The 245,997-nt window shown below is 47.4% G+C and overlaps 5 protein-coding genes and 1 long non-coding RNA gene across 25 annotated transcripts; 3 read left to right on the forward strand and 3 right to left on the reverse strand.

The window, feature by feature from the left end:
* Positions 1–10,409: 10,409 nt before the first annotated feature.
* On the forward strand, positions 10,410–15,441 carry ITPRIPL1 (ITPRIP like 1). Of its 6 annotated transcripts, none has more exons than XM_032653626.1 (3): positions 10,410–10,665; positions 10,854–11,062; positions 11,908–15,441. In XM_032653626.1, the coding sequence occupies exons 2-3, from the start codon at positions 11,054–11,056 to the stop codon at positions 13,564–13,566; spliced, it is 1,668 nt and encodes a 555-aa protein (XP_032509517.1). In that variant the 5' UTR covers positions 10,410–10,665; positions 10,854–11,053; the 3' UTR covers positions 13,567–15,441. The 6 variants fall into 6 exon arrangements, with proteins under 6 accessions (XP_032509517.1, XP_032509515.1, XP_032509516.1 ...); XM_032653624.1 differs by having other exon boundaries at positions 10,447–11,062; positions 11,908–12,504; positions 12,634–15,435; XM_032653625.1 differs by having other exon boundaries at positions 10,447–11,062; positions 11,908–12,149; positions 12,318–15,435.
* A 3,611-nt stretch (positions 15,442–19,052) lies between these two features.
* On the forward strand, positions 19,053–55,206 carry NCAPH (non-SMC condensin I complex subunit H). Of its 2 annotated transcripts, none has more exons than XM_032653529.1 (18): positions 19,053–19,125; positions 28,478–28,721; positions 28,865–28,955; positions 29,656–29,748; positions 30,069–30,207; positions 30,685–30,809; positions 37,462–37,651; positions 38,733–38,824; positions 39,573–39,778; positions 43,566–43,714; positions 44,342–44,448; positions 44,997–45,119; positions 47,550–47,660; positions 49,092–49,265; positions 50,230–50,343; positions 51,573–51,661; positions 52,162–52,237; positions 54,714–55,206. In XM_032653529.1, the coding sequence occupies exons 1-18, from the start codon at positions 19,107–19,109 to the stop codon at positions 54,771–54,773; spliced, it is 2,202 nt and encodes a 733-aa protein (XP_032509420.1). In that variant the 5' UTR covers positions 19,053–19,106; the 3' UTR covers positions 54,774–55,206. The 2 variants fall into 2 exon arrangements, with proteins under 2 accessions (XP_032509420.1, XP_032509421.1); XM_032653530.1 differs by lacking the exon at positions 19,053–19,125 and adding an exon at positions 20,221–20,335 and having other exon boundaries at positions 54,714–55,203.
* A 73,679-nt stretch (positions 55,207–128,885) lies between these two features.
* NEURL3 (neuralized E3 ubiquitin protein ligase 3) lies at positions 128,886–136,225 on the reverse strand. Its single transcript, XM_032653531.1, has 4 exons — positions 136,198–136,225; positions 131,526–132,011; positions 130,489–130,560; positions 128,886–129,837 (listed from the first exon to the last, which is right to left on the reverse strand). The coding sequence occupies exons 1-4, from the start codon at positions 136,223–136,225 to the stop codon at positions 129,629–129,631; spliced, it is 795 nt and encodes a 264-aa protein (XP_032509422.1). The 3' UTR covers positions 128,886–129,628.
* A 24,719-nt stretch (positions 136,226–160,944) lies between these two features.
* On the forward strand, positions 160,945–173,420 carry ARID5A (AT-rich interaction domain 5A). Of its 2 annotated transcripts, XM_032652661.1 has the most exons (7): positions 160,945–161,076; positions 168,417–168,532; positions 169,967–170,087; positions 170,446–170,498; positions 170,943–171,040; positions 171,295–171,454; positions 171,817–173,417. In XM_032652661.1, the coding sequence occupies exons 1-7, from the start codon at positions 161,073–161,075 to the stop codon at positions 173,044–173,046; spliced, it is 1,782 nt and encodes a 593-aa protein (XP_032508552.1). In that variant the 5' UTR covers positions 160,945–161,072; the 3' UTR covers positions 173,047–173,417. The 2 variants fall into 2 exon arrangements, with proteins under 2 accessions (XP_032508552.1, XP_032508553.1); XM_032652662.1 differs by lacking the exon at positions 169,967–170,087 and having other exon boundaries at positions 161,061–161,076; positions 171,817–173,420.
* LOC116764244 lies at positions 166,414–169,943 on the reverse strand. Of its 3 annotated transcripts, XR_004352819.1 has the most exons (4): positions 168,913–169,943; positions 167,929–168,422; positions 167,623–167,741; positions 166,414–167,387 (listed from the first exon to the last, which is right to left on the reverse strand). It is a non-coding gene; the product is annotated as an uncharacterized LOC116764244 (long non-coding RNA). The 3 variants fall into 3 exon arrangements; XR_004352817.1 differs by lacking the exon at positions 167,623–167,741; XR_004352818.1 differs by lacking the exons at positions 167,623–167,741; positions 168,913–169,943 and having other exon boundaries at positions 167,929–168,152; positions 168,324–168,370.
* A 435-nt stretch (positions 173,421–173,855) lies between the features above and the next one.
* KANSL3 (KAT8 regulatory NSL complex subunit 3) lies at positions 173,856–241,974 on the reverse strand. 11 transcript variants are annotated; one of them, XR_004352816.1, is made up of 23 exons: positions 241,914–241,974; positions 240,654–240,918; positions 237,485–237,655; positions 227,094–227,184; positions 226,763–226,948; positions 220,103–220,234; positions 219,758–219,874; positions 219,434–219,535; positions 219,265–219,336; positions 218,010–218,084; positions 217,674–217,831; positions 215,183–215,246; positions 214,536–214,736; positions 214,172–214,328; positions 211,048–211,239; positions 210,499–210,583; positions 210,074–210,204; positions 209,153–209,262; positions 208,531–208,753; positions 208,051–208,184; positions 202,626–202,677; positions 177,813–179,469; positions 173,856–173,999 (listed from the first exon to the last, which is right to left on the reverse strand). XR_004352816.1 is itself a non-coding variant. In XM_032652656.1 (22 exons), exons 2-21 carry the CDS (start codon positions 240,866–240,868, stop codon positions 202,657–202,659), a joined length of 2,637 nt encoding a protein of 878 aa, XP_032508547.1. In that variant the 5' UTR covers positions 240,869–240,918; positions 241,914–241,974; the 3' UTR covers positions 200,131–201,893; positions 202,626–202,656. The 11 variants fall into 11 exon arrangements, 8 of the variants coding, with proteins under 8 accessions (XP_032508547.1, XP_032508551.1, XP_032508549.1 ...); XR_004352815.1 differs by lacking the exons at positions 173,856–173,999; positions 177,813–179,469 and adding exons at positions 200,131–201,893; positions 203,415–205,271; XR_004352814.1 differs by lacking the exons at positions 173,856–173,999; positions 177,813–179,469 and adding an exon at positions 203,415–205,271 and having other exon boundaries at positions 200,131–202,677.
* Positions 241,975–245,997: the final 4,023 nt, after the last annotated feature.

Here is a 245,997-nt window from a genome sequence, read left to right on the forward strand (position 1 = left end):
AGGCTGGCCTCAGCTTCCCTGGGCGTCTACCAAGCAGGCGAGGCCACAAGGAGGCCTGGAAGCACAGACAGTTGGGCAGCCAGCAAGGTGATGGTTTCAGCTTCTTGAAAAGGGGTACAGGGAATTCCCTGGCAGTCCAGTGGTTAGGACTCCGTGCTTCTACTGCAGGGGGCCTGGGTTCGACCCCTGGCCTGGGAACTAAGACCCCACAAGCTCTGCAGCCAAAAAAAATGAAAAAATAAAAGGTATGAAACTAATACTCAACAGAGTATATATATAGTAGGTGAAGTGCTCAAAGACTGGTAGAATTCAACAAAAAAAAAAAAGAAAGAAAAGGGATACATGGGAGGTTGTGTTTTCTTTTTAAACCTTATATGGCTAAAACCCTCTTTATTCCTACTCTCTTGTTTGGTAATTTGCCTGAGCATAAAATTCTAGACTTGGAAACCATTTTACTTCAGAAATTTGAAGGCATTGTTCTTTCATCTCTTTGCTTCTAATGCTGTGCTGAGAAGTCTGACACCATTCTTTCTGATCCTGTGTATGTGAACTGTTTCTGTCCAGAAACTTGTAGAATCCTCTGTTTGTCCTGAGGGTTCTGAAGATACCTTGGTGTGGGTTTATTTTCATCCATGTGCTGGGCACTCAGCTTCAATCTGAAAACTCATGTCCTCCAGTTATGGGTACTTGTTTCATTATTTCTTTGATGAGATTTCCTCCTTTCCTTTTTCCCTGTTCTTTCTGGGACACCAAATTGTCATATGTTGGACCTACTTGGCTGACCCTTGTAATTTTTCTCTACTCTTTTCCAGCCCTTTGCATGTTCACTCTAACTTGGGGAGATTTCTTTGGTTTTATTGTTACGTCTCTCTATGGAGTTTTTCATTTCATTATCAAGTTTTTAATTTCCAAAATATCCTTTTGGATTCTAATTTGTTTTTAATTGAATATAGTTGATTTACAATGTTGTGTTATTTCAGGTGCCTAGCAAAGTGATTCGGTTATATATATACACACATACACATATATATTCTTTTCCAGATTCTGTTCCACTACAGGTTATTACAAGATATTGAATATAGTGCCCTGTGTTGTACAGTAGGTCCTTGCTGTTTATCTGTTATAGTGTGTACCTGTTAATTCCAAACTCCTAATTTATCCCTCCCTCCCCGGGACTCTAATTTTTTAAAGGGTATCTTGTTCTAGTTTCATGGATAAAATGTCTTCTCGGAAATCTTTGAGGGTATTAATGAGAGTTCTTTCATGAAGCATTCCTCTCACTGCTTTGTAATGAATTCAGGATTAATTGAAATACGTAATAGTGGTTCAGTTAATTACATTAATCTATAGAATATGATATTACAATGATTACATTTATAGGAAAGACTAATAACACAGGATTATCATGGTACATCTTAGAGCAGAAACAGCAAGTTATCCATCTATCCAACCCTCTATCCATCCATCTATCCACCTTATTTTTTGATGCATTTTGAAGTAAATTACAGGCACCAGTATACTTTCCCCTAAATACTTCAGCATGAACACCATTAACAGTATTTCAATATTTGCTTACCGTTTTTTGTTCATTTGAAATGAAATTTACATGTAATGAAACGCACGGACCTTAAGTGTAAAATTCTCGGTGTTTTGACAAACTCATAAATCTGTGTAAACTCAACCCCCCACCAAGGTATAGAACATTATCATTACCCCAGAAAGTTCCCTCGTGCCCTTCTTAATCAATCTCTGTCCCTAGGGGGATTCACTGTTATGATTTTTTTCTACTATAGGTTAGTTTTACCTGTGATAGTATTTCAGGTTGGTTTTTTTTTTAATTAATTAATTTATTTTGGCTGTGCCGTGTCTTAGTCGTGGCACAGGGGATCTTCGTTGTCGCATGGGGGGATCTTTTAGCTGCAGCATGCAGACTCTTAGCTGTGGCATGCATGTGGGATCTAGTTCCCTCACCAGGGATCGAATCTGGGCCCTCTGTATTGGTTTTGTTTTTTTTTTTTTTGCGGTACACGGGCCTTTCACTGTTGTGGCCTCTCCCATTGCGGAGCACAGGCTCCGGACGCGCAGGCTCAGCGGCCATGGCTCACGGGCCTAGCTGCTCCGCGGCATGTGGGATGTTCCCAGACCGGGGCACGAACCCGTGTTCCCTGCCTCGGCAGGTGGACTCTCAACCACTGTGCCACCAGGGAAGCCCGGCCCTCTGTATTGGGAGTGCAGAGTCTTACCCGCTGGACCACCAGGGAAGTCCCAGGATTTGTTTTAGAAAAAGAAGAGAAAAAGAAAATTTATGTTAACATGCATATTGTTTTACCATATGCCAGGCATTGTTCTAAAGTGCTTTAGAAATATTAACTCACTTACTTATATCAATACTTTGAGCAAGGTAGTAGTATTTTCTCTATTTTACAGATAAAGAAAACTGAGATGTAAAGTGGCCAAATAGCTTAGCCAAGGCCTCATGACTGAAGAATGGGGGTAGGGCCGGCCCTACAGCCACACTGTTAGCGACACTTCGGCCTCTGTGTGAACATCCTTCAGACCTATGTCAACTTCAAAACGCTTACAGCAGTTATCTTGGGTGGTAGGGTTGTGGGTGATTTTTATTTTCTTCCTTTTGCTTACCTGTATTTTCTAAGATTTCTTCAATGAACATATATTACACCTCTTGCTTGTATACCTAAAACTCCAAAAGTTATTTTAAAATATTCCTGATATGGCCCAACACTACTCTTTTCTAAGTCATGACACCCCTCTCACCCGATTTCTCTTCACACTCACAGCCAAACCCTTGAATATCGCCAAGCTGAAGTATGGTCACATTCTGCATCACAGACACAGTGTGTCTTCCCAAGGTTCACTTTTGTGTGATATTCATGTGATCGATCATTTCAACCAACAGACATGCAAACATCAAACATCCAGTGTCACGTGAGAGCCATGTCTGTTAGTTGACAGTTGTCACCATGGGTGGGTGAGAGGCAGGAAGTGACTAATTCAGCGTGGTTTCTGAATGTTTGCTCTTAAAATGAAGCATAGAGCAAGAGGGAGGAAGTATGGGGATATATGGATATGTATAGCTGATTCACTTTGTTATAAAGCAGAAACTAACACACCATTGTAAAGCAATTATACTCCAATAAAGATGTTAAAAATAAATAAATAAATAAAGTCACAACTTCTACCTGAAATAAATAAAAATTAAAATGAAGCATAGAATTTCTCTAAAGTGTAACATGTTTGCTTAAGATGTGCTCTGCATTTTGAAATTAATACTTTAAAGTGTTAATATAGATAAAATTCATTTTTCTTTTTTAAAATTTTATTTTGAAGTAATTTCAAACTTAAATGTACCCTTTATTCACATTAACCAATTATTAATATTTTGCCACATTTGTTTTTACTATTTTCTATATGTTTCCTTCTGAAATAACTTAAAGTTGCATACATCATGCCCCTTTAATCCTTAATACACCAGTGTGGATTTCTTAAGAATAAGGACATTTTCTTACCTATCCATTTTCTCACCTAACAGTAATGTAATACTATCGCCATATTCTAATTTTGACAGTTATCTCAATAATGTCTTTTATAGCACTTTTTCAGCTTCCAATATCCAATGCAGAATTATACATTTCACTAATTGTGAATTTATATATATAGTGAAATATATATATAGTGAAATATATATAGTGAAATATATAGTGAATTTATATATATAGTGAAATTATACATTTCACTAATTGTGAAGAGCTATTCTTCTCTCAGCATTTTTTTTTTTTTTTTTTTTGGCTGCACCATGCAGCTTTCAGGATCTTAGTTCCCCAATCAGGGATGGAACCCGTGCCCCCTGCAGTGGAAGCTCAGAGTCCTAACCACTGGATAGCCAGGGAATTCCCTTTTTTGTCTTTCTTGACACTGTCATTTTGAAGGGTAAACACCACTTATTTTGTAAAATATATTTATATTTGATTTTATGTTTCCCCACAGTACGGGTTATACAAGTTATGCACTTTGGGCAAGAATATTATGTGGGCGATGTTGTGTCCTTTCTATGTCCCAGGAAGCACATCATGGTGATGTTAATTTTGATCTCTTGACAGATCTCTCTGCTGTGAAGCTACTATTTTTCCTTTTGTAATTAGTAATCAATTTGTGGGGAGATAGAATGTCTTTGACCAGTATTTACTTGATAAAAATGTTTATGCATTTTTTGAATGTTTGTTTTATTCAAAGGCTTAAATATTTAAGAAATGTATAAATGGCTGAAAATCTACGAAAGAACTCTAAAAAACTTTGGGAAAATGCTAATGAAACACGAGAAGAAAAAGTAAGTAGATCAGAATATGGAAAGAAAACTCTGTAATGATGAAGAACAGAACATTAGGAGAGAGAAGTATGGTAATTAGCAAACTGAGAGCAAGATGGGAGAACAAACTGGAAATATGTGTGTATAGGTGAGATCCTTGCTGAGGACTTAGATCCTGTTCTCATACCTTTCATTGTATCTGATCCAAACATACTTTCCATGGTTATAAAATATGCTCAAATAAATATTTTTGAACGAATGAACAATTCATCATGATAGACTTTGGACAGAATCTGCTTACATCTTGAAATCTCCATTTAATCATTAGCATCTATTTGTTGTACTCCCAGCAGTACAAGTGCTACATCTGAGAGGAGAGAGCCTGTTGTTTTTCTGAAGAAATATATGAGAAGTAAATAATGTGCAATGATATGCCATTCAGATTGATTAAGCAGGAGTGGTGCATTTTATGCACAGGTAGCAGCTCTTCTATTAATAATTCTCCTCCTCCACAGGGCATTCCTGGATGACTGAAAACAAGGAAGCAATTTTCGACTTCCCGTTTACATTCGGAAGCATCAACAACATACAAGTCTGTCCACACAGGCCTTGACTGCACAGCAGGCTTCGAAAAATGTTTGTCACCAGAGCAAGATAATTTTTGCAACTTGTGATAATAAGAAGCTGGTTTGATGAAAACCTTGCAGTTGTGAAAAAAAATGATTTTTTGAAATTTGTGGTTGATAAAAATGGTTTCTCACATAGTTGTTTACTGTATCCCCGTTATCTTGCCTTGGTTTCCATGATCTACCACCCATAGCCCCCAAACCAAATATTTTATTTAAGATCTAAATGTTTGTATATTTGCTTATCTAATTCTTGGCCATAGACCCAATTTCTGCATCATCCTGGTCAGGATTCTGTGTGGATCCTAGGTTTGCTTCCTGTAAGTTATCTCTAACTTCCAAACAGCCTATAAAAGCAAAAAGGTATGATCCCTACGCTACCCAAAGACTCTCCTATTTTTCATGGCTGAAACACTGTATCATTTATTCAAACCTGTGTCATTCATTTATTCCATTCGTTCATTCAAAAACACTTAGCTGTTGCACAACCAGAACTGAACTAGGTCTAATTTTAGTCTTTGCCCTTGAGGTTCTCAGAATTTCATTAGAGATACCAACAGATAACCAACTCAGGAAGGTGCAGATTTCTGTGGTAAGTGCCGTATTTTCTAATGTGAACACAGATGAGATATCAACACCCAGGAGGTGCGGGTGACTAATCCGTGAGCAAGGCCCTCTAAAATATATGGGGTTGTTTAATCTGCACACTGACCTTAAAAGGAAAGGACTTTTATCGTCTTGTTTATCAGATGAGGAAGCTGAGGCTTTGGGAGGTTCAGAACTTTCCAGGCCCCAGATAGCAGGCAGCGAGACATGGCTCAGAGACCCGGTCCCTGTGCTCTTTATCCTGCCAACCTGGAAGGATGGATCATGCAAAGGAGAAGTTTTCTTTGCCCCCTCGGGGACTGGCAAGGGGACTCGCTGAGCTCCCAGCAATGTCCGGGGCGAGAGCTGGCGTCTGGATAGGGGGACCAGGTCCACGCGAGGGCTCTCAGTCCTTCCGCCTCCTCTTTCCTTGGTTCTGCCCGCAGGCCTTCTGTTGACCTGGGTTTGCAACCTGAGACTCCTCATTTCCAGATCCGGACTACAAGGGTCTTCCTTTGGGGGCGCAGGTCCCTCGGAGGAAGGACCCGCCCCTGCTGTAGCGGCTGCCCAGAAGAAAGCACGCCTTTTTTATCCTGAAATGAAATTTGTCGTTAGTTAAAACGCTCGTCCGGGCTTCCCTGCTGGCGCAGTGGTTAAGAATCCACCTGCCAATGCAGGGGACAAGGGTTCAAGCCCTGGTCTGGGAAGATCCCACATGCCGCGGAGCAACTAAGCCCGTGCGCCACAACTACTGAGCCTGCGCTCTAGAGCACGCAAGCCATAACTACTGAGCCCACGTGCCACAACTACTGAAGCCCGCGCGCCTAGAGCCCGTGCTCTGCAACAAGGGAAGCCACCGCAATGAGAAGCCCGCGCACCGCAACGGAGAGTAGCCCCCGCTCGCCACAATTAGAGAAAGCCTGTGCGCACAGCACCACCCAATGCAGCCAAAAATAAATAAATAATTTTTAAAAAACAACCGCTCCTCACGGACAGTATTTAAACGAAGTGCTAACTGCAACACAATGAGAACTAGAAGGAAAGTAATTTACAACAGCATAGTGAGAACTTCGACAGCCGAGGAAGATCGCCCGGAAGGCGCAGGGGCGAGCCGAGCTGCAGGGGTCGGGGTGGGAGCTGGCATTCCCGGGAAAGTCCGCGAAGGTTCCCCCGCAGAAGTACTCTGCTCGTTAGTGCAGCGCAGGGAAGTGATGGCTCAGACCCTCATTCACAGGCTCTCCACTTTCGGGAGGGTCGCGAGCTTCTCGCAACCATGCGCTCCATCACTGTGAGCCCCCAATCTCGCCCGCGGTGACCGATGTGTCCTGGAGGAGCGGACCCGGCTGAGAGCACGGAGATGGGGGGGCTTGGGCGTAGGAGGGTGCAGGCGCGGCTCCGGGTACAGTTGCCTCTGAGGGGCGAAGGGAGGGCGCTCGTGGAGCCCCCAGAACTGACCGGGAGTAGGAAGCCCCTTTCCCGGGTCTCCGGAACCGGGAGAACGCCGCTCAGGCACAAATCAGGTCCTGGATTACACATGCCAGCTTGGGCGCACCTGTTCCTTTAGAAAACGCATTTTGAGCTCCATTCGAGTAAGACACACCAGAGCCCATTCATTCATGATTTGGGCATTGTCTGAATGTTATCTTTATATTGTGAAAATAGTACCTGCTCATTGTTAAACAGTTCAAAAGCATAGAAAGAGGTAAAAGTCACCCGTAATCAATCCCTACACCCTTAGAAGATCACTGTAAATATTTTGGAATTCACCCTTTGAAACTTTTTTCCTAAGCATATCTCCTAGGTAGTATATACACACAACACGTAACACAGTGGTATTAAACCATAGCTTGCTTTTCTAACTGGCTTTCCCCCACACACACACTTAATATATTATGGTCTATTTTCCATGTTGATGTAGATTTACACATTTTATTTTTTATATATACAGTATATTTGTATGTTTTTATAGGTGTGTGATGACCAAAACATGAGTGTAAGATTTATGTAGTGATATTATTTTTGGTAAACATACTGGAAATACGTGGGTGCCCCAGAAGACTCTTTTACGAAAACTTTATGGTTTGTGTATCATTTTAAAATATCTTCACAGACCTATGGCTCAGCTTATCCCAATGATCATAATTATCTTTTCACGAATAATCTGCCATCCACTCTAGCAGTGGGAGTCTTCTCCATGTGGCCTCTTTCCACCTTCTATAACATCACCCGAGACAGGCTAATAATGGCTCCCTCTCCTTTTTTTAAAAAATTAATTTATTTAATTAATTTATTTTTGGATCGGTTGGGTCTTCGTTGCTGTGCGCGGGCTTTCTCTAGTTGCGGCAAGCAGGGGCTACTCTTCCTCGCAGTGCGCAGGCTTCTCATTTCGGTGGCTTCCCTTGTTGCGGAGCATGGGCTCTAGGCTCATGGGCTTTGGTAGTTGCAGCACACGGGCTCAGTAGTTGTGGCACATGGGCTTAGTTGCTCCGCAGCATGTGGGATCTTCCCGGACCAGGGATCAAACCCATGTTCCCTGCATTGGCAGGCAGATTCTTAACCACTGCACCACCAGGGAAGTCCCTCAACTCTGAAATATTTTTGCCTCTAGTTGTCCCATGCAGACTATTCATAAAATCTACTTCTTCAGTAACTACAAACTCTGCTTTGGTTTCTTGAATAAACAGCAAAAACTGAACAGTACTGGTAACATCTGTAGATTCATCAAGCCTAGGAAAACCACTCAAAACTGTTTGCCATGTTTTTTAATTGATGACTGATGTTTCTCCCAATGTTCTCAAGTCTTTGAGCAACCGTTCTCCCCAAAAGGCTAATAGTCTTCAACAAATTTTAGGTTTTGCAGACCAGGAGGCAGAATCAAGTAATTATGTAGGTACTTACTTTCCACGTATGTATTTTTTTGTGATGAAAATAAATTTATTAAATTTATTTTTGGGGAAAACTACCATATTTGTTAAATTAGTGACCACTGCTATAGTTCACTCATGTGTCATTTGTGTACAATCACCAATTAGTGTGAATGACAAGATGTCCGAATGACTTGGTTTCCTATTAATCCACTCACTAAGCCAACTTCATGTTGAAGAAGAAAAATCACCAGAAAACAGCCCAAGAAATGTCCACTGCTAGAGGGCTTTTTGTTTATTTAAGTGTAATCTTTCAACGGATTAGTAGTTCTCTAGCTTGGAGTCTCTAATTTGATATAGCAACCAACTTAATTTCTGTGCAGACCAGGAATTAGCAAATGTCTTCTAACCCGACAATCACTTTAAAAGCAAACCCTTAGTTGATCATGAAAACACACCTTTAAACACATGGCTCTAAACACCATTGTTTTGCCCACCCTGAAATGTATTTTTTTCATCCTGACACTGTCATGTCATAACTTTTAAAATGATAATTTCATTATTATTGCTCAATTGCACTGAGGCTTAGTAGGAGTAGCCTGTGGTCTATTCTTCATCATGCAAGTTTATAAAAAAGTAAGTTTGAAACTTCAATCATGGTTAGCCAGAAGACGGTCTTTCTTTCCCCCTCCACAATTAAATACATCAGTATTTTTGGAAGTACTGTCCAAATTGTTTGACGTCCCCTCTGCATTGACCCTGGATAAGGAAGCGTGAAACTTGATTGTCTTTCAGCAGAAGGACTTTAATTGGTAATTATGGAGAGATCATTACTTCCTTTTCTCCTTGGATAGCTGACACAGGACAGGAAGGAAGGTTGGGGTTCTTTCTGAGACTCTAAAGATTCTTTTCAAAAAGTCCATTCCGTTGGCATTTCTTAGCGAATAAGCTCATCCGGTCTCCACACTTTGTAAAGTTCTCTTTTACACACACATCGTATCACCTGAGTCATCCGGTAGATTTAGGATTCTTATTCCCAAGTGGCTAGTAAGGCCTCAGGCCAGCTCTTTGGGTGCTGTCTGTTTTTTCATGAGAGTCACTTTGATAGGAGAAAGGGATTGGGGAAAGACACCTGAGTCTGGTGAGGTACTTTAAGGATGATGACCACACACCTCACCTGCTGTACTGAGACAGAGGGGACCTGGGATCCTTTGCTGCAGTGCTTGCACCTGCAAACATTTCCTCTGCAACAGAATACAAAGAAACTATAAGGAACTACATGCATGTGGCACTTGAGGCAAATTATAAACAAGATACAAAAAGACCAAAATCCCAACTGCCACTTCTGAGGTGTCCCAGCAAAAGCAGGGTCCTGGGCAAGATTCCTGCAAAAGGCACCACCAAGGGGGTGGGCAGACCACCCAAGCCCCCTCCCCCCAAACCCGCCCCTACCCTCACCCCATTTAAAAAACCAGCTCCCCCCACGCCCTCAGGGAATGAGCAAGGGAAACTGTTGCTTGTTTTCTCTCTCTTCTGCTGCAGCAGGAGTCCCAATAAAGCTTTCCTGAATTTCTCATCCGGCCTTTTACAAATTTCTATTGATTAAAGAGTCCAAGGACCCTAGTTGGGAACTACCATTTTGCGCAGGGCCAGCCTGAAGTGGGAATGACGGTCCCCCCATGCTTTCTTGGTTATGCAACCATCATCCTCCCTGTCAGTGTATTCTAAAATCCCATTAAGTGTATTCTCCATCGAACCCAGCTGAGTGAAGCTGACAGCCGGCCCTGCAGTGCCCCCTTGCGCGACTCTAGGGAGGCTGATCGCCTGCGGCGTGAGCGCCCCTCAGCAGCGAGTCTGTGGCCACAGCCCCTCCGCAGGGCCTTGGGAGGCAAAGCGGCGGACACACTGCGCGCGCTGACGAGAAGGGTCACCCGGCCCCAGGGTTGGACTCCTGCTGAGCGCTCGCTGCGCGGCGGGGATTTGGGTGGGCGGGGCTGGGCGGGGCTGGGCGGAGCCTGGACCGCGGGAGCGCGTTATCCGGCTGGCGCCCTCGGAGCGGCGCGCGGCACCGTGGGGTCTCGGGGCCCGCCGCTCACAGACAATCGGACCCTTGGATAAACATGGTGTGCTCCCCGGGAGAGGGGAGCGGGGCCACGTCCGCGGGCGGACCCGGCGAGGAACCCGGAGCCCCCACCGTGCGGGGGAGAAGGCGGGGACGGTCAGGCCGCGCGGGCTCTTTAAGACCGTGCTCGTGCTAACGCCTACCGTGAGTAACCTGGTCCCAGGTCCCGGGAGAAACGAGTTGGCTTGGTCTAAATAGGTGGATGAGAGCTCAGATCTCTAGGCGTGGAATTTGGGGAAGTTATGAATGGGGGGTGGGGAGGCACATGGCTTTGAGCCAAGCCCCCAGGTACGTTGTAAATTTTTTTTTTTTTTTTTTTTGCGGTACGCAAGCATGTGGGATCTTCCTGGACCGGGGCACGAACCCGTGTCCCCTGCATCGGCAGGCGGACGCTCAGTCACTGCGCCACCAGGGAAGCCCCGTTGTAAATTTTAACAGGGCTCCTGGAGAGGGCGGTGAGACTAAGCAAGGACGAGTTCCAAAGGGAGGAGAGCCCCCCACCTGGCTTCAGCGCCCACGCGGCTGGTCCTTCATGATCTCGGTAAGCCCAGTAGCTTGTGAACAGGTGGGGTGAGTGCAGGAAGCATCAGGCCTTTGTGGTGGATGGGTAGGCAGAGGAACCCACTCCTGCGGGCTCTCAGGAGGCCTTGGGCATCCAGTTCTTCACGAAGTTTCCTGGGCCAAGAGGTGGAGCTGTGCCTGCCTTTGGGTCTGGCCCACCAATGGGGTATCCGGCAGCCCCGGTAGGACCTCAGAGAGCACAGCAGCAGGTGTGGAGAAGTGGCTGGTGGCACTGTGCCTCCTTGGCAGGCCCCCCCCCCAGGGGGTTGGCCCACTGGGCGCGGGAGTGGAGGAGCTGCTGAGCAGTCTGATGACACAGGCTGAGCTGAATGAGGATTGTGGAGTCACAGAGGAAGTAGGATGCTACAGCATCCCACTTGGCGTGGGGCTGACGGCCTGGCAAGAAGAAAGGTGTTGCCCAGGCAGACCAGTGCTTTCTGCCCATGGAAGGGAGCCTCTGGGATAAGCAGGGCACATCTGGTGCCCATGGTGGACTGATGAGTTGGGTGAAGCCACCCTGGAACAGGGTCCCCCTCCCCATCCTAGGAATGAAGAGAGTCCCATGTCCATATTCTGGATACCACCCACACCATGTGGAAGGAAAGCAGTAGAGAGGCTGGGTGGTACATCCTGCTGCCCCCCTTTTTCCCCAAATCCTCCCAGGCAGGCCGCCCTTGCTCTGTCCAACCCCAGCTCTGTGAGCTTACAGTTCCTCCTGAGTAGCTGGCTTCCAGGATTTGGGGTTCCAGCGCTATGGGGAATACGCGCTGGAGAGCAGATGAATCCCGAAGATCACCACTAACTCCCATCCTCCTACTTCTCTAGATGCAGAGGCCTCCAATGGCTGTGATAAGCCTTCTGTTCTTGGCAGTGATGTACGTTGTGCACCACCCTTTGATGGTCAGTGACCGGATGGACCTGGACACACTAGCCAGAAGTCGGCAGCTGGAGAAGCGGATGAGTGAGGAGATGCGCCAGTTAGAACTAGAGTTTGAAGAGAGGAAGCGAGCAGCTGAGGAGCAGCAGAAGGCAGAGAACTTCTGGAGAGGAGACACATCCAGTGACCAGTTAGTGCCGGGGAAGAAAGACAGGGGGCGGCCGTTCCAGGCGGATGGCCACGAGGGGCCGCTGGGCTGGATGCTGGGAAACCTGTGGAACGCTGGCCTCTTTTGCTTTTTTCTCATCTTTGAGCTCCTGCAACAGAACATGCAGCACGAGCCGGCCTTTGATTCCAGCAGCGATGATGAGACGGAGGAGGTCCGTGTCGTGCCTGTCACCTCCTACAACTGGTTTACCGACTTCCCCCAGAGGGAGGTCCTGGAATCCTTTCACAAACACCACATCCAGAACGTCACCCGGGACCTGCCCTGCACCTGCGAGTTCGTGGAGAGCTTTGTGGACGACCTCATCAAGGCCTGTCAGGTGCTCAGCCGCCGGGAGGCTCACCCACAGTTGGAGGACTGCCTGGGCATCGGGGCTGCCTTCGAGAAATGGGGAACCCTCCACGAGACCCAGAAATTTGACATCCTGGTGCCCATTGTTCCCCCGCAGGGCACTATGTTTGCGCTGGAGATGAGGGATCTGGCCCTAGGCCGCCGCTGTGGCCGCGTGCGGGTCGAGTCGGAATGCGTGTGCAAGCGCGAGAAGCTTCTGGGGGACGTGTTGTGCCTGGTGCACCACCACAGGGACCACTCAGCCCTCCTGGGCAAGTGTAACAGCTCCATCAAGGCGGCTCTCTGCACCGGCTCCTACCTGGATGTGTGTAAGACCGTGCAGTGGTTCCGGAACATGGTGGGCAACGCCTGGGCCCTCGTGGCCCACAAGTATGACTTCAAGCTCAGCCTGCCGCCGTCCGCCACCTCCTGCAAGCTCAGGCTGGACTACCGCTCAGGCCGCTTTCTCTCAATCCGCCTGGTCCTGGGTGTGCAACAGGAAGACACCTTGGTCTACCTGGTGAGTCAGGCCCCTGACCAGGAACAGCTCACCAGCGTGGACTGGCCCGAGTCCTTTGCAGCCTGTGAGCACTTGTTCCTAAAGCTGGTCGGGCGTTTTGCTCCCGAGAACACCTGTCACCTCAAGTGCCTCCAGATCATTTTGAGTCTCCGGGACCTTCAGAGTCTACCCCAGGGAGCATGCCACCCCATCCTCACCTCTTACCACTTCAAAACAGCCCTCATGCACCTGTTGCTGCAGCTGCCCCTAACAGACTGGCGGCATGGCATGCTCTCCCAGCGGCTCCAGGACATCCTCTGGTTCTTGGGCCAAGGCCTCCAGAGAAGGTCCCTCCATCATTTCCTCATTGGTAACACCTTTCTGCCCCTGACCATCCCGATCCCTAAGACATTTCGTAATGCTGAGCCCGTCAATCTCTTCCAACACCTGGTGCTAAACCCCATGGCACATTCACAGGCAGTGGAAGAGTTCCACAACCTTCTGACCCAGGTGAAAGCTCTGCCCTGTGCCTCGCTGGCTGGGACACATTAATGTACAGGCCATTAGAAAGCGGGAGAAGGTATTTCTGATTCTCAGGCTGCAAAAGACTTTATTTTTTCAGACACATCAGCAGTATATGTGATCTTCACCTTGCCAGTGGGGACTATGATAGACTAAGACACTTAGGAGTACGTGAAGTGGTCGTGAGGAGGGGTCCAGTCTGCAGGGCCTAATCGAGGCTGGGTCTTTGAAGTTTTCTTCTCCTGACTTAACTTTCATCATGACCCCAAGAGGGCCCAGGGTAACAGATGTTATGGGAGGATCTTGCTGCTAAAGAGTTGAGATCCAGAAGAGGCCTGTGGAGTTGGGTTTTGTAGCAACACTGGAAGTCAGAGAACCAGAGAATACTTCCATTCCAGCTGATTCCTTCTTTTGTGAACGACTCCGAGCACATCCCTTGTAAACTGGTTTCCTTATTGAACTCAGCCCAACTCATATCCAAGCTGATAGCACTCCATTTTATCCCAAATACTGTGATGGTAGCTTCTCGTATTTTAATCGAATTTTTCAGACCTCCACTATTTGAAGATATAACCAAGATGTTTATTTGCCATTTTCTTAATTTAGCCCTATTTTCATATGATACGTGCAAGATAATATAGCTGTTTTATGCATCTGAAAAGAACTCCAATACTACCCAAATAACTTGACTCACAGACAAATATTAAGTCAACAGTGGCCTGTCCCATAATTGAAATAATGGATTTACTAAAATTAATTACATCGTCAACATCTGATGACCTCCTCAGTGCCTGGAAACATTATAAAACCCTTAAGGAGGACAGTCTTTTGGGGGGCTCTGAGATGAACAATTACGGTTTCTGAGGGGAGCCACTTATTTGTTAAATGGAAAGAAGGTTTAGCTACCACGTGCAGCTGTGCTTTTTCTCAGTCTGGTAATGCCTTTGTATTCTCTTTTCAAAGAAGACAAAGGGATTATTTGAACTGCGTGTGTGGGTTTGCAAAGCGGGGTCATCACAATCCAGGCCCACTGCCAGGGCTGGACAGGAAGGGACTGTGAATCAGTTCAGCTCTAACAAAGTCATAATTCTGGCGATATGATTGGTATATTTCCCCCTCTTTCAAAGCCCTGGGCATCCTGGGGAGGAGTGTTAAGAAATGTGACTCTAGTTGTGGGTGTGGTTGTTTTGGAAATACCAGTGCTGTTCCTACCCAGCACTGCCAGGAAGATCTTCGGGGGAGGAGAACCTTGCCCCACATTTAATGTGACCTCATGGGGGGTTTAGGTGCTGGCCTCGTAGGCTTTGGTTATAGAATCCACACCCTCCCCGCAGCAAAAATCAATTACAAGTGTCCCAGAAGCTGATGCCAGCCAATATTTGGGGCTCCCACTGCTGCACGAGAGCTGCTGTGTTCTCGCGTTGTCAGCTGCTATCTGCCAGGTACAGCTTTCAAGAGCAGATGTGATGATGGTTGGTTCTATGCTGGTGGGATTTTGGTGTTTTAAAAACATCCACATGTTTTTTGGGATTTCCCTGGTGGTGCAGTGGTTGAGAATCTGTCTGCCAATGCAGGGGACACGGGTTCGAGCCCTGGTCTGGGAAGATCCCACATGCCGCGGAGCAACTAAGCCTGTGTGCCACAACTACTGAGCCCACGTGCCACAACTAGTGAAGCCCGCGCGCCTACAGCCTGTGCTCCGCAACAAGAGAAGCCACCGCAGTGAGAAGCCCGCGCATCGCAACGAAGAGTAGCTCCCCTCACCACAACTAGACAAAGCCCACGTGCAGCAACAAAGACCCAACGCAGACAAAAATAATTAATTTAAAAATACATATGCTTTTTGTTTAGAAAATAATTTGCTGGTGTTTTACTTCCAAATCAATAAAGAAGATTATTTTCTGTATCGGTTGGAACCTGCAATACCAGCAGATCAGCATTCTCACATGCCTGTTCCCAAGAAGTTCACGTTACCCTGATCGCTTCATCCAGTACATCCTGGTGTTTCTCAGTGTACCTTGAATCAGTCTGCCCTGTGGTTTCCCAGTGGCATGGCCGGTAACCAGAAAAGAGTAATTCAGAATCTTAAGGAACACCTAAGTTGTTCGTTTTCATGGTGTCCAAACCAAAATATCAGCCAAATTAAAAGGTCTTAATGTCTACAAACAACATATATAAACTCCAGAGGGCACAGGCCTAGCAGGTAGAAAGAAGGTGGTATGATCTAGGACTGGGTGGTTTCTAGTCTAGTACAAGACAAGGAAGAAAATGTAAAGTTATGAGTGGGCGGAAGAATACAAAGGGAACAGTCAGCAAAGCTTGGGTGGGGCAGAGAGTATAAGAAAGAGTATAGAGAAAACAAGTATTAATGGGAAGAACAGAGCTGTTGTGCTCTGGGAATACTCTTACAATGAAAGGGGAAGCTTCCAGATACTCAGGAAGCTCAATTTTATTCTAAACAATACCTGGCTGGCACCCAGGATATAACAGCGATTATAGTAATGGGAATACTTAGCATTCATCGAGCATTGCCAATGGTCCAGGCACTGTTCTGCACATCTGGTAACTCATTTAATCTTCACACTATAACCCCACGAAGTGGGTGCTTTAACCCCTCCATTTTGCCTACGAGGAAACAGGCTCAGAAGGAGTATACATAGCTCATAAGTGGCAGAGCCTGGAAGAAAGTACCCGTCCTAGCAACCTTCCAGCACGATCTTGGGAATAAGATGTAGGGGTTACAGTGTTTTGAAAAGCAAAAAGCATGATATTAATTTTAAGATAAACTATATTAATTTTAACATAAAGGGTGGTATGTTATTGTCTGGGAATTCTGGAAGATAGAAATTGTTGGTTCGTAGTCCAGTCCTTAGGAGGTCAGGAATTTTATATCACATACAAAAATTAAAGGCATTTGCTCAGACGCCAAAACAAATGCAAAGCCATTTCAACTACATGCCCTGTTGAACCCCAGTGACTTGGTGGTTTATATCATGAACTACATTGATATAAGCCAGCTGCAGGCTGGAAGGTCAGGGCAAATTTCAGCCAAAAGACTGTTCAGGTAGCCAGCTGATAACACTATTATTCCTCACCTAAACTAAGGCTGTTTGGCATCCATTTTGGGGAATTAGAATCTGGGTGAGGAGTGAAAAATAGGGAAGGGGAATGGCTCCAGCACTTTTCTGGCAGATGAGGGGTGGAGGAGGGGCCCCACTACTTTTGTGGACAGAAGAGTTGAGCTTTGCAGGCCACTGATACCAGTGTTGAACGGATCTCTTGGCACCCGCCTAGTAGTCCTAATCCCCGCAGACAAAGAAGACATTCAGAACGGGAGGTGAAAGACCTGCCTGCACCAGGCGGGCCTGGCCTACAGAAATGCAGGGGGTGCAGTTGGCACTGCACACGGAGCCCCAGGCACTCAGCTCAGGAGGCTCCACTACAACCACCGGACAGCTTCACACCTCAGCCAATGGCTGATGGGTCTCCTAGGAGCCTTCCTCTGCTAAGAGTTCCAAGCCAGTTCAAAGCCCAGTGCGGGCAGGGGGCGGGGGGAGGTATTATCATCACTGTTTTATAAATAGGGAAGAAAATGGGGCCCAGAGAGGTTAAGACGCCCAATCCAGGATTAAGCTTTTCTTCGAACTTTTTTCATTCAGTACATATTTAAGCACTTGCTGTATCCGGCGCTAGCATCAGGCCCTGGGAAAACAATGGTGAGCAAAGACACGCTTTGTCCTCATGGGGCTGACAGTCTATGCAGGAGACAGATATGAAATAGTCCCCCCAGCAGATGTAAAAGGTTACCTATATGGGAAGAGAATCTAAAAAAAGTGGATATATGTATAACTGATTCACTTTGCTGTACACCTGAAACTCACACAACATTGTAAATCAACTATACTCCAGTGAAAATTAACAAAAAAAACAAGGGTGACAAGTTCCACTAAAGCCTCCAGTAAGGACACTTGAGCCTACCAGGGAAGGCCTCCCTGAGGAAGTGATATGAGCTGAAATCTGACAGGAGTTAACTCGGTGAAGATGAGGATGGAGAGGATCCTACGTAGAAGACGTGGCACATGCAGAGGCCCCGTGGTGAGAGCTGGCACCGTGAGGGCTAGTCTGAAAGGAGGCCCAGTGACTGGAGGGCAAGGAGAAAATGGAGGCAAGGTGCAAAGTGAGGCTGGAAAGGCTGTGGGGACCAGGCCCAGGAGGGCCTTGTAGATCATTTTAGAATCTCCCTGAGCAATGGCACCTTTGAAGCATTTTGGACTTTGGGAGGAAGCGACAGGTCGGTTTTGTACTTAGCAACCACCACCCTGGGCCCAAGGAGAAGCGGGTCAGAGCAGGTTTGGGGCTGCTGCGGACCAGCGAGAAGGAAATATGGATGAAAAGAGATGCGGGATAGAAGAGATTTTTAGGAAGTAAAAAGAGCTCAGCAATGGATCGTGTGTGAAGAGTGAGGGAGAGGGAGGCGTCCAGAATGACCCCTGGGTGCTGATTTGGGTTCCTGGGTAAATTTGTTTCCTTTCTTCTATCCCACACTGCCTTACACTAAAGATTTGAAGGTGGTCACTGGGAGAACAACTTCGTGCAAAAAATAAATAGGCTTAAAAAGTCGTTTTCAACAAGGTGGTACTTCTTTGGTTGCCAAAACGATTGAGGGGCACCCTTGGCATTTAGCGAGAAAATCGTGTCAGGGACGCTGAGCAGGAGTCCCACAGGCCAAGCGTTGTTTCACCCTGAATGCCAACAGCACCTTGGAGAAGAAGCACGGTATAAAATGCCATACGTGTGTTAAGACATTATAGGATGTTCGAGGGATATTTGGGGGAACCGCCCTGGCCTCTGCTCCTGTAATACAGTTTTTGGGATGAGATGAAGCAGAATGAACAGATGGATGGCACATTATACTTGTCTCACTTCCGACCTTAACCTTATTTTTTTTGAAAGGGAGGAAGATATCCAGGAATCTTTTCGCAAGAATCAATAAAAACGATGGTCTTCATTTAAAAAAAAAAATGTACACACAACATTTTGCATCTGTTCTTTCCCTGCCTGGAACACTCCTCATTCCGGTGTCGGCTACCTCTCACCTTCCTCCCACACCCCATCATCACTTTCTACCTCCTAGTGTTTTGCTGCCCTTATAGCACAGGTCGCGATGGGAAAATCAACCTTTGTTTCCTCAGTCACCTGCCTCCCCCACTAGTATGTAAATTCCGTGAAAGTAGAGCCCTTGCCCGCTCCGCTCCACGCTGGGTGGGTCCTAGCGCCCAGTTCTGCGTCTAGCGCTCGAAAGGAGGGAGTTTTCATACTATTTCCCGGGAGGTGGCGGGGGCGTCCATGGATCCATTACAGTCCACCCAGGACCCGAGCTCGGAGCGCTCAATCCCTGCCGTCTCACTTCCACGCGGCGCGTCACGACCCTTTTCGCGCGGAGGAAGGACCAAGGCGGTCTGCGCAGGCGCGCCTCTGGCCCCGCCCACGGTGGCGTCATCACGGCCGTTATTACGCTCAGGCGTCTCGGCGGGCGATTTAAAACCAACTCTGGAGACGCGGAGGATAAGATGGGACCTCCCTGGCCCGGTGAGGCTGAGTGGGTGGGAGGCGGGCGGGAAGGGCCCGGTGCGAAGAGGTGCTCCGGGTGGCGGGGCTGGCGGGCTGGCCTGAGCCGGAAGAGCGGCTATTCTCGGCCTTGTCGTTGGCCTTGTTCTCCGCCGGCTGAAGTAGAGGCAGGCGGTATGGGGGAGAGGAGGGCCGGCGCAGGGTGGGCGGGCGGGTGCGTTCGGCCAATCAGGACGCGGCTTCGGCCCGCGCCGCTCTTGCCGCTGTGAGCCGGATGTGGGACGCCTTACTCTCTGGGCTCCTACATTTTGCGCGGTGTCTCTTTAAAAGGAGGTTTTCCTGGAATGCACGTTAGTTCAGGGCCATGGAAGTATTGTGGTTACTGCTGTATGCTTAATACGCATGTATTTATTTTTACATTCATTCAACTAGTATTGAGGGCCCCCTTCGGGCCAGAACCTTTTTCTTTCTTTCTTTCTTTTTTTTTTTTTTTTTTTTTTTGCGGTACGCGGGCCTCTCACTGTTGTGGTCTCTCCCGTTGCGGAGCACAGGCTCCGGACGCGCTGGCTCAGCGGCCATGGCTCACGGGCCCAGCCGCTCCGCGGCATGTGGGATCCTCCCGGACCGGGGCACGAACCCTGTCCCCTGCATTGGCAGGCGGACTCTCCACCACTGCGCCACCAGGGAAGCCCCGGGCCAGAGCCTTTGTCAGATGCATAAATATAGCAAAGAACAAAACAGATAAGATCCCACCCTCTTAGAGCATGTATTTTAGTTCGGGAGACAGACAGGAAACGAAATAATTACAGATGAGGCTGAGTACTCAGATTGAGAAAAGCAGAGTCGGGGGAGGGTCCCTTTAGATTAGGGAGTCAGGGAAGATCTTTAAGCAAGATTCTGGGGAACGTGTTCAGGCAGAAGGAGCAAGTACAAAAAACGGGCAAAAGAGAAAGAGACTGACATGGGCGAGGACCAGGATTTTGTAACTGAACAGTGAGTGAGGTCGGGCAGGTAGTCAGGGCCTTTGTAGGTCTTGGTAAGAGGTTTGGAAATTTAGTTACATTTTGGATGTGGTAAGTGACTTACCTGAGTCAGGTGAAAGGGTCAATAATCACGTGGCTAAGAGCTTGACACTCAGGGCAGTGATATGGGCTGCTCAGGGAAGTGGCCTGTGGACTGAGAAGTAAATTTGGTCATCATCATCATATAGATGGCAGAACCATGGGAACAGGTGAGAACACTAGGAAGATCCTGTAGAGAAAATACTTGGGACCAACATTTAGAAGCTGGTTAGAGAAGGAAGAGCTAGAAAAACTCAGAAAAGAGTGGTGTTGTAGAAGCCAAGAGTGTTTCAAGTGCTGTTGACTCTCAAGAGGGATGAAGCCCGAAAAGTGACGATTGGTTTTGGCAACATGAAGCTGTGGTGGTGGGCGTGGGAGCCAGATCAGAGGGGTTGAAAAATGAGTAGGAGTTGAGATGGATACCGAAAGTGTTTTTGAGTTCAGTAACCATCTGCTGAATGAATGAATGTATAATGGGAAGGGAAGGAGAGAAATGGGGAGGGAATGTAAAGGGAAGGAGAGAAATCAGGGAAAGACAATTCTGAGAAATAAGGTGTGCCTCTAATTCCCATTCTGAGTTCCCCTCTTAGACAAATTCCTCCTTTAGTGCTTTCTATTTCTGTTTTTCTCTTGTCCCAAGGTCCAACTCCCTTCCTTACGTTGGTTGCAGTGCCCACATTCAAGTAGTCACAAGTCCTCTTGATTCGGTCTCTAAAAATGTCTGTTGCCTCCTTCCTATTTTTACTTTCTTCATTTTTGTTTGTTTTGACCTCAGCTGAGAGTTATGTTAATCATACTCTTTAGCTTGTGGGAAGCTATCAGGGAAACATGTGAAGTTGTTCTTGTATTTTTAATTCTCTTTTATCCCCACTCTTCATTCTTTCCCTTCCCCTTACATGGGCAACCTTATAGTGTTTTTTGTGTGTCGCTATTTTTAATGTGTTCCTATAAAATGTGTGTGATATTATGCATATTTTTTTCATATCACCAATTCTGAACCAGCTGAGATATACATTCTTATTCTCCTTTGGAGGATGAAGAAGCAAACCCTTAGAGCATTTACTTAAAATTTCTCCAGTTAGTAAGTGAAGGAGCTGGAGTTTGAAGCCAAGCCTTCTGATTCTTAAATCTGGAAACTCTCTCCCCAGGTCTCTCAGTTCCTTCATCTCTGCCTTCCGAGGATCTTGTTTCTTGGCCTACTCTCATAGGCCATAGCCACTCTCCACCGTGGTCACACCCTAGACCTTGTCGCTGCACCACTCTGTCATCTCAGTGCACCCCGCCTCAATCACTCCTGTCTTTCCAGCTTACTCCCTCTTGTTCCCCGACTCCAACAATCCTTTGACCCAGCAGACCTGTATTCTTCTACTTTTCACTGTCTCTCACCTCTCTGCCCTTGTTCCCCTCCTTACTTAGCTTACATTCAGTGGTCGTTTGGTGTAATCACTCCCTTTCATATGCCCAAAACCACTTGCCCTCTTCTTGCCTCCTTAAACTTGCTTGACAAAATCACAACTCTGGTTAATCCCTACTCTGCCTACTCTGCTTGCACCCAGTGGTCTCAAGGGGACCCTAAAGCTGCCCAGCATTCATGCTGTATTCCCTGGTTCATCCACTCTCCTTTTAGATGATGATTTCATATCTTCCTTTCTCTCCTGAAATCTCCAATACCTCCTCCCCAGCCCTCACCCTTACCTGCTGAGTTTTTGGTTTTTAGCTGCTTCCTTTAATTTTTAAAAGATTATTTATTTATTTATTTGTTTGTTTTGGCTGCTCCGGGTCTTAGTTGCGGCATGTGGACTTCTTAGTCCTGGCATGCATGAGGGATCTAGTTCCCTGTCCAGGTATCAAACTCCGGCCCCCTGCATTGGGAGCGTGGAGTCTTACCCACTGGACCACCAGGGAAGTCCCTAGCGGCTTCCTATTTTACTAAGAAAATAAAAGCAATCAAAAGATATCCACGGGCTTCCCTGGTGGCGCAGCGGTTGGGAGTCCGCCTGCCAATACAGGGGACACGGGTTCGTGCCCCGGTCCGGGAGGATCCCACATGCCGCGGAGCGGCTGGGCCCGTGAGCCATGGCCGCTGGGCCTGCGCGTCCGGAGCCTGTGCTCCGCAACGGGAGAGGCCACAGCAGTGAGAGGCTCGCGTAACACAAAAAAAAAAAAAAAAAAAGATATCCGCAAGTCCACCAGTGCACCTTCTCCCCTACCTGCGTCTTTGCCTGTGTTCTTAGTCTTCCTTCCTTTTGCTGTGGATGGACTCTATGCTCTCAGCAAGGCAGCCCCTTTACCTGCTTGAGTACATTGTTCAGCAACTTTTACCCTTTCTTCTGCATGATCTCTGTGAATAACGGCCCTCTCAAAGATATCTGGAACCTGTGAGTATGTTGTTTTACATGGTAAAAGGGACTTTGTGGATATGATTTTTTAACATTTTTTAAATTAAATTTTATTGGAGCACAGTTGATTTACAATGTTGTGTTAGTTTCTGCTATACAGCAAAGTGAATCAGTTATACATATACATATATCCACTCTTTTTTAGATTCTGTTCCTATACAGGTCATTACAGAGTGTTGAGTAGAGTTCCCTGTGCTGTACAGTAGGTTCTTATTAGTTATCTGTTTTATATATAGTAGTGTGTATATGTCATTCCCAATCGCCCAGTTTATCCCTCCCCCCCCCCACATTTCCCCCTTGGTAACCATAAATTTGTTTTCTACATCTGTGACTATTTCTGTTCTGTAAGTAGGTTCATTTGTACCATATTTTTAGATTCCACATATAAGCGATATATGATATTTGTCTTTCTCTGTATGACTTACTTCACTCAGTATGACAATCTCTAGGTCCATCCATGTCACTGCAAATGCCATTATTTCATTCTTTTTTATGGCTGAGTTCTGGTTTGGTATTAGGGTGATGGTGGCCTCTCAGAATGAGCTTGGGAGTGTTCCTTCCTCTGCAGTTTTTTGGAATAGTTTGAGAAGGAGAGGTGCTAACTCTTCTCTAAATGTTTGATAGAATTTGCCTGTGAAACCATCTAGTCCTGGATTTCTGTTTGTTGGAAGTTTTGTTTTGTTTTGTTTTGTTTTTCAGTCAGTTGAGGTGATATGAGTGCCAAAGAAGAATAGAATTTAGAGCATACATTTATTCAGGGGCAGGAGAAAGAAGGAAAGACAGGAAATGAACAAGGGAGTGGCAAAGAGGAGGAGGCAGTGCCTGAGGCTCAAGGAAGCTGGAGACTGTACGAGGGCCACTCACTGTTGTGGCCTCTCCCGCTGTGGAGCACAGGCTCTGGACATGCAGGCTCAGCGGCCATGGCTCACGGGCCCAGCCGCTCCGCGGCATGTGGGATCTTCCTGTACCGGGGCACAAACCTGTGTCCCATGCATCGGCAGGCGGACTCTCAACCACTGCGCCACCAGGGAAGCCCTGTTGGAAGTTTTTAAATCACAGTTTCACTTTCATTACTTGTGATTGGTCTGTCCATATTTTCTATTTCTTCCTGGTTCAGTCTTGGAAGGTTGTACCTTTCTAAGCATTTGTCCGTTTCTTCTAGGTTGTTCATTTTATTGGCATATAATTGCTTGTAGTAGTCTCTTACGATCCTTTGTATTTCTGTGGTGTCCTTTGTAACTTCTCCTTTTTCGCTTCTAATTTTATTGATTTGAGTCCTCTCTCTTTTTTCTTGATGAGCCTGGCTAAAGGTTTATCGGTTTTGTTTATCTTCTCAAAGAACCAGCTTTTAGTTTTATTGATCTTTGCTCTTGTTTTCTTTGACTCTATTTCATTTATTTCTGCTCTGATCTTTATGATTTCTTTCCTTCTACTAACTTTAAGTTTTGTTTGTTCTTCTTTTTCTAGTTGCTTTAGGTGTAAGGTTAGGTTGTTTATTTGAGATTTTTCTTGTTTCCTGAGGTAAGATTGTATTGCTACAAACTTCCCTCTTAGAACTGCTTTTGCTGCGTCCCATAGGTTTTGGATTGTCATGTTTTCATTGTCATTTGTCTCTAGGTATTTTTTGATTTCCTCAGTGATCCATTTTTTAAAATAACTTATTTCTTTTTATTGCTGAATAGTATTCAGTCTTATGGATAAACCACATTTTGTCTGTCCATTCACCAGTTGATGGGTATTTGGATTGTTTCCACTATTTGACTATTACAAATAACACTGCTACAACATTCAGAGAGGGAGAAGGTAGTGTGAAGACAGAAACAGTGAGAGATTTGAAGACACTAAGCTGTTGGCTGGGAAGATGAAGGAAGAGGCCTATTTCTTACATGATAAGAAATGTAGGAAACGCACCCCTAGAAGCCAGAAAAGGCGTTCTGCCCTCAGAGTCTCAGGAAGGAGCCAGCCCTATGAATACCTTGACATTATCCCAGAAACACTGGGATACACATTTCAGACTCTAAAATCCAGAACCGTAAGAGAATAAATTCGTGTTGTTTTAAACCACTAAATTTGTGGTAATTTGTCCCAGCAGCAAAAGGAAACTACAGTAAGTCCCCTACATATGAACGAGTTCCGTTCTGAGAGCGTGTTCGTAAGTCCAGTTTGTTCGTAAGTCCAACAAAGTTAGCCTAGGTACCCAACTAACATAATCGGCTATATAGTACTGTACTGTAATAGGTTTCTAATACTTTTCACACAAATAATACATAGAAAACAAAAAATAAAACATTTTTAGTCTTTTCTCACTTGAAAAGTACAGTAGTACAGTACAACAGCTGGCATACAGGGGCTGGCATCGAGTGAACAGGAAAGAAGCGTTACTCACTGGAGGAGGGAGAGAAGGTGGGAGATGGTAGAGCTGCAGGATCATGAGCAATAGGAGACGGAGGGCAAGCTGCACTTTCACTCATGCCTGACATTGATGGCACAGCTTCTTGTTCCTTGCTGGAACCAGATGCATGTTTGCATCTTTGAAAGTTTGCAATGTGAAGGTTCGTTTAGTAACATATTGTTTAGTCTCCATGTGTTTGTGTTCTTTACAGTTTTTTCCCTGTAATTGATTTCTAATCTCATAGCGTTGTGGTCGGAAAAGATGCTTGGCATGATTTCAGTTGTGGATTTGATTAAGTTAAGGATCTTGAGATGGGGAGATTATCCTGGATTATCTGGGTGGGCCCAACGTAATCACAATGGTCCTTATAAAAGGGATGCAGGAGGGCCAAAGTCAGGAGAGGTGATGACAGAAACAAGAGGTTGGAGTGATGGAAGGAAGGCACCGTAAGCCAAGGATTGTAGGTGGCCTCTAGAACCTGAAAAAGGCAAAGAAACAGATTATTCCGTAAAGCCTCTAGAGAGAATGCAGTCCAGCTGACACCTTGATTTTAGACTTCTGACTCATGAATTGCAAGAGAATACATTTATGTTCTATGAACCATTAAGTTTGTGGTAATTTGTTATAGCAGCACTAGGAGACTAATACGGTCTGTTTGCTTCATTTTTTTCTACCAAGCTGGGTTTTATTTTTTTCATTTTAAAATTAGTTTCTTGACCTCACTTCCCTTTCAACTGCCTTCCTCCCATTTCCCTTCTTCCTTTACAGCATGAGTCCTTGAAAACCATGTCTCCATTTTCTCTCTCCAATTTCTCTTCTCCCATCTCCCTTTTTTTGTCCCTCCTATCTTCTCTTGAATCTGTGCCTGTTTGACTTTCTCTTTGTCACCCTGCACTCAAGGAAAACTGCTCTTCTCAATAACCTCTGGGTTGCTAAATCTAATGATCAGTTCTCTGTCCTCATCTCATTTGACCTGTCAGCTGCATTTGACATAGTTCATTACTCCTTCCTCCCCTGAAATATTTTCTTCACCTACTTGTGGAATGCCACACTCGCCTTCACTAGTTACACATTCCCCATCTCTTCACTGATTCCTCGTTTCCTTCTCTTTAAACTTTTGAAGTATTCTAGGACTCAGCCCTCTGCTTTTTTCTATTTGTCCTCATTTTTTGGTCTTCTCATCTAGTCTTACGGCTTTGAATACCCTCTCTATGGTTACAACATCCACGTTTATATATCCAGCCCAGAACTTTCCCCTAAACTCTAGACTTAAATATCTGGCTCTCTACCCCAGTTGGATGACTAGTAAGTCTCTCAAATCCAGCAGGCCCCAAACTGAGCCCTGACCTTGCCTCCTTTCCCCACAAATATGCTTCTCCTGTAGTCTTCCTCTCTCAGGTCCTGGCAACTCCATTTCATCAGTTGTTCAGGGTAGTGTTGTAGTTATCCTTCATTCTTCTGTTTTTTCTCATGCCCCACATTTAATCCATCAGGAAATCACGTTGGCTCTACCTTGAGACTATATCCAGTGTCTGACCACTGCCTACCTCCACTGCCCCCTCTCTGGTGTGAGCCACCAGCATCTCTTATCCTGGTTGTTGGTAGTTGCCTTCTAATTGGTCTTCCTGCTTGTCCTTTCAGTTTTCAACAGAATAGCCATAGGGATCTTCGTGAAGCATAAGTTAGATCACTTTATTCCTCTTCTCACCACCTTCCAATCACTTCCCTTCTCACTGCTCATGAAAGCCCAGGTCTTTACAGTAGCCCATAAGTAAGGCTCATACACCCCTACCGGCCGTCTCTCCCTTATTCTGACTGATTGGTGCTCCTGCCCTACCAGGCCCCGCAGGTCTGACATCCTGTGACCTCTCTCACTTCCGTGCTTCCCTCTCACTGCTTCTGCCACACTGGCCCCTCAAACGTGCCAGGCATGTTCCTGCCTCTGTACTTGCTGTTTCCCCTGCTTCCATGTAGCTTCCTGCAAATATCTGCACGGTCTTGATTCTGATGTTACCTTGCTGAAACGTTTCCTTGACACTATATTAAAAATGACCTCCCACCTCCATTCCCCAGTCCTCTTTATTCCCCTTCCATGCTTTACTTTTCCCCATGGCTTTTATCTCCATCTAACATGCCATCCATTTTCTAACTTCTTATTATGAAAGTGTTCAAACATACAGGGACGTTGAAAGACTTAGACAGTAAATAGCCTCACACTCACAACTTAAACCCAATTGTTAACATTTTGCCATATTTTTCCTCTCTATCACACACACACACACACACACACACACACACACACACACACACACTGTTTTGACTGATTCATTTGAAAGTTGCACACACCATGTCATATCACCCCTAAGTTGTTTCCTATGCATCTTCCAAAAGTAAAGATATTCTTTTACATACCATTATATCATTATCACACCTAAGAAAATAAAAATCAATTCCCTAATGTTCCCTGATATCCAGACTATATTCCAGATTTCGCTGTTTATCCCCAAAATGTTGTTTATAGTTAATTTTTTTGTTTGACCAAGGATTGGCTGAAAGTTCAGAGGTTATTTTTGGTTTGTATGACTCTTTGGTTTCTTTTGCTCAAGAAGAATCCCCTACTTTTTTTTTCTTTTTTTTGACATTGACTTTTTTAAGAGCTAACTGTCCCATATTCTGGAATTGTCTAAATGTTTGTTTCTGATATCATTTAACTTGTTCTCTAGCCCTTATATTTCTTATAAACTGGAAGTTAGATTTAAAGTCTTGGTTAAATTTAGGTTAAGCATATTTGGCAAAGTATTTTATGGATGATGCTCTGAATTTCATATTTTGTCCCGTAAGGAGATGAGTAAGTTTCAAGTTGTCTCATTTTTAGAGAGGCTACATCTGATTGTTTGGTTAACGTGGTGACTGCTAGATCTTTCGTTGTAAAAGACATTTTTCCCTTTGCAGTTAGCAAGTAATCTGTGGGCAGTTCTTTGGAATATTTATTTAGTTTACAAATTTGTGTTGCTTATTCTGTCTCCCTGCTGGGATTAGAACCTAGTCTGTCTGACATGATAGCCCCCTCACCCTTATGTCAGCATCTTATCTTTTCTCTCTTGCCTGTCATCATGGTTGTATGTATCTGTTGTTCTGCTGGTTTGTGAGCTTACCAGAGGCAGCGACTTGTTCTTACCACTGTTACATCCCATTTAGTGCTTTAGGTTGACAGTAGCTGCACAGGGGATATTTAGTGCTTTAGGTTGCACAGTGGATATTTGTCACAGTGGATATACTGTCAGTTGACAGTAGCTGCACAGGGGATATTTGTCCAGATTGGCAGGAGCATCAGAAACCCATCACCCCCCAAGAAACCCGAACTACAGAGGTTCTAGCCATAGGATATTAGAGTTGGAAAAGATCTTGGTGGGAAATGTGCTGTGAACTTCCACCCTAGGACAGGTCCCAGCCCCTGTTTAGACGTAGGAAATGTCCTGCTTAAGGTTTCCTGAGCAAGTGTTTTGTTCCACTGCTGTCAGCCACGATGAAGAACTCTCCTTCAGGGACCCGTGAATGCCACCACAGCACCTCCTCACCCTCAGAGCAGGTGTTCTCCATGGCCCTGCCCAGGAAGGCCCCTCTCAATACTCCTGGCACCCCAGTCCTTGAAGACTTTCCTCAGAATGACGATGAGAAGGAGCGGCTGCAGCGGAGGCGCTCCAGGGTCTTTGACCTGCAGTTCAGCACAGACTCGCCTCATTTGCTGGCCTCCCCCTCCAGTAGGTGAGTGGGCGCTGGGCTGCCTTGTTGTGGTGGGTTACGTGGGTTTGCATTACCACAATACCTTGTGGATTCTGGGTCTAGATTTTGAAAAGATCCAGTGTCGTTGATCCTTGCCAGAGTTGTTTTTTTTTTTTTTCCTTTAGGAATGTTGATGTTTCAGCTACGATTCCTAAGTTTACAAACACGCAGATTACTGAGCATTACTCCACCTGTATCAAACTGTCTGCTGAAAACGTGAGTATCTGCGGGTTTAAGCAGTGACGATTTTGCAGCTTGATCAGAGAGGAGATCTAGTCCTCTTGATTCTGTAGAGAATGCATGATCAGTGATTGTGCACTTTTATTCTCTAGTGACTTTTCTCAGTGCTGGTGTTTTCATTGTGGTTTTACTGTTTCTTATAGACCTTTGATGTCCCTCTGACAAGTTGCCTGCCCCCTGCGGTGTGTCACGAGGCAGCACACTAGGGGTTAATAGTGTAGTTTTGGAGCTAGATAGTAGATAGATAGTAGGGTTGTGGGCTAATTGTGAGCCCTAGATCTAGCCTGAGTTGGAATCCTGTCACTTACAAATCTGCGTGGCCTTGGCAAGTCACTCAGCCACTGTGCTGCAGGGTGGTCCTCCTCTGTAAAATGGGAATGAGAATAGTCCTTGCCTGAGAGTTGTTCTTAGGGTCACTGAGCCCCTCTGTGTCAGTGCTTAGAATAGGACCTGCACACAGGAACACTCAGGAATTGTGTGCTGTCACTCCAGACCTTGAGAATGAGGAAGTACACACGTGGATTTAGCTGTATCACCAGATGTTTGTGGGAATGGATATCTGTGTTGAGATGTGGGATATTCCTGTTTAAAAGTTTAGCTTCCCATGACAGGGTAGCATTATTTATGTAAGCATAGGCTATAAATAACAAACCTTTCTAAAACTTTCTGTTTTCAGAAAATCACCACCAAGAATGCTTTTGGCTTGCACTTGATTGATTTTATGTCAGAGATTCTTAAACAGAAAGATGCCGAACCGACCAACTTTAAAGTAAGAAGGATGTTCACCTTCTCTTGCATCTGAATTAATGCTAGTGATTGCTAATCCTTAGCATAGCACAATAATTGAATTCTACAAATACATGAGAGCCTTCCTTGTTTAAGACATTTTATTAGCTACTTTACTTTCTTTCCTTAACTGATGAAATGTAGAGAAAATATCTGTTATTTTTTTTTATTCCCTGTGTTAGGGGAATCTTTTGCATTTTTTTCTTAAGGGCTAGTACATATTTTATGCAGATCGCTTTGTTTTGCCGTTCAGCTGCTCCTTTTTTATGATCACCGTGAGTACAGCTCTGCTTGTTTGACTAGGTGGCTGCCGGCACTCTGGATGCCAGCACTAAGATCTATGCTGTGCGCGTAGATGCCGTCCATGCTGATGTATACAGAGTCCTTGGTGGGCTGGGCAAGGATGCACCATCTCCCGAAGAAGAAGAGGGCCATGGTGCAGGTACATGGGTTGGGATCTGGATGTAAGGGGCTTTTTTAAAGGGTGTTGCAGGTAGTTATTTGAGTAACATACTGAAATGAAGTCACAAGAATTCACTTCTCTCATTCTGTTGAAGACATGGGTATTTTCAGAATTATATTTGAGAAGATACTCAAACACTAGATTTGTTCTTCTTTGGAAAAGAGAAGGACCTTATAAAAGCTTTTAGATTTTATTTAGACAAGATTGAGTAAACATCACCAACTAGGGAGCTTCTGATTTGGGGAGTCTTTGGAAATTGACTTGTATCAGAAACCAAATACTTAATCTAGTAGTTTGGTTTCTCCCTAAGCTGCGGATTAGACGTGCCTGCTGCTTTGAGCGGATGGCATGTGTTTTAATTACGATCACTCTCTAGAGTTTTGAAGAACTTGAATTGATAAGTTCAGTTACGTGCTCCAAAGCAGCCCCTGCAGTGCACGGTCTTACTCCTTGTAGATGGAAGTGCAACCGAAACAGGAACAACCAAGAAGGCTCCAAAGCCAAGGAAGAAGCACTTGTACAAAACCATCGAGCCGAATATAAACAACCTCAACGTCTCCGAAGCAGATCGAAAGTGTGAGGTGAGAAACTGTGTGCCCAGTGTAGTCTCTGACTAATTCAGAGGCTCAGTGGCAGAAACTTGCTGCTATGTGCTTGTTCAGGCCTCCAGGGAGTAAAATATTCAACTGGTGTCTCTGCATTGTCATCCTTTAGCTTTACAGCGAAGACTGACAGGGTTAGGTCCCTGCTTTTCCCTCAGTATTTCAGAATGATTGAGTAGAACGAGATGGCAAATTACTGAGAAAACCAATTGATTAAAATATTAATTTTCTTCTGTAGTATATGCAGCAGTGGTGATGACAGCTAACATTTATTGTGTGTCTACCAGGCACACCGTGCTGCCCAAGGCCCGTGTCCTGTGTTAACCCATTCTGTCCGTACAACATCCTTGCTACATTTTATGAAGAGGTAATTGAGGTTCAGGGCTGTGGAGTAACTTGTCCTAGATGACGTAATTAGTAAGTAAACTGGGATTTGAAACTAAGTGGTCTGGCTCCAGAGTCCATGCTCTAAACAACCTTACATGATTTAGCAAATCCTGAGGAATCTTCTTAAAGGCATGGTACCAGAGGCCTCTTTATAAATTAGCAGTTAATTTAAAGCAAACAGATGTTGCTACAATTAAAAAAATTTTTTGCTATTAAAAACAATTTCAGTGAACATTCTTGTACCTGTTTGCATTCTTCTGGGAGTATATTTGTAAGAAAATTCTGAGACATGAAATTTCCATTGCCCTCACAAAAAGGTTACACCAACTTACTCTCCCACCAACGATGAACTAGATTATTTCTTTCTCTAACCTGCATCCCACCAACGATGGACTAGATTATTTCTTTCTCTTACCTTTCTCTTTCTTTCTCTTACCTTAGTAATTAAAGTCACGAGACTGGAATTGATCACCAAGGGAATAAGTGTATGTGGAAAAAGGACTGGGCCCGGATACCCCTGTCTTCACAGTTCAGAGAGCTGAATAAGCAACGTCCAGTAGGTGGGGGAAGACCAGGAGAGTGTGGTATTGAAATGAGTGTTTTAGGGAGGATGGAGTGGTCAACCGTGTCAAATGTGGCAGCCTGAGGCCATGGTGAGCTTGGTGAAGGGGCCCTGGGAAGCTGCAGCTCAGACCTCCAAGGAAGGGGTGCTGCTTGGCTGATGCTGGTGTCCCCGAGTTTGGAGGAGGGGCTTGGGGGCCCAGGACCCAGATGTCTGATGAGGGAATGCCCACTGGTGCTGGTGTCTCTTATTGACACCCAGCGAGGTTGGTTCTGTGAGTATAAGGAAAAAGTACAAGTTAAATTCAGCTACTGCCCAGGTAGGACCTGCTGCTGCTGGGTTGGTGAATCACTGCTGGGTGACACTCCCAGGAACAGGAATCCTGCAGAAGGAAGTCTGTCCCTTCTCCTTCCTCCAGCCCTGCCATCTCCCTCTAGTGCCCCCTTTTGGTGGAGCCCAATAGGGAGCTGCTGGCACAGCTGAAGTGTGGTCTCCAGTCCAGCATCACAGAGCAAAGTATAGAAGGTAGGTTTGGAGCTGAGTGGCAATAGCTTAATAACTGCCAGAGAGGCAAAGTCTTGCAATATCTACTTCCAAGAAGGTTGGAAGTTACTATGTATAAAATAAATAAGCTACAAGAATATATTGTACAGCACAGGGAATAGAGCCACGTTACCTGTTACCTGTTACATGTTACCTGTTCCCAACAGGTAACATTTTTCATATTTGCTTTACAAATATGGGATTACAGGGAGAAAGCAAATATGAAAAATGTACAGGGAGAAAGCGTACAGGGAGAAAGCAAATATGAAAAATGTTACCTTTTGGGAAATCTAGGTAAAATTTACACAGAGATTCATATTACTATTTCAGCATTCTTGTAGGTTTGAAATTTTTCAAAATGAATTGGGCAGGGGGAAATAAATGGGAAGGGAGGCAGTTTTTTAGAAGAGTTTTGCTATAAATTGGGGCAGAGTAATGGAATGGCAAGGGAAAGTAAGGTCCTGAGTTTTTGTGTTTTTTTGGTTTTGTTTTTTTAAAGAATGATGTAGTATTTATTGACATGAGAATATTTGCACAGTATATTCTTTTTTAATTTTTAAAAATTATTTTTGAGGTGTAGTTTATTTACAATGTTATATTAGTTTCAGGTGTACAACACAGTGATTCAAAGTTTTTATAGATTATACTTCATTTAAAATTATAAAATATTGGCTCTATTCCCTGTGCTGTACAATATATTCTTGTAGCTTATTTATTTTTTACATAGTAATTTGTACCTCTTAATCCCCTACCCCTATCTTGCCCCTTCCCTTTCCCTCTCCCCACTGGTAAACACTAGTTTGTTCTCTATATCTTTGAGTCTGTTTCTATTTTGTTATATACATTCCTTTGTTTTACTTTTTAGATTTCATATATAAGTGATAACATACAGTATTTGTCTTTCTCTGTCTGGCTTATTTCACTAAGCATAATAACCCCCAGCCATGTTGAGGTCCAGCCATGCTGTTGCAAACAGCGAAACATCATTTTTTTTTTTATGGCTAAGTAGTATTCCATTGTGTGTGTGTGTGTATATTTTCTTACAAATATACTCCCAGAAGAATGCAAACAGGTACAAGAATGTTCACTGAAATTGTTTTTAATAGCAAAATTTTTTTTTAAATTGTAAAATTTTTTTTTAAATTGTAGCAACATCTGTTTGCTTCCATATCTTGGCTCTTGTAAATAATGTCTCTGTGAACATTGGGATGCATGTATCTTTTCAAATCAGTGTTTTCGTTTTCTTCAGATATATACCCAGGAGTGGAATTGCTGGATCAAATGGTAGTTTTGTTTTTAGTGTTTTGGAAACCCTCCATAGTGTCTGCACTAATTTACATTCTCACCAACTATATACAAGGGTTTCCTTTTCTCCACATCCTTATCAGCATTTGTTATTTGTGGTCTTTTTTTTTTTTTAATTAATTTATTTTATTTTTGGCTGCATCGGGTCTTTCTCGCTGCACACAGGCTTTCTCTAGTTGCAGTGAGTGGGGGCTACTCTTCACTGCAGTACACGGGCCTCTCATTGCAGTGGCTTCTCTTGTTGCGGAGCATGGGCCCTAGGCATGCGGGCTTCAGTAGTTGTGGCCCACGGACTTAGTTGCTCTGTGGCATGTGGGATATTCCTGGACCAGGGCTTGAACCCGTGTCCCCTGCATTGGCAGGCAGATTCTTAACCACTGCGCCACCAGGGAAGACCCTGTTTATCGTCTTTTTTTTTTTTTTTTGGCGGTACGCGGGCCTCTCACTGTTGTGGCCTCTCCCGTTGCGGAGCGCAGGCTTAGCGGCCATGGCTCACGGGCCCAGCCGCTCCGTGGCATGTGGGATCTTCCCGGACCGGGGCACGAACCCGTGTCCCCTGAATCGGCAGGTGGACTCTCAACCACTGCGCCACCAGGGAAGGCCTCTCATTTTAGTTTTGATTTGCATTTCTCTGATGATTAGCAGTGTTGAACATCTTTCCGTGTGTCTGTTTGCTATCTGTGTGTCTTCTTTGGAAAAATGTCTGTTTACATCTTCTGCCCATTTTTTGATTGGGTTGTTTGTTGTTTTTGATTTTGAGTTGTATGAGCTGTTTAAATATTTTGGATATTAACCCCTTATCGGTCATATCATTTGCAATTATTTCCTCCCAGTCAAGTAGGCTGTCTTTTCATTTTGTCAGTGGTTCCCTTTGCTGTGCAAAAGCGCTTGAGTTTAATTAGGTCTCATTTGTTTATTTTTGCTTTTGTTTCCTTTGCCTTAGGAGACAGATCCAAAAAAATAACTGCTACAATTTGTCAAAGAGTGTTCTGGCTGTGTATACTTCTAGGAGTTTCATGGTTTCCAGTCTTACATTTAGGTCTTTAATCCATTTTGTGTTTATTTTTGTGTATGGTGTTAGAAAGTGTTCTAACTTCATTCTTTTGTATGTAGCTGTCCAGTTTTCTCACCACAACTTATTGAAGAGATCATTTTTTTCTCTATTGTTTATTCTTGCCTCCTTTTTCATAGATTAATTGACCATAAGTGCATGGGTTTACTTCTGGGCTTTCTATCTTGTTCCACTGATCTATGTGTCTGTTTTTTGTGCCAGTACCATACTGTTTAGATTACTGTAGCTTTGTAGTATAGTCCGAAGTCCGAGAGTGTGAATCCTCCAGCTCTGTTCTTCTTTCTCAGGATTGTTTTGGCTATTTGGGGTCTTTTGTGTTTCCATACAAATTTTATAATTATTTGTTCTAGTTCTGTGAAAAATGCCTTTTTGTTGTTTGTTTTTTTAAATGGGAGAATTATCAGCATGTTTACTTGTTGATGGCAACAGTCTAGTGGAGTAGGAATTATTGATGGCACAGAAAAGGGAGGAGAAATTCTAGGGTGGTGTTTGAGCAGGTGAGAAGGGCAAGGATTGGATGGCTTGGATGGGGCTTGTCTGAGGAGCACAGTGGCTGATGAGAGGTGGGGCTTGAGTGTGTGCACATGGGTGCATTCTGGATATTCTCTTCTGGTTGTGCTTCCCCTTCCACCCCCCACTCCCACCCCCATCAGTGAAATAAGCCAGATCTTCAACTGACAGTATAGAGGAGGAAAGTGTTGGAGGTTTGAAGAGAGGATAAGGTAGTAGGGAGTCATCTAGGAAAATGGGAGAGTGGAGGGACTAGGGAAATGTAGTTTGATGGCTAGACAACACTTAGGGTTTCCCTGAGGGCACTGGAGGATGGATTTATAGTGAGGTCAGTCAGCATGACTATATCTTTTTTTTTTTGGCTCTGTCGGGTCTTTGTTGTGGTACATGGGATCTTCATTGCAGCATGCGGGTCTTTCGTTGAGGTGCGCAGGCTCTTCGTTGTGATGCATGGGCTTCTCTCTAGTTGTGGCGCACAGGCTCCAAAACACATGGGCTCAGTAGCTGTGGCACGCAGGCTTAGTTGCCCCGCAGCATGTGGGATCTTAGTTCCCCAACCAGGGATGGAACCTGCGTCCCCTGTATTGGAAGGTGGATTCTTAACCATTGGACCACCAGGGAAGTTCCATGACTTTGTGTCTTTCTCCAGCCATGACTGGCTGTGTGGGTGCAAGCATGGAGTAGGCAGAAAGTTAGATTTAACAAAGGATTGTGTTTAGCTGAGTGAATGTGACACAGCTGAAAGGGGCGCTGGAGCTGAGAGTGTAGGCAAGGGGGTGGTTGTGATCATTGCTTGTGGAATTTTAGCTGGGAAAAGAGGTGTGTGAAGGACAGCCATGTGACCAGTAGACTGTAGGGCCTGATGGGACCAAAGGCATCTTGGCATTGGAGAAGGTGTAGTCTGGAAAGACAAGAGGTGGTTGTCAGAGAGGGGCACTTGGAATTGGTCACACAGAGAGGTTGCAGTCCTGGTTAATGATTCAATTCAGAAAACAGGCCAGGGAGCAAAAGGCAGAGGAGGCAGGGGGTCATGCTAGGATCCCATGAGTCTTGGGGTTCTTAGGATGAAGCACAAGACCACGCAGGCTCAGTGGCCATGGCTCACGGGCCCAGCCGCTCTGCGGCATGTGGGATCTTCCCAGACCAGGGCACGAACCCGTGTCCCCTGCATCGTCAGGCAGACTCTCAACCACTGCGCCACCAGGGAAGCCCTAGTTATCTATTTTATACATAGTATCAATAGTGTATATATGTCAATCCCAATCTCCCAATTCATCCTACACCCACTTCCCCCCCGGTATCCATACTTCTGTTCTCTACGTTTGTGTCTCTATTTCTGCTTTGCAAATAAATTCATCTATATCGTTTTTCTAGATTCCACATATAAGTGATAGTGTACAATATTTTTCTCTTCCTGACTTCACTCTGTATGACAATCTGTAGGTCGATCCACATCTCTGCAGATTGCATAATTTCCTTCCTTTTTATGGTTCAGTAATATTCCATTGTATATATGTACCACATTTTCCTTATCCATTCTTCTGTTGATGGACATTTAGGTTGCTTCCATGTCCTGGCTATTGTAATTAGTGCTGCAGTGAACATTGGGGTGTATGTATCTTTTTGAATTATGGTTTTCTCTGAGTCTATGCCCAGGAGTGGGATTGCTGGGTCAAGTGGTAGTTCTATTTTTAGTTTTTTAAGGAACCTCCATTCTGTTCTCCATAGTGGCTGTATCAAGTTACATTCCCACCAATGGTGTAGGAGGGTTCCCTTTTCTCCACACCCTCTCTAGCATTTATTGTTTGTGGATTTTTAGGTGATTGCCATTCTGACCAGTGTGAGGTGATACCTCATTGCAGTTTTGATTTGCATTTCTCTAATAATTAGTGATGTTGAGCATCTTTTCATGTGTTTGTTGGCCATCTGTATGTCTTCTTTGGAGAAATGTCTGTTTAAGTCTTCTGCCCATTTTTTGATTGGGTTGTTTGTAAACAAACAGATTGACACGGTATAAGCTTGTCACCATTTACTGTGTACATTTATCCATCTGACCATGTACAGCCCTCCTTTTGAACTGGGATGGGATTTTACCTGATCAGTTAGAAAGGCCCTCCCCCTTTTTTGATCATGTGCAGAGACATTTCAATCCAGTATATGCAGCTGCGAATGAGCAGGGTCCAGTGAATGAGATTTTCTATTTCCTATGGCTACATCCCATAATTCTGGGTTCCCTCTGTTTTTGTGCTCAGATTGATCCCATGTTCCAGAAGACAGCAGCCTCGTTTGATGAGTGCAGTACAGCAGGGGTGTTTCTCTCCACCCTCCACTGCCACGACTATAGAAGTGAGCTGCTCTTTCCCTCCGATGTCCAGACTCTCTCCACTGGAGAACCTCTTGACTTGCCGGATTTAGGTTGGGTGGAAATGACCGATTTAAAAGGTAGGTCCACGTGATGCCTTTTAGCAGAGCAGTTCCGTCATCAGAGAAGTTTCTACATAACCATGGGTGTAGTAAGCCCATCATGCTCTTCTGTTGCTTATTTGCCCAGAAGGTTCCTCTGGAATGACAAAGTGGGCATTTTTTCGGGAGAAACTAAGTTTTCAGCCTGTCTGCAGCATGGAGTCTTCAACAGTAGTAGCCAGTGCTCGTGGTCTGTATGTGCCACGTCCTTCAGGTGCCCTGCTAGCAGTCACCCTGGAGTGTCAGAGTTTTGGACTTGGGAGAGGGGCTTTATGAGACTTGTTGAGCCAGAGGCCTGTTACTAACCCAGGGGATCCTGAGGAGAAGAGGGCTTTGTGAACTGTTTTCAGAATCCTCCGTGGTGGTCTGAGAACAGATCTGTCTTGTTGTCAGTCCCTCATACAGGCTTGGCAGTGACTTTACCCCCGTTCCACACCCCCCTCTGGGAGATCCTCTGAGGACAGGCCCAGGGTGGTGTGAGGGCCAGGCGCTGTTCTCCCGTGGAATGATTTTCATGTGTACATGAAATTGTTCCTCCCCTCTGCAGGGCTACGCAGATGTTACGGGGCCCATTCTCCTGTTTATTCTTGTCTAAAATTTGCTGAGTATAACTATTTTGTACTAACAATTGTCCAGGTGTATGCACTCAGCTGAGGTAGGTAATCTATACCTAGTTTAATTTGGGACTAGAATGAGTGGCATTGCACAATTGGCTGTGCACTTACTATGCTTTAAGGATGGGTTTTTGATTTCCCAACTCTAGCATAGGGCACAGAGTCGATTTCAGAGTCAAAGTCTGTGCTTTGGGTTTCTGCTCTAGTGTTTTCCTCATTCCTGGGATGCCAGTGTGGAGCCTGCCTCTAGTGTGGGCATGTGCCTGAGTGCGCGCCCTCTGCTAGGAGAGTGGTCTGCAAACAGATCGGCTGCCAGCCAGCCTCTTCCCGAGAAACAGGAGGTGGCCGTGCCCCTCCCTCCATGGTGCTGCCCTGGTCATCTTGAGGGGGTGAGGCGTGTCTCCATCCTGCTCTGAACCCTCTTTGTGATCTTCCTGTCCTCCCAGCGCCCCTGCAGCAGTGTGTGGAAGACCGTCAGATCTGCCCTTCCCTGGCGGGGTTCCAGTTCACTAAATGGGACAGTGAAACACATAATGAGGTGTGGTCAATTTCTGGACTTCTGAGGGCTCTGGGCATATCTCCAACAGCTTGTGGTTTCAGTGAGATGGCCTAAGATTAGTTCTGCCCAATGGGAACCAAAACTGTGGCATCGTTTTTATTTAGCCAGCAGTACAGAAAATATTTCCCTTGGCTCCTCCGTACGGACTAAGCCCTGGGGCAGGGGTGGGAGTGGTGTGTGCTGCAGCAGGCTCACTAGCCAGCTGGGATTAGAGTATTGGGATCAGCTTCATGTCTGCTTCCCCAGGGTAAGGCAGTCCTTCCACTCCTGGGTGCACGATTTTTATCAGATTTACTCTCAAACATGGTTGTCCCAGTGGCCTCTGGTCTCTTAGGCTGCTGTCAAGCTTGAGGAATTTCCTCCTCTTCAGGGTTGAGTCCCTTGGCACAGAGTTTCCTGAGAAATTATCACGTGTAAAGCCTTCCTCTGTGTATTTTTAGCCTGGCCCCCTTTAGCCTACTTACTACAACCTCCAAAATAAATGGTTTCCATGGAAAACTGTCTTCTCTAAACATGTAGTTAAAGGATGTAGATTCCTGTTCCATGTTTTACCAAATGTGCCTGACGACAATACAGCTTCGTCCTGTGCCACACAATATAAACTTCCTCAGCGCTTTGCTGTCGTGAGAACACTGGCTCCGGGGAGTGGCGGGGGGGGGGTCCTCCAGCAGTGGCGGGGGTGGTGACGGGAATGCAGAGAACTGGGGGCTCTCTTTGTCCCTTCCAGTCGGTGTCGGCCCTGGTGGACAAGTTTAAGAAGAACGATCAGGTGTTTGACATCAATGCCGAGGTGGAGGAGAGCGACTGCGGGGACTTCCCTATTGGGGCCTTGGAGGACGACTTTGATGCCAATGATGAACCGGACTACACCGCAGTTGGGGATCACACCAAGTTCGGGAGCTGGAAGGAGCCCTGCCACGTTCAGAGCTGCCAGTAAGGCGCTCAGGGCCACTGGAATGTTCCCATAGGAGTTTTCCCAGATTTCCTGCTGGGACACTCTAATTTTGTCTCTCTGATTGGCTGGGCTTCTGTTCTCTGTTGTCACACAGGCTGAGCCATTCTGACTCACCATGGAATCAATCTGCCTTTGAATGTCAGCTCAGCCACTTATTGGTCATAATCCTGACATTGCAGGAGTCCATAAGCATAGAACTAAAATACATAAAGTGCTGGGTTATAGTAGCTACTTCATTGGTGGCTGTCCTCACCACCTCCATTTTGGTAGCATGGAGGGTGCTCCCTTTTGACACCCTGCACATGGTCTAGCTTTTGGCTGAATCACTCCATATCAGTTATAGACAGAAAACAGGCTTATGTGTTGATTACCAGAAGAAAGTGGCCCCTGCCTAAAGGGCAGAGATGGGTCTGGGCAGTGTTGGTCATTAGATAGGTAGACCGGGGATGAGCAAAGCAAGGAAAACTAAAAAAGCATGTAGAAATGAGCATATGGGGTGTGGGAGATGGTAGGATTGGCCTCTAGTCATTTAGATTCTTGATTAGTCTAATAGCGCCATAAGGCAATCTGAACTTTGTTGGCCTTTATTATGTGTACTTAATAGGTTAGTATTATTTTAATTTTGAATATGATCTGCAAGCAGGATCCCACAATCCTGCAGTGCCGAGGGCCTCTAAAGGTCTTGAATGGGCCTGGGTGTAGCAGATTCCACGAGACTAGAACAGACAGATCCTCTGATAACCCTGTGCCTATAGCAGCAGCTTGGAAAACCTGGGAGTGGGGACAGGCAAGCTGGTTTAGTATGTGCGAAACTTTAGAAGTTGTCCAGTATAATTTCCCACCGAGGCAAAGATCCCTTCAAGAGCGTTGCTTGAGTGTCTCCAGGATGAGATTGCTTTCTTGAGCTCACTTTGTCTGCCCATGGGGGGAATGATTAGGTCGATAATGCCTCTTTAGATCTGAGTAGAAGTCAAGGGGCTGAAAGTTTGGACCTCAAGGAAAAATTACCCCCCTAGGCCCTTTTAGAACCCTCCTCTCCTGATTTTTACTATTACCAGACCTGTGATTTTGTCCCTTTTCCCATCCTATCTTCTGAGAAGTGGGAAATGGTAGGCAGTTTGGAGGGATGAGCTCTTTTAATACCATTTTCAAATGTCAGAGAAGAGCTATCACTTTTGCTAAACAATGAGGTGACATCTGAGGAACTGGTGTAGTGAAGGACTTTAGTCACTTCCATTTTGTTATTTTGTTGTAACCGTATAACCATAGATGGTTATTTTGAACAAATTTTGAACAAAAGTCTCCATTTCTCTCCCCAGTTCCAGACAGAAAAAAATCTTAGACTCCATCCTACTGAGCAAGCACATTAGGGGCAGGGGACTTAGGTTCTAGTCTAGGGTTTTGTCCATCTTGAAATCCTTACCCGTGGCATAAGGATAGGGAGCTTCCTGGGAGCTCAGCAAGTGTTTGCACTGCACGAAGCCTGACCCTGCTGTGGATGGCTGTGAGATGTGGGACAAGTGGCATGATCTTTGGGGTCTTTGTTTTCTCACGCATAAAGTGAACGGTTGGGACTAGATGATAATAGTAGTATCTGATGTTTACTGAGCTCATTATTATCCTGACTTCGTGCCAGACACTCTGCCAGGTGCCTTACCTGAGTTATTTCACATAATTTATATAATATATAAAGTACAATCACTTAATCCTTACAACAACCCTATAATTAGGTCCTGTTATCCCCGTTTTACAGGTGAGGAAACAGGCTTAGAGAGGGTAGGAAATGGGGTGGAGCTGGGAGTTGCCCAGCACCCTTGGCCAATCCTGGCTGCACGTAATGAGCTGTGGATGGAAGGATCCACCCCGGAGCACTTAGCTGGGGAGACCTTTAACCTGCGGGTGGTAGTGCAGCGTGACTGAGCTGGTGTTACATTGAAGGAGGGGACTTGTGGTTGTGGGGGTGGGTAGAAGAAACAAAGACTCCCTCCAGAGGGCAGAGAGAAGCCTGCCTGATGGAGGGCTGGGCTGTGGATTAAGTTAGTTGGTGAGTGGGGGAGTTGGGACCAGTAGGGTGCCTGCCACATAGCATTGTGTATTGAAAGAATTATTAAAAGGCTAGAGTTCAAGCCCCAAGGGCCTCAGTCTGGTTCTGGCCCACAGACTCTCAGAAGATGGGAGCCAGGCTCTTTAGAGCTTTGCCCGTAAGTTCCCAATAAATTGCCCTCCCAATTGCCATTGCTTTAACGGGAGAGTATCTGAGAATTGAGTGGGGATGCTCCTGAAGCTGTCTTCCTTCTCCCTCTGGGGGAAATGCAGTACAATGCAGTAGTTATTACTTAACAACACAGGCTAGGCAGTTACAGGCTAGAAGTGGGGATTTTTAAGTATATTTTAACTTAATTTTTAAATTAGTAACGTGGCTGCGCTGGGTCGTAGTTGTGGCACGCGGGCTCTTAATTCGGGCATGCGGGATCTCGTTCCCTGACCAGGGATCAAACCCGGGCCCCCTGCATTGGGAGCGAGGAGTCTTAACCACTGTGCCACCAGGGAAGTCCCTAGTATAGTTTAATTTTAAAAATTAAGTTTTCATCACACAGTAAATATACAAATACAGTTTACTGGTTTTTTAAAAAAAATTCTATAGATAAAGGCAAATTCCTTCTTTTAAAGCATTTTTAGCTTATTCCATAGGCTTGATGTAAAGGAGATTTTTATATACGGCTCAATACAGGTGAAAAGGTCCTCGCTGTGTGAAGTTTCCTCACTGCCGTTACCCTTAGAGGGCATTACAGCAGCACTAATAGGCTTCCTGACCTGGCAGGGGCCTTCAGGTGAAAGCTACCTCACACATTCTAGTACCTTGCAGAGAGGGCGAAAAACCAACCCCAAATTGCCATGCTAGACGGGCCAGTTAGGCACTTCACACACAGCAAAGAGTAAAGCTAGATGGTTTAACAGATAGATTATAAGGGGGGCCCCCAATCATGTGGGGAACATAAATTAGAATAACATGTTTTTCACTTTCAGTAGGAACTACAGCAGTGTTAGTGGAGCCCTCATTTATGGAAGCATGGTGAAGAAGGAACGTGGTTACCATGTCACGCGGCAGGAAGCCTTGTGTGTAGAAAGACCCTGAGGCTGGGATTCAGGGGATGGTGTCCAGCTCCCAGTTCTGGCTTTTACTAGCTGTTCAGTCTTATATAAAAACTCAATTTCTTTCTGTTTTCTTGTCTCTCAAATGGGTAAACTTCATTTTATGAAGCACTTTGAAACATCTAAAGTACTTATATAGATATGATCGTATTATAAAATGAAGAGAAGCAAAAGCACTGATGAAGTAAAAACTAATGGCTTGGGCTTCCCTGGTGGTGCAGTGGTTGAGAGTCCGCCTGCCGATGCAGGGGACACGGGTTCGTGCCCCGGTCTGGGAAGATCCCACATGCCGCGGAGCGGCTGGGCCCGTGAGCTGTTGCCGCCGAGCCTGCGTGTCCGGAGCCTGTGGTCCGCAACGTGAGAGGCCACAGCAGTGAGAGGCCCACGTACCGCAAAAAAAAAAAAAAAAAAAAAAAAAACAAAACTAATGGCTTATTAATGATGAAGTATTTATGTTGGACTTACTCTTAGAAATGTTGCCCATTTGTGGAAAAGTAGGTAGAGTCTGCAGCTGCGTCACATGCTGCTTTACGTGTAAATACACAGTTGTCTTGTATATATCAACACGTGCATGACTGGACATGTTAAAACATGATTTCACATGTGTTGCAGAGAAGAAATGACTCCCCTCGGGGATGGAGACGTTTGGAGCTTGTGTCCCCTTCTATCCATGAAACCTGGAGAGTATTCCTACTTTAGCCCCCGAACCATGTCGATGTGGGCTGGCCCGGATCACTGGCGCTTTAGACTCCGGCACAAACGTATGTACTTCTAGACAGAACTCTAAGAAGAGATAGTGCAGATGACCAGCAGTCAGCAGTTCAGCCTAAGAAGGGAAATGCCAGTCACTGTCTTGTACCTCCTGACAAGCTGTAGAAATACACAGATACGCAGCCTCCTGGTTGGACAGCCAGTTGGCCTGGCCTGGGATGAGGGGTCAGTTAAGACTGAAGCCTGTGAGTGGGAAGAGTGAGTGGACCCTCCCCAGAGTCAGGAGAGCTGGCTTGTGACTTTGTCCTCCCCCGGCACCCATGTGACTTCAAACAGTGGCTAGAGGTGGGAATGCACCCCCAGGCTCCAGAGGGCCATGTGAGTTACTGCACCGGCAGCACTCAGCAGCCCTCTGCAGTGCTGTGCCAGTGTTAAATGTTTGCATTCTCTCTTTGAAAAGAAGTGATTAATTAGCATATCTTTTTAGTATTATTTTCTTGTCAAAAACACAAATTATAGGGATAAATATTAGGTGTATGATTTGCCTTTCCTAGTGCTGATATGATGCTCAGACACAAATGCTGTCTTGTGGTTGGTAAGGCTGTCAAGTGATCTTGCAAGATGAGTAAATAGGCCACAGAAGTGAGCAGTGTTGACATCTGTGTTCGTTTCTGTAGAAGATACTACCTCGCACTCAGAGAACAGAAAGAAGACCACAAAGAAGGACTTTGAAATCGACTTTGACGATGATATTGACTTTGATGTATATTTTCGAAAAACAAAGGTTTGTGCTGGATTTATTATCATTTGTGCTTTCTTAAATTACTCTTTGCACTCCTCTTTCCCTTTTAGATGTGGTTTTTAAAAATTCATTATAGGGCTTCCCTGGTGGCGCAGTGGTTGGGAGTCCGCCTGCCGATGCAGGGGACGTGGGTTCGTGCCTCGGTCCGGGAGGATCCCGCATGCCGCGGAGCGGCTGGGCCTGCGCGTCCGGAGCCTGTGCTCCGCCACGGGGGAGACTGTGGCGGTGAGAGGCCCGTGTACTGTAAAAAAAAAAAAAAAATTCATTATAAATTTAACTCTTAGAGTAAATGGATGGCTTCATTCTCCCTCAATCCCTGAATGAATTAAGAAATAGTCCCAAACTCAGTGGCAGAGAGAATCAATATGAATAAGGTCTAACAGAATCACTCCTTTATACAGAAGTAGGAAGATTAGTGCTGCTCAAACCCTTCCCAAGCTCCTTCCAAAAAAATTTAAAAAGTGTATATATATACCATTTTTATTAAAGATGCCAAAAAACTACCTTTTTTTTTTTTTTTTAATTAATAGGCTGCTACTGTTCTGACCAAGTCCACTTTGGAGAACCAGAATTGGAGAGCCACAACTCTTCCTACAGATTTCCACTATGAGACTGAAAATCTTGTCCAGCTGCATCTCAAACCAGGCACCAGGGTAAGGCTATTCTTAGGTTGTTGAACCTGTTCTTAGCATCAGAGGTATCAAGTGGCGGGTAGTGTGATTGTCAGCACCCTTCAGGAGAAGGAGAACACGTGAGAAGGAATTCACGTTAGCCCAGGGGAGTTACCGGGAGATCGCATGGGTAAGGCAGAGCCGGAGGGAAAAACTCACAGGACAGATGCACACTCAAGACTTGGAAATACCTCACCTGGTTGGACTTCTGGACACTCTGGCCTACTTGCCAAAATGCAAGGGGGATAAACAACCTTTTGTTCAGGCTTTTACAAGCTGTTAGTTGTTTCTTGATTCTTTCACCTTCTCATGATAGTTGTGGATTTACTAGCCAGGTGCTTTCCCCAGCCCACATTGCCTCCCCATGATCAAGGTGTAGACGTGAGCCCACTGTGACACGCAGGGCGACGTAGGTGCCAGTCCTCGGGGGCTCCCTAGCACTGCACAGCCTGCCTGCTCTCCTTCTATGACTGTTCAGGTGAGCTCTCTAGACTAGCCAGTGTGCACCCCAGTCGCTATTCACTTCATTTGCCTGTGGCCTCTCTGGGGATGCTAAGCAGCAAGAGGGTGTTCCCGTTGCCAGGGTAACCAAGCAGTGGGTCATGCTAAGTTCTGTTTTATCTGGACCCTCTACTCATTTGCATTCCTGGTTGTTTTAATCTTGTGGTGTCAAGTATACAAACAGTCTACAGTTTCCTCTTCCTTATTTTGCCTGTTTCTCCACAAGGCTTAATGATATGTATACAGTTCCCTGAATTCGCTGATATCTCACATTCTGTTTTTATAATCCAACACTCATAATTTTCTTTATAATCAATACTGTTCACTTAGCAAAAATACTCTTAAAAATGCAGAAAGAACTAATTTACTGTTACATGTCAATTATACCTCAATTTTAAAAAAGAAAAAAAATGCAGAGAGATACAGAGTTGCAGCAGTAGTAGTAACTGTGGTCATGGTTCAGTATCGGTTAGATGCCAGCAGCTGCTTGCTGTAATCAGAGAATAGAGCCCTGGGGTGGAGGAGCAGAGCCAGGCTGCTGGGCAGCTGAAGGGAGAGGTAGGACCCTTCCACCAAGCCCGGCCCAGCTCCAGCTGCTTTCCATGGCCACAAGCCACCTTCTCCTTCCTCAGGCCCTTACTATGAACATTGAAGAATGTGGCTTAGGTGGTAATTTGCATATTCAGATGTGAAGGTTGTAGAACAAAGTCATTTGATCCTTGCACTCCAGGAGTTTTCTGTGTTTTTTTTTCCATAATTGTTTCTTATAGAGGAAAGAACTGCTTCTGATTTATCCACAGGGACAAATTTCCCTGCATGTGTAGTAGGGCAGCCAGGCAGCAGGATCCCGAGATTCCTCACCTCGTCCTTCCAGGAGGTGTCCTTCTAGGACGATGGCTAGTAAACACTGGAAAGTAAACACTGGACTATTAAACACTCAGTCTGGCTAGAGACTATACAGGTCAACCACCCATCCAGTTTAATATCTTAAAGGGTGATTCTAATGGCAACCAGCCAATACATGAGGGGGGTCACGTACCCTTCCTGAAACATTTCTTGTAGACTATGGACAATTTAGAGTGTTTCCAGAGGAGAGTATTATTCTAAATGGAGAGGGATCTAGAAGTTGTGTCATATGAAGGAAAGTGGAAGAAAGTGGGCATTTCTTAATAAATATCTATTGTTTATTTTTGGATTTGTAATACAAAACCACTGAGGGGTTTTGGGGGGCTACTTTTGGAGTATATATTTATATTAAAATATTCAATGTGCTTCTGTAAACTGTACACACCTTTAATTCCATTTCCTTCACCCCAAAGACACACACCCCAGATAAGGATCAGTGGCCTAAGGGCCTGCAAATCTGAAGGGCTCTGGTCGACAGGCACTTCCAAAAGAGGAGGCAGACTTGCTCTGTAAGGCCCTCACAGGCAGAACAAGAGCCGCAGATGTGGTGGCAGGGAGCAGAGCTGGGGTTTCTCCCTGTAGCTATGTGGGAAACAGTGATGGCCCAGGAATGGGACCAGCTGCCTGTGAATTAAAGTAGTGATTGAGTTTTCTGTCAGAATTCTTCAAGCAGCAACAAGTGGACTTCTTTTCAGATAGTTGTAGGTGGCTTTGTTTTTAGTGAAGGAACACTTTCAAATAAAGTTGTGTGCAGACCTAATTGCAAACCGGCTGCTCTGGTGTATTTGGGATGGAAGGTGGCTCGGAGCCTTGCTGCACTGGGCTTGCTCTAGAGTGGAGTTGTGTGGTTAGTTGGAAGTTGGCTGGATTAGATGACCTCTCAGAGCCCTTAAAACCCTAATGTTCTGGGACATGATCGTAGGAACTAAGGTTATCTCCCCAACCTAGTTTACTAGCTGCTTTTCTAGAAATTGCTTTCTGCAGTTGTTTTTTCCTTCATTCTAGTTACTTAAGATGGCCCAAGGCCAGAGGGCAGGGACCGAGCATTGTGAAGAAATTGACGACTATGATTACAACAACCCTAATGACACCTCCAACTTCTGCCCTGGACCACAGGTAAACGGGGGCAAGAGTTCTGTCCTCCCTTCTAAGCAGTAGGGTGTTTCTCTCCTGCTTCCCTCCTTGCCCTTTCCTGTATGGCAGATGACTATAGGAAATTCTGAATCAGGTGGGGGTTTGTGGATGCTTGCCCTGCCCCAGGCATCAGAGAACTGAGCAGAGCGGAGGCAACAGCCAGAACCTTGGCCTGCCTTACTCTAAACTCTGTACACAGGAAAAAAGTGGACATACTCCAGTAAACCGTCAAAATGTGGTTGGAATCTTGAGCCTGTACAAAGCACTTATCTTGGCTCTTTTGGGATTTCAAAGGGAAAGAAACACTTTTCTTACTCTTACAAGCTAATATTTTTTGGCTGGGGAGACATAACACATAGACATGTGAAGACGGTGTGTCCTAATGGGGAAAAAGAAAGTGTAGAGGGTGGATCTCAGGGGACCAGGTTTGTAGCTCTGATTTTGGTTCTCACATTGTGAACTTGTACAAACTACTCCCCATCTTTAGATCTTAGTTAGACTAAATAATCTCAAAATCCCTTCTATGACTCTATGAATGAGAGAGCAGATGGAAATATAACAGAAAGGGGGGAAATATTAGGTTCCATCTGTGTCCCTGCAAGTGAGGAGAAGGGAAAGAATTGGAAGAATAGCTTATTCACCTTATTTTCTTGCTTGGAAGAGAATTAGGTTGTTACATTTTAATTTTTTTTTTTTTTTTTGCGGTACGCGGGCCTCTCACTGCTGTGGCCTCTCCCGTTGTGGAGCACAGGCTCCGGACGCGCAGGCTCAGTGGCCATGGCTCACGGACCCAGCCGCTCCGCGGCATGTGGGATCTTCCCGGACCGGGGCACGAACCCGTGTCCCCTGCATCGGCAGGTGGACTCTCAACCACTGCGCCACCAGGACAGCCCGGTTTTTACATTTTAGTAAAAATCCAGACTGGCCTCTCGCCTGGTGCTCCTCAAGCTCAGTAGGCCTAAGAGTCACCCAGAGAGCCTGTTACCCAGTTCCTGGGTCCCACCCCAGAGACCTGGTCTGTTCCTGCTGGGCTCAGTCCAAGAATGACTTTCTCACTGGCTCCCAGCAGGACCCCTGCTTGTGGCCAGCCGACAGGTCACGTCTCTGGTATTTCAGGAGTGCTTTCTGTAAAATGAAATCCTAAATCCATTAGAAGCAGAGGGACACTGGCTGTTGTGATTACTGAATTCCTTTTAGCTCTCACTCCAGAGGGCTTAGTTAACAGATGCCTCTCTAGTAGGGTGTATGTGCAACAGGAAGATGACTAGAGGACCTAGAAGTCCATTCTAGGTTTGACTCAATGTCACGAACTCTCGGGTGCTCTGCTCTTGCTGTGTACGGAATCTGTTTCAAGGATATTTCTAAGCCCCTCAAACAGCTCTGCCGAACTTGAAGAGCTATTTCCTTGCTCAGGCTGCTGACAGTGACTATGAAGAGTCAGATGACTTATTTGTGGGACCAGTTGGGACCTTTGACCATTCTGGCCATCCACCTATGACAACACAAGACAACGATGACGCGCCTGAAGTCCAAGGATTAGATATCACCACTTACGGGGAGTCAAATCTGGTAGCTGAGCCCCACAAGGTAAAGAGGAAGCCAAGAATTATATCTGATATTGTTTGCCTGAGATCTGTTTAATTTGTATCTTTCACGAGAGTCACATTGGTCTGAGCTTGATTTTTTTCCTTCTCGATTTTAACCCATTGCTCTCTAAGTGGCTGATTCATTCATTCATTCATTTATTTATGTATTTATTTATTTATGGCTGCATTGGGTCTTCATTGCTGCGCGCAGGCTTTCACTAGTTGAATGAGCAGGGGCTACTCTTAGTTGCAGTGCATGGGCTTCTTATTGCAATGGCTTCTCTTGTTGTGGAGCATGGGCTCTAGGCGCAGGCTTCAGTAGTTGTGGCTCGCGGGCTCTAGAGTGCAGGCTCAGTAGTTATGGCACACGAGCTTAGTTGCTCCGTGGCATGTGGGATCTTGCCGGACCAGGGATCAAATGCGTGTCCCCCGCATTGGCAGGTGGATTCTTAACCACTGCGCCACTGGACTAATTATGCTAATTGTGTTTGTGTGGAACTAGCCATCTCTCCAAAGATTGTGATAAGCCATATGACTAGGGGTGAGCCAGTCACACAAGCAAACTATGTGAATGAAGGGTGCAGGCAGAGAAAATGGGTTTCTATGCTGGTTGGGTAAGGCTAGCTATTTGGCTCTGGAAAATCTTGGCCAGATTCAACTCATATTAAATTATCATACATCAGGCATCTATTCCCTACCAAGTGACAGGCTTGGTGCTTTCATATACATTTGATTCACTTATGTCTTACACTGGAATTCCAGGATATCCTTAACGAAGACTGTACTTGATCAAAAATAAATTAGATTGAAATGAAGGACTCTGTATGTCCAAAGAAAGCTCTATAACTTTGTGGTATAAACTAGATTTTTTCATTATTTGAACTCCAGACTTTCTTTTTACAAAGAGCTGGTGGTAAATGCTTCTTTCTTATGCTTATTTTTTACTCGTCACATACCTATTTCAGGTAAATAAAATTGAAATTCAGTATGCTAAGGCTGCCAAAAAGATGGACATGAAGAAGTTGAAGCAGAGCATGTGGAGTTTGCTGATGGAGATCCCCAAGCAGGCAGATGCAGAGGTAACGGGTTCCACTCATTCTGTAGGTGCCCAGCATGGAGGAGGGTGCGGCTTGTGTCTGAGCTCCTAGATGAGTAGCGCTAACGTGGAAAGCATTCACTCAGAAATACAAGAAAGACATCACACCTCTGAAATGAACCAAGTATATGAACAGGCAGGTCACACAAAAGGTGATACAGATGGTAAACTAGTGTATGGGACATTACTCAGTCTTGCTCGTAATCAAAAAATACAAATGATGGCATCTTTATGGTGCTTTAAAATAACAGCTTTAGCAATTAAACAACATTTTTCACTATGGAGTTAGAGGAAGAACTGGAGTACTTATTCGCTGCTGGTGCAAATTAAGTTGATAAATAACCCTTTTGGAAAGCAGCTTCTAACATCTCAGGTACCCTAAAATGTTTAAGCTCTTTGATCTAATAATTCTGATTTGGGAAAGTAGGAAAGTAGTTATATATATTATGTATACATATATATGTATATATATGATGCTGTCAAATTGTCTCTCCTTTAGAGCAAAGTGAAACCCTGATTAACTTGTTCCAACTAAATGGAACTCTCTGGCTAACTAGAATCCTTCCATCTCCTCTTCTAGACATCTGCTCAGACAATGTTCTGAGCTTTCCAAACTCAACACATTCTATTATACCTTCCCCTGCTGGTTGAGAAGTGAAAATGCATGATTTGATTAAGGACCCTGAGCTGTAGTCTTGGATGTCAGATAAAGCTTCAGTCATATTCATAGGGTTTTATCAATTAAAATGGGATGGGATGCAAATATAAGAGAAATGTACTTTTTAAAAAGTAGGAAGAGGGTTCTGTTTAACCTTTGAATTTAAATGACTCCTAATACCCTGTCCTCCAGGGATTCTGGTTATTATAGATTTATTTAAACAAACTCTTTCTAATGACAATATTCAAAAGTAGAGAGAAAATAGTATAGTCAATGACCACTTCAGTGCCCATTATCAATGTTTCATCTATATTATCACCCAGTCCTGTCCGCCCGCCCACCCCCCACCCCTGTCGATATCAGTGTTAGGGTCTAGGGCTGAGGTACTGGGTCCCTCTATGGATCCTTTTTCTTCAAAATGTACCGAAGAAATTGTTTTGGTTTCATTCTGATGTAGGCTTTTCTTTTTAGAGATACAGCTTTATAAGCTTATGTTGCTCTCTCAAAAGTGAACTGGGTCTAGTCTGATCTCTAAGTGTCCTTTCTTCTGTCAGGCAAACCACAGAGAAAATGGAGAAGCAGGGGACCCAGTACAGGTGGCTGACAAGAAGCTCAGTGGGCTCACAAAGGACCTGCAGAAGAGGTGCTTGCCAACAGACTCTTCCCCTCCCCCTCCCCACTCCCTTCCCCCTCCCCACTCCCTTCCCCCTCCCCACTCCCTTCTCCTCCCCACTCCTCCTCCCCTCCCCTCCCCACTCCCCCCCTTCCCCCGAGCCCCCTCCTCCTCCGAGCCCCAGCTGAGGGAGCGCCAGCCCAGGCTGTTGGTATGACAGACCCCTCTGCACACAACCTGCCATTTTCACACTTCTCACAGTTTTTCTGTTTCTTCTCTGCATTGATAAATGAGTTAATGTAGCCCACCTTTAAAAAGGCATTTTTCTGCACCAGTGGCTGGAATGGAACAGGAAATATTTTATTTCCAAATAAGAAACTGGAAAAACCTGCTTCTAAAAGGCATCTGAAATGTTTCTTTATTTCTCACTAGTTTATTCACTGACCATGTGTATTCATACTTGATGAAAGAGCCTTTGTTCCTGGAATTGCAGTGACAGCTAAATACTTACTAGCTTCTTTGTTTTACAGCCTGCCTCCCCTCATGGCTCAGAACCTCTCCATACCTCTGGCCTTTGCATGTCTGCTACATTTAGCCAATGAAAAGGTGGGTAAATCTGGTAAGCGTGGGCGTGTTCTCTGTGTCAACCTGCTGGAGCTTTCTATTATTCATGAGCGGCCTCATAGGACATCTTAAATACAGCAACTTATGTAGTACCTTCAACCCACAGGATTAACCAGACACCTAAAAAAAACATAAAAAGGCCAACAGATATGATTAGAAATGAAAATTATGAGGAGGACCCAAATGGGAAAATTTTAGATGCCGAAATTGTGATCTTTCAGTTCCCAACTTGAAACATAAGGTACTTTTGCATCACTGGGCGTCAAAGGCTTTAAAGGCCAAATCCTGCCAGTGCTAACGTCAGGACACGCGGGAAACGTGGCGGAGAAAAGAGGGGAGAGATGAGGCTGGATGGAAACAGACTCAGGGAGAGAGCAGAGACATAGAGGCAGCGCCAGCAATGCTGAGCCGCCATGGGCTGTGAAGGATGTCTCGGGACTAGAGATGTCTTTCGCAGGAGGGAGACAGCAGGAGTGCTGATTGTGACAGTGTGCCGGCTCCTCCTTGTGCCGGGCCAGCCAACGGCTGAGCGGCTGTGGGGCAGTCACTGAGGAGCAGGCGAGACCCATCTTCTCAGGGGCCGGTGGACGCTTCCCAGGAGGCACCCCAGCGAGGCAGCCAGCAAGCACACGCGTTTGGTGCTGCTTGAGACTTGGTGTCCTTTAGTGTCCCCAGGACTGTGGGCTGGGCTGTAGCATATGCCGTGAGCATCACCAGTGCTGGGGCTAGACACGTTCAAAGTAACGCTGCTAAGCTTTTTGTTGTTGTTGTTATAAATTTATTTATTATTTATTTTTATTTTTGGCTGCATTGGGCCTTCGTTGCTGCGCGCGGGCTTTCTAGTTGCGCAAGTGGGGGCTACTCTTCGTTGCGGTGTGTGGGCTACTCATTGTGGTTCTTGTCTTGCTGCAGAGCATGGGCTCTAGGTGTGCAGGTTTCAGTAGTTGTGGAGCACGGGCTCAGTAGTTGTGGCTCGCAGGCTCAGTAGTTTTGACGCACAGGCTTAGTTGTTCTGCGGCATGTGGGATCTTCCCAGACCAGGGATCGAACCCGTGTCCCCTGCCTTGGCAGGCGGATTCTTAACTACTGTGCCACCAGGGAAGTCCCTGCTAAGCTTTTCTGAGTGAGGTTGGAATCTCACAGCATCCTAGTGGGCATAGGTGCTGGTGGACTCTCCCACTGGGTGTGTTCCCCTAGCCCACGCAGTCCCCTAAAATGTTGGGTGCCACCAAAGCTCAGAAACTTACCCTGAGTCCAAATTCTATGTGTTAGTGACTTCACTCAGTCGCAGCAGCTGGAGGATCAGTGCTGCCCTGGGCCGCGTGTCTCTGCTGTGAGAGAGCAGCTTCAGCACCTCTGCTCAGTTCCCAGTAGACTGGGGCCAAGCAGACACACGGCTGGAAAGCATGAGGGACTCGAGGCTTCACTGAGGTCCGTGTGCTCTGGCTCTGGCACCACCCCGCCTCCCCCAGCGGCAGAGCCAGCTTCTCTTGCTTTGCTGCGACCAAATCTCTCTAAGGGGCCCCAGGGGGCTCAGCATTTGAAGAATAAGGAGATGGCCCATAGACCATGACCTGTTGGGCTGAGCTTTGGGCTATTTGAGAAGATCTGACTGGTAACGCTGGCCAACAGTCACCAGATAATCTGCAGGGATCTGGGGTAACTCAGAGCTTAGAGCCACCAAGAGAAATCTTACAACACCTTGTGCCAGAACGTGACCCCTTTTAGGCCTGCCTGCTCCCAGGTTTTCACGCCCATCTGGACTCTTCATCTACCGCTCTGGTAACGAGCTCCCCCTCAGCTGTCACCTGGGAGGTGAGGTTTGTGCTTTCCATCTTTAGCAGGAGAGGAAGGTGTGCCACCACACCATGCCTACCTCCAGTGCCAGGCAAGGGAGCGATGGTCCTGGTGCAGTTGGGCTTCCGTGTGAGGAAGGGCTTCTGACAGCTCTTTAGTCCTGAGGGGATGGTTGCCTGGGGCTGGTGAAGGATCCGGGGGATGGGAGGATCGGGGAGGCAGTGGGAGCAGGGAAAAGGCCTGTGCAGAGATGGGAGGGAGAGCGTGGCCGTCATGGCCATCGCCAAGGGTTGAGGTTCCCGAGCAGTGAGGGAAGGGCCTGGAGAAGGTCATGCACGGCAGGGCTGATACACGTGTGCCATGGCCCCTCGTGGCCTCCCTATCACTTCCCACAGCTCCTTCCAGGGCCGAGAGCTTAGCTCTTAGACCATTGACGGAGATTGTTGTGGAAATCAGAGCAGGCTTGCTTTTTTTCCCCCTGCAGTTGGCAAGGATTTGGAACCAGCTTTTTCATGCAGATTATATTTGCTGTGACAGTTTTACTTATAGTCATGGGACAAACCTCGTTCTTTGTAGTCACCACCTCGTTACCCCCGAGTTTGTTTTCTGATTCTTGTACCCTGTGGACACCAAGGTTCATGTGTGTTTGATCTTCCTTCAGAATCTAAAGCTGGAAGGAACTGAGGACCTTTCAGATGTTCTGGTGCGGCAGGGGGATTGAGTCCGCGGGGAGAGAAGCCCGTGCTTCCTCAGTGGCCAGGATGCCTGCACTTGGTGCTTCAGTGCCGTGGGCTGGTGGCAAGGCTGCAGCTGACTGCGCTGTGTGTCTGCTGCTCTTCTCTTCTCTCCTTCACTGTCTGGGAACCAGCTGCCTGATGCTCTGTCCTTGATTAAAGTTTTCTGTTCTGTGGTGACCACCTAGGAGGGAGGAGAGAGTCCTTACTATCCTTGATTAGGCAACTGTGTTCATTCTTTGTATCCATGTATAATAGTTTGTCTCCTAAATTGCTCTGTTTCCATACTTTATTCTTGTAGAAAGGAATTTCCCAGTAGGCACTTGTCCTTTAACAGCTACCAAATCCATGTGTATAAAATACATCATAAGTGTGCTTATAAATGAATATATAATGCTTAAAAATAAAATCATTTGGAATAATTTGCTTGGTAAACTATTTGAGTGCCCACTACATGAGTATCAGACCATGTCCTTATGCTCAAGGGGGGGCAGACTTGTTAGCTGGACAAGAGACCCATGTGTCAGTATAAGGCAGGAAGTGCTTAAGGGCTGAGGTGATTTGTCTTGTAGCAGAGTGGGGATTTCAAGATTGGGTCCATTGGGCCTATCAATTCTGCTAAAGGGTGATAATAGTAAAAATTGCAAACATTAAGTGGCTACTAAGTACCTTCTGTGGATGACTTTTTTTGGCCTTCTTAGCATCCCTGTGAGGAACGTAACTGTTACGGCTCCCATTTTACAGAGGAGAAACAGGTGCACAAAGGTAAAGTAATTCACATAAGAGCAGACAGCTGTCAAGAGGTTGGCCTTGAACCAGGAAATCTGCTTCTAGATCTTTACTCTTAGCTACTACACTATATGTGCTCAAGTCACAGGCTCAATACTTGTAGATGTTGATCCAAGTATCCTGTCACCATTCATTGGGTAAACAGAGAGCTTGGATGATAGGTCAGAAGCAGTGAAGGATATAATTGGTAATTACTCCCGATAATAAAGAACTTGCTCCTAGGCCAAAAATGACACAAAACAAAAACCAATCCCTTCCCCTTAGGAACGTGCTTTCCAAATCGTGGCCAACATATTAGCCACTCTGCTGTATTGAGAGGATTAGACTTGTGGACATGCTTTAGTAGGAAAAGCAGTGATGCCGAGTGAGAATCCATACCCTGTCCTGGACTTCCCCGGTGGCACAGTGGTTAAGAAACCACCTGCCAATGCAGGACACGGGTTGGAGCCCTGGTCTGGGAAGATCCCACATGCCGCGGAGCAACGAAGCCCATGCGCCACAGCTACTGAGCCTGCCTTCTAGAGCCCGTGAGCCACAACTACTGAGCCCACGTGCCACAACTGCTGAAGCCCACGCACCTAGAGCCTGTGCTCTGCAACAAGAAAAGCCACCGCAATGAGAAGCCTGCGCACTGCAATGAAGAGTAGCCCCTGCTCACCACAACTAGAGAAAGCCCGCGCACAGCAATGAAGACCCAACGCAGCTAAATAAATAAATTCATACCCTGTCCTGCTGGCTGAAGCCTCCAGCATCTTTTCCCAGGCCGGGGGAGTGCTGGTCCTCTTGCTTTGCTCTTATTCCCAGGATTAGAACTAGCCAAGCCTGCCCCTTCTCTCACTCCAGCATACTTCTCCGTAGCAGGGTCTAGGCAGGGGCCGAGCTGCCGATAAAACTGGCAAGAGTGGTAACAGCTTCTTCAGTGAACTCCCCTCCCCTCCACTCTGCTTCTCGCAAGCTTCTCCCTCATTTATATGGTTGCTGTGTCAGAATTCATTTGGCTGCGTATAATTAAAAACCCAAGTAAGTGGGTATGTGAGATAGTGTATTTCATGTAAAGTACATTAGGAGGTGGGTAGTCCAGAGCTAGTGTGGTGGTTCCATGAACTCATAAAGAGACCAAGGATCATTCTAGCATTCCAGCTTCTTCTCTGCCATCCCTAATGTGTAACCCTCATCCTTGTGTGTCAATGTGGCTGCTGGAATCTAGCCATCACATTATATTCTAGGCAGCAAGATAAGGGGTTGTGAGGGGAAGTCAACCATTAACCTACTTTCTGTCTACAGATTTGCCTCTTCAGAACATTTCATGTAAATAAAATCATAACAATATGTAGTCTTTTTTTAACTAATTTTTATTTTTGGCTGCCTCGGGTCTTTGTTGCTGCACGTGGGCTTTTCTGTAGTTGTGGCGAGTGGGGGCTACTCTTTGCTGGGGTTCGCGGGCTTCTCATTGGGTGGCTTCTTTTGTTGCAGAGCATGGGCTCTAGGCGCACAGGCTTCAGTAGTTGTGGCACTCGGGCTCAGTAGTTGCGGCTCACGGGCCCTAGAGCACAGGCTCAGTAGTTGTGGCGCACGGGCTCATTTGCTCCGCGGCATGTGAGATCTTCCTGGACCAGGGATCGAACCTACGCCCCCTGCATTAGCAGGTGGATTCTTAACCATTGCGCCACCAGGGAAGTCCCTGAACATACTTTCTTTTTAATTCTTTCAACATATTTGTAAAAGCTACTTTGAAGTCTTTGCGAAATCCAACATCCAGGCCCATTTAGCATTAACTTCTATTGAATGCTCTTTTTCCTTAATATAGATTATATAATCCTGTTTCTTTGCATGTTTAGTACTTTTTGGTTGAAAATCGAATATCATAGATAAAACGTTGTAATGACTTTGGATTCTATCATGTTCTTCTGAAGATGCTTAGATATTTACTCAAGTAAGAGTTGGATTCAAACTGCTAACTTTGTATCCCCTATGGTATGAAGTTATTGGTATCTGTTCTTATAGCTACCCACTGTTGCTTTTAAGGCCTGATTCCATAGGTCTTCCCTCTGCCTGCAAAATTTGGAGATTGACCAAGGATCTGGGCAGAGATGGGATCATCCTCTCCGTGACTTCCTTGTTAGGATAGAGATTCCCCCATCTTCGAGCTCCTCCACCCCCTCTGGGCTCTGTCCTTCCAGCCCATCCAGCTTCAGATTTTTTTCCAGGTGAGATGCAAGTAGTTGGGAAATGCACCAGGGGGAGGAGCATCAAACTCACAGCTCTTGCTCCACATAGCTCTCTCCCAAGCGTAAGCTTCTCTTCACCAGGTGTCCCCCCATAGACACCTAATTGAACTGTCAGCTGGGGAAGGCAGCTGATGCTCAAGCGTTTCTATCTTTTTTCTGCTGAGGGTCTCACACTGCCAGGATTTCTCCCTTTCAAATTCCCATCTGCTTTCCCTAAGCCTAAACTCTGAGTTCTGGCCCCTTTAGCCAATAACACACCATCTTCCACAGCCATAGCTGTGCAATCAGGCAGCTCCCTTGGGCCAGTAAACCACAAATTTGCAACACGTACATTTTCCAGGTGCAGTTGGGTTTTTTTTGTTTTGTGTTTAATTAAAAATCTCTTCTGATTAATATTGTTAAAACGGCCATGCTACCCAAAACAATCTACAGATTTAAAGCGATCCCTATCAAATTACCCATGACATTTTTCACAGAACTAGAACAAATAATTCTAAAATTTATATGGAACCATAAAAGACCCAGAATTGCCAAAGTAATCCTGAGGAAAAAGAACAAGGCAGGAGGCAATAACCCTCCCAGACTTCAGACAATACTACAAAGTTACAGTAGGCAAAACAGCATGGTATTGGCACAAAAACAGACATATGGATCAATGGAACAGAATAGAGAGCCCAGAAATAAACCCACACACCTAGAGTCAATCTTTGTCAAAGGAGGCAAGAATATACAATGGAGAGAAGACAGTCTCTTCAGCAAGTGGTGTTGGGAAAGCTAGACAGCCAATGTAAATAAATGAAATTAGGACATACCTTCACACCACACAAAATAAACTCAAAATGGATTAAAGACAAATATAAGACATGACACCATAAAACTCTTGGGACATAGGCAAAACATTCTCTGATGTAAAGTGAACCAATGTTTTCTTAGGATAGTCTCCCAAGGCAATAGAAATAAAAGCAAAAATAAACAAATGGGACCTAATCAAACTTACAAGCTTTTGCACAGCCAAAGGAAACCATAAACAAAACGAAAAGACAGCCTACAAACTGGGTGAAAATATTTGCAAACAATGCTACCGACGAGGTCTTAATTTCCAAAATATACAAACAGTTCATACAATAACAACAAAACACCCAACCCAATCAAAAAATGGGCAGAAGACCTAATTAGACATTTCTCCAATGAAGACATACAGATGGCCAACAGGCACATGAAAAGATGCTCACCATTGCTAATTATTAGAGAAATGCAAATTAAAACTACAATGAGGTACCACCTCACGTTGGTCAGAATGGCCATCATCATTAAAAAGTCTACAAATAACAAATGCTGGAGAGGGTGTGGAGAAAAGTGAACCATCCTACACTGTTGGTGGGAATGTAAATTGGTGCAGTCACTATGGAGAACAGTATGGAGGTTCCCTAAAAAACTAAAATAGCGTTACCATATGATCCAGCAATTTCACTCCTGTGCATATATCCAGAGAAAACTATAATAGGAAAAGAGATATGTACCCCAGTGTTCATTGAAGCACTATTTACAATAGCCAAGACATGGAAGCAACCTAAATGCCCATCAACAGAGGAATGGATAAGGAAGATGTGGTGTGTATGTATACAATAGAAGGAAGATGTGGTGTGTATGTACACAATAGAAGGAAGATGTGCTGTGTGTGTACACAATAGAAGGAAGATGTGGTGTGTATGTATATACAATAGAAGGAAGATGTGGTGTGTATGTACACAATAGAAGGAAGATGTGGTGTGTATGTACACAATAGAAGGAAGATGTGGTGTGTATGTACACAATAGAAGGAAGATGTGGTGTGTATGTACACAATAGAAGGAAGATGTGGTGTGTATGTACACAATAGAAGGAAGATGTGGTGTGTATGTACACAATAGAAGGAAGATGTGGTGTGTATGTACACAATAGAAGGAAGATGTGGTGTGTATGTATATACAATAGAAGGAAGATGTGGTGTGTATGTACACAATAGAAGGAAGATGTGGTGTGTATGTACACAATAGAAGGAAGATGTGGTGTGTGTGTACACAATAGAAGGAAGATGTGGTGTGTGTGTACACAATAGAAGAAAGATGTGGTGTGTATGTACACAATAGAAGGAAGATGTGTGTATGTACACAATGGAAGGAAGATGTGGCGTGTATGTACACAATGGAAGGAAGATGTGGCGTGTATGTACACAATTGAAGGAAGATGTGGTGTGTATGCATACAATAGAAGGAAGATGTGGTGTGTATGTATATACAATAGAAGGAAGATGTGTGTATGTACACAATAGAAGGAAGATGTGTGTATGTACACAATGGAAGGAAGATGTGGTGTGTATGTACACAATAGAAGGAAGATGTGCTGTGTATGTACACAATAGAAGGAAGATGTGCTGTGTGTGTACACAATAGAAGGAAGATGTGGTGTGTATGTATATACAATAGAAGGAAGATGTGGTGTGTATGTACACAATAGAAGGAAGATGTGGTGTGTCTGTACACAATAGAAGGAAGATGTGTGTGTGTACACAATAGAAGGAAGATGTGTGTGTGTACACAATAGAAGGAAGATGTGTGTGTGTACACAATAGAAGGAAGATGTGTGTGTGTACACAATAGAAGATGTGGTGTGTATGTACACAATAGAAGGAAGATGTGGTGTGTATGTACACAATAGGAGGAAGATGTGGTGTGTATGTACACAATAGAAGGAAGATGTGGTGTGTATGTATATACAATAGAAGGAAGATGTGGTGTGTATGTACACAATAGAAGGAAGATGTGGTGTGTATGCATACAATAGAAGGAAGATGTGGTGTGTATGTATATACAATAGAAGGAAGATGTGTGTATGTACACAATAGAAGGAAGATGTGTGTATGTACACAATGGAAGGAAGATGTGGCGTGTATGTACACAATGGAAGGAAGATGTGGCGTGTATGTACACAATAGAAGGAAGATGTGGTGTGTATGTACACAATAGAAGGAAGATGTGCTGTGTGTGTACACAATAGAAGGAAGATGTGGTGTGTATGTATATACAATAGAAGGAAGATGTGGTGTGTATGTACACAATAGAAGGAAGATGTGGTGTGTGTGTACACAATAGAAGGAAGATGTGGTGTGTGTGTACACAATAGAAGGAAGATGTGGTGTGTATGTACACAATAGAAGGAAGATGTGGTGTGTATGTACACAATAGAAGGAAGATGTGGTGTGTATGTACACAATAGAAGGAAGATGTGGTGTGTATGTATATACAATAGAAGGAAGATGTGGTGTGTATGTACACAATAGAAGGAAGATGTGGTGTGTATGTACACAATAGAAGGAAGATGTGGTGTGTGTGTACACAATAGAAGGAAGATGTGGTGTGTATGTATATACAATAGAAGGAAGATGTGTGTATGTACACAATGGAAGGAAGATGTGTGTATGTATACAATACAAGGAAGATGTGGTGTGTATGTATATACAATAGAAGGAAGATGTGTGTATGTACACAATAGAAGGAAGATGTGTGTATGTACACAATGGAAGGAAGATGTGTTGTGTATGTACACAATAGAAGGAAGATGTGGTGTGTATGTATATACAATAGAAGGAAGATGTGTGTATGTACACAATAGAAGGAAGATGTGTGTATGTACACAATGGAAGGAAGATGTGTTGTGTATGTACACAATAGAAGGAAGATGTGGTGTGTATGTATATACAATAGAAGGAAGATGTGTGTATGTACACAATGGAAGGAAGATGTGTGTATGTATACAATACAAGGAAGATGTGGTGTGTATGTATATACAATAGAAGGAAGATGTGTGTATGTACACAATAGAAGGAAGATGTGTGTATGTACACAATGGAAGGAAGATGTGGTGTGTATGTATATACAATAGAAGGAAGATGTGGTGTGTATGTACACAATAGGAGGAAGATGTGGTGTGTATGTACACAATAGGAGGAAGATGTGGTGTGTATGTACACAATAGGAGGAAGATGTGGTGTGTATGTACACAATAGGAAGATGTGGTGTGTATGTACACAATAGGAGGAAGATGTGGTGTGTATGTACACAATAGGAGGAAGATGTGGTGTGTATGTACACAATAGGAGGAAGATGTGGTGTGTATATATACACAATGGAAGGAAGATGTGTGTATGTATACAATAGAAGGAAGATGTGGTGTGTATATATATACAATGCAATATTCGTCAGCCTTAAAAAGAATGAAGTGATGCCATTGCAGCAAAACGGAGGGACCTGGAGATCGTCACACTAAGTGAAGTAAGTCAGAGAAAGACAACTATATATCACATGAGGAATCTAAAAAAATGATACAGGGATTTTCCTGGTGGTCCAGTAGTTGGGGGCTCAGGTGTTCCCAATGCAGGGGGCCCAGGTTCGATCCCTGGTCAGGGAACTAGATCCCACATGCATGCTGCAACTAAGAGTTTGCATGCCGAAACTAAAAAAGATCCCACATGCTGCAACTGAAGGATGCTGCATGCTGCAACAAAGATCCTGCACATGGCAACAAAGATCCCACATGCTGCAACTAAGACCCAGTGCAGCCAAATAAATATATATTTTTTAAAAATTAAAAAATGATACAAATGAACTTATTGACAAAACAGAAATAGACTCACAGACATTGAAAAGAAACATATGGTTATCAAAGGGGCAAGTAGGGAGGGATATATTAGGAGTCTGGAATTAACAGATACACACTACTATATATAAAATAAACAAGGACCTACTGTATAGCACTGGAAACTATATTCAGTACCTTGTAATAACCTATAATGGAAAAGAATCTGAAAAAGAGTATGTGTATGTATATGTATATATTATATATATATTATATATATGTATATAATCTCCAAGTCATTTTGCTGTACACCTGAAAGTAACACAACATTGTAAATCAACTATTCTTCAATTAAAGAAAAAGAAACGTACATAGTAGTACTCAATAAATGTGTGTTGAGGGCTTCCCTGGTGGCGCAGTGGCAAAGAATCTGCCTGCCAATGCAGGAGACACGGGTTCGAGCCCTGGTCTGGGAGGATCCCACATGCCGTGGAGCAGCTAAGCCCGTGCACCACAACTACTGAGCCTGCGCTTTAGAGCCCTCAAACCACAACTACTGAAGCCCGCGTGCCTAGAGCCCGTGCTCCTCAACAAGAGAAGCCACCGCAACGAGAGGCCCACACACTGCAACGAAGAGTAGCCCCCGCTCTCTGCAACTAGAGAAAGCCCGCGCAGCAACGAAGACCCAACGCAGCCAAAAATAAACAAACAAACAAATGTGTTGAATGAATAAGTGATCCCTTTGTAAAACTGAAAAAACAAAATGTGACAATCAGTGAACAACCATAGAACACAAGACGCGTGTGTGTGTGTGTAATCATAGCTCTAAAAGGACCCAGCAATGGGAAGCTGGACCAGACCCCTAACCTCTCTGTGCCTCAGTTTCCTCAACTGTCAAATCGGCATAATCATCCCTTCTTTGCCTAATTCACAGGCCTAGTATGTAGAGAGGTGGTCTGGGGAAAGTTGAAATTGTACAAGCATAATATGATACCTATTAGAGGACCTTCTGCAATAATTTTACGGACGTAATACTTTTTTTTTTTTTTGTAATATTCTTTCTTAATCCCCTGCTGAGGCAAACAGGAAATTCATTGCTTCCTACTAGAATTTGCTACACATTTGCTATTCTGTAAGACTAGGACTCCAGGATCGGAGTTTCCAGGCCAGAGTCCTGTTTCCTAGTGATGTTTCAAAGCAGAGAGGAAGTCTCCGTTTACTCATCAGCACCTCAGATGCGCTGGGCGCACTGTTGACATCTGACTAAAGAAGCAACCCGCCTTCCTCTGGACTCCACCATCAACACACTGTTCACCTTGGATTCTTGTGACAGCCCTGACTTCATCACATTTTTTTTTTCATTAAAAATGATTTATGAGGGGGCTTCCCTAGTGGCGCAGCGGTTGAGAGTCCGCCTGCCGATGCGGCGGACGCGGGTTCGTGCCCCGGTCCGGGAGGGTCCTGCGTGCCGCGGGGCAGCTGGGCCCGTGGGCCGTGGCCGCTGGGCCTGCATGTCCGGGGCCTGTGATCCGCGGCGGGGGAGGCCACAACGGTGAGTGGCCCGCGTACCGCAAAAAAAAAAAAAAAGGGAAAAATTATTTATGAGGGATTTTCCTGGTGGCGGAGTAGTTAAGAATCCGCCTGCCAATGCAGGGGATGTGGGTTCGATCCCTGGTCTGGGAAGATCCCACATGCTGCAGAGCAACTAACCCTGTGCGCCACAACTACTGAGCCTGTGCACCGCAACTACTGAACCTGCGTGCCGCAACTACTGAAGCCCACACGCTCTAGGGCCCAAGTGCCGCAACTACTGAAGCCCATGTGCCTAGAGCCTGTGCTCCACAACAAAAGAAGCCACCGCAATGAGAAGCCTGCGCACCACAACCAAGAGTAGCCCCTGCTCTCTGCAACTAGAGAAAGCCCGCACGCAGCAACGAAGACCCAATGCAGCCAAAAAAAAAAAAAAGATTTATGAAACAAAAGGTTGGGATTGCATTTCTATCCCTTTGTAAGATTTTCACATGAATAAATCCTCAAATCAGGGAGGGAAAAACTCTTTGTCAGATTAAATGGGACAATACCACATTTGTATCTCTCTAGCAGAACTCTCACAGGCCATGCAGGGCCTCTCTCTCAGTGGGTTGATATCTCAACCCTGTTCATTCTGGATTAAATGTCTCTTCTTGTTTATGATATCCCTGCCCCATCTCAACAATGACACTTCAGACTGTGTGGAGCTGCAGTGGGCAGTTGGGGTCACATTTCCAATGCAGATAAACTTCGTTTCTTGGGGATGGTTGGCTGGAAAGTTTCCTCCTGGAGCTCTACTACACAAGCTTATTTTATTTCCCCAGGAAGGAAACAGAACAGTCTTCCAAATTTCCCTGCTTGCCAGGAGGCTCTGGGGCAAATTGTTCAGATCTTCTGAATCCAAGCCCAGAGTTATTTTTCCTAACAGAAATCTTTCTCCTAGAGATACTTTTCCCTGGATGAGAATGAATGGACTTCGTATACAACTGGGTTTGCCCAAGTGGGATCTGGTGCCAGTTCCTCAGGAATTAAAAATATTGCAGAACCAGAGAACAGGGGGACCCTGCCCTGGAGGGCAAGGTGGAGGAATCAGAGCTGCCCTCCCTCTTAACGAAGGAGCAATTGGGGCAGGAACACAGGTCATGGGGAGAGTGGGCACCTGTAGACATGAAGGTGGAAAGTCCCCGTGTGCCAGTAGGAGAGGCGGCCAGTGTGGAAAGAAAGGAGGACGCTGAGATGGACATGCTGAGCTACACGGTGGGCATCCTTGCTACACTTTGTCAATATGGAGGCCCAGCAGGAAGAGGGATAAATCGGGAGACTGGGACGGACATATACACACTACTATATATAAAATAGATAACTAATAAGGACCTACTGTAGAGCACAGGGAACTCTACTCAATACTCTGTAATGACCTATATGGGAACAGAATTTAAAAAAGACTGGATATATGTATATGTATAACTGATTCACTTTGCTGTACAGCAGAAACTAACACAACATTGTAAATCAACTATATGCCGATAAAAATTAATTTAAAAAAAAAAGGAAGCCCAGTCGGGAAACCATCTCTCTGTTCTTACAGATGAATAAGAGCACTGAATTCATGGTACAGCCTCTGGATCTCAGTCACCTCCTACGTTAAAATCGAGATGGGTGTTGTTTCAGCAAGTGTCTAGTCAGGAGACAGAAACCTGATACATGTACAGGGAACTTACTTGTAACAAGAACTGCTCACTGGGTATAAAGAGTTGTTGATATTGAAAAGGTAAAAAGAGAACTCACTCTAAGGTATCGGGTAAGTAGCAACTCCCAGAAGCAACCACCCCAAGGGCTGGGAAAGCCAGGGAGGGGAACAAAGAGAAAAACTCAGAGACTTCGAAGAGGGGCTCCACAGAGTGGAGACTGACCCCCGAGGGGTGCTGCTCGGCTGATGCTAGTGTCTTCCACAGGACACGGTGAAGCTGGGTCTGAAGGTTAGAAAAGCTGCCAACTGCAGCCTCAGGAAGGAACAGCAGCTGCTGGGGGTGGGTAAGAAGGGTGGCTGGGGACCCTCACAGGGTGGGGAGGTGGGGCAGGGGGCAGGTCCCTTTCCCTCCAGCCCTGCAGTCTCCCTCACATGCCTCTCCTAGGCATCAGCTGACAGGGGTGGCTGGCAAGGCAGCAACGTGATTTGCAGAGCACCAGACGCAGCATCACCCAGCAGAGGATAGGCGGTGGGTTTGGAGCTGAGAGATGGTTACTTCATATCTGACACAGCGTGGGTCTCATCTCTAAGGATTTCTAAAACCCTTCCTTCTATTGCCAAAAAATTAATCAACAGTCGATCTAAATAGAGTATCTTACTGGAGCCAACCTGGGGATTGTAACCTGGGAGACAGTCTTTCAGAAAACTCTTGAAGACGGTTCCGCCTGTTAGAAGTCGAAGGCACAATCGGATACATTTTCAAGACAAGGGATTGTACACCAAAGAGCACACTGACATTTTACATAATGTTCACTAAAGACCAGATCTGCCTGTACAAGGTGAAGTAGGTGACCATGACCCCTTACAGGATTAGGAAGGAAAAATTCATCTTGTAAGGAGTTAAACTGCTGGCATGAGAAGAAGGATAATAAAACACTGATCTTTTCGGGGGAGCAGGCATTCCCACCTTTGAGGTCTGATTAACGCACAATGCAGACGCACATTAGGGAGGGCCCAATACGGGCAGGGAATATGTTATGCTTAAATTTTCTTGTCCTGCGGTAAAATATAAACTTTATTCCATCACTTGCTACTTTTGTTTGAAATAGTATTTACTTGTATTTGTTTACCTACTCTTGACCATGGAGAATAGGTATAAGTATACATCTTGGGTTGGCCAAAAAGGTATGGAGAAACCCAAATGAACTTTTTGGCCAACGCAATATAAATAAAGATAAATGCCCGTCTGCCTTTGCCGGGCAGAGACTGGCCAAGGGTGTTCCAGGCTGACAGCAGGAGCAGAGGCACTGAATGAGGGGTGCGGACCTGGCTGGGGCACTGCAGCCCTTTGCCATCCCCATCCCCAGGCACAGGCTCCTTCCCTCTTCCAGCTGCCCCACCCTCTTCCCTCATCTTTTCAAGCCTAGAACATCTCTCCTTTTAATCTCCACTACTGCGCCAGCAAAAAGCTCCACCTGCCCGGCCCCGGTTCATCTGGGTTTCCCTTCCGGCCTCTCTCCCCCGGATCCCCTCCGCTCCCTCTTACACTCTTGTGCTTCTGAGAAGCCTGTCTCGAGGCCCAGACAGGAGCCTTGTGGGCCCTGTGCCCCCTTGAGCCACCCACCCCTCCCCCACCTCAGAGGCTCTCCTGGTGAAGGCGCCCCCGGGGGACCTCAAACACCTCCACCGTCTGCCTTGGTTCCCCAGCCTCCCTCCGAAGGACTACTGCCGTGCACCGCAACTCCAGGGAGAGCCTCAGGCCCCCGAGGGTCCCGCTGGGCCCCACCCACATTCCCTCCCAGCCTCTGCTCTAATCTAACCTCGCCTTCCACTGCCCGGGGCTAGGGGCCTGGGACTACGTTATCTGTTCTCAGCAGTCACGCCCCTTTACTCCGGGTGCAGAGTGTCCCGGGGGCTGCTCTCCTGCCCCCTCCATCCTCCTCCCCAAAGGCCTTCTCATTGCTGGGGTGCTGGGGCCCATGCAAGCATTGCTGCTGTCGGAGGGAACCCTGCTCTTGAGACAGGAAGGAGGTGCTGTCAGAAGTGGAAGAGCCCCTTCCTTGTCACCCGCCGTTACCGCCAGGCCCCGATCCAACACGCCTTCAACTCTTTCCAGTTTCCTCATTCTTTGAGAACAGGACAGGATCCTGGGGCAATGACTGCTGTCACTTACCCATTACCCAGCCCCTCTTCCTGGCAGTGTACCCAGCTGGAAAACTACAATTCCCAGACTCCCTGCACCTAAGTGGGTCATGTGACTCAGTTCTGGCCAGTGTCTTGTCAGTGGGACCAACAGAAAAGTTCTTTAAAAGAGCCTGTTCTGAAGACGCGGAGATCACCTTCCTCCCCACAACTACATCATAAATACATCTACACGTGGAACAACTCGTACAGAACACCTACTGAATGCTGGCAGAAGACCTCAGACTTCCCAAAAGGCAGTAAACTCCCCACGTACCTGGATAGGGCAAAAGAAAAAACAGAGACAAAAGAATAAGGACGGGACCTGCACCAGTGGGAGGGAGCTGTGAAGGAGGAAAGGTTTACACACACTAGGAAGCCGCTTCACGGGCGGAGACTGCGGGAGGCGGAGGGGGGAAGCTTCGGAGCCGCGGAGGAGAGCGCAGCCACAGGGGTGCAGAGAGCAAAGCAGAGAGATTGCCGCACAGAGGATGGGTGCCGACCAGCACTCACCAGCCCGAGAGGATCGTCTGCTCACCCGCCGGGGTGGGTGGGGCTGGGAGCTGAGGCTCGGTTTCGGTCAGAGCGCAGGGAGAGGACTGGGGTTGGCGGCGTGAACACAGCCTGAAGGGGTTAGTGCGCCACAGCTGGCCGGGAGGGAATCCGGGGAAATGTCTGGACCTGCTGAAGAAGCAAGAGACTTTTTCTTACCTCTTTGTTTCCTGGTGCGCGAGGAGAGGGGATTAAGAGCGCTGCTTAAAGGAGCTCCAGAGACGGGCGCGAGCCGCGGCTAAAAGCGCGGACCCCAGAGACGGGCATGAGACACTAGGGCTGCTGCTGCCGCCCCCAAGAAGCCTGTGTGCGCGCACAGGTCACTCTCCACACCTCCCTTCCGGGGAGCCTGTGCAGCCCGCCACTGCCAGGGTCCCAGGATCCAGGGACAACTTCCCCGGGAGAACGCACGGCGCGCCTCAGGCTGCTGCAATGTCATGCTGCCCTCTGCCGCCGCAGGCCCGCCCCTCACTCCGTACCCCTCCCTCCCCACGGCCTGAGTGAGCCAGAGCCCCCGAATCAGCGGCTCCTTTAACCCCGTCCCGTCTGAGTGAAGAACAGACGCCCTCCGGCGACCTACACGCAGAGGCGGGGCCAAATCCAAAGCTGAACCCCGGGAGCTGTGAGAACAAAGAAGAGAAAGGGAAATCTCTCCCAGCAGCCTCAGAAGCAGCGGATTAAATCTCCACAATCAACTTGATGTACCCTGTATCTGTGGAATACATGAATAGACAACGAATCATCCCAAATTAAGGAGGTGGACTTTGAGAGCAAGATTTATGATTTTTTTCCCTTTTCCTCTTTTTGTGAGTATGTGTATGCTTCTGTGTGAGATTTTTTCTGTATAGCTTTGCTTCCACCATTTGTCCTACCATTCTATCCGTTTTTTTTAATAATTATTTTTTATTTTAATAACTTTATTATATTTCTTATTTTATTTTACTTTATCTTTCTTTTTTTCCTTCCTTCCTTCCTCCCTCCCTCCTTTCTTTTCTTCCTTCTTTCTTTCTACTTCTACTAATTCTTTCTTTCTACTTTTTCTCCCTTTTATTCTGAGCCGTGTGGATGAAAGGCTCTTGGTGCTGCAGTCAGGAGTCAGTGCTGTGCCTCTGAGGTGGGAGAGCCAACTTCAGGACACTGGTCCACAAGAGACTTCCCAGCTCCACATAATATCAAACAGCGAAAAATCTCCCAGAGATCTCCATCTCAACACCAACACCCAGCTCCACTCAATGACCAGCAAGCTACAGTGCTGGACACCCTATGCCAAACAGCTAGCAAGACAGGAACACAACACAACCCATTAACAGAGAGGCTGCCTAAAATCATAATAAGTCCACAGACACCCAAAAACACACCACCAGACGTGGACCTGCCCACCAGAAAGACAAGATCCAGCCTCATCCACCAGAACACAGGCACTAGTCCCCTCCACCAGGAAGCCTACACAATCCACTGAACCAACCTTAGCCACTGGGGACAGACACCAAAAACAATGGGAACTACGAACCTGCAGCCTGCAAAAAGGAGACCCCAAACACAGTAAGATAGGCAAAATGAGAAGACAGAAAAACACACAGCAGATGAAGGAGCAAGATACAAACCCACCAGACCTAACAAATGAAGAGGAAATAGGCAGTCTACCTGAAAAAGAATTCAGAATAATGATAGTAAAGATGATCCAAAATCTTGGAAATAGAATAGACAAAATGCAAGAAACATTTAACAAGGACCTAGAAGAACTAAAGATGAAACAAACAACGATGAACAGCACAATAAATGAAATTAAAAATACTCTAGATGGAATCAATAGCAGAATAACTGAGGCAGAAGAACGGATAAGTGACCTGGAAGATAAAATAGTGGAAATAACTACTGCAGAGCAGAATAAAAAGAATGAAAAGAATTGAGGACAGTCTCAGAGACCTCTGGGACAACATTAAATGCACCAACATTCGAATTATAGGGGTTCCAGAAGAAGAAGAGAAAAGGAAAGGGACTGAGAAAATATTTGAAGAGATTATAGTTGAAAACTTCCCTAATATGGGAAAGGAAATAGTTAATCAAGTCCAGGAAGCACAGAGAGTCCCATACAGGATAAATCCAAGGAGAAATACGCCAAGACACATATTAATCAAACTGTCAAAAATTAAATACAAAGAAAACATATTAAAAGCAGCAAGAGAAAAACAACAAATAACACACAAGGGAATCCCCATAAGGTTAAGAGCTGATCTTTCAGCAGAAACTCTGCAAGCCAGAAGGGACTGGCAGGACATATTTTAAGTGATGAAGGGGAAAAACCTGCAACCAAGATTACTCTACCCAGCAAGGATCTCATTCAGATTTGATGGAGAAGTTAAAATGTTTACAGACAAGCAAAAGCTGAGAGAGTTCAGCACCACCAAACCAGCTTTACAACAAATGCTAAAGGAACTTCTCTAGGCAAGAAACACAAGAGAAGGAAAAGACCTACAATAACAAACCCAAAACAATTAAGAAAATGGGAATAGGAACATACATATCGATAATTACCTTAAATATAAATGGACTAAATGCTCCCACCAAAAGACAAAGATTGGCTGAATGGATACAAAAACAAGACCCATATATACGCTGTCTACAAGAGACCCACTTCAGACCTAGAGACACATACAGACTGAAAGTAAGGGGATGGAAAAAGATATTCATGCAAATGGAAACCAAAAGAAAGGTGGAGTAGCAATTCTCATATCAGACAAAATAGACTTTAAAATAAAAACTATTAGAAGAGACAAAGAAGGACACTACATAATGACCAAGGGATCGATCCAACAAGAAGCTATAACAATTGTAAATATTTATGCACCCAACATAGGAGCACCTCAATACATAAGGCAAATACTAACAGCCATAAAAGGGGAAATCGACAGTACCACATTCATAGTAGGGGACTTTAACACCCCACTTTCACCAATGGACAGATCATCCCAAATGAAAATAAAAAAGGAAACACAAGCTTTAAATGATACATTAAACAAGATGGACTTAATTGATATTTATAGGACATTCCATCCAAAAACAACAGAATACACATTTTTCTCAAGTGCTCATGGAACATTCTCCAGGATAGATCATATCTTGGGTCACAAATCAAGCCTTGGTAAATTTAAGAAAATTGAAATTGTATCAAGTATCTTTTCCGACCACAACACTATGAGACTAGATATCAATTACAGGAAAAGATCTGTAAAAAATACAAATACATGGAGGCTAAACAATACACTACTTAATAACGAAGTGATCACTGAAGAAACCAAAGAGGAAATCAAAAAATACCTAAAAACAAATGACAATGGAGACACGACGACCCAAAACCTATGGGATGCAGCAAAAGCAGTTCTAAGAGAGAAATTTATAGCAATACAATCCTATGTTAAAAAACAGGAAACATCTCAAATAAACAACCTAACCTTGCACCTAAAGCAATTAGAGAAAGAAGAACAAAAAACCCCCCAAAGTTAGCAGAAAGAAAGAAATCATAAAAATCAGATCAGAAATAAATGAAAAAGAAATGAAGGAAATGACAGCAAAGATCAATAAAACTAAAAGGTGGTTCTTTGAGAAGATAAACAAAATTGATAAACCATTAGCCACACTCATCAAGAAAAAAAGGGAGAAGACTCAAATCAATAGAATTAGAAATGAAAAAGGAGAAGTAACAACTGACACTGGAGAAATACAAAAGATCATGAGAGATTACTACAAGCAACTCTATGCCAATAAAATGAACAACCTGGAAGAAATGGACAAATTCTTAGAAATGCACAACCTGCCAAGACTGAATCAGGAAGAAACAGAAAATATGAACAGACCAATCACAAGCACTGAAATTGAAACTGTGATTAAAAATCTTCCAACAAACAAAAGCCCAGGACCAGATGGCTTCACAGGCGAATTCTATCAAACATTTAGAGAAGAGCTAACACCTATCCTTCTCAAACTCTTCCAAAATATAGCAGAGGGAGGAACACTCCCAAATTCATTCTACAAGGCCATCATCACCTTGATACCAAAACCAGACAAGATGTCACAAATAAAGAAAACTACAGGTCAATATCACTGATGAACATAGATGCAAAACTCCTCAACAAAATACTAGCGAACAGAATCCAACAGCACATTAAAAGGATCATACACCATGATCAAGTGGGGTTTATTCCGGGAATGCAAGGATTCTTCAATATATGCAAATCAATCAATGTGATAAACCATATTAACAAACTGAAGGAGAAAAACCATATGATCATCTCAATTGATGCAGAGAAAGCTTTCGACAAAATTCGACACCTATTTATGATAAAAACCCTGCAGAAAGTAGGCATAGAGGGAACTTTCCTCAACATAATGAAGGCCATATATGACAAACCCACAGCCAACATCATCCTCAATGGTGAAAAACTAAAAGCATTTCCACGAAGATCAGGAACAAGACAAGGTTGCCTACTCTCACCGCTCTTATTCAACATAGTTTTGGAAGTTTTAGCCACAGCAATCAGAGAAGAAAAGGAAATAAAAGGAATCCAAATCGGAAAAGAAGAAGTAAAGCTGTCACTGTTTGCAGATGACATGATACTATACATAGAGAATCCTAAAGATGCTACCAGAAAACTACTAGAGCTAATCAATGAATTTGGAAAAGTTGCAGGATACAAAATTAATGCACAAAAATCTCTGGCATTCCTATACACTAATGATGAAAAATCTGAAACTGAAATCAAGAAAACACTCCCATTTACCACTGCAACAAAAAGAATAAAATATATAGGAATAAACCTACCTAAGGAGACAAAAGACCTGTATGCAGAAAATTATAAGACACTGATGAAAGAAATTAAAGAGGATACAAATAGATGGAGAGATATACCATGTTCTTGGATTGGAAGAATCAACATTGTGACAATGACTACTACCCAGAGCAATCTACAGATTCAATGCAATCCCTATCAAACTACCACTGGCATTTTCCACAGAACTAGAACAAAAAATTTCACAATTTGTATGGAAACACAAAAGACCCCGAATAGCCAAAGCAAACTTGAGAACGAAAAACAGAGCTGGAGGAATCAGGCTCCCTGACTTCAGACTATACTACAAAGCTACAGTAATCAAGACAGTATGGTACTGGCACAAAAACAGAAAGATAGATCAATGGAACAGGATAGAAAGCCCAGAGGTAAACCCACACACATATGGTCACCTTATCTTTGATAAAGGAGGCAGGAATGTACAGTGGAGAAAGGACAGCCTCTTCAATAAGTGGTGCTGGGAAAACTGGACAGCTACATGTAAAAGTATGAGATTAGATCACTCCCTAACACCATACACAAAAATAAACTCAAAATGGATTAAAGACCTAAATGTAAGGCCAGAAACTATCAAACTCTTAGAGGAAAACATAGGCAGAACACTCTATGACATAAATCACAGCAAGATCCTTTTTGACCCACCTCCTAGAGAAATGGAAATAAAAACAAACAAATGGGACCCAATGAAACTTCAAAGCTTCTGCACAGCAAAGGAAACCATAAACAAGACCAAAAGACAACCCTCAGCATGGGAGAAAATATTTGCAAATGAAGCAACTGACAAAGGATTAATCTCCAAAATTTATAAGCAGCTCATGCAGCTCAATAACAAAAAACCAAACAAACCAATCCAAAAATGGGCAGAAGACCTAAATAGACATTTCTCCAAAGAAGATATACAGACTGCCAACAAACACATGAAAGAATGCTCAACATCATTAATCACTAGAGAAATGCAAATCAAAACTACAATGAGATATCATCTCACACCAGTCATAATGGCCACCATCAAAAAATCTACAAACAATAAATGCTGGAGAGGGTGTGGAGAAAAGGGAAGCCTCTTGCACTGCTGGTGGGAATGTGAATTGGTACAGCCAGTATGGAGAAGAGTATGGAGGTTCCTTTAAAAAACTACAAATAGAACTACCATATGACCCAGCAATCCCACTACTGGGCATATACCCTGAGAAAACCATAATTCAAAAAGAGTCATGTACCAAAATGTTCATTGCAGCTCTATTTACAATAGCCCAGAGATGGAAACAACCTAAGTGCCCGTCTTTGGATGAATGGATAAAGAAGATGTGGCACATATATACAATGGAATATTACTCAGCCATAAAAAGAAATGAAATTGTGCTATTTGTAATGAGGTGGATAGACCTAGAGTCTGTCATACAGAGTGAAGTCAGAAAGAGAAAGACAAATACCGTATGCTAACACATATATATTGGAATTTAAGAAAAAAAATGTCACGAAGAACCTAGGGGTAAGACAGGAATAGAGACAGACCTACTAGAGAACGGACTTGAGGATATGGGGAGGGGGAAGGGTGAGCTGTGACAAAGCGAGAGAGAGGCACGGACATATATACACTACCAAACGTAAGGTAGATAGCTAGTGGGAAGCAGCCGCATAGCACAGGGAGATCAGCTCGGTGCTTTGTGACCGCCTGGAGGGATGGGATAGGGAGGGTGGGAGGGAGGGAGACGCAAGAGGGAAGAGATATGGGAACATATGTATATGTATAACTGATTCACTTTGTTATAAAGCAGAAACTAACACACCATTGTAAAGCAATTATACTCTAATAAAGATGTAAAAAGAAAAAAAAAAAAAGAGGCTGTCCTCTGTTTCCTCCTAACCACGGTTTAGACTGTGGGTGTCAGGTGATCCTGAGGCAACCATGAGCGTGGAAGCCACATACTAAGGATGCAGAAGACACAGAAAGACAGAAGGAATCCAGGTCCTAGTGACCTTGGAGCTACCAAGCCAGCCCCCCAAGGCCTATGATAGGATCCTTTTGATGTGAAAACCAAACAAAACACATATGGGTTTAAACCACTGTGACATTGTCCTTTCTGTTAAATGCAACAGAATCTCATCCTCAGTGACACAGATGCCAACAGGCCGTTCACCCCAGAGGACGTACCAAGAGCAGGTGAGAAGATGCAGGCCAGCACGGGAAAACAAATCAAGGCAGCAACGGGATCAAACCACAGGGAATGAAAGCTAATACTATCAAGGGTTTGCAAGATTGTGGCAAAACTGGTGCAAGTGGAAGTTGGTGCAGCCTCTTTGGAGGACAACTGGGCAGTAGATATTTCATAATAGAAACACACACACCCTCCAAGTCAACAATGACATTTCTAGATCTTTATTTTAGAGACATACTCAGATGCACAGAGAGGCTTGTAAAGAATGTTGCTTACAGCATTGCTTGAAATATCCAAATAGCTAAATGTCTATCTACCATTGGTGAAGTTGTTAAATACACATCCATATCATGTACTAACATGTAGCAGCTAAAATGAACAACCTGAGGTGGAAAGAGCTCCAAGACATACTGTTACGTGCAAAAAAAAGTGTACTGTTTATGCAAAAACACAAAACAATATATTTTTGTATATATGAATATATGCGTTATGGGTTGAATTGTGTCCCTAAAAGAGATGTTGAAGTCCCCCAGTACCTGTTACTGTGACCTGCTTTGGAAAGAGGGTCTTTGCATCTTAGCCATCAAGTTAAGGTGAAGCCGTTAAGGTGGGCCCTAATCCGATGTGACTGGTGTCCTTACAGAAAGAGGACCGCCTCACACCCATCAGGGTCGCTACTATCCAAAAAAATATACAGAAGATAAGTTCTGGCGAGGCTGTGGAGAAGCTGGAACCCTATGCACTGCTAGTGGGAAAGTAAAACTGTGCAGCCGCCGTGGAAAACAGTATGGTGGTTCCTCAAAAAGCTAAAAATAGAACTATCGTATGACCCAGCCATCCCACTTCTGGGTATGTACCCCAAAGAATTAAAAGCAAGGTCTTGAAGAGATATTTGCACATCCATGTTCACTGCAGCATTATTCACAATAGCCCAAAGGTGGAAGCAACCCAAATGTCCATCTGGGATGGCCACACTGAAAGTTATCTTGATGCAGAATGGAGGGAGTTTCCTGGGCCTGTGGGCTGAGATCCACAGGCAAGCCCTGGCTCTGCCACCAGCTCGTTCTGTGACGTGGGCAAGTCACTTCCTGTCGTTCTGACCCTCGGCTCTTCATCTGTAAACACGGGTTGAATGGACCTCTTCCAACTGGCCTGATTTTCATCTATTGAAAACAATGGCCCCAGTTTACCAGCCAGGCAAAAGCATGCCTTTCGTGCCTCAGACTCATTCAGCCTCAGGAACTGTGGGGCCCAGGGTGGCCCAGGGACACTGATGTCAGACCGGTGACGTCAGCGTCCACAACTGGCTGAAAGGACCCATCCCCTCCAGGCTCAAGTTATAACTAAACGATTATCTGAAAGGACACGTGACGCTGGAATGAGGGTCTCTCCTCTGCTTTCCTGCATACAATGCAGTCAGCCTTGTGCCCAGCGCCCACCAGGCAGGACCTGCCCTCAGGGGTCCCGCCCCTGTGCCTCTCTGCTCAGTTGATCCAGGCTGGCCTCTCCCACAGGGCACTGAGAGTCGGTGGGGCTCCTAGCTAGGCTGGCAATGGCCTCAACTTGGCCTCCTACAGTCCAGCCTCCTTCTGCTTTGTCCTGTCCTCTTGTTCTCAAGGATGACTCCAGATGTCTGAATCCTGCTGTCCCTGGTTTCCAACTGGCCATTCTGCCCTGGAGTGTATGCAGACCTCTGGAGCCCAGAGCCTGTGCTCAGGGCCTGCGTGAGCCAGTGGATGGGGTCAGAGGGCCAAGGAGGGGCTCCTCCCAAGAACTCGGGGGCAGCCTTGGAGAAAGCGGTATTGGGAAAATATAATAAAAAGTGAAAGCTTCTCCCAACCCGTAACACTCCACAAAGGTAGTAGAAAAAGAAAAACAGTTTTATTATAGAATAAGCATTAAGCCAGTGAAGGAAATCAGAACGTCACTCCAAAATAAGACTTTTGACATAAAACTAATTTGGAGCTGAAGGCAATGAAGAGGCATCAAATGCTGAAAAGCTGTCTCTATCCCCCCTTTTACCTAAAGGCAGGTTATAAATTCTCCTTTTACTGGAGACAGACTCTTCTCAGCCCAGAGGTGGTACCAGAGCAATCTGCAAGCAAACCTCACTCCATTATTTCCTCCCATATGTTTACCTTCCCACAGTTTGGAAGGCTCTCCTTTGTCCTGTCATTTCTCCACAAGTTGATTGTTCTTTGTTGAAGATGCTCTATAACCCAGAGTTCTATGCCACCACTCTGAGTTACTCTTCACATGGGTTTCTCCCCCTGTGCAGGCTGATACACTGTTTGTTTTTCTTTGTTAATCTTTTTTTTTTATAAACTTATTTATTTCAGTTATTTATTTTTGTTTGTGTTGGGTCTTCATTGCTTTGCACGGGCTTTCTCTAGTTGTGGCAAGTAGGGGCTACTCTTCATTGTGGTGCGCAGGCTTCTCATTGCGTTGGCTTCTCTTGCTGCGGAGCACAGGCTCTAGGTGTGTGGGCTTCAGTAGTTGTGGCTCATGGGCTCTAGAGCGCAGGCTCAGTAGTTGTGGCGCACAGGCTTTGTTGCTCCGCGGCACGTGGGATCTTCCTGGACGAGGGCTTGAACCCATGTCCCCATGTCCCCTGCACTGGCAGGTGGATTCTCAACCACTGCGCCACCAAGGAAGCCCTAATCTGTCTTTTTGTTAAAAAGTCCCAGCTGAAAAGTGGTGTTGGGAAAGCTGGACAGCTGCATGTAAATCAATGAAGTTAGAACACTCCCTCACACCATACACAAAAATAACCTCAAAATGGCTTAAAGACTTAAATATAAGACATGACACCATAAAACTCCTAGAAGAGAACATAGGCAAAACATTCTCTGACATAAATCACACCAATGTTTTCTTAGGTCAGTCTCCCAAGGCAAAAGAAGTAAAAGCAAAACTAAACAAGTGGGACCTAATCAAACTTAAAAGCTTTTGCACAGCAAAGGAAATCATAAACAAAATGAAAAGACAACCTATGGAATGGGAGAAAATATTTGCAAATGATGTGACCGACAAGGGCTTAATTTCCAAAATAAACAGCTCATACAACTCAATAACAAAAAAACAAACAACCCAATCAAAAAATGGGCAGAAGGGACTTCCCTGGTAGTCCAGTGGTTAAGAATCTGCCTTCCAATGCAGGGAACGTGGGTTTGATCGATCCCTGACTGGGGAGCTAAGGTGCCACAGGCTGTGGCGAAACTAAGCCCGCACACTGCAACTACTGAGCCCACATGCTCTAGAGCCTGCGTGCCACACTAGAAAGACTGTGCGCCACAACTAGAGAAGCCCATGTGCTGCAACTAAGACCTGACACAGCCAAATAAATAAATAATTTTTTTTTAAAATTGGGCAGCAGAGCTAAAGAGATATTTCTCCAAAGATGACATACAGATGGCCAACAGGCACATGAAAAGACGCTCATCATCACTAATTATTAGAGAAATGCAAATCAAAATTACAATGAGGAGGCTTCCCTGGTGGTTCAGTGGTTAAGAATCTGCCTGCCAATGCAGGGGACAGAGGTTCGAGCCCTGGCCTGGGAAGATCCCACATGCCGCGGAGCAGCTAAGCCCGTGTGCCACAACTATTGAGCCTGTGCTCTAGGGCCCGTGAGCCACAACTACTGAGCCTGCATGCCACAACTACTGAAGCCCACGGGCCTAGAGCCCATGCTCCGCAACCAGAGAAACCACCACAGTGAGAAGCCTGCACACTGCAATGAAGAGTAGCCCCCACTCGCTACAACTAGAGAAAAAAAAGTGAGCCTTAATTTAAAGACAAATATAAGACATGACACCATAAAACTCCTAGAAGACAACATAGGCAAAACATTCTGACATAAATCGTACCAGTGCTTTCTTAGGTCAGTCTCCCAAACAATCAAAATAAAAGCAAAAACAAACAAATGGGACCTAAGCAAATTTACAAGCTTTTGCATAGCAAAGGAAACCATAAACGAAATGAAAAGACAACCTACCTACAGACTGGGAGAAAATATTTGCAAATGATGCGACCGACAAGGGCTTAATTTCCAAAATATAAAAACAGCTCCTACAATTCAATAACAAAAAAACAAACAACCCAACTGAAAAATATGCAGAAGACATAACTAGACACTTCTCCAAAGAAGACATACAGATGGCCAATAGGCACACGAAAAGATGCTCACCATCGCTAATTATTAGAGAAATGCAAATCAAAACTACAATGAGGTATCACCTCACACCAGTCAGAATGGCCATCATTAAAAAGTCTACAAATAATAAATGCTGGAGAGGGTGTAGAGAAAAGGGAACCCTCTTGCACTGTTGGAAGGAATGTAAATTGGTGCAGCCACTATCGAAAACAGTACAGAGGTTCCTCAAAAAACTAAAAATAGAGTTGCCATATGATCCAGCAATCCCACTCCTGGGCAAATATGCAGACAAAACTATAATCTGAAAAGATACATGCACCCCAATGTTCACAGCAGCGCTATTCACAATAGCCAAGACATGGAAACAACCTAAACGTCCATCGATGGAGGAATGGATAAAGAAGATGTGGTACATACATATACAATGGAATACTGCTCAGCCATTAAAAAGAATGAAATAATGCTATTTGCAGCAACATGGATGCAACTAGAGATTGTCATACTAAGTGAAGTAAGTCAGAAGGAGAAAGACAAATACCATATGATATCACATATATGTGGAATCTAAAATACAACACAAACGAACATATCTCACATATGAGATATGAACATATCTCACATATCTCTGTTTGTGAGAAACAGACTCACAAATATAGAGAATAGACTTGTAGTTGCCAAGGGGGAGGAGAACTGGGGGAGGGAAGGATTCAGAGTGTGGGATTAACAGATGCAAACTATTATAAATAGGAGGATAAACAACAATGTCCTACTGTATAGCACAGGGAACTAGATTCAATATTCTGTGATAAACCGTAATGGAAAATAATATATATGTATAACTGAATCACTTTGCTGTACAGCAGAAATTAAACACAACATTGTAAATCGACTATACTTCAGTAAAAGTTTAAAAATGAGCCTTAATATCAAAAGTACGCTGGTGCAAAACTAGAATTTAGTCTTCTCTGTCAGAATGACAACGTCTTCTTGGATTATTGGTCTGCTCTTAATAAGAGGTTGTGAAAGATCTTTTCTTTACCTTTCGAGTAATGTGCCTACGACACCAAGATCTTATGTCTTTTCCGAATAACTTCCCATGCTTTATGCTGGTCTTTTTCATGTACTCAATTATTAAAGAGAACCGAGACTTCTCACTTTTAAAAGAGCTAAGGGTTTTTACATTTTTGACAATGTTGTCTTCCCAAATAAAATTCTAAATGAAGTTTTTTGGCCTTGAACTAACTTTGGGATTTCACAGAGGGTTCCTGGAAAATCTCAAAGGCTTTGCTCCTTCACCTTGTTAAGAGAGAGCTGTTAAACTAATTAGGTTTGTTTGACACGTTAAATTGCATGAAAAGGCATTTATTAAATAAGAAGAGATGCTTTAAGCTTTCCTAGGTTATATTTGTACATGCAAACATTATTAATATAACTATTTCAGAAGTTGTATAAAGTTCACAGAAATTTGTTAATACCCTGCCATCCACATGATATGTCCTGGTATAATGCTATCATTCATACTTCTGATTATTTTTATTGTGTGTCACAGAAACAACCAAAATTTCTTGTCAAATAAACTCTTTATCAGATATTTAGAAGCTGATGGGATCAAGAAACTAAGCCAGAATCAAGTAGAACAAGAGTTGATTACATGGGACTGAATAAGCTGATCAAGGATGATTAGGGTTATTGTTTTGGAACATTGCTGGTTCTTTAAAGTTCTATTTTTCAGACATAAGGAATCCCTCACTTAGGCTATCTACAACTTATAACAGTTTAGTAGCTTATACTTTTTTTTTTTTGGTTGCATCAGGTCTTAGTTGCAACAGGCAGACTCCTTGGTTGCAGCGCGTGAGCTCCTTAGTTGCAGCAGGCGGGCTCCTTAGTTGTGCCATGTGAACTCTTAGTTGTGGCACACATGTGGGATCTAGTTCCCGGACCAGGGGTCAAACCCGGGCCCTCTGCATTGGGAGCTCAAAGTCTTAACCACCGTGCCACCAGGGAAGTCCTAGCTTATACTTTGGTTAACAGAAATAAAACACTTATCTTTTCTCCCTACCTGATCCCTCCAGAATTTAGAAACTCTTATTGAACATTCTTATTTCCATGGCAATATAATTATTTGCATAAGTTCAATAAGAATCTGTTCTCTTTTTTATGTATATAGTTATCTTTATTAATGAATATATTAGAAACTGACATGGATCTAGATTCTCATGGGCATTTGCTTTCCACTCGTTAGAAAAATCCACTACTGGGGACTTTCCCTGGTGGTCCAGTGGTTAAGACTTTGCCTTCCAGTGCAGGGGGTGCGGGTTTGATCCCTGGTTGGGGAGCTAAGATCCCACATGCCTCGTGGACAAAAAACTGAAAACATAAAACAGAAGCAATACTGTAACAAATTCAATAAAGACTTTAAAAGAAATGGCCCACATGAAAAAAATCTTTAAAAAAAAATCCATCGTTTACTTGAGAATGGTTTAAAAAGAAAAGCCAATATCTTAGTGTCATTATGACAAGTCTTCACCTCATAGGAAATGTGAAAGGGTCCCTGGGCACCCCAGTCATGAGACTATACTGTCTTAACAGACCTGCCCAACCTCAAGTGTCTTCTGGAATTTCTTATAAATTTCAATGGGCACCTGGGCAACAGAACATTCTATTATTCTGCTGGTTTTTAAGGTGCAGTTCCAGGGTTAAATACTGTGCCCATACTTAACATTTTCAAGCTGTCCAGGCTTATCTTCCAAAAAGAGTGTATTACTATTACCAACTCTCCCTGCCAAATAGAGGACCCGAAAGCATTAAGTGTTAACTGCAAAGAAGTTAGGTGAGGCCCCTCTTCTCTCCCCAAATCAAGTTATTTAGTATCCCAAGCGAATGCAAGCACTGGGCAATAGTCTTTCCTGAAAAGCTGTTCTCCTTTTTTTTTTTTTTTGCGGTACGTGGGCCTCTCGCTGCCGTGGCCTCTCCCGTTGCGGAGCACAGGCTCCGGACGCGCAGGCTCAGAGGCCATGGCTCACGGGCCCAGCTGCTCCGCGGCATGCGGGATCTTCCCGGACCGGGGCACGAACCTGTGTCCCCTGCATTGGCAGGCAGACTCTCAACCACTGTGCCACCAGGGAAGGCCTGTTCTCCTTTTAATGGGGCATAACTGGAAACACTGGTTAAAGAACGAAGGTTTTGAGTGGAGTGTCATATTTCAGAATGGTGCATAAAATCACATATGACCAGACAGTTCTAAGGAACCAAGGTTGACTGTGGAGCCAAGGCTTACAAAGGCCTCTTAGAAAAATTGGCTTGATGCCTTGTGTACAGGTGAGTAAGGAAGGTCCCCTCCTGAGGGGCCCAGGAACCTCAGGATAGCTTGGGGACTTGAGAAGAGAGGATTACATCCAAATCTATAGGTACTGCAAGGGAAATCTGCTGGAGAGTTCCTAGACTGGCTTCCTAGCCACCAGAGGGTTTTAAAAGTTTAACCTGAGATTCCTTATGAAAAGTTCCAGCAAAGCAAACTCAAAACTGCTTATGTGGCCAATTATCATTCTTGCTGCACGTATGTAAACAATCAAGCCAAATCTAATGAGACCAGGCTTATTGGGTAAAGAAGGATCTAAAGGGGGTAACTGTAGAGGAAATTTTATGTTTTAATGCAGGGGTCACCAACCCCCGGGCCACGGACCAGTAGCGGTCCGTGGCCTGTTAGGAACCGAGCCACACAGAAGGAGATGAGTGGCAGCGGGCGAGCCAGCCAAGCTTCATCTGTATTTACAGCTGCTCCCCATCGCGCATATTATGGCCTGAACTCCTCCTCCTGTCAGATCAGCGGCCGCATTCGATTCTCATAGGAGCGCGAACCCTACTGTGAACTGCGCATGCGAGGAATCTAGGTTGCGCGCTCCTTATGAGAATCTAATGCCTGGTGATCTGAGGTGGAGCTGAGGCGGTGATGCTAGCGCTGGGGAGCGGCTGCAAATACAGGTTATCATTAGCCGAGAGGTTTGACTGCACAGAGACCATAATAAATCAATTGCTTGAAGACACGTATCAAAACCCTATCAGTGGGGGCTTCCCTGGTGGCGCAGTGGTTAAGAATCCGCCTGCCAATGCAGGGGACACGGGTTCTCGCTCTGGTCCGGGAAGATCCCACATGCCGCAGGGCAACTAAGCCCGTGAGCCACAACTACTGAGCGCACGCACCTAGAGCCCACGCTCTGCAACAAAGAGAAGCCACCGCAATGAGAAGCCCGCGCACCGCAACGAAGAGTAGCCCCCGCTCGCCACTACTAGAGAAGGTCTGCGCGCAGCAATGAAGACCCAATGCAGCCAAAAATAAAATAAATTTTTTTAAAGTTGTAAAAAAAAAATTAAGAAAAAAAAAACCCTATCAGTGAGTGGCAAGTGGAAACAAGCTCTGGACTCCCACTGATTCTGCCTTATGGTGAGTTGTGTAACTATTTCATTATATGTTACAACGTAACAATAACAGAAATAAAGTACACAATAAATGCAATGCGCTTGAATCATCCTAAAATCATCCCCCCCCTTCCCCGGTCCGTGGAAAAACTGTCTTCCATGAAACCGGTCCCTGGCGTTAAAAAGGTTGGGGACCGCTGTTTTCATGGAAAACTAGAGGGCACCCTTGTGGATTCCACCTTGCACATTTTGCCAGTTCTAACCAAGTTCTTAATTTTTCTACTTTCCCCCAATATCTGGCTACAACTCTCCGAACTAACGTTTCCAATTGTTCTCCCACCCTCCCGACACGGCATCACTGAGAACTAAAACTGCCCTTTTCCCAAAGCCCTGCGAGCCAGGCTGGATGGCTTGAAAGAAACTTCAAAGAAACCACCTTAACGCCTGCTGCTGTGGGGGCCACTCAGAAACCTCATCACATCACCACTGCCATCACCAAGGTCAATCACATTGAAGACCAAGAAAATTCGTTGGATTGCCACTCCCATCCTCGAGCCCAGCCTCTGGAAATCTCAACTGGCAACGGCCCATCCTCCTCGGCGGCGGGTGATAAGCAGAGATGGGAGAGGCTCACCTCACGCAACGCAGACCCTGATTCAGCGGGCTCTCCCTGATGGGAGATTTCTGAGAGTGATAGAGGTTCAACCCTCAAATCTTGTAGTGGCTGGAACCCCGATCATCATCACACTCTCACCTTTATTTCCCTGCCGCCAAGAGAGGTCCTTTCAAAAACTGGCTGAAGCAGCAGATTTCTATATAAACCCATGAGTTCAAGTCCCACAGACTTATATACTCGTGGGTGAGGGTCCCACCTGTGGCTGCAGTCTCACAGATGACGTACAACTGGCTGGTTGCCAGGCTTGATCACCCCGGTGGGCAGACTGGTGCTGCAATAGACACCCACAGGGGGCAGGTTGAACCAGCAATCTCTTTCTCTCTTTCTGTCTTTTCTGTTCCCCCTCCCTTTACTTCTCTCTTGGTCCTTGTACCTACACTCCCGTCCCTTTCATCCTGGAGACTCCTTGTTTGTGTCACTAACTCTGGGGAGGGAATTCCGTGACCCCCTTTGTCTTTATGCTAGGCTTCAACCCATCCACACCTCCCCACCCCGATTTCTTGTTAGCCCCCAGATTTATTTGTTAACATGGAAAACACTCAGGGAATCCCCAGAGATTCTCCTCTGTGTGGCATTCCTAACAACTGGGGACAATTTAAATTAGACGGTTCAAAAAGGAATAGCTGATTTTCTTTTGCAACACAGCCTGGCCCCAATGTGCCTTGGGTGACCAGGAGAAGTGGCCAGAGCATGAATCCCTTAACTTTATTTAATTAATTTATTTATTTAGGGCTGTGCTTGTGGCTTGCAGGATCTTAGGTCCCCGACCAGGGATTGAGACCCAGGCCCCCTGCTCAGAGTGGAAGCTTGGACCGCCAGCGAAGTCCCCCAGATCCCTTCACTTTAACACCATTTTACGACTGGACCTATTTTATAAGCAGTCCCCAAAATGGGGAGAGGTCCCGTATGTGCAGGCCTTTATGAAGCTTTATCGAGACCCCAATCCTAGGGGTTTCTGTCGTGTGTTGTAGCCTCTATTCCTGTCACCCCCAAAAGAGTCGGAGCCAGACCTTCTCACGGACACCCCTCTTTCAACTGCCAACTACCCACTGGCACACTAAGCCTCCTTCTCGGGCCCCTGTTTCCTCCCCTCCACCATCATCTTCGGCCCCCGGGACCCCCAGCTTACCCTGTCAAATCAGAAACCCCAAAATTGGAGCCCCCAGTGCTTTCCCCAGTGGGGCTCCGATCAGGTTCAAAGTGAGCGCCCACTTCTGCCCCACAAGGCCTTTACCCCCTCCGGGAGGTAACTGATGAGAACAGAGGGATGACTAGAGTACATGTCCCCTTTTCGGTGGGGGACCTAGGAATCTGTAAGGAGGGGTTTGGGAGGGTCTCAGAGAACCCTGACGAGTTTAGGGATGAATTTATCAGTCTGGGGTTGATGTTCTCCCTGACCTGGCAGGACATCATGGTTATTCTGGCCCACTGTTGCACCCTGGATGAAAAGGAGCGTGTACGGAAAAAGGCCGAGGAACACACGGATAGCCTACTGGCTACCAACCCGCACCAGCAACCCGCCACCAAGCAGGTGGCGACGCGTTTCCAGATCATGACTCACACTGGGGCTAGGAAGATCACGGAGGCCAGGCCAGGATGAGACATGACATTACTTGTCTATAAGAAGGAATGAAAAGGCATATGGTGAAGCCTGTAAATTATGAGAAGGTCCAAGAAGTGACACAGGAAAAAAAGATGAAAACTTGATGGTCTTCCTGAGCTGGGTGACAGAGGCATTTAGGAAGGACGCCAGTACAGACCCTGAGTCTGCAGAAGGGAGGTGGCTATCGGCTGTGCATCTATCACCTAGTCCGCTGCAGATACCAGGGCAAAATTACAAAAGCTTGAGGCTGGGCCCCAAACCCCACTGTCAACCTCGGCAGAGGAGGCCTTCAAGGTCCATAATCACCGAGACTTAACAGGAGGCCAAGAAGGAAAAGAGGCTACGGAAGAAAAGCAGAGCCTCGGGTCACCCTCGATGTGTCAGACAGGAGAAGTGAATTTCTTGTAGACACTGGAGCTGCCTGCTCTGCTCTGACTCGGCCGGCCGACCCCCTTTCCAACCAAGACTGTGCTGTGGCGGGAGTCGATGGACAGCCAAACGGAAGGCGATTTACATCCCCCCTTGCCTGTGGAGTCGGGTCCATTATTTTTACTCACTCCTCTTTGTAAAGGCCAGAATGCCCTGTCACCCTCCTTGGAAGAGAACTGCTAAATAAATTAGGAGCTAGTATAGTCTCGGGACAGGGTGAAGTCCAAGAAGGTAGAGAATTCAAATAGAGAATGCATCTACTAGTAGCCCCAGATGACCCACCTGCTGGTCATCAAAATATTCCCCAAGACATCCCCCAAGAAATTACAGAATAAGTAGATCCTGCAGTTTGGGATAATTCAGTGCCAGGAAGGGCAAAACGTGTTCCCCCGATAGAAATAAGATTAAGGCCTGGGGAAAGGTACACCTGAAAATGATAATATCCTTTAAAGTCTGAGGCTCTGAGGGGGATCCAACGCTACTCAGCAAATTCCTAGAACACAGACTCGTTAGGCCCCGCCAATCCCCTCGCAACAGACCGACCTTCCCCGTTCGCAAGCCTAACAGGGAGTATCAGTTGAAGCAAGACTTACAAGCAGCAAATGAGGCCGTCAGCCCTATTCACCCATTGGTACCAAACCCATATACCCTCCTGGCCCAAATGCCAGACAGCACTCAGTAGTTCTCTCTGTTGGACCTCAAAGATGCATTTTTCTGTATTTCCCCACATCCCGACTCTCAATACCTTTAAATAGAGGGACCCTGACACCCTGGAGGCTACCCAATATACTGGGACAGTGCTGCCACAGGGTTTTAGGGACAGGCCCCATCTTTTTGGAAACGTGTTAGCGAGGGAGCTGAGGGAACTGAGCCTTGAAAAGGGAACTCTGCTATAATATGTTGATGATTTATTAAGTAGTGAGACAAAGAAAGATTCATATCAGAATACTGTTAAGGTCCTCAATTTTCTGACAGAAAGGGGATATAAAATCTCTCCAACCAAGGCTCAGATCTCACAGCAACGGGTTCAGCGTTTAGGAAGTATTTTGACCCCAGGGGCACGAGCCCTGGCCGTAGACTGAAGAACAGCAATGAGTGCATTACCATCTCTAACCACAAGGAGGCAGCTCTGAGGCTTTCTCAGGATGGCTGGGTTCTGACAGATCTGGATTCCAAATTATGGCCTTATAGTCAGACCCCTATATGAGGCTCTAAGTGGAAAAGAAAGGGAGCCCCTTCAATGGAATAAGGACCACCAGCGGGACTTTGAGACTCTAAAGACTGAGTTGAGCACAGCACCAGCAAGGGGGCTTCCACATTTGGACAAGCCCTTCACCCTGTATGTTCATGAGAGGTCAGGGACATCACTAGGAGTCCTGACCCGAAAGCTGGGACTGGATCAGAGACCAGTGGTTTACCTTTCATCACAGCTGAATTCAATAGCCCTGGGATGGCCAAGCTGCCTGCGGGCAGTAGAAGCCACAGCCCTGTTGGTTAACGAGTCTCCCAAGCTCACCCTGCGACAACACCTAGATGTGTTGACCCTCACCAGGTACAATCTGTGCTGGAAGTCAAAGAACATCACTGGTTGACAGGGGGAAGGTTAACAAGATATTGGGCCCTCCTGATGGACACCCTGACACTACCTTAAAGGTGTGCCAAACCCTGAACCCAGCAACTCTGCTTCCAGGCGTCAGGAGTGCAGACTTACTGCATCAGTGTATAGAGACCAGAGAACAAACGTATACCTGATCTTCTAGATGAGCCTCTTGACAGCCCTGAGGTCGGATGGTTTACTGAGGGGAGCAGTTTTACAGAAACGGAAACCCAAAAGGTGGGGTATGCCTTAGTCTAGATGAAGTCATAGAAGCTGAGGGCCTGCCACCCCAGACATCGGCCCAGAGGGCCAGACTAATTGCAGAGATGACAGCTTTACAATTAGGGAAGGATAAGATAGCAGGTATTTTTACTGACTCTAAATATGGACTTTGTCCAATTTGTCCAAATATGCCGTTTGGAAAGAAAGAGGAACGTTAACTGCTAAAAATTCTCCCATAGGGCTTCCCTGGTGGCGCAGTGGTGGAGAGTCCGCCTGCCGATGCAGGGGACACGGGTTTGTGCCCCGGTCTGGGAAGATCCCACGTGTCGCGGAGCGGCTGGGCCTGTGAGCCATGGCCGCTGAGCCTGCGCATCCGGAGCCTGTGCTCCGCAATGGGAGAGGCCACAGCAGTGAGAGGCCCGCGTACCGCAAAAAAAAAAAGAAAAATTCTCCCATAAAACAAAGATTGAATTCTTGACTTTTAAAAGCAGGGCAGCTCCCGACCCAGCTGGCAGTAATACACTCTAGGGAGTATCAGAAGGATGGATCTCTTGTGAGCCACCAGAATAGAAAAGGTGTTTGAACTGCAAAACAGGCAGCTTGACTGCAGAAGCCTGAGCAAGTTATGGCCCTAGTGTTTGGCCCCCCTGAACTCCCTAGCCTCCCCCAGTGTTCCCCATAGAACAAGAAAAGGCTGAGAAATAGGGCTATGAGAAGGAAGCACAGGCTGGTATTAAAAGGATAACAAGGTTCTAACCACTGAGGCCCAACAATGGAAACTTGTTAAGAGCTTACATGATGCCACCCACTATGGGAGGGATGCTCCATGGGACTTAATGCAAAAGGAAAGGGGCTCAGGGAAGGGGCTCAAAAGGACAGCAAAACAAGCGACGCTTGCCTGTGATTTGCGTGCCGGTAATAACCCACAGGCCCATCCAATCCTCCCTTCGCTACTCAGGCCATACCTGGGGGAAGACTGGCAGTTCCTTCACAAATAAACCCCGGGGACCAAGTTCTTCTGAAAACCTGGAAAAAAGCGGTCTCCTGAAGACCAACTATTGCCAAAGTAGAAGGGCCCCTATAAGGCAATTTTAGCCCTTCTCAGGGAGCGAGCAAGGGCACTTGTTTTCTCTCCCTTGTGCTGCAGCATGAATCCCATTAAAGCCTTAGGCTCAGCTCCTCGTCTGGCCTCATCGATTTCTTTTGATTAACGAACTCAGGTCGGTAACATTTTGATAGATACACGGATGTCTTGCTCTCCTGGCCCTGGGCTCCTCCTCTGGGTCTCACAAGAGTGAGCACAGCTTCCTGCCTCACGGCTTGGCTCCCGGGAAGAAAATCCAAGGCGTTTGCACGGAGGTTGCAAACTGGCAACCCCCAGGCTGATTCTGGCCCATGGACATGTTTTGATAGGTCCGCACTAGCGCAAGCAGTGAATAAATCTGCCATTAAAAAATTGGAAGGTTTTCCATATAAACCTGGACTTCTAGCTTTTCTTTAAAAAAAAAAAAAAAAAAAAAGATTTGGCAACACTGGGCCCTGATTCTGGCAACAAGTGTGTGGAGCTGAGCAGTGGCTGCCCTCAGGGTCCCCACAGTCCCCATCACCCCTGGCTCCCTACCTGACATCCCCACTCAGCTGCACTGCCTACCTGGCCCTTGTGGCACCTGAGTTTGCTGCTACAGCTGGGGTCCCGGTTAGGACAGCAGCACCCACCATCTTTGAGGAGATGTCCCCCTGGGCAGAGGTTTCTAAGCCCTGTGGCCTCCCTGTCAGGCCACCCTGCCTGCCCAGCACTGAAGCCTGGCCCTGGCCAGAGGGTGGCAGTGCAGTGTATGGAATGGCATTCTGGGCTGAGGCCCATGGCCAAGGGTTCTCCACCTCTGTCCCTGGCTGGCAGTGGCCCAGGGAAGGCTCATTCTCACCCAGGCTGCAGCTTCCCCTCAGGTGAGGAATACTCACTGTTGGATTTTCAGAAAGAGCTTTGAGGTATAATTGACATACAGTTCACTGCATGTATTTATATCGTGCAATTTGACAAAATTTGCCATACATACACGTCTGTAAAACTATTACCACCATCAAGATCACGAACATAGCAATTACTCCGCAAAGTTCCCTTCTGCCTCTCCTCGCCTCTCACAGGTTTGTTTCCATTTTTTAGAAATTTTTGTCTGTTTTCTTTCACTCGCCATTATTAGAGATTCATCCCTGTGGTTGCTTTTTTTTTTTTTTCTTTGCGGTACGCGGGCCTCGCACTGTTGTGGCCTCTCCCGTTGCGGAGCACAGGCTCCGGATGCGCAGGCTCAGTGGCCATGGCTCACGGGCGCAGCCGCTCCGCGGCATGTGGGATCTTCCCGGACCGGGGCACGAACCCGTGTCCCCTGCACCGGCAGGTGGACTCTCAACCACTGCACCACCAGGGAAGCCCTGGTTGCTTTTATAATAGTTTTATTTATTTATTTTTTTGCCCAGTATCATTCCCATGTGTGGATATACCTTAATGTGTCTACCTGTTCACCTGTAGATGGACCTGTGAGTTATTTCCAATTTGGGGTAATTATAAATGAAGCTGCTATGAGTATTCATGCACAAGTCTCTGTGTGAGCATCTGCTTTCCTTCTCTGGAGTAAACAGTGAGGAGTGGAATGGCTGTACCTGATGTATGTCTAACTTTTAAACAAAACGCCAAACTGGTTCTGGTTCAAGATGGCTGCGTGGGAGGATCCTGAACTCACTCCCTCCCATAGAAACACTGAATCTGCAGCCATATAGGAAACATTTTCTTCTGAGAGAAACCCAACTCCTACACATCGGATAAATGAGAAAAAAAATTCCCTTGGAAGCCGGCAGGAAAGGCTGAGACGCAATCTTGTGATAACCCCGCTTCCTACGCCGTAACCCACGAGCAGGAAGTCAAAACCCACAGTTTAGGCTTCCCTGGTGGCGCAGTGGTTGAGAGTCTGCCTGCCAATTCAGGGGACACGGGTCCGGGAGGATCCCACATGCCGTGGAGCGGCTGGGCCCGTGAGCCATGGCGGCTGGGCCTGCGCGTCCGGAGCCTGTGCTCCGCAGCGGGAGAGGCCGCAGCAGTGAGAGGCCCACGTACCGCAAAAAAACAACAAAAACAGAGCTTCTCCCTGAGGAGCGAAGGGCTTGAACCTCACACCTGGTGCCCCAACTTTTACGACCTGCCCCTGAGAGACAAGCCCCCCAAACATCTAGCTTTAAAAGCCCACGGGACTTATATCACAAACCCTGCACGGTTATAGCAAACAGAGAACCGGTTCTGAAAGGGAGCATGTGGACTCACCAGCACTGAGGAGCGGAGCAGAGGCAGCGACTGAAAAGCGCCCAGACTTGCTGTGAAGGAGTCTTATCTGCTGGTCTTTAAAGCTTTGGCCTGAGGGGCAGGCATCTAATTTAACACACCTGGGGCCAACAGAAACACTCGGCGAAGACGGAGGCAGGTAGGCGCCATCTCTGCGCTCTCCCACTGCCTCTCTCCAGGTGACTCGCATCTCCCAGAAAGGAGCCCGTATCCTTGTCTGGAGCCCTGGTCTGGAGCCCAGCTTCTGCCCAGGGGCTGCCCCTTGACTGCCTGGCTCTAGCGGCCAGTAAGGCCACATCTTTTGTTTTCCGTTTCTCAGGGGTTACTGTCTTTCATTGTCTGCTGTCCAACATCTTGAAAAACCATTCTTTTATATATTCTGTCTTTGTTTCTTTTCAGTTGTTTCATCCAGGAGGGTAATCTAATCTAGTTCCTGTGACTCTTGGAAGCACGTAAGTCTCCACTGACCGGTTTTGATCAAGTCAACTAGACTCGCAAAGAAATGAGTTCAGGTACAGATGAATAGCCCTGTTGGTCATGGAAGCCTCCTGTCTTGGAAAACATGCCTCCGAAGCCTCCTTTTGCTCCATCTCCTGTCACTGCCTCCTTGAAGTTCAATTTCAAGGGCTCAGTGATGTCAGTGTTTGAAATTCAGAAATGAATCTGCATAATAGCTAACAACAGCTAACCGTGGTTTGGCTTCATTCTGTTACCGACCTGGGTCCTTGGACTCTTTAATCAATAGAAATTGATAAGAGGCCAGAAGAGGAATTCAGGCAAGGCTTTACTGGGAAACTGTGCTGCAGCATGACAGAGTGAAAACAAGTAACAGGTGCCCCTGCTCGTTCCCTGAGGGTGAGGGGCGAGCTTAAATGGGGCGAGGGTAGGGGCGGATCTATGGGTGGGGCCAGAGAGGGGGCTTAGGTGGTCGGCCCCTCCCCTTGGTGGTGCTGTTGAAACCAAGCAGAACCCTGTACCACCCCTCCCCCAAGCACAAAGGCCCCTCCCTGTCCCCTGCCTCTTGTTTGTAGAAAAGCTGAAGTCTCCCAGGCCTCCCTGAGTCACAAAAGAGCGGGCTCAAGTAGCTAATGATTAGGACAATAGAGTCACAGAATCTTTCAGTGTCTGATGCACATTCCTGAGTTGTTTTGCCACCAGAGGGAAAAAGTTATCTGCGTGATGACCAGACTATAGCCGTGACATAAGCTGTTCCAGCCTCAGCAATGCTGAATCCACTGCTGGCACAATTCCAAGAACTGGCCTCAAGAGAATGGCATTAACATTACTGCTCATAATAATCTGTATCTTTGTGGCCATCAAAATAATTGTAGCTGGCTCTGTCTGTATATGTGAGCAGGCAACTTAAATTGTCAACAAACCGATGCAACAGACCCATATCCGCATCTTCCACTCTGAGAATATGGTGCCCTATGTCAGCAGGAAGAAAGTACAGAGGATGAACTATTGCCCCTAACCCCACAGAAATGGAACAATGTCTGGCAAGCGGGCATTTGCAAGCAGCTCTTTTGCCCCTTTCCCGTTTGCCTATTTCTATTCCCCTTAAACCTCAATTATAAAAATGAGATCACTAGGTAACCTTTAACCTAATTCCTGACTTATGCTCTATTCAGTGCACACAATGCCTTGCCTAACCTGTTGATTCTTTTCTTAGATTAAAAGAAGTAGGAATGGCTTCCCTGGTGGCGCAGTGGTTGAGAGTCCGCCTGCCGATGCAGGGGACACGGGTTCGTGCCCCAGTCCAGGAGGATCCCACATGCCGCAGAGCGAATGGGCCCATAAGCCATGGCCGCTGAGCCTGCGCGTCCGGAGCCTGTGCTCCACAACGGGAGAGGCCACAACAGTGAGAGGCCCGCGTACCGCAAAAAAAAAAAAAAAAAAAAAAGTAGGAATGAAGAATTAAGTAGTTAAAGGATGACTAGCTCTCTACCCCCAGCAGCCCCCTTAGCAATCCTGCAGTCAGACCATACAGACAAGATAACATCTGAAGCAAGAGAAATCAGCCAGCCTGCATGCAATGGAAAATGACGCACAGCTTGACCTCCTGCCTTGATGATTCACGGAGATTCTTTCCCCCTTTTCCCTTTAAAAACTGTCACGGCTGAGCAGAATCTTGAGAGTTGGTTTTGGGGACACGAGTCAGTCTTCCCCCCAGATTGCCAGCTTTCTGGTTAAAGCAACTTTCCTTTCTACCAACACTTGCCTCGTGAGTACTGGCTTTCCAGTGGCGAGGAGCCAAACCTGAGTTTGGTAACACTGCACGGGGATCATGCCCAGGACCCTGCTTTTGCTCCCGGCACCTCAGAAGCGGCAGTTGGTTTGTGGCCCTTTTGCATCTTATTGTTCATAATTGCCCCAACCGTGCATGTGTACAGTTATTTTTAGTCCCTTATAGTTTCTTTGTACTCTGTCGCTTGAGGAGATGTTTGTCCAGGTGCAAGCACTGCAGCAAAGGGTCCAAGGTCCTAGGTCCTAGCCTATCTCATCTCTATGCCTGTTCTTAGAATTTTTTAAAAATTTATTTATTTTATTAATTTATTTTTGGCTGCATTGGGTCTTCGTTTGCTACACGCTGGCTTTCTCTAGTTGCGGCTAGTGGGGGCTACTCTTTGTTGTGGTGCGTGGGCTTCTCACTGCGGTGGCTTCTCTTGTTGCGGAGCACAGGGTCTAGGTGTGCGGGCTTCAGTAGTTGTGGCTCATGGGCTCTAGAGCGCAGGCTCAGCAGTTGTGGTGCAGCAGCTTAGTTGCTCCGCGGCAATGTGGGATCTACCCGGACCAGGGATCGAACCTGTGTCCCCTGCATTGGCAGGCGGATCTCAACCACTGCACCACCAGGGAAGTCCCTGTTCTTAAAATTTTCACATTATTAACTTGTGAGCCCTCACAATATCCCCAGGGTTTAGGCCCTGCTATAATCTTTATTTTCATTTGAGAACGCTGAACCTCAGAAAGGCTAAGTAACACGGCTAAGTTACATGGCTGGCAATCCCAGATCTTCCACTTCCTAGCTGTGTGACCTTGGACACTTTCCTCACTGACCTCAGTGCCCTCAGCTGTTACAGGAAGATGCTAATAACCATATGTACATCACAGGACTGAGAAGACATGGCTGACTCGGTGTTTGGCTCATTGTTAAGTGCTCAGGAAATGCTGGTTGTATTATTATTGCATGTGGCTGCAGAATTAAACCCATTAGGTGGACTGTTGGACTAGGGGGGCATCTGGACTGTCTGTTTCAAGGAGTCCTGCTGAGCCCTGCGACCTTAAGCAAGTCGGTATTCCTCTTGATGAGAAAGGCTGGGACCCGGGACTCTTTACTGGAGTACTTACACCTGGACAAATGTCTCCTCCAGCAACAGAATACAAAGAAACGATAAGGGACTAAAAATAACGGCACACACGTGCAGTTGTGGCAATAATGAATAATACCATGCAAAAGGCCAACACCCAACTGCCTCTTCTGAGGTACGGGAAGCAAAAGCAGGGAACTGCACATGATCCCTGCACACAGCACCACCGAGGGAGCGGGCAGACCACCTAAGCCCCACCCACCTCAACAAGCCCCACCCACCAATCCACCCCCACCCTCACCCCACCGCCTCAACGAGCGAGCAAGGGCACCTGTCACTTGCTTTCGCTTCCCCTTGCTGCAGCATGAGTCTCCATAAATAAAGCCTGGCCTGCATTTCTCATCTGGCCTCATCAAGTTCTATTGATTAAGGAGTTCAAGGACCCGAGTCGGTAACAGGAGTACCTCCCTCCAGGACGGCAGGACCACCTTCTCTTTGTACCTTTTCACTCTCATTTCATTCCCATGCTCCTGAGGGCTCGTCACCCCCTCCCAAGCCCATAACGCAGTTCCCACCGCTCCCCTGTCATCTGAGTCCCTGGTTCCTGGGCCCTGTCGCCTCGGCTGCCCTTCCAGAGCAGCTTCTGCCGAGGGTTCTGCCTCACTACATCGGGTCCCTGACCAGCCTCCCACTGGCCAAGCTCCAGTGTCAGGCGTCCTTGCTGCCCAGTGCCAGGCACACAGCAGTGGCCTCCGTAACAACCTTATGGAACGACCCAGTGGGCATGTGCACTGGGAGGTCAGGCCTTCCTGCCATGGCTGCCGGTTTGAGCCTCATGCACTCTGGGCCCCACCTCCCTGAGGCCCCTAACCTCCAGCTGGACACTTCCTCTGTAGCCAGAGCACCTGGCTTAGCACAGCCGCAGGGCAGGGACCCGGTGCTTCCCTGTGCACGGTAAAGTCCAGCAGGCAGCCGTAGGGTGCGCTGTAGCGATCGGAAGAAGATCGGATCACAGAAAGCACAGGCCCCCCTTAAGCCTATGGGAAAGGAAGTACCATTTGGGGTACGTAGCTGGGTACCTGGGGAGCCTGGGGAGTGCTCCAACAATCCAGGGGTGTTCCTGGTGGCACTGCTAGGGGAGGAGGCTGCCAAGGAGGAGTGCCCGGCATACAAAGGACTTTGACCATTATCTGACCCTGCGGTGAGGGTAGGGTGGGGGAGGGAACCCGGTTCCTGAAAGGAGAATGCCATGGCCTGGCTGTCACTCACGCAGGGCCTGCCCTTCTTCCTCCCCACACTCCTCTGGACTGCTGCCTTGACCAAGAGCTGCTGCTGTGGACCATGGACGCAAGCGTGCTGAGAATGGGAGGAGAGGGGGTTTCACTTCCGCCCAACCTGCACCCCCAGCTCCCTTGGGTGGGTAATGCACCCATCTCCAGGGGCAAACATGCAACCCTTGGAGGTGCCCACCTGGGACCATGCTGGTGGCTGTGAGGGATGAGGGTCTCTTATAAGAAGAGGAGTTCTCTCTCTGTCTCTCTCTCTCTCTCTCACAGTGAGCTTCTGTAAGTGCTGGAGTCTGCAAGCCAGGAACCAGGTCCACACGAGAGACTGACCGCAACGCTCTGACCTTGGACTTCCAGCCTCCAAAACTGAAAGAAAATAAATTTCTGTCATTTAAGCCATCCAGTCTGTGGCATTTTGTTATGGCAGCCAGACATATCAAATTATCTGTGTCCCAGGAATTCCAAGATAGTTTGACATTAGACAGCTATGCCCTGTCAATCACCCATGACCAGACCAGGGACCTGAGCCTCAGGGATGCCTCTGCCAGCCTCTCTGCAGGGACAAGGAGACGTCCCCCCAGGGGCCAGTCCCTGGATGCTGGAAGTTCAAGATGGAACAGTCTCATGCCTTCTGCCAGGTCCTTGCAGACCTGCTCAGCACGCATCCTCCGAGGAGGACTGTGTTGCCAGAGGACAGGCCCCCGTGCCAGGGGCCGCTGCTGTGCGACAACGAGTGGGCTGGGTGTCCACATACATGTCTGTGGACCCCTCGTGATGCAGGATGGAGCGGGGACTGGGCCATGGCCAAGGGTGCCAGTAAGGAAATCCAAGCAATCCAAGAATCCTAGATTGGACCCGGCCTTCCAGGCTGGCTGAAGGCGTATTTGTCAAGGTTGGAGAAGAAGAACGTATTTCAATTAGCTAGACGTAAACTTTCCATAGCGAGACCTAGGATGCATGGGTCTGAGCCCCACAGATGTTAGGAGCAGGGCTGAGCCCAGGACACCAGTAAGTAGCTCAGGCAAGTTCCAGCCCCTTTCTGCACCCCCGTGTCCTCATCTGTAAGTGGGGGTAATAACAGGACCGATGTGTTGAGAAGATTGCGTTCATCTTCATAAAGCGCTTTGCACGGTGCTGGGCGCGGAGCAGGCTCTTGATGACCGTCTGCCGTTATTATCACAGTGGAACCTGTAGCCAGCCCGACACCCAGCTTCCAGGGACTGCACTGGTGGGTATGGGACACTGCCAGCCCAGGTTCCAGAAAAGTCTGCATGTGGGAGAGCTGAGGGGAGGTGGGCACAGCGAGGTGGATTGGGGCCAGCACTTGGACAGTGAGGAAAACATAGCAAAGTGAAGATTTAATAGGAATTTTTACTTCCTGCCCTTATCCCTCATGGTGGGATGGTGGGGGAGATTTCCTTTCTCTGAAATGACAGCCTCAGTGATGCAGTGGTCCCAGTGCATTGCTCAGAGGCACCTAACCCCCAACACAGGGAGCCGCTGCCACCTAGGGGCTCAGAGGATGTGAAAGGAGAGGCACTTGTCCCCTGGGCCATGACAGTCCTCCCCAAAGCGCCTGCTAATACAATATTTACGGCCTCTGAAGGAGATGCTTACAAAAGGTGTTCTGTACCAATAAATAGAGTGAACTCTCATTGTTTGTAGTAGTTCTAAAGTCACGTGGCCAACACTGAACCACTGCCTCGACAGGAAGTCAGGTTCCTGTGAGCCTCTGGTCGCAGCGGTTACCTTGTCTGATGTGTGTTTCTGTTTAGAGACATCATGTCTAATACATGGTTGATTCATTAACACTGGACTCCCGGCCAGCTGCGCTGTTACTCACGTCTGACCGAAGATTATCTCGTGTGTATTTTCTCTGCGAGGTACACCCGGGCCTTCCTGAGCTTAGGAACACTAGATGGCACTTTCAACAGTGAAATCACCAACAAAAAGCACAAAAATGCAAAGAAGAAAAACCAAATAGCCCCAAATAGCCCCAAATAGCCTCAAATAGACCCTGAAAAGGACGCTTGTTTACAGTATGAGCTGAAACAGGAAGGCAGGGCGCTGCCTGTTCAAACTCAAGCTGGGAGCACACCCAACAAATGTGCACCCCTCTGCACGTGTCCGCCGCACGCACATGCCCTTAAAGGGATCTTCGGGGAGAACCCAGGGCCCACGTGAGTTTTCCACTCCCACTGGGCCTGGAGGTGAGGACACAGCCCCCCCCCGCCCCCCAGGAGTGGGGCTTCTCGCACCCCATCCAGGACGCGGTTGGCCTGCGGGAGACCAGGAAGGGCCAGGCATGGCTGCGATGAAGACAGGATCATTCCGGAGGGAAACTAGACTTGAGGATATGGGGAGGGGGAAGGGTGAGCTGTGACAAAGCGAGAGAGTGGCATGGACATATATACACTACCAAACGTGAGGCAGATAGCTAGCGGGAAGCAGCCGCATAGCACAGGGAGATCAGCTGGGTGCTTTGTGACCACCTAAAGGGGTGGGATAGGGAGGGTGGGAGGGAGGGAGACGCAAGAGGGAGGAGATATGGGAACATATGAATATGTGTAGCTGATTCACTTTGTTATAAAGCAGAAACTAACACACCACTGTAAAGCAATTATACTCCAATAAAGATGTTACAAAAAAATAAAAAGAGCAGGAAGGGAGTCCAGCCTTCCTGAGGGAGCACAAACGCGGGGTAAAGCTGCGGAAGGGAAGACAGTGCGGTGTTGGCAGAGGAAAGGACAGATGGGGGGGGATGCAGCAGAGCACAGAAAGAGCCCCGGTCCCTGCAGGAAACTGACAGATAATCACGTGTTTTGTACCCGCTCTCCTGGGTCAGCCAGAGCCTAAGGAGGCACAGGAACCAAGGCTGGGGGTCCTGGAGGCAAGGCTGGGACCTGGGGTCTAGCTGGTTCTCTGCGGGGGTGAAGAGGACGCTTCACTGATGGAAATTCCTCAAGATTCATCCCCTCTCTTGGCTCAGGTGATTGGCACACTGAGCACCCTCCTGGCTCCTAACTCACCTTCCCAGGTTCTCTGCTTGATACCAAGGGGGTTCTCAGTGGGGGGACAAGCGTAGAAAGACATGCGCTTCCCCTGAAAGTTAACACCTGGCCAGCTGGCTTACAGGTCCTGTGTGACTGACCAGCCTGGATTCCCCAACCCAACGGATGGTGGGCTCCGGCAAGGCTGTGGGCTGGGTGACTCCTGGGGGGCCTTGAAGAGGGTCAAGGGAGGGCAGGGCTCACCTATGGCAGTGGGCTCAGAAAGTCCCTGGAGAGCTCCCTGCTCCAGCACCCATGCTGCTGGCCCAGCCCTCCCTTAGGAGCCCAGCCTGCGCCATCTCTGGGCACCCAGTGGAGGACCTCCCCTCCTGCAGCAGCTGGGCCCTTTTATCCGGGGCTGGAAGAGCTCCCTGGAGGTTGAGGAGCTGAGGGTTTCCTGGAGGAGAAGGGCCAGAGAGGGGACACATGAGCCCCTGCCTCTGCGCTGGGGTGCCAGGAACCAGCAGGAGCCCTGGGGAGGTGCCGAGACACCACAGCTGCGACCGGCTTCCTGGTAAATGGCCACATGCCCTTAGGCAAGTCCCTCTCCTCTCTGGGCCTCAGTTTCCTCATCTGTCAAATGGCCCAGGCTCCAAGCCCAGCCCCAAATTGTCCCCATTCCTGCCTCTTGGGGAGGGGGCAGACCCCTAGTCTCCATAATCCCAGCTTAGAATGAAAGAACTCAAGAGCAGAGGGACCCTTACGTGCCTCTCGCTTGGTGCTGTCACCCCTTCCTTTGATACATGGGACGTGGGTCTCTGATGTATGATATACAAGACCAGGGTCAGACAGGGCTCCTCTCCGCACTGAACTAAATGACCCTCTGGGGGTGCTCCTGCCTGGTGGGTTGGTAGAAGTGTGGACTTTGTCGGAGTGTGCTGGGCAACGGGCTTACTTCAACACCCTTCAGGCTTATCTTAAACTCCAGGCTCCAGAACTGCTGGGGAAACCGAGGAATCAGGAAGACATGATTTTCTGAGTTTTTTAATGCATATAAGCACATACAAATATAGCGTCTTTTCTTCTTAATACTCCGTTCTATACCTTGGAGACATTTTCTTGCGTGTAAACACACATATATTTTGGACCTTCTGATGTGGTTCTAATTTCTCTTTTCTCAGTTTAAGGCAAGTGAAGCACAGCCAAACTTTGTATCTCACAGTCACCAGAACATTTGGGGGCGTGTTGAACAGGGAATGTTCCCGAAGCGAGTTGTGGGAACGCTGATGGCACTGATGTACACTCTTTGATCCAAGTACCCCTCCCTCTCCCCAAAGTGCATATACTAAGGAAGCAAATCCCCAAACAGAAAAAGATTTCTGCACAAAGAAGGCTAATTGCAAGAGTGGTAGACAGCTGCTCACTGCAATGCAAATCCAAATACTGGAAAACTGGCAACAGTCTTAAATTTCAACAAATATTTGGGAAGGATCAATGGAAGATACACAGACCACTGTTCTTTTAGCTCAAGGCCAGCCAAACCCCAGTAATGCTGGTCATACCAACCCTGGAGAATTTAAAGTTCATGGTCAAATCCAAACATAAGAGACACACATTCAGGGTCCCGCGGTTACCCCTGCAGAGCTGCACCTCTGAGTCTCTCCAGGCACACGCCCTGGCCCTATCTGCCGTATTCCCGGAACATGAGATGTTCAAAAACATTTGCCTGGGACTTCCCTGGTGGTCCAGTGGTTAAGACTCCCTGCTCCCAATGCAGGGGGTCCAGCTTCGATCTCTGGTCAGGGAACTACATCCCGCATGCCACAACTAAAGATCCCCCATGCTGCAACTAAAGATCCCACACGTGGCAACGAAGATCTTGCATGCTGCAATTAAGAATAAGCACAGCCAAATAAATAAATAAATACTAAAAAAAAAAAAAATTTGCCTAATGAATGGAGCCCCCGGTGCCCCTAAGTTCATATCCCTTTATTAAGTCCCATGGGAGAAAGCGCTCTTGCCATCAGGTCCCGGAAAACCTGACTTTCTCTCCAGCACCCAGGTTGTTTACTGTGTGGTTGCTGAACTTACCGGTGCTGGGGATCCCAGGGCTCGCTGTGCGGAAGTGGGGTGACCTTAGGAAGCAGAAGGAAGCAGAAGAGGGGAGGCCACACCATTGCTGGGGTGGGGACAGAGCGAAGTGTGGTGCTCCAAGGACAAAGGACGTCCCTGCCTGAAAAAGTTTCAGCGGTACACCCCGCTACCAGACTCTTACTCGCCCTCCCTACCATGTTACGATGGTTACGAAATTCCTGAGTCCACCTGGGCGATGGGACCTGTCCCAAACAAGGAAAGGCATCTGCCCTGTCCCATTCCCACCCTATAGAAGGAAGGTATATGTGCCTTAACCAATCAGTAAAAGCAATTTTCACCTCAGACCATTCCTTTGTTTTCTGGCTATAGAAAGTGATCAAGAGCACATGTTCGGGCTCGACTCTCCCAGACTACTAGGAAGTTGGCCCTGTGTTCTGGCAGCGACCCTTCCCTCTAATAAATTCTATCTTCTTTACATTCTGCCTTATGTCTGGAAATTCTTTTCCAACCCGCATTTGGACCACGACAGGAAGGACCCCCCGCTGCTCTGAGTGAGGGAGGTGGGAGCACACGCGATTGTTACCTGGGGGGTGGAGAGGGGCGAGTGCACCCAGCCTTTTCACTGGGGAGGGGAAGGAGGGTGGCTTATTCTTACCCTGTGGGCTGGGAGGGAGAAGGCAGGTGGTTAGGTGGGTATGAGGGGAGGGAGCATTCACCACTGCTGGGGGGCAGGACTCCCCTTTTCTCTGGGGCAGATGAGGGCACTCACCATGCCCCAACCTCCACCCCCAAGGCAGCCTGAAGTGGGCGGGAGGGTCGTGAGACCTTGAGCTGTACGGGGTGTGGGGTCCAACAGGGGGTGCAGGGCTCCATCTCCATCAACTAATACTCAGGAAGCGCTGTCAGATTTCTGACAACAGGGCGCCTCCTGGGCGGTCTCGCTCTGACCCCCTCAGGTGCTGTCCCCGAGTGGCCACCTGCTCCATCCTCCCCTCCCAGCGCCCACCCACCCCCAGGGCTGCCCCACAGTCCAGGCTGAGCTGGTGGCCTCACCAGCAGGGTGCTCTGATGAAAAGGTCCTGGTGTCGCTGCAAGCAGACATTCGGCAGAGATCCCCAAATGCAGCAGGGGGGACAGCTCTCGGGGGGAGAGCCTTTCCTGGTCCCAGGAGGGCCGTGTGACTGCGATGATTCCCTGGTGTCCGGCTCTGCCCAGCTCCCCTTCCCTGGGCCTCCTTAGCTCAGAGCTCTCTCTGATCTCTTCAGTTCCCAGACCACAGTCACGCAGACCCCCTCCCCGGATACTTCCCTGTGCCATGGTTTTGCAGGGCTACTGAACACCCTAGTTGCTGTCTTGTCCCCTGGAGAGCCTGTGAACTCTGTTAGGACGGGACCTCAGAGTGGCCGTCTCAGGACTATGCACCTTGCATACAGCAGGTGCTCACTGCAGGCCAGTCAGTGTGATGCGCCCACACTGGGGGCCGGCAGGTGTGGATGAGCACCGTCTCCACCCTCCTCTGTGACTGGCCCCCAGCGATGGGCTGGGCCGGGCCAGCAGGGTCATCTCTGTTCTCAGCCCTGAGGGCCCAGGTACCCAGGTTATAGGTGAGAGTGGCGTTGCAGGAAGCTGAGAAGACTCAGCTGCCATCCCGAACCTAGAGGCTCATTCCCTGCACAAATTTGGGATCAGGGACCCCTTGGGCAGGGGAGCCTGGCCCTCGAGCCTTCTGACTCTGCCCTCTGCCCCGGGGGACCTTTGAGGCCCTCGGGGGGGTCACACAGCTGGGCTTCCAGACCCTCCTCCTCCTCAGGGAGGTGTGTACCCCAGGCTGCCGCTCTGGGAATGAAACCCATGCACACTCACACACACTCACATACCCTCTGAACACTTGCACACTCACATTCATCCCCACTCATACACTCACATCTACACGGTGCTCACATACACCATGTGATCACACTGTACACACTCAGGGACACAGACATTCACACACACACACACACACCAGCTTTACTGAGATATAATTGACATGTAATCTTCTGTAAGCTTAAGGTGTACAATGCGATGATCTGATACACGCATATATTGTGAAATGTTCACCAATACGGTCAGTTAACACCTTCTTTGCCTCATATAATTACCATGTTGCTGTTGTTTTTACAGTGAGAACACTAAAGCTCTAGTCTCATGGCAACTTTCAAGCACATGATACAATGTTGTACATTAGATCCTGGAACTTATTCATCTCATAACTGCAAGTTTGTACTCTTTGACCAACATCTCCCCACCTGCCCCTGGCAACCACCATTTCACTTCCTGTTTCTGTGAGTTCAATATTTTTGATTCCATATATGAGATCATACAGTAGTATCTGTCTTTCTCTAATTTATTTCACTTAGTTCATTGCTCAAGGTCCATCCACATTGTAGCAAACGGCAGGATTTCCTTCTTTCTCGTGACTGAATAACGTCCCATTGTGTATATGCACCACATCTTCATCCATTCACCTGGCCATGGACACTTAGATTGTTTCCCATGTCTTGGCTGTTGTGAAAAATGCTGTAGCGAACACGGGAGTGGAGATATCCCTTTGAGATAGTGATTTCATCTCTTTCGGATATACATCCAGAAGTGGGATGGCTGGATCACAGGGAAGCTCTATTTTTAATTTTTTGAGGAACCTCCATACGGCTTTCCATAGTGGCTGCACCGAATTACATTCCCACCAATAATGCACAACGGTTTCCTTTTCTCCACATCCTTATCAGCATTCGTTATTTGTGGTCTTTTTAATGATAACCATTCTAACAGGTGTGAGGTGATTATCTCATTGCGGTTTTAACGTGCATTTCCCTGATTAACGTTGTTGAGCACCTTTTCATGTATCTGCTGTCTATTTGCATGCCTTCTTTGAAAAAAGGTCAAGTTCTCTGCCCATTTTTTAACCGGACTTTTTTTTTTTTCCTATTGAGTTGTATGAGTTCTTTGTATATTTTGGATGTTAACCCCTCATCGGATATATAATTTACCAACATTTTCTCCCATTTAGTAGGTTGCCTTTTCATTTTGTTAATTGTTCCTTTAGCTGTGTAGAAACTTTCTAGTTTGATGCAGTCCCACTTGTTGATGACTGGTTTTGTTTCTTGTGCTTCTGATGTCATATCCGCCCCCCACCCCCCCAAAAAAAAATCATTGCCAAGACTGATGTCAAGGAGCTTTTCCTCTATGTGTCTTTTAGAAATTTTATGGTCTCAGGTTTTACGTTTAAGTCCTTAATCCATTTTGAGTTAATTTTTGTGAGTGGTGTAAGACAGGGATCTGATTTCATTTTTTGCATGCTGTATATCCAGTCTTCCCAACACCATTTACTGAAGAGACTCTCTTCCCCATTGAGTGTTCTTGGCTCCCTTGCCAAATACTGACAATATATGTGTGGCTTTGTTTCTGGGCTCTCGGTACTGTTCTGTTTGCCCATGTGTGTTTTTTGTTTTGGGGGGTTTTGTTTTGTATTTTCCTAGAAAATAATGCAATTCGTCTAGGTTTTCTGTCTGATTTGTACTGAGTTGTACAAAGTAGTCTCTTTTGATTTTTAAAATTTTGTTTCATTGGTTACCACCTCATTTTTATTTCTTTTTTTGTTTGTTTCTTATCGTGCTTCCTACCTTTATTAGATTAACTACTGGTTTATATATTTTGTTGATTTCTTTTTACAAAGAACCAGCTTTTTGGTTTATTAGTTTCTACTACTTTTCTTTTATCTACTTCATTCCTTTTGCTTTTAACTTTATTTCCTTCCTTGTTCCTTCTGCTACTTTGTTGCTCTTTTCTAATTTTTAGAATGGGAGCTCAATTTATTTGTTTTCATTATTTTATTTTTGTTGTTGCTGCTCAAGGATTTAAGGCTACATATTTTCTGTGATCACTGGTTTAACTATCCTCTATTGATTTTGTGTTTTCATTATGATTCTTTTTCAGAAATCCTGCAATTAAAACTTTTCCCCTTTCATCTCAAGAGCTGTTTAATAGAGGATTTTTAAATTTCCAAGTCGAATTTCTAGTTTTAGAAAGAGCAGAGGAGCAAAACACGGAGATGAAGAAGTTTGCTCCACTTCAGGCTTCCAAAGTTTTAATTTTGAATGAAATTGAAAAGTTTTATTATTTCTTGAAACTGCATTTTAAAAATTTCCAATACAATGGGACAATTTGTATATTATCTAAGAGTGATAAGAAGAGCTATGGGAACTACCCAAAGTTGCATCCAAGGGCAAGAAAGCAGTAAATTTACTGAGCAAATTAATGGAAAGTGATGAGGAACAATAAAATCGATTTGTGATTGCATCTTGACTTTCCTTAGCTCATTTTTGTTCCCCACTTGGAAGTTTTCTTTTCCCTCAGCATTATTGAGATATAACTGACATATAATATTGTGTATGTTTAAGGTATACAACATGTTGATTTGATATATACTGCAAAATGATTACCACCGTAGTGTTACCTGACACCCGCATCACGTCAATTAATTACCTTTTATTTTTGTGGTGAGAACATTTAAGGCCTACTCTCTTAGGAACTTTCAAGTATATAATAGTTTTTTGGTTTTTTTTTTTTTGTCCACACCATGCGGCATGCAGGATCCTAGCTCCCTGAACAGGGACTGAACCTGTGCCCCCGACAGTGGAAGTGCAGAGCCCTAACCACTGGACTGCCAGGGAAGTCCCTTATAATACAGTATTAGTAACTATAATCACTATGCTGTACATTAAGTCCTCAAAGCATTCATTTTATAACTGGAAGTTTATACTCTTTGATCAACATCATCCCCCACCCGGCCAGCCCCTGACAACCATTATTCTACTCTGTCTCTTTGAGTTCACCATTTTTAGAGTACGCCTATAAGTGAGATAATACAGTATTTGTCTTCCTCTAACTTATTTCACTCAGCATAATGCCTCAAGGTCCATGCATGTTGTCACAAACAGTAGGATGTCCTTCTTTCTCATGACTGAATATATTCTATTATATATAACTATATATCTATACCAATCTCACATTTTTTAAATCCATGGTACTTTGTGCCAGTACCATACTGTTTTGATTACTATAGCTTTGTAATATAGTTTGAAATCAGGAAGTGTGATGCCTCCAGCTTTGTTCTTTCTTAAGACTGCACACTACCTCTTTTTGACAAGTTGCATGTCCAGCTGTGGTCCATACAGAGCTGGGATGCAGGAAGGCTGGCTGGTAGCTGGCCAGGCTAGACTTGGAGGCTCTGCTGTGGACTTGGGCTCTCTAAACCTCCCTCCTTTCCAGCTCTCTACAACACCAGCTGGATAGTTACTAAGGGAGCAGCTCAGCTCCTACAGGCAGAATCTGGGGCTCAGTTACTCAAAGTGTAGGTGGAGGCCCCCGTACAACAGAAACACCTGAGAAGCTTTAAAAATGCAGATTTGCAGGCCATGCCATGGCCTACCAAACCATTCCACAGATCATTCCTGACTGCTTTCTATGCCAGGCACTGTCTTGGGGCTGAGGAGTCAGCCACAGATTAAAGAGAAAAAAATCCTTACCCTCCTGGAACACACTTTCGATGGAGAAGACCCCTGGTGGTGAGGCCTGAAACTCTGCATTTTTACAAACACCCTCCAGAAATTCCAAGGTCTGCTGTACTTTGAGAGCCAGTAGCATAAGGCTCTGACCGCCTCCCCCCATCCCTGCTTAGGGCACTCGAGACCCTTTCCCATCAAACAAAGGAGCTCCACTTGGCTTCTCTCTGGTTCCTGAGTCTCAGCCAGTGGTATCAGAACACTGAGTGAAGGCCCTGCCACCAGGAAGGACCTGTCAGAGGTCTGGAGCAGGCCCTGCAGGTAGAAAAGGAACAAGAGGGGACTTCCCAGGCCGTCCAGTGGTTAAGACTCCACGCTTCCACCGTAGGGGGAGCAGGTTCGATCCCTGGTCCGGGAACAACTACGTTGCCGCATGCCGTGTGGTGTGGGCAAAGAAAAGAAAAGAAAGAAATGGAACAAGAAGGCCCAGAGACAAGCATAGACCCTCCTCACATGCCCCTGGAAGTGGTCCTCCACACCTGTGTGGGTCATGCCCACACGGACAGACTTCTTCCCAGGCCCCGTCCTCCCGGAGCCCTCGGGGAGGAAACCAGCTGAGCCTTCCCCATCACACACAGCCCTGGGCACACACCTGGATGCTAACGGCTCTCGGTTTGAGTACCTGCTTTCTGAGTCCACAAACAGCCCCCATCCTGGTAAGGTGTGGGAGATGCACTGAGCTGTCCTGGCTTGGCACAACTTCCTCCTTGCCTGCCCCAGACCCTTCCAGGTTTACTCTGTTCTTGGCTACGCTGTGTGCCCCCCGCCCAATTCTTATGTTGAAGTCCCAACCCCCAGTACCTCAGAGTGTGACTGTATTGGAGACAGGGCCTTTAAAGAGGTCATTACGGTGAAACAAGGTCATATGAATGGGCCCTAATCCAGTATGACTGGGTCCTTATAAGAAGAGGCAATTAGGACACAGACACACACAGAGGGAAGACCGAGGAGAAGATGGACATCTACAAGCCAAAGAGAGAGGTTCAGAGAAAACCAACCCTGATGACACTTTTGTCTTGGACTTCCAGCTTCCAGAATTGTGGGGAAATAAATGTCTCTTATTTAAGCCCCTCAGCTTGTGGTATTTGTTATGGCAACCCTAGCAGACTAATACAGCCTCCCAGGTAGAGGGTAACAGTGTGCCTATGGTCACTGCTGGCCAAAATGTCCATCTCTGCCACGTGGTCCTCCAGCTCCTGCTCACTCAGTCACTCGATTCTCAACCTTGGCTGTACTTTAGAACCAGCTGGAACGCTTTTAAAAAATACCTCAGCCTGGGCCCAGCTCTGGACAGATTATGTTAGAATGTCTCAGTGGGGGCCCTGGCATGGGAATCGTTTGAAAGTTGCCCAGTTCATTCTAGTGTGCAGCCAAGGTTGAGAACAGGGCTATTAATGGAACGCGGTAAGTGCTGGTTCCTGCAGGGAGAGGGACGGTCAGTGTCCCAGCCCGGTGCTCACCATCTGCCGTCTTGCTGTCATGAAGATGCATAGGGCAGCAACAGCCATCAAAGCCTAAGCCATTCAGCGATGATCTGACCACTCTATCACCCCCTTCTGAGAACCCCAATGGATGGCTCTGTGCAGACCCCCTACCCAGGTTGCTTTAATGGCCAGTCTCTTGCTGATGACTGGATAGGAAATGCTGTAAAATAATAATGCAAATGACTGCAAAATGGAAATGGAAATCCTGCAAAAGATGCTGGAAGGTCACCAAGTGGGTGAGAATGCTATGGGGGAACTGCCTGAACCAACACAAAGCCACTGATAAATGAGGGTCCATCAGAGTTAGAAAAATTAACCATTAAAGAAGAGGAAAGCTTTGACGAGATGGTGGTGTCATCGGGGCTTTAAAACAGAGTTATTTGGGGACCTCCCTGGTGGTCCAGCGGTTAAGACTCTGCGTTTCCACTGCAGGGGGCATGGGTTTGATCCCTGGTCGGGGAACTAAGATCCCACATCCCACATGGCATGGCCAAAAGAAAAACAAAACAAAACAACTCTTGATCGATGCACTGTCCAGACCACCCCCAGAGCTGCTGGAGAAACAGGGTGACCTGCCGGCAGGGGGTGATGTTGAAGTTGTGAGGGGGGTCCCTGGTGGCCTCCCAGTCCCAAGCAGCCTTTGAAGAGGAGGACGGGGTAACCCAGGGCCCCTCCACACTGGGAGTGCGGACAGGGGCCTGCTCCCTATGCCCCAGGCTACTGTGACCTCCCCACCCAGGGCAGTCAGCGCAGGACGCCAGGGAGGTCTGCAATGTCGGCCATAGGTGCCAGCTGGAAGCGCTCCCTCCAGCCTCCAGGACACCGCAGGGACCAAGGCCAGGTTGGTGGGAGTCCTTCCCCCACATCAGTGGGGCGCCCAGGAATCCGGGGAGGTGGCCTGGGACGAAATGGCTCCCGCCTATTACTCTGGCCGGGCAGCTGAGGTCAACACCACGGAGTGCGGGAATAGGCATAACTGTGCACAAAGAAATATAAGCAAAAAGGAACAGAAAGGGAACACAATGAAAAAGTGAGCTCCACCCCGCCCCTTCCCAGCACACCTTCATCAGCACGGCTGTTAACAACCTCTCTGACCTCTGTCAGTCTTAGGCATGAAAGCTACTTCCTTCAGAGTTTTAATTCTCCTTTCTCTTGAGTTGAGTATTGTTTCATATGTTAAAGCCATTTGTGATTACTCTATGATCCAGCAATTCCACTTCCAGAAGAACTGAAAGCAGGGACTTGAACAGATACTTGTGTACCCATGTTCTTAGCAGTATTCACAATAGCCGAAAGGTGGAAACAACCCAGGTGGCCATGGGCAGGTGAATGGTAACAAATTTGTGGCCTATACATACGATGAAATATTATCCAACCTTAAAAAGGAAAGAAATTCCAATACATGCTACAACAGGGATGAACTTTGAGGACATTATGCGAAATGAAATAAGCCAGACACAAAAGGACGAATACTATATAATCCCACTTATATGAAATATGTAGGCAGGCAAATTCATTGAGATAGAAAATAGAATGATGGGGGCTGTGAGGAGGTGGGAATGGGGAGTTATTGTTTAATGGGGATGTTATTGTTCAATTAGGGATGATGGGAAAGTTCTGGAGACGGATAGCGTTGATGGTCGCACAGCAATGTGAATGTACTTAATGCTACCAACTGTGCACTTAAAAATAGTTAAAACGGGGCTTTCCTGGTGGCGCAGTGGTTGAGAGTCCGCCTGCCGATGCAGGGGACACGGGTTCGTGCCCCTGTCCGGGAAGATCTCACATGCCGCGGAGCGGCTGGGCCCGTGAGCCATGGCCGCTGAGCCTGCGCGTCCGGAGCCTGTGCTCCGCAGTGGGAGAGGCCCCAGCAGTGAGAGGCCCGCGTACCGCAAAAAAAAAAAAAAAAAAAAAATAGTTAAAACGGTAAAATTTATGATATGTATATTTTACCACAATAAAAAAGATAATTGACCATTTAAATAAAAGTATTAACAATGAAAAAAAGAAGCCATTTGTATTGCCTTCTCCTTGAACTGTATGTTCATGGTGTCATGAAAGATTTTGCATTGTGGGTCAAATTACTTGTTTTAAAAATTTGTGTAAACCTCTGCAAAGAAGAAACGCTTTTCCTATTCCTGGAGATTCTACACAGTTTTTATATTGGTTGGGTTAATTATATCAAAAGCATTGATGTATCCCTCACTTTTTGAAAGTTCGCTTTCCACCAATTGGCTTTTACTGAAGACCTACGTTAGTGCCTGTTTTCACTAACCAAGAGAAATCCTAACAGGATTTTTGCTTTTAGGAAAAAAGGCGAAAATCGAAAATAGCGTTCAGCTTTTGTTCTGCAGCAGCCGTTACAGAGAGGGGCGGGGGGCACCCTGAGCACTGAGAGAGGCTCTGCCAAGCTCCTTGCCTGGGAACCACACTCAGCATTGCAGCATCAAGCTGGCATAGCTCTGGACTGTGTCTGTGAGCACCTGTGTTTTATCTCGATTTATTTTAAGTATCCGTTGGCATGATGCGTCCTAAGGCTTTTTCACTTTACACCTTTTTGGCTTATGAAAGATTTCACAGGAACGCTCTACTTCCAAACAGTGGTGGAAACCTGTCTTATGAACTATAACAAACATAGTTTAACTCTGAAATAAAAACACAATTACCTATAACACATTAACCAGTGCCATTTCCTATAACAAACATACATTGCAAACACACTGAAATTACTCTCTTGGGTTAAAGGTTACATTAGATAAGAGAATAATAAGAAACCTATTTCTTTTTATTTTTAATTTAATTAATTTTTTGGCTGCGTTGGGTCTTCATTGTTGCACGTGGGTTTTCTCTAGTTGCGGCGAGCAGGGGCTACTCTTCATTGCGGTGCACGGGCTTCTCATTGCGGTGGCTTCTCTTGCTGTGGAGCACAGGCTCTAGGCACGCAGGCTTCAGTAGTTGTGGCACACAGGCTCAGCATTTGTGGCTCGCGGGCTCTAGAGCGCAGGTTCAGTAATTGTGAAGCACAGGCTTAGTTGCTCCGCGGCATGTGGGATCTTCCCGGACCAGGGCTCGAACCCGCGTCCCCCGCATCGGCAGGTGGAACCTCAACCACTGCGCCACCAGGGAAGCCCTAAGCATCCTTTCTTATGTTTACTAGCCTCGGGGGTTTACTCTTAGATAACTGGATGTAACCTATTTTTCGGTTGCCGTTCCTATCTTCTTCTTGATGATGTGTAGGAGTTGCTTGTATACCTCTATACCTGTACCATCCAATAGGGTCATCACCAGGCAGATGTGACTATTTAAGTTTAAATTAATTAAAACTCAAGAAAACTTAAAAATTCAGTTCCTGGTTCACTCTAGCCACAATTCAAGCGCTCAACAGGCACATGTGGCTAGTGGCTGCCCCAGTGGACAGCGCACGTATAGAACACTTGCTTCATTGCAGAGTTCTACTGGACAGTGCTATTCTAGACTAACGTTCTAGATAATAGGCCCTAGAAATTGCAAATCTCTTTCCCTAGTTTGCACCAATCTTTAAAATTTGTCCACAGAGCCCTTTGTTGAACAGAAATCTTTAAATCTGACGTGACCAAAAATTAGTTTTTTCCCTTATAATTTCTGCTTTTGATATTTTAAGTCCTTCCATACCTAAGTCACAAAAGATATTCTCTTACATCTCCTTCTATTAGTTGTATAGTTTTAGGTCTTTATTTCATCTATTAGTTGTATAGTTTTAGGTCTTTATTTCATCAGGAATACAACTTTTTAATATGGCTTTAGGTAGGGATTCAGTTTTATTTTTTTCCTATACTGAGTCAATTAAAATTTTTTTTTCTTAATTGAAGTATGGTTGATTTACATAGCCACTGTTATTTATCTATTTGCCATGCCCTGCGGCATGCAGGATCTTAGTTCCCCAACCAGGGATTGAACCCATGCCCCCTGCATTGGGAGTGCAGTCTTATCCACTGGACCACCAGGGAAGTCCCCTGAGTCAATTTTTTTTTTTTTTGCCGTACGCGGGCCTCTCACGGCTCCAGCCTCTCCCCACTGCGGCCCCTCCTGCTGCGGAGCACAGGCTCCGGACACGCAGGCCCAGCGGTCATGGCTCACAGGCCCAGCCGCTCCACGGCATGTGGGATCTTCCCGGAGCAGGGCACGAACCCGTATCCCCTGCATCGGCAGGCGGACCCTCAACCACTGCGCCACCAGGGAAGCCCCTGAGTCAATTTTTTAACATCAAATACTAGACAATCATTTCTTTCCCCTTTTTATATACTAAATCCTCATTTATGCATAGGTCTGTCTCTAATATTTCTATTCTATTCTGTTTCATGTTCTGTTCGACTGTACTTATTCCAGCACCAAACTTTTTAGTTGTGTATCTTACTATCTGGTAGGACATTTTAACTGCTTGTGGATCTTTAGTCTTCTAGATAAATTTCAGAGTTAGTGCATTCATTTCCTAGGGCTGCTGTAATAAAGTACCACAAACTTGGTGGCTTAAACCAACAGAAATTTATTCTCCCATAGATTTATTCTCTCCTGGAGGCCAGTAGTCTGAAATCAAGGTGTCAGCAAGGCCACACTTGGAACCAAAGGCTACAAGGAAGACCCTTTCTTTGCCTCCTCCAGCTTCTGTGGCTGTCACTAGTCCGCATTCCTTGGCTTGTGGCTGCATCACTCCAGTCTCTGCCACCATCTTCACATGGCCCACACAGAGACACCAGTGATTGGATTTAGGGCCTATGCTAATCCAGTATGACCTCAGCTTTACTAATTACATCTGCAAGGAACTTTTTTCCTAATAAGGTCACATTCTGGGGTTCCAGGCGACATGCATTTTGATGGGACACTATTTAATCCAGTGTAGTTAATTTCTCAATTAAAAAAAAATTCAACTGGAAGTTGTATTGGATTGTACTGAATTTATGGATTAATTTCTGAGAATCAATATTTTTATAATATTAAACTTCCCATTCAGGGTTTTTTAGATCATCCTTATTATATCTTTTATTAAAATATTTTCTATACAGATCTCTTGGTTAATTCCCTGATACTTTATGGCTTTGTCAATATTAAAACCTGTATCTTATATTTTATTAAAACTTTTAGTTGGCAGTTGCCAGCACAGGTTGATCTTGAATCCAGCAAGATCCTTACTAGTTGGTAAAGATTCTTAATTGTTCTAAAAGTTTGTTGATTTTGTTTTTCTAGGGAGATGTCATATCATTTACAAATTATGATAGCTGATTCTCTGCTCTTGTAATTCTTAATAATTTTATTTATTTTTCTCTTCTGAATGCTTTTATTTATTTATTTATTTATTTATTTATTTATTTATTTATTTATTTTTGGCTGCGTTAGGTCTTCATTGCTGCACACAGGCTTTCTCTAGTTGCGGCGAGAGGGGGCTACTCTTTGTTGCAGTGCGCGGGCTTCTCAGTGCGGTGGCTTCTCTTGTTGCGGAGCACGGGCTCTAGACATGCGGGCTTCAGTAGTTGTGGCTCGTGGGCTCAGTAGTTGTGGCTCACGGGCTTCAGTAGTTGCGGCACACGGGCTCTAAAGCACAGGCTCAGTAGTTGTGGCGCACGGGCTTAGTTGCTCCGTGGCATGTGGGATCTTCCCAGACCAGGGCTTGAACCCGCATTGGCAGGCGGATTCTTAACCACTGCGCCACCAGGGAAGCCCCTTCTGAATGCTTTTGATCAAAGTTGTTCCTGAGCCTCGAGAAAATCCATGTAAAATTTCTCTCTTAAGTATATTATATACTATAAATTTTAATATTATAATCTTTACCAAGTTTAGGAAGTTCCTTTTATAGTCCTAGTTTGCTCAGAATTTTTAATTGTAAATTGTGTTGAACTTTATTAAATGATTTTTTCTACATTGAGATAATCATAGCTCCTTCTATTTTAGCTGAGTAATGTGGTGAATTACATGAGTAGATTTTCTGACATCTTTGTATTTCTGGGATAAACCTACTGGATTATCATGCATCTTTTAAAACATGCACTGTTGAATTCAGTTAGATAATTTTTTATTTTTACATTTACTTTTTTAAAAGATTTATTGTTTTTTTATTTGTTTATTTATTTATTTTGGCTGCGTCAGGTCTTACTTGCGATGCACGGGCTCTTTGCTGTGGCGTGGTGGCTTCTCTCTAGTTGTGGCATGCAGGTTTTCTCTTCTCTAGTTGTGGCACACAGGCTCCAGGGCACGTGGGCTCCGTAGTTTGCGGCACACAGTCTCTCTAATTGAGGCGCACAAGCTCAGTAGTTGTGGCGCGTGGGCTTAGTTGCCCCACAGCATGTGGGATCTTAGTTCCTTGACCAGGGATGGAACACATGTCCCCTGCATTGGAAGGCAGATTCTCTACCACTGGATCACCAAGGAAGTCCCTACATTTACATTTTTAAGTGAAATAATCACATAATTTTCTTATCTCATCCTATTTAGTTTTGGAATCAACATTAGCCTCATAAAACTAACTGGGGAGGCTTAGCTATTTTTCTGTTTTCTAGAACTACTTTTATAAGAAGGTTTTACTGTTTCTTGAAATTTTAGAAGCACTCAACAGTAAAATCAACTGGGCCTTTTATGCAAAGGGCATCTTTGTTTAGTATTTCTATTTTAAAAAGACACTGTCCTGGGCTTCCCTGGTGGCGCAGTGGTTGAGAGTCGGCCTGCTGCTGTGGGGGATGCGGGTTCGTGCCCTGGTCCGGGAAGATCCCCCATGCCGCGTAGTGGCTGGGCCCATGAGCCATGGCCGCTGAGCCTGCGTGTCCAGAGCCTGTGCTCCGCAACGGGAGAGGCCATAGCAGTGAGAGTCCCGCGTACCGCAGGGAAAAAAAAAAAAAGACACTGTCCTATTCTGGTTCTCTATTTCTTCTTGTGTCACTTTTTCAATTTTTATATTTTTTTCTAAAATTATACTCATTTTATCTAGCTTATTAATGTAAAGTTATTCATATTAGTCTTTTATTGTTTTTCACGTATCTATTGTATGTCTTGCTATTTCCCCTTTTCTTTCTTTATTTGCATCTTCTGTTTTTCTTGATAGTTTTGCCAAAGATATTATTAGTTATTCTTAAGAATCAGCTTTATATTTTTATTAACCTTCTCTTTGGTACCCTTTGACGCTCCTTTCCAAATTTTTGAATTGAACGTTTAGCTCATTTCGTTTTTTTTTTTTAATTTAAAAAAAATTTTTGGCTGCGTTGGGTCTTCATTGCTGTGCGGGCTTTCTCTAGTTGTGGCGAGTGGGGGCTACTCTTCATTGTGGTGCGCAGGTTTCTCATTGTGGTGGCTTCTCTTGTTGTGAAGCATGGGCTCCAGGTGTGCAGGCTTCAGTAGTTGCAGCATGCAGGCTCAGTAGTTGTGGTGCACCAGCTCTAGAGCACAGGCTCAGTAGTTGAGGTGCATGGGCTTAGCTGCTCTGTGGCATGTGGGATCTTCCCAGACCAGGAATCGAACACATGTCCCCTGCACTGGCAGGCAGATTCCTAACGACTGTGCCACCAGGCAAGTCCCACATTTAGTTTTAAACTTTCTTGCTTCCAGGTGAATGTCATATAAAGTTATGACTTTCCCTCTATATACAGCTTTAGCTATAGCCCACAAATTTTGAGTATTTTTTTTGTGTGTGTGTGTGGTACGCGGGCCTCTCACTGTTGTGGCCTCTCCCGTTGTGGAGCACAGGCTCCGGACGCGCAGGCTCAGCGGCCATGGCTCACGGGCCCAGCCGCTCCGCGGCATGTGGGATCTGCTGGGACCGGGGCACGAACCCGTGTCGCCTGCATCGGCAGACGGACTCTCAACCACTGCACCACCAGGGAAGCCCCAAGCCTGGATTTTTACTCACCTAAAATTTTAAAAATTACTTTAAAATTTTAAATAAACATTATGTTTTAAATGTTTAATATTTTTAACATATTTTACATCTTTTTGTTTTGTATATCCTTAACTACTTATTGTAGATATAGATGCTTTTACTACTTTTGTCTTTTAACCTTCCTACTAGCTTTATAAGTGGTTGATCTAACTACTTTTATTGTATGTTTGCCTTTACCAAAGAGCTTTTTCCTTTCATAATTTTCACATTTCTAGTTGTGGTCTTTCTTTTCTGCTTCAAGAAGTCTAACATTTCTTGTAAAGCCAGTTGAGTGGTGCTGAATGAGCGGTCTACTTCATGCAGACCCGAGAGGGACAGGATGGCTGACCAGAGGATCACAAAGTCACCACTTCCAGGCTCACGAGGGAACCCCTACTTTCTCCTCCTCGGGCAGCTGGAAGACAGGACGCTGATCTGGTGTGCGGGTCCATGGAGGAATGAGACAGCACCTCGTTCTCCTCACTCTGCCGCAGGCTCAGGGATTATCCCCCTCGGCCCTCCTCAGCCTTTGTTTGTGGACTTCTTCCAAGTGGAATTTCCTGAACTGGTTATCAGCAAGCAGGAAGCCTCTGCGTGCGCGGGGTTGGGGGTAGGGGTGGGAGGCAGGTATTAGGCAATAATGCTGGGGGGTGGGCACTGAAGATGGTGGCGTGCTGGGGCCATGTGAGGGGCTGGGGGATGGACGGGGGACACAGTGGTCCTGGTCCCTGGAGGGGCGGCTTGTTATTCCCCGGACTGACGTCTCACGCCCCGGTCGGTGTAACAGGAAGCTTCATCTGAAAGCCACCTGAGCGAGGGAATTTTTCTGTCTCTGGGAAAGCCCCCTAGCAGGTCCCTGGTCCAGCCCAGGCTGGCTTCCTGCTTAAGCCAAGCAAACATTGACAATTCTTGGTTGCACTTTTACTTTCCTTTCACTCCATATTATCTTCACGATGATGATTCATTATACACCACCTCTGTTTGCTTTGATCCAATGACTTCTTATCACAACCTAGAAATCTTGGATTTCTTGGTAAGTGAAACTTAGCAGGGGCCTGTTTCTCTCCTCAGATGCCTTACAAGCAGAGTGTGTTTGACTGAGGTGAGACGGGCCCCCTGACAGATTAGCCCTCCTGCAGCCAGCCTGGACCTCAAAGGCACCCCCTGCAGCCACTCGTCGGCTGGCCCCAGCCCACCTTCCCCTTGGACTCCTCTGCGGCTTCCTGCTCCTTCTGCTTTGGCCAGTGTGACCTCCCCATAATTCCCCAGACACGTCCTGCACTTGTCCATCTTTGCATGTGCTGTGCCCACTACGTGGAATACCTTTCCCCTCCTCTCTGCCTTCAAAATAGCCATTAGCCCTGTAAGAACAAATACTAACTCCTATGCTAACACATATATATGGAATATATATATACAAGTACTAACACGTATGCTAACACATATATATGGAATCTAAGGGAAAAAAAAAGGTCATGAAGAACCTAGGGGCAAGACGGGAATAAAGACACAGACCTACTAGAGAATGGACTTGAGGATATGGGGATGGGGAAGGGTAAGCTGTGACAAAGTGAGAGAGTGGCATGGACATATATACACTACCAAACGTAAAATAGATAGCTAGTGGGAAGCAGCTGCATAGCACAGGGAGATCAGCTCGGTGCTTTGTGACCACCTAGAGGGGTGGGATAGGGAGGGTGGGAGGGAGGGAGACGCAAGAGGGAAGAGATGAGGGAACATATGTATATGTATAACTGATTCACTTTGTTATAAAGCAGAAACTAACACACCATTGTAAAGCAATTATACTCCAATAAAGATGTTAAAAAAAAAAAGAACAGTTTAAATGTTGCTTCTTCTTTGAAGATTTTCCTGCTCCCAGGGCTAATATTCCCTTCTTTTTCTTCCACGAGCACATCTTTATTCATCTATTTTGGTGTGTAGGTTCTTTTTCATAATTTTAAAGTTGGATATAATTCACATGCCATAATATCCATCCCTTTAGAGTGTGCAGTCCAGTGGTTTTTAGCATGTTCACAAAGCGTGCAACCATCAGCAAAATCAATTTTAAACATCTTCCTTGTCCCCCCATACCCCTTGTCACCCCCCATACCCCTTAGTTGTCACCCCCCCATACCCCTTAGTTGTCACTCCCCCATACCCCTTAGTTGTCACCCCCCCATACCCCTTAGTTGTCACCCCCCCATAACCCTTAGTTGTCACTCCCCCCATACCCCTTAGTTGTCACCCCCCCATACCCCTTAGTTGTCACCCCCCCATACCCCTTAGTTGTCACCCCCCATACCCCTTAGTTGTCACCCCCCCATACCCCTTAGTTGTCACTCCCCCATACCCCTTAGTTGTCACTCCCCCCATACCCCTTAGTTGTCACACCCCCATACCCCTTAGTTGTCACCCCCCCATACCCCTTAGTTGTCACCCCCCCATACCCCTTAGTTGTCACTCCCCCATACCCCTTAGTTGTCACTCCCCCCACACCCCTTAGTTGTCACCCCCCCATACCCCTTAGTTGTCACCCCCCCATACCCCTTAGTTGTCACCCCCCCATACCCCTTAGTTGTCACCCCCCCATACCCCTTAGTTGTCACTCCCCCATACCCCTTAGTTGTCACCCCCCCATACCCCTTAGTTGTCACCCCCCATACCCCTTAGCTGTCACTCCCCCAAACCCCTTAGCTGTCACTCCCCCAAACCCCTTAGTTGTCACCCCCCCATACCCCTTAGTTGTCACCCCCCCATACCCCTTAGTTGTCACTCCCCCCATACCCCTTAGTTGTCACTCCCCCATACCCCTTAGTTGTCACCCCCCTCATACCCCTTAGTTGTCACCCCCCCATACCCCTTAGTTGTCACCCCCCCATACCCCTTAGTTGTCACCCCCCCATACCCCTTAGTTGTCACCCCTCCATACCCCTTGGTTGTCACCCCCCCATACCCCTTAGTTGTCACCCCCCCGTACCCCTTAGTTGTCACCCCCCGTACCCCTTAGTTGTCACCCCCCCGTACCCCTTAGTTGTCACCCCCCCGTACCCCTTAGTTGTAACCCCCCCGTACCCCTTAGTTGTCACTCCCCCCATACCCCTTAGTTGTCACTCCCCCATACCCCTTAGTTGTCACCCCCCCATACCCCTTAGTTGTCACTCCCCCATACCCCTTAGTTGTCACCCCCCATACCCCTTAGTTGTCACCCCCCCATACCCCTTAGTTGTCACTCCCCCCATACCCCTTAGTTGTCACTCCCCCATACTCCTTAGTTGTCACCCCCCCATACCCCTTAGTTGTCACACCCCCATACCCCTTAGTTGTCACTCCCCCCATACCCCTTAGTTGTCACACCCCCATACCCCTTAGTTGTCACTCCCCCCATACCCCTTAGTTGTCACTCCCCCCATACCCCTTAGTTGTCACTCCCCATTCCTCCCTCCCTTGAGCCCCTGGCACCCGTACTAATCTGCTTTCTGTCTCTATGGATTTGCCTATTCTGGACATTTCATAGGGATGGAATTATTCAATTATGTGGCCATTTGGGACTGGCTTCCCTCTCTTAGCATGTTTTCAAGGTTCATCCATGTTGTAGCATGAATCAGCACTTCATTCCTTTTTTTGTTTTTGTTTTTGTTTTTGTTTTGCGGTACGTGGGCCTCTCACTGTTGTGGCCTCTCCCATTGCGGAGCACAGGCTCCGGACGCGCAGGCCCAGTGGCCATGGCTCACAGGCCCAGCCGCTCCGCGGCATGTGGGATCCTCCCGGACCGGGACACAAACCCGTGTCCCCTGCATCGGCAGGTGGACTCTCAACCACTGCGCCACCGGGGAAGCCCTTCATTCCATTTTTAATGGTCAAATAACATTCCATTGTATGGACAGGGCACATTTGTTTATCCATTCATCAGTTGATGGACAACTGGATTGTCTTCCACTTTGGCACTACTATGAATAATTCTTTTTATAATCATATTTTATATTTTTTACTTTATTGACGTAGTTGATTTACAATGTTGTGTTAATTACTGCTGTACAGCAAAGTGATTCAGTTACACATATATATACATTCGTTTTTTTAAAATATTCTTTTCCATATGGTTTATCATAGGATATTGAATATAGTTGTCTGTGCTCTACACTAGAACCTTGCTGCTTATCCATTCTATATATAAAAGCTTACATGTGTTAACCCCAGCCTCCCATTGCATTCCTCCCCCAACCGCCTCCCCCTTGGCAACCACCAGTCTGTTCCCTATGTCCATGAGTCTGTTTCTGTTTCTTTCTTTCTTTCTTTTAATAGTTATTTATTTACTTGGCTGCTCCAGATCTTAGTTGTGGCATGCGGGATCTAGTTCCCTGACCAGGGATCGAACCCGGGCCCCCTGCATTGGGAGCATGGAGTCTTAACCACTGGACCACCAGGGAAGTCCCTGTTTCCCAGGGAAGTCCCAGGGAAGTCCCTGTTTCGTAGATAGGTTCATTTGTGCCATATTTTAGGTTCCACATATAAGTGATATCATATGGTATTTGTCTTTCTCTTTCTGACTTACTTTACTTAGTGTGATAATCTCTAGTTGAATTCCCTCTTTATCCCCTATAATCTTTTTCTTCCCTTAAATTCTAGTTTGTCTGATGCTAATACAGCTACAACTGAGCAGAAGCTAAGACCAAGGAGGCTAATCTGTCTTTTATGATGAACAAGAATAATGACTTGGACCTAGTTTAAGGAAACTTTTACTTTTGGTTTACAAATAACTAGATCAAAGGATTTACATAGGATATTGATTCAGGGGGGGAGGTGGCTCTTGGTTGCCCACTTATGTCTCAAGAGATATGCCCAAAGTTTGATGGTCTTAAAGGGAGTAAGATGTATGAGAAGTGTAGAATCATGGTCTCACTTCAGTATCAAAAACAATCAACACTACATACACAGCAGAACTTCAACCCATCTGGGAGCATAGTCCCCAGCCTGGGCTCTTTCTGAGTCAGCACTGGGCAATCTCTTCCTATCTGTTCTTATGCTGCAAGGCCCAGGCATTTTCCATTTATGTTACCTTGAGGGATCTCCAAGGCAAGCCTGATCATGGGCTGCCACAATGTGTTTGTTTGTTCTTCATATTTGCTTGGTATATTTTTCTTTTTCCTTTATTTTTTGTCTTTTTGGATTTTGTTTTAGGTCCACCTCTCAGAGATAGAATGTAACAGGATTGTATTTTTAAAATTTATTTATATTTTTTTATTTGCCCAAACTGAAAAACCTTGTCAACTGAGAGGTGAATTTAACCCATTCACATTTACTATTAGTACTGCTTTGTCTGGACTTGTACCTATCTACTTTACTTTTTATTCTTTTATCTTCTTTCCTGCCTTTTGTTGGATTGTTGAAATTGGAGTTCTATTATTTTAATGATTTGGAATTTATATATTCTGTTTGTAGTCTTCTACACTCTGTATGTTCTTCAACATATCAATTCAACTTACATTTTTCTCATTTTGTTGTTTATTTCTTCCTAGTGAGAAAAGAAACTTAGCATGCTTTTGCTTCCCCTCGCTCCATCCAAAATGATACTGACTGTGGTTTTCACTCCAGATTTTTATTGATTTTTTTAATGACTAACACTTATTTAGACTCAAGTTTTTGTGCTTTCATTGATCACAAAAAGTTAACTTTTCTTGTTTTTTCTTATGAAGCAATTTCTCTAAAAATTCTTTCATAAAGTATTGGTGAGTGAAAAACCAAGTTTATATCTGAAAATTTCATTTTTCTCTCCTGCTTGAATGAGAGAGTAGTTGCTTGGAGAATTTTAAATTTCAAAATCATTCCCTCATCAAAATAAAGACTTAAGATCTGTACATTTTAGTGTATGTAAATTATACCTTAATAAAATTTAAAAACTCTCTGAACCTTGAAGATATTATTCTATTGTCTTTCAACATCCAGTATAGTTGAGGAAAAGTCTACTGTTAATTTGATTCACATTCTTTGTATGTGATCTATTTTTTCCTCCTTGGGTCTTCTCTTTACCCCCAATGCTCTGAAATTTCATCAGTATGTGTGAAGATGAAGGTTTTGGGGTTTTTTTTTCATGTATTCTGTTTGGCAACTAGTATGCTTTCTCAGTATGAAGAGTCATGTCTTTCCTCAATATAAATTTTCCTTTCTTCTTTGAGTATTCTCTTTCCTCCATTTTCTCTATTTTCCCCTGAAATTTTGGATATTTGAACTTCTGCATCTATTCTCTTTTATTTCATATATTTCATCTCTTTGTAACTTTGCAGTGCATTCTGTTTGCTTCCAGATCATGAATTATTTTTCAGCTATAATATTTCTGCTGTTCAGTCCATCTAATAAGTTTTTATTTCAATGATTTAGTTTTTTGTTTCCAAGGTACCTAGATTTTTTTTTTGTACCTAGATTTTTTGATGCAATATCTTTTTGCATCTAATTATATTTGTCTGCTCTATTAACTGTGTATTTTTTTTCAGGTATGAAGTCCTCTTTTTGCTGAGTTGGATGCCTTTTCCCCCATGATGTTAGCTTTCCTCAAATACTTGGCTTTTCTTGGGTGTCATCTCCCCTGGAACTGAGATTCCTGGTTAGCCTGGGTGCCTTGCTTGCAAAGAATAGAATATTCAGCTGTGAATTACACCGCATCTGCCTAAAGTGATAATGAGAAATGGAATGTATGTACTGCTGGACAAGATGAGTCAACAATTAGCTTTCTGGGGCTTCCCTGGTGGCAGTGGTTAAGAATGTGCCTGCCAATGCAGGAGACACAGGTTCAAGCCCCGGTACAGGAAGATCCCACGTGCTGAGGAGCAACAAAGTCCATGCACCACAACTACTGAGCCTGTGCTCTAGAGTCGGTGAGCCACAACTACTGAAGCCCACGAGCCAAAACTACTGAAGCCTGCGCACCTACAGCCTGTGCTCTGCAACAAGAGAAGCCACCGCAATGAGAAGCCCATGCACAGCAACGAAGAGTAGCTCCCTCTCACCGCAACTAGAGAAAGCCCGTGCACAGCAACGAAGACCCAACGCAGCCAAAGATAGATAGATAGATAAATAGATAAATAAATACATTTTATTAAAAAAAATTAGCCTTCCAGATATAGAGGCTTCTGTTGCCTTACGGAACTTTCAGTATCTGGGGCTTTGCCTTAATTCTTTGACCCAGACATCCACCCCAACTACTCCTGCCCATGATCAGACACACTGTGGCTCACTGCCTGCCTGAGGTAAACATTCCTGGCTGTCCTTGTTTGTCTCAACTGGTATCACGGTTTCAGGCAGCTGCAATGTTAAACAACTGAAGCTGATGATGTTTGACAAATGCCCTGGGAATAGGGGTTTTCCCATGGAGAGGGTTCCAAGTTGGGTTAAGTAATGACAACACCCTATAAATGAACACTTTCCAGGGAAGTGTAGTACAGGCCAAACAGTGATGATGCTCTGGTGGTAGAGCTTTCTGAGGAGTTCCCAACACAACCTGTCCCCTCTGGTGGCTACAAGGCTGCTGGTTTTTAAGGCTACCGTGGAGCTGAGGTTAGAGGGATGGGAGCAGGCCAGGTTAAACCACCACAAACCCCACTGCTCTTACCGAAATTGAGTAAATTCTCTTCGATAAACCTTGTTAGCCTTTGGTTAATATCCAGAGTTCTGGAAATGTTGAATTTTATAATCTTGCCAATATTTCTGTTGCTTTTATGGAGAAAAGCCTTTACAGAAGTCCTTATGCCACCACTCCAGAAGTCCCCCCTCTGGTTATATCATTTCAAAGGCTTCGCTAGGTGTTAACTAATAAGGAGGCATTCGCTGGAAGTAGGATTAAAGTGCTACCCTCGTCTTGGACGTATTTGGGTTTAAAAAAAAAAAAAGACACTTAAAAGATGAAAAAAGTTGTCTTAGGATCCATAGGAATCATTCCAAAATACTGGGGTGATGTGGGGGCCGCCAGGACCACCCCCCAGACCCCGACCACCAGCCCAGTGATCTGTTGGCTGCTTCTCCTGGGAGATGCCTTTTCCAGGGAAAGGAAGCTGCCATATTTTGAGTACTTCCTCTAAGCTACAAGTTTCATTCATATTCACCATCCTCACAACGTACCAGCAAAGAAAATTATCTTATTTCCACTTTACAGATGAAGAAACTGAGGCTCACATGACCAAGGTTAGAACACTCAAGGGTGGCAGAGAGGAGATCCCACTCCAGAGTGAAAGCTATTCTGGGGTCACCTAACCCAAAGTCTTGACCCTCTGGCTGGCCACGGTGCAGGGATGCCGTTTGTGGAGGTGCCCATCATCATGATCTTGGGCACAAGAGGTTCAAACTCCCTATTAGCTCTCTCCCTCACCAGTCATGAAGCAGGAACCAGAGCAAAGTAACAGGTCTTCACTCAAGAGCCAGAGCCTCCAGGAAGTCCTCACAAGTCAAGGGTGGCAAGGGCAGAGCCCCGTTGTAGCTGTAGGACTATCCCCTTCACATGCTCAGCAACACAGAGTCCAGAGTCCACAGGCCTGAGGGCCCAGACCCCACCTAGTCCACTGCAAGCCCAGGATGTCTCTGTGGAGAAGAGGAAGGCATGTCCCCACGCCCCTGCATCCTGACCAGTCCCCAGCCCTACTCACTCCCACTGACTGCAACAGAGGGGACATACACATTACAAAATCATTCATAAAAGACAAACTTGGGCTTCCCTGGTGGCGCAGTGGTTGAGAGTCCGCCTGCCAATGCAGGGGACACAGGTTCGTGCCCCGGTCTGGGAAGATCCCACATGCCGCAGAGCGGCTGGGCCCGTGAGCCATGGCCGCTGAGCCTGCGTGTTCGGAAAAATTAAAAAAAAAAAAAAAAAAAAAAAAAGACAAACTTTATTTTGATATCTCAGAAACTGGCAAGGAAAGGAGCCCAATGGTAACAGCGGACTTTCACATACTGACTCACCTTCAGATGCACGATCTCACTGGGGCCTCACACCCGCCCTGCAAGGAAGGCGGGGCAGGTGGCTGCTGACCGCCTTTACAGCGGACTTGTTAAAGTGACCCAGCTTCCATACAGACTGTCAACATTCTAGCAGGCGGACAGCAGCCAAGACGGCAGAGTAGAAAGACCCTGAGCTCGTCCCCTCTCACGAGCACACCAAAATCACAACTATATACAGAACAACCATTGATGAAAAAGCCCAGACCTACCAGAAAAGATCTTCTACAACTAAAGACATAAAGAAGGAACCATACTGAGATGGGTAGGAGGGGCGGACTCACCATATAATCAAGTCCCATGCCCTTGGGTGGGCAACCCACAAGCTGGAGAGGAACTGCAAAGGTTCCTCTCACAGGAGTGAGAGCTCTGAGCCTGATGTCAAGATCCCCAGCCTGAGGGTCGGGCACCGAGAAGACAAGCCCCCAGTACATTTGGCTTTGAAGGCCAGCAGGGCTTAATTTCCGGAGTCCCAAAGGACGGGGGGAAACAGGGACCTCACTCTTAAAGGGCGCATGCAAAATCCCACCCACGCTGGGACCCAGGGCAGAAGCAGTAATGTGATAGGAGCCTGGGCCAGACCTACCTGCTGGTCTCGGAGAGTCTCCTGGAGAGGCGGGGGCGGGGGGGGGGGGGGCGGCTGTGGCTCACCCTGGGGACATAGACACTGACAGCAGATATTTTGGGGCACTCATTCTACCGCGTGAACACTGCTGCCGGTGGCTGCCATCTTGGCTCACTAACAGGCCAACACAAGCTTCGGGACACCTTGGACTCCATACCCAACTGTGTCAGGGACCAGCCCTTCCCCTCACCCCACCGGCAATCCGACACCAGCTCCAGGATCCCTGGGCTCTGCAGCCAGACTCCAGGACCCAGCTCTGCCTGCCAGTAGTCTAGCACCAACCCTAGAACCTGGCTTCATCCACCAGTGGGCAGGCAACAACCCCAGAGTCTTCTGGACTCTAACTCTGCCCACCAGTGAGCCAACACTAGCCCCAGGGCCCCCTGGAGTTCCTCAGCCAGCTGCCCCATGACCAAGCCTTGCTAACCAGCGGCCAGCAGCGTGCACGCAGGGCAGGGCCAACCAAGCCTGTACCAGACTGCTCACGTAGTCCGCCTACCACAACGGAAGGACCCACACAGCCCTCTTAGGGGGAACCCCTAAAACATATAGCTTGGGTGATGAGAGGGGAGTAAGTACACTGCTGGGACACACAGGACGTCTCTTACAGGAGGAGACTTCTCCAAGGTCGAGAAATGTAACTAACCTACCACATACATAAAAATACAAATAGCACTTTAGACAAAGTGAGGCACCAGAAGAACACGTCCCAGACGAAGGAACAAAATAAAACCCCAAGAAGAAGAGCTAAGTAAAATGGAGAGAGGCAACCTACTGAAGAAAAAGGTCAGAGCAGTGATCGTAAAGACAATCAAAACACTCGGGAGAAAAATGGATGCGCAGAACAAGCAGTTAGAGGTTTTCAACAAAGAGTCAGAAAATACAAAGAACCAAACAGAGACAAAGAATACAACAACTGAAACGAAAAATACACTAGAAGGAATCAACAGCAGACCAAATGATACAGAGGAACAGGTCAGTGAGTTGGAAGACAGAGTACTGGAAATCACTGCCACTGAACAGAAAAAAGAAACAAAAGAAATGAGGATAGTTTAAGAGCCCTCTAGGACAACATCAAATGCACTAATATTCACATTATATGGGCCTCAGAAGCGGAAGAGAGAAAGGGGCTAAAAACATATTTGAAAACACAATAACTGAAAAATTCCCTAACCTGGGAAAGGAAACAGTCACTCAAGTCTAGGACACACAGGGAGTTTCATACAGGATTAACCCAAAGAGGAACATACCAAGACACACTGTAGTTAAAATGACAAAAATTAAAGACAGAGAATATTAAAAGCAGCAAGGGCAAAGCAACAAATACCATACAGGGAAATCCCATAAGGCTATCAGCTGATATCTCAACAGAAACTCTGCAGGCCAGAAGGAGTGACATGATATACTTAAAGTAATGAAAGAGAAAAACCAACAACCAAGAGTACTCTACCCAGCAAGGCTCGCGTTCAGATTCAATGGAGACATCAAAAGCTTTACAGACAAGCAAAAGCTAAAAGAGTTCAACACCACCAAACCAGCTTTACAACAAATGTTAAAGGAACTTCTCTAGGTTAAAAAGAAAAGGCCACAACTAGCAACAAGAAAATTATGAAATGAGGAAGCTCACTGGTAAAGGCAAACATACAGTAGAGGTAGGAAATCATCTACACACAAAGCTAGTAGGGAGGTTAGAAGACAAAAGTAGTAAAATCATCTCTATCCACATAAGCAGTTAAGGGATACACAAAATAATTATATGCAAAATGCAACATCAGAAATGGTCATTGTGAGGGGAAGAGAGTACAAATGCAGGGTTTTTTAAATGCATTTCTTTTTTTTTTTTTAATTGGGGTATAGCTGTTTTACAATGCTTTGTTAGTTTCTACTGTACAGTGAAGTGGAGTTACCTGTGCTATACAGCAGGTTCTCATTAGTTATCTATTTTATACAGATTAGTGTATATATGTCAATCCCAATCTCCTAATTCATCCCACCTCCCCTTTCCCCCCCTTGGTGTCCATACGTTTGTTCTCTATGTCTGCTAAAATGTATTTCAAATTAAGTGATCAGCAACTTGAAACAACCATATATATACATATATATGTATGTGTGTGTATATATATATATATATATATATATATATATATATGTATGTATGGACTCATGGTAACCACAAACCAAAACTCATGGTAACCACAAACCAAAAATCTATAACAGATATACACACAAAAAAGAAAAAGGAATCCAAACATAACACTAAAGATAGTCATCAAATATCAAGAGAACAAAACAAGAAGAAAGGAAGAAAAAAGACCTACAAAAACAAACCAAAACAATTAACAAAATGGCAATAAGAACACATACTGATAATTACCTTAAATGTAAATGGACTAAATTTACAACCAAAAGACACAGAGTAGCTGAGGGATACAAAAACAAGACCCATATGTGCTGCCTTACAAGAGACTTATTTCAGATACAGAGACACCCACAGACTGAAAATATACATGCACCCCAATGTTCACAGCAGCCTTATTTACAATTGTCAAGCTATGGAAGCAACCTAAGTGTCCATCAACAGACAAATGGATAAAGAAGCTATGGTATACATATACAATGGAATACTACTCGGCCATAAAAAAGAATGGTATTTTGCCATTTGCAGCAAAATGGATGTACTTGGAGGACATAATGCTAAGTGAAATAAGTCAGACAGAGAAAGACAAATACTGTATGATTTCATTTATATATGGAATCTAAAAAAATACAACAAATTAGTTAATATAACAAAAAAGCAGACTCACAGATATAGAGAACAAACTAGTGGTTACCAGTAGGGAGAGGGAACAGGGAGGGGCAATTTAGGGGTAGGGGATTAAGAGGTACAAACTATTAGGTACAAAATAAGCTACAAGGATATACTGTACAACAGGGGGAAGACAACCAATAGTTCTATAATAACTATACATGGAGTATAACATTTAAAAATTGTGAATCTCTACAATGTACATCTATAACTTATTAATACTGTATAACAACTATACTTCAATTTAAAAAAATAAATAAATAAACAAAAGTCCACCCAGATGTCCAGGCTCCTCAATACCCCAGGGTGGGAAGGGCTTCACCAGACACACGCAGGTACCTTAACTTCCTTAGCCATAAAACCAGGGATCAGGCTGCCCCCTCTCTACACAAGGGCCCTTCTCACTGGCACATGTGGGTTCCTGGGGCTCCAGTGTACCGGGGATTGCTAGGTTCATGGTGGCTGAACCTGGTGACCAGCCAAAAGCCTTGGCAGGCGAAAATGAACCTGGAGCTAGGCAGAGGGGTGAGAACCCCGCTGGCCCATTGCTGAGCCACTTTCTCCAGCCAGACGCCCACCAGGGAGGCAGTTCCGGTGTGGGCAGAAAGGGGCACCTCCTTGGTCCACTGGCCTCCTCCTGCTGAGGAGGGGGAAGAGCCACTGCAGCCCTGACTCCATCTCTCCGCCACACCTGTCACTAACCGGGCTTTCTGACTCTTCTCCAGAAAGAGGGCAGAGCTGCACCTCGTCCCTTGGCAGGGGCCGGGCTCAGAGCTGAGCACCTACACCAGGGCCCAGAGCAGGAGGGTCCCAAGCCGAGGCCACCGCCTCAATCTCCCAGCGACACACGGGGCATTTGGCCGTGTCCCTGAAGACCCGCCAGGCACAGCAGCTGCAGAAGTGTGTGTGGCCGCAGGGGACAAGGCAGGTGTTGGCAGCCTGGTGGAAGCAGATGGCACACTCCTCTCCTGCTGTGGCTGGGAAAGGGGACAACAGAGGTCAGGGGCGCTTGGGGGCAAGGGGTGGGCAGCCCACTCATGATATAACCACAGGACAGAGAACTCTGCAGTCGGATTCTGAAGAATATTACCTTGTAAGAAAATGCTCACAATGTAATCAAGTGAAAAAGGTTGGGACGAAAACCATAAGGTACAAACATACATATCGTAAGATTCCAATTTAGAAAAAAGGAAAACAAAGCACAAATAACTCCCCATATGTAAGTCCACAAAATACTGGGAGGAAATCCACCTAACAGGTAATGCGAGGTTTGCGAGGTGTTTTTTTGTTTTTGTTTTACTTCCTTCTTTATCCTTTAATACGTATTTTATTTCTGTTTGGCAAATTATTATGAACGTGGATTGCTTTTTTAAAAGCAGACGGACAAAATAACATCTGCTCATGAATGTGCTCCAGTAACTTGTGAAGTTAGCCAATGTCCTAGAAGGCAGAGCTGTTAAATTGCTTTTAGGTTTCCAGGGGCGGAGCCAAAGCTTTCTGGCCTAAAGCCCGCGGGAGACTTGATAGGACTTGGAAAGACTTAACTGAGTTCCCAGGGCTGGGGCCTCCCCCAGCCCCCCTAGTGCTGAAGCCCTGGGGAGTCCCTGGGGCTCTGGGAAGCCACTCACCTTTGGACCCAGGCAGAGCCTCATCACTGAGGACCCGCGGCATGGCTGGGGTGGGGGCGCTGACTGTAGGATCTAAGGCAGAAAGGGAAAGTCAGGGCCTGGGGAAAGCAAAGTCAGGGTGTCCTCGTTCCCTCCCACCTCCCCAGCCCCTAAAGCAAAGTGTCCATCCCCTTTCTTTTCTGGGGTGCAATGCTGGAGCTCCAAGCTGGTCACCTAGCCCTGTGTGGCCACCCCTTTCCCAGTTTAACCCAGCAGAGAATTTGTAGAACTGCAGGTTCCTCCTGCTAATCCACCCTTCCTTTAGACAGCTCCCCTCTGCCCTACTTCCGCTGCTTGAGCAGAGACCTTCAGCATTATTCACGGTCCCCAACCCAGATGTGCTTCAAAATCCCCCAGGAGGGAAAACAGGTGCTTGGGGCTCCACTCCAGATCTACCAATTCAGGTGCTCCAGAGGTGAGGCTCCAGCAGCTGTGACAAGCAGTGTGAAAAACAAACGCGCGGGGGTGTCTGGAAAGCTTGTGCAAGCCCATGTAACACCAGCCCAGAATGCCAAAACTTCTTTTTATGAGTGTTCCTGTATCTTCTCCCTCTCCTGAAATCCTCTCTCCTTTCAGGTGGTCCTTGTTTCCCCACCCAGTGCCTGAACATCTCACCTTTGCCCCCCAGGCTGCCTTCCTGCTCTCCTCTAACTCTCACACTTATGTTCCCTTTGTTGCCACCCCTGTCTCAGCAAACTCCTACTTAGACTGCAAAGCCTAGCCCCCACATTTCTTCCTTTGTGAAAGAGATCAGCTCTCTAACAGATGTTTGGGGTGCTGAGCACTTCTCATTCTTCAGAGATGAGACTGCCCTCCCTATGACTAGGTCTTGTCCCCAGTGCCCATCTTCATACCCTGACATGAGCTGATGGAAAAACTGGCTGCATATGAATGAAACAACAGTTCTCCCCGCGGCTCTGGATGCAGGTGAAGTACCGCCCGAGCCTCCACCTCCTTCCGCCCAGGGGAGGAGCCTGGGTCCCCACCCGTGGCCTCACCCAGTAGTTCGATGGCCTTGGTGGTCCCGTACACGTCCATCACGGCCCAGAGCGGGGCGCCCATGAGCACGTCCTTACGCAGCAGGAGCCGGGGGCCCGCGTTTACCTGGGCGAAGAGCCGGCCCAGGCGGTTCACCCAGAAGCGCACCACGTCCCCGGTGAGCCCGCAGCCATCGGGCAGCATGGCCGCCCACGTCGGGCTCTGCTGCTCCAGGTCCGGGCACACGAAGGGGGGCAGCCCGGACGCAGTCACCCGCTCGGGGTCCAGGCGCGTGAAGCCCACGCGGAGGCCGCCAACCCAGCCGCACTCGTGACACAGCACGCGCAGCTCCACGCGCTCTCCGGGCCTCACCGGCCGCTGGCTGAACACGATGCCGTCACGGAACGTGGCGCGCCTGCGCGCGGTGCTCCGCTGCGCGTCCAGACGCACCTGCGCGCCCACGGCCTCGGCGTGGAAACGGAGCGCCTCTCGGGGCATCTCGGCGTCTGCGGGGTCGGGAGGTGTCAGTGCGGGGCGGGGCGGGAGGTGTCAGTGCGGGGCGGGCCGGACCCACGGGCTGCAAAGGCCATCACAGCACCACCCCGCCCCAGGGGAGAGGGAGTTTCCACCAGCCCTCGCTCCCCGGTGCCACTGTCCCCGCTCTTCTTCCCCCCACCTGCCCCCCCCCCCCCGCATTAGAACCAGTGAGGAGCCCGCTTTTGCCTGTCAGGGATCTTAGTTCCCTCGTGAATCTCCCCAAGCCTCAGTTCCCCTCCCGTAGGGATGTTGTAAAAATTAAAGGAACCGCAGTTCCTTTAATGGCAGCACCGGCTCTGGATACCTGGTAATGGCTCTTATTGCCGTTAACTAAAAAGAGCAGGTTTTAGAACGGCAGACAGAATATGACCCTGGTTTTGACACATACACATACGTTTACTATATACATGCATATCTCATCTGTTTCTAGAAACAGCCTGAAAGGAACTGGACTGACATGCTGTGTGTGTGGTCGTCTCTGGTGCTGTGTTTTCCTCTCTGCTTGTGTGACTTTCTGATTTTCCCACAGAGAACCCGCGTGACTTGTGAAGCCCATGGACCCCAAAGAGGGTGACTTTCTTGTCCTGGGAGAGAAGGTGCCTGGCAACTCCCAATCCGGTGAGGGGGCAAAGCCTGCAGAGGGGGAGTCCCAGGTCAGCCCCTCAGAATCGTGGGCTGGGCCCAGCCAAGTCCTGGGTAGGCATTGAAATCACGGGATTTCCTGACCTGACTCCACTTGGCAGCCGGGAAGGTTAAGTTCCTTGCTGGGCAGCTCTTTCTCTCAGCCCCAGAGGCCTGGAGGAAGCTGGCAGAGCTTTCTGCCCCCAGAACGGCTCTTATCTCTGTAGGCCTTATCTCTCTCTCCCCATCCCCTCCTCCTCCCCTCCTGGCCCTGCTCTTTCTGGGTTGGAAGAGGGAAATAGAAAATTAAAAGAGGTGAATTCAGTCAAAACTTGAGCCAGGCACTGGTTAAGAATCCGCCTGCCAATGCAGGGGACACAGGTTCGAACCCTGGTCCGGGAAGATCCCACATGCCACGGAGCAACTAAGCCCGTGTGCCACAACTACTGAGCCTGCACTCTAGAGCCCACGAGCCACGACTACTGAGGCCACATACCACAATTACTGAAGCCTGTGCGCCTAGAGCCCGTGCTCCGCAACAAGAGAAGCCACTGCAATGAGAAACCCGCGCACCACAACAAAGAGTAGCCCCCGCTCACTGCAACTAGAGAAAACCCGTGCACAGCAACGAAGACCCGATGCAGCCAAAAAAAAAAAAAACGCTTGAGCCAGACCCCAGCCCCAAGGAGCAAGGCCCCTCCCTCCTGGCCCTCCTCTCTGACACCCACATGCCTGCACGTTTCCAGCCCAGCACAAGGAGGGGAGGCTCCTCGTCAGGCACAAGGGACACCCTTAAGGTCACAGTGAATCCATCCCTGACCTCCAAAGGCCAAAGACAAGCCTGGCACGGTTCCCTCACCCAACGTGTAAGGGATAAGCGCTCACCCTGGCTCGGGGGGCCTCTGAACCCACCCTACTATCCAAGCTCACCCCTCCCTCAGCTTCACCCACACCCCTGCCCACGCCACCACCCCTTCCTGGAATGCCCTGGTCTCTCCCTCCCTTCCCAAAGGGTTGGCCCACCAAGGGTTGGCCCAGCAACCCTTGCTCCTTCAGGCTGTGCACCAGCAAGGGAGGCCCAGAGAAGGCACAGATGGTGACCAGGAGCCAGAGTTGAGGGTCCTGACATCAGGTGGATCTGTCCTTGCATCCACTCAAGTCGCTGGGGCAGCCAGGAGACCCTGTGGAGGGCAGTGAGGACCAACACCCGGATTCTAGCCGCGGCTCTGCTGCGGACCTAGGCAGGTCACTGCCCCTCTGGGTTTGGTCCCTTATCCACAGTGGGAATGATGTGCCTGACAGCCCAGGCCTGGAGTCTCCAGGCACTTGTCTGGGGATCCTGAATGTGAGGACTTCAGTGCCCACCTGGACAGGCATCGGGCTGGGAGCGGGGGGCAGGTGGTGGCTCCTGATGTAATCAGACGTAACCCACCCTGGAGGGTGGGGGCTACCCCCCTCACTTGGCTGGGTCACCGCCCATCCCTGAGGTCGGGACTGGAGGGGAGCCCTGGAGTGGGCTCGGTGTGGGTGGTGAGCAGGACCCTAAGCCTCTCCACACACCACCGCATCCAACCCTGCCACCACGCGGCAAGGCCAAAAAGACCCCACCTGACAGCGGTGAGCAGCAAGGGCAGAGCTGGGGTTCAAACAGGGATCACCTCAGCATCACCCAGTGCAGCCCCTGCAGGGAAAGGGGCCCACCCTCGGGTCGGGGTGACGGGAGACCCATCAGGCCCCGCTCGTGGCCCGAGACGGTACCCAGTGGAGATGACCCTGTCCTGGCCGACAGCTGACTCCCCTCCCTCGGCAAGGGGTCAGTGGATGGAGTCTCCCCCAATCCCCCGCACAGCTGCCGTGGACAGGGGCTGACGCAGGCAGGATTGGCTCTGGGGACAGTGGGATGGGGCATGGGGGGAAGCAGAGGAGCCAGGGAAATCGGCCTGTGGGAGCTATGTCCTCATGTCACCAAGTAGAGGAGGGAGGCTGAGAGGACACAAGTGCTGCACAGGACACCAGGGGCCAGTGGACTGTGCTCCCTTCTCCCAGCTGCACAGGCCGAGGTTGAGTGGCACTGACAGCCACCCTTGTCCTGCTGGCAGGCAGAGAGCCTGCAAGACTGCATCCGCCCGCGCGGCCCCTTCCTCTGCTTTGCATGGGGCTCTGCACCTGAGTTTGGAGCTGGCTCAGGGTGGCGTCTCCTTCCACTGGGCGGGCTGGCAGGGCTCCTCCCATTCTTTGACCCAGGCTACCCAGTCCCCCCCCCCACCCCACCCCACCCTCCTCCTGGGCCGGGGAGAGGCAGAGATGGGCACAGGCCAAGTGTGTCTCTCCAAGTAGGCCTGTCCCCAGCCGGCTGGGCAGGGGGTTCTGAGCACCTCATGCCCGTAGGTGGCTGTTCTTATCAGCCACATTTTCAGGCAGGATCCATAAGCTGAGTTACGGCCGCCTGGCTCCTTCACTCCCCCACCGTGCACCGGGCTTGGCAACAAGGACCCCCTGGGCTGCTGGGGCACAGGGAGCACAGTCATGGCCTTTTGGATGTCCCACCCGCTGAACAGGTGGATTCCAATCCGAGAATCTTCACAACAAGGCTCCTGGGGTCAGCCCCCCATGCAGTGAGGACCTCCCTGGGTCTTCATCATTGTCATCACCGCCCCTCCAGCCATCAAGCCTCTCCTGGCACCGGGCACCTACTAAGTGCCTTACAGTCTCCCCACCACCCCACAGAGAAGCACTCCAAGGAAACGGAGCGTGGGGAGGTGTTTGTGCAGCCAGAAGTGAGGGATCCCGGGCCCGCACCCCTGCGCTGCCCCCTTCTTGGCACCATCATCGCCTGGAATGCAAACACAGTTGCCACTGCAGCAGCAGCATTGGTGTCCCCTGCCGCCTGGGAGGGAGCGGAGTCCGGGCTCTGGGAGCAGGAACGCGCGGGCTGGATCTCTGCTGGTAAAAGACCCGGTTCTCCATCTCCTGCCCCGCACACTAAGGGAACGCTGTGGCCTCAGGTGAGGCTGGCAGAGAACCACGGTGCCTGGTGACCTTGTGGTTCGTGCTTCTGGCAGCTCTGTAACCGGCAAGGCATGTTGCTTGGCCCCCCAGCCTGCGGGTGAGGAAACTGAGGTCCCAGGGAGAATTGACTCACCCAAGGTCCCACAGCTCCATGGGGCAGAGCTGGGACCCCTGGGACCAGGCCCCCTACACGCTACCCTGTTCCCACCCCAGCCATTCCTCACTCTGCACAACAGGATCCGAAGGCAAATGGGTCATGTGGGTCGTCGCATCACTGCAGGGATTCTGGACCCGAGTCACTCAGCCTCTCTTGGATTCTTGCAAGGAAAGGAAGTTCACTACCTCGCTGCCTCCTAATAGCTCACTACCTAGGTCAGCCCAGCCTGTATCAGAAACTCCTCCTGAGCGATATTTACACTGATTCTACCTCTGCCTCCCAAGACTCCTTCCCCAGCAATAACACAGAGCACCCCCTCTGCTTCCTGCACTCCTGGTCCAGGGACCAAGCGCGGGGCTCCCACTTACCAGCCTGGGAGCAGATCTGAGCCCCCATCAGCCTGGGGTCCTCGGACACTGGTGCCTGGGTCTGAAGAAGGCCAATGGACAGGTTTCCGAAGGATTCAGCAGGTCCCCTTGTCATGGGCCGGGATCATATTACACTGTTGATGATTAATTAGAGATTGCAGTCACAGGTTGCCATATCCAGGGAGTTTCCTGAGGACTTCCTCTGGCTTGCAACAGGCCTGCTGCAGCTGGCTGGCCTGGAGGAAGCGGACACTGAGGAGGTGGCCTGGATAGGATTTCTGTCTTACTTTTGGCCAGTTGCTCTCAACCCGGCTGTGCATTATAATTGCCTGAGTCACGTTAATAAGTACCTGTCCCCAGACCTGCCCCCAGAGACCTTGATCCCAGTGGCCTGGGGTGGGACCCAGCACCGGCATTTCTAAAAAGCACCCCAGGGACTTCCCTGGTGGTCCAGTGGTTAAGACTCCGTGCTCCCACTGCAGGAGACACGGGTTCGATCCCTGGTAAGGGAACTAAGATCCCAGAAGCCGTGCAGCGTGGCCAAAAAGTAAAAAATAAAATAAAATAAAAAACAAACTAATAAGAATAAAAGCACCACGGATGATTCTAATGTACAGCCGGGGTAGCAATGATTCACTGCTACTGACCCCGGCATACAGGAGGCATTTAATCAGTGTTGGTGAAGTGGACTGAATTGAATTAGCTGCATCCCAGGACCTGTGAAGTCACCCCAGGCCCGGGTCCCCGGCCGAGAGGAGAGGGCCCAGCAAGACGGAATGGGAGAGGTGTCGATCACTCCTCAGCTTTGCTGGAGCTGGAATTCCACTTCCCAGAATCCCTCACAAAACACAGAGAGTCCCGCAGGAGGTCACGCCCAAGGCCTTGCTCCCAGGGTGTTAGAGGTGGAAAAGAGGTCAGAGATCGTCTGCCCCTTCCGTGAGAGAAACTGAGGCTGGTGATGGGAAAGTGGCTTTTGCTCTAACAGAGCGCTTCTCAGACTGCAACGTGCACCTGAACCTAGCACGGGGATCTTATTCAGATGAAGATTGATTCAGAAGCTCTGGGGCACCTGTGGGATTCTGCTTTTCAAACAAGGTGGTTCTGCAGACCCCACTTTAGGTGACAAGCCCTAGATTAGTTTGGAGGCATGCGGGTACCCTGGCCCTTGACCTCCAGGCTAAGGCCCTCCCAAGACCCTGGATCAAGGCCACGATCAGTGACTACTCTGAACTCGGCTGAAGGGGTGGATATGCCCCATGCATGTCCCAGGACACGGGGACGGACGGTGGTGCTGTTGACTGGGCTGCGGAGTTTGACTGGGGGGCGTGGGGAAGGGTGGGTGTTTGGAGACCCGGATTCTGTCCCCTGTGTCAGTTTGCCCTCTCTTACCCTCCCTGGGCCCCGGTGTCCCCGTGTGTAAAATGGGAAGCCCAGATGGGCTGGTCTGTGGGTCCCTTCCAGCCCCCACGTGCCGTGACTTTGGTCCTGGTGACCGTTGCTTGGCCCCAGTTGACTTCAGAAGATGTTGCTGTGAGCCTGGACCTTCTTTTCTACACCAAGCCCTCTGCCAGCCTCTCTAGAAACTGGCTGCCAAAGGTCAAAGGCAAACTGGTGAGAAGTCAACAGCCATAACAGGGAGTCCACGGTTGATGGTCTTGTTGGCCCAGCCTGAGGGATCTGGGCTCAGGGCATCCCCTTGTCTCTGGGCAGCGCTGGAGCCAGAGAGCCTGCCTCTTCCCCTCCCCCTACCCCACCGGGTCTCCGCCTGTAGGGCTGGCTGCCTGCCTTGGGTGGGCTGGAGGCAAGAGCAGCTTGTTGATAAACTACATTCCCATCGAAGAGACAGTTATGGAGTCTCATCAGGGAAATCAGACCTTGAGCTTCGGCCCAACAGGAAAATTACTGGACAAGCTGCGGACATCATGCTGCCCAGTGCCAGTAGGCCGAGGTGGTCAGGACCTCAGCTGGGTAGGCGTTCTAAGAACTGAAATCCAGGGGATGGGGATGCCCGGGATGCCCCTCCCGTCACACACTCCACCATTTATTTATTTAACAAACACTACTGTTCTAAGTCCAGTGCTGTATTAACTTGCTAATCCTCATGGCAACTTCTTGAAAAGGTTCTATTTATTGTAGTCATTCTCATTTTATAAATGGGGAAACTGAGGCACAAAGAGGTGAAGCAACTTGTTCACAGATACAAGTGACAGACCAGGGCGTGGCCCAGGCTGTTTGGCTGGAGAGCGGGTGCCCTACCCGCCATGCTGTACCGCCTCCACCGTCCTCTTTCAGGCCACGGCTCCTCTGGGCATTTTAACGTCTTCCCCGTTCAACTGACACTAGTAGGGACAGTTGCTGACTGGTTGCCCGAGTGTGAGGCAGAGTCCATCCCACGATGGAGACTGCACCCTACTCTCCCTTCCAGGCCACCCACCTGGCCGCAAAGCCTCTGCAAACGTTTGTTCCTGGAAGGCAATGACTGGCCCTCCAAGAGAAGGGCAGGCTCTGAGGCTCCCCCTGCTGGCTGTAGCAGGTACTGCAGGAGGTTCGAGCCTGTGAGCCCTCAAAAATAAGATGGGTGCCCCCAGGACCAGAGGTCAGAGGGGCTGAGGCTTCTGAGACCTCTGCCCCTCTTCCCCCCACCTTGAAGGTCCCCACAGTCCCTCCCTCCCCACCCAGGGTCCCCTCACTAGCAGTCAACCCTCAGTTTGCCCAGACCCCCATCATTACAAAGGGCTGTCCTACAGATCATCTCCTAAGATGCCTCAAGTGCTGAGAAGCTTCTGGACAGCTGCTTCAGCCTCCACCACACAGCCAATGGAGCTGAGCTCCTGCCTAGGGTTCACGCCAGCCTGCAGTCAAGCAGAAGTGGGAAGCCAGTGGGAATCCAGACCAACCTGGGACCCCGCTAGGCAGCCCAGCCCCTGGTGTCTCCTGAGGCCCCTTGCCTGTGCTCAACTGTTCTCCATCAAGCCGAAATTTCGGACGGCAGGGGGCTGCCAGGCCTGGAGACCAGCCCCTAGAACAATCAGGACTGTGTGCACAGGAGGCGGTCAGCAAGGATTTGTCAGTGCCAAACAGTGCAGTGTTGCAGTTTCTTTAAAAATTGTCCATCAGCTTACCTAACAACCCGGCAATTCCATTCCTGGGTGAATACCTGACTCTGATTTTGAGTGAGCTGCTGAATGGTCCTGCATCCACACTCCCTTGGAAAAACCTCCACCCTGGAAGCCAGAGGGCTTGGCTAGCACTGCCACTTGGTGGAGAGAAATGGAACTGACCGTGGATCTAATACCCTGGACCGCAGTGGCTCCCAACTGTGTCCCCCCCCCCCCCGCAGTGGCTCTCTCCGCCCACTCGCTTCCTGCCAGTGAGCCCCCTAGCACTTCCGGGGGTCAACCAAATCCTCTTGGTCAATAGCTGGACCCGACCCAGAGGTCCAGAGGTCAGAGAGGGAGGCTAGGGTGTGCCCGCAAAGTAGCCAGCCCCGAGTTAGGTCTGTGCTCTTACGTCCACACACTTCTGCCCCGTGCAGATCTTCCTGGGCCCTGAATTTGCTACAGCTTCCACTGCCCTGGGCCCCCTGGCTCCTGCCGTGCCGGCACTAGAGCACCCTCCACCCTGTGAGTGTGAAGCCCGCCGGAGAAGGGAACCGGGGTGGGGATGGGGGAGAGGAGACACCGCTGTGAGGCCAGTGTGGCAGCTCAGAGATGAGGGAAAGGGGGAGGGGAGAGGCATGCCCTCTCCCCTTTTGGTTTCCTGTTTTCCTTCTCCCTGTGCCTACCTTGGGGCTGACAGGAGGACTGAAGTGTGAGTGCTTAGCACAGGCAAAGGAACTGTCAGTAGATATCAGCTATTACCATTCAAGGAGCAGTAAGGGCCTCCCCTTACTGGAGGGGACATCGGTGCCTTTCCTGGGGCCTTGCGAGTGCCCTACGGTCTTCCTGCTGCGGGGCAGGGTACCCAGAGCCCCATGTGAGCTCGCTGGGGAGTGAGTCACCAGCACTGTGCATCTCCAGGGCCCTGAGGACCTCTGACCCAGCAGCCCCTGGCTCAACCAAACCTCCCAGGCAGGAGCCCCAGCAGCCCAGGCTGGTGGATCGGGAAGGGAGATATGTATGTGCCAGGACACAGCCGAGCAGGAGGGCGAGGGCCAGCCATGCGCCCCACAGAGATGACTCTAAGGAGACCCAGCCCCATTTTGGAAAATTAAAAAAACATAACAATTGCTGGCGCAGAGCAGTGGCCCACATACGTTTGCACGAGCCCAGCGTACGGCATGGGCAACGTCCAGCCAGGAGAAAAGGCCTGGCTTGGAGTCTGAGTAGACAGGACCCCGCTGCTCAGCCCAGAAATCCCCCCTTCCATTTAGAAGGCCAACCTAGCCCTTAACCCCAAAATGATCTCAGACAGAACTTTGGAGAAACCAACATGTCAGGGACAAACACAGGAATAAAGGCCCTCAAAGGACACGGAGAGGGACATCAGAGACACGGGAGGTGCAAGGAGCGTGACATCCCGAAGCTAAGGATGGGTGAGGGGAAGAAGCAGGAGGCTGCCAAGCTCACCCCAGGTGTCCGGCGGGATGGCAGCTGGGAAGAGGCCATGGGTTTGTCGGGAAGGAGGTGAGTGGTTGGAGAGGAGGGGTGGAGGCAGAAGCCAGGGGCAGCTGCTGGAGACATGCGTTTGTATGTGTACCTGTATCTGATAGGCTGTGAGGGCAGCTGCCCGTGACAGAGGCTCAAAATTGCTCAAGACTGAGGTTCATTTCCTTCCAAGTCCAAGTCTGGAGGGTGGGGACTCCGCTCTATGAAGCCGTCATACGGGCCAGGCCACTTCCAACTTTTGCTTATCCTCCCTGGGGTCCTGCTCTCTCCACGTGGCCCAGAGTGCTTGCCCCATAGCCATGGGCCAGCAGCAGGAGGAAGGGGCCCAGGTAGGGCACAGCTTGTTCCTTCCCTTTTAGGGCACAGCCAGGAAGGTTCACACAGCCCCTCTTACTTCAGCTCACCTCCCACTGGCCACATCCAGCTACAGGGACTAGGAATATAGCCTTTATTCTGGAAAGTTCTGTGCCCATCTAGGAATGGGAGCCAGCCATTATCCTAGGAGAGAAGGAGAGAATGGATATTGGAGGGGGGGGAGCAATCACAGGGTGCAGGGAAAAGGGGGTGGCAGCCAGGGGGAGGGGTGAAGGGAAGAGAGAGCTTTGAGCATGGAACACCTGCGAGCAAGAGTGCAGAGATGGGACCCCAGAGGTCTGGCACCAGAGTGGTCTCCGGCCTATCCTACCTCCCTAGGGGCCTGTCCACCCTCCCCTTGAGCTTTCAGACGCAGGATAAGAACTGACCCATTCCCCCCTCCCCGGGTATGAAGGGGTTAACAGCAGGGTGTCTCTGCCCTCGCTGGGCTGTGCCCACATTGACTTCTGCCGCCTCTCTCAGCTTCCCATTATGGGTGAAAACATGCACAAGGGAAGGAAGACAGGTCCTCGAATTCTGTCTTGTGGGTCTAGCTCATCCTGAGGGTTGATTTTGAGGGCGGGGTGGGGGGCTTTTTGGTAACAACTGCAGACAAGTGCTCCGGGCATCACCCTGCACTTCATTCTCTCCATCTGTGAGAGGACGTGCATCCCTCGTGTGTGCGGCCTTACCAGGAACTTCGTTAACTCATTGAGTCCTTCGGTGGGACAGTCAGCAGACCTTCCCAGGGTCCTGTGCTAAGTACACAGGATAGCTTAGTGCCATCACAGAGCTGGGTCTCTGCCACCACTGGCCGTGTGACCTGGGTGCGTTTCAGATGGGGAAACTGAGGCTCAAGCTTGAGTAGCTAGTAGAGGTTACACCGGAACTGATTCCAAAGTTCTCCACCCCTTTAATAATTCTAAAATAAAGATAACTGGTCACCTGAGTAAATGTCCCAAAGGCATTTGAAAAATGTGCCGAAGTTCAGTGCATGGAGGGACTTCCCTGGTGGTCCAATGGTTAGGACTCTGCGCTTCCACTGCAGGGGGCCCGGGTTCCATCCCTGGTCAGGGAACTAAGATCCTGCATGCTGCACGGTGCGGCCAAAAGAAAAAAAAAACCAAAAGAATGATGCTTTCAAAAGTAGAAATGTGTACAATAAATTCTACTATCAAGTGAAATATTAAAAAAAAAAAAAAGCTCAGTACATGTTCTTGGCACCATGTGTATTTTTAACCACATTTCCTTGTTCTCAGGTCTGCTCCGGAGAGATGAGATGGCTAAACCTTAGGCTTCTGGATAAGCAAGTGTTGCCTCTGCGGATGGAGCCTGTGTTTGTGGGGCCCATCTGTGAGCTCCCCCAGGCCTCACCCAGTGGGCTGTGCTACTCAGAGCGGAGGTAAAACTCCTGAGCCCTCTCTTTAGGTCCAGAGAGGAACCCAGTGCCTCCCCTCAAAGACTCCAGGGACCCCCAGGGAGAGGTTAACAAAGTACCCTCCCCCTCCCCCCAGTTCTTGTCCATTGCCTCCTTCTGCCAAATCCTCCTCTCCTGTCTCCTTTCCTGTGGAGGCTTTCTTCCCTGTAGCCCAGCACACCCCAGATAGGCTCTTTTTCTTTGATTTTACTCAGGTACCACTGACCCAGGCATTTGTGAGCGACTTGAAGGTAGCAGTCACCGGGTACGTGAAGGGGGAGCGGGGATTTACAGTGCTGCTTGGCACAAAGAACAAAGTTAAATCAAAGCCCAATCAAATAGTATTTTCACGGTCCTGTTTCTGCCCCTGGGGTGTCTCACTGTTCCTACTTTACAAGCCTCGACCTCCCTTCGTACACCAGGCCTTTCCGCCCACTCCCACACCTGGCGGCCTGAGGGATCTTAGCTCCCCGACCAGGGATCGAACCCATGCCCCCAGCAGTGGAAGCACGGAGCCCTAACCACTGGACCGCCAGGGACGTCCCTACCCCCAGGCCCTTTATTCTTCCCCTCTCCTCACCCTGCCGTCTCTGTTTATTTCTCGCGCAGAGATGTTCAGCTCTCCCTCTGAACCGATACTCTCCCCAGGACCAGTTTTTCGGGCCCCCAAACCCCTCCACCAGGTGCTCCGCCAAACACCAAGACCACTGCTTTCAGGTTCTGGCAACACCACGGACGGAAATAACACTGAGAAAACACTGAGAAATTCAGAATAGACGTTCGAACCACAGGAGAATTTGTAAAAAGGGTGGGGAGACACCCTGGTATTGAGTGTACAGAGAAGACTGGGTGTCAGAATTGAGATTTGACCCTGGCCACACAGGGTCAAGAGGTATGGCCTTAAGAAGAAAAGGAACTGTGGGACTTCCCTGGTGGCTCAGTGGTTAAGAATCTACCTGCCAATGCAGGGGACACAGGTTCGAGCCCTGGTCCAGGAAGATCCCACATGCCGTGGAGCAACTAAGCCCGTGCGCCACAACTACGGAGCCTGCGTGCCACAACTACTGAAGCCCATGTGCCTAGAGCCCATGCTCTGCAACAAGAGAGGCCACCACAATGAGAAACCTGTGCACCGCAATGGAGAGTAGCCCCTGCTCACTGCAACTAGAGAAAGCTGCGCCCAGCAACATAGACCCAATGCAGCCCAAAATAAATAAATAAATAAATATTTTTTAAAAAGAAGAAGAAAAGGAACTGAGACCGCTACATAAGCTAGAACCCTGGAAAGGCTGCCTATCAGGAAAGAATCTACTCAACAGCCTAGGCAATGGACAGTGAATCTGGTTTTGCCTTATGGCTCTGGGCGGGAGAAAAGATTCCTGGGAAAGATCAGAGCTGAAAACGCAAACTATCCATGGAGGTGGCATCCAAACTTACACTCTCCATGGGGCGAAGAATTCCCAAGCTGAAAAATTTACACAAAAATACTCCCCTGATGAGCCCTTGGAGCAGTTGGCGTGAAAAAATACAAAACAGACCTCTGAGGCCATTGTCACAGCCCAGGACACATAGGACTCCCACAGAGCAAAACAATCTCACTGAAGAAGAGCTCACAAACACCAATTAAATTACACAAAGAAACTATCTACCGTGAAAGAGAGTCAGCAGTACAGCAAATAGGAAAATCATCTCTGAGAACTTGGGGTAACAGGACAAGCTGAAAGAGATCAAATCGGTATGTTAAAAATTAAAAGTGTAAAGGGAGGAATAAAAATGACAGTGAAAGAGCAGGATAGTATGAAAAAGATTTGAAAAGGATGAAACAGATTTGAAAAGGAAGCAAGGAAATGAAAGACGTAGACACTGAATTTGTAAACAGATTGGACAGGCAAGCCAGCAGAATAGACAGAGTCGAATTGACTGGAAGGCAAACCTGAGAAAATTAATCAGAATGCAACACTCTGGCAAAGGACTAGAACGTTTGAAAGAAAGGTTGAGACATAGATGATAAAATGATATGGTTCAATATACAACAAATAGAAGTTGCAGAAGAAAAAATCAGAATGAATGGGACAGGAATAATATTTGCAATATTCAAAGCAAAAATGGATGAAAAATTTCTAGAATGGAAAAAAAGGCATGAATCTTCAGATTGAAGAGGCACACTGAGTCCTAGGCAGGATCAATAAAAGTCAATCCACATAGGAGAAAAGGGAACCCTCCTGCACTGTTGGTGGGAATGTAAATTGGTGCAGCCACTATAGAAAACGATATGGAGGTTCCTCAAAAAATTAAGAATAGGGCTACCATACAATCCAGCTCTTCCTCTTCTGTGTTTTTATCCAGAGAAAACAAAAACACTAATTCTAAAAGATATATGACCCCCATGTTCACTGTGGCATTAATTACAATAGCCAAGATATGGAAACAACCTAAGTGCCCATCAATGGATGAATAAAGATGTGGTTTATGTATGCAATGGAATATTACTCAGCCATAAAAAAGATGCAATCTTGCCATTTGCGACACACGGATGACCTCGAGGATCTTATGATAAGTGAAATAAGTCAGATAAAGAAAGACAGATACTGTATGATTTCAATCCTATGTGGAATCTAAAAACAAATTAAATGAATAAACCCAACCAAACATGTAGATACATAGAACAGACTAGTGTTTACCAGAGGGGAAGTGGGGCGGGGGAAGCCAGGGGCAGGTGAAATGGGTAAAGGGGTCAACTGTATGGTGACAGGTGGAAACTAAACTTTTGCTGGTGAGCACACTGTAGGGTAAACAGAAGCTGAAATCTACATCGCCATCGCCATCGGGTGGGCTGTGTGGAGCGAGAAGTGGAGAGACCGGGACAGACTGAACTGGAGGGGCACCCTGGAGGGACTGAACACAGACGAGGATTAGAGAAAGCCTTTGTCCCCAGCCCAGAAACCAAAGCCTACGGTGTTGCGCCCTGGGTCTGGAAGACCCTGCCCGCCCCAGGGCCGGATGCAGCTCTGCCCAGCCCTGAGAAGAGGGCAGGCTGTCAGCCTAGAGACCCCATGAGGCTGACTTCTCACACCTCGATCTCGCTGTCTTCACGTCAACACCAAGAAGTGAGTGTTCCTATTTTACAGATGAGAAGAGTGAGGCCCAGAGGCGGAGTGGCGTGCCCAAGGCCATGCGGTAAGGGGCAGGGCTGGCAGCTGCTCTGACTCGGAGCTCATTCTTTTCATCAAAGGTGGGCACTGTGCCTCCTACTCGCGGCACCAGCAGCCTCCGGCCCGGCAGGGTGGGGTGCCTGGTGGCCACCCTCCCTGTCTATGGCTGCCTCCTTCCCATCCACAGATGGCAAGAGCAGTGCTATGGAGCTCGGGCTCCTGTAGGCTCCCCACCTCAGGGAAGCCCCCTCAACTCCTCAATCTGACGGCCAGTCGGAAAAAGCTTCCCGGAAGCCACCCGGCCAAGACGGAGACCTGGACCTCCCCAAACACCCCCAGCACCCCCTACACTTGCTGGGAACCCACAGCCCTCCCGGGACCTTCACCCCAGAGCTTCCTTCCTTCTCAGTGGTCAGCCAAGGCCCCCCATTCCCTGTCTCTTTCCCAGCGGGCCCTCAGCAAGGGGGTGGGTCCTGGGTCGTGTGCAGGGAGGATGGGAAAGGATGGGGGTGCGATGGCATGACGGGAAGGCTGAGCCCCAGCCCTGCACTCTATCTGTGGACCCTTTCCCAGATAAAGACAGCATTCAGGCTCCCAGCAGACCGGGAGTCCTCGGTTCGTTGCAGGCAGCCCTGACTGCACTGGCTTTTATGAGAAAGCGACAAATCATAAGAACACCATCTCCTTGGGAGGACTTAGTTGGGACAGAAACGACAGATTGATGCCAGTTCTGGCCAATCGCCACATCAACATGTACAGAATGCACAATGGATTCCAAACCATAATCCTAAATACCTGCAAAGAGCCTCAGGCGACCAGCCGCTCCTTTGACTCACCAAGAACGATAACAACAGTGAGGGCGGCTCCATCGTCTTTCTCGTGCCTTTCACAGCCTAGAGAGGCAGTACTGGGTGCATTTTACAGATAAGGAAACTGAGGTTACTGAGGTTAGGTAACTTGACCAAGGTCACATATTTAGAAAGTGGTGGAACTTTTCAAAATACTCAGTTGGGGAAATGCTCATCATTTGTAGAAAAAATTTCAACAAGGCATGAGAACACAGGTTTCCAGTTAACCCTCAGTTACCCAGAAAAGTCATTTCCCCTACACACACACACACACACACACACACGCCTGTGTGTGTCTGCACGCACTTGAATTGTCTGATTCACAGAGTTCTTGATGAACAAGCCAGACCGCAGGGGGGAAAATGTACAGAAACTAGCAACTATATTCTCTGAATTCAGTCGTGTGCTTGGAGATCCCCAGGTAAAAGGTAACAAAACATACCTCATTCAAAGCAACTGTCAGGGAAAGGATAGGAAGCACGGGCCACCATCAGGGGCACAGCATCTATCTGGGTCCCCCCTCCAACCCCTTGCTCTCACAGGTGGCTGACCCGGGGGTGATGGGCCACCTACCTGTGCTCACTGCAAGGCTGAAGGAAAAGCAGGAGACTGGTGGATACGGGCAGCGCTCAGCCAACAATCTGCTGTGTGGCCTTTCTGGAGCTTAGTTTTCCCATGTGTAAAATCAGGAGTCAGCAAACTTTTTATGAAAAGGGCCAGATAATGAATATTAGGGGCTTTAGATCTCAGTCACATATTCTTCATTTCTGTTTGTTTTTTGCTTTTGCACAACCTCTTAAAAATAGAAAACCCTATAAAAATGGAACAAGGCCAGAGAGGCTTCCCAGAGTGTACCAGAAGAAGGCAGAAGCACCTCTGCTCCCCGCCATCGTAACGCCAAGTTCTCTCTCGGCCCCTTAAAATGGAGATGCTCCCAGCTTTTTCTTGGCAGCCAGGTCTCTCTTCGCCCCTCTGGATTAACGGTCATTCCCCTGCTCTAAAGCTCTGATTAAAAACAAAAACCAGACAAGTCTTCTGTAAAACGGAGGCCTCGTCCAGGGGTTGGCCACACTCAAATCCCTCCTGGGGATAACAAAACTGACAAAGCCCGGTGACAAATGGCCTCAGAGTGGGGAGGCCATCCAGGGGCTTGAGGGAACCACAGAGTGTCCACCCGACGGCGGAGGGGCAGCTGCTACTCAGGCCCCATCAGGGCGCTGTGGCTGGTGAGGCGGATCTGATTTTAAGAGAAGTCCAAGGTCTAGAATTTTATATAGTACTTCCCCACCCCGGCCCCTGCTTTTGTGTTTTTTTTTTCATGTTGACAATTAGATTAAAAACAAAACAAAACAAAAACTGCTGGGAGTCTTGAGATAAAATTTCTCTGGGCCTTATTTGCCTGAGTCTTCCACATGCACCTAATCGGCCAGCCCCTCCCCAAACAAAAGAGAAACCTCAGGGAGTTACATGATGACCCCAGAACCCTGTCCCTTGGGAGACTCCCCTGTCCAGAGGGCTCTTGGAAGTGGGAGCGTTCACAGGAAGTGATCCCTGAGGTCTCTTCTCTCCTCCCTCCACAAGGCTTCCTGGATGGGGGGGGCGGGGGTGGGCAGCTCCGGCCCTGCAGCTGGCAGACAGCCTGGTATTCTTGCTCACCCCTGATCTCCACTTCCTTTTCATGGGGTTAGAATTAATCTGAAACAGTGACCGCTAGACACAGAGGAAAGATGCTCCCAGGCACAGAGGTGGGTCCGACGGTTGATGCGGGAGCATGTTGGACGTGCGGATTTGTGCATGTGTGTGTCTCCACCGCTGGCCAGAGCACGATGTTCTAAAGGGGAGCTGCGGGAACCCCAGACTTTCCCACAACACAGCAACCACAGGGAGGTAATGCCAGGTTAATGCCAGGTGTTCTGATGGGTCAGTGGCCATGCTGACCCTGCCCTGCCAGCCCTGCCCATGAGCCTGTGTGTGTTGGGTGCTGGAGGGGGGAGCCTGTGTCCTCTTCATATGCTCAGCTGACACTGCATGACCCTGACCTTGGACACGTTCTGTGCTTGTCCTTGTGTGCGGCGTGCACCAGCCAGGCCCTCTATGCCACAGGCATCTTGCTGTCTACAGGGCTCTTCCTCAGAAGGCCAGCTGGCCCTGCGTGGGAGCTCACGACGGTCCTGCTTACAGGGCGAATTTTGTGCTGAGTCGGGGAGCTGGGCTGAGGGAGCAGCGCAGCAGAGGCCAGGCCAGGTGTTCTGGGTGGCCCAGGAAGATGAACCAGCAGCATCTCCTTTCCACACCTGTCCTGAGGTCAGAACGAACTTGGGTCCAACAGGGTCCCTGAGCCAGAGAGTTTCTGTGACTGCAAAGGCTGAGGAAGCTGAGCTGGAAGGGTCAGAATCCAGTGGGCACCCCCTAACCCACTCCCGCTGGGAGTCCAGCCTGAAAAAACAATGATCAGCTACTACGTATAGATCAACGTTTCTCTCCCTGTTGATGTCAGTTCAAAAAACCTTGTTAATTTGGGCCTCACTGGGTCCACTAGGATGCTGGCCAGAGGGCAAGCCCTGCTGAGCTAAGGGGCCTGGCAGTGAAATCGAGGGGAGGGGGCCAGTGTCGGGGATTTTGAACCTACCTGAGGGGTTCTTTTCAAGTTGGTTTCGAGCAGGTCTCTACGATGCGAAGCCAGGCGTGTTCTAAGAGGCGATAGAGGTCCCAGGAGGGTCAATATGAGACGCCCAGAAATTTTTCTGAAAAGCTTCACATCTCTGCCCCCAGGAGGGTGTGCAGGGGTTTGCGAGCCGGTGGAGAGGGAAAAGTAGAAGGAACATAGGGTTCAGAGGCATTAAGGGACTTCTTGAACGACCTGAGAAGGGCCTGCTGGGGCAGAAGAGGGAGGCCTCACTCACCTTTGACAGAGAGCCCCAATCATCTGGGCCTCAAGGAGGGTCGCGGAGGGTCCTGGGGACCCGGCAGAGCCTGTGGGGCTGGAGGAAGCACCCTCCCCTCAGTCCGCCCTTTCTGCCTTAAGCCCCCCTGGTCCCTTTTCTGGGGAAAAGAGGAACTACTTGGGGGCCCGGGGCTTTCAGCGAAGCCCGAGGGGCCAGCGATGCTCCGGCTCTGCAGCTCCCTGCCTGGCAAACATTGGGACCCCAGAGAAACACTGGCGGCCTTGGCTAGCCGAATTACTCTTTCGGTTTGAACCAGCTCCCCCTTTTGACTCAGATCCGGCTGAGCAAAGAAAGCGCTTTCTGGAACCCCCACCCGTCTCCCCTGGCTCAATACGCCAGGGGGAGGGTGGCCGGGCCGCGCCGCGGGTCCGCTCGGGCAGCGTTCCCCGCCCCGGAACCCCGGCTCGGCTCCCCGGGGCGGCGCCCCCCGCGGACCCCGCAGTCCCCGCGCCCGGGTGGAGCGGCGCCGAAGGCGGGCGCGGCGGGGGCGCTCGCTTCCCGGAGCAGGCGAGGCAGCTCTCCCGCGTCGGTGAGGACCCGCGCGCGGGCCTGGTTGGAAAGAGAAAGCTGCCCGTCACTTCCCCAAAGCACGTGCTTAAGGCACCAAAATAGAAAAAGAAAAATGCTTGGAAAGAATTCGATATTTCCAAGCGAGCATCGAAATCACCGTTCCGGGAAAAGCCAGTCTTGTGGGACATCCTTACACTAACTGAACCATTCGGGGTTGTTTTTATTCCGAATTCCGCGAGCGGGTGGGCATCGTGATCCTTTTAGGGTTTAGCCCTCAGGCCTCCGTGCCTCACCAGCGCACCCTAACACTTCTGAGCCCCCATTTCAAATGCTGGGGTCACAGGGCTGCCCAGCTGTTATTCTGCAGTTTCTAGCACAGCAGGCCACTAGGAGTTCTGCTTCACGCTCCTGCCTCTGACTCACAAGGGGAGGAGGGGATTTCTGAGCTGTTTCAAAACTTAACCAGAATAGTAGGGGTTTCAGGCAGCCCTTGTTTATTAAAAAAAAAAAAAAAAAAAAAAAAAGCCCCAAACCAACAAAATATGACACACTGACACATAGAAAGAGAAGGAGGGAAGCTGGGGTAGGTGGGGGAGGAACGCCCTGTCTGCTACCTTGGAGCGGGACCTGGATCCCAGGTTTCCTGTGCCCCTCCCCCAGCCCTGGCTCACCCCATGCCTTCTGCTTTGTCCCAGGCTGTGGATAAGAGCTGATATTTATGGAGATCTTCCTCCCACCAGGCACAGTTCTAAGCTCTTTATAAGAAATAATTCATCCAGTGCACCTAACTGCACTAGCAGGTGTGCGGGCTTTTATTATGCCATGCCCATTTTATAGATGAGAAAACTGAGCATGAAGGACTTAACTGATTTCGGGCACTCAGACTTCGTATGGAGAATGGCCATCACTTTCCCCACTCCACGGAGGAGTCAGATTCCTCTCAGCCACAAGGAGGCCTCACTCACCAGAGTGTGGCTAATGGGTGTCTGGAACCTCCCTCTGGCAGATTTCTGCGGGTCAGGGTCTGGGAGACTCTGAGTCTCCTAGAGGACTGAGCAGGAGCTGCCCAGAGTGGAGTCCAAGGCCCCAGATCCTACTCGCTGCCCCACTGAGGGTCCAGCAGCAGCGGGGATACCCAGTGTAGGGGCTCTGATCCCAGCTGCCAGCCTGGGGTCGGAGGGATGGCATGACCACCAGACCTGTAGAGCTATCCAGCCCGGGGACTCCAGAAAGACGGGAACGTGCTACCTCAAGGCCAAAGTATCACAGACTATCCTGCCCTTGAAAATTAGGAAGTGCCGCCCTGGGGAAGGGCTGGATGGTACATGGTGATGTGAGGAAGCCAGTGCAAGGAGGTGGGAATGGATATCCTGCCCCTTCCTCTTCCCTTCTTCTCCTGCGTGTCCTCATCCCCCTTCTATGGACCTCCACTGAGCACCTACTATGTGCCCGCCCTCTGTGGCCTCTCACTTCCTCCTCTTCCTTCCCAATTCCTTTATCCACCGGCTTTAGGATCTCCTGAACCTACTGCGGGAGCTCAGACAAGTCCCTTCCATCCCCGAACATGGGTCTCCTCTCCGGAAAAGCAGAGGCCTGGGGCTGTGGCCCTGCCAACAGCATGGCGCTGGCTGATAGGAAGGACCACTCCTCACTGGGGATAGGCGCTCAGTAGATGCTGGCCAGTCACGTAATGGCATGGGACAGGCCACGGGAGCCTCACTGTGGCAAATGTCAAGCAGAGGTGTATGCTGGGAGCGCTGGGACACAGAGGGGGTGTGGATGTGTGCTTTGGAGGGAGCCTTGAAGGATGAGCAGAGGTTCGTTCTCTAGGTGGATAAGGTGGGAACTCCCAAGCCAGCGAAGGGCACTTGGGCAGAGGGAACAGCGCGTGCAAACACTTGGTGTCGGGAACAGAGCTTGGGACATGAGGAGGACAGTCCTCCCAGTGTGACCGTATTGTCAGGTTTGGCAGGGAGGGGTGGACGCCAAGCTACCACCGTGCCCAGAAGCTGTCCTTACCCCAGGTCGACGCCCAGGGAAAGCACCTACATGCAGCCCTCTCCCTTCAGATGTGGCCTGGTAGAGCCTGCTGAGGCCAAGGCAGGGAGAGAAGGCAGTTGCAACAGGGGAAACTCTCACAGGCCAGCCCCATGCTGGAGACACCGAGGCACAGGCGGGCAGCTGAGGAGAGGCGGGGGGGCTGGGCAACCATCTGATCCCTTTCCGCATTCCCAAGGTAGGCCAAGGTGGTGCGCCAGATGTGGAAAAGGAAGCCTCAGGGGCTGTGGGCTCTCAGGTGAGTTACAGTTGAGTGTGTATATGTGTATGTGTGCGTCTATGTGTGAGCTACGGGCTCCTGGATATGCAGGATGCACGTCAGATACACAGGTGTACATGGGTTTGAACACATGCTCCTGGGTATACAAGAGCAGAAAGGATGTACACTAGGTGTGGGGAGAATTTGAGCGCTTGGTTGGCTGAGTGGGAAGGAAGGAGGGCCTGGGGTATAGACAGGACCATTTAGACCTGAGTTCCCCTTGGGTTCTCCCTGCCAACAAACATTGTGGGATGTCGGGAAGGGACGGCAGTACCCCACGCTCCTCACCCCGTGGCAGCTTCATCACCGAGAAGATGAAAGCAGAGGTCTGACCTTCAGGTATGGGATTGGGTGTGGGGAGAGGGGCAGGGAGAGCATGAAATTTCTAAGTGATCTTGAATTCTTAGAGCCAATGTTCCCCAGACAACCCCAAGCCTAGAAGTTTTTTTTTGGCTATGTTGGGACTTCGTTGCAGTGTGTGGGCTTCTCATTGCAGTGGTTTGTCTTGTTGTACAGCATGGGCTCTAGGCGCACGGGCTTCAGTAGTTGTGGTGCACGGGCGTAGTTGCTCCACAGCATGTGGAATCATCCCAGACCAGGGATCAAACCCGTGTCCCCTGCATTGGCAGGCAGATCTTAACCACTGCGCCATCAGGGAAGTCTAGAAGCTTTCACTGTGATATCAGCAAAGGCCCGTGAGTTCGTTTGGGGAGCAGGAATTAGAGCAGCAACGCCCCCGCAACCCAAGCCTAGGCTTCCAACACTGAAGGGGTTAATGAGGCCCACTCAGGTTGGAGAGAAATCATTTACCTTGAGCACAATTTCTCCCAGCACTCTGGCATCCTGGCCAAACCCTAAGACCCCAACTGGAAACCTCAGGACCTTGAAGCTGCTACCTGCAAACATAGAAAACCTGATCAGATGGGGAGTCTCAGGGCCCAGCCCAGGTCACTAAGGCCAGGGCTTGGGGTGCACACAGGGCAGCACTGTGCAGGGGAGCCAGCAGTGTGACCAGGGTTCAGTCCCCTGGTGTAGGGAAGATGCCTGCTGTGTTAAGAGATCGTTGGGTTTGGGGGGGCGGGACTTAAGTATTTACTTCTTTCTTCCACAGGCTCAGAAGTACGTAGAATCTGCTTGGTCGGAGGCTATTTTCACACAACACCACCGACACAACAGAAGGTGTTTGTTGAAGGCCGTTATTTCTAACACTCACAGTAATCTTGCAAGGTAGGTATTGCTAAACCCATTTTACATGTGGGAAAATTGAGGACTAGAGATGATGAGTCACTCATCCAAGGTCACCTGAAAGTGAGGGCACCAGGATTGGGGAGCAGTCAGCTTGACCCCAGAGCCTCGGAGGCTCCTGTTCCAGTAGACTGGCTGAGCGGGAGTGCAGCCTCCTGGGAAGTCGTGAACCTCTCCATGCCTCCCTCTGTCCTTCGGTGAAAAGGGAATATCAAAAGTGCCCAATTGGGCTTCCCTGGTGGCACAGTGGTTGAGAGTCCGCCTGCCGATGCAGGGGACACGGGTTCGTGCCCCGGTCCGGGAAGATCCCACATGCCGCAGAGCGGCTGGTCCCGTGAGCCATGGCCGCTGAGCCTGCGTGTCCGGAGCCTGTGCTCCGCAACGGGAGAGGCCACAACAGTGAGAGGCCCGCTTACCGCAACAAAACAAAACAAAACAAAAAACAAACTGCGCAATTCCTTGCAAGAGTGAACGTGTGTAAGGAGCTTAAAGCTGGGTCTGGCCTGTCTCAAGCGTTCAGCTGTACAGCTTGAGTTACTCTCTACTGCTTTGGGGACTGGTGTGAGAAGCCAGTGGGAAGACTCTGGGGCCCAGTAGCCTTATCTGCCAAGGGTCCAGGTTAGGGTCACCGACGGGGAGATGATACCTGTGTCTGGCTCATGGCTAGGCCCCAGTTCATGTTGTTGGCCCTGGAGCGGGGCTTAGGGGGCAAGCTCTAGAGGCAGCTTTTTTTTTTTTGGCCACACTGCAGCAGCATACTGGATTTTAGTTCCCCGACCAGGGATGGAACTTGCACCCCCTGCAGTGGAAGAGTGGAGTCTTTTTTTAATTTATTTTAAATATTTATTTATTTGGCTGCACCGGGTTTTAGTTGCGGCATGCGGGATCTTTAGCTGTGGCATGCAGGATCTTAGTTCCCTGACCAGGGGTGGAACCCATGCCCCCCTGCAGTGGAAGCGCAGAGTCTTAACCGCTGGACTGCAGAGGCAGCTTTTTGATCAGCTCGCCCTACCCAAATTCATCACAATCCTGACCTCGGGATGCCAAAAACCTTGATGACCCCTGCAGTCTAGGGCAAAATTGGCACCTCCGTGAGGTTCGGTTCACCCCCTCCAAGTGTCGCCAGCCCTTTGCTCCTGCAGCTATCGATATACGAACTCTGGAATCCGGGAGAAAGGGGGGACACTGAAGACAAGGGAACCCCAGCCCCGTCTGGCCTAGGCCCCTGGCCCTCATTCACCTCGCAGGACCGCCCCCACGAGGGCACAGATTCTCCTGAGAGAAGGCAGCCCCAAACCTTCCTCGAAGCCCTTAACAATGAGGTAAAGTGAGGCCTAGCGGGCCGCTCCCCCGCCACCCCCTAGCTAGCTGCCAGGCCGAGCCCAGGGCCCAGCTGTCAAGGCGCTGGCGTCCAGCCTCCGCCCCGGGCAGGGCCGAGCGGCGGAGGCGCGCCAGCCGCGCCCCCTCCTGGCTGAGCTCCCGCCCCGGGCCCCTGGAGCCTGCCTCTCCCCCTCTGATGTAAGCTGATATTTTAATTCTCTTACAAGCAATGGTGTTTAGAGAAATGACTTAACCGGATTACTCATCGTCTATAATGACTTGGCCTGGCTTCGAGGCTATTCCTAGACGTGACGCTTGAGACTTTGATTCTTTCTTTTCTTTTGCTACTTTTTTTTTTTTAATACCAAGAAACGACAGCCTTGTGCTCGCACGGCCCCGCCCCTACACTCCCCTCGCACGGCATCCTGGGAGACGTAGTTCTCTCCGGCCCGGGCGCGGGCCCCCTCCCTCCGCCCCCGCCTCCGCCCCCGCCTCCGCCCCCGCCTCGGAGTCCTGGGAACCTGCGGGTGGTAAGAAACCCTGTGGCAGGAACCCCGGTTGTGCCGTCTTTGGGCAAGTTACTTAAGCGCTTCATGCCTCGGTTTACTCATCTGTCACATGGGAGACAGTCATACGACAGGGATGAAAGGTTAGCGGAGATCTTATTTTAAGTAAAAGCTCTATACGGACCCCACGTTTTTTTAAAAAAAACAAGAAAACAACCTTATCCAGTGCATTTGTACTGACCTCCAGTCTAGACTTACTATTTTGTGTCACAAAGAACCAGGCTTTGGTTATCTAGGTCTCCAAGGCTTAAGAGGGAGCTGGTCTACAGCTTGCCTTTCCTTACTCCTTACTCTGCGCAGATGAGTCTACGACCTCATCCAACACTTACTCTCTGCTCGTCGGTGTCCTCAACTGTAATATGGGCATAAATATAGTGCCCACTTCATAGGGCTGGGGTGACACTAAATGAAATAATCCGTGTAAGATGCTTGGTGCAGTGGCTGATAGGCACTGGTCAAAGGTACCGTCATCCCTCCCAGCACCAGGCCGTGGCTCAGGAACTGTTTGAAGAAGGAATGGCTGATCCTTGGTACCTGTGAGGTAGGCAAGAGCTATAGCTTTTGCTCCACGAGATTGGAGCGTTGTTCTGGTCGTGGCTGTGTCCCCAGTGCCTAGCCCTAGTTCAGTGCTGGCACATAGCTGCGCCACAAATGTCAGATAAATGAATAAATGAAGAATTACCGGGACTTTCCCTGGTGGTCCAGTGGTTAGGGGCGCAGGTTCAATCCCCGGTCCAGGAACTAAGATCCCACATAACCTGACGCGCTGCCAAAAAAAAAAAAAGCATTACCCCTGCTTTGCTGATGAGGAACCAGAGGCTCTGAGAGGTCAAGTGACTTGCAGAAGGTCACACAGCAGCTGGGCTGTCTGAGTGGAGATGAAAACCCACATTTTCTCTCCTTGTCACCCCCCCTTCTCCCCCTTCCCCCAACACACATGGGAATTCGACTTTCACCCTTCAGGCTCTAGAAGCATAAGAATCTCGGGTTTCTACCCAGCTGGGACCCAGGCCCAGCCCAACAAAGGATGTTGTTCCAGATTGGGCTGGAGGGCAGGGCTGGGTGGGGAGGGGGTTGGGGGGAAGGGGCAGTAGCCAGGTGCGGATGTGCTCCCAGAGTGGACAAAGCTGGAGAAGCTAGTGTTCACGTGTCCCCGGGGGGCAAAGTGACCAAAGCTCTCAGATCCCCCTCCCGGCGCCACCTCCCCACTCCCTCACCCCCGGCAGTTCCCCAAAGGCAGTAAGCTATTCTCGGCTTTTTCTAAAAGAGGCATTTGAAGCCATGAGCCAATTTTTTCCATTCCTGAGCTTGGGTATCGTCTATTTCGGGCGTTTGTTGTTTTCCATGAGTTGCGAATGCCACTATGAAGCCGGCCTTTCCTGGACAGCGAGCACGAGGGAGCGAGGCAGGAGCCAGGCGGGGCCTGCGGTTAAAAATACTTCCCGCTTCATTTCTCCTTTGAAAACAAAGCCCTGGGGGCCTTTTGCAACTGCCGAGCCTGGGAACGGAGCTTCCCAGAGCAGAAAACTGGCTGTGTGTTATTTCCTGAGTGTGCTGGATGGGTTTGTGGGTCCCAGAAGCAACAACACGGACTTGCTGTGTGACCTTGGACAACTCGCTTAACATCTCTGGGCCTGCTGGCCTCCTCTCCAAAAAGAGGCCAGGTGGAAAGATCTTGAATGGTCCCTCCAGCGCTGAGAGCTCTGGGATGAGGACCACCCCCAGGACCAGGTTTTCTTCCTAGAACTGGGCCAGCAAGGGGTTCTGGGATTTGGAGGCAGAAGGTAGGAGAAAGCAGCTTTTGCTCAATCCCCTGGACTACTTTGTGAGCTCTGGAGCCTTGTAAATGTTCTAAGGGGGTCCAGAATGTCCTCAGAGGATTCCCGTAATTGCGAAAAGACCAAACCCCACAAAGAGGGGATTTAAATAAAGACCGCGGTAGATCCATACCAAGTCCTGCCTAACAGCCAGGAGAGAGAAACAGATCTGTCTTCTGACAAAGAGGGATCTCCAAGATACATTGTTGGGCAAAAAAGCAAGTTGCAGAATGGAACAATTAGAATTGTACCACTTTTTAAAAAAACACCCATAAAACAAAGTTACATATTTTTCTACACCCTGTATTTATGAAAATACATAGGGAAAGTTCTGGAAGCTTTTACCCAATCTGATAATAGAGTCCTTATCTCTGGGTCAGGGAGGGAACTGAGTTTGGAGTGGTGTCAGAGAGGACCAACTTATTATTTGTAATGTCTTTATGGGAGGAATGCATTCATTAGTGGTGTTTTTAAAAAAATTTTATTTGGGGCTTCCCTGGTGGCGCAGTGGTTGCGAGTCCGCCTGCCGGTGCAGGGGACGCGGGTTCGTGCCCGGGTCCAGAGGATCCCACGTGCTGCGGAGCGGCTGGGCCCGTGAGCCATGGCCGCTGAGCCTGCGCGCCCGGAGCCTGTGCTCCGTAGCGGGAGAGGCCACAGCAGTGAGAGGCCCGCGTACCGCAAAAAAAAAAAAAAAAAAAATTTATTTGAGACATAGACACCAAGACACTGAGGGCCTAGGCTACTTCTCTCAGCCCATCGTGGGCTGGGAGCTGATGGTTGGGAGATGCAGGAGGAGGGTGTCTGTGAGCTCGAGGTGGAGGTGTGTGAGATAGTGGCTTGAGCAATGGATGTATTTATGCTTTTTTTTTTTTTTTCTTTTTTTTTTTTTTGCGGTACGCGGGCCTCTCACTGTTGTGGTCTCTCCCATTGCGGAGCACAAGCTCCGGAAGCGCAGGCTCAGCGGCCATGGCTCACGGGTCCAGCCGCTCCGCGGCATGTGGGATCTTCCCAGGCCGGGGCACGAACGCATGTCCCCTGCATCGGCAGGCGGACTCTCAACCACTGCGCCACCAGGGAAGCCCTGTATTTATGCTTTTAGGGAAGCAAATGGAGATGTTATTCCTCTGCAAGATTTATTGGCTGTTGTAAATTACTTTCTATTGCAAACAGCTGCCGCAGGTGGCAATTAAATTTAGATCATATTGTTCCCAGGTTGGCACAGGCAGGTGTGGACTTGCTGAGGCTTTGCACAGCAGCCACTGCCTGTAAGAGTGTGCTGGGCTGCCCGGATGGCAGAATAACTCTATCCCGTGTGGGATGAGCTGCTGCTTTATCAGGCAGTGAGTCTATCCAATCTGGGAGGGTGGGGTTGGCCTAGATTGGGATGGTGAGGGCAGCGTCCTGGTCTCCATCCTGAACCTTGGGCAAACAATCCTTATAGAATGGACGAGAGAATTCCCTGGTGGTCCAGTGGTTGGGACTCCGAGCTTTCACTGCCAAGGGCACAAGTTCGATCCCTGGTTGGGGAATTAAGGCCCCACGAGCTGTGCAGCATGCCCCCCCCCAAAAAAAAAAGAATGGACAAAGCTACCTGATGGCATTCCACGCAGCATCTACCACCACGGCCTCAGGTCTCCTGGAGCGCGCTTGTGAACTGGGAAGTGGGGTGCACTATTATAGTCACCGTTATAACAGTTGTTCTAGGCAGTTACTATTGTTGATGACGTGTCTGTTACCAAATCTACAAGCACTGGCCTTTACAAACCAACCCATTATGGGGTAGACAAGGGAGCCCACAGTGTTGTCCACTCTGGGCTGAGCCTGGAGAGTTCTTTCATCTCAGAGCCAAAGGGTAAGGGACAGGGTTTCAGGGTCACCAACCTACAATCCTGGTCCATTTGTTTAGGGTGATGGCTGGGCAGTAATTGATGCAAACCTGGTTGGTGGGTGCCTGGGTACAAGGGCTCCTTAACCATCTGTATTTCCAATCTGCGCCTTGCTCCTGGATTCCAGGCCTCAGTGCCAGCTACCACTGGACATCTTGCAGACCCACCATGTCCTCACCAGCACTCAAATCTTCCCCCTTACGCTTTCTCCTCCTCAGGCCATGGTCCCTGATTCAGTTAAACAGCACTGCCAAGAGATGCTGAGGGAAACGGTTGAAGGGGCCTGTACTGGAGCTCTGATGCCTGTGTTTAGCTCAGGCTCCACCACTTACCAGCTGATTTACTTGAGCTGATTAATCCTCCAGAGCCTCAGTTTTTCTGTTTTTTGTTTGTTTTTTGGCCACAAGACTTGTGGGATCTTCGTTCCCCGACCAGGGATGGAACTCATGCCCCCTGCATTGGAAGCGTGGAGTCCTAACCACTGGACCGCCAGGGAATTCCTGAGAGCCTGTTTTATCCTATAAAATTAGGAAATGCATAGAGCTGTTTGTATTGAAACTAATCAACAAAATTGTGGGTGCTTACTCTTGTATTAGGAACAGGGTTTAAGTCCTAGCTAGCCATATGCTGAGACCTTAGGCTCTTTTTTCAAATTGAGGTAAAATATGTATCACAAAAAATTGACCATTTTAACCATTCTTAAGTGTACAGTTCAGGGACATTAAGTACATATTGTTGTGCAACCGTCACCAACATCCATCTCCCAAATGTTTTCATCTTGCAAAACTGAAACTCTGTACAGATTAAGCGCTAACTCCCTATTCCCCCTGCCCCCCAGCCCCTGGCAACCACCATTCTACTATTTGGCTCCATGAATTTGACTCTAAGTGGAATCATACAGTATTTATCATTTGTGTCTGGTCTATTTAAGGTTCATTCATGTTGTAGCACATGTCAGAATTTCCTTCCTTTTTCAGGTTGAGTGATATTCCATTGTATGTACAAACCGCAGTTCACCCATTTATCCATCAGTGGACTCTGGGTTGCTTCCACCTTTTGGCTTGTGAGTGATGCTTCCAGACCTTGAGCTCTCAAACCCAAGCCTCGGTTTCCTCTTCTGTGATGTCAGTATGGCTGAGTTACTTCTCCCTCCAGCAGAAGTCCTGCTGCAGCTGGCTCAGCATCTCCTCGGGCCCCCACTCCACCCAAAGCCTCACCCCTCCAAGCAGGGGTCATGCCCCCTCTTTCGACTGCTCACTTTGTAGCTGTCCTCTCTGTCGTTGAGATATATGTGGACACTGGCCGTCCACATATATCAGGTTTCCTGTCCCAGGCATTTCTGGGACCCCACAGAGCTTTGGCCAAAGACTTGCTACTTTGGGCGGGGTCCTTGTTTAGCTAACACCAACCATCAATACTTATATGCTGGGCTGGGAGAGAGATGGACAATGCCTTACACCGAGTTCAAGTCAAAGTCAGAAGGGCTTTGCTCACCCCACCCAGACCCCCAGTTCCTTGCTGAGGAGCAAGGAGGATTTTTCCAAGGCTCGAGTTTTGCCTCCAGAGGCACAAGGCAGCAGTGACTCCTGGGTGTCCTGCCTCAGTCTCTCCAGGTGAGCAGCATAGTTCCGCGGTCTCGGAGACTGGGGAGGGGAAGAGCACACTACAACTCCCAGAGTTCCCCTGCCTCAGGGGGCGGTCCCTGCCCCTCGCGGAAGAATCGGACCCGCCAACCGGAGCCTAGAGCGGAGCGGGGGCGGGCGGGGCGAGGCGGGGCCGCGGGTAGGCGGCTGGCAAGCTGCGCGGTGGGTCAGTAGCGCAGAGAGCGCGGGGTCGGGAAATAGGATCGTGCGGAGCATCTCGGGCTGGAGCCGCTGGACCTCGCCGGGCCATGGGTAAGCGGCTCTGTGGTCAGGCCCGGGATGGGGTTGGCGGCCCCGTGGGAGGGCGAAGTTGCGGCGCCAGGTCTCCCCCGGCGCTCGTAGCCGTCGGTGCTGCCTTGGGGGGCTAGCGGGGCCGGGGGTGGACTCGAGGGCGAGGACGTGGGGATCTAGCCTGGACCGGGGCGCCCGCTCCCCCCGCCCCGAGCGGGAGGGTGAGGCCCGGTGTCGGCGCGCGCTCTTCGAAAAAAAGACAAAAAGTTTTGGCGGCCAGGGGCTTCCCGGGCGTTTATCTCGAAACTCTTGTCGCCTTTTGACTGAAATTTACCAAGTTCTGTACGGTTCTGTCATCCCACTTCCTGCTGTGGTTTTCAATCTCGAGCTGGTCTCAGCTAATTTGTTGTGACAGCTGTCCGCAGCAGTTCTCTGCCTGCAGCACCCCCGGCCCCCCACCCCCTCTCTACGTCACATCCCGGTGGTTCTCAGAACCCTTCGGCGCCGCCGAGAAAGGGGCACCGGGGTCCGCTGGGCGCGCGGGACGTTTTCCACTGCGGCCGCCGTTTCCTGAAAGTGACTGCGCGGGCTTAGAAGAACTTGCTCAATGCATTTTGAAGAATCAACTGTTCCTCTTTCAGCCGAGGGGCGTGCTGATCCTTCGGCGGTTACCGGCTCCTCGCCCCCTACCCTTTCTCTTTTTCTTTTCCCTTCCCTTTTTTCTTTTCTTCTCTGGTCTCTTCTCTTCTTGTCTCCTGTCCACCCTCCTCTACACACACCACCCCACGCTCCCCACGACAGGGAAGAAGTAGCTTCCCTTTTTGCTCGGCGCATCTTTCTCTTGTCTCTTTTTTCTCTCCTCGGGTCTCCAGGAGGGACGGGATGGCGGCCCCGGGAGTGATGGGGGCGGTGGGGTGGGGGGGAGAAGAGGAGTGGCGTTGCGCGGGCTGCGAGCGTGCGAGAAGTTTGGCTTCGCGCACAGTCCGAGCCTGGGACCACGACACGGCTGCCTCGTCTCGGTTCCTGCGCAGGGTGTTCAGGGGTCGCGGCCAGGCCGGGCTCTCGTCTTCCAGTCCCGCGGACGCTGGGATAGGGGTGGGGGTCGCCGGCTGCCGGACCCCCGAAGTCTCGGGGTGCGGGTACGGCGGCACTTCGCTGGCCAGACCCCGGGTCCCTTTGTTTGCGGGGTCGTCAGCTATCGAGGAGGGGTCCGCGGGGCCGAGGAGAGGATACCAGGTGCTTCTTGTCCCCTCCCGAGCACCAGGGTTGGGGGCTTGGGGTCTCTGCGCCCACAGGCCGTGTTAGGGCAGAGGAGGGATGGGAGATGGCAGCTAGTGGGTTGGGCCACGGGAGTGGAGTTCCAGAGTCCGTACAAGCCCCGGGGACCCGTCTGGGGCCTCGAACTTGGAACGGCAGAGGTAGAAAAGACCTCACGGAATCAGCCCCTTCTTGTATGAGTTAAGAGTCTGGGAAACTGAGTTTTACAGACCAGCCCTGGTCTGGCAGTGAGGACGAATCAGGCCTCTAAGACCCCGCCCCCTCTCCCTTCGCAATGGTTCTGGAAACTGGCCTGGGATGGCCCACCCTCCCTCTGGGACCTTGTGGTACCGACTTGGAGAGCCATCCTTGGCAGAGGGTGTGGGGTGCTCTAGGAGCGGAGCGGAAAAGCTGAGAGGCAAACGAGTGCCCCAGGCAGAGGTCAGGCAGCTGACACAGCTCCGTCCTGGCTGTGCCTCTACTGTTGGCCAGTGTTTTGGACAAGCCGCTGCCAAGCCTGGTTCCCCCATAGGTGGAGTAGGTGCAGGAAATGTAGTCCGTGAGGACACAGGAAACGGTCCATAGATGGAGCCGTTACTGTTACTGTCAAACATCACCCAGACTTGGAGGGGAGGGACAGTGGGGATTCAGCCCCATCCTGGAACAGGGTCTTTTAGGATATCCCAGAGCCGGCTAAAGGGCGGCCGAATTCCAGCAGGGCTTGGGAGTTGGCAGTGTCGTATCTGGTGCCCCCATGCCCCCACTTTTCTACACTCAAGGCTGTCACCTTGGCCCCAGATGTACCTAGGTGCTGACCCCCCTCTTCCCCCAGCTGAGACCCAGAGGCAGGGCTGGGTCGGGAGCTGCACCCTGTGCCCTCTGGGCTTCCATGTCCCGGTCGTCCGTCTGTCCTTAGCGCTGGCTGGAGCGCAGCCCTTGGCAGGTCCCCCTTCCCCAAACCACGCTGGAGCAAGCTCCACACGGAGACTGCCAGGCAGCCGGCTCCTGGGCCACAGAGTGGACTGGCCGCTTCAAAGGCTGTCTTTGTTTCAGCTCCAGTTCAAGCTAAGAGAAACTTAAGCCAACGGCCTTAGGCGAGGAGGTGTGGCCGCGTCTGCTGGTTGTTATTGAGGCTGCTGTTACCATTATTGTGGTAATTGACACGGTGCTCCCAGTGGGTGACTTTTCATGAAAGGAAGTGTCGCTTCCTTTCCATCACACCGAGGGTGAATGAGGCGGGGGAGGGGGCGGGGGGAGGAGAGAGAGAGAGAAAGAGAGAGAGGGGCAGGCCTTGAACTAGGCACAGCTGGGCGGCTCTCAGAAGCACTGTGTGAGGTCAGGTAGCTCGTACTGCACCGGTAAGGCTCAGTGGGGCTTGTGTTTTTGGAGCACCTGCTCTCTGCTGGGCAGGACTCCAGGCGCTGAGACACACCGAGGAGTGAGCAGGACAGGCATACCTCGGATCTCACTGAGGGATGCGCGCACACATGTGCACACAGTCAACTGTGGTTGGTAGGGGGAGCCTCGTTTCTTGCTTTGTTCTGCTTAGAACGTTGGGCCCATGGGGGGTCTAACACACCCACCTTACAGACAGGTACAGAAGCACCTGTGTGGAGTCAGAGCCCCCTCCCCGTCCCTCCTCCTGCCCCAGGCTCATCTGCTCTCAGTTCATCTCAGACTAACAGGAATGCTGTGGCGGGAGACTGCAGATCCCCCAGGGAGGGTGGGCAAATGGGCACCCTCTGAGCACAGAGAAGGAACTTGGGGTCTCCCTGCTCCCATTAAAAAACTCTAGATCTCAAGGTTCAGTGTCTTGGGACAGGCAGACTGCACTGGTTCCAAATCCCAGCTTTGCCACTAGACAGCTGTGTGACTTCAGGCAAGTTATTGATCCTCTCAGAGCCTCAGGTGTTGTATCGTTAAAGGGGGGAAATAATACCCACTGGGTGCTGGGAAGATGTAGGGAGCTAATGTACGGAAGTGCCTACTCCAGGGCCTAGCAGAGACTGGTGTCAGTTGGTGGAGTACATAGTGTGGAAGGAGAGGGAGAGAGGGGCCTGAGAACAGGTGGGCTTCACTTTGGGAATCTCCTCTTTTGCAGCCAGCGACTGAAATTAACCTCTTCACTGCTGTGGTATTAGGATCTAGGGTTAAGCTTGACTTCCACAGAGCCATGGAGCCGAACAGAGACAGATTCCTAACACAGGAGGGGCCTGAGCCATCCCACTGCCCAGCACCTGCCACGCCCCCTCGCTGCCAGTGAGGGGCTGGGTCACAAGGGCCCCCGAGATGAGGAAATGGCCGCGGGCTGTGAGCTTAGTCCTGCTGTCATTGTCAGGGTTCTTCTCACACTGTTGCCTAGCTGCACAAAACTCGGGAAATAAGCTCAACAGGGATGCACAGGGCCTGTGAGCAAGAACTCTGAGCACTGCAGAGGGAGACACATGGTCCCGCAGAGGAAGATGCCCTATCAGAAAGATGTTATTAATCTTTCAAAGTAATTTCTAAATGTAAATGCAATTCAATCAAAACCTCAGTGGTTTTTCTTCTTCTTTTCTTTTCTTCCTCCCCCACCCCACCCCGCCGCTTCCTCCCTCCCTCCCTTCCTTTTTTTCTTCTTTCCTTTCTATGTGACAGAATTATCCTAAACTTCAGAAGGAATTTTCTAAGAGGAGTAATGATGGGGGACTTATGCTCTGAATAGTACGTTGTGTTACAAGGCTACAGAAATTAAAACTGTGCATGGGTCCAGCATTCCACAGTGAATCAAGCAGAAGAGAAAGTCCAAAACCAGCCCCTAAAGTGTTCCTTACAAGCCTGCAGATTGTGGGAAAAGTAGCATTTCAGATTATTGGGGGAGGAGATCACTCAGTCAATATTGGGACCACCCACCCATGGGGAAGTATGGTTAAACCCCTATCTCGTACCTTATAAATTTATCTTTGGCTGTGTTGGGTCTTCATTTCTGCACGCAGGTTTTCTCTAGTTGCAGCGAATGGGGGCTACTCTTCGTTGCGGTGCGTGGGCTTCCCATGGCTGTGGCTTCTCTTGTTGAGGGGCACGGACTCTAGGCACGCGGGCTTCAGTAGTTGTGGCACTAGGGCTCAGTAGTTGTGGCTCACGGGCTTAGTTGCTCTGCGGCATGTGGGATCTTCCCGGACCAGGGCTCGAACCCTTGTCCCCTGCATTGGCAGGCAGATTCTTAACCACTGTGCCACCAGGGAAGCCCCTCATACCTTACAGATTCCAGATAGATTAAAGTAAACATAAATAATAACCATTATTGTCATTATTGTTTCCTGGATGGAAAAGGCGATGTCTGAAGGGCATGCCTTTGGAGAGCAGAGGTTTTTTTTTTGTAACTGAATCCACCTCCATTACAACAGGGCATCTGAAGCTTTGTGCTCAGAGGGGATCTATACACCCATAAGCTCAGGGCAAGACAGGAACTTAGTGGCTCATGGCAGCAGCGGTCACTCAGCGGCAGCTGGGATTCTGGGAGGCAGGAGGACTCACCCGGCACCTACAGCAGGGGGTTTCAAACTTATTTCTTGTAGCAGAACTCTTTTTCCAAATGAGGATTTACCCGGAACCCTGATCTACCAATGATTGGGGAAGAGAAGGATAGGACAGCCAGGGACAGGACAGGCTGGGGAAGGAGGGCAAAGACTCTCCCCGCCCTACCTCATCGGGGCTGCAAGGGTGTGGGCCTAGAAGGCCCTGCCAGGATGAGTGAGCACAACACCAGTCCTGGGTGCGAGAGAATGGAGGCCGCCTGCACTCTGGGACTCAGCCGCACACGGAGATAGAGTGTTTCCCTTTGTGGCTCTATAATCGCTTTCCCGTCCGGAGTTAAACAGCTCAGATTGGTGACCTCCTTTCCAGGTAACCCAAGTGCCTGACTCCAGGAGATTTTCCCAGGAGAGAATGGCCCAGGCAGAGCTCACCAACTCTGGAACTGAGCAGGAGGGACTAGGGCCACTCTGGCCTGGTGGCTCTCAACCTGTCTGCCCTCTCAGCTCCCCTGGGGAGCTTTAAACTCTGATGCCCCTTGCAGGACCTTAAATCAAACTCAGGCGGGGGTGGGGTGGGAGACAGGCATCACGTCTGTTAAATGCTCCCCGCGTGATTCCAGTGGGCCCTGGTCCCGCCACCTTATTTCTCTGAGGCCCGAGGACAGTGACTGACTTGTAGCAAATTTGCGAGAGGGCTTCAGTGAGAAGCCCCATCACAGGAACACGATGGAGAGACTCCTTCGGAGCTGAGCATTTTTGCTTCAGGCAAGAAGGGAGAGAGGATGTGAAAGCAGAGCAGAGAAGGCAGGAAGGGAAAGGAGAAAAACAGGAGGATGCAGGCGTGCCCATGACCTAGAAGGCTTTGGGATTCATGGATAGTTAGCAAAGGACTCCAGCGTCCTTCTCTCCCCATTTCACAGAAGGGGAGACTGAGGCACAGAGTCGCCCAAGGACCTGGCTGGAAAGGCATCAGTCTTTTGGGGGGCAGTCATTAGCACCCACTTATTTCTGGAGATTGACCGTGTCTCCAGTGGTCAGGAGCCAGCCTGCAAGGACGGCCCAGGCCCAACTCATGCTTGACAAGTGTTAGGCTCGGTTTCTCTTCCCGGTTTATTTGGACTCTCCACCAAGGCTTCGCAATGTTGGTGATACAGCAGCCGCAGTGGTGGCGAGGCCAGGCCCCTGGACTGGTGGTCAGACAGACCTTGTTTTGAATCTGGTCCCTCAGGGCGGCAAGCAACTTAACCTCTCTGGCTTCAGTCCCCCCAGCCTCCCTTAAAATGGGATTCCTCTGGGACTCAATGAGAGAACATACATGAAAGGGCCAGGGACCCAGAGCCAAGACCCTGCACAGCGCCCTTGTGAACAGCTACCCAAGGAGACACTGTCCAGCGGCCGGAGGTTCTGCAGCTCGTGCTTCTGGGTACTGCTGACCTTGTGGGTCACTCTGGCGCGGGTTTCTTGTTCTTAAGGAGATTCTTTTTCTGTCTGGGTTGGAGGGGGAATCTTGCACGTTCCCAGCAGTAAGGATTTCTTGAGTTGGAGCGAACCAGGACAGTTCTTGCAGGATTAACCAAAAGGAGAAAGGAAAGAAAAAAAGAAAAGGTCAGAAGACATGGGCTCCCGGTCTCACACCTGCTGCCAGCCAGAGCAGCTCCCAGTGGCTGTGCTTTGGCAGCGGCAGGGGTGCTGTGTCTTTGCAGCCATCAGCTCTCAGGACGCCCTTAGTAAAACCAAGCCCCTGGCTCCTCCCTCCCCTCTGTCAGGTTGTTGTGAGACACTCATTCTCGCTTACCTACCACCTACTTTGTGGGTTGCTGGGCGGCCTCACGAAGCTCTCAGGAGGCCAGACGAGCCGTGGGCATCTCAGTCTGGATGGCCCATCTGGATGGTGTGAGGATGGCTAGAGGATGACTAGAGAGAAGTGCTGTGCTTGGCTGGGGGCTGGGAAGGGCCACCCCGAGGAAGCGACTTGTCAGGTGAGACCTGAAGGGTCACCAGGAACCGTGCAGGTGAGGGGAGCGTGTGGCCTAATTAGGGGCAGTGAGGACTCTGCTGATGCCTCAGGCAAAGGCTGGGTGCTTCACAAATAGGAACTTACCCTCTTCTTGATTATTTCTGGAGGGTTTATGGTCCAAGCAGTCCCCCGTGGTGCTTTGTGGGTCCACAATCATGGAAGCCTCTGCAGCTTTCCCAAACTTTCTGCCTGAATGTGGGGCAGGTTTTGGAGACATGATTTCCCCGAGCACCACGGCCCCAGTGCCGGTCTCCTGTCACTTGACCCCAAGGTGATTTAGGGTTTCCTTCGAAGTTGTGGGCAGAGGGCTGGAATGGAGGAAGGAAAAGTGTCAGGTGTGGTGTGGGCGGGGCCTGGTGGGGCTGAGAGGGGGGAGGAGGGTAGAGTCGGGGGAGCCCTGTGTGTGTTTAGAGGGCTGCCTGCAGCAGCTGGGACTGTGTGCAGAGGACACGCAGCAGAGGACGGCGGCGAGGACTCACCCCCACCTGGCCCTCCTGCCGCCCGCTCCTCCCTGCCAGCATCTCACGTTCTCTCCCTCCTCCCCCCTTCTCTCCCTCTTCCTCGCCTTCCAGCACCTCCTGTCAAAGGCAAAAGGAAACAGTCAGAGGATGGCGACCCCCTAGACCCACCTGTGTCTCCTCAACCCGACACTGAGCAGAACAGGAACCAGAGCCCTGTCCAGCTGGAGGTGAGTTGGACAACCCCCCAGGGGCCCTCTTCCCTGCCCCTCCCTCACCCCCACCCCACCTGTGTGCAGCTTCCCAGGTGAACATGGAGACTCCCTGGAGATGTGTTCCCTATCCCCCATACTGCAGAGAGCCTGGAGAGGGGCCCAGCCCCGCTGTCCTGGGCCCTGCACTGGGCGCTGGGAGCGGGGCAGACAGGAAGGCTTCACCCATCACCCCTGGCTAGGGTTTCAGGCTTGGTTTCTATAGCAGAACCCTTTTATCAAATGAGGATTACCTGGAACCCTGATGTATGAAACAGATAAAAGCACTATTCTACGATGTAAAAGTACATTTACATCCTTCCGTCCATCCACATTGATAACATGGACCTTAGAGTCACCTCGTGAGATCAACGCAGCTGTGTTGACCAGCGTGGTCAGAGTGGTCAGCCTCAACTCCTCAGCGTCGTGCTTTTCAGCCATTTGCTTTGGTGGCACAGGCTGGAGTAGAAATCCTGATTCATGTAGAAGAGTAGCTGCAAGTGGGAACAGGTTTTAACAGATTGCCTGGAGTTCAGAGAAGAGGAATAGAAGAGCACATTCATTTGAAGAGCTGTGGTCAGAGCGCCTTCATTCTGAGGCTCCAGAAAACAGCTGCCTTGGGCTCCAGTGTGTGCCAATTTCGTGCATTAACATATGAGGTGGCTTGTTTATTACCAGAGGTCTTTGATTAGTCAAAATCACGGACATGGTACTTGAATATTTTTGGAGCACGTGTCTCTCTGCACGGTTCTAGGCCCTGGTGTTTTTCGTCCTTCTCGTGTTTGGGGTCTGTCCTGCCAGGACCTCAGCCCCAGCCTAACAGTAGCCCCCTGCCCTGAGCTACCAGCCACGTGAACAGCATCGGCAGAAATTCCCCCCGAGAGCAGAAACCAAAAGACCTGTGCATCTGACAGAAGTGCCAGTTGGAGCCCAGGACAGGGTCTCCCCTCCCTGAGTTAAGCACGTGGATGGGCGGGTCACAGAGGCCTGGTGGCGTGGCGCCACAGAGCCAGAGAGCACCGGGCACTTTTGTTCCTTCAACCTGGACCACAGGGGCTGCTGGGAGCCCTGGGGACACTGCGCCTACCGCCAGGAACTCACAGTGTGGTAGAGGAGCTGAGATGCAGATGTGACAAGTGGAAGAAGTGGTCAGAAACTTAGAGAAGGTGCAGGGCAGCTCCCAGGGCCTCTGTGGACCCTGACCTGGGGTTCTGGGCACTAACAGCTGACACCTGTGCCTTTTTGACCCCAGGAACAAGCAGTGCAGCCCAGAGCTGGGTCTGGGGGTCTGCTCCCTCCTGCGGGGGCCTGGGGGCCACGCATCTCTTTCCTCCCCAGCAGCCCGAGGTTCCGCCCGTCCCCAGCCTCCCAGCACCTGAGGGCTCATGCTGCTGCCTCGTGTTCTTTCCCCAGGACTCCCCCGAGGCAGGCGGGGAGCGGGAGGAGGAGCAGGCCTTCCTGGTCAGCCTCTACAAGTTCATGAAGGAGCGACACACGCCCATCCAGAGGGTGCCCCATCTCGGCTTCAAGCAGAGTGCGTCCCTGGGGTGCAGGCAGGGAGGGGGGGCGCCGGCAGGGGACCCCCACCCAGGCAGGGCATCGGGGAGCACCTCCGTTATGGGTAACCCTGGACGCCGCCAGCCCACGGGGGTTGCACACGGAAAGGGTGCCCCCCTCCAGGCACAGGGCTGGCAGTGGGTGGGGCTGGATTTCCATCCTCACTGGGCCACTGGGCCCCCAGTGCACGGGGCGTGGCCTGCCTAGCCATCCTAGTGGCCCTGTCTGGGTACGTGCTGGTTCTGTGCCTGCCTGACAGGGCCAGGGGGACAGGCTGCTGGCTACCCCTTCCTCCTTCCAAGACTGAGAGTGGCCTTGCCCTCTCTTTTCTCCAGTTAACCTGTGGAAGATCTACAAGGCCGTGGAGAAGCTGGGGGCCTATGAGCTGGTAAGGACAGCACCTCTGAGGCCTCACCCTGCTGCATCTCCTGGCACGTCAAGCTGGGGGAAGAGAGTGAGCCCAAAAGAGCTGCCCTTACCCCTAGACAGGAGGACAGGGCAGCGTCCCACACCCTGCCCCTTCCCCAGTTCCCCTGTGTGCTACGGGGAGAAGGAGGGACCCGCCTCGCCCGCTGCTACTTTGCTGCTCAAAGCAAGATTTCCTCTCTTTCCCATCTGTTCTGTCCTCGTGCTTGGAAAGCTGCTTGGGCCAGCACTCGGGCGGCCCCTGGGCGGGAGACCTGGCTGGCGGCCAGGGGAGCCCCCTCCAACCTCGCCGCCCCACTGCTGGAGAAGCAGCTGCAAAACTGCATCCAAGTGGGGACCCTGAGCTGTGAGGACCCCGCGGCCAGGGGGTGCCCGCCGGCCATGCCTTCACGTGGCGTCCTTGCAGGTGACTGGCCGCCGCCTCTGGAAGAATGTGTATGACGAGCTGGGGGGCAGCCCGGGCAGCACCAGTGCGGCCACGTGCACGCGCCGCCACTACGAGAGGTACGGCCAGGCCCCCAGCTCACAGGCCCTGGGCCTTCACCCCCAGGGTTGGACCAGCAGGGCCCTGAGCGGGGAGGGCAGACTGCAGGCCTCCTGGACGAGATGAGGGAGAGTGCGGGCCCCCGTGGGTTGTCTGTGTGCTTGCCGGGCAGGGATGTTCGCGGTCCGGGGCTGGAGGAGGCCGGGTGGGCCTGGAGCGGTGGGAGCCTGCTGCCAGCCTGGCCTCCTGGTCAACGTGCCTGGTTCCTCCTCAGGTTGGTCCTCCCGTACGTGCGGCACCTGAAGGGAGAGGATGACAAGCCCCTGCCCCCCTCCAAGCCCAGGAAGCAGTACAAGATGGCCAAGGAGCATCGGGGGGATGACGGGGCCACTGAGAGGCCAAAGAAAGCCAAGGAGGAGAAGCGGGTGGACCAGGTGAGCTCTGGCCTCCTCGTGCCCTGCCCCTCACAGCGCCCCGTACCTCTCCTCACCTTGGCCGCAGGGCTCCCTGCCTAGGACACCCAGAACCTCCTCTGAGGGCAGCACTGGTGGGTGCGTGGGTGGGGCCTGAACTCCAGTCTGCACCCCGTTCACCCCGTTCACCAGTTCCTGTGTCCTGACCCCAGGCTGTGTCTATTCAGAGGATGGGACACCTTTTGAAAATTTTGCACAAAGGTGCTGGAAGGGCTAGCAGAGGCTCCTGGGTGCCCCCTTGGGACCTTGCTGTCACCAAGTGCCCAGGTCAGGGTGCATGGCTCACACCCAGCCCTGAGGCCTGGCCTTTTCTCTCTTTCCAGATGATGCCAGGAAAGACCAAAACAGATGCCCCTGACCTGGCAAGGCTTCCTAGCCAGGAGCCCTCCAGGGACGGCATGGAACAGCGAGGCCCAGCCCCTGGGCCCTCTCTGCCCTTCGTGGGTGCCAGCGGCTGCCCTGAGGCCTACAGGCGGCTTCTGTCCAGCTTCTACTGCAAAGGGACACATGGTATCATGTCACCACTGGCCAAAAAGAAGCTTCTGGCCCAGGTGAGCAAGGCGGAGGCCTTGCAGTGCCAGGAGGAGGGCTGTCGCCACGGGGCAGGTGGGGAGCCCCAGGCACCCCCAGCTATTCGGCCCCTGGAGAATCCCTGGAGCCCAGGAGAGCAGGCTGAGAACTCCAGGCACCGGCTGACGCCTCCGGAGGGAACACAGGGCCCTGGTGGCAGCCTCAAGGAGGAGGCTCAGGTGGGCCCTCACCCGTCAGCCCCCATCTTCACTGGCTGCTTCCACGCCTACCCCACCGAGGTGCTGAAGCCTATCAGCCAGCACCCTCGGGACTTCTTCCCCAGTCTTAAAGATGGGGTGTTATCAGGGCCTCCTGGCAAAGAAGAGGGGCTGCCAGCCAAAGAGCCCCAGCGGGTGTGGGGCGGGGATGCGGACCACCCCTCTGCATTCCACAAGGGAGGCTCCAGAAGGGGTGGCCTCTACCCCAAACCCAAAGCCTGCTGGGTGTCCCCCATGGCCAAGCTCCCTGCCGAGAGCCCTGTGCCCCTGACCACCTTCCCAAGCAGCCCAGGCCTGGGCAACAAGCGCAGCCTGGAGGAAGAGGGCTTGGTCCATGGCGGCAAAAAACTGCGGGCAGTGTCTCCCTTTCTTAAGGAGGTGGATGCCAAGGAGTGCGGGACCAAGTCTGTGGGGCCCGACTTGGCCGTCTCCTGCCTGCTGGGCCCGGCCCTGGGGCCCACCCTCCCAGAGGCCTGCAGAGGCACCATGCTGCGCTGCCCACTGAACTTCGCCAGCACCCTGGACCCCTTAAAGGGCCAGGCCACACTCCCCTTCAGCCCCCTGGTCATCCCGGCCTTCCCAGCCCACCTCCTGGCCACTGCAGCACCCTCACCCATGGCCACTGGCCTGATGCACTTCCCCCCCACATCCTTCGACAGTGCCCTGCGTCACAGACTTTGCCCAGCCTCATCTGCGTGGCACGTGCCACCTGCCACAACCTATGCAGTGCCCCACTTCTCCTTCCACCTCAACACCAAGCTGTAGGACTGAGCCCGCAACACTGCACAGGGTCTGACTCAGCCTGGGATGGGTAGGCATTGCCAAAGGGCTCTGGGGTGGAGCCCACTCCTCAGGAGAACTCGGCTGTGCCTGACGCAGGGATGCGCCCTCGGCTTGGGAGCCTGGCCCAAGGAGAGGCAGTGAGAAAAGTGGGTTTATGTCTTGGGGCAGCACCAGCCCAGGGGCTGGGGACCCATGGTTGCAAGGCCTTGGGAGAAGGCGTTCAGGCTGACAGCTCCCAGCCGGGGCCCCAGAACAGAGGCCCGGAGTGGGGTGAGGGGTCGAGGGGACGGTCAGCAGCGTGAGGCATCCAGGCTGCCTACGGAAAAGCCAATAAAACACCTGTGAATCCACGCCGCCCTGAGGTATGTGTGGCATGGACCTTTGCAAGGGCAAGGTGGGGGCACCCTTGTGGGTGGCGCCTCCCACAGGCTGACACAGGGGAGCCAAGGAGAGGGACCTGCCCAGCACCTGCTCGGGCCTGGGATGCCATCACCCCAATGAAGAGTGGACCCAGAGCCAAAGCCAGCCTCCCGCTCATACCTCGGCAGGCTGTGCCCTTCGTCCTGTGCCTTCAATCCGCTTGGCTAGTTGCGCCTCAGGACAGCTGCCTTTTGTCTACCTCATGGTACAGATGGGGGCCTGAGGCGCAGAGAGGGCTGGGGACTTACCCAGGTTCCCCGGCAGGTAAGTGGGGGAGCAGAGCTGTGCACTCAGGCGTGACTCCAATGCTCTGAGCTAAGCCACAGGGCCTGGCTGGTGGGATGCCCTGCAGCACCCCTGGGGGCTGAGGGTGTGAGCAGGAAGCGCTGGTCTGCCCTGGTGGTGGATGCAGACTTGCCAGGCTGCTGCTGAATCTTCCTGGTGAGCCCCCCGCTTCACCCCCAGCTGCCTGCGACACAAGGGTGTGGGGCACAGGAGGTTCCTACTGGGGGCACCTGGAGAGAAAGAGAGGGGTGAAGGCTGCAATCTTGGCCTGGGGCATCTGCCATATTTCAGATGTGGTTGCTCCAGGGGCTCAAACCGTGCAGCCTAACACCCTCCTTCCTACAGGCTCTGCCTGGGGAGCAGTGTGCCCCTGCCTGTCTCAGTGGGAGGGGTGCCCCTGTTCTCGGGAGCCAGGCACAGCTGCCTGCTGAACTTCATACAGGTTTCTGGAAGGGCAGTGCCACTATTGGCCTCAGGGTCCTGACTTACGGCATCAGGTTTATCAGCTGGCGATGGGTATCTGGCAGGTGGTCACCGCTGTTGTGAACACTCAGGCTTTGCGGGACATGTCTGGATTCCCTTCCTCCTCTGGGGAGAAGCCAGGCGCCAGCCCAAGTAGCCCGAGTTCCCGGCTCCCGCAGCACCCACGTGCTCCCATCCCTCTGAGCCTCTGGAGTCTCTGTGGTTGACGAGGAGCAGGGAGAGGACAGAATTCTCTGGCCACCCTCCCTGCAAGTGCCCTGGGTGCTGGGCTACAGACCCCCTGGGTAGGGGCATCTGCTGTGTGTGGGGCCCTGCCTGATACAGGGCATGGTTGCTGGGGTCCCCTTCATCTGCAAAGCCACAGCGGCCTCACCCTGGCACAGAGGTGGGCTGGTGGCCTGGCAGCAAAACTTGAGCTCGGGTGGCTCAGAGCCGTGATGGTGGCGCCCTCTGGAGGCTGCTCTGGGAAATACTCCTCTCCATGTGAGTATCCTCACGCTGAGCTGGTCCCTGGGCGGGGGCGGGGGCGGGGGCGGGGGCGGGGGTGGGGGATGCTGTGGCTCTGCTTGGGCATCAGTGAACACCAGGGCTGAAAGTGGACGTGCTTCCTGGAAAACCTCTGTGCCCTGTGCCCTGCAGCTCCGGCGTGCTAGCTTTCCATGATTTTCCTCACTCCTCTCAATTCCCGGGGATGGCACCATCCCTATTTACAAATGAAGCAGCAGCTCCCAGAGGTCCCATAGCCTCAGGTGCCAGGCTGGGCTGAGTGGAGTGCCTGGCTCGCTGGGAGGGCACCCTGTACATGCTTCCTGGCACTGCCGCCCTAGGCGGACAGATGCACCCCAGGTCATCGTGGTTTTTATACTCTTTCCTTTGTGTCACCTGCCCTGTCCCAACAGTCCCTGACTCTGCCCTGGGGACCCACAGGCCAGCACCTGCCTTTGAGGCACAAACCATGTTTCAGGGTCTTTTTAGGACTCCTTCCGAACCATCTGTGGTGTCTGAGCTGTCGGCGGTGGTGAGTGGAGGCGACTCTGAAAGGGATGTCCCCACAGTCCCAGCCCTTTTCCCAGGGACAGTCTAAGTAGAGGCCGTTTGACAAACACGGTCTATTTCCAGTGGGTGCCAGGTGCTGTTTTAGGTGTTGGATGGACACCCCAGTGGACAGAACCTTCAAGTTTCTGCCCTCGTGGAGCTGACGCCCTATGGGGGAGGCAGTCAATTAAAAAATGAATAAAATACAGAGTGTCGGGAGAAGCGCTGGGGAGAAAAATAGGGCTGGGAGTGGGTTGTGCAGTTTTGTTATGGCAAACGTAACTTAGCATAACCTTTACCATTTTAACCATTTTTAAGTACAATTTTTAAGTACAATTCAGCGGCACTGAGTACATTCACAATGGTGGGCGACCATCACCACTGTCCATTTCTAGGGTGTGGCGTTTTAAACACAATGGCCAGAGAGGTAGAAGGTGGCATCTGAGCAATGGCTGGAGGAGGAGACAGAGGCTTCTGGGAGCTTCTGGGGGCAGAGCAGCAGGGACAGGGAGGATCAAGGCCCCCAGGGCAGGAGCAGGCACGTGTCTGAGGATCTGGAAAGCTACGAGGCTGGAGCAGTGTGAGCCCGGGGAGCAGTGGCAGGGGAGGTGAGGACGGCAGGGAGTGGGGGACCCAGGACACGGGTCCCTGTGGGCTCAGAGGGCCATGGCCACCAGAGGAGGTGAGCTGGGAACGTAAGGGGGCGGCTGAAATCACTTTGGTTATTGCGTGAGTTTGTGGGACTGAGTGGTGTGAGAGAAATCACTGGAGGAGAGGAGGTCGGGACCAGAGAAGTTGAGATGTGGGAGCCTTGAAACCAGCTTTCACTGTAGGGGGCGTGGAACTAAGATCCCGCATGCCTCGCCGCCAAAAAAAAAATATTTAATTAAAAAAAATTTAAAATTAAAACAAAAATCAGCGCAAGTAGGACAGCAGCGGTTTGGGGCGAGGACTGCTGTCTGCAAGGACTGGGGAGGACACGAGGGTCTGTGGGTGACTGCAGCAAGGACACGGTGTGGGTGTCCTATTCTGGTGTGACCTTCAAAGCGGGGAGCCAGGGGGTCTGGAAGCAGGGGGTGGCTCAGGCCACTGTGGGTTGGGTAGCGTAGGAGGGGCTGCAGGGGAGCGGGCTCAGGGTGGGCACAGCCATGGGCTGGCAGTGGGAGGGAGGTACTAGAAGGGCTGGCTGGGAAGTGAGAGATTTCCATTTAGGCTCAAGACCAGAGGCTGCAGATGGTGGCCTGAAGATGTGTTTAGTTGAACCCATGTAATTTTAAAAAATGTTTTTGTAACTAGTTGCCAGCATTTAAAAATCAAGAGATTTCACATAAAAATTTGGGTATTGAGCTTCTCTTTAAAAATCAGAATTTCCAGACACGTGGAGGTCACTGCCTGAAGCTCAGTGGTGGCTGCTGTCCTTTGGTCACGGTATACCTGCCCATCCACTACAGCCCTGCTTGTCGCCAATCCCGAGGGACCCAACCTGGGTTGGCCACCTGGTCTCCCGAGGACAACGGGCGTTCCCACATTCAAGCTGGAGCCCTGCAGCCGCTCAGACGCTAGGCGGCGGCTTTTGCTCTGTTTTAAGATCAGCCAGGCCTGCTTCCTGAGCAAGTAACTCCAAGAATGTCCTGCTGGAAAACTTAACAGGGCTTCCAGACAGGAGGGCAGGGCAGAATTGGGTCACTGCAGAGTCACCTGTGCAGTGTCCCCTGGTTTCCAGGCTGCAGGGGCAGGCGGTGATGGGTGGATGGGACAAGGGCACAGGTACCCCCCTGCCCGGCTCCTCAGGTATCAAAAGCCTTTGCCCCACTCTGGGCCATGCCAAGTGGAGCCACTGCCCAGCTGTGTTTGTGAGGCTGCCCAGGAGGGAAGGGGCCGCTGGAGGGAGAGCAGGAAGGGGCTTCCAGGCGGGGAGGGGCTGCCTCCCCGCCTCCACCCCTTCCACGACCGACCAACGATCCTGACTGTCGGGTTCTTGGCTTGATGTTCCGCATTCCTACCACCTTCCTGGCCTGGTCACCCCTCCCTTGAGGGAGCAGGGGGTGGGGAGGAAAGATCAAGGAGGTGGAAGGCAGATCCCCAGCCCTGAGACCCACTCCCCCACGGTTCAGGAAGGATGCTCAGGCCCTATACTTGCAAACAACAGGAATGAGCTCTCACCCAGGCAGGAAAGAGCTTGCGCGGCTCACAGGACTGCAGGGAGAGCTGACCAACCAGGTTGTGCAGGCACCGACCCTGAGCCCCTCTCCGGGGCACTGCCCTGAGCTGGCTCCCACTGGGAGGTTCTGTCCACTGGGGTGTCCATCCAACAGCCTCTCTTCCCAGCCCTGCATTCAACAACATCACGCTGGTAGCCTGAACTAGGCCAAAGTGAGAGGATTCGCATCCTCCCCAAGCCGGCGCTCCCGCATTTCCCAGCACACCACTGCCATCTGGCTCAGCTCTGCTGCCTTCTCCCCCGGCGGTCTCAGGGTAAGGACAGATTTTTCAGGAGACAGTCTGATCTCAGGTCCTGTGCTTACCTGTGTTACCTCACAGGAAGTGTGTCTGCCAGGTAGACCAAAACCGTAGCTGCCATGCTGATGACACCAGACGAATAGGGTTCACTGGGCCTCCGTTTCCTCACCTGTAATATGGAAGTAAGTAATTTCTACCTCAGGAGTCATGGACACTTAGTGAAGGTGCTTTGTAAACTGAAGTTACGGATGAATGTGAGCCATCAACTCCCCCCCAGCACTTCTGCTTGGCCAGCCTGACCACCCCCTGCTCAGCTCCTTACCTCAGGGCCTTTGAAATTCCTGGTGTACGGACCGCTGCTCTCCAGCCTGGCTTCTGACTCAGAGTCACCCTGACCTTTGGATCCTGTCTGGTCTGGGACAAGAATGGCAAATCTGCTTCATCCCAGGTACCAGCTCTGATTGATGGTGGTTTGTCTGCAGCTCTGGGCTGACTCAGTGTGAAAGTGATATAATCGATTAGTGATGTCTGCCAAGGGCCCAGGAGAGAGAGGATGCTCACCTGCCACAGAGTTGCCATGTGTATGCATGATGACTAGCTGGTGACCACCTGATGATAGGCTGTCTAACTTAAACTTAGGTCCCTGACCTCACTGCCACGTCTCAGCCACAGGTCCTGTGCAGAGCTGTCTGGTTTCCCTCCCACATAAGCAATGGTTGTGGAGGAGCAGTGTTTGGGCTGGGGAGCCAAATCCTAGAAGCTTGGGTTGGACATCACCTGCCCATGAGCTACTGAGTTGAATGCCTGGGTAGTAATCAGGAAGGCAGCTTCTTGGGAGAGATCCAGGTAGGCTGGCCCCAACCGTGCAAAAAAAAAAGTCTTTCCACATGGGCTGTGTGGAGAGAGATTATCTAGGATCAACTCCAAGAGTAGAGTGGAACAATTCTAGCGTCCCTTGTGGAGTAACTGTGGTGCATTTGAGATGGCCTTGGGTACTGGGGAAGTCAGGAGATGATAAATTAAAAGAATCATTCCAACTTTGATCAGCTCACCGCCCTGCATAAACCTGGCCCATGCACTCCACTGCCCTCAAGTTAAACCCCAGATGCCTTAGTGGGAAGGCTCTTTACTGGCCCTGCTTCCTCCCAGTCTCCTGACTCCCTACCCCCATGGCATCCCCACCCCCCAAGGCAACCTCTGTCTGGGCTGAGCCCTGAGGCACCACCTCAGCTCCCCTGCATGCCTGGCCCTCCCTCGGATCTGGAAGCACAGAAAACATTGACCTGAAAAACATTCCCTTCATGGATCCCACTGTTCCTTCCAGCCTCGCTCAGAAGCCTTCTGAGGAAGACTTACTGGCTCAGGTACCCATCCCATGTGCTTCTCCCATCCTGCTGTGCAGGACCTATTACAAGTCTGTACCTTCCCCCCAGACTGTAGGCTCCCTGAGGGCAGTCAGTGTTTCCCGTTCACCACCAATCCCCAATCCTCCCTCCCTCCATAGGACAGGTGTCCTAGGCCCACCCAAATAATTACTATGGTACTTATGCCTAGTAGTCGACATCAGGACCCTTTTCCCCAGCCGCCTCTGAGTGGTTCCCAGAGGGCTCTTACGTGCGCAGGAGCCATCCCCAGGTTTTTCTGGAGAACTGTTCCTCACCCCATCAGCCCAGAATGCTGGTGGCCCTGGAGAGCAGTGACCTTGGCCAACTCCCCACCTGGCTTTGGAGAAAGGATAGAACCAACTCTTGACTACTGCTTCAGAAATATGGGCCAAGCCTCATCCCCTTCCCCCTTAAACACACACACACACACACACACACACACACACACAGTTGAAACTAGGCAGGGAGAGAAACAAGATTTTATTAAAATTTCAGGAAGAACAGAAGGGAGACACAACAAAGACACAAGCCATAACCGCTTCTTGAAGTTGCTACTCAACCCCATCTATGTGGCAGGTGCTGCTCACGGCTGCCGATGTAGCAAAATGGAAATATATATCACATGTCATTACTATTTTTTAAATAACTATTTAGTAGTATTCCTTGAAGATAAACAATAGGAATCAGCTGGGTAATTTAAGAAAAGGATGGAAAGGAGATGGTGGCTCATAAACGTGAAGGACTAGAGTAGAACCAGGCCTTGGAAAGCACAAGTCAGATCTGTGCATGGGATGTAAGCCAATCATAACAATTCTGTTCCCCACTTCTCCAGTCTCCTGGCAGGTGGGAGCCATGACCCAGATCTGGCCATTGAGATCTGTTATGGACTGAATTGTGTCCCCCACTCCCCATTCAAATATTAAAGCCTTAACCCCCAATGTGACTATATTTGGAGATAGGGCCTTTAAGGAGGTAATTAAAGCTAAGTGAGGTCATGAGGATGGGGCTTTAATTCAATATGACTGGTGTCTTTAGAAGAAGAAGAAGAGACACCAGATCTCTCCCTCCCTCTCTCTCTCTGAACAGAGGAAAGACCATGTGAAGATGCAGCAAGAAGACAGCCATCTTCAAGCCAGGAAGAGAGGCTTCATCAGAGGAAAAAAAAAAAAAAAGAAGCAGCAAAAACTGACAGAATTGAAGGGACAAATATTTCTATAGTAATAGAGACTTTAATACCCCACTCACAATAATAGATAGAACAATCGGACAAAAGTAAGGAAATAGAGGATTTAACACAATAAACCAACTAGATCTAACAGACATATATAGAACACTTCACCCAACAACAACCGCATACACATTTTTCTCAAGTGCACATGGGACATTTTCTAGGATAGATCATATGTTAGGCCATAAAGTAAGTCTCAATAGATAGCAAAAGATAGATATCATTAAAAGTATCTTCTCTTACCACAATGGGATGAAGTTAGAAATCAATAACAAAATTAAAACTGGAAAATTCATAAATGGTAGAAATTAAATAATATACTTTTAAATAACAATGGACGAAAAAAGAAATCACAAGGAAAACTAGAAAATACTTAGAGATGAATGAAAATGGAAACACTTAAAAACAAAACTACCACAGGAATTCCCTGGTGGTCCAGTGGTTAGGACACCGCGCTTCCCCTGCAGGGGGCACTACGATCCTGCAAGCCATATAACACACCAAAACAAAACAAAACAAACTACCCTACGATCCAGCAATTACACTCCTGGGCGTTTATCCAAAGGAAACAAAATCACTATCTAGATATATGTACCCCCCCATTCACTGCAGCACTATTTGCAATAGCTAAGACATGGAAACAACCTAAGTGTCCAGTGACAAATGACGATAAAGCAAATGTGGTGTATATACACAGTGGAATATTATTCAGCCATAAAAAAGAACGAAACCCTGCCCTTTGTGACATGAATGGACCCTGAAGGCATTCTGCTAAGTGAAGTAAATCAAACAGAGAAAGACAAATACCATATGATCTCATTTATATGTGGAATCTAAAAAAACCCCAAACAAAGACACAGAGAACAGATTAGTGGTTGCCAGAGGTGAGAGATAGGGGGTGGGCAAAATGGGTGAAGGTGGTCAAAAGGTACAATTTTCAGTCTTCCAGTTATAATTATATCCTGGGGATATAATTTACAGCATGGTGACTATACTTAACAATACTGTATTGTACATTTGGAAATTACTAAGAGAGTAAATCTTAAAAGTTCTCATCACAAGGAAAAAATATTTGTAACTGTGTGTGGTGATGGATATTTTAAATATCATGATAATCATTTCCTGATATATACATATATCAAATCATTATGTTGTACACCTAGAACTAATACAATGTTATATGTCAATTATATCTCAATAAAAAAGGAAAAATAAAACTTTGAAAAAAACCCCAAGAAAATGAAAACATGATATAACAAAATCTATGGGACACAGCAAAGGCAGTGCTAAGAGGGAAATCTATAGTTATAAATGCATTAAAAAAGACAAAATCTTAATTAGGAGCATGGGATTAACAGACACACACTACTATATATAAAATAGATAAGCAAAAAGGATTTATTGTACAGCACAGGGGACTATATTCAATATTTCATAATACCTATAATAGAAAATAATCTGAAAAAAATATATAAATGAATCACTTTGCTGTACACCTGAACTAACACAATACTGTAAATCAACTATACTTCAATTTAACCTCCCCACACACAAAAAACAAAACCCCCTGCAAGATCTTAAATCAACAACTTAAGGAACTAGAAAAAGAAGAACTAAACCCAAAGTTAGCAGAAGGAAATGATGAAGATTAGAGCAGAGATACACAAAACAGAGAATAGAAAAACAAAAGAAAATCAATAAAACCAAAAGATGGTTCTCAAAAAGATTTAAAAAATGACAAATCTCTAGCTAGATGGACCAAGAAAAAAAGAAGACAAATTACTAAAAATCAGAAATGAAAGTGGGGGCATTACAGAAATAAAAAGACTTATAAGAGAGTGTTATAAACAACTTCACACCGAAATATTAGATAATCTGGATGAAATGGGGAAATACCTAGAAACACAAAACCAACACCAAGACTAAATCACGAAGAAATAGAAAATCTGAATAGATCTATAGCTAGTATGGAGATTGAATCAGTAAACTAAAATCTCCCAACAAAGAAAAATCGAAAACATGATGTCTTCACTGGTGAATTCTACCAAACATTTCAAGGAGAACTAATGCCAATCCTTCCCACTTTTTCAAAATACAAGGAGGTGAAGACTTACACAATGAAAATAACAGGACACTGCTGAAAGAAATTAAAGAAGACCTAAGTAAGTGGAAACACATCCCATGTTCAGGGATTGGAAGACGTATTGTTAAAATGTCAATATTACCCAAAGCAATCTACAGATTCAGTGCAATCCTTATCAAAACCCCAATGATGATTTTTGCAGGAATAGTAAAACACATCCTAAAATTCACATGGAATCTCAAGGGACCCTCAATAGCCAAAACAATCTTGAAAAAGAACAAAACTGGAGGGCTCACAGTCCTCATGTCAAAACTTACTACAAAGCTACAACAATCAACACAGTGTGGAACTGGCATAAAGGCAGACATAGAGACCTATGGAATATAATAAACAGCCCAGAGGTAAACCCTCACATATATGGTCAAATGATTTTTGACAAAGGTGCCAAGACTATTCAATAGGGAAAAGATAGTCTTTTCAACAAAATGTGCTGGGAAAACTGAATATCCACACATAAAAGAAGTTAGACCTTACCTAACACCATATAGAAAAGTTAAATTCAAAATGGATCAACAGCTAAATGTAAGAACTAAAACAATAAAACTCTTAGAGAAAACACAGGACAAAAGCTCCACAACACTGGATTCAGCAATGATTTCTTGGTTATTATACCAAAGGCATAAGTAATACAAGAAAAAAATAGAGAAATTGGACTTCATGAAAATTAAAAAAACTAAAAATTTTGCATCAAAAGACATTAACCACAGAGTAAAAAGGCAACCCACAGAATGGGAGAAAATATTTGCAAATCATGCATCTGATAAGGGATTAATATCCAGAATATATAGACAACTTCCAAAACTCAACAGAAAAAATAGGCAAAGAACTTGAACAGAAATTTCTCCAAATAAAATACATAAATGGACAATAAGCACAGGATAGGATGCTCAACTATCATTAGAGAAATGCAAAGCAAAACTACAATGAAATACCAGCTTACACCCATTAGGATGGCTACTATTAAAAAGCAAACAAACAAAAAAACCCCAGAAAACAGCAAGTGTTGGTTAGAGAGGATGTGGAGAAATTGGAAAGCTTATGCACTGCTTGTGGGAGTGTAAAATGGCATAGCCACTGGGGAAAACAATACGGTGGTTCTTCAAAAATTTAAAAATAGAAATACCATATGATTCAGCACTTCCACTTTTGAGTATATACCCAAAAGAACTGAAAGCAGGGTCTTGAAGAAATATTTGTATACCCTTGTTCACAGAAGCATTATTAAACAGCTAAAAATGTGGAAGCAACCCAGGTGTCCCTTAACTGATGAGTGGATAAGCAAAATGTGGTATATACATACAATGAGATATTATTCAGCCTTAAACAGGAAGGGACTTCCCTAGTGGTGCAGTGATTAAAAATCCACCTGCCAGTGCAGGGGACATGGGTTCGATTCCCGGTCTGGGAAGATCCCACATGCTGCGGAGCAACTAAGCCCGTGCCCCATAACTACTGAGCCCACGCGCCACAACTACTTAAGCCCGTGCACTCTAGGGCCCACACGCCGCAACTACTGAGCCCGTGTGCTGCAGCTACTGAAGCCCGCGTGCCTAGAGCCCGTGCTCTGCAACAAGAGAAGCCACCGCAATAAGAAGCCTGCACACCACAACTAAGAGTAGCCCTCACTTGCTGCAACTACAGAAAGCCTGCATGCAGCAAATGAGGACTCAACACAGACAAAAATAAATAAATTAAATAAATAAATTTATTAAAGAAAAGAAGGGGACCCCCCGGGGATCCTTTTATATATATATATATATATATATATATATAGTGTTGCTTATTCTGTTTGCCCCTCCAGATTCATCCTTCTCCCTCTCTGCCCTGCTTTGTGTCCTAGAACACTATTCTAGGATGCTGACCTATATGGACTTCTGCTTTGCCTTCTAGCTTCCACCTGGGTTTAGCCCATGGAAAGCACCAGCAGGAGATGAGAGGCAGGAGAGGAGACTGGAGTATTTGTTCCTAATACCCACCTGTAACAGAGAACGAACGTGACTCCACATTGGATCTATTCCTTTAGCTCTAACCTTTGTGCTCTGTTGCCTGTACTAGTCATGCTGGCTCTACATCTTTGTCTCAAATAATAAAAGACTGTTGCCTAAAGCCTGAAATATACATCATACCCCTTTCTCAAGGCTGTCTCCCAGGCTTGACCTTTAAAGGTATGACACTTTTCATTCATATAGAGATAAAAAGTTGCAGAATAGAGAATAACATTTGTCTTATTGGAGGTTTACAGGAACATTGTGACCAGACTTAGGTGGACAGCTGTAAGAACAAAGGATTATCACAACACTCCCAGGGCAACAACCAGCCACACCTGTTCCCCACTTAGCATAAAAGAAGCTTGAGGGACTTCCCTGGGGGCACAGTGGTTAAGAATTCACCTGCCAATGCAGGGGACACAGGTTCAAGCCCTGGTCTGGGAAGATCCCACATGCCGTGGACCAACTAAGCCTGTGCACCACAACTACTGAGCCTGCGCCCTACAGCCTGCGAGCCACAACTACTGAAGCCCGTGCACCTAGAGCCCATGCTCCACAACGAGAAGCCACTGCAATGAGAAGCCCGTGCACCACAACGAAGAGTAGCCCCCGCTCTCTGAAACTAGAGAAAGCCCGCCCACAACAACGAAGACCCAACGCAGCCATAAATAAATAAATACTCAATCTGATTTAAAAAAAAAAAAAAAGAAACTTGACTTCTAACTCAGTTAAGATGATTCTTTGGGACACCAGTCCGCCACCTTCTTGGTCTGCTGGCTTTCCAAATAAAGTCACTATTCCTTGTCCCAACACCTCATCTCTCGATTTATTGGCCTGTTGTGTGACAAGCAGTAGAGCCTGGACTCAGTAACACACCTACCTCACTACCTCTTGTATTCCTCTTCCAGTCAAAGTCAGGTGGCCCTTCTACGGGGCTGCAGTAACAGTGCTCCTTTGGGTCAATGGGTGGTAACATTTTTCCACTGCTGAGTCCCTGGGTGCTTCACCATTCCTTGTTTTTTCACTTACCCTGACTAAATGGTCTCTTCATTAATTCTGATGTGCTCTTTGAGTACGCCATCTCTTCTTGCAAAGGTGTTAACTCTATTAATAAACTCTTTGAAAGAAGACACATCTGATCATTCAGAGTGGCATAAGATTTGAAAGAAAGTTGTGTTGATTCACTTGTGCACATATGCAGTTCTTGCAACCTAAACAGGAAAAGAACCTGTCCTACTGCCTGCTGATGGCTTGCACAGTAGCTCCCTCCTCAGAGAGAGGACGAATTCCAGTCCACTTCTTATCCTCATGGAGACAGAGTCCTTGCCATCGAAAATTTTCCTTTAAAAAGTGCTGTGTGCTACAATCTCTTCAAAAATTGGTTTTGTGGTACCTTCTAAAGCTGGACATAAGTATACCCTATAACCCAGCAATTCCATTCCACCAAAAGAAATGAGTACATGTATTCATCAAAAGGAATGAAGATAGTTGCATTATTTACAATAATCCCAAACTAGGAACTATCATATGGTGATATATTCATACAATGAAATACTATACAACATTAAGAATGATCTGTTGATATATGCAACATGGATGAACCTCACATAATGTTGAAAAAAGCCAGACACACAAAAAGGTACATGATTCCATCATTATAAAGTTTAAAAACAGGCAAAACCAATCTATAAGTGGTGGAAGTCATGAAAGAAATTACTCTGGAGTAGGAGGGGGACAGTGTGGTAGTGTTCATGTGTTGGGAAAGTTCATCATTACTGTACGCTTCCTACTTGTGCACTATTCTGCATGTACATTGTATTTAAATTAAAAGTTTACATTTTAGAAAGTGTCATGTGGAATCGCTGCATGTCAGAGACACTCTTGTACCAGAAAATTGTTTTAGGGCTTCCTGTGTCTAGAGTGGGCTCCATAGGAGGTAGAAGACTTTTGTGTCTGCCCCCTGGTATCCAGCTTCCCAGCCCATGAGACAACAAGCACTCCCAGAATGAGGCCACAGTCTAGAGAAGCAGTAGCAAGTACTGCTCAGAACCAGCTCTGCCACCTGCTGTTAGGCCAGGGTCAGTGAAACAGAATGGGCCCTTTTGGAAGACATTTTGGTCTTTCCCAGCCCTCCACCATGAGCTGTGTGGCCCTGGAAAATTCTCTTCCTCTCTCCAAGACTCAGATCCCTCCTCTGGAAATTGAGGGAGGGTACCAGATGCCAGAGATCCCCAAAGCTCACCTAAGGCACTTATTAAAATGCAAATTTGGGATTTCCCTGGTGGTCCAGTGGTTAAGAATCTGCCTTCCAATGCAGGGGACACGGGTTCGATCCCTGGTCAGGGAACTAAGATCCCACATGCTGTGGGGCAACTAAGCTCCCGCACCACAACTACTGAGCCCGTGTGCTCTGGAGCCTGCGTGCCACAACTAGAGAAGCCCGCATGCCACAACAAAGGGCCCACACACCACAACGAAAGATCCCAGATGCTGCAACAAAGATCCTGCATGCTGCAACTAAGACCTGATGCAGCCAAATAAAATAAATAAATAAATGAAAATAACTAAAAAAAAATAATAAAATAAAATGCAAATTCTATGGCACAACCCCAGATCTGAATCAGAAGCTATGAGAGTGGGATTTGGTCATATCTTAAATCCCAAAATAATTCAGTGAGCCAGATGTGTGGAAAACATGACAAGGCATATCATCTCCAAGGACCCTACCAGCTGTTATTTACCTGACATTTTGCCCCCATGGTTCTTGGGGCTCAGGGTTCTGGATCACAAAGACTGAGACAAAACAGCCCCTATCAGATGCGAGTTACCTTGGACTCTAATTGGTAAATTTAATTCATTTGTATTTACTATAATTACTGTAATAGGACTTACTCTGTATTTTCTGCTTAGGGTATTTCTCTCTCTCTTTTTTTCTTCTTTCTTACCTTCCAATAGATTTAGCCAAAAAAAGTTTTTTTTTTCTTGTTGGTTGTGCTGTGCGGCTTGCGGGATCTCAGTTCCCCAACCAGGGATTGAACCTGGGCCACAGCAGTGAAAGTGCCAAATCCTAACCACCAGACCGCCAGCGAACTCCCTAGCAAGTTTTCGTTTATTGGTTTAAAAAGATTACATACTATTTTTGTTCTTAGGGTGGTTAATTGCCTTAATATCCATTCTTATATTCATATACCCTCATCGTCATCTTAACATCTTCCCAGAACAGGACATGTGCTTCAGCGTGCTTTACATTTCCTTTTATCTCTTGCTTTATATCTGATTTTAGAGGAAAGCTTTCAGCTATTAACCATTAAGTATGATGTTACTTGTGTGTCATAAACTACCTTTATTATGTTGAGATATGTTCCCTCTATATCAACCCTGATGAGCGTTTTTATCACGAATGGATGTTGAATTTTGTCAAATGCTTCTTTTGCATCTATTGAGACGATCATGCGATCTGTATCCTTCCTTTTGTTGATGTGGTGTATTACACTGATTGATAATGTGAATAATGAACCATCCTTGCATCCATGGAATAAATCCCACTTGACCATAGTGTTTGTTTCTTTTTATACATTGTTGAATTCAATTTGCTAATATTTTGTTGAGGATTTTTGCATCTCAGAATTATATTCATCAAAGATATTGGCCTGTAGTTTTTTTTTTTCTCTGGGGCACTGTCCTTGTCTGGTTTTGGTATCAGGATAATTGTGGCCTCGTAAAATGAATTTGGGAGTGTCCCCTCCTCTTCAATTTTTTGGTATAGTTTGAGAAGGATAGGTATTCGCTCTTCTTTATATGTCTGGTAGAATTCCCCTGTGAAGCTATCCATTCTTGGACTTTCATTTGCTGGGATTTTTTTTTTTAATTACAAATTCAATTTCACTATTAGTGATCAGTCTGTTCAGTTTGTCTATTTCTTTCTGATTCAATCTTGGAAGATTTATGTTTGTAGAGATTTATCTATTTCTTCTAGGTTGTCCAATTTGTTGGCATGTAGCTGTTTGTAGTATTTTGATTTTTTGTATCTTTATAACTTCTCTTTCACTTCTTATCTTATGTGAATCCTCTTTCTTTTATACTTGATGAGCCTGGCTAAAGGTTTATAAATTTTGGTTTACTTTTCAAAAAAACCAGCTCTTGGTTTCATTCATCTTTTCTATTGTTTGTTTCTATCTTACTTATTTCCTCTCTGATCTTTATTATTTCCTTCCTTCTGCTGACTTTGGGCTTTGTTTGTTCCTCTTCTAATTCCTCTAGATGGTAGGTTAGGTGATTTGAGATATTTGTTTCTTGGGTAAGCCTGTATTGCTATAAACTTCCCTCTTTGAACTGCTTTTGCTGTGTCCCATAGATTTTGGAAAGTTGTGGGGATTTTTGTTTTTTAAATTATTTGTTTATTTTTTAATTTATTTTTGGCTGTGTTGGGTCTTTGTTGCTGCGCACGGGCTTTCGCTAGTTGTGGTGAGCAGGGGCTACTCTTCATTGCGGTGCATGGGCTTCTCATTGTGGTGGCTTCTCTTGTTGCAGAGCATGGGCTCTAGGTACGCAGGCTTCAGCAGTTGTGGCAGGCAGGCTCAGTAGTTGTGGCACACAGGCTTAGTTGCTCTGCAGGATCTTCCTGGACCAGGGCTCAAACCTGTGTCCCTTACATTGGCAGTTGGATTCTTAACCACTGCTCCACCAGGGAAGTCCTGGAAAGCTGTGTTTTTATTTTCATTTGCCTTGAGGTACTGTCTGATTTCCTCTTTGATTTCTTCATTGACTCACTGGTTTTCTAGATTCCACATATAAACAATATTATACAGTATTTGTTTTTCTCTTTCTGACTTGCTTCACTCTGTATGACAGTCTCTAGGTCCATCCACATCTCTGCAAATGGCACCATTTCGTTCCTTTTTATGGCTGAGTAATATTCCATTGTATATGTGTACCACATCTTCTTTATCCATTCCTCTGTTGATGGACATTTAGGTTGCTTCCACGCCCTGGCTATTGTTAGTGCTGCAATGAACATTGGGGTGCATATATTTTTTGGAATTATGCTTTTCTCCAGGTATATGCCCAGGAGTGGGATTGCTGGGTCGTATGGTAGTTCTATTTTTAGTGTTTTAAGGAACCTCCATACTGCTCTCCATAGTGGCTGTACCAATTCACATTCCCACCAGCAGTGCAAGAGTGTTCCCTTTTCCACACCCTCTTCAGCATTTATTGTTTGTAGATTTTCTGATGATGGCCATTCTGACTGGTGTGAGGTGATACCTCACTGTAGTTTTGATTTGCATTTCTCTAATAATTAGTGATGTTGAGCATCTTTTCATGTGTTTGTTGGCCATCTGTATCTCTTCTTTGGAGAAATGTCTTTAGACAATGATCTAAAGACAAATTTAGATCTTCCACCCATTTTTTTTTTTTTTTTAGGGTGGACGTCAGTTGAGGGAAACTTTTATTAAAAGTCACAAAAGAATTTAGAAAAGTAGTTTTTCCAACCACGTTAAATATTTAGATGCAATTTAAATAAAAAAGACTGTGGACTATTCGTTCTCATTGGACTTATTCTTAGCAAAACTTTTTACTCGCATTTTTTTCTTATTAGTTATCTGTTTTATACATATTAGTGTATACATGTCAATCCCAATCTCCCAGTTCATCCCACCACCACCACCCCTGCCACTTTCCCCCAACGGTGTCCATACGTTTGTTCTCTACATCTGTGTCTCTATTTCTGCCTTGCAAACCGTTCCACCCATTTTTTGATTGGGTTGTTTGTTTTTCTGATATTGAGCTGTTTGTATATTCTGGAAATCAACCTCTTGTCAGTTGCTTCATTTGCAAATATCGTCTGCCATTCTAAGGGTTGTCTTTTCGTCTTGTTTATGGTTTCCTTTGCTGTGCAAAAGCTTTTAAGTTTCATTAGGTCCCATCTGTTTATTTTTGTTTTTATTTACATTACTCTAGGAGGTGGGTCAAAAAAGATCTTGCAGGCTTCCCTGGTGGCGCAGTGGTTGAGAGTCCGCCTGCCGATGCAGGGGGACATGGGTTCGTACCCCGGTCTGGGAAGATCCTACATACTGTGGAGTGGCTGGGCCCATAAGCCATGGCCGCTGAGCCTGCGCGTCCGGAGCCTGTGCTCCGCAACGGGAGAGGCCACAACAGTGAGAGGCCCGCGTACCGCAAGAAAAAAAAAAAAGATCTTGCTGCAATTTATGTCAGATAGTGTTCTACCCAGGTTTTCCTCTAAGAGTTTTATAGTGTCCAGCCTTACATTTAGGTCTTAATTCATTTTTAGTTTATTTTTGTGTATGGTGTTAGGGAGTGTTCTAATTTCATTCTTTTACATGTAGCTGTCCAGTTTTCCCAGCACCACTTATTGAAGAGGCTGTCTTTTCTCCATTGTATATTCTTGCCTTTGTCATAGATTAGGTGACCATAGGTGTGTGGGTTTATCTCTGGGCTTTCTATCCTGTTCCACTGATCTCTATTTCTGTTCTTGTGCCAGTACTATACTGTCTTGATTACTGTAGCTTTGCAGTATAGTCTGAAGTCAGAGAGCCTGATTCCTCCAGCTCCATTTTTCTTTCTCAAGTTTGCTTTGGCTATTCGGGGTCTTTTGTGTTTCCACACAAATTGTAAAAATTTTTGTTCTAATTCTGTGAAAAATGCCACTGGTAATTTGATAGGGATTGCATTGAATCTGTAGATTGCTTTGGGTAGTATAGTCATTTTCACCATATTGATTCTCCCAATCTAAGAACATGGTATATCTCTCCATCTGTTTGTGTCATCAGGTGCATACGTTTTTTTTTTTTTTTTTTTTTTTTTTTGCGATACGCGGGCCTCTCACTGTCGTGGCCTCTCCCGTTGCGGAGCACACGCTCCGGACGCGCAGGCTCAGCGGCCACGGCTCACGGGCCCAGCCGCTCGGCGGCATGTGGGATCCTCCCAGACCGGGGCACGAACCCATGACCCCTGCATCGGCAGGCGGACTCTCAACCACAGCACCACCAGGGAAGCCCAGGTGCATATGTTTTAATGAGTGTTATATCCTCTTCTTGTATTGATCCTTTTATCATTATATAATGTTCTTCTTTGTCTCTTGCTATAAACTTTTTAAAAAGTCTACTTTGTCTGATCTCAGTATTGCTACCCTTTCTTGTCATTTCCATTTGCATGAAATATATTTTGCCATCCCCCTCATTTTCAGTCTCTGTCTTAAGCTCTAAAGTGAGTCTCCTGTAAGCAGCACATAGATGGCTTTTTTTTTTCTTATTCCAATCATCCACCCTACACCTTTTGATTGGAGCATTTGGTCCACTGACACTTTAAGTGATTATTGATAGGTATGAACTTACTGCCATTTTGTTGTTTTCTGGTTGTTTTTGTAGTTCTTCTGTTCTTTTTCTTCTTTTCTTCCCCTGTGATTTGATGACTTTCTTTAGTGGTATGCTTGTGCTCCTTTCTCTCTAGTTTTCGAGAATCTATCGTAGGTTTTTGATTTGTGATTACCATGAGGTTCATACATGTTGACCTATACCTACTTGTTTGAAACTGGTAGTTAAAGTTCAAATACTTACTAGAAGATCTACATTTTGTGTTTTCCTCACACGTCTTGTGTTTTTGGAGCTCTATTTTACATCTTCGTGTCTATTCCTTAATTGTTTACTGTAGTTATAGTTACTTTTACTTCTTAGTCTTCATAGTAGCTTACTTAAGTGGTTGATTCACAGCCTTTACTATATATTTGCCTTTATTAGTGGGATTTCTCCTTTCTGATAGATAACTTCTTCTTGTAGCCTTTTCTTTTACACATAGAAAAGACCCTTTAACATTTCTTTTAGGGTTGGTTTAGTATTGATGAACTCTTTGCTTTTGCTTGTCTGAGAAGCTTTTTGGTTTTGCTTGTTTTTAATCTTTCCTTCAATTCTAAGTGTTAATCTTGCTGGGCAGAATATCCCACGATCAGGTTTTTCCCTTTCAGTGCTTTAAATATATCATGCCACTCCCATTTTACCTGAAGTTTCAAAAAGATCAGTTGATAGTCTTCTGGAGGTTCCCTTGTTTATGACTCTTTTTCCCTTGCTGCTTTTAGAATTCTTTCACTTTTGACATTTTAATTATGATATGTCTTGGTATGGGTCTGTTTGGGTTCATCTTGTTTGGGACCCTCTGTGCTTCCTGTATCTGGACATCTGTTTCCTTCTTTAAGTTCAGGAAGTTTTCAGTCATAATTTCATCAAATACATTTTTGACCCCTTTGTCTCTCTTCTCCTTCTGGGATACCTATAATGCGAATGCCGGTACCCTTAATATTGTCCCAGAGATTCCTTAAACTGTTCTCATTAAAAATTTTTTTTCTTGGGACTTCCCTGGTGGCGCAGTGGATAACACTCCGCACTCCCAAGGCAGGGGGCCCGGGTTAGATTTCTGGTCAGGGAACTAGATCCCACATGCATGCCGCAACTAAGAGTTTGCATGCCACAACTAAGGAACCCATGTGCTGCAACTAAGGAGCCTGCAAGCCACAACCAAGGAGGCTGCAAGCCACAACTAAGGAGCACCTGCTGCAACTAAGGAGTCTGTGAGCTGCAACTAAGGAGCTGGCGAGCTGCAACTAAGACCCGGTGCAACCAACTAAATAAATACTTTTTTTAAAGTGCCATTTAAAAAAATTGTTTCTTCTTTTTGCTCTTCTGATTGGGTGATTTCCATTATTCTATCTTCCAGATCATTTAGGCATTCTGCATCACCTAGTCTGATGTCCATTCCTTCTAGGGCGTTTTTCATTTGTTATTGTATTCTTCAGTGCTGACTGGTTCTTTTTTAAATTTTCTCGTTCCTTGTTAAAATTTTCACTGCGCTCATCTATTCTTTCCTCTAATTCAGTTAGCGTTCTTATTACTAATGCTTTGAACTCTTATCTGGTAGATTATTTGTTTCATTAGTTGTTCTTTGGTTGTTTTTTTTTTTTCTTTTTTCATTTGAAACGAAATTCCTGTCTTACTTTGCTTAACTTTCTCTGTCTCTATGAAATTAGGTAAAACAGTTACCTATCACAGTCTTGAAAGGGTGTCCTTATGTGGGTGTGTCCCTATATAGTTTGCATGTGCCCAGCTGCTTTGGTGGGAGAGCTGGATCTGACGTGAGCAGAAGTCATATCTTCCCTCAGGGTGTGTTGGCAGCAATCACCTTGGTAAGAGGTGGGGCTGGAGATGAAGGGGCTAGAGCCAGAGCCAAGTCTGAGCCAGGGCTTCTCCTCTGTTCAGTGGCCAACATCACCCTACTGGTGGGGGCAGGTCCCAAGTTGCTGAAGCAGAAGCCCTGAGGGTCAGGTCCAAGCTGGCTCTGTTCCCTCTAAGTGTGTGCTCTCCCTCACCGAGGCACTGGCACCTCTACCCCAGGGAGAAGCAATGCTGGAGCGAGAGGGGCTGGAGCAGGCCCTTGGCAGGGGTCAGGGCATAGGCTGGGGTCGTCCTAGCAGTCAGAGTTCTGGACTACTCTTGATCTGCTGCCTCTGCAAGCACCAGTAATGGCTGCCATTGCCTTGTTCAGATGCCATGTTAGGTCTGAGCCAATTCCATCCCCCACAGCTGCATAATGTCCTCACCCCTGGCAGCTTTCACCCTAGTAGGAAGCTGTACTGCGGAGTAAGCAGGGCTGTAATGGGCACTCAGCTCAGACTGGGGCATGTGCTTGGGCAGTTGCAGGGAACCAGCCAGAGCCCCAGGCAGTTTCAATCTGCTTCCGCCACCTTGTTTTGGGAGTAAGCAAGCATGTGCACACTCTTCACGAGTGCAGTCTTGGTTTCTTACAGCCTTGCTGTCAGTTCCACTGGCTTTCAAACCAGCTCAGGGGACTTGTCCTCCCAGTGTTGGACCCCAGGGGCACCTAATGTGTAGTTTGAACTGCACACTCCCCAGAGAGGATCTCTAAGCCCATGTAATCCTCCTCCTCTTCTGTGTCCCCTCCCAGTGGTACAGGTTCCAACCCAACTGCTTCTCTTTCCTTCCGACCCAACTCCACGTGGACCTTTCTTACAGTGTTGGTTGCGTGAGTTCCTCTGCCAGTCTCCAGTTTGTTTTCAGTGAGAATTGCTCCACGTGTAGATGTATTTTTTATGTGTTCATGGGGGGAGGTGAGCTTTGTGTCTTCCTACTCCACCATCTTGATATCTCTGTTTCTGAGTACTTTAAAATATTTCTTTCAATGTGAGTCTTTATGTGGCGTACTTTTGAAGCCTTGTATGCCTGAGAACATTTTTATCATGTCCTTACGTTAAAATTCTATGCTCTTTTCCTTGAATGCATAAAAAGCATTAATGAGTGACTCAAATCCAAGAGTCATGTTGAGATGTGTCACAGCAGTCTGATTTTGGTTCAAACCTTGTGGTGGATCTGCATTTTCTCCATGGAAGCCTTTAAGATTTTCTGTCTTTGACTATAATATGTATAGATGTGGGTTTTCCTTATTGCTCCTTTTGGGACTCCATGTGAACCCTTTCAAACTGAGGCCTATTTTCTCTTAATTCCTGAAAATTCTCCATTCTTTTAAAAATTATTTCCTTCCTGAAAATTCTCCATTCTTTAAAAAATTATTTCCTTAGTTTTATTTTCATTTTTCTCTCTAAGACTCTTGTGTTGTACTATTTCTACTTCTACTCTCTATATTTACTTAATGCTTCCTGGAAATGTTCCTAGTTGTAGCCTTCCAAGCCATTAATACATTTTTTAGCCATATTTCTCCTACTTTTTATCCCATTATTATCTTGTTCTAATTTTATCTATTTTTTCCAAATTCTATATATTTCCCATAACTAATATTTCTATCTGGTTCTTTTTTTTATGTTTTCTTATTGTTCCATCTGGATAATTTCTAATGTTAGCTCTACATATATTCATCATATATTAACTTCTTCATCCATCTCTTCCAATAATCTTCTTCAGAAGGCATATGTTGTCCAGCATGCTGCCTTTTTATAAGGTGATTGTCTCTTCAACTGTCTAGATATTTAGGGGTTGGTGTCAAAGAAGGCCAAGTGGGGAACCAAAACTTTTGTTCCAATGAATGGGATGAGGCCTCCAACCTCTATCTCTACTGTGTTATGGGAGATTATATGGTTGGGCTGGACAAGCACCCCACCTCGAGGTAACAAGTCACACTCCCTTTCCAACTGGAGTGGCATCAGCAAAGGCCTACTGGAGAGTCAGAACATTCGCCACTGCCCAGGAGTAATGACATATAACCCCTGCAGGTGTAAACTGAGGCCATGTGAGGAAGAGTAACAAGGTACCCCCTCCCCAGCTGGATTAGCATCGGCAGAGGCTAAGTGGGGAGTTGAATTCTCACCTCCACACAGCAGTAAAGGGAAGCTTGCCTCCCACCCCAACCCCAGTGTCAATGAAAGTTGAGTGGGGATTCGAGACTTCCATCTCACCTAGCAGTATCAAAGCAGCTCCCTCTTTATCCTACCAGAGCAGTCTCAAACAAGGCCTGCTAAAACAGATGATTTAAATAAGATCTAGAGCTTCAGAGATAATACACAAGACATCAGATTTCAATAAAAATCACATAACAAACATACCAAGAACAAGCAAAATCTCAGCTTAAATGAGAAAAGACAATCAACACATGGTAAGCATTGCGATGCCGTAGATACTAGAACTGTCTAACAAGAATTTTAAAGCAGTGATCATAAAAATGCTTCAGTGAGCAATTGCAAACACACCTGAGACAAATGAAAAAAAAATTCTTAGCAAAGAAATAGAAGATATAAAGAATAGAACAGAAATTTTAGAACTGAAAAATATAATCACCTAAGTGAAAAACTTGATGGGCTCAATAGCAGAATAGAGGGGACAGGGGAAAGAATTAGTGAACCTAAAGACAGACAGTAGAAATTACACAATCTGAAGAGAGGGAAGATAGAGTGGGGGCAAAAATGGAAGCGTCTCATGGCCCCGTGGGAATGTTAAAGACCTAACATTCATCTCACCGGCATCTAGAGAAGTGGAAAAAGAGGGTGGGGTTGAAAAATAATGGCTAAAAATTCTCCAAATTTGGCAAAAAGGCATAAGCCTACAGATTCAAGAAGCTGACTGAAACCTAACAAGATAAGCCCAAAGGAATTCATGCCAAGACACATCATAGCCAAGTCTGAGAATTAAAGAAAAAAAAATACTGAAAGCACAAAGAGGGAAACAACACCTTACCTATAAGGTGAAAAGACAATTTGAATGATAGCAGATTTCTCATCAGAAAGCAAGGAAGTGGCTTAATATTTCTGAAGGGCTGAAAGACACGAATGGTCAACTCAGAATTTTATATGCAGAGAAAATATCCTTCACTAATAAGACATGGCCAGATGAAGGAAAATTAAAAACTTTTGTTGCCAGCTGAACTTCTTGAAAAGGACGGCTAAAGGAAGTTCTCTAAACAGAAAGGAAATGGTAAAATTAGGAGTCTTGGAACATCAGGAAGGAAGAAAGAGAAATGGAAAGAATAAAAATATGTAAATACAATAGATCTTCCTTCTTTTGAGTTTTGCAAATTATGTTTGAAGCAAAACTTTAGAACATTGTCTAACATGGTTCTCAACATATATACAATTGTATTAGAAGTGGGAGAAGGTAAAGGGACAAAAAGGGAGGATAGGCTTCTACACTTCACTCAAACTGGTAAAATGTGGATACAAGTAGATTGCAATAACTTATGTGTATATGTAATGCAACATTTAGAGAAACCACTGAAAAAGCTATTCAATCAAGGAGATACATTCAAAAATACTACAGATAAATCAAAACAATATTCTAAAAAAAAAAGTTCAAGTAAATCACCTGAAGGCAGGAAAAAGAAACACAAAAAACAGAACAAATGGAAACAAAAACTAAAAATGGCTGACTTAAGTCCTAACATATCTACAATTACATTAAAAAGTCTTAAAAAAACACCAATTAAAAAACAAGAGATTGACATCAGATGTGACATGTGAATGTGAGATAAACTTCAGGGCAAAAAAAATTACCAGGTACAGAGAGACATTACATAATAATAAAAGGGTCAATCCACCAAAAAGAAACCTAAATGGCATGCACCAGATAACAGAACTGCAAAATACATGAAGCAAAAACTGGAAAAGGACACAGACAATTCCACAATTATAGTTGGAAATTTCACCACTCTCTCAACAACCAATAGAACAACTTGACACAAAATCAGCAAGAGTGTTAAGAACTCAATAAAACCATCAACTGACAGAATTTTATCAACATTTATAAAAAAACACCCAACATAATACCTTTTCAAGCACCTATAGAAAATATACCAAGATAGAGCACCAGATCATGGACCGTATTACAAACCTCAACAAATTTTTAAAGACCGTAATAAGGTATCACAACACACCTATGAGAATGGCTAAAACAAAAAAACAGAGATAGTATCAAATGCTGGAAACTGGATCTCTCCATTACTGTTGGGAATATAAAATGGTACAACTACTTAGGAAAACAGTTTGATGGTTTCTTTAAAAAATAAAAACTTACTACATGACCCAGTAACCCCACTCCTGGGCATTTATTCTAGAGAAATGAAAACTTATGTTCATACGAAAACCTGCTTATAAATGCTCATAGCAGCTTCATTTGCAATAGGCCCAAATTGGAAACAATCAAGATGCCCCTCAACAGGTGAATGGTTACAGAAACTATGGTACATCCATTCCATGGGACATTCATATTCAGCAGTAAAAAGAAATGAACTACTGAAACACACACCATCTTGGATGGACACCAAGGGAATTATGCTGAGTAGAAAAAAACCCAATCTCAAAAGGTCACGTACTGCAGGATTCTATTTATACAATTCTGTGAGATGAGAGATTAGTGGTTGCTACAGGTCAGGAATGGTGAGGGGAAGGGGACGGATATGACTATAAAGGAGTAGCAAGGGGGGTATCTTCGTGGGGATGGAATTTGTTCTATATCTTGATTATGGTTACTGGGATAAAATGACATAGAGGGCTTCCCTGGTGGCACAGTGGTTGAGAGTCCGCCTGCCGATGCAGGGGACACGGGTTCGTGCCCCGGTCTGGGAAGATCCCACATGCCACTGAGCGGCTGGGCCCGTGAGCCATGGTCGCTAAGCCTCCGGAGCCTGTGCTCCGCAATGGGAGAAGCCACAACAGTGAGAGGCCCGCGTACCGCAAAAAAAAAAAACCAAAAAACCACATAGAACTAGACACACATACTGTACCTATGTTAATTTTTGGTTCTGATATTGTACTATACTTATGTGAGCTTTAAGTACTGGGGGAAACTGGATGAAGTGAACATGGGACCTCCCTATGCTATCACTGTAAGTTAAACACACACACACACACATCTAAATAGCCCAAGTCTGTTTGTTTTAAATCCCTTCTCTCTTCGAAAGGCAATAATATGGACCATGCGACTTCATCCTCTGGATGTTATTATTAGACTGGGGTAAGAGAGGATAAGAAGTATCAATCTGTAAGTGGGACTGAGCCAATCAGATTCACTGTGTTCCGAATTTGAACTGAAGGACAGAAATGCAAAGGGATGAAAAAAATCCTGTGATAACAGGATCAAAACTGGTCCCTGGCCATTCTACATCAGTTGACGTCATGCGGCAAGAAGCAGAAACTGTCAGGCTGCCTGCCTGAGAAAATGTCAATTGAGAGACTATTCCCTTTTAGAACTAATATGGGTGGTGAATAGTTTCTGCTTCTTGCAACCATCAACCCTGACTAAAACATATACTGTAGAAAGGGAAGATTAAAAAGGTAACAACATTTCTTCTGCATTGTAATTTGCTATGGCCCTGTCCCTATACTGCTGAAGTTTAAGACAGCTATCATTTAAACAATCTGATCCTCATCTCTCACTTCAAATGACCCACCCAGGTCAGTGAGACCAGAGCTGAAAGTGAGGGAAAGATCAGGTCTCTATTAAGGATGGAAGAGCTCATGCGTACCAGACTCTCCAACCAGTATATCAGAACTACAGTTTCCACCCATAGAGGGTTCCAATGCTTAACGTAGAGACCTGGAATTTAAGGATAAGAAGGAAGGTCCTCTTGGATACAAGTTTACAAATAATGTGGAGGTTGGAATTCGTTCATTCATTCATCTCTAAGTCATTTATTTATTGGAGTACGTAGAGGTATAGGGATTTCAATCTCTCAAGAGGGACTCCACCTACTGACTCAGGCATAGCCAAGAGCCCACCAGGGCAGCAATAATCACTCTAGGCTTGGTGGGAGGTAAACTGAAAGGGGTCACATGAAGGCCAAGCCACCATCTCCTCACCTCCTGTGCTCATCTCCACTTCTGGTCTCCCATCTCAGAACCCCAGCACAGTGCACAGTAGACAAACAGACAGTGGTATCAGGTTGCCTGGGTTCAGTCCTGCTTCTGCCACTTCCTGCTGTGTGACTTCTCTGTGCCTCAGTTTCCTCACCTTACAAGTGAATTACCTTAAAGGGAATTACAGTACCCACTTCATGGCTCCAGGCAACAGTAAGATGATCACTGGAATTACCACAATATCTTAACTTTTATTTTCTGTGCCACTCGATCGAGTGGTTACCAGAATAAACAGAAGAAGTCAACTAAAAACACATTGAAGCAATCCAAATTTGTTTTTATTTTTAATTGTTTTGGCTTATGGAAGAACAGAACCGTCACAGCAGCTCAGCTCTATAACCCATCCAGCCCAAGACTGTTCTAGTGGTAGAGCCAAGGACAGACAGGTCTTCCTCCATCAGTGACCTCTTCTCAAAACAAGGACATCTTCCATAGAGCATCAACATGCATCTGTCATCCAAGAAATCAACTAAAGCCCTCTTGATCCTTCTACACTTTCAGCCAGTAGTTATCACCTCCCGAGGTTACAGACTCCAGGTTTGCTACATGATAGGCAGAGGAAAGCTTCCTTTTACACTTCAAGGGCTGGAGAAGTATGGAATTGGGGAACATGACTGTATAGACTTCAACCACTTCCTCCTTTAGCCTGTCCCTCCAGGGTGCAGAAGAATCAATGTTCTTACAACTTCCCTTCTCCTTTTGGCATTCTTTAAGGTGTACAACACAAGCCTCAGGAAATCATCCATGGGAAGCATACTAGGATTTACGCAAATGCAGGATGATGCGTTAGTTTCTCCTTTGGCCCCAGCACACACAGGGCCAGCATCTTTCAGGAGCAGCCCCTCCAGTGCTGCCTAGACTGCACTCTTAAGTCATGAATGGGTTGTTCAGGAACCTCTTTCCTGAATGATTCCTAAAACTTCACATTGTCTCACAGTTTCACCGTCCTCAATTCCTATGGGCGTGTTACTATCCTACCTGTAAAGTTATTAAACCCCTGACACTGGATGTCTCTTTCAGATTTTGCATCTTCCTCCAACTTACTAAATGCCTCCTGAATTTCAGAAAGCAGTTACCTGCCAGCTAGTACAGGGACGCAGCCTAATTCTGTGTGAATCACTGCTGAGACCAGCTCTGCAGGAGGTCGGGGAGGAAGCGTGTGGTGTATAATCTGCCCACTCCACTCCTATCATATACGCTCCCCTGGCCCTGCCTGTACCACCCCAGATGGCCTTGTCTGAGACTCCTGCACTCTGTGTACTCCCTCCCGGCTGCCACTCATACTGGAGGTGAGGCTCCTGGATTGAATGCAGGTGGCCTGGTTTGGATACACGATGCACTATACGGGTCAGGACCCTGGACCACAAGTCCGGCCACGGCACGCTGTGGGCCCTCCCTGCCTTCAGTACAGATACTGAAGAGTTATATCTGGGTTGCCTTATTCATCGCCTTGGCTGGAAACATTCTAGAGTATGGAAGGGAAAGGAGCGTGCTCTGGAGGATAGGTTGTCAGCCAAATCTAAAATACTTTTTGCACACAAGTATTGTGAGGAGGTAAGGAGGGGCTCAGAGCTCCATCTTCAGTGATCACTTCTCCAGGGACCTCCACGTCCAGGGCTCAGGCTGGTACCAAGAGCCCTGCACAGCAGAGTCAATACCAATAATTTTCCCACTTCTAAGCAAGAAGACAAAAAGTTCCACAGAGCTGAAACAGAAACACTGAAGCATGGCCTTCATCATCCTGATGCCTGAGCTTCATGGGACGGCCAAGATGTTAACTTAGCAGTTATCCCTGTTCCACTTCCAAGCACTGGAGACAGAAATTTCAGGGGCTGAGGTTTCTCTCCTCTGGCTTGGCAAATTCTTCTCATCTCCAGTTGAATCAACGGCTCCTTAGGTACCAGATGCTAAGCCTCAAGCCCAAATCGTTTTCACCACTGACGTGTCCTTCAAGCCATTTCATCTGCTGTTCCCTTCTTCTTCTTCAGCCTTTCTGGACCTGCAGGCTTTCTGGATACAAGAACTGCCCAAAGCATGATGGAAAAAAGAAAGAAGCCAGCTTTCACCTCCTGGCGATTGCTGGTCCCAACATCTACAGGTGGCCAAAGGGACTGAAAGATGACAGCCCAGTTCTCTGTGCCCTATCGTGGGTTTGAAATGAGGAGTTCCCAGGTCTCAGCAGGTACTCAGTATCCAGTGTGGCTCGTAAGGAGGGAGCTGCACGGGGAGCACTCTCCCATGGCTGCTTGGTGAAGGCAACAGTGATGTGCAAAACAAGCCCTTCTGGCACTGAACCACTGGCCAATGGGCCAGGATGATCCCGGTCCTCAGCACAGGGCTCTCAGTCCCAACTCGTGCAGTCCCAGACCACACGGACGTCTCCTCCCAACTTGGCACGGGGCAGTACAGACTTCGAAGGGGAGCTCCTTTATTAAAATGCAGTGAGCAGTCCAACACTGCTACTTGGGTCAAGTTACAGCTAATGCTGGGGAAGAAGTGCCTCCAATCCATACACGGCCAGATCTGCTGAGGACTGGAGATTCTGGGAACCAGACCTGCAGATGCTAAAGGACAAGGCCCCCCCTGCTGGTGCCATATCACCTTGTCTAATGGTTACATAAGACCCAGAGGCCCAACCCTGAAGACAGTTGGCAGAGAGGCAAAAATGACTGTCTTAAAGAGGTCTTCAGACAAGTGTACAGCTCAGCAGGACAGCACACGTGCCAGGCCTCACCGTGCAGCAGCCGTCACCAACCTGGTAAAGGAGGACATATCGCATGGCATCTTCAGGGCGCTGGAGGCAGGCGCTGTGGCAGGAGAGGTAGGGAACAAGGGTCAAAAGTTTGCCAGGTTAACACATACAGACCCTCTGACCCAATATCCCACTCCTGAAAATTTATTCCGAAGAAATGATGCTCAACAGGGAAAAAGCTGGATGCACAAGGATATGTGTTCTAGCAGCCAAGTGATGAATAGAACATGGACTCTGGAAGTAGAGACCCACCTCTACTACTTTTTAGGGCAAGTGACTTACATTCTCTGAGCCTCCTTTCCCCCCTCTGTGAGACAAAGAAGACAGCACCTCCTCCCCAGGGTTGTTGTGAGATTAAGTGAGACAAACTGCATAAAGCACCTACAGTCTGTGTTCAACCACAAACATTAGCTCTTGTTATTACGTACAAGAACAAGAAAAGAATGCAGGAAAAAGGAAACAGGTGAATCATTAAGGGTGACAGAGCTGAAGCGAAGTTTTCCATGACTGTACTGACAATATCATTGTTTCAGGTCTTGTCCATTTTTTAAGTGCTGTGGAAGATGCCATGAATTGTTGAGCCCTGCAGCTTAGGAAGAAGGAAGCAAGGTAGACAGAGTCGGCCTTTCTTCACAAAGGTTTTCCCCACCTCTCTAGATTTCACCTTTGGAAAACTCCTAAGAGGTCTCTGAGGATACAATAAAGCAGGGGGAGATGGAAGACACAGGAGAGGAGGAATGAAGAAGGGTTTGACAATCAAAACTGGAAGGGATCCGCCTCTCATCTGCTCACCCTGCCCAAAGGTGGGCTGTGCACAGATGAGCACTCCATCCTGACCAGGAGGTCTCCAGAGTGAGCCCGCTCGCCCGGGGCTGCTGCAGGAGCAGCTAGAGGCTGCCTGCCAGCCTGGCCAGAGAGGAGAAAAACCTTGTGATCATAGTCAAGGAGTCCATTCCTAGGACCCCGCTGCAGGGCACAACACGGTCTCTGTCTCTCCCCTTCCTCCTGCGGCTTCTCAGCTGTAGGGTGTTCATAATGGTCCAGTTCCATAAAGGAAACACACGGTAAATATTCATCACCGCCAGAAACAAAACACATAATTAAGTGCTTGCAAAGACCTTAGAGAAGTCTAGCCAGTGTTTACAACCTTTTTTCATTTTAAATTCATTTTCTCCATAAATATTACAGTATATAACCCCAAAATTAAAAAAAGGTTATTTTTCAAACTTACAACCATTATCACACATTAAAAAGGTTAACAATTCCTTAATATCAACAATTATCCAGTCAGCGTTCAAATTTCCAGGTGTCTTATAAACATCAAAAATGGGTGGTTTGTTTCTCAACCTTTAAAAATGCATATTCTCAGCACCTGAGGACATTCTGAGACAGCCCCTACTATCTCACCACCACAACAATCACTGACTTATGCCAACCTCCTCATTAGACTAGATGAGAAAATGCCCAGAGAAGTCAGGTGATTGCCCAGGATCACACAGCTAGCTGAAGACAGAGGGCCTATGCTTTCCCTGATATCACACTGTCTGGCAGTCTGAACACTGAGGTAACTGTTAGACGCTTTTGAGTCAGCAAGTTTTAATCTAGTAACACCTTTGTCTAAAAGAAAACTATCACCACTAGAACCCTCCTACTAATTTTATACACCCATTTTACTGAGATAAAAACTGAGCTCTCAAGTTAATATCATCAGGTAGAAGTCAGATTTTGATCTTTATTCTGTACTTCAATTTAGCCATGGAAAAGGATTCTCAATGACCTCTACTCTTCTCAACTCTAACTAGCTCCCCCGGGCCAGAGCAAGCTGAAGAGGACCACCTAAGAGAGGAGGAAGAAACCCATGGTGGGGACCTGTGTTCTAGCTGTGCCTCAAATGTGGCACCAGCAAAGGATAAGACTGCCTGAAAATAGGCCCAAATGGCTTTATAGGTCATTTCCGTCAAACCATCAAGAAACAGTTGATTTCTGTGTTATATAAATGTTTTGGAATATGAGGGAAAAAATGTCTCCCATCTCATTCTATAAGGATAGAATTATCTCTTTTCTACAACTGGACAAGGAAAGGATACACACAAAAAAGCAAGGGTGGAGAGGAAGAGGACTAGAGGCTAATCTTACTAATAAACACAGAGGTCAAAATCCTAAGTAGAATAAGAGCGAATGAAGACCAGACATGCTTTTTCCTCTGAAGCACTTAGCTTCTTTCTTTTTTTGTTTTGTTCTCCTTTGATGGGGTTTTGTTTCCTATACATGCACAATAAATTTAGGTATGTGCTAAACAAACAGAAGAGGACACACTGAACAAGTACTGAATCTGGAATTTAGACAGCTCGATATCAGGAAATCTTAGAAAGTAATTCATCATTTTAACTGATTCAAAGGAAATGTTTATACTCATTCGGCTCATTTGATTCCAAAAGGGCAATGAACAAAATTTAAAACCCATTATCGGGCTTCCCTGGTGGCGCAGTGGTTGAGAGTCCGCCTGCCGATGCAGGGGACACGGGTTCGTGCCCCGGTCCGGGAAGATCCCACATGCCACGGAGCAGCTGGGCCCGTGAGCCATGGCCGCTGGGCCTACGCGTCCGGAGCCTGTGCTCCACAACGGGAGAGGCCACAACAGTGAGAGGCCTGCGTACCGCAAAAAAAAAAAAAAAAAAACCCATTATCAAGAGAAAGGAAGAGAATAAAGATTATCTTAGCAAACTACAAACACAATTGATATACTTCCTTAACTTGATAACCTGCATTATCAAACAATAATAAGCTTGTGTAGAAACAGACAGGTCAAGGGTACAGAACAGGCCCTGTGTGTACAGTAATCTAGAATGTGAGAGCAGCTGATTTCAAATGAATAGAGGAAGGATGAATGGGCTCATCAATAAAGTTAGATCCTTACCTCACTTAGCATAAAAAAATAAATTCAAGGTTGACTGAACAACTAAAGGTAAGCAGATGAACGAAAGCAATAGAAGAAAACACAAAAACAGAGGTTCAGTATGGGATGATGGGAAAGTTCTGGAGGTGCATGGTGGTGATGGTTGCTCAACAATGTGAACACATTTAATGCCACTGAACCGTAAGCCTAGAAAAGGGTAAAATGGTAAATTGCATGTAAGTAAATTGTACCAGTTTTAAAAATAAAAGTTTTTAAAAACACAATAAGATTATATTCTTGCAATGGGAAGAGCTTTCTTAAGACCCAAAACTTTGGAGCCATAAGGGAAGAATTTGAAGATTTTACTACATAAAAATTTTTAATGCCTGTCTGATAAAAGATCCAGAAACAAAACTTAGAAGACAAGCACTTAATACTTCAACAGAGAGGAAAAAAAATATAAGCAATTAACTGGAATAAAATATATGCAATTTGTATAATAAATAAAGGATTAACACCTGCATATATAAAGCTGCTATTAATTAAATAGATACAGGATATGTCAAGCAATTCATAAAAGAAGACACACAACCTCATAAGTAATCAAGAAAATACACGTTAAAACAATTTCATTTTTCACCTATCAAATTAATAAAATTAAAAATACTGACTTCCACAACTGACAAAGGCATAGGAAAACAGATACTCTCATCACTGTGGCTTGAATTACCAATGAGCAAACCTTTTGAAGGGCAATTAGTCAGCAGCTAGCCAGATGTTAGATGCACAGACCCTCCACTTTCTGGTCTCTAACCTATAGAAATCTCCCAGAGGTACACAAAAATCATGAACAAGGGTATTCACTGTACCATTATTTACAATATCAAAAACCAAAATATAACCCAACCCTCTAACGGGAGCTGATGAAATACGTTTTTGTACATCCACCCAGTGAAATACTAGGCAGCTACTGACAAGCAATAGATAGGTCTCTATGTAATGAACAGGGAAACATGTCACAACATGTTTTGTAAAAAAAAAGCTAGTTACCAAACAGCCATACTCTGTGATCCAATTTTTGTCAAAAAAAAATAAAATAAAATAAAGTACTTTGTACAGAAAGAAGAATCTAGAAGAATGCACATCAAGCTCCCAACAAGGGGATGTCACCTCTGGGAGTGGCATCATGGGAAATTTTCATTTTCTAAGTTATATTATTTCTGTAATGTTTGCGTTATTTAAAATAAGTGATTGTTTTTGTAATTTAAAAAATAGGGGATAAAGTAAATAAAAACAACTCCGCCTCTCTGCACAAAGGCAGGGAAGGGTAGCTATGATGCCCATGATTGCCAGGGAACAACCTCTGTGCAGTATCTTCCCCTACAGAGGAGGAGGCAGAAGAGCTCCTGAAACAGTTGGGAAGGGACAGGTGCCCAGCTCCCGGGCAGGGCTGGTGTGGTGGGAGTGAGGGGACAGAGCCGGGCCCTCAGTCAGGGCAGTCTGCACAGCACCAGGCCCCGTGCAGGAGGCCTCAGCTGAAAAGTGGACACTGAAGGAAAGGACATGCACTACTGGATTCAAACTATTTTTTTCTTTAACGTCTGACCTTTGGGTGGCTCTCAGATCACCATTTAAGATTAGAAACAGTTTACTTGAAAAGGTCATAATGGAAATTAGATCAGCTAAGAGAAATCGATGGTGACTTACTTCCCGGGTAAGAGCTCTAAAAACCTAACTGTGCCCTGAAAAGACGGCAATGAATGCAAAGACCTGGAATGGCACAATGCTGGAAAGTTGTTGGTCAAAGAAGAAGTATTAGCCAGTTAGCCTCTACCCAACCTCTGAATGATGAAACCAAGAATGAGAGGAGAAAACGATGGAGAGGGGAAGAAAACAGAAACATTAAATAGGCACTGAACATATTTACGTATTTAATCCTCACAACAATCCAGGGAGCGTTACAGAAAAGGAGACTCACAGAGGTCCATGACATGCTCAGTCACAAAGCTATAAACTGCAACCAACAAGGACCTACTGTATAGCACAGGGAACTACACACAATATTTTATAACAACCTACAAAGCAAAAGAATCCGAAAAAGAATATATATAACTGAATAACTGTGCTGTACACCTCTAAACTAACACAAGATTGTAAATCAACTATACTTCAAATAAAAAACAAAACCACTGGTGGCGCAGTGGTTGAGAGGCCGCCTGCCGATGCAGGGGACACGGGTTCGTGCCCCGGTCCGGGAAGATCCCACATGCCGCGGAGCGGCTGGGCCTCGTGAGCCATGGCCGCTGAGCCTGCGCGTCTGGAGCCTGTGCTCCGCAACGGGAGAGGCCACAACAGTGAGAGGCCCAAGCACCGCAAAAAAAACCAACAAAAAACCACCCAACAACAAGCTACAAACTCTGAATGTGGATGTGCATCTGGTCTGCCTACAAGTCCAGCTCCTCCAATTGGCCAGCCGGCCCCACGCTTCCCAATATTGGAGGCTGTGTCCTCGGTCTTCCCAGGCAGACTCACCTGTGAGCTGGAGGGCAGCGCCTGGGAGGTGGGCTCTTCTGATGGGGCTGCTCCTGAGCCCATGGGGCTCAGTGTGGTGATTCGGCTGGGCTGGCCACGTAGTGTCAGAGTGATGGTGGTGGGGACCTTCAAGCCTGAGAGAGAGAGACAGAGAGACGAGTAGGCTTTTTTGTCACAGCCTCCACTTCCCTTTCCTGGAGTTTCCTCCCCATGTAACATACCCCCATCAGCCTCCCGCCTCGGCTTCCTCCTCCCCAGCTGGGTCATCTATGCTCTATCAGTCAGTCTGAAAGGCAACAGGAACAGCCTGTGTTCTCTCAACCTCTCTGGGGGATGGACCCACACAGCTGAATCCCTGAGGGTCAAGGCCAGGACCCTGTGGGGTTGGGTTCAACATCATACCTTGACCATGAGCGACAGCAAGGTCTTGGGGGAAGATCCCATATCTGGGAGTCCCCACGGTTCTCATGAGAGACTCACCTGAGGCTTGGTTAGAGATCTGAGCCAGGCCAGGGAGGCTGCTTGCCAACTTGGCGAGGCCCCCATTGGTCAGCAGCTGGTGGATGGCTGTGGGCTTCCCACCAGGAGTGGCACCCAAGGAGGAGAGAGTGGTGGCCACAGGAATGGTACGGACAATGGTGCTGGTGCCCGTGGTGATGGCACCCAGGCTCTGCATGGGGGTGGGCAACTTCACACTGGTGGCCTGTGGGACACACAAGCCCAGGTGATCAGAAGCTGTTGCCAACAGCAACGGTCGAGTGTGGAGGGCACATACTGTTAATGGCTACCATGTATTCAGTGCCTACCACATGCAAGGTACTCTGCCAGGTATTTTCCATATATTACCTTCTTTAATCCTCAAAACATCTCTGTGAGGGAGGTACTATCATTATCCTCATTTTACAAACAAGAAAACAAAGATACAGAGATCAAGAAACTTGCCCAAGGTCACTTAGTAAGTGGTGGAGCCTTAACCTTTGGTAGTTCCCAGCCGTGAAGCCAGAAGGCTATTTGTCCTTGACCCAGCGTCCCTGCCAAAACCAACTAAGCTGAGGAGGCCTCCTCCCACACCTGCCCAGCCCAGTGGAAGGCAGATGTGCACCTGTGGGGCTGGCCCGGGAGAGGGGTTTGCTGGGAGGCCAGAGGTCTTGCTGCTGATATCCTGCAAGCTGAAGCTGAGGCCTTGGAGGAGGCTGCTGGCTGATGCGGCCCCTAGGAGAGGATACAGCAGACATCAGCACAGGCTCAGTCCGTTTCCACGAGCACCTGTGCCTGTCCACCCTCAATAATCAACTAAAACACCAACGCTCTTTCCCTTGGACATTCCCAGTGCTCTCAGAAAGATGCCAGAAGGGCTCCCCAAACACGCACGCTGGACGTCCACATGAGGAAAGGACCGTTCCTGACACACTGCCTTGGATTCATTCTGCACACCCCAACCTACTCCAAACCACCTGTCCTAAATTTTGGACAGTTTTAGGAAAACCAAGGACTTTTTAAGCCAAAAGAATCCCGAACACCTGACTTACACTTCACTTTACACACAGTCCAGTGGCCTCAAAGCAAAGAGGAAGGTCCTCTTGAAGGATCAGGGCATCTGCAGTGCCTTGGCCCTGCTGGGCTCAGGCAACTAGCCTTTCAGTGTGGGGTGAGGGCGGAGAAAGTGAGGAGACAAGCATAGGCAGAAAAATGTCTCATTTTGCTAAATTTCCAGTTTTATTCAACCAGATGTGTTTAAAAACACCAAAATGAAACCAGTACATACATTTCCCACCAGCTACTTCTCCTTGTAGTACAGGTGGCATTACCTGCAGATTGGGACATTTACTCACTGCAGATATTAAGGCCCCAAACTCCCCTATCTCAAAGTTAATGCCAGCTCCATGCCAAGCCTCTACAACAAGCCTGAGACCCAGAGCATCCTCCCCCAGATCTAGCCCCACAAGGCTTTCCCAGGACCACCCTCCAGCAGCAGCCCAAACAGACTTCGCTGGGAGGCAGGGAACGTTGAGCTACCAGATACCTGGGAGGGAGCTGCCAGGAGAGGTGGCCACCAGGCGGCTCTGGAGTGTGTGCAAGGCACTGGGAGCAGTGCTGCTAGAGACCACTGAGGACGCTGGGCTGGCTGAGACTCCCCCTTCAGCTGCACTTGACCTGGAGACAAAAGTAAGAGCTCCATTATCTAAAGGTCCCTGCCAACACAGGGAAGGTCCAGAATGGGGCCCAGCAAGGCTTTCAGCAATGGACACAAGGCTAGAACTTCGGTTTCTTCACCCCACTTTCAGGATCCAGCCTCTAGTCTTTCTAAAAAAGTCAGGCCTCAAGGAGAGACTTCAGGCCTTGAAGCAAGAGCTACAGAACTCTTTGTAAATTTAAAGTAAGCACACAGTGGACCAGTGAAAAGGTGAAGAGAAAGAAGGGAACAGACAGACCGGGAGACAGACTCACTTGGTTGTGGTGAGAAGCCCTGTGAGCTCCTTGGCCCCTGTGGAAGCTTGCCCCAGTGTCATGGTGATGGGCTTCCCTCCTGCGGCTGCAAAACAGAAAACCCCAAGGCCACTGGTCAGTCCTGTTTGGTTCTGACCTTTCAGGGTGCCAGAGGCCAGGCTAAATCCAAGATATTATGGAAAAGACTGGAAGATGAAAAATGAAGGATAACTACATTAGAATAGGAAGAGTTGGGATTATTTTTTCCTTCTACTTTCTAAACCTTCTGAAATATTTTATTATCTTTAATTGAAACCAAAGAAGAACAAAATGTATGATGCTTTGAATGACCCCACAGCTTCCCCAGATCCTTGCTCGGCCTCCCTGATCCTCGTTCAGATGAGGCTGCTGCCCTCTTTCCCCCCACGTGCAACCTCTGCTGTCTTCTCTGGGCGCCTGTTGTGCTGAAGGCGAGGCTGAGCCGCCCAGCAAGTAGCCACCAAGAGGGCAATACTGTGTGCCTGGGACAGTTCTGTCAGTGTTTATTTAAAGAGGCCAAGAGAAACTCACCTTCTGGAGCTCCTCCTTGGGAAGGAGTACAAGGTCCTCCAGCTGTGTCCCCTTGGGAGATAAGGGACACCTTGATCTTCGGTCGCTTGGAGGCCTTACTGCCAGGAAGAGGACTGGAGGGATGGTGCCGCTTCAGCTGGACCCTGAGATCCTCTTTCTCGGCTTCCTCCGTTTGTTCTGATGAAACAGGAACTAAGAAATGGAGCTGCGGTGAAGTTCTCCACAATCCAAAAAAGCCCGACAGATACTGACAGCCAGTACCAGCACTGGCATGGCTGTGTGGGAACACCAGGAAGAACCATCCCAACATGTGCAAGGAGAATGCCAATGCTTCAGTCCTGCCTCACTCGGGCCCACCTATGGTGCAACTCCACCTTGGCCCTCTCAGAAGATGGCTCCATCCCCTTCCCTTACCCTGCCCTGCAGTTGGAAGGAAGGGGCTCTGAGTTGGTGGAAACAAAAAGAAAGGAGAAGACATCCTGACCCTGCCTGGCAAAGGCCAATCAAACAACAGAGGACTCACCACAGTGGACCTCAGCAGGGCTTCCCAGACTCAAAGAATGTGGCAATTCTCATGCCCTCCCCACATCACACAGCTGGAGGGCAGCACGCAGTTTCTGGAGATGCAATAGAGGAGCAGGCTACCCAGTCCTCCCTACAAGGGAGATATCCTCAAAGCTCTGAGTCCCACCCTGCCCTCAGAGCACAAGGTTGAGGGTTTGCTTGCCAAATGGGGACAATGGGAAGGATCATCACCAGGACTTAAGGCTGGCTTTCAGTAACTCCTAGGCAGGTTATCTCAGCCGAGACAACTTTACAGGTCCTGCCCAGAGGTAACAGGGCAACAGTGGCCCATGTCACAAGCTAGTCCCCCAGGTCATTTGTACTAGTACAGAGAAAGGCCACCTGTTCACACATGGGCTTCCCCCTCCACTGCATCAAACAGACTCATCCTGCACATGGCCAAGCCTCCTAGACTCTTAAGTTATCCTTCGGGTTTCCTCACGGATCCCCTCCTCTTTAAACCTAGAAGCCCGCCCTGGTCCTTCTTCTTAGCGCAGGCAATCAGGGGCGGAAAGGCAGGAGTCACACGAGAAATGGGAGGCGGGGGAGCTGCCATGGGGCCACAGGGAGCTACTCCAGACCACAGTCAGGCCACAACCAGCTGAAAGGAAGGACTGCATCGACTAAAATCAGAATAAGAAGGAGGAAAAAAGGGAAAGGAGTTACAGGTTTATGCTTGATAAGTGCTTGCAGAGGCCAGGATGGAAACAGGAAACCAGAGGCAGGGAGAAAAACACAGGGAAATTCAGGCTCACAGGCACTGGCCTATAGGCACACACAGGAGAAGCGGAGCCAAGAGCCACAATAAGAGATGAAAGGAGAAAAACACCGAGAGAGGTAAACAGAAAGAACGGGGAAAAAGCAAAGACTATGGAGTAATAAGCAAAAGGATCAGCAAAGGAAAAAAACAGAAGATAGAAAAATGCAGAGACAAACAGAGACAAATGAGAGGCAGGGATGGGAAAGAAATAAGAGGGAGAAGCGGAGAGAGGCAGAGAGCAGAGAGTGAAAAGGTGAGGAAAGAGCAATACTCACCAAAGAGACAGGAGGAGGTGCCGGGAGGAAGAGCTTTCCTCACCAGCATGTTTTGTGTCAGAAAAGCAGCAAACTGCGCTGGAATGAATCAGAAAGAATTACAGAATCACAGCCAGCCAGAGAAAGGAGAAAAAGAGAAGGAGTAAGAAAAAGGTATGAAAATGTTCTGGAAAATGGTCAACAGGGGCTTTTTCTGGAATTACCGCATGGGTTTGAACCTGACTCTGCCATTTAGCAGCACCAGGGAATCATCCATAAACGGAAGGTAATAAACGCACCTGCCTCGTGGGGCCACTGCCCACATTCCACGAGCAACAGCAAGCCAAGTGCCAAGAAGAGGGCGAGGCACGCAGTGAGGGCCCATAACCACGAGCTGTTCTCACTGCCCCACCTACGAGCTCTGCCGAAACCAGGCTGCTGTGCTGCGGCTCTCCTCCGTGGTGCTCTGGGTCCCATTTCGAACCTGGAGCACCAGTCAGCCTTCCAGAACTCCTTACAGTCTCCACTAATTATTGGCAAACTGCTGGCTCTCTCTTCATCAAAAGCCCAAGAAGACGACGCCCACTTGGAACCTGGCTCTGGCCACCACTGAAGAGGATGCAGGTCATGCGTGGACCCTAGGGGCCTGGCCTCCTTTTCATCTTCACCGACCCACTCACACTTCTGCTCCGTGTTAGCACCACCATATGGGCAACCTCGTAAGAGGCCTGGGTCTAAGCCCTGATCCTTTGGCTCCACTAAAAGAAACACAGGGGAAGAGAGCAGAGGAGCCTCCTGTCTCCTGCATGTCTCTCTACTTGACAGCCAGCTCTGGCTGCTGCCTCTGCCCAGGCACCTGAGACCCTCAGATGATACACGCTCCTGGATACATCACCACACACCAATGCCCAAGAGACCTCGCCTCAGGGCTGCCCAACTGGATCAAAGTGGGCCAGGGGTAGAGCCACTACTGCTCCCCTCCCCACCCACTGAACACGCCTTTTCCACAGCTTCTTACATTGTGCTGACTGTTCTCCAAACTCTAATTTCAACCAAACAAATGTTTCCCAGCCTAATCGAAAACCTATCTGCAGAGACTCCTGAAAAACTTGACTGGAAGTCCCAGTGTGGGAACCTTAACTCTTCAAGGGCGGGCACGACACCAGTGCAGTTGCCCTAGAATCTGATGAGCACGGCCAATCCTCTTGTCTGTGGGACCCGAAGAGCTCCCTGACTGCAGGAGAGGCTGGGCAGGGCCCGGAGTTGGTAAACAATTTGAGGCCGATATACGTGTAGTCAGCTCGTAAAGCCTAACTTCCCCAAACACCAAGCCGAAGCTGTAATTAGTGGAACTATACAGTCACACTAATGTCACCTTCTGTGACATTTTACCCTTGAAAACAGCCCTCAGTATTTATTTCAACCTAATTTTGCCTGGACAGAAATGTCGGGAAAAAGCCGCAGATGCCAATACTTTGCAACTGCCACATGGCGTCAAGTGCAGAAGACAGAACCCAAGAGAGGCCACCGGGCCAGGCAGCTATACCTTGAGCCTGTTTGTGGGTCAGCACAGCCTCTGTCCGCTGCACGTGTCTCTTCAGCAGCTGAGTGCTTCCCATCTGACTGGACTTCTGGGCAGAGGCCACTGTGGTCACCTTGGTCTTGGGACTGGAGGTGGGGCTGCTGGACACACTGGAGAGATCCTGAGTAGATTAAGAAGGACAAGGGCCAAGCCAATGTCGTCCAGATTGACTGTCAATCGTCAAGTCCCCCTGGAATTCCCTGGTCAGGAATTCCCCTCGTAGGAACTCACAGGCCCACCAAGGCCAACAGGCATCCCCAGGAAGCGAAGGAACCAACTCTTCAGTCCCCATTCCCCAGCAAAAGCACTCCCTCCCTTTCCGCATTACCTCCGAGCCTGAAGGTGAGGCAGGTAGCTTGGCAGCTGGTGACGCAGGTCGACTGCCCCGCTCGGAGACCTCAAAGGCCAGGTCTCTGCGGGCCGCGTCCCGGGGCTTCTTCTTCTTCTCAGCATCTTGATCCCGAGGCTCAGAGCCCACGTGCCCCTCCGCGCGAGTGAGCACTCCAGTCAGGAAGTCCACTATCTCATCCTAGTGTAAAGAGGGGCCGAGGCCTCTGAGTCCTTGTCTGGAGAACAGGAACCACCCCGACAGTCCCGACTAAAATCGATTCACCTCAGCTTTGACGTCAGTTGCCGGTCCCTCCTACCACACAAAGCCTGGCACAAACCCCAGCCTCAGCCAAGGACCGGCAGAAGCCTGTGCCCTGCACCCGTGAGGCAGTACTCGGGGGTGGCCACGACTTACCACTCCTCCAATGAACCCTTCCTCCCCTAATGCTCTGCTCACGTCTTAGATCATTACTCTCCTTTCCCCCTCTCTCTTTCCCCCTTTCCTTTGCTTATGATTTAGGCCCAACAGAGGGCACAGTGGATACCCATCCTCCTTAGTCAAGAGGCTGCTGCCAACAAGACCGAGCCTAAAAGGTTACAGAAAGGCAAGCCTAGCTGAGAAAACCACATAAAGCTACTGTGTACCTGAATACATCTGTCCACCATGCTCTGAGTCAACCCTTCCGATTTCTTCTTTGCTTTGCTTATTCTAAGAGACAAAAAAGAGGAAATGTTTACTTTCCAAACATTCCACAGCACCATTTCTCTTCTGTGTTGGTTATTCTCTAGACCCAAGAAGGAAGACTATGTTAGCCCTCAGGCAGGTCTGCAGCCTCTCTGAACCTCAGTTTCCACATCTGCAAAATGGGGAACCATAACACCTCACTCATGGAGTTAACGGGGATGACACAAAACAACATTTGTAAAGAAACACAGAATACATGGAAAGTACCCGGGATGGTATACTTCAGAAGTCCTATATCTACAGCTTCACAGGTACACTCTATCTGATTGCTAAGACCTCATCTCGAGGCACCCCAACACAGACCCAAACCCTGAGATTACTGGGTGCTATTGAAAAGATTACTGGGTGCTATTGAAATGAAATTAGCAGGAGGGAAGGCAAGGTGGCCACAGGTTAGTTCTAAAGGGATGACAGAAACTGACCACAGCTGCTGCGTTCTCTTTGAAAGCCAGCCTTAAACACCCCGGCTTCTGACTGGCGGTCTCAGCAGAGAGAGAAACAGGGCACCAAGTGACAGGATGAAGAACTACATTCTGAGCCTCCAAATTCTGAGACCCCGATTTACTGGTTGTAGGCCTCTGACCTTGGGTAACAATGCTCATTTTATGGATGAGGACAGAGTCCCAGAAGTTAAGTATTTTACCCAAGCTTCTTAGCAAGGGAGCCAAGACTAAATTGAGGTCTCCCAGTTCTCAGTCCAATGCTCTTGGCACCATGCAAATATGTCTCATAAGCAGCCTCACAACGTAACTCTCACTAAGGGTTATTTCCATTTCTCCCGCTCCCTCACCACGACTCAACACACAGTCTATTCTCCTATAGATAAGAATGTCTGAATTAGCAAGAAAGATAATGTATTTACAAGCAAACATTGCCTTGAGCATCAAAGGGTTAGATTCTAGGTCCACAAGAAGCTGTCAAATGACAAAGGCCAGGAGGACTTTGCCAAAGCATCTCTGGGTAAGAAACTGACAAGAGAGGTGGGAATAGGTACTCGCTTTAAGCTCTCCAGTTAAAGCACACAAATGAAGTTAATATCTAAGACTGAGCATATAAAAAAGGAGACCAGTAAAGGATACAACCTCTTTTTCAGTACATTTCATAAAAACATAACTAAAGGCCCTACAGGCAACCAGCCTTGTAAGAGAAGAATGGCCATCTCAATGACTAAAGATGCCCTCCTGAAATCCTCTCCAGGGCTTCCCTGGTGGCACAGTGGTTAAGAATCCACCTGCCAATGCAGGGGACATGAGTTTGAGCCCTGGTCCAGGAAGATTTCACATGCTGCGGAGCAACTAAGCCCGTGCGCCACAACTACTGAGCCTGCGTTCTAGAGCCCACGACCCACAACTACTGAGCCCGTGTGCCTAGAGCCCGTGCTCTGCAACAAGAGAAGCCACCAGAATGAGAAGCCCGCGCACCTCAACGAAGAGTAGCCCCTGCTCGCCACAACTAGAGAAAACCCACGTGCAGCAACAAAGACCCAACGCAGACAAAAATAAAATAAATTAAAAAATAAATAAATTTAAAATCCTCTCCAAACTTTGGCTGTTTATACTCCAAAATATATAAAAGGATGCTTAACACAAATAAAATCTATGTTCACATTCATCCTCAGTAAGGAACAAAACGTGAAGAAATGCCTACCCAAGTGAAAGCACAATGGCCAAGACTATAATTACAACATCTTAAAAGTATTTTCTCCCCACAAGATGACTGCTAACTACAAAGAGAAAAATAGGAACGTTACAATAGAGAAACCTGGCAGATGCTTCCTTGATCAAAGTTAACATCACCGGTAATAAGACACATCAACACCATGTAGCCCCTGAGGGGTGCACTGAGGGCACATCAGCTCCATAGCATTCCTGCCAAAAACGTGCACCCTCAACCTAATCATAAGAGAATGTCAAAAACCTAAATTGAGGGACCGTCTACAAAATAGAAGTCTTCAAAAGTGTCGAGGTCATGAAAGACAAAGACAGACTAAGGAACAGTACCAAATTAAAGGAGACTGAGGAGACAGGCAACCAACGACAATGTGTGATCTGGATTTGAGCCTGGACCAGAAAAGAACGTTAGTGAGATAACTGATGAAATGTGAGTCTGTAGATTAGATAACAGTATCATATCCATGTTAATTTCCTGACTTCGATAATTACACTTTGGTTATATAAGATGTCAACATTTGGGAAATCTAGGTGAACAGTATAGGGAATTTCTTGGTACTAATTTTGCAACTTTTTAGAAATCTGAATTAGTTAAAAAAAAATTTTTTTAAAGTTTTTGAATGCCCTCTTTTCACTGAACCAGGTTAGCTATAATTACATCACCACCTGATAAGCATCTCTCCAACATGGCACTCTTGCAGCTCTGGGCGAACCTACCCACCTGAGATTATCATCAGCTCCCCCAACCACCACCAAGCTGTTCTCAGCCCGAATCTTCTCCCGGAAGTCCTCCATGGCTTCAGGGTGACACTGCAGGGAATTCTGACCAATGACAAAGAGGACTGGAGTCTTCATATCCAAGAGGGGATCATCCACATCCTAAAACAGATCCAGGTTTACAGTCAGCCAGTGCATATTCACTGAGTACTGCCCCGGCAAGTATGCTCAAGAGAGTCAGCTGGGCAACTGCAGTCACTGAACAGCAGCTTGGGCGAGGCATGCACTCCCGTACTCTCACCTGCCAGTGACCCAGAAATCAGCCACACCCTGCGCTTACCCCTCTGGGGCCATCCACGGTAAGCAGAGGAAACCCAAGGCAGACAACTGCAGTGACGTATTCCATCACCGACACCTAGAAATAATGGCACGGTTTGTCTCAAGGTCAAATGACTTCACTGCAGCTACATCCTACCCAGAATCCTGGGGTGGTCCAGACCCACCAGCCAGTCCCACCTCCTCCCCCACTGTCACGACATAACCCCTAGGTGTACATAACTAGGTTAGGACATAACCCCTAGGTGCACCAGCCATAGTTGCAGCAGTAAGAGCAAAGAACACAAGATGTGCTGTTCTACCAGAAGCCACCACCTAGAGAACTGGGGCCCTCAGTGGACCCCAGAAGAGGGCTAAACCATAGGATGGGAAGTTTAATACTTCTTCCATCCTGGCAATTTGCGAGGCTAGAGTCCTCCCTTTTCCCTCCACTAATAGCAAATGCAATCAGGAGAACACAAATGTTGCTCTTTTCCCTTAAGTGAAGAAAATCTCTCCCTTTTGAACTTGATAGCTCCCAGACACCCCAAATTTCTTAGAGCAGTTGCTGACAGGGTACTGCCATCCTTGGGACCAGAGAGTACCGGGAGATAGCCTTCTTCCTTTCACGCCCCTAGATGTCACTTACGCTACATGAAGCAGCACAGACTTTGCTTACTTGATCCACTTGAGAATTGGGGCTTTGGACAGGTCAGAGGCACTTATACAAACTAATATACATGCAAGTGTATGTAAAATAATAAAGAAAAGGTTCTCTGATGCCTTGGAAAGGGAAAGAACACGAACACAACATGAAATTACAGAGCTATTAAAATTTTTGCTGGTTACAATTATTGTTTTGTTTTGTTTTGTTTAGGTGGGAGAATAGTACTTAAGTCTCGGGGGAGAAAGAAAAAAATTTTTTCAGAGATACATGCTGAAATATATATATATAAACACAATGATATGAACATTTGAGATTTTCTTCAAAATAACTGGAGGAGACTGAAAGTAGGCAGAGGTAAGATGAAAAAAGCTTGGCTATGAGCTGATCACTGGCAAAGCTGGGTGAGGGGCCCAAGGGGTTTATTATACTAGTCTATCCTCCCTTTCAATTTCTGCTTTTTTCCACAATAAAGTTAAAAAGTAAGGTTTGTAGGCAAAGCATCTAGCACAGTGCTCTGGAACACCAGAAAGCGCGCAACAGTCACTATCATCGCGCTGGGCAGCAGCAGTAGTCTATCTCAGGACAACCTCCAAATAAGATGGGGATTACTTACGTGACAGGCCACCAAGGCTCCTGTATTCCAGCCAATCAAGATAATGGGCTTGTGCGGGAAATGGCTGTGAATCTTTGTGGGAAGAGAAAGAAGACAGTAAGACTGGAGGCCACAGATTGGTGCAGAATGTTGGCTGTGCCACAGTGAACTGCAATAGGGACGCTCTCACCTCCAGCACTTTGCTTCGCACCGCCCCAATCATGTGCTCCAGACACTGCAGAACCCCTACTCCACTACCGTTGTTCAGCAGATGCGTGGCAACAGGGACGACCTAAAGGAAAGAGTGGCAGCCATGAGAGCAGAGCTACGTTTCAAGTCTCCTCTCAAGTCTGCTTAACCTGCCTAAATCCCTTCAACCTCGGATAAGCACCATTGGCATTCTAGACAAAAAGAGACCTGGGGGACGCTCCACGCTTAAGTTCACCCGTTTTGACCCCCTCTTCCTTTCTGTCTGCTCGATCCTCCCCAGGAGTTCCTCCTGCCCAGCACGTACCTTGCCTAAGCAGGACAGCTGGGACTGCCAGAAGCGGTGGCGGCGCGAGGTGGGGAACACGGAGCTGGAGGGCCCGGAGGAGGCAATGAGAATGAGAGGAGAGCCGGGGAGTTTGCTCTAAGGAGAAAGACCCCACCAGAGAGCCAGTGAGTGAGAGGTGCTCCTCCATGGAACCCCAATACCTTTCTTATCCCAACCAATGCTAATTTGCTCAGGAAACTACGTTAAGCACTACACCCAGCCAGTTATTAATGAAAGCAGTTAAACAAGCCATTATCCTCTTGCCAAAGTTCTAAGACTGGATTCTAAAAACAATTTCATGGGCCACAGTTAAGTCCAACTTACTGGTTTGTTATGAGAGAGCACTCCCACAGCGGGGTCCCAGGGCCTCTTCAGTAGGAGGGACAAGGCCTCAGCTCCAGCAGCCCCGGTCTTCGTGTTGGACGACACGAGCATCCGGTCAATCAAGGTAGGGATCTAGAAGCAAGGGAGAGCAAAGATGCTTCCAGCATGAAGTAGGAGACCCCACCACCAGGATCAGGTGGGAGGACACGGCCCCACTATGAGCCGAGGAGATTTCAACTACACCTCTCAAACTTTCCTCACGAGAGAAAGTACAAATCAGTGCATGGCTGAAAAATATGCCTCCCATCACATTAAAGATAATTGGATACAGTCCTCTGGAAACCAATCTGGTGACACGCATCAGGAGACTTAAACTTATTCTTATCCCTTGCTTAACAACCTGTATCAGAAATCACACACACACACACACATACACACGGGGGGGGCTGGGGGGTAAGCAAAAGACAAATTCACTCTCAATAATAGTCAAAAAGTGGACACAACATAAAGGCATATACAAGGAAGTGGTTAAGCAAATTATCTACATAATTAGATATTATGGGTTAATTTTAAATATTTAAAACAATTTGTAATAACATAGGGAAATAATTTGCTAAAATGTTAAAGGTAAAACAGAATACATAAAAATTATCTCTACTCAGAAAAAATACTACAAGAAAATATGCCAAAAGGTTAATAATGAACTTTATGGTTATGAATTTTTTTCCTTTTCAGACATGTGTATTTTCTAAATTTCCTCAGTGAACACCAGTTGATTTTATAAATTAAAAACAAAACTCTGCACTTACTTCTAGAATACTGCCTTCAAACTGTGGTGTGTTAAAAAAAATATGTTATTGTGCCCCAAATAATATATCCTACTATACTGTGTATACAGTTGACCCTTGAACAACACGGGGTTGGGTGCCAAACCCCCATTCAGTCGAAAAGCTGTGTATAACTTTACAGTTGGCCCTACGTATCAGTGGTTCCACATTACACCATTACGATTTACCAAAAACGTGACCTCACAGATGTGTAAATATAGGTTTCAGACATGCTGATGCTTACACCGAGAAGAATTATCTGTGTGAATCCCATACTACCCACAAGAGGTCAAAATGACCTAGGGGAAAGGAAAGATTTTTAACTGCTAGAGGTAGTTTTCAGAAAAATAAACTTTTTGAGAAACTGGAGAATAAAAACTACTACAGTGATGCAGGCTGTAAAAGTTCAGTCCATAGCTAACATCGTACTCAACAGTGAAAACCTGAAAGCTTTTCCTCTAAGATCAGGAACAAGACAAGGATGCCCACTCGCACCACTTTTATTCAGCATGGTACTGGAAGTCCAAGCTAGAACGATTAGGCAAGAAAAAGAAAGGAAAGGCATCCTTTCCGTTAGATTTAGAAAGAAGTAAAACTGACACTATTTGTAGATGACATCATATTATACAGAGCAAACCCTAGACTCAACCAAAAACAACCATTAGAATAAACGAATTCAGTGAAGTTGCAGGATACAAAATCAATATACAAAAATCTGCTGCATTTCTATACACTAATAGAGAAATTAAGAAAACTTTCTCGTTTACAACAGCATCAAAAAGAATAAAATACCTAGGATTAAATTTAACCAATTAAATTTAACCAAGGAGGTGAAAGACCTGTACACTGAATCTAAGACATTAATGAAAGAAACTAAGACACAAATAAATGGAAAGATATTCTGTGCTCACAGACTGGAAAAAGTAATATTGTTAAAATGTCCATACCACCCAAAGCAATCTACTGTACAAATTCAATGCAATCCCTATCAAAATTCCAGGGGCATTTTTCACAGAAATAGAACAAACAATCCTAAAATTTGTATGGAACCACAAAAGACCCTGAATAGCCAAAGCAATCTTGAGAACAAAGAACGAGGCTGGAGGCATCATGCTTCTTGATTTCAAACTATTTTACAAAGTTATAGTAATCAAAACAGCATGGCATCGGCATAAAAACAGAATCACAGATGAGTGGAACAGAGTAGAGAGCCTAGAAATAAACGCATGCATATATGGTCAATTAATTTACAACAAAGGAGCCAAGAACTTACAGTGGGGAAAGGACAGTCTCTTCAATAAATGGTGCTGGGAAAACTGAACAGCTACATGCAAAAGAATGAAACTGGACCACTGTATTACATCATACACAAAAATTAATTCAGAAAGGATTAAAGACTTGAATGAAGATCTGAAACCATAAAACTGCTAGAAGAAAACATAGGCAGTAAGCTCTTTGACATTAGTCTTGGCAATGATTTTTTGGATCTGACACCAAAAGTAAAGGCAGCAAAAGCAAAAATAAACAAGTGGGACTACAAACTGAAAAGCTTCTGCATAGCAAAGGAAAACATCAACAAAATGAAAAAGCAACCTATTGAATGGGAGAAAATATTCGCAAATCATGTATCTGATAGGGGGTTAATATTCAAAACACATGAAGAACTCATGCAACTCAACATCAACAAAATAAACAATCTGGTTAAAAAATGGGCAGATCTGAATAGACATTTTTCCAAAGAAGATATACAGATGACCAACAGGTACACGAAAAGATGCTCAACATTATTAATCATAAGGGAAATACAAATCAAAACCAAAATGAGGTATCATCTCACACCTGTTAGAATGGCTATTATCAAAAAGACAAGCATTAACAAATTTTGGCAAGGATGTGGAGAAAAGGGAACCCCTGTGCACGTTGGTGAGAATGTAAATTGGTGCAGCTACTACAAAAATCAGTAAGGATGTTCCTCAAAAAATTAAAAATAGAACTATCATATAATCCAGCAATTCCACTTCCGTGTATTTATCTGAAGAAAACAACAATAACTCAAAAAGATGTATACACCCCCATGTTCACTGCAGCATTAAGTACAATAGGCAAGATATGGAAACAACCTAAGTGTCCACTGATGGATGATGGATAAAGAAAATGTGGCATATGTATATATGCCACGTTTTCTACACACACACACACACACACACACACGAATATTATTCAGCCATAAAAAAGAAGGAAATCTTGCCATTTTCGAAAACATGGATGGACCCTGAGGGCACTGTGCTAAGTGAAGTTAAGTCAGACAGGGAAACATAAATACCGTATGATCTCACTTGTATGTGGAATCTAAAGAAAAACAAACAAAACAAAAAACGAAACTCATAGATACAAAGAACAGACTGGTGGTTGCCAGAGGGAGGGGGTGGAGGATAGTGAAATGGGTAAAAGGGATCAAAAAGTACAAAATAAATAAAGCCATGGAATGTAACGTACAGCATGGTGACTACAGTTAATAACACTGCTTTCCAGATTTGAAAGTCGCTAAGAGAGTAGATCTTAAAAATTCTCATCATAAGAAAAAAAAAATGTAACTATGTGTGGTGACATATGTTAACTAGACTTATTGTGGTGATCATCTAGCAATACATACAAATATCAAATCATTATACTATATACTTGAAACTAATATAATGCTATGTCAATTATACTTCAATTAAAATAAAAAATGCAAAGATAGGACAAGAAGATAAGCTGTTCCAGGCAATGATAAGCAAGGACAGTGATCCTAATTTTGAAAGAGCAAGACTAAAAAGGCTTCTGTACAAGAAATGAGGGGAGGGACTTCCCTGCTGGCGCAGTGCTTAAGAATCCGCCTGCCAATGCAGGGGACTCGGGATCGAGCCCTGGTCCAGGAAGATCCCATATACCGCGGGGCAACTAGGCCCGTGCACCACAACTACTGAAGCCCACACGCCCAGAGCCCGTGCTCCGCAACAAGAGCAGCCACCGCAATGAGAAGCCCGCGCACTGCAACGAAGAGTAGCTCCTGCTCGCTGCAACTAGAGAAAGCCTGAGCGCAGCAATGAAGACCCAACGCAGCCAAAAATAAATAAATAAATAAATTTTAAAAAACAAAAGGAATGAGGGGAATATAACCATGCGACTTTCTCAGTTTAGTTCAGGAAACAAATGTTTACGCAACGCAACACTGCTGTTACAAGACACCAGCCTAGAGCTTACTGCAAAGGAATTTAATCTACAAGGGTTAATGAAGCAAGCACACAAACAACAAAAGAGGAGGGGCTGATAAGTGCCATAAAGAAAAATAAGCCTCACACTATGATTCAAACCATCTAGCAGAGAAGAGGGAAGCAAGCAGGCAATTTTCATCTGACGATGTGAAGTGAGATGCACTCTGAAGAATTCTAACAGAAGACGGGGGAAAGCCTTCTAATCAGAGACACCAGATATAAGCAAGAAAGAACAGGGCTTATTCTGGGCACAGATGGCCTGAAGTCGAGAATTTGAGCAAGGAAGTAGGAGGACGAGGACGTAAGGCTAGTAACAAAGGCTAGGGCCCAACTGCAAAGGATCTTCACCCTAAACTGGCCATTTCTTGTAACTTACTTTGTCACTGTGAGCCACTCAACACCTTGAGGTAGAGGATCTGACTGAATTAGACTTTAAAAGCTTTTATCTGGCAGTAATAAGAGTACACCTCTCAAATGACAAAGCCTTGAAACTCACTTTCTGTAAATAAGAATACTTAGAAATAATTAATCAACAACCAACTTCTCTGCTTGGAGCCAGGCAGACCAAGCATCCCTGGTCTCTCCAGCACTGCATCTCTCTCAGCAGACAATGAAGAGGCTAGGTCTATACCTTCTCTGCTCCCCTTACAATAGGTCTGGTGGTGAAAGTAGCTGGGCCAAGAGCACGATCCCATCCACCTACATTTTCATCCAGCAGGAACATTAGAAGTTGTGGGAAACAACCTAAGTATTTGCTGTGAATCTGAGAGCTGTGGGAACATAAGAGCCTGAAGGGAGACGAACCACTGAGAGCAGAGCCTCAAGCGGACAGCGGCTCACCGTCTGGGACCCTGCTGACTGTGTGTCCTCTACCATTCCAGCTAACCTACACCATGACCTAGAAGCAGGGCCAGGCAGCATGCACTGTGCACACCTGTGGAGTCCCGCCAGTGGTCCATCATGCTCAATAAACCTGAACACCACTCACACCACTTCATTCACATGGGAACATCCAGACAGTGACTTCAGTGGGGGAGCAGGGCAAACTTCTTTACAAGGGAAATGACCTCCAAGGCATACTGGCCATGCAACGTAAGGCAGAGAAGTGGGCTCTGGGCACTACTAATACTCATCCCTTAGGGGATATTCACCAATGCCGTACTCTTCCCATAGGTAGAATGCTGTGGAGAACATTTAAAACGCCTGAAATACTCACAAGCCACTGTTCTCGGCCAGGGGCCTGTCGTGGCTCCACACCCACCCTGTGCCCATGCCTGCCCCCTATTCACCTCCTGGGCCAGGGTCTCCACTGCCGAGGGGCAGCACAGGGGGAATTCTGGGACTATCTTTTCTTTTGTCTCTTTCTCCACTAGAAAATAAGCTCCATCAGAGTAGACAGCATTTCTGTCTTGCTCATCCCAGTGCCTGGCACATTATAGGCACAAAATAGTTGAATGTATAAATTAATGTCAAATTTCCTACCATGCATTTCATTACGCATCTGGTCCTGAGTTTTGTTTTATTTCCACACTAAGCCAGTCTTCTTTTGCTTTCAAACAAACTCAGCAACCTTCAAGTAACAAACAGGCAGGAAACAATAAGTCTGGAAATTGGGGGAATATGGCTGGGGAAAGCTGTTGGCCAGGTAAATTATAGCAACAAAGCAGGCCAGCTTCCTGCAAAGGAGAAGAAAACCACTTAAAAAAAAAAAGGTCAAGAACTGAAGTAATCCAAGTTGCCTGAGGCCATTCTGTATTGGAGCAAAACACTAAAAATGATGGTACCACTTTTAAATCATTAACAGTTACTGTGGGTTTCCTATGTGCCAAACTTCGTGGCAAGCATTCTATCTCGATTAATGAATTTTCACAAAAATCCTAGATAGGTATTAGTATCAGCCATGTTTTTAGAGATGAGGAAATTGAGACACTAATCCAAGATTACACAGCTAATCAGTAATCAAGATGAGATCAGCCAGGCAGTCTGCCCCCAGAACCTGTACTCCAATCACACCGAACACAGCCCAGTGCAGGAACTGCAACCAAAATAAAGTGCAATCATGAAGAAAAACAGTGTAACTTTGTGCAATACCGTCTAAATAAGAAAGCAGGGAAGGTTAACGATACGCTTTATAAAGAGTGATTGAAGTGAAAGTGCTGCTACCGAAGGCTCGTCACGATGAGGAGAGACGGAGGCATCACATCACGGTTGCTCCCTGCTCCAGAACACCTCCCCACGCGCGCCCCCACACTCTCAGCACCACGGGTCTGCTTCCTGCCCCGCTCTCAACGCCCCTCCCTGGTAAACCCCTCATCTTCTCCTTTCTCACCTCACCTCAGACCACAAGCTGCAGGGCTGCAGAGGCTAAACATGTTCTCTGGTTTTCAGGAGGGCTAGAGACATTTACGCCTGGTGAAGACACGAAATGATATCATGTCTCCTATTTTTGATAACAAACCTGTTAGCTTCAGTCATGCCCTCCAGGCTGACCAGGCAATGACCTCGCCCAACCCCACCTCCTGAACCCACAGCGGAGGCTGGCTACCCCAGGACAGGGCAGACGGCAATCACGGCCTCACCTTCCCCTTCAGTGTCTGCAAAGCATCCAGGTAGGCGGCCAGCATGGGCAGACTCAAGGTCTCCACCAGGGTGGTGTGCAGCCACTGGACCAGCTTGGTGTCCCAGCTCACACTCGCCAGAGCTTGCCGCACTCTCCTTGCACACTTGTCCACGGCAACACGGCGCAGCACTGGCTCGTTACAAGCCTGAGAGGTGTAAGTGGGGGGACAAAGTATGAGGGCCACCTCGTTAGCAACGTGGGGTGGGGGTGGGGGGAGCGGGGTGAGGTCAGCTAGCCCGTGAGGCCCGAACTATGGGGAGCCCACGGTGGGCAGGCTTCTAGAGTCTTACCCCTTCGTTGGCCAAGCGGGCAAGCCGATCAGACTGCAGGGCTTTGAGGATCTTGTTGAATAGCTTGTTCTGGGCCATTGTCCAGCCAGTCCTATAAGAGAAACTCTGAGGAATTAAAGTCAAACCCTGGGGATGCTCGCCATGCACATACACTGTACAAAGAAGATTATGTCATGTATTTTGCTCCCACTATGAAACAGTGTAACTCAAAGTGGCTTAGAACGAAGCTAAAGCACAACACCCAGAGTCTGGCCAACCAATGCTGCCAATGAACCACCTCAACATATACTTGTATTAACATACACACTACAAGCCAAAACCAGTCACAAACAGAGTCTTTTTGGTGCGAGCAAAGGTAATTAATTACCTACTGGCTAATATAATCCATTAGTAAACAGAAGCATGGCACCATTGCAGAGACATATTTGAATTTCACAAGTTTAATATTTCACACAAAAAGGCAGACAGGATGAGAAAGCATTTTAATGTACTAAAACCTCAGAGTAAGATAAGAGGCCTATTTAAATCAGCTTTAGGAACGAAAATATAACAAACGAAGTGGCTCTTCTCCCACTCCTTAAGAATCCACCCCTCACTAACCTTTCTCCCTTTTCCATTTTTTTCCCTGTATACCACACAATTAACAAATTTACTTTTGAATGGTCTGTTCCATATAAGTTAACTCTGTATCATCCCTGCGTATGACCCTGGAAGACACACTTTTACCTTGCTTATGGAAGGCTTTATGGTTCCTCCTCCAGCTCAGCTGTAAACTCCCTGCAGTTAGAAACCTGTCCTGCTGCTCCTGTCCCCACCTAATGACACGGAGCACAGCAGTGCGGAGCTGACTAAAGCCCCCCTCCACCCCACTCCTGGCAATCTCATTACTCTGATACTCCAACTCTGGCCAGTAATCTTCCTAAAGATACTAAGAGAAAGGTAACAGAAGATACCCAATTGTTTACCAACTCTCCCTGCCATAAAAATAAACTGGTGCTTAAATCTCCTTTAAACAATTTTAGGTGGATGCCAGACCCAAAGGAGAACCTGGAACGAATCAAGGTAGCGCTCCAAATCAGCAGGGAAAAAGTAAACAGGGCTGTGACAACTACCAGCCACCTGGAAAAAGATCTGGATTCCTACACATCACTCTTTACACCAAAATAAATTGCAAGTGGAATAAAAAGTTAAATAAAAATAAAATGACCAAAGTACTAGGAAAAAACAGTAATTAAAAAAATCTACCTACCTATCTAATCTATATCTTAGAATGAGTAAAACTTTCTATGTATGACCTAAAACCTAGAAGCCATAAAAAGAAGAAACATAAATGTAACTACATAAAAATTTCAAATTTCTGTAAAGGAAAAAATTAAGTATCATAAATGAAGTCAAAACACAATGAAAAAAAAAAACACAATGAAAAAATAACTACTGTTTCATTAAAATAGAAAAAGCCTCTAGAAAACTGTTAAGAAAAAGACAAAACACTCAAAACAAAAACAACGGGCAAAGAACATGAAAAGGCAGTTCATGAAAAGGCAGTCAACCCCCTTGGGCCTTCCCTGGTGGTCCAGTGGTTAAGAATCTGCCTTCCAATGCAGGGGATGTGGGTTCGATCCCTGGTCGGGGAAATAAGATCCCACATGCCATGGGGCAACTAAGCCTGTGCTCTAGAGCCTGCGCGCCACCAACTACAGAACCCGCACGCTGCAACTACTGAGCCCACACGCTCTAGAGCCTGTGTGCCACAACTAGAGAGAAGTCCACACACCACAACGAAGAACCTGGTGCTGCAGCTAAGACCTGATGCCAAATAAATAAATAAATAAATATTAATAAATAAATGTAGGGACTTCCCTGGTGGTGCAGTGGTTAAGAATCCGCCTACCAATGCAGGGGACACGGGTTCGAGCCCTGGTCCGGGAAGATCCCATATGCTGCGGAGCAACTAGGCCCGTGAACCACAACTACTGAAGCCCGCGCACCTAGAGCCCGTGCTCCGCAACAAAGAAAAGCCACCGCAATGAGAAGCCCAGGCACCGCAACGAAGAGCAGTCCCCGCTCACCACAACTAGAGAAAGCCCACGCGTAGCAGCGAAGACCCAATGCAGCCAAAAATAAAATAAATTAATTTTTTAAAAAATGTAGTCATAAGAAGTTCAGTAGTACACTGTTGTGCGGGTGTAAGAAAATAGATCCCTGGAAACTTTGCTGATGGAAATATAAATTAGTACCACCTTTTGGAAAACCAATTTTGGAAAAAAATCAATCAAAAACCTAAATCAGATCATGTCACTCGGCTCAAACCCTTCAATGGCCCCATTTCAATCAGCTGAAAGCCCAAGTCCTTGCAATGGGCTGTCTGGACCCACCCTGCCTCTCCAACCTCATCCTCCATGACTGTCCCCAGCTTACTGTGCTTCCCCACATTGCCCCCTCCCCCATGCACATCCTGCATGTTCTCACAGCAGACTGGGCCCTAACCATCCATTCCCCTTACCTGAAACAATGGCTCCCTCTCCAATCTCCAGGTCCTTGTTCAAATGTCACCTACTGAGGCTTTCCCTGACTCACCTGTACTTAAAACTGCCGACACCTCACTCCCACCCTGGGATTCCCTATCCCCCCTTCCAGCCATACCACCACCTCACATTGTATCCATTTTATTTATTTGCTTGGTTTGTCCTCCTCTGCTAGAATGTAAAGGCCAAGATGGCCGAGATTGTTGTCCATTTTAAGTGCTACATCCCCAGCACATAAAGCAGTGTCTGACACAGAGTAGGGACTTGAACATGTGCTGAATAAAGAAACAGATGAATTGTATGCATACTACGTTCTAAATCCTGTAAATAGTGGAGTACAAATTCAAACCCTCTCACTCCCTACCACAGAAGCGCCTGGGTCCTGAGCAGCAGAGGAACACGGATACACCATGTGGGCCAACTGTAAATTGAGCCCTTCACTATACAGGGTGCCTGAACCGCAAGGAAGTTGCTTCAAACAGCTTCAGCAATCTCCATTTCTCTTACTTTATAACAGACTAGCATCTTTCCCATCATAACCCACCAACCAGACACCCTCTTTTCTACAGGTCATCTCTCTAACAACATGGCCCAGTAAACATGAAGGTGGAAGGCAAATTACCCTTTGTTATGCACATTGCACAGTTATCCCACTATCCTTTCCTTCTGTAAAATAAAATCTCCGCCTACCGCGTCTCCAGTTTGCCAATTTACCACAGATACACAGTCCAGGAGAACACTAGCTGTGAGCCAGGAGCTGGCTGTGTGCCCTCAGTCTCCTTGACTGTAAAAGAGATGGACTAGATGATCTTTACGGTTCCTTCTAACAGTAAAAAGCTCAGGTAACTATGACTACTGATGGGAGCAAGCTGAAGTCCAGGATCACAGAATTCTTCAGGGGTACCCTCTACCTGTAGTAGCTTTCTTGCCAAAGCTCAATCCGCCTTAACCTCCAAAGCCTCCCATCCTTTTATAACCCCTTGTGGCATACTAGAAGCAGTCTTAGCTTTCCTGGAATTGTCCTTTTTCTTATCTTCCCATAGCTCTCTTGGCTTAAGTTCTGCTACTTCATTAGGATCTAGTCAGTTTTTGTTGTGCCTTGATATTCAGAGAGATTCTGGATTTGGGAGGTAGGGGAGTAGAAGCTTTTACTCCAAGTTGGGACTCAGGATACTTTGGGACCAGGAAGGTTTCTGGGAACCAGCATCTTCCAGCCCACTGGTTCATAATCTCATTTTCCTTCACATTATTTAAATGTACGACACACTAACATGAGTAGCACGTCTCATATGTACAGTGATTCTTGGATGGGCTTGGGGATTTGGTGGTGGTGGGAGGAGACAGAGGATGTCCACAAGTGGTTATAAAAAGCTCTCTGGGGCTTCCCTGGTGGCGCAGTGGTTGATAGTCCGCCTGCCGATGCAGGGGACACGGGTTTGTGCCCCGGTCCGGGAAGATCCCACATGCTGCGGAGCGGCTGGGCCCGTGAGCCATGGCCGCTGAGCCTGTGCGTCCGGAGTCTGTGCTCTGCAATGGGAGAGGCCACAACAGTGAGAGGCCCATGTACCGTTTAAAAAAAAAAAAAAAAAAAAAAAGCTCTCTGGAGATACATGGATATTTCCATTTTAATAAACTTCTTTGCTTTTAATGGCTGGCTCTACCCTACTGGTTGGCATTTAGGTTGCGTCCCTTTTATTGCTATTATAAACAGTCACAGTGACCATCCCTCCTCTCCCCAATACACTCAAACACACATCTATTCTATCCATATTTTTTTTTTTTTTTTTTTTTGCGGTATGCGGGCCTCTCACTGTTGTGGCCTCTCCCGTTGCGGAGCACAGGCTCCGGACGCGCAGGCTCAGCGGCCATGGCTCACGGGCCCAGCCGCTCCGCGGCATGTGGGATCTTCTCGGACCGGGGCACGAACCCGCGTCCCCTGCATCGGCAGGCGGACTCTCAACCACTGCGCCACCAGGGAAGCCCTATTCTATCCATATTTTTACATGGTTGTGCAAGTATCTCTGAAGGATAAATCTCTTGAAGTGGAAATGAAAGACGTGTTAAAATTTTTGAATTTCAGTTCTGTGAAAATAATATGTATAAAGAACCTGTGACATCTTGAAAGCAGTAATTATACTGCAGCCTTACCCCCAGCAGCAATGCTCAGTGATAATCAAACAGGTTAAACAATGAATACAATTTCTTCATGTTCAATAATCTCTTGACCTTTCTCAAAGCCCATTGATCATGTTGCAAACCTTAATCCCAAGGACAGAGAATGAGGTATAATTTTTATTTATGAGGTACCGACAGTGTTTCCAAAATTATCCTGTTCTTTATTATACAACAGGATGTTTTCTCTATTTGTTTTTCTTACTTTATATTCATCGTGAAATCCGAAATGACAGGAGCAAGGAAAATGATGTGAACAAAATGGGAGGGGGACTACAAGCTATTTAGAAATTACTACCATACACCAATGTCAGCTGAAATTAAATTGAAAAACCACAATGTTGAGAATCTAAAATCCCCAGAAAAAGTTCTTAGGATTGTTGCTGGATATATAACAAAGTGATTCCAAGAACTGAAACACGTTCTCTATATTTTGCCAGTTTCGTGGGAGGCTGGAAAATTAAGTGGGCAGAAAAAAATGATCTAACCCAAGATTAAGAGCATGCAAAAGATATAATTAAGGAAAAATTTAAAAACAGGAGACAGAATTTTAAATACAAGTCTAAACAGTCAAATAGCTGATGGGAACTGTGGTGAGTCAACACGCTCCCCCCACCTAAACCTATTCAATTTTCATGAGTGCAAAAATGCCTTCTCTCCATTGCTTAGATGAGATCAGAGACTAATGTTCTCCACGCTCCCACTGAACCCGAATGACATTCTGGCTTCTGGCTCCTCTTATCCAAAGCAGCCAAAAAGTCACATCAGTCCCAGAACCTGATATTTTCAAAGGTGATTCTTTCTCTGATACTAATTCAATATTAAAATGTCTAAAGGATTTTTTTTTTAAACCAGAAGGCAAGCAGAGAAAGAGAAAGAACATCAGAGAGAAGAAAAAGGTCACACTTACTTTTTCAGATTATAAAATTCTTTGCTTAAACACCAGGAGAAAGGAAGAGAGGAATGACAGGGACAGAGGGAGGCAGGGAGAGAGGAAGGGAGAGGGAGGGAAAATAAACAACTCAAAGATCTTGAACTCAAAATTTCAAACATCCATTTGAGATTAACATATAGATACATACAATACTGAGAGACATAATTAGAGCAAATTTAGAAAAGAAGAATTTTTTTCAATTGAATTCAGAAGTTCTGATTTCTAAGATAAGACAACCTGCTTTAGGACACTAGATTCTTTTACTGAAATGTTGACAACGTCCTAAAATCCATTTGAGAGCAATGCCCCAAAGTATCATATGTCAGCAGTATTTTGTTAAATGTCTTTGAAAAGCTGTTCATCTAATTAAACTTGGCATTTGACAAACATCTGGGGGGAAAGGCTGGTCCAACTTCTTGGGGACAACATTACTACACCAGCAAATGTATAACATTTTCAAAGATTCTCCAGGTCACACGATTTTGGCATGCAGACACAAGAATGCAATCTAGACCAGAGGTCGGCAAACTTCTTCTATAACGGACTGGATAGTAAATATTTTAGAGTTTGTGTGCCACATGGTTTCCATCACAGCTATGCAACTCCGCAGCTGTAGTGCAAAAGCGGCTACAGACAATACCTAAATGAGTGGGCATGACTGTGTTCCAATAAAACTGTATTTATGGACACTGAAATTTGAATTTCTTGTGTCTTTTAAAAATTTTTTTTCAACCACTTAAAAATGTAAAAACCATTCCTAGCTCATGGGCCATACAAAAATAAGCAATGGGCCGGATTTGGCGCATAGGCCAGTTTGCCAACCCCTGATCTAGACAATTATATCAAGAAGAGAGGGATATTAAACTGTTTCATGAAATATCAGGCATTACTAGAGAAACTCAGAGTCAGTTTGGGCTGGGTGGGGGGGCCTTCATTTTCTAAACATAGAAAGTTATCTGAAGGCAGTTGCTACTAAAATAATTCAAGAGGGTGAAATAGGGCACTAAAAAAGAAAATTAAGTTTCTGAATCCACTGATAAGAGAGGTCAGTAATCTCTCTGAGGAAAAACAGATTTCTAGGGAGCTGTCCTATATAGTCCATGAGTTCTAGATGTGGGAAACTGTAATTTTACATGATTTTATACAGGAAGAAAAGAAGCAGCAATTTAACAATCAAATCAAGGGAAAGAATGGCAACAAGATGATTACAATCAAGCAGAGAGAACTAACTGCAACCTCCAAACAGGCTACAGATCCAGAACTTGGGGACAAGGTCATAAAGTGGTGACCTCTGAAATTGAAGTCAGTAAGTACCATCAAATAATGAAATTAACTGTGTGTAAAAGTAACCTACCTGAAGAGATGGTTTGTAAGCCTGTTGCTAATGGGAGAAGGACGCCTCCAAAATCTCATCAGACACTAAAAGACAAATAATCTGAGATAAACTGAGCGCTAATTAATCATATCAATCTGTGGCAATGTCATAACACAGGGATGGAGGTCCACATGGAGAAAGACAAGCCAAAGATTAGAATCTGTCAGTGTTTCTCTGCAGGACTGGGCAGGTGGAGGTGTGCCCTGGCCTAACTCTGTGGGCCCGTCTTGCTTCGAGGAAAGATGGGTGCATCCAGCTACCTTGTTGAAGGAGGGCACCTCCCGTGCAGACTGTCCACTCGCCATCCACTGCGCGAACAGAATAGCTTCCCAGATTCTCCTACTGAGAATCAATGCTCTGGGCCAGGCCACCCCAGTGTCTCATCTGCCTTGCAGTTGTATCTCTCCTTATAAATTAAGAAACTGGTATTCATATGTATTATTAAGTCTCTGATGACTCTGGTAAACATGAAGAGTCCCCCAAAACCTTCTGATCATGACCATGGGCAAACTGATCGAAAAATTCATGCAATTCTCCCATGCAGTTTCTGGAACTGCAAACTGAGGACAAGGCAACCAACACCATAAAGGACACATAAGTGTGAGGCCACCTTGTTCAGCCATAACTAACTGGTCTCTCTTTTTACTACCCTTAAAGAGAAGGTATAGTAGTTGAGAACACTGGGCTCCAGAGTCAGACTGCTCGCTTTAAACAAATCCTTGCTCCACTACTTCCTAAGGTTTCTCCAACTCCCTGAGCTCGGTTTCTTCATTTGTAAAACAGAGATGAAGAAGGGATATGCCTAGGAGAGTTGTGAGATTTAAAAGAGAGAATGCATATGAAGCGCTTGGCACAATGCCTGGCACCTAGAAAGCACTCAACAAATGGTAGTTCTTTTTTGTTACTACCATTGTCAGTATTTTTAGTATTATTAACTGTAACAATGGTGATAAACTACTTTCCTGAATTCACTGACTCCAGTAATACTCTAGTAGCTGATCTTCATTCACAGCAGTTTTCCTCTTTATCTGAAGCTCTAGAGAGCATTTCCGCTTCTTAGGGCACAATGTTAATTCCAATTCAAGACCCCGAACAACTTCTGCAAAAGCTCTTCAGTCAAGGTGCAGAACTGCTCCTCCTTCAACAGCTACTATCCTGATCACATAAGCACACCAGCTCAGTCTCATTCCCTGCTTCCAGCCAAACTCATAAACCATGCCAATTAGCCTCAAACTTTCCTACCCTTCCTCCTATCAAATTACTTCTTTTTCTTCCATTATTATAAAGTAAGAGCTCTCCAACATTATGGCAAGTTTACCACTTACCAAACCCTGATATAAAGATCTTAACACTCCCTTAGTAGGTAAATACATATAGAGAGAGCCATGAGGGAAATGCAAATTAAAACCACAATGAGATGTCACTTCATACCCACTAGAATGGTCATAATAAGAAAAAGACAGATTAAAAACAAGTGTTGCCAAAGATGTGGAGAAACTGGAACTCTCATACACCGCTGGTGGGAATGTAAAATGATGTAGCCCTTTTGGAGAACAATCTGAAAATTCCTCACAAGTTAGACAGAGTAATCATATGATCCAGTAATTCCACTCCTAGGTACATATGCAAGAGAAATGAAAAACGTATGTCCACACAAAAACAAGTATATGGGGACTTCCCTGGTGGGCCAGTAGTTAAGAATCCATCTGTCAATGCAGGGGACACGGGTTCGAGCCCTGGTCCAGGAAGATCCCACACGCTGCGGAGCAACTAAGCCTATGCACCACGACTACTGAGCCTGAGCTCTAGAGCCCTCGAGCCACAACTACTGAGCCCGTTTGCCTAGGGTCCGTGCTCCACAACAAGAGAAGCCAGCACAATGAGAAGCCCACACACCGCAACGAAGAGTAGCCCCCGCTCACCACAACTAGAGAAAGCCCGCGGCAGCAACGAAGGCCCAATGCAGCCAAAAATAAATAAATAAATAAAAATAAATTTATTTTTTAAAAAACAAGTATATGAACATTCAAAGTGACATCATTCGTAATAGCCAAAAAGTGTTAGCAACCCAAATATCCATCAACAGATGAATGGATAAACAAAATGTGGTACATCCATACCATAGAATATCATTCAGCATTAAAAGGGAATGAAATATTGACACATGCATCAACACGGATGAATCTTGAAAACATTATGCTAAGTGAAAGAATCCAGTCACAAAAGACCATGTTCTGTATGATTCCATCTATATAAAATGTTCGGAAAAGGCAAATTCAGAGACAGAAAGTAGACTGGTGGTTGCTAGGCGCTGGAGGGGTTGGGAGGAAATGGGAAGTGACTGCTAATGGCTTTGGAGTTTCTTTTGGGGTTAAGGAAAATGTTCATCAAATTGACTGTGGGGATGAATATCCTAAAAACCACTGATTGTACACATTAAATAGGTGAATTGTATGGTACGTAAATTCTATCTTCATAAAGTTTTATGTAATAAATAAAAGATAAATAAGTATCTGCCAAATGAACAACAAATGACCTAAAGAGGAGTGCTGAGTCCCCACGGTGAGTAGGCTGTAAGAGAATAAAACTAGGCAGCAAACTCATCAAAGTGGGGTGAAGTGTTCCCCCAAAACCACGGACTACAAATCTATTTTTTTTTTTTTTTTTTTTTTTTGCGGTACGCGGGCCTCTCACTGTCGTGGCCACTCCCGTTGCGGAGCACAGGCTCCGGAAGCGGAGGCTCAGCGGCCACGGCTCATGGGCCCAGCTGCTCCGCGGCATGCGGGATCTTCCCAGACTGGGGCACGAACCTGTGTCCCCTGCATCGGCAGGCAGACTCTCAACCACTGCGCCACCAGGGAAGCCCTACAAATCTATTTTTAAAAGCCACTCAAATCAAACATCTGTTAGCTTTTTGTACGACCCCAGAACGTTTTCACTACCCTAATTACAGACAATGTAAATACAGTGTCATACAAATGGACATTTATTTAACAGGGTTTCTTTTTCTAGCAATCTGGGTAACTCAGACATACACGTATGTTAGTACATAACATAACATGTATTATATATGCTAGAGAGCAAGTCATACCTATCAAATTTAACTCATTTATTTGTTCAGTCAACATTTACTATATGCCTACTATGTGCCAGGCAATGTCCTAGGTGTCAGGGATGGAAAGATGGCTGAGACACAAGCTCTCCTCCCAAGAAGCTCACTGCACAGAGAGCTGAGAGTTATCATGCAGAGACAGGAGAACGTTCTGACTCATGTGGCTACAGATGAAATAAGCTCCTAATAAATATGTTTCAGTGAAAATGATACACATTTACAGTGCGGTGACTACTAACCCTGGAGTGCCCGGTCCTCTCAGAAGCAGCCTACCTGTTGACATGCTCCTCCCAGTCCTCTGGAGGGGGAGGTGCATCCGCATCGGTCCTGGCGAAGATGACATGCCGTTCACACTCATTCATCACGCTGCGTGCCTTCTGATTGTCATAAAGTGGCACAGGGGTTGACGTGACTGTCTCCACATCTATTGGGACATCTGACTCGCTGTAAAGAAGTGAGGAAATAGGACCAGCCACACGTACTTCACACAACACAGGTATTTAACGATCATCTGGTTGCCAAAAATGTCTCTTTAATATAATCAGCTTTTATTTATTTATTTGTTTTGGCTGCGCCGTGCGGCATCTTAGTTCCCCGATCAGGGATCGAACCCGCGCCTCCTGCATTGGAAGCGGGGAGTCTTAACAACTGGACCGCCAGGGAAGTCCCTAATCAGCTTTAAAGTATGCATAAGCATATTATATCCACAAGAAAATTATGAACCAAAGTCATCTTTCCCACGCTTGTCTAGATCTCTGCCCTCTGACATGCTGGTATGTGCTGGGGGAACACAAAGTTGTTTTAAAATGAACCTATGCAAAAATGACAAAGAGCTATTTTTTTTAAAAGGACAAATATATTCCCTAAGCATATAGTTGATTGCCTAAACGTGCTTTCCAATACAGTAGGTATAAGCCACGTGGAACTATTTAAATTAATAAAAATTAGAGGGAATTCCCTGGTGGTCCAGTGGTTAGGACTCTGCACTTTCACTGCCGAGGGCCTGGGTTCAGTTTCTGGTTGGGGAACTAAGATCCTGAAGCTGTGCGGCGTGGCCTAAATAAATAAATAAATAAAGAGAATTAAAAATTCAGTTCCTCAGTCACACAAGCCACATTTCAAGTGCTCAACAGACATATCTGCCTAAGGCTACCATGTTGGACAGAACAGATATAGAACATTTCTATCACTACAGAGTTCTGTCGGGCGGTGTTGGTCTAGAGTTTTAAATAAATTCATACAAACTTGCCCTTTCCTTAGCAAGTCAACTGGTAGTTAATGATATGCTATAAAAGTCTATGATTGTCTAAGACAGACCACCTGGAATGCAGACGCCTTAGCTTACTCACTCTGTAAGGAGCCTACAACAGAAACAAACATAAGTGGATACCTGAAGGATCTTTCATATTTTAAAATGTTAAAGAAATCCTAGTGCCATGAGGGTCCTTCACTGCACCAACTCTGTCACCCAAAATCCGATGTCAATCAAACTGGCCCACTGGCTATCTACCGAACATCACTTTAACTTTTTGACCTCAATGATGTTATTGTATCCATTCCCAATGGCTGGAATAATTACACCATTATGAAATGAAGTGAAATAATGTGCAGCTAGATTTGGTGGTGGGTGAAAGAGCTGATTATCTTCTGTGGACCAGACACTGGACAAGATACTTAAGACTTGTATTCCTAAAATAGAACTCCTGATTTCACCATTCCAACCACATCTTCCCCAAGCCTTCCCCAACTCATGGCACCACCCAGCTGCTCAAGCCAGAAATCTAAGAGTCATCCTAATTTTGCCTTTCCCCTTAACCCTGGCTACTCCTTCCAATTCACTACAGCAGGGCATGTTGGATGGACCTACAAAATACACCTCAAGGCCAACCGTTTTTCTCCACCTGTACTATTCCTGCTCCATCAGGCTCATGATCTCTGGCCCCAACCACTGCAATGGTCTCCTAGCAGGTCTTATCTACTATACTCCTGCACTATAATCTATTCAACAAAAACTCAGAGTGATCTTTTCAAATAAAAATCCAATCTCTAGCTTAAAATCCTTCAATGACTTCTTACCAACTCTTAGAATCAAATTCCTACATGAGGTAGCCTCTGCCAACTTCTCCCTTAGCTCCCACTTACACCCCCATTGTAACCACATTCTGGACCCAATGGCCTAAAAAGAGTTCCTAAAACATGCCAAACTCCCACTTTCAGGGCCAATATGTGGAGCCAGTCTATAAAGGGACATAATTTTCTGAGTACTGAAATGACCAAATCCACAAAATCTCACTTTAAGAAAATATCATGAGATATGAACACAGGAGTCTCAATATCAAGAAGCTATTACATAACTAAGAGAAAGACCTCAAATTCTATTTAAAAGAGCTCTTCAGTTATGCCCTAGGCCAGAAGCATCAGGATTATGCTGGATTATTCCCTAAAGTCACAGACCCCATGCCCTGTACATTCAAAGCAGGCCAACAAAATGCTGCCCTCACTGGGAAAAGAAGTAAAAACCACTATTCTACACGTGTTGAACACACACATCCTGGTACTTCTAGCTCATTAAGGCTCACTGGGGGATCTTAAAGAGCAAAACACGAGATCTCTATTCTCCAACAAACCTAAAACCTGTGCCAGGGGAAAGAGTAAACATCAGGTCAGATTAAGACAAACAAACAAAAAAACCTCTTCCCAATAAAAGTTTATAAAATTATTAAAGGCATGATTTAAGCATCAAAATAGAATATATCAACAAATCTTGAAACACCAGTAATCAGAACACCTTAAAGGTCAAAAGAACTGCTAAATGAGTTTATTTAGGCCAAATGTAATTCTATCACATATTACATGGTAGATTTATTAAAAAAGTCCTTACCCTATAATGCAGGCGGGCTGCATATGTAACCAGACCTAGGAAGGGTTAAGATCAACCCATGGTGACAGTTCTGTAACAAGCTAAGAGAGAAAGCAAGGTCTTGGGCATATGCTCCTCAACTTTCCAGGTGAAGCCAGGAAAAGCAAATCGAATTACCATAAAAAGGTTATTGCTGCCAGTGTTGGAGCCAGATCACTGGACTAAATGAATGAGTCTAATGCTAGGTGGCAATTTTTAAAAGTCAACTCTTCAGTCTTTTTCTTCACAGTTGAAACAATCCTCTTCAATTCCTCTTCCCAGACAAGTCCTGTTATCTAAGTGCAACAGGTTGTTTGCTTTCCTTTGAACATCTTGCTTTCCTAACTCATTAGATGTCTTGATGTAGGTGTCCACATATAGGCCTGATAACCTCACGATGTTTAACAGTGATGCCTGAATTAAACATCCAAGCCCCACCCCCCCTTTACAATCTCCCACAGTAAAATCCGCTCTCATCTCCAACCATCTGATCACTGCCCAGTTAGGGCAATGGCCACCCTTAGGAGAGAAGCCCAAACTCACATGGTACTTTCGTGCTGCCTCCGGGGAGTAACAAAGAGCATGCGGGTGGGGCGGGCACTACTGGCATCTGGGTGGGCACTCCACGGCTTGGCATAGCTATGATCCAGAAACACCAGGTCCAGCTCCCGCTCATGCACCGAAAGCTGGAAGAGCAGCGAGGTGCCCATGCGCCGTGCTGACGTCTGGAAGTCCCTCTCCCCACCGCGGTGGGCCATGTCAGAAGAGGGGCAGCAAGTCAGAGAATGGGTACCTGCATGCTAGTCACCTGCAGTGAAAAGTTCCAGTTTAAGTCAATTCAAATGCTCAGAATTTCTTCCAACCTAGAACATCTAACAGGCTTCTTACTTTTGTGACCTTCTAGCATTCGTCATTGAGTATCCATCACACTACAGACCCTTGCCCACGTAGGGAGGGTTCCTGAGATCCCAGTCCACCACCAAAAAAGGCTATAGCACCACCTCCCCCCTCACTCTCTACAATTTGGTCCACTGCAAAGCCGAGGGACTCCAATGTTCACCAAGGCAGATACTAAACTTGCTTGGCCAGCGCCCTAATTTCCTACGTGGGTGGGATGGGTTTTGGCAAACAAGAGGAATTACAAATACTAATAATTCTGAAGCTAAGGGTCTCTACGGCTGCACACCATTCTCGAAAGCTTCCCAGAGCCGTCTCCAGCAGTAGCGTGAGCATCCCAGGAACAGCTGCTTAACGTGGGCCTCACGGAAGCCCCTGACGTCTCGTTTGTGTTAAACAAAAGTTTTGCAACGACTTCATAATGCTCTGGAGTTTTAAAAATATACAGGTGAGAGCTCCTCCCCAAAACCTGTAACAATGCTATGCGAGGCAGACCCCTCTCCCTCACTGAGGCCGGGGTGGTCCCTGGGGAACCGCCCTCTGCTCCAGGTACCCTTCGGGGGTCCAGCCACCGAGCCTCAAAACCGCCCCAGCTGGTAGCCAGGGCTTGTGATTCGCACGTTACAGACAGAGGCACCGGCTCAGGGGGATGGAGTGACTTAGCCAAGGTCACCGAGAGTTCACGACGAGGAGGAGCCGCCTCCCGCCCACCCCGGCCCCGCACAGCGCCCGCGTCACGGCGGCCCGAGTCCGCCCCCGGCCCCACACGGCCGTCCGACACAGGCCGCCCGGTCCCCGCGCGCCCTGGGAGCCCGGAGGTCCTCACCGAGACCCCCGCCCACACCGACCCGGGCCTCGACCCCACCCCGGGCCCGCCACCCCCGCCGGGGCCGACCCTTCCCTCACCCGCAACCTTCCAGCCGCGCGCTCAGCCCTGGCCGGATTCCTGTGCGCTTGCGCATTACCGCCTCCAAGCCCCGGCGCCCCGGGCACCGAACAAAACGCGGAAGTGGATTACAGCCTGGGAAGGGAGGGGCGGTGAGCCGCAAAACCCGGAACGGATATAGCTGCGGAGGAAGAGAAGAGCCCAGAACGCGAGCGGGTCTCGCAGGCAAGACAGCGCTGAGTCCGGAGTTCGGGCCTCTTGCATCTTCAGCAGGGAAAACTAGGGCGAGGGAGGAGGCTGGCTCCTGCAGCCCCTGTTCTCGCTTCCCCGCATTGTTGCTTTGCCGGGTGGCTGGCATTCTTCTTTTCTTTAATTAATTTTTATTGGAGTATAGTTGCCTTCTTTTCAAATCTATGTAAATAACTGTTTAAGAAACCGACTTACACGTGCTTCCCTGGTGGCGCAGTGGTTGAGAATCCGCCTGCCAATGCAGGGGACACGGTTTCAAGCCCTGGTCGGGGAAGATCCCACATGCCGCGGAGTAACAAAGCCCGTGCGCCACAACTACTGAGCCTGTGCTCCGCAACAAGAGAGGCCCTGACAGTGAGAGGCCCGCGCACCACGATGAAGAGTGGCCACCGCTCGCTGCAACTACAGAAAGCCCTCGCACAGAAACGAAGACCCCACACAGCCATAAAAAAATAAATAAATTTTAAAAAAACAGACTTACAGACGTAGAAAACAAACTCATGGTTACCAAAGGGGAAAGCGGGGAGAGGGATAAATTAGGAGTTTGGGATTAGCAGATACAAACTACTATATATAAAATAGGTAAACAGGGGCTTCCCTGGTGGCGCAGTGGTTGAGAGTCCGCCTGACGATGCAGGGGACACGGGTTCGTTCCCCGGTCCGGGAAGATCCCACATGCTGCAGAGCGGCTAAGCCCGTGAGCCATGGCAGCAGAGCCTGTGCGTCCGGAGCCTGTGCTCCGCAACGGGAGAGGCCACAAAAGTGAGAGGCCTGTGTACCGCAAAAAAAAAAGTAAACAGTAAGGTCCTACTGTATGGCACAGGGAACTGTACTCAATATCTTTAAATAAACTATAATGGAAAAGAATATGAAAAAGAACATATATACATATATGTGTGTGTGTGTGTATAACTGAATCACTTTGCTGTACACCAGAAACAAACACAGCATTGTAAATCAACTATACTTCAATTTAAAAAAACTGTTTAATTTATAATTGTGATAGTAAGGGCTGATATTTAGAGAATGCCAATCAAGTTCTAAGTAACATAAATAACCTACTTCATTTAATCCTCTCAGTGACTTTATATTCTAGGTTCTATTATAGTCATATCCATAGAAGTCAAGTATTTTGCCTAAGGTTACACAGCTAGTAAGTATCAAAGGCAGAACTGGAACCAGGCAGCCTGGCTTCAGAATCTCCTCACAGCTCCACTCCCCACCATGCCTAATGCAATAAGGAAAAGTGGATAGTGATCTGAGCATGTAGAACAGCAAGCCAGCCTTGGCTTGGGTGATGGGGTGGGTGTCCCTGGGAAGGTGACCTTAAAGCTGAAACCAAAGGAAGAGAATACGGTAGCATGGTAGACGCTGGGTGAGAAGCTCTCCAGGAGAAGGAACAGCAAAGACAAAGGCTCTGGGGCAGAAAACAGCTTTAGAATATTAAAAAAAAAAAAAAAAAGTGGCAAGAACAGTGTGGCTAGGAAGCGGTGGTCAATAAGTGGAGAGAGATGAGGTTGGAGAGGCAGACATAACTCAGACCCTAAAAGACCCCAGATGCCCCAGTAAGAATTCTGGTACTGACCATAGATTGCTTTGAGTTAACTTTCCTCTGTGTTTTGTAAAGAGAGAGTAGATCCTAAAGTGGGGGGTGTTAACCTTCTTTGTATCCTTCAGAGAACACAGCCAGGATATAGGGAATGGATCCTGTGTTGACTGATTGATGACAGATCAGTTGGTTGACTGACTGACAGTGGGACACCAAGGCAAGAAGCGTGGTTCAAGAAGAAAAATAAATCTTTACCACGTCACACCCGCTAGGATGTCTAAAAAAATCAATGGTGACAACAAAAAATGTGATAAAAAGTGTTGGCAAGTACATGGAGAAATTGAAACCCTTGTACATCGCTGATTGGATGGTAAGATGGTGCGACCTCTTTGGAAAACAGTCTGGCAGCTCCTCAGAATGTTAAGCATAGAGTTACCATATGACCCAGCAATTCCACTCCTACATATATACTCAAGAGAATTGAAAACATATGTACACATAACGAGTACACAAATGTTCACAGCAGCATTATTCAGAATAACCCAAAAATTTTAGCAACCTAAATGTCCATCAACTGATGAATGGATAAATAAAATGTGGTATATCCATACAATGGATTTATCAGCTCATAAAAGGGAATGATGTACAGTTGTCACCTGGTATCCAGATTGGTTCCAGGACCCCCCTTGGATACCAAAATCCACAGATGCTCAAATCCTTTACATAAAACAGTGTAGTATTTGCATATAACCTACACACATCCTCTCAAATACTTTAAATCATCACTAGATTACTTATAATTCCTAATACAAGGTAAATGTTATGTAAATAGTTGCTGATGCACAGAAAATTCAAGTTTTGCTTCTGGGAACTTTATGGAATTTTTGTTTTTTAATATTTTCCATCTGCAGTTGGTTGAATCCATGGATGTGGAACCCATGGATTCGGGGTGGCCAACTGTACTGATACATGTTACAAAATGGATGAACCTTGAAAACATTATGTTAAGTGAAAGAAGCCAGACACAAAGGCCACATATTATATGATTCCATTCATATGAAATGTCAGAATAGCAAATCTATAGAGACAAAGTGGATTCATGGTTTCCAGGGGCTATGGGAAGGGGGAAACGGGAAGAGACTGCTAATGAATATGAGGTTTCTTTTCAGGGTGATGAAATGTTCTGGAATTAGATAGTGATGACAGTTGCACAACCTTGTGAATATACTAAAAACCTGAACAGTACTGTTTACAAGACTGAATTTATGGTATGTGAATTATATCTTAGTAAAGCTGCTATTTAAAAAATGCTTTATTGTTTTAAGACACTGAGATTTTTGGAGATGTTTGTTACCTCAGCATAACATAGCCCATCCTGACTGATACATCCAGCCAGACCATCAGTCAAGTGCAAGGGCGGAATAAAGACATGTGCAGACCTACAAACACTCAAAAAATTCAGAAAGCTATGGAAAATCATGTTCCACTAAGGTGAGAGAGTAACTCAAGAAAGAGGAAAGGATCTGGGAAACAGAGTCCAACACAGGAGACAAACGGGGGAATTCTAAAACTGGTGGTGAAGAAGGGAAGCCCCAGGATGATAGCTGTGCTACAGGGCTGGGGAGCAGCCAGTGTAGACTAGAGAGGAGAGGAGGCCAGGAGAGATCTCCCCAGGGCTCAGGGAAAATGAAAAAACTGGTAAAATACCTGATGGATTTGAACCTGGGGGAGACTGTATTAAAAGGAGATAGCAGAGCTGTTGAAGGATGTTAGAGGACTTGGTCAGACTTTTAAGAAAAGCAAGCAAATGAAAAAATAAAGCAATTTGTAAATTACAGAAAAACACAAAGTTGTGTTAGAAAGGACGAGGAGGACTTCCCTGGTGGCACAGTGGTTAAGAACCCGCCTGCCAGTGCAGGGGACACGGATTCAAGCCCTGGTCCAGGAAGATCCCACATGCCGCAGGGCAACTAAGCCCGTGCGCCACAACTAGAGCCTGCAATCTAGAGCCTACGAGCCACAACTACCGAGCCCATGTGACACAACTACTGAAACAACTAAGCAATGAGCAACTAAGCCGGTGCTCTGCAACAAGAGAAGCCACCGCAACGAGAAGTCGGCACACCGCAACGAAGAGTAGCCCCAGCTCACCACAACTAGAGAAAGCCTGCGCACAGCAACGAAGACCCAACGCAGCCAAAAATTAATTAATTTAAAAAAAGAAAGGATGTGGAATTGGAGGGTACTACTTGATCTGCAGTTAAAAAAACATACATTATTATAAAAATAAAAATACTGAATGTAGA

The sequence above is a fragment of the Phocoena sinus genome, chromosome 13, assembly GCF_008692025.1.
Source record: "Phocoena sinus isolate mPhoSin1 chromosome 13, mPhoSin1.pri, whole genome shotgun sequence".
Lineage (NCBI taxonomy): Eukaryota > Metazoa > Chordata > Mammalia > Artiodactyla > Phocoenidae > Phocoena > Phocoena sinus.

Bases quoted from the DNA above. Each gene is read 5' to 3' on its own strand.
- NEURL3 (XM_032653531.1), bottom strand. From the start codon at position 136,225: ATGGGGGCTCAGATCTGCTCCCAGGCTG. The intron at 130,561-131,525 runs GTGAGGCCACGG...TTTCTGCCTTAG, and splicing joins CAAGGCCATCGAACTACTGG to ATCCTACAGTCAGCGCCCCC. The intron at 129,838-130,488 runs GTGAGTGGCTTC...CCCCTTTCCCAG, and splicing joins GGCTCTGCCTGGGTCCAAAG to CCACAGCAGGAGAGGAGTGT.
- KANSL3 (XM_032652660.1), bottom strand. From the start codon at position 240,868: ATGGCCCACCGCGGTGGGGAGAGGGACTTCCAGACGTCAGCACGGCGC. The intron at 218,085-219,264 runs GTAAGTAATCCC...CATTATTTCTAG, and splicing joins GAGCCTTGGTGGCCTGTCAC to GTGTCGGTGATGGAATACGT. The intron at 217,832-218,009 runs GTAAGCGCAGGG...GATCTGTTTTAG, and splicing joins CCGTGGATGGCCCCAGAGGG to GATGTGGATGATCCCCTCTT.
- ITPRIPL1 (XM_032653623.1), top strand. From the start codon at position 10,724: ATGAGAGCTCAGATCTCTAGGCGTGGAATTTGGGGAAGTTATGAATGG. The intron at 11,063-11,907 runs GTAAGCCCAGTA...CTACTTCTCTAG, and splicing joins GCTGGTCCTTCATGATCTCG to ATGCAGAGGCCTCCAATGGC.
- ARID5A (XM_032652661.1), top strand. The intron at 168,533-169,966 runs GTGAGTTGGACA...TTCTTTCCCCAG, and splicing joins AGAGCCCTGTCCAGCTGGAG to GACTCCCCCGAGGCAGGCGG. The intron at 171,041-171,294 runs GTACGGCCAGGC...GTTCCTCCTCAG, and splicing joins ACGCGCCGCCACTACGAGAG to GTTGGTCCTCCCGTACGTGC.
- NCAPH (XM_032653529.1), top strand. The intron at 44,449-44,996 runs GTTTGTGCTGGA...TTTAATTAATAG, and splicing joins TATATTTTCGAAAAACAAAG to GCTGCTACTGTTCTGACCAA. The intron at 52,238-54,713 runs GTGGGTAAATCT...ATCTTCCTTCAG, and splicing joins TACATTTAGCCAATGAAAAG to AATCTAAAGCTGGAAGGAAC.